The 288358-nt window shown below is 42.0% G+C and overlaps 1 protein-coding gene across 3 annotated transcripts; it reads right to left on the bottom strand.

Annotated features, from left to right (window-relative positions):
• Positions 1–51029: 51029 nt before the first annotated feature.
• Positions 51030–230651, bottom strand: LOC137563686 (hepatocyte growth factor receptor-like). Of its 3 annotated transcripts, none has more exons than XM_068276436.1 (21): positions 230433–230651; positions 177418–178623; positions 149598–149789; positions 141223–141357; positions 139002–139175; positions 130893–131053; positions 129233–129335; positions 128600–128736; positions 127627–127788; positions 121926–122025; positions 96743–96961; positions 94243–94389; positions 91923–92079; positions 91700–91837; positions 85498–85728; positions 79300–79380; positions 78441–78622; positions 74442–74551; positions 56717–56882; positions 54435–54571; positions 51030–52339 (listed from the first exon to the last, which is right to left on the bottom strand). In XM_068276436.1, exons 2-21 carry the CDS (start codon positions 178606–178608, stop codon positions 52138–52140), a joined length of 4125 nt encoding a protein of 1374 aa, XP_068132537.1. In that variant the 5' UTR covers positions 178609–178623; positions 230433–230651; the 3' UTR covers positions 51030–52137. The 3 variants fall into 3 exon arrangements, with proteins under 3 accessions (XP_068132537.1, XP_068132539.1, XP_068132538.1); XM_068276438.1 differs by lacking the exon at positions 230433–230651 and adding an exon at positions 230243–230261; XM_068276437.1 differs by lacking the exon at positions 230433–230651 and adding an exon at positions 199633–199694.
• Between the last annotated feature and the right edge of the window lie 57707 nt (positions 230652–288358).

Here is a 288358-nt window from a genome sequence, read left to right on the forward strand (position 1 = left end):
ACAGCCACATCAGCTTTTAAAGACCATGCCAGAAATTACTTGCAGGGGTTCCTTGAGAGCCAAAAAGAATTTGCAGGGTTACCCCTGGGTAAAAAGTTTGAGAAAGGTTGCTCTAGGCAGTCTAGGGCATTGTGCTCACTATCGTTACACACTGCTGTGAATCCAGTCCATTAGCGCCAGTCACTCTCTCTAGGCAGTTCATGGCATTCATTGTGCTCACTATCATTACACACTGCTGTGAATCCAGTCCATTAGTGACAGTCACTCCCTCTAGGCAGTCCACTGCATTGGGCTCACTACTATTACACACTGCTGTGAATCCAGTCCATTAGTGACAGTCAGGCTAATTTTGCCCTACGGCCCAACTGTTACTTGAATTGGCCCTGGTTCATGGAATTGGGCTCACTATCATTATACACTGCTGTGAATCCAGTCCATTAGTGCCAGTCAGTCTCCCTGGCCAGCACACTCACCTACCTACCACTGCTTTTACATACAGTGGCTTGCAAAAGTATTCAGCCCCCTTGAAGTTTTCCCCATTTTGTCAATTTACTGCCACAAACATGAATCAATTTTATTGGAATTCCATGTGAAAGACCAATACAAAGTGGTGTACACATAAGAAGTGGAACGAAAATCATACATGATTCCAAACATTTTTTACAAATCAATAACTGCAAAGTGGGGTGTGCGTAATTATTCAGCCCCCTTTGGTCTGAGTGCAGTCAGTTGCCCATAGACATTGCCTGATGAGTGCTAATGGCTAAATAGAGTGCACCTGTGTGTAATCTAATGTCAGTACAAATACAACTGCTCTGTGACGACCTCAGAGGTTGTCTAAGAGAATATTGGGAGCAACAACACCATGAAGTCCAAAGAACACACCAGACAGGTCAGAGATAAAGTTATTGAGAAATTTAAAGCAGGCTTAGGCTACAAAAAGATTTCCAAAGCCTTGAACATCCCACGGAGTACTGTTCAAACGATCATTCAGAAATGGAAGGAGGATGGCACAACTGTAAACTTACCAAGACAAGGCCGTCCACCTACACTCACAGGCCGAACAAGGAGAGCGCTGATCATAAATGCAGTCAAGGGGCCCATGGTGACTCTGGACAAACTGCAAAGATCTACAGCTAAGGTGGGGGAATCTATCCATAGGACAACTATTAGTCGTGCACTGCACAAAATTGGCCTTTATGGAACAGTGGCAAGAAGAAAGCCATTGTTAACAGAAAAGCATAAGAAGTCCCGTTTGCAGTTTGCCACAAGCCATGTGGGGGACACAGCAAACATGTGGAAGAAGGTGCTCTGGTCAGATGAGACCAAAACTGAACTTTTTGTCCAAAATGCAAAACACTATGGGCCTGATTCACAAAGCGGTGCTAACAGTTAGCACGCTAGTGAAAAGCCCTTTATCACGCCTAAACTCAGTTTAGGCATGATAAGTTTAGGTGTGATAAGTTTAGGTGTAATAAGTTTAGGCATGATAAGTTTAGGTGTGATAAGTTTTTAGGCGTGATAAGTTTAAGCACCAACTGGGTTAGCACCGCAGTGCACAGGTAATCAAAAGTTTTGCGCTAGCAAAGTCTGGTGCACTTTGCATAGACTTTAATGGCGCTGCTTTGCATGCGGGACTTTGTGCGCGATCTAAACTTATCTAAACTTATCATGCCTAAACCTATCATGCCTAAACTTATCATGCCTAAACTTATCACGCCTAAACTTATCATGCCTAAACTTAGTTTAGGCATGATAAAATGGTTATTACACCTAAAGTCTTTAACTGAGTTATCACCGCTTTGTGAATCGAGCCCTATGTGTGGCGGAAAACTAACACTGCACATCACTCTGAACACACCATCTCCACTGTCAAATATGGTGGTGGCAGTATCATGTTCTGGGGGTGCTTCTCTTCAGCACGGACAGGGAAGCTGGTCATAGTTGATAGGAAGATTGATGGAGCCAAATACAGGGCAATCTTGGAAGAAAACCTTTTGGAGTCTGCAAAAGACTTGAAACTGGGGCAGAGGTTCACCTTCCAACAGGACAACAACCTTAAACATAAAGCCAGGGTAACAATGGAATTGTTTAAAACAAAACATATCCATGTGTTAGAATGGCCCAGTTAGAATACTTTTGCAACCCACTGTAATTCATTTCAATCTGAGCTGGCCTATGGGTGCCCACTGTACCATATATCTGTTTACTTATGGAGGCATCTTATCTTGGGGTGGATGGCATGGCACACTTTTTCACGTATCCCCTTCACTGGTCCAGCCATTATGCAGTAATCTTAAGTCAGGACAGATGTTGCAGCTGTAAACTTTATTGTAGTGCTTTTGCACATAGCGGTTAAGCGAGGGACTAATCAATCTGATGGCTCACTACACAAATCCGTATATCGGTGGCAGGCACCATTGTAATTCTCTGCTGTTGATTGTAGAGAATGAGGGTCAGCTCAGCTGGGTGCCTGTACCCACAATTAGTACAGAAGAAACCAAGATCAGCAGCACCAATCTTGAAGAAAAAGCGCTGCGTCTAAGCCCATTTTTTTGGCATGTGATTTTAAATTATGTGTCTGAATAAAGAGCTATTTCTTCAAGAGTGGTGCTGCTGATCTTGGTTTCTTGAATCGGCGACCCTTGGGCATCAGGATCATATCAGTTTTAACACACTCCTATCTCCATTGAAGTGCTTGGTCTAACACTGTGTGAGTCCACAATTAGTACAGAGGCAGAACTGCAAGACATGAACACCCATAGCTCCGGTTTCCGGCTGCCATGCCCATGATCAGGCGGGAGACCAGCAAGAGCACTGGAACTATAGGCACTCGGGTCACAGTCATCATGCCATTGCACTGCTTATGGCTACAGGCACTCAGCGGAGTCCACCCTTACCCTCAACGTCTGCTTGCACCATTGGATTTCTGGTCAGATGGGGGAGCAATAATATCAGGGAGTTATGGGCACTGGGGTCTCACAGTCCTGCTGCTGCTCTTATTATGACTAGGGGTGTTGATTATGAGACACCCACTGTTCTAAGATTGTAAAACATCTGTAAACATTAAAGGGACACTATGGCGAAAAATTGAAAAATGTGAAATATGTGCAAACATATACAAATAAGAAGTACTTTTTTCCAGAGTAAAATGAGCCATAGATTACTTTTCCCCTATGTTGCTGTCACTTACAGTAGGTAGTAAAAAATCTGACAAAAGCGACATGTTTTGGACTAGTCCATCTCTTCATGAGGTATTCTCAGGGATTTATATATTTTCAAAAGCACTTAGTGAATTGCAGTTGCTCTGTCCAACTGCCAAAAAACTGAGTAGCGAGCAGGGAAGCTGGCCTTTTTAGCTAATATATTTATAAAGAATAAAAGCCTTGCTGAGAATCCCCTATGAAGCGATAGACTAGTCCAAAACCTGTCACTTCTGTCAGATTTCTACTACCTACTGTAAGTGACAGCAACATAGGAGAAAAGTAATTTATAGCTCATTTTACTCTGGAAAAAAATACATACTTTTTATTTGTCTATGTTTGCACATACAGGCCTCAATTCACGGAGTATTATCAAACACTTTATCAAACGTTTGATAATTTACCTCATTGGTAAAATCTCATTTTGAATTCACTAAGGTGTTATATATTTGTTGAACGTTTTATCGGTAAAACATTCGATAAATATATAACACCTTAGTGAATTTAAAATGAGATTTTACCCATGAGGTAAATTATCAAACGTTTGATAAAGTGGTGTTTGATAAACGTTTGATAATGCTCCATGAATTGAGGCCTTAGTATTTGAATTTTACAATTTTTTGCCAAAATGCCCCTTTAATGATATTCTACTTTTGGAGTTACCACTGCTCTAGTAGAATAACGGTAATTTTGTAGATAATCTAATTTCTGTGCACCATATTTTCCAGGCCATGTTGGGGATGAGGGAGGTAGCTGTTCACATGCTACATTCTTAGTTGAGAGGGCACAAAATGATTGGCTCATCCGAAGATTATCAAGCGTGCGTATGAGGCTTTAGCTAGCTTGTGAATGGGAGACCTATTTCATGGACTATAGTACACTATAAAAACTTTTTGCCATTTGCGTTACAGACAAAATGCTATAAATGAAGGTGTGAAAACATGTATAGACAAGTTACCAAACAATGGTCTCAAACTTGAACCCTGTCTTACTACAGTATTGTTCACAACTCTCCTTCATCACTGCTATCTGGGCACAGTATGTTAGCCACTGTTGTGACTGTTTACTATATAATATCTTCTAAATATGAAAAATGTCATTATTTTCTCATGACTCCGATGCTTCTTCCTTCCAAGCCAGTGGAAGAAGTTACTAATGGATGCTTACTATTAGTGTTCCAATTATCCACAGCAATACAGTGCACGAACAGGCAATATCCAACCTACACAATGTTTAAATGGTTTACAGGTATTTATTGAACACAGTAGAGTCCCGTTTATCCGGAACTCAACTAACCAGAAGTCTCAAACAACCAGCACAACTTGCTGGCTATACTCACTGTCATGATATAGCAACTAGTTATGATGTGGGGATATTACAGAAGCATATTTTTCGTTTTTCTGACTGTATCATATGTGATGTCGGCTACAGCCATTCTGACTTTGGGGAAAGCTGTGTTTGTTTGTATGGCAGAATGAAGGTATTTGAGCTTTTGTCTTTAGCCCCTCTGGAAGCTGGATGCTGCTAATTGAATCTCCTGTATGTACATGTAAATTAACTCTATCATTGTCTGCTGCTAATTAGGAAACACTTAAGAGCAGGGAATGCTAAATGGATTTGCTAGCCTCTGGCAAGGAGATGGGTATTAGTCAATAGACAGTCAGATCCTTACCTTTTGATCTGCTAGGAAATAATGTCACCCATGTGTTGTCACCTGTAACCGGGAGTAAGGAAGTCTTTTGTTGTGTGTGTGTGCTATAATACACTTTTTACATGTGGAAGTTAGATCTCTGGGAATTAAATTATGTCTGGATATTTAATTAAAACTAGTTCCCCCATCCAAGCGGGCTTGCAGCCTGAAGCCAAATCTCCCAGCATAAAAAGCAGGGGCAGTTACCTAAAATCAGTCCACTCCTGACGGTAGCTGAAGCTGGACTCCCGGTCCAAGCTAAGTGGCTCCTGGTCCAACCGGAACTGTGTCCGTCCACAAAACCCAAGTCCAAGGTTCTTCTATCTTGATCCCTTTTATTTTGGTAAGCAAATAGCCTTGTGTGTATCTTTGTAACTTTTATCCTTGCAACTTTTATTTTGTAACTTTTACTGTTTTTTGTAAATCTTTTGTATATATTATTTTCTGCATTGTTCCACTTTTTTCCTGGAATATTGAATCGTTATTTAATAAGTTTGACTTCTCCTGTACTAAACTAACACTCATAGCCTAGAAGAGACTGAAGTGTAACTGTGTATAAGTCCATGCCTGATTGTACGTTTGGGCAACACTACCGTATGAGATTGTAATTGCATTGTGTGTATGGGGCATTTTTGCGCTCGACAGCAGAGTGGCTAACAGTATCGTTCGGAACGACGGTTAGTGGTTTTGCTGCACGACAGTGTAACTTGCATTACAAGTCAGTGCCTGATTGTGCCGCGTTATTGTACAACTGTACTGTGTGTGTGTGTGTGTGTGTGTGTGTGTGTGGGTGCGTGGCATTCCCGTATTCGGCCTAAAGCGCAAAGCTGACCCGAATACGAAAACGTGGATTGCGCGCTAAACACTCGACAGCTGAGTGGACGTGTCTAGCAACAGCTAGTGGTGGCAGTGAGAAGTGTTTGAGGGGTCAAAGCCTTGTTTTTAGCTTGAATAAGGCTGCACCCCGCTTGATCTGGTCAAACCCGCAGTCGGGAACCGTATACGCAGGCGTGCCGCGGGCCGGTTCCTGACACTCACAATGGTGAAGGCCAACTTCTTAGGCTGTTTGTGGTCTCTCCTATGCTTAAAGACTAGCTTCCAGAGCTCCCCCAATTTTATTATATGTTCAATTACTGTATTTTAACAATTAATTCAAAGTAGATGGTATGTATATAGAGTGTGGTATACAGTAGTACTGTATTAACTTGGCCGGTTTTTAACATTAAGTCTACTCTTGAGCAACCAGGAAGCACACTTATCTAGTATCAGCCGATCCCTGTCAGTGCCGGATAACCAAGACTCTACTATATATAACAGGTATTTGGAGTACCTTGTTAACAGAGGGATATGACACATTAATCAGGTGAAAGGTATACCCGAATCAGCAGAGCTAGATCAAATCAAGTCCGTTGTGTAGTGTATTTTAATTATTTGCTGGGTAGACCCCCGGAATTTCTGAAATCACTACACAGAATACATAGAGCCTTTTGACCAAAAGGCCCTGAAAATGGCTCCCCGAAGGATGTTATCAGCAGTGTTCAGAATTTTTCTTCATAGAGCAATATTACTACGTCTTGCACTGATGAGGAACAACAATTCTGAAACAGCTGTATGTTTGTGTGATCGGTAGGGCTCTGTAACATTAATAGGCTATAGAGACACTGCACACCAACAATGCATGACTAGCTTTTAGGGGCAGAAAGTGATGATTTGCATATTCAGCAGTGATACATCATAGAACAGTAAAGGCTGACTTACAGTTGTCTGAGTGGATCTAACGAGAGTTTAGCAACCCAATGCCAGCAGCTGGCAGGACTTGAATTTTTAGAACCATAAGTGCCAGTTCTCTCATTAAAAGGAATTAAAGTAGGTTTCTACTTGGAGACAACGTTCATCACATGAAAGATAATTCATATAGTACACAGACAAAACAGCTGTAATCACTCTAGCAGGCAGGGCCGGAGCTACCATAGGAAAAAAAGGCAATTGCCCCAGGGCCCCAGAGCCTGTAAGGGCCCCCAAGTTGTCCCTCCCCATCTTAACTGTTGCTCCCCAGGGTCTCTGCAGAGTCTGTTAAGTTGGGAAGTGATTAGGGGAGGGTCAGCAGCCAGCTCAGGGGCCCAGGAGGGAAGTTTGGCTGCAACAAAGGGCCTCTAATAAACCTTAGGGGGGGGGGCCCTCAGGCTAATTTTGCCCTAGGGCCCAATTGTTACTTGAACTGGCCCTGCTAGCAGGCCAGATATGGATTACAGCCAGGTACTAACCCACCACAGACTATGCAACACTAGGAGGACACTGGGGGAAACTGCTTGGTATTTTGGAGACAATGGGAAGATCTGCCTTAAAAAAAGGTAGATACTGAGGTACTCCCTAACACTACGAGTGAAATTTGGGTACAGGCCTGACACTGATGGGGACATTTGAGAGATTGACTGACTTCACTACTTCACAGTGGCACCAATCCAGTGAGCCCCATTCTATCATGGCAAAAATATCTATTTTCTACTGTTTCACTCTAAGCATGACACTTAGTAGAGTAATCATGATTTTAATACCTCTCCTTCCCAACAGTACTAAGGAAACCTGAAATCATGCAGCCTACATTAACATACTTATGGAATGTGATACTGGTGGATGGGGCAAAGCACAGTGACAAGGTAAATCAGACACACTAGGACCCATATGCAATTCACTTTTTATCCTTAGTTCTCTCCCGGCGGTAGATCATTTTTCCTCTTCTCTTTAAAATATTTTTAGTACTTTGCAACTGGAAAAGTACCTAAAAGTAGTTGAAAAACTACTATCAAAATTATTTTGAGTAATTTATTGCTTGCTTGTGGTTTAAAGGGCATTTTATTGGTTTTGAAAATATCACTGAGAAAACTAAGGAGAAAAAGTTAATTGCATATAGGCATGAGTCCCTTATTCAGCTTATTTTTCTCCTAAGTTTTCTCCTAGGAGAAATTTTCACACCATATCAATAAAATGCTCTTTAAAGAGAACCTGAGCTGGGTTTGAAAAATGTGATCTGCATAGTGAGGCTGGATCTGCCTATACAGCCCAGCATCTGTTGGTATTCCAAACCCCCCTAAGGTCCCCCTGCACACTGCAATCCCAGATAAATCACAGCCGTGCTGTCGACACACAGCATGTCGCAGCCGCTGTGTTTTTCTCTATAGTGTCAGTCTGCTGCTCTCCCCACCTCTTGCAGAACTCCGGTCCCCGCCTGCCTCCCTTCCCTCCTTGCTGATTAGAGGGAAGGGAGGGGGGCGGGGACCGGAGCTCTGCAGGAGGCGGGGGACCGGCCGAGACTGACGCTACAGATGTAAACACAGCCGCACAGTGCGGCTGTGATCTATGTCTGATTTCAGAGTGCAGGGGGACATTAGGGGGGTTTGGAATACCAACAGAGGCTGGGCTGTATAGGCAGATCCAGCCTCTGTATTCAGATCACATTCTTCAACCACACCTCGGGTTTTCTTTAAGCCACCAGCAAGCAGGAAAATAATAATTTTTCACCTACTTGTTTGTACTTTTTTAAATGCAAAATGCTGTAAAGTTATTTTAAACATAAGATGAAAAATTATCTACCAGAAGAAAAAGTGAATTGAATAAGGGCTTACATTTGGGTCACTATGGAGTAGTTGGCGAGCTTAAATACATTAAGCAGTAATGATCCCCATATCCTATTAACTTTTCTCCTGAGTTTTTTTTCTGAGAAAATATATTTAATTCCTTACCAATAATACGCCTTCCAGCATGCAAGACAATACTCAAAATTAGTTTGATACTACTTTTTTTTTTTAATGTACTTAGTGCTTTTTCAATTCCTAAATGCAGAAAGATACAGATATATAAGACGAAAAATTATCTCCTGGGAGAAACTCAAGAGCAAAATTTAATTGGATAAGGGCCCCATTTTAAAATCATAGTGTGTCTCAGTCCTTTCTGTTTTTTTCTGTTTTTTATTTACTTTAGCAGAGATCAGTGACTATATTACTGTAAACGTTCCTCATTATTGTATGGTTGGTGCTGTACCTCCTCACGTCTCTTTCTATTTGGTATTTATGCTTGTCATGTCTACCTAAATGTGTTTAGTATTAGGTGCATGTCATCGCCATCTGCCTGTTGTGGCTGTTATTTGCATGACATTGTTAGCCATCTGTTGTTGGCATTATCTGCTATTGTTATTTTGTTATATACTTGTTCTTGGTATTCTTGAATTTATTTGGCATTATCTGCACATCTTTAGAATTTACATTACCTGTATGTTATCGACGTCTGAGTGTCAATATTATCTCCTTATAATTGGAATTTTCCTTTTGTTTATAATAAATACATGCATAATATGCAGTTATATTGTACTTCATCACAAAAAAATTGTTTAGTAAGATTATTTTCATTGTACTTTTTCTGTAATTCTTTATTTTCCCTTAGGAGGAGGTGTGACTCCATGGACTAAGAAGCAGTGCTGTTTTCTCGTGATCTGGTAATATATGTGGCATATTGTTTGAGTAGAGTAAAGGTGGCCATACATGGTACAATTTTTCAATTAGATAATTTAGTTCAATTATTCCATTAGATCGAATATAAAGATTTTTCCAGCATGCCCGATCATTTTTCCAGAAAAAACGGGATAATCGTTCGAATTTCTTGATCGAAAAAAAAAAATGTTTTCAACTTTCATTCAATTCGATCAATTAGATCGAATAAACGGGAAAATCGAACGTTTTTATTGTACCGTGTATGGCCACTATAAGTATGGCACTTTAACACAGTGGCTACAGTATGCAACCTTCACGTACTATTAAATTATGGCCATTGTTTGGCTCTGCCCAAATCTAACTGTGCCTAGGACTAGTTTTGCAGTGCAGTTTTCTCATTCGGGAGGTAACCATGGCAATGCTTTGTGGAGGGTGCTTTGTGACCTAAGGCCAGCCGCGATACTTACCACCCAGTTCCTAGGTACTCTACATTGCCAAAGAAATTTAGGTTGTGAAATATAGGTGGCCAAAATAACCAGCAACACATCTGCTCATCCCTGTTTTCCAGTGTTCTCTTTTAGTAAATAAAGCCTACTGTCTTATGGTGCCCATACACAGTACAATTAAAACTTTCGATTTTCCCGTTTATTCTACCAAAACAATTGAATAGAGTGAAAATTGAAAATAACTTTTAAACACTAACGATTATTCAATTTTTTCAATAAAAATCTGATTGGACATGTTGGAAAAATCTGGGTGATTTTTTGTAAAATTGTATAGTGTATGGTAGGTTGTATAAGAAAATACTATTAGATAGATTTGGAAGAATTGAACAGTCATGTTCATACATGGGTTCATACATACCTCAAAAATAATTTTAAAAACTATTTGACCAAACTGAATAATCGGTCAAATTTCTGCGATCGAAAAAAAAATGAAACCATTGTTTTGTGCATGGGCACCATTATATGTATTTTATATTTTAATATTTGCATTTTTTGGAACACCTGCTCTTTTGTGCCTTTCAGTAGCTGTATTTGTAGTTTGTGTTCAGTGATTAACATCATAGAATTCAGTGGAAATAAAAGGAATTGCAGAATGTTGAACATGCACTAGATGGCAATATTGCTACAATCTAACTAAATATATTGTTTTGTATTGAATCAATTCAGTTGTAAGCTTCTTTTCCAGCAGATGTATTTTGCTATACAGTTCACAAGTGTCCTCAGAAATTGGAGCAAAGTTGGCTTAAACAGCAAAAGTAATGAAATAATTTCCCATGCGGTGGTGCAAATAGGATTTTGCTCTTGACATTGTGTACTGGAACAAGACTACGAGGAATGGTACTGAAACAATGGCTCAATGGCTATTGGCAAAGAAACATCTGTAGCAATGAATTTCATTCTAATCACTTTACCTGGCTCTTGTATGTGCCACATAGGGTGAGCACGGACATGAGAGTCCACTTCCCTGGTACAGCCAGTATTTCCTCTTTATTGATGCTTTAAGATACTGACAGCTGCAGGATCTTGGGAAAAATTTAGACCAGCCAAGTTAGAAAGTCAGGAATTTGTATTGTTTTTCTCTAGATAACCTGGATAAATGATGCAGTTTGGCACACCTTTCTGTTCTTTGTGAAGATCCTTCTTCGTGCTTGTACATAGCCATGCTCCCGCCCATGTATGAGCGCGACTGCACTGCCCATGCGCAGTATAATGGAGCTATTCATGCACAGAGGAAAAAGCTTTGCATGTGCAACTCCATGCTACTGCACAGGCAGGGCCGGCCCGCCCATGAGGCGGGGTGAGGCGGGTTCCTCAGGCGGCAGGAAGTGGAGGGGCGGCACCAGATGAAGTGGCTGTGACTAAGCGGGGGGAGCCAGAGCCGCGGTGAGGGCAGCCCGACCTCTCCCTCCCTCTCCCCGGGCCACCCTCCATGCTCCCCCCTCGGACTTTAGGCAGCAGAGTTAGCGCGCAGGGAAGCGCTGCTGTACACAGCCTGTTACTCACCTCCCTGGATCCGATCGCCGCTCCCGCCCTGCTGGTCTCCTCTCTGCCTAGCCGGCTGATACACACGCGGCTGCTTCCTGTGTAAACAGGAAGCAGCGTGTGTAATGTATCAGCGACTACATTGCAGAGAGGAGACCAGCAGGGCGGGAGCGGCGATCGGATCCAGGGAGGTGAACTCTGCTGCCTAAAGTCCGAGGGGGGAGCATGGAGGGCGGCCCGGGGAGAGGGAGGGAGAGGTCGGGCTGCCCTCCCCGCGGCTCCGGCTCCCCCCTCCGCCATTATGAGGGGGCACCTACCTGGGCAAGCTACCTATCTATCCTATACTGGGGGGCACCTACCTAATCTAACCTGTTTTGGGGGCAGCTACCTATCTATCCTATACTGGGGGGCACCTACCTAATCTAACCTGTTTTGGGGGCAGCTACCTATCTATCCTATACTGGGGGGCACCTACCTAATCTAACCTGTTTTGGGGGCAGCTACCTATCTATCCTATACTGGGGGGCACCTACCTAATCTAACCTGTTTTGGGGGCAGCTACCTATCTATCCTATACTGGGGGGCACCTACCTAATCTAACCTGTACTAGGGGCAGCTACCTATCTATCCTATACTGGGGGGCACCTACCTAATCTAACCTATACTGGTGGCCAGCTACCTATCTATCCTGTACTGGGGGGCAGCTACCTATCTAACCTATACTGGGGGGCAGCTACCTATCTAACCTATACTGGGGGGCAGCTACCTATCTAACCTATACTGGGGGGCAGCTACCTATCTATCCTATACTGGGGGGCAGCTACCTATCTAACCTACACTGGGGGGCAGCTACCTATCTAACCTACACTGGGGGGCAGCTACCTATCTAACCTATACTGGGGGCAGCTACCTATCTATCCTATACTGGGGGGCACCTACCTAATCTAACCTGTACTGGGGGCAGCTACCTATCTATCCTATACTGGGGGGCACCTACCTAATCTAACCTGTACTGGGGGGCAGCTACCTATCTAACCTATACTGGGGGCAGCTACCTATCTAACCTATACTGGGGGCAGCTACCTGTCTATTCTATACTGGGGGGCACCTACCTAATCTAACCTGTACTGGGGGCAGCTACCTATCTATCCTATACTGGGGGGCACCTACCTAATCTAACCTGTACTGGGGGGCAGCTACCTATCTAACCTATACTGGGGGGCAGCTACCTATCTAACCTATACTGGGGGGCAGCTACCTGTCTCACCTATGCTGGGGGCAGCTACCTATCTAATCTATACTGGGGGCACCTACCTAATCTAACCTGTACTGGGGGCACCTACCTAATCTAACCTATACTGAAGGGCAGCGACCTAATCTAACCTATACTGGGGGCACTTATCTAACCTGTATTGGGGGCACCTACCTACCTAGCTAGCCTATACAGGTGGCAACTATACTGGCTACCTATACTGGGGGCACCTACCTAACTAACCTATACTGGGGGTACCTACCTATCTAACCCATGCTGGGGGCAACTATACTGGCTACCTATATTGGAGGCACCTACCTAGCTAACCTGTACTGGGGGCACCTACTTATCTAACTTATACCGGGGGGGGGGGTGCCTGCCTATCTAACATACTGGGGGCAACTATACTGGCTACCTATACTGGAGGCAACTACCTGGCTAACCTATACTGGGGGCAACTTTACTGGCTCACCCATGCCTGGCCACCTATACTCGGGGGGGACCTATAGCTGGTTACCTATACTGGGGGGGGGGGGGCGCAATTTTTACACCCTCGCCCTGGGTGCATTTTAGCCTAGAAACTGCACTGTTGCCGCCGGCCTCCGAGTCCGATGACTCTGAGCTCTGCGGCCTCTCCTGTCTCCTCCAAGGCTGCATGCTGGTGACGCTGCCTAGTGCCTAAGCCTGCTGATTTGATGGCGGCGGCTGCCGCCCGCTCTGCTGCCCTGGCTGCGGCTGATTGTCACGGTCAGTCACTGAGCAGCGAGCGCCGCCGACGTGTCGATGATGATGATAAGGCTGGCTGGCTGCCGCCGGCCGCCGCTCATGTTATGTAGAAATATTGGGGGGGGGGGGGGCGCCTTTACGATCTTTGCCTCAGGCAGCAGAAAGTCCAGGACCGGCCCTGTGCACAGGCAGGACCACCTTGCACCTGCGCATTGTGGCCACGCTTGTACACAGATGGGGGCGCAGCTGCCTAAACATAAATAACAAGCGGATATGTAAAGAGGGTCCCAGTGCTAGAGCAGTAAGCTTGAGGGGGATGGGGGGAGGCACTGAATTATCCAGAAGGTTCCTTCTACTGAGGTATCTAACTTTTTCTCTAATTTCTGCTTTAGGTACACTTTAAAGTTTCTGCTGAGGTATCAAACTTTTCTCTAAATTCTGCTTTAGATACACTTTAAAGGGACACTTTATTCCACTAATAGTTAAAGTGTACCTGAATGGAAAAAGTGCCCTTAGAAGGTACTTACTTCAGGAGGGGGAAGCCTCTGGATCCTAAAGAGGCTCCCCCCTTCCTCCTCACCAGAGGGGATTCAGCACTGCCTCCCCCCAAAATTCCCTTGTCGCCGCTTATCGGTGGTCCGCGCAGGCACAGTAGAGGCTTTCCGATGAGCTCGGGCGAAAGTAGCCGAGCCCAATCAGGTTCGCTCTACTGCGCAGGCAGAGATGGTTTGCACTTGTGCAGTAGAGTGGATCTGATCATGCTTGGCTATTTCTGCTAGAGCCTGATCGGGAAACCACTAGTGCGCCTGTGTGCACCGCCAAATTTAATTATTATTGACAGTGTCGCTGCGGGGGAGCTGGAACAAGCTGGCTGAGGAGGACAGGGGAAGCCTCATTAGTACTGAGAGACTTCCCCCTTCTGAGTACCCCTTCCAGGGCCGGATTTACAGCTCAGGAGCCTATAGGCACAGAAAATCTAGCGCCCTAAACTCCGCCCCTCTGCACAGACCACGCCCCAACCACTCCCCCATCCCTTATGAATAAAACCACACAAGGTAATGCAGATATTGCCAAAGACAAGAATACCAACAATATGCAGATATTATTAATGACACACAAAATGTACCAAATATAGGCCAACATTACCAACAACAAGCAGACAGTTAATGGTAGATTTAGTGCTAAGCAGGTAATAACAATTTGGAAAGCAGCAGGTGACAGATAAATAGTGGGTACACAATTAGCAATTAGTTGGTGGTTGCTGTCCCCTTTACCCTGCATGGTCAGTATACAATTTAATCCCCGGACACAGGGGTGCAGCTAAGTTTTTTGTGGCCCCAAGCGGACTGCAGGAAGTGGCCCTATGGACGTGGCTATTCTGCAGAAAGTGGGCATGGCCATGACATGTGGGTGGAGCGGGAGGAGGGGCGCACCGCGCTGAAAAATGGGCGTGGCCATGACATTGTATGGGCGAAGCATAACCGTAACCCCAAAGCAGCAAATATAGCCAACTATGACCATTAAATAATAAATGCAGCAACAGTTACCCCAGACACCAGAAAATAAACACAATGTGGGCAACATTTCAGCAGAAAAACACAATGTGGGCAAAATTTCAGCAGAAAAAAAACACAATGTGGGTAACATTTCAGCAGAAAACAAACGCAATGTGGGCAACATTTCAGCAGAAAACAAACGCAATGTGGGCAAAATTTCAGCAGAAAACAAACGTAATGTGGCCAACATTTCAGCAGAAAACAAAGGCAATGTGGGCAACATTTCAGCAGAAAACAAACGCAATGTGGGCAACATTTCAGCAGAAAACAAGCGCAATGTGGGCAACATTTCAGCTGCAAAAAAAAAGAATTTACTCACCTGTCAGAAGTCCCCTCACCAGGCCGGCCTCTGGTGTGCAGCTCCCTGGACGATCTTCCTGCAGTCTCCCGCGCTTAATGGAATAGCAGGGCTACGGGAAGATGGCGCCCGAAGCCCTGTACTGAAGACAAATAGTCTCCAGTACAGGGCTTCGGACGCCATCTTCCCGTAGCCCTGCTCTGCCTGCCGGAAGACTATGCAGGTTGGAGCTGGGCTGAGGGCCATGAACTGCGTCTATTAGACGCCGCGGCCAGCCCAGTGCGGACAACAGTGTGACGCCACAACGACGTCACAGAGCCTCAGAGGCCCCTAAAAACATGAGTCCCCAAGCGGCTGCTTGGTGCCTGGCGGCGCCCCTGCCTGGACACTACGGTGGAATGGAGGGGATGGGGGGGGTTAATGTGGGTGTCACCTCTTCCATCCCATAAAAAACAGCAGAGTGGCGGAGCACAATTACCTACTGAAAGTCCAGGTACTCTAGTCTCCTATTCACTGCAGCCATTCAGCAGGCAGTAATGTTTCTACATAGGCTCCCGATGTCACATGACTAGAGATGTGGCGAACGGTTCCCGAACCGTTCGCCGGCGAACATCTCTAAATCCATGGGCCTCTTACTACTTCCGGGGCCCGCAATGACCCGGAGTAGTACGCCTGCGCTGCCCGGCGGAGCGCGTCCTAGATCGCGCTCCCGTTGCCGGGCACTCTCTGCGCATGTGCGTAACGTCATGAGTGACGTCACGCTCATGCGCAGAGAGTGCCCGGCAACAGGAGCGCGATCTAGGACGCGCTCCGCCGGGCAGCGCAGGCGTACTACTCCGGGTCATTGCGACCCGGAAGTAGTAAGAGGCCCAGAGAGGTTCGCCAGGCGAACTGTTCGGCCCAACACTACACATGACATGCATTTCAAACCCTGATGGAGGAATGCAGCAGCATGAATGGCGGCAGTAAAAGAGACAAGTGGACCCAGAACTGAAGTTGGTATTTATTCTCCACTGGATGGGGAGAGAGGTGGGCCCTCTTAGTCCCTAGGCCCCTCTGCAGTCACTAAACTAGTGGAGGCTTTGGTTACGCTGTTGTCTGCCTGGGGCCTAGATGATACCTGCCCCTTATAAAGCTTTACTGTGGCCTAGGCAGCAACCCCCTCCCCTGCCTGTTAAAGTACAGGGTGGCGCACAAAATACTGGCCCAGATGTCTGTCATGAGCGCAAGTATACAGGCAACATCTCGTGTACCTCTTGCTTTATCCCTGCTGTGAGTGCCCTCTTTATTGAAGCCTGTTTCGTTTTTATTTGCATATGAGACCGATAGCCATACAGCAGCAAATACAAGTGACACAGGCTTTAATATAGCCAAACAGGACACACAGAAGGGATTGAGCAAGAGGTGCACAGGGACTTACCAGCGTTTGCCTGTAAAGTCATGCTCGAGCAGGTAGCTGTACCCGTCTTTTGCGCGCCAGTGCCCCCCTGTACAAACCCAAATACCCTAGGCAAGAACGCCCCATAAAGCCTACCTCCTTCGGCCCCCCCTTACTCTCTTAGGGCACAAAGTAGCCCCTGGCCTAGGCAATACCCAGGCATGATGCGGCCAGGCACACATGCACACACAAAAAAACACAGGCACGCACACAGACACACATGCACACTCGCACGCATACAGACACACAGAAAAACACAGGCAGACACACATACACACATGAACACAGAAAAACACATGCAGACACACATGCATACAGAAAAGACACACACACACACACACACACACACACACACACATACAGACACACAAAAAAACACATGCACACACAGACACAAGCACACACATGCACACACAGGCAGACACACACACACACACACACAAAGACACACAGAAAAACACATGCACGCATGCACGCACGCACACACAGAGACATGCACACCCATTCAAGCAGATAGCAAGGAGAAACATACTTTGCCACAAACTTGTGTTCCAGGTGTCCTGTCACAAACTTTCTTTCCGGCTGGGGCTGCAGCTCCAAAAGGATGGATGTAGCCTGCTGAGCCCAGCATGAAGGCAGCTGCTCCCCCACACAGATGGTTTCCGGCAGCAGAGAAGCTATTACCCAAGCGGCCAGCGCAGGCTTCCCCCCTCCCCATGCCCATGATTCCCGGCAGGCGTTAGCAGGTAATTATTTGCACGAGCGGCCGCCGGCCAGCGTGCGCTCTAGCGCCCCATGCCCACACACGCTCTGCAGGGCACTGCAGTGCCAAGTGAAGTGCACCTCTGCTACCGCGGTGGATATTCGGGCGGCTGCAGCTACTAAGGTCCCCATCGCATGCAGAGCGGGCTGGTGAGCGAGCGGGCCAGGGATGAGTCACATCGCACTCCCATGTGGCTTTAAGGAGACTCGATGACAGAGCACGCGGGAGAGCAGGCAGGCGGGCGGACGTGAGAGCGAGCGGGCGGGAGAGTGAACGGACTGGGGCAGGGATGAGTCACATTGCTCTCCCCACTTTCCCAGACATATGGGGACATTTGGGGAGCCGCCTCTGACCAATAAGGCGCCTGTAGGCACGTGCCTACAGTGCCTTATGGTAAATCCGGCCCTGACCCCTCCCCACCCCCCCCCCCCCCCCCGAGAACTTTTTCTCCCATGCAGGTTTAATTTAAAGAGACGCTGATGTGAAAAAAAAATGATATAATGAATTGGTTGTGTAATATGGATAATTACTAGAACATTAGTAGCAAAGCAAATATTCTCATATTTTTATTTTCAGTTATATAGTGTTTTTTATAACATTGCATCATTCTGTTTACACATTACTCAGCATTCTAAATGATTTTACAGAGAAGGCCAGTGAACTTTTGAACCCTTCTCTGTAGAGAAAAAGAATCAACAGTCACAGACAGTTGAGATAACAAGCTTCAGAAGACAGAACTCTCTGCAACTTTGAAAGTCATGGAGCTCAATGGCTCTTTTGCATAGATAACAACTGGAGTTTCTTAACTCTTCCTGTACTGGAAAAAAATATTAGGCTCATGTCTGCTCCTAATGTTTTATTTCTTAGCTGTACTATACATACAAATCATTATATCATACTTTGTTTTTTGCTTCAGTGTCTCTTTAAGTTAGGTTTGGATTGGAAGGGTAATAGTATGCAGCACAAATGGAGACATTTTTTAGGTTCATGAGAAAGATTGTTAGCTTTTGTCTACAGTGCCAAAAATACACAGTGTTGGCTGCCAGTGGTAATATACCCCCCCCCCCCCGGGTATATTACCCCTGCCAGTGGTAATATGCCCCCCCCCACCCACACACACCCAAAAAAAAATAATAATCTCAAGTAGGCGTATGTCCAAAATGTCTATTGTGTCAAAATCTCTATGCAAAAAGTAACAGCTCACAGCTTTGTTAGTTGATTTGAGAAAAGTGTGGTCCAAGTTTTCCCCACAGGGCATATTAAATGTATCCTCTAACAGGATCATGGCAACGCTGCCAGACCTCTTTGAGAAGCAATTGATATGGTATCCTCTCTACATGTTATTTAATTAACTAATCTGTATTTGAGAACCACTTTAGTCTTCATACAGATAATTAACTGTAAAACCAGATTCAAGAAATGATTTTGTAGAAATCAATTTGCAAGTTGATATTCCATATGCATATAATTTAAGTTTGCAATGCACAGCAAGGGCTTAGCATTAGTCCAGCTATTTGAAATAACTTCCTGAAAACAATAATATATTTGAACCACTTATGAACATACTGGAATCATATAAACATTATCTGTAAAATAATTTACAACTCTAGGACATTTATGTGTGTGTTGCCACCTGCTGGCTACTTCTGTAATCTGACAGCTGAAGCCCTAGACTGGGAGTCATAAAACTTCTCTTTAAAACTTCTTCAAATAGTTACACCATTTCTAGAACACAACAATCACATATTGTGCTAAAAAAAAATCAGTGTGATATTATTTTTTTTCTGGTTCAGAGCTATGTGAAACATTTTAGTATAAAAAAACAGTAGACCAGCTTTGGTTTTTTTGTTTGACATTCATAACTAGGCTCTTTAACTCTTCCTCAGTTTCAGCCATCAGAGTGGTATCATTTGCCAATCTCAGATTGTTAATATTCCTGCCCTCTATTTTAATTTTAGCATGTGACTCATCCAAACCAGCTTTCTGCGTTGGCTCCAATTCACAAAGCATTACAGCATATGGTAATGCAGAAAACAGCAAATGTCAATTCACTAAGGCTGTTACTGCATGGAAAGCTGAAATTGCCAACCAGTGAGGTAAATTACTGACTTGTGTGTTAAATACCTCAACATATGTCAGTAAATGTCAATTCACAAAGATTAGAGCATGCTGTAAAGCCAAGTGAGATGGTTAGTATTTACGACTAGCTCTGATCTGTTGAAACTAGCTATCACCATGTGATAACATTGACAGACTAAAGCAGAGAGCCAATAGGAAGAGCCTCCCTGTCCTGCTACTTCCTTTATTGGTACCGATATGCTTTTGGGCGGGACAAGTTTCCCTCCTCCAGGCATAAAATGTTAATAAAGACTGAAACACAGAATCAGAGGGACTAGAAGTGGACATGTAGATCTAAAGGGATGCCTCTTACTATTGAAATGCTATCACTGAACAGAAGTGGGAGAACATCACTGTAATAGAACAGAGACCTACTCTACAGCTGGTTCTACTGTTTACCAAACTGGTCTTAGTAAATTGAAGTCATGTTTTTTAGTAGATTACAGAACTTCTACCGCATCTGTGAAAATCTTTGTGAATTTGAAAAACAAGTCTAGACAGCTCTTTGTGAATTGAATAGACATTACATAAGGCCCATACACACGTCCCTTTTTTGCGAACGACAGGTCGTTTGACCCGCCGGGCGGATCGCTCAAACTCACTCTTATCACGCGAACGACAGTCTGTACACACGCCCGATTTAGCGGGCGAACGACTGAACGATGGGTCGTTCAAACGACCCATCATTCGCAACAAACAGACGTGTGTATGGGCCTTAATTCGGTGGCATACAAGTTAAACACATAAATAAGGAGACAATATGCAACCCTGTCGCACTCCATTACCAATTGTGAACCAGTCCATATATTGCTGCAGTCTGGCATGTAGAATTTTGAGCATTACTTTGCTAGAATGTGAGATAAGTGCAATTGTCTGATAGTTTGAGCAATCCTTGGCATAGCACTTTTTAGGGGATAACATGCTTAACCATTTCAGCCCTTAGTGATTTTTCACCTTATGCATCCGAGCAATGTTCACCTCCCATTCATTCACCAATAACTTTATCACTTATTATCACAATGAATTGACTTTCTTTAGGTGGTACATTTTCCTAAAAATTATTTTTTTCTAAATATATTTTAACAGGAAAATTAAGAAAAAAATGGAAACAATTCATTATTTCTCAGTTTTTTCTCATTATAGCTTTAAAATAATAAATGCTACTATAATTAAAACCCACACATTTGATATGCCCGTTTGTCCTGGTTATTACACCATTTAAAGAGACACTGAAGCGAAAAAAAAAATTATGATATTATGATTTGTATGTGTAGTACAGCTAAGAAATAAAACATTAAGATCAGATACATCAGTCTAATTGTTTCCAGTACAGGAAGAGTTGAGAAACTCTAGTTGTTATCTCTATGCAAACAAGCCATTAAGCTCTCCGACTAAGTTAGTCGTGGAGAGGGCTGTTATCTGACTTTTATTATCTCAACTGTAAGTGAACTGTTTACTTTTTCTCTGCTAGAGGAGAGGTCATTACTTCACAGACTGCTCTGAAAGTATAATTTTGAATGCTGAGTGTTGTGTAATCTGCACATATTATAGAATAATGCAATGTTAGAAAAAACACTATATACCTGAAAATAAAAGTATGCGCTATCAAGAAACAAACTAATTCGTTGGTGTAGCTGGAAGGCAATATATTTTTTATATATACAGAGAGACTGTGTAGCCAGTACCCCTCCCCAAAAGTTTTATTTTATTTGGTGTGGAAATGTCCGGGAACTACAAGAAAATGTGCCTGGCGGACCTGCAAAATCTTTGCCAAGAGAGAGGCATTGATGTCGGCTGCAAGAAACAAGGGGACCTGGTAACGGAATTGTTTCAATGGGATACCCAGCAACTGCGGGAGCCGGGAGTGTCCGCTGAAGTGGATACCAGCCCATCTGACAATCGAGGGGAACCAGAGACTGAGACTCCTGACCGTACAGAGGTTGTGCATCCTGAGGGCCCTGCATCAACAGTTACGCAGGAGAATGTCAGTGTGGACCCCAATCCCAGAGTTTCTGAAGGTACTCGCCTGGAACCGGCCAGTACTGGACTGTCCATTTGTACTGATCCGATAATGCAGCAGGCATTATGACAGCTGATGGAGACGGACCTGGACAAGTACCTGCAGTACATGCGTGAGGAGCGCCAATCTGCTGCTGCTGCAGAACGCCACTCGGAGAGGGATGCCGCTGAGCGAGAACGGGAGCGCCAACAACAGCATGAGCTAAACATGGCAAAAGTGCAACAGGCCAGCCGGAGTTCACCGCCCAGCCTCCCTGCTGAAGGAGCTGCACCACCCGTAAGTGCAAAATTTAAATTTGCTAATATTGAAAAAGACACAGACATTGACTTGTTTTTGCGGTCTTTTGAAAAAGCATGCCGTCAGTATCGTCTGTCCCAAGACCAGTGGGCCAGACATCTGACACCTTTGCTGCGCTACAAAGCGCTTGATGCCTTCGCAGAATTGCCTGCGGAGAAGGATAATGATTATGCTGCTATAAAAGACGCTATCATTACTAAGTACCAGCTGACGCCAGAAGCCTATCGGAAAAAGTTCGGGGCCTGGCAGAAAAAAGTCTTCTGATTCGTACCGAGATGTGGTCAGCAGCTTGCTCACCACACTCCGCCAGTGGACTCTAGGCCTCACCAAAGGGTCTTATGGCGTCCTGGAGGACTTGATAGTCCTCGAACAATTTCTGAACATTTGCCCTGCTGATGTACGACAGTTTGTGTTAGAACGCAGGCCGGCTTCAGCCACTGTCGCTGCAGACCTTGCTGAGACTTTTGCAACTACCCGGGTGGCTGATACCCGCAGAACTGTCCCATCCAGCTGGAGAGGAGGTCAGCCCAATACCTCGGCAGACTCTCCTGCCCCTGTGAGCCGTCAGCCACAGAGGCCACCCAGCACAGCTTCTGCACCCAGGGCTGCAGCGCCTGGAGAGGTCACCTGTCACTACTGCCGCCAGCCCGGACACATGAAATTCGACTGTCCGGAGCGGAGACAGACACCACCAGCACCTGGATCATCTGCATCACCTGTACCTCACCCACAGCAGAGGCAACCCGCCAGCGAACCACAGCCTGGATCATCAGATTTTGTCCTGTTTGCCCGCGGAAAGGAAATCCGAGACCAAACCGACCAGCAGCAATTTGTTAGAGTGAACGGCAAAGTTGTCACCGGATTTCGAGACACCGGAGCTGACATCACGTTAGTTCACTCACACCTTGTGCCAAAGGAGAGCATCAGCTCCAGCCGATCCCTTGCCCTTACTGGAGGGAGTAGAGGGCACCCTTTTTCACATAGCCCACGTGAGAGTGAAGCTGGATTGGGGAGGAGGGGTCCACGAAAGGGTTGTTGGGGTTATGAAGGATCTCCCAGTCCCTGTGTTGCTGGGGACTGATTTGGGCAAGCTTGTGTCCTATTATGAACCTGCCACGACCGCCTTGTCGCTCACGGAAGGAGACGGACTCTCCACCCACCAGCAGGTACTTTATACACTTGGGGGAGCACCCGGGGGAGGTGGGTTGATTGTGCCCAGTTCAAGGGTACCAGGTTCAATAGTGCCTGCTTCAAAGGCACCTGAGTTTGATGTACAGACTGTATGTTGTGATGATGCTGTAACTGTACCTGAGTTTACTGTACAACCTGTCTGTAATGAAAAAAATGTCTATACCTGTCAATGTCATTACTGCATGCAATGATGATTTGAGTAATGTCCGTCTGTGCCATTCTGACAGTGTACCTGTGCTAGCAGTACCGCGCAGCTGCACTGCTCAGAACCCGAGCTCAGAACAGGTGAAGGGGGTTCCGGCCTCCTCTCCCTCCTCTGACCGCAGGGATGAGACCTTTCAGCCGCTGGCCTCGTGTGACATGAGCCAGTTGGCTGAAACTGACAGCGCCGTATTCTCAGCCACACTACAAAGTGACCCAAGCCTGGAGGTGCTCAGGCAGCAAGCCTTTGATCCCCTCGCAGACGTGGCCGCTTTCAAGGTGTACTGGGAAGGTGGGAGACTGTACAGTGAGTCTGTACAGCCCCCTACAGGTAGATCCCACGCGAATACCAAATGGCTTGTGGTCCCGAGTGCATTCAGGGGACATGTGCTGAAATCCGCACATGGTAATCCTCTGACAGGGCACTCAGGGGTCCGCAAGACACTTGCCGGTATTCGGAACCAGTTTTATTGGCCCCGGATGAACAGGGATGTAGCAAACTACTGCAGAGCATGTGCCGTCTGTCAGGAGCTGGGAAGGTCCAGGAATTCCCGCGGGGTTCCCTTAGGTCCACAGCCACTTAGCAGGGGAACCCTGCGTGGGCTGGCTGTTGACCTAACCAACCCACTGCCCGTTGTCAGCAGTCCCGGCAGGCACCACGTCCGACTGCAGTGGCGCAAACGCCCTGTCCAGAACGGTCCACGTCGGGTCAACCCTGAGGGTAGCAGACCGCGACCGGTCCAGGGGAACCGAGCCACAGGCTCCAATAGGTTTTCCCGCTGCACCGGCAATCCGAGACCCATCAGCCAGGTTGGCCGACACGCAGCTGGCAGCCGACCCCAGAACGCCAACGGGGAACTAGATCAGATCTCGCAGGTTAGCGGCAACGACACACATCTTGCTGATGCATGTCTATCTGCCTTCTCCCCAGGGGGGGCTGTCACGGACGGTTGCGGGGCCGCAGGCGTGTCCTGTAACCGCCCGTGAAGAAAAGCGATCGCACTCGATTCTCTGCATCGATTGCGCTTCAAATCGATACAATCTGGGTTGAGTGTGTAGGGGCAGCTGAAGTCTTTTCTTAGCAGAGAGATAGCACCAGCCCAACTGCTGAATGGCTCTTTTGATATGCTAATGAGCCCGGGTCCAGAGAGTCCCTGGCTTCAAGCTGTGCTGATGGCCCATCCATCAGGTATAGACCATGACAGAAGCAATCTAGTTGGGAGAAAAGCCAGACCCTCCGGCTCCCTCCCAGCAGGGGAGCTGACACCTAGCTAGCTGCCCCAAAGTTCAAAGAGCCTTTGCCTGGGAATGACCTGCTATCAATCCCAAATGTAGATCATATTCCATAAACGGCTATATGTATCATATTTTCTGTGTTGCCAGGCTGGCAGACCCTCCAAACTAACAGAGCATGTAGGGCCCAGTCTGGCGTTGGTTCTGAGAACATTTCAGAACCTTCTGAGGTAAAGACTGCCCGTTAGACAGTTCAACAGTGCCCTAATGATACCACAGGGGTCCCACCCCTCATGTTTGGTATCAGGCTGCTGCCTGCTGGGTACATCGAGGCAGACCTGAAAATATTAGTAAATCTGCCCTGACCTGTACGGTTCTGTGAGATAGAGCCCATATATGGTTAAGGCATGATTTCTGGTTCCCAGGACAAGGGGAGGACTCATCTCATGTTCTAAGGGGGTGTGGGGGCCCGCCCTCACTCCCTCCTACTGAATCAGGGGCATAAGAATGGCAGAGGAGCCAAACTCAGTGTCCTCCACCCTGAAAACATCTTGAACTCATCGGTGCCAGCTTGAGGATATGCTGGCATCCACCTGGTCTGAACTCTGAACTTTGATTGAAACCCAGAACTCTGAACTTTGATTGAAACCCAGAACTCTGATTTTTCCCACAAAAAGGACATCTTTCCAGGAACTAAGTATTTTTCTCCCTTCTTTTATTTTTTATACTGGCTATTACTGTTTTAATAATTGTTGATTTTAATAATTGTCTGTATATATTAATTATTTATATTGCGTGAATAAACGACTTTCTCCAAGTCATTCACTGTCCGCTACCCTGCTTATCAGCACACACAGAACTGATCCCGGGTCTCTGAAGATACGCTACTGTTTGTTTGTTGTTGGCTAGACAGAATACCGTGTGTTTAACCGTTTTATTCGCAGGACTAGTCAGTCAGTAAATCGGGTCCACTGGCCCATACCAGTGGTGGTGGCAGATACCGTGGAATCGTGTGTACGTTGTAATTACCCGTGTCTCACAGGCTCCCCTCTGGGTTGTCTGCGGCTAATTCTTAACGGTTCCTGCGCATTGACTGCGACCAGAGTTCGCACAATCTGTGTGCTGGCACCGTTTAGAAGGCTAAGTGCGGTCAGCCACTAGGGCTCCTGTGACAAATGTGCATTAATATGCGATGTGATGCAGGCAATTAAGCACTATGTGTACATTATAATATAGACATAAAATTTGCAGTGGCATGCAATGTGCTGCAGGCAAAGTAGCGCCTGACCAATGTGATTGACAAATATCGCTACTACTTACTGTATACGGCATTGTAACAATGAAATCCAGTGCATCACACTACAACAGATAAGGTGTGAATTGTGAATAGACTTTGAATTACACCATGTTTACAGTGCACAAAACATTTTCTGTTACAATGCAAAGCAATTTCAACATGTCAGTGTGAAAGTACACTTTAAAATGCCTTATTTATCATCAGTTATTCAACAACTTTCTATACTGACAAAAATCAAAAGAGTCTACAAAAAATGCATGCTCTGAGTAGGGGATTTTAGGGCTGGTTCACATGGATGGCAGGCGGCTTCCGGCAGCCGGAAGCGTGAATCGACCCTGGACGCTGCATATAGCGTCCAAGGTCACCTGAAACGACAGGGAAAATCGGGATCAGAATGCCGCAAGTAAGTGGGAAGTGGTATGTAAATAACTGACTTGTCTGATGTCATTTACTTAAAGGGACTCCGAGCAGTGCAGAAACTATGGAAAGATGAATATCATTTTAAAGCTCTCTTTTTCCTCTTTCCAATGATTTATAAACCACCGCCCTATGCCTTTTAGTTTTCGCTATTTTCGCGATTGAAATTGCTGCGGCAGCGATTTCAATCGCGAAAATAGAGAAAACTAAAAGGTGTAGGGCGACGATTTAGGTGTCGCCAGAAAGAGGAGAAAGAGAGCTTTAAAATGATATCCATCTTTCCATAGTTACTTGTATTACACAGGACGACACTTTCCCCAGTGTCAGCAGCTCCATTTAGCAGAATGAAGCTGCTGACTTTAGGAAAAAGTCGCCCTGTGTAATACAATGTAACTATGGATGGATATCATTTTAAAGCTCTCTTTCTCCTCTTTCTGGCGACACCTAAATCGTCGCCCTACGCCTTTTAGTTTTCTCTATTTTCGCGAGTGAAATCGCAGCTGCGGCAATTTCAATCGCGAAAATAGCGAAAATTAAAAGGCGTAGGGTGGCGGTTTATATATCATTGGAAAGAGGAGAAAGAGATCTTTAAAATGATATGCATCTTTCCATAGTTTCTGCACTGCTCGGAGTCCCTTTAATACCAAACATCTACTTCAATATACAAAACTTGTATTAGTATAAATTTAATTTAAAACTAGAAAGTTAAAAACGCATGGGATGGCCACCCCACCATGCGTACAACTCAGAACAAGCACGCCAGGTGCACCACTCATACAGGCCACTGGCTAAGATCCTTAAAGAGAGTCTGAAGCGAGAATAAATCTCGCTTCAGACCTCATAAATAGCAGGGGCATGTGTGCCCCTGCTAAAATGCGCTATAGCGCGGCTTAACGGGGGTCCCTTCACCCCCAAATCCCCCTCGATACACCGGGGGAGCGCTTCCTGGTTGGGGCAGGGCTAACCGCCGCAGCCCTGCCCCACGCGCGTCTGTCAGCGCGTATCTCCGCCTCTCCCCCGCCCCTCTCAGTCTTCCTTCACTGAGAGGGGCGGGGGAGAGGCGGCGATGCGCCGCTGACAGACGCGACTGGAGGCAGGGCTGCAGCCGTTAGCCCTGCCTCCAGGAAGAGACAGCCAGCGACTTTTTCTACGACACACTTTTGCGGGGGGTGGGTTGGGGGTGAAGGGACCCCCGTTTAGCCGCGGGATAGCGGCGTTTTAGCAGGGGCACACGTGCCCCTGCTATTTATGAGCTCTGAAGCGAGATTTATTCTCGCTTCAGAGTCTCTTTAATGATGAGCTTGGGGAATAATAGGATGCATTGGCATTGTCACTATACACTTGTTGCCGCATTTGCGCAATCGACGGTAATCGACGGAAACTGCGTGATGCTAAACGCTCCCATTCAAATGTAGTCAATGAGTCCCGGATGATTAGCGGCAGGGTTGCTCGGATACCCCCAATCACGTATTCGAGTGATCATGTATTTGACTCCGCCCACTTGACTCGTAATCACAATCACGAATAGAAACAGATATCCGCCTTGAATGCGGTTTTGAGTCGAATAACTGCATGTAATCACCAGTCGTGATTCGTGATTAAAAAATTTAATGGATAATAGCAAAGCCCTCTTACATGATAGAAACACCAAATGTGCAGGTTATGCTAAGAAGACCAGTGGGAACAAGGGGCAACATTTTTTTTCAAAAAGACCTTATAGTTTTTTGAGAGAATTGATTTTAAAGTTTCAAAGGAAAAAAAGTTGTCTTTTATAGAAAATTTAGCAATAAATGGATTTATACTTTTGCAATTACGGGTCTTTGAACTTTTTTCATTGAAAAAAAGTATACATTTAAATGCGGTAAATGACAGTTAATTTAGCAAACCTAACAGTAGTGTAAATTTACATATATCAAACGAAAGAGCAATGAATTTCCTGATGAGGTTTCCAGAGGGTTTCTACGCAGTGTGTACCCCCTGGAAAACCCTCCGGAACCACAACGCTTTTGCCAAGGATCGCTATACAGCTGCAATATGGCTGTATAAATATGCGTGGTAGGGGGGACCCCATGTCATTTTTTTTTTTAAATTCCCACCCTCTGAACATAAAAAAAAAGTTTTAAAAAATCAGAAAAGATGCCAGAGATTTTTATCTCTGGCATCTTTTCTGATTTTTTAAAACTTTTTTTTTTTATGTTCAGAGGGTGGGAATTTTTAAAAAAAAAAATGACATGGGGTCCCCCCTACCCCGCATATTTAACCCCTTGACCCCCATGCAGGTCTGGATAGCCAGAATGCGGAGCTCCGGCCAACTGGGGCTTTGCACCCTGAGCTATACCAGCCCGCATGGTCCATGGTATGGGGGGGGGCAAGCCTTCCCCTTCCCCCGAAGCCCTTGTCCAATCCATGGACAAGGGTCTCTTCCCCACCTCCGGTGCCCCAGGAGGAGGTGGGGGCGATGATTACCATGGTGGCATCTGGGAGACCCCTTTAAGAAGGGGACCCCAGATACCCGCCCTCTGCCAGGAGAAATGAGTATAGGGGTACAAAGTACCCCTTAACCATTTCCACAAAAAAATGTTCCCACGCCAATGTCCTTTTGAAAAGGTCCCACGCCAATATCCTCTATCTTGCGGTCTTCTGTAACAACTTGATTGAAGATCTCCGCAGGCCTCCGCCACACACCGTGCCACACCATGTTGTTGCCCGACTTTGTGCAGTGCCATGGAATATGCAGGCACTTTATAAATTAAATAATAATAATAAATAAAAATTAAAGGGGATCTCCAGCCTGTTAGTTAAAATTCAGCAGCCTTCCTGTAAAAAAAAGTTATAGTTACCTGCAATGCCTTCTCCCTCAAAGCCATCCTGTAGACCCTGAATAACCCAACTTCCGTAGCGTGGCTCCGCCTTTCTTTACTAATGATTGATCTGTGTACATACTATTATGCCACTGGGCAGTTGGGCCCAGGGGAGCTGAAATTCCAGCAGGTAATAGGAGATCCAGCTATTGCTGGCACATGAATTACCAGTACGCGGCCACAGACTATAGCATTGCAGCTATGGCCCCGCCTATACCAGGTGCTACATGGGGCACAGTGAGGAGTTGAGGATCTGCTTTGAATTAATCTATAGCGGCTTGCTGCTGATAGCTTCAATTTCTTACCTTTCTTGAGTCAGTGGACATCTACATGATTTTTTTGTGATCAGTACATTACCGCATATTACAGAAATTGTCCTGCTTGCTCCATGCTTTGCCTTTGTCATAGATAATCAGCTATACACATAGCAATGTGGGTTTTAACCATATAACACATAGCAATGTGGGTTTTAACCATATAATCATTTTCTGCTAAGTAATTCATGCTACTCAGTATATTTGATCTACAGTAAATCGTGAATATCACAGTAGAATGAGTTATGAACTGACTTGATGTATGTGGAATGATATGATCACATGACCATTAGATTGTAAATTCTCGCAAGCAGCGCTGTTGTACAGTGAAAAGCATGTATGCCTCAGATATATCAGCGCTTTGGCCTAGTTCCAGGTGGCCGCATGCCTTTAAACTCGACATGAAAAGTTGAAGTATGTAGTGGGCATGAGAAGTTCATAGCCCTAAGATAAATGCCTAGACTAGTGATGGGGCTTATAGTAAGACCCTGACCAGGATCACTCTTCACTTCCCTAAAAAACAGCTGCAGCGCGGTCCAAAGAATTGTGACTCCAAGATCTCTGCGGGATGACTTTGATCCAGATGAAGAATACTGACAATGTAATTAACGTAACGTGAGTAATGTGCCTGCTCCTGCCAAACATTGTTAAACCGAGCTAGAGACCTTCATGCGGAACACACTGCTGAATCACTAAAGCCAATGTGATAAAAGGTCAGTGGAACAAATAAAAGACACTTTCATCAGGGGAAAACTGGTGAGGAAGTGCTGGGTTACTGGAGATGTGAAGCAAACGATTCACTCTTAGTTTATAACATTCTTTCAGCTTGCCTCCTTGCCCTAGCAGAGAACTGCAGTTGAGAATTGTAGAAGTCTCTGTTCAGGACACAAAAAGGGATTGATAAGTATATAACTAATAAATGCTTGTAAATTACTTCATTTATATTCAGCAGCTGGGCACATTTTCTTTCTTGTGGTTTACAGTGAAGCTCTAGGCAACATATTATTTTTCCTTTCAGGAAAAATTATAATCTGCTGCAGTTCTGTAAAACAGAAATTAGTGCTGAAAGTGCTTGTCAGGATTTCTTGTCAGTCTGGAGACTGCTGTTTTTTTTTTTTTTTTTTTTGCTGAGCTGTTATGAGCTTAACCACTTGCCGACCGCTCACAGCCGATGGACGGCGGGCAAAGTAGCCGCCGAAAGGATCGCAATTCGCCCATGGGCATTGCATCCTTTCGGCATGCCAGGGGAGCGATCGCGTCACTGGTGACGCGCGCTTCCCCCGGCAACTGGCTCCGCCCACCCGCGACGACAACTCGCCAGCCGTTCGGAAGCGCCGGCGGGTTGTTAACCCCACAATTGCCGCTACAAAGTGTATAATACACTTTGTAATGTATACAAAGTGTATTATACAGGCTGCCTCCTGCCGTGGTGGTCCCAGTGTCCGAGGGACCACCAGGGCAGGCTGCAGCCACCCTAGTCTGCACCCAAACACACTGATCTGCCCCCCTGCCCCCTGATCGCCCACAGCACCCCTCAGACCCCCCCTGCCCACCCCCCAGACCACTGTTTGCGCCCAATCACCCCCCTAATCACCCATCAATCACTCCCTGTCACTATCTGTCAATGCTATTTTTTTTTATTCCCTAAACAACCCCTCAGATTCTCCCCAGACCCCCCCCCCCGTGTACTGTATGCATCTATCCCCCCTGATCACCTGTCAATCACCTGTCAATCACCCATCAATCACCCCCTGTCACTGCCACCCATCAATCAGCCCCTAACCTGCCCCTTGCGGGCAATCTGATCACCCACCTACACCATCAGATCGCCTGAAGACCCGCTGTCAGATCACCTCCCAAGTGCATTGTTTACATCTGTTCTCTCCTCTAAACACCCACATCTATTCTTCCCTGTAATAACCCACTGATCACCTGTCAATCACCTATCAATCACCCATCAATCACCCCTGTCACTGCTACCCATCAATCAGCCCCTAACCTGCCCCTTGCGGGCAATCTGATCACCCACCCACACCATCAGATCGCCTGCAGACCCGCTGTCAGATCACCTCCCAAGTGCATTGTTTACATCTGTTCTCTCCTCTCAACACCCACTAATTACCCATCAATCACCCATCAATCACCCCCTATCACCACCTGTCACTGTTACCCATCAGATCAGACCCTAATCTGCCCCTTGCGGGCACCCAATCCCCTGCCCACACGCTCAGATTGCCCTCAGACCCCCCCCCTTATCAATTCGCCAGTGCATTATTTACATCTGTTCTTCCCTGTAATAACCCACTGATCACCTGTCAATCACCTATCAATCACCCATCAATCACCCCCTGTCACTGCCACCCATCAATCACCCCCCGTCACTGCCACCCATCAATCAGCCCCTAACTTTCCCCTTGCGGGAAATCTGATCACCCACCCACACCATCAGATCGCCTGCAGACCCGCCGTCAGATCACCTCCCAAGTGCATTGTTTACATCTGTTCTCTCCTCTAAACACCCACTAATTACCCATCAATCACCCATCAATCACCCCCTATCACCACCTGTCACTGTTACCCATCAGATCAGACCCTAATCTGCCCCTTGTGGGCACCCAATCCCCTGCCCACACGCTCAGATTGCCCTCAGACCCCCCCCCTTATCAATTCGCCAGTGCATTATTTACATCTGTTCTTCCCTGTAATAACCCACTGATCACCTGTCAATCACCTATCAATCACCCATCAATCACCCCCTGTCACTGCCACCCATCAATCACCCCCTGTCACTGCCACCCATCAATCAGCCCCTAACCTGCCCCTTGCGGGCAATCTGATCACCCACCCACACCATCAGATCACCTGCAGACCCGCTGTCAGATCACCTCCCAAGTGCATTGTTTACATCTGTTCTCTCCTCTAAACAGCCACTAATTACCCATCAATAACCCCCTGTCACCACCTGTCACTGTTACCCATCAGATTAGACCCTAATCTGCCCCTTGTGGGCACCCAATCCCCTGCCCACACGCTCAGAGTGCCCTCAGACCCCCCCTTATCAATTCGCCAGTGCATTATTTACATCTGTTCTTCCCTGTAATAACCCACTGATCACCTGTCAATCACCTATCAATCACCCATCAATCACCCCCTGTCACTGCCACCCATCAATCACCCCCCGTCACTGCCACCCATCAATCAGCCCCTAACCTGCCCCTTGCGGGCAATCTGATCACCCACCCACACCATCAGATCGCCTGCAGACCCGCCGTCAGATCACCTCCCAAGTGCATTGTTTACATCTGTTCTCTCCTCTAAACACCCACTAATTACCCATCAATCACCCCCTGTCACCACCTGTCACTGCTACCCATCAGATTAGACCCCTATCTGCCCCTAGGGCACCCAATCACCCGCCCACACCCTCAGAACGCCCTCAGACCCCAGCCCTGATAACCTCGCCAGTGCATTGCTTGCATCTATTCCCCCCACTAATCACACCTTGAGACACCCATCAATCACCTCCTGTCACCACCTGTCACCCCCTAACACACCTACCCATAAGATCAGGCCCTAATTTGGCCCGTTTGGGCTCCTGATCACTCGCCAAACCCTCAGATCTCCCTCAGACCCCTTTCCGATCACCTCCCCAGTGCATTGATTGCATCTATTTTCCCCTCTAACCACCCCCTGAGACACCCATCAATCACCTCCTGTCACCCCCCTAGCACTCCTATCCATCAGATCAGGCCCAATACAATCTGTCATCTAAAAGTCCACCCTGCTTATGACCGGTTCCACAAAATTCGCCCCCTCATAGACCACCTGTCATCAAAATTTGCAGATGCTTATACCCCTGAACAGTCATTTTGAGACATTTTGTTTCCAGACTACTCACGGTTTTGGGCCCGTAAAATGCCAGGGCAGTATAGGAACCACACAAGTGACCCCTTTTTAGAAAAAAGACACCCAAGGTATTCTGTTAGGTGTATGACGAGTTCATAGAAGATTTTATTTTTTGTCAAAAGTTAGCGGAAATTGATTTTTATTGTTTTTTCACAAAGTGTCATTTTTCACTAACTTGTGACAAAAAATAAAATCTTCTATGAACTCACCATACACCTAACGGAATACCTTGGGGTGTCTTCTTTCTAAAATGGGGTCACTTGTTGGGTTCCTATACTGCCCTGGCATTTTAAGGGCCCTAAACCGTGAGGAGTAGTCTAGAAAATAAATGCCTCAAAATGACCTGTGAATAGGACGTTGGGCCCCTTAGCGCACCTAGGCTGCAAAAAAGTGTCACACATGTGATATCGCCGTACTTAGGAGAAGTAGTATAATGTGTTTTGGGGTGTATTTTTACACATACCCATGCTGGGTGGGAGAAATCTCTCTGTAAATGGACAATTGTGTGTAAAAAAAATCAAAAAATTGTCATTTACAGAGATATTTCTCCCACCCAGCATGGGTATGTGTAAAAATACACCACAAAACACATTATACTACTTCTCCCGAGTACAGCGGTACCACATGTGTGGCACTTTTTTGCACCCTAAGTGCGCTTAGGGGCCCAAAGTCCAATGAGTACCTTTAGGATTTCACAGGTCATTTTGCGACATTTGGTTTCAAGACTACTCCTCACGGTTTAGGCCCCTAAAATGCCAGGGCAGTATAGGAACCCCACAAATGACCCCATTTTAGAAAGAAGACACCCAAAGGTATTCCGTTAGGTGTATGGTGAGTTCATAAAAGATTTTATTTTTTGTCACAAGTTAGCGTAAAATGACAATTATCTATAAGAGAAATGGAGCGCACAATAGTGCATTACCAGTGTTGTTTTTTTATTTCAAGCTTTAATGTTATACTCACAAGATTCAAGTTTTAAAAGCCCTTCTCAGCGGTGAAGCCAACCGCTTACTTTCCCAGGCAGGGCGGCAGCAGCGCACTGTGGCCAGCAGCGCGGGACCCGGTGATTGGGGAGAGCCGTCTCGCTGTCGGGATGGGCGTGGCTGGAGTTCAGTAGGCGTGCAGCGTCATTACGCGTTTCGGCGCTCTGCGCCTTCGTCAGATGACGCTTGCACGCAATACGGAGGGTTTTTAAGTCCCCTCCATAGGTTGTCATGGTACCGAGGAAGCCATGACGTGATGGCAATAAAATAACTTTATTTAGCGAAACTTAGAACGGACAGAAAGGTAGTGTCTAAACATAAAGTGGGGAGGAACTTTTGTCCGCAGCGATGCTGGCTCACGGTACACTGCACCCACCTATATGAACGATCTGCTGGCTGCAATTTAACAGTGTCAAATAGCTCCTACAGGGGCTAGTAATAGCGCAATTTCATGCAACAACTAGAACAATATAGAAACAATACTAGAGTTCATAACTCCTCATACTAAACATATATCAATCTTAAAACAGATCTACAGACATGAAAATTAAAATTAAAATTAAAAGTTATCATCTAAAATTAGATGTACGTGTGAGTAAATCAACAAATCTCATACCATAAGAACCCTCATTGGACAATACCTAAAAAATGTGTAAATGAATAAACAAATAAATACATTTGAGGGTTTTTTGTAAAAAATTAAAAAAGATATAAAAATTATATGTATAAGATATGTGTATCAAATATATAAGAATTGGAATGTAGGTTCATCTTATGATACTATTGAGTTAAGAGATGATATTTACATCAAACACTGGATGAAACTAACAATAAACCAACTGCAAATGGGGTCCAAAGATTGTGTAGTCAATCTATGGGGTTTCAAGGCTGGGACTACATTTTGGATGATAACTTTTAATTTTAATTTTCATGTCTGTAGATCTGTTTTAAGATTGATATATGTTTAGTATGAGGAGTTATGAACGCTAGTATTGTTTCTATATTGGTTGGGCCGAACCTCCGATTTTTGGTTCGCGAACCGGGTTCGCGAACTTTCGCGAAAGGTTCGGTTCGCGTTAAAGTTCGCGAACCGCAATAGACTTCAATGGGGATGCGAACTTTGAAAAAAAAAAATAATTATGCTGGCCACAAAAGTGATGGAAAAGATGTTTCAAGGGGTCTAACACCTGGAGGGGGGGATGGCGGAGTGGGATACATGCCAAAATTCCCCGGGAAAAATCTGGATTTGACGCAAAGCAGCGTTTTAAGGGCAGAAATCACATTGAATGCTAAATGACAGGCCTAAAGTGCTTTCAAACATCTTGCATGTGTATACATCAATCAGGTAGTGTAATTAAGGTACTGCTTCACACTGACACACCAAACTCATCGTGTAACGCACCGCAGAACAGGTATGCAGTGGCGGGTTCACTTAACTGCACAGGTATGCGCACTGATGCGGTGGGTCCACTGAACAGAACAGGTATGCAGTGGCGGGTTCACTAAACAGAACAGGTATACAGTGGCGGTTCACTAAACAGAACAGGTATGCAGTGGCGGGTCCACTGAACAGAACAGGTATGCAGTGGTGGGTTCACAGCACAGGTATGCAGTGGTGGGTTCACAGCACAGGTATGCAGTGGTGGGTTCACAGCACAGGTATGTAGTGGTGGGTTCAATGAACAGGTATACAGTGGCGGGTCCACTGAACAGAACAGGTATGCAGTGGTGGGTTCACTAAACAGAACAGGTATGCAGTGGCGGGTCCACTGAACAGAACAGGTATGCAGTGGCGGGTTCACTTAACTGCACAGGTATGCGCACTGATGCGGTGGGTCCACTGAACAGAACAGGTATGCAGTGGCGGGTTCACTAAACAGAACAGGTATACAGTGGCGGTTCACTAAACAGAACAGGTATGCAGTGGCGGGTCCACTGAACAGAACAGGTATGCAGTGGTGGGTTCACAGCACAGGTATGCAGTGGTGGGTTCACAGCACAGGTATGCAGTGGTGGGTTCACAGCACAGGTATGCAGTGGTGGGTTCACAGCACAGGTATGTAGTGGTGGGTTCAATGAACAGGTATACTGTGGCGGGTCCACTGAACAGAACAGGTATGCAGTGGTGGGTTCACAGCACAGGTATGCAGTGGTGGGTTCACAGCACAGGTATGCAGTGGTGGGTTCACAGAACAGGTATGCAGCCAGACAGGAACAAGCTAAGCCTAACTAATCTTTCCCTGAGAGACAGTCTGCAGCAGCTCGCCCTACTCTGACTAATGCAGGCACACGAGTGGCCGTAATGGCCGCCGCTGCCTGCCTTATATAAGGGGGGGTGGGGCTCCAGGGGCTAGTGTAGCCTAATTGGCTACACTGGGCCTGCTGACTGTGATGTAGAGGGTCAAAGTTGACCCTCCATGTGCATTATGGGGCGAACCGAACTTCCGCAAAGGTTCGCCTGCGGGACGCGAACGCGAACCACTGAAGTTCGCATGGAACCGTTCGCAGGCGAACCGTTCGGCCCAACTCTAGTTGTTGCATGAAATTGCGCTATTACTAGCCCCTGTAGGAGCTATTTGACACTGTTAAATTGCAGCCAGCAGATCGTTCATATAGGTGGGTGCAGTGTACCGTGAGCCAGCATCGCTGCGGACAAAAGTTCCTCCCCACTTTATGTTTAGACACTACCTTTCTGTCCGTTCTAAGTTTCGCTAAATAAAGTTATTTTATTGCCATCACGTCATGGCTTCCTCGGTACCATGACAACCTATGGAGGGGACTTAAAAACCCTCCGTATTGCGTGCAAGCGTCATCTGACGAAGGCGCAGAGCGCCGAAACGCGTAATGACGCTGCACGCCTACTGAACTCCAGCCACGCCCATCCCGACAGCGAGACGGCTCTCCCCAATCACCGGGTCCCGCGCTGCTGGCCACAGTGCGCTGCTGCCGCCCTGCCTGGGAAAGTAAGCGGTTGGCTTCACCGCTGAGAAGGGCTTTTAAAACTTGAATCTTGTGAGTATAACATCAAAGCTTGAAATAAAAAACCACTGGTAATGCACTATTGTGCGCTCCATTTCTCTTATAGATAATTCTCCTTGCCCTTAACATTTGGAGCGGCACAGTACATTATCACTCCAAGAAAAGAAGATTCACATGCATATGGGTGACTGTATCCTCCAGATAGGAGCGCAAGGATTTTTGTTGTTTTAGCGTAAAATGACACTTTGTGAAAAAAAACTATTAAAATCAATTTCCGCTTACTTGTGACAAAAAATAAAATCTTCTATGAACTCACCATACTCCTAACAGAATACCTTGGGGTTTCTTCTTTCTAAAATGGGGTCATTTGTGGGGTTCCTATACTGCCCTGGCATTTTAGGGGCCCTAAACCGTGAGGAGTAGTCTTGAAACCAAATGTCGCAAAATGACCTGTGAAATCCTAAAGGTACTCATTGGACTTTGGGCCCCTTAGCGCAGTTAGGGTGCAAAAAAGTGCCACACATGTGGTATAGTCGCACTCAGGAGAAGTAGTATAATGTGTTTTGGGGTGTATTTTTACACATACCCATGCTGAGTGGGAGAAATATCTTTGTAAATGGACAATTGTGTGTAAAAAAAAAAAAATCAACAAATTGTCATTTACAGAGATATTTCTCCCACCCAGCATGGGTATGTGTAAAAATACACCACAAAACACATTATACTACTTCTCCCGAGTACAGCGGTACCACATGTGTGGCACTTTTTTGCAGCCTAACTGCGCTAAGGGGCCCAAAGTCCAATGAGCACCTTTAGGCTTTACAGGGGTGCTTACAATTTAGCACCCCCAAAATGCCAGGAGAGTAAACACACCCCACAAATGACCCCATTTTGGAAAGTAGACACTTCAAGGTATTCAGAGAGGAGCATAGTGAGTCCGTGGCAGATTTCATTTTTTTTTGTCGGAAGTTAGAAGAAATGGAAACTTTTTTTTTGTCACAAAGTGTCATTTTCCGCTAACTTGTGACAAAAAATAAAATGTTCTATGAACTCACCATGCCTCTCAGTGAATACTTTGGGATGTCTTCTTTCCAAAATGGGGTCATTTGGGGGGTATTTATACTATCCTGGAATTTTAGCACCTCATGAACATGACAGGTGGTCAGAAAAGTGGGAGATGCTTCAAAATGGGAAAATTCACTTTTGGCACCATAGTTTGCAAACGCTATAACTTTTACCCAAACCAATAAATATACACTGAATGGATTTTTTTTAATAAAGACATGTAGCAGAATAAATTTGGACAAAAATGTATACAGAAATTTTACTTTATTTGAAAAATGTCAGCACAGAAAGTAAAAAAAATAATTTTTTTGACAAAATTCATGTCTTTTTTAATGAATATAATAAAAACTAAAACTCGCAGCAGCAATCAAATAGCATCAAAAGAAAGCTGTATTAGTGACAAGAAAAGGAGGTAAAATTCATTTAGGTGGTAGGTTGTATGACCGAGCAATAAACCGTGAAAGCTGCAGTGGTCTGAATGGAGAAAAAGGCTCTGGTCCTTAAGGGGTAGAAAGACTGTGGTCCTCAAGTGGTTAAAGCAGATCTCCAACCTAAATTTAAAAGACAGCAACCTTCCTATAAAAGAAAGTTACAGTTACCTGTGCTGCCTTGTCTCTCAAAGCCACCCCGAAGACCCCAGATTACCTGACTTCCTGCGCATGGTCCCGCCTCCCCTCTCCACCGAGAGAAAAATACCAAGATGTTTACTGCAGTAAACTTCAGTAAATATCTTGGCATTTTTGTGTGCGGAGGCGAGGCTATGCGCCTGAAGTTGGTGATTTGGGGTCTTCGGGACGGCTTTGAGGGACAAGGCAGCACAGGTAACTATAATTTGCCTTTACAGGTAGGCTCCTAGATTTTACAGTTAGGCTGGAGATCTGATTAAAATATCAAGTTTTGGGACCAGTGCACACCAAAAACCGCTAGCAGATCCTCAAAACGCTAGAGGTTTTTGAAGCACATTTTCAGAGCAATTGTAGGCATGTTTAGAGAGATTTAAACATGCCTAGCGGTTTTTGGAGCGTTTTTGTGCAGCAGATTTCATATATTGTTACAGTAAAGCTGTTAATGAACAGCTACTGTAACAAAAACGCCTGGAAAACCGCTCTGATCTAGAGTTTTTCAGAGGGGTTTGCGCTTTTCCTATACTTTACACTGAGGCAGAAACACATCTGCAAACCGCAAAAATGCTGCAGGAGCCATGTTTGCAGTTTGCTAAAAACCTCAAATAGCTGGTGTGCACCATCCCATCGAGATACATTAGCCAAGCGTTTTCACAGGCGGCAGCGGTTTTGAAAACTCTACCAAAAACGCTTGGTGTGCACCAGCCCTTAGACAGTCAGTTCCATATATGCTTCTGGAGCTAAGCAGGGAAACTCTTGAATCAATTTAAATGTAAAAAAAGAAGAAGGAAGACAGAAGTATGCAGAAGACAGAATTATATAGATGAAAAATACAGGAATAAAGAATATATATATTTTTTTATTGAGTTGTTGATGCTCTTGTCCATGATATGGACAGGGCTCTGTAAGAGGGAGGCTTTGCTGCTGGTATGGGTTAGTTTGGCAGAGAGGAGGGAAGGCAAAATTACTATGAAAAAAAAAAAGACTTTTAAGATTCTTATGCCACGGTAGGTACCCAAGATGATCTGCAGATCACTGCCGACATTCTTTCTCTATAATGTAAAAGACATTAACAAAATTAAGAACACACACATTGCCCTCTAGGTGATTGTGTTGCGGCTGTCATTGCGGCCTGCTTATTCCTTTCACTGCAGTTTATATGTAATCATCTGATTATTAAACGAATGTTGCTGGCTTAGCCAGCTATCCCATTGCCTGTCTAAACAAATGGAGGCATAGCTTCCTTGTCCTTCCCATGTCCAGCCTTTATACTGTCACAAGATATAGTCACTGTGTATAAGAATTCTCTTAAAGCAAAGCGTATCACTAAACACTGCACTGAGCTGGTTTAGCCAATAACTGTGACGTATATGAATGTTTATAGCTATGCTAGATATTATACTCATAGATGAGTCTAGTAGTTGGGTATAATTTCAACACTACAAATGGTGGATGTTTACCTTTTGCCTAAGGATAAGAAGGAGGACGCTTTATGAAATTGGATTTACATGCATTAACATAAGCAAACTAGGATTATTTCAAAAATGGATTCAAGGTAAGCGAGAAGCAACAGAATTTCCCTGTATCCTAGCAAAGTCAGAGCTCTTACATTAAGAGGGTTTCAAACACTAGAGAGCAGAGATGAGTGAAACCCTCAGATGTCTTTTTATGATTGTCAAAACAAAATGGAAAATTGATCCCCAACTTTTCTTACTATGAACCTAAAAGCCAGGGTTCTCCATGCCAGTTTCTGAGTTTTGATCTATTTAAAAGTAGCTGTCATCAATTTTAATCCACAGGTTAATGTAAGGGTAAAGTTAACATAAAGATCGCTCATTTCAGATTAATGTTTGTCTAAGGATTAGCATGATGGTAAGGTCACAGTAATTTGTTTTGTCCCTCACTCTCTTGGTTTAGTCATGTACTTGGGTCTGACTCTTTGCGACCTCATGGACTTCATTGACAGACCTATCTAACAGTCATTGCTTCTTATAAATGTTATGCAATCTTTTATGCCAGAGTAGTTCAACAAGCCAGGGTCTTGTGTGGAAAGTCAGAGGTTCATGGTGTTCAAAAGAATAGGCAAGAGCAAGTACACAATCGAGGTGTAACGATTGGTGTCAGCACACAGAGAGAATCTGATTGTTGATGATCTGCAGAATCATCAATACAGATGTATACTTGATTATGGATGATCTGCAGAATAACCAATAATACAAGTATGACTAACCTCTGGACACCTAATGAGTAAAGTGCTTGATGAACTGAAGGCTATATCCCGAGGAGCGGGAGATGTAAACGGCTTGGCCAAGAGCCACCTGAGGGGCAGGTGGCCCTGGGCAGTGCAGAAAAATCTCCTTGATAGTGAGGACCTGGTAACCAGGGATAATGATATCAGATGGTAAACTGTACTGCAGCCAGAGGAAGAGACCACTGGCTGCTAACAGGCCGGACTCTCTAAGGAGCGGGAGTCCTGGTTGCGCTGACACCTGGTGGAATGGTGTTACTGCTAGTACAGATAGACTGAGCACTCAGGGAGAGTGACAGCTTAAGTGGTCGGGCAGGCCAGGTCGGCAACACACGAGAAGATTAGGTACAGAGAGAGAGACTGATTCGGTAACCGGGTACAGGCAGGGTCTGGCAACAGGTAGGCAGATATGCAGAGGTACCGAATCAGAAAGCAAGAGAAAGGTCTGTCAAAAACCTGAGCGGTTTTTGCCTTTTTCATGATTGCTAACTCAGTAAGGGACCAGCCCTTAAAGCGTTGCTATCATATAAATCCGGCATAGTGGAGTCTGAACCCTCTATAACAGTAATTATAGATTGACGGTATACCTTGAAATGAATCAGAGCACTCAGTATATGATTTTATATAAAAAATTGTATTTGCTTATCATACAGCATATATACAAAATATGAACAGTTCCAAGTAGTGTTTCCTTATAACAGTATTCCATCTTATCAAGGCTTTAGAGCCAAGCAATTATCAATCTTCTAAGTACATTCAAAAAGTAATATAACGGTTGTGTTATGTAGAATAAGATCAAAAGTAGTCTCATCTGTATCAATAGCTATGTATCTAGTAGCTGTGTAAAACTTGTAGTAATCTTCTTAAAGAAATAGCATAAAAAATAGCTTCTAAAAAAACTTCTTGCTAACATCTTAACAAAACTTAATGCTGAAAAATTAATAAAGTAAATCACCAGAATATTAAGCATATTACTCCTTCTCTGTCATCTCTTCAGCATCTAGAACCACTTGTGGGAAGGTAGCTTCTGCCTCGTGTCTTCTCAGGAGATTGTTGGGCTTCTGCAAACTATGAGCTTTCAGCTTCTACTTTTATAGGGGTTGGAGGCAATATGGCTGCCTAATCTGGACTTTCCCTGGATCCCAGGTTCTGATTGGCTAAAGCTTTCGTGCGTCCATGCTTTATCATGTTTTGATTACCTAAGTCATAATATTATTGTTTATAAATTCTTAATTACCTTATCTTGTGGGAATTTACGTCATTTGGAGTGCTTGACATTTTGTTTAGGTCATTTCTGACGCACGTAATTAAAAAAGGACGTCAACAGCCATCTTGTCTGTTGGCTGACCCAGACATGGAGACTAAACAATGTCATTCATGACACATTTCTGATAAAGTGTTCCCTGTTAATTATGTTGGAATGTCTTGGTACTTTCCCAGGTCAGATTGACACTAACACAGACCTGCAAGAGCCTTCAGCAATTTAAGGCTTATTAAAACATACAGGGCTTCTAATATACTTATTTAAATATAAAGCTTATTATATAATTCTTCTTAAAACAATGAATCATATAAGGAATAATTGCACATTAAATCTTAATTAATCAATGTCTATATTTTTGTCTTTTTTATAAAATAAATATAATGTCCACCGGCAGAGGTCAGCATTTCATAACAAATAACACTCTATTAATAATGTTGATTTCATAAGAATATGAGACCACTAGGTGGCATCATTGTCATCTTTAACTAATTGGGAAAACACCTTCTTTGTTTAATATTTATATAACTTGTTCCCAAAACATCATGTGTTATCAGCTTTCTGAGACTAGAGCACGTCAACAATTCTTCCAGAACCATAACAATCTCACGAGAATGTCTTACTGTCTCATCTTTCACGGGTAGAATATAGCTTACATGTTTCAAAGTAATAGATTCTATTATATAGGGTTTAACAATAACTATTCCTTTCTTTAGAAGGACTGTATTGATCATTAATATTTAGATTAATAATATCTGTGTGTAATAATTATGTGCATTTATAATTACTGCAGTAATGTGAGTTTAACTTGCTTCTCTGTCTTCACACAGAAGCCTCTTTAAATGTCAAGGCTACGCGCTAGCATAAACAATAATGCTCTGGCTTTTTGTAACCAGTACGTCTATTATCTGCCAGCTTGCAAGTTAAAATAATCTCATAAACTTTACAGCCTAAAATATGCTCAGATGTCACATAGCAATATTTTAAAGAAGTAACCCAACTTTACAGTTTACAATGAAATTTTGCATAGAACATTAAAACTTAACACATATACATATGACATCTTTTCCTGCATAAATAAAACCGCTAGAATTCTGACAGGTCGACAAAGAAATGGTCATAACATATAAATATAACAAAGTCCTAGACTGGGGTGTGAGTTCCTTGGTCTCGACACCCTGAAACTAGTCTAGAGTGTAACACAGTAATGACACAGTATCTCTAAGCTTGGGTGTGAGGTCCTTGGTCACAACACCCTGGAACTGGTCTAAATAATAACACAGCAATGACACAGTATCCCTAAGCTTGGGTGTGAGGTCCTTGGTCACAACACCCTGGAACTGGTCTAAAGTATAACACAGCAATGACACAGTATCCCTAAGCTTGGGTGTGAGGTCCTTGGTCACAACACCCTGGAACTGGTCTAAAGTATAACACAGCAATGACACAGTATCCCTAAGCTTGGGTGTGAGGTCCTTGGTCACAACACCCTGGAACTGGTCTAAAGTATAACACAGCAATGACACAGTATCCCTAAGCTTGGGTGTGAGGTCCTTGGTCACAACACCCTGGAACTGGTCTAACATATAACACAAACGTAATCTGGCTAAGTGTGAATTCCCAGGTCCTCCTGGTTCTAACACTCTGTGAGATCTGACTGGTCTGAGTGCTCACACGTTAGTATTCGCAACGGCAGACAACCAGCAACTGACAGGCAAGATGTATATATAGTGCAGCGCTCCTCAGCGCAGCCCAGCACCACTCAGCCAATCACCCACTGCGCTGGGATGAGCTGATCGTCCTGATCAGCTGATCCCTCTCTTACTGGCATAAAGGTCCTGCCTCCTAGCGCGCGCGTGCGTAGCTCTCCATCTGTGTGCACTACTAGGCTCAGACGCATGCTGCTGTGCGGAAACCACCGGTCTGAACGCGGAGACAACCGCCCCGCTGCCAGACCGCGCGGCGGTGTCTCCGCAATCCATTACACAAGGTTGGTTCAGGTGGCAATTTAATACAAGTTCAATGGTCAGGCAAGGTCATAACACTTGAGCAGTCCAATAACCACACCCAGAAGAGTAGCATACTAGTAACTAAATGCTACCATTGGCGGGGATGCACTGAACGGTGCAGAGTTTATTAGGGTGATGACCAATCATGTGGGACTAGTCTCAGCAACTCATTGGCTGCACAAGTAACAGTGTGGCCAGTTGTCCATTCATCACACAAATATTTCCCCTCCAGCTGCTAGCGATGCCACCAATCTAGGACACTGACCTGTGCACACATGAACACCCACTAGGGATGCCATGCAGTCAGACAGTCACTCATCTGTGCCAGTCCCAAAAGGAAGCTGGCTGTTCCAGAGATGAGGAAGTCTCATCATGGAAACCCAGACTAGGTAAGTTATTGACATTTACACTTTTTTTTATGAAAATGGGATTGCCTAATAAGAACAAAAAGTTAACCTAGAAAAAATAAACTGCAGTATATATTTTCTTGCGTGTTCTTATACTGTATCTAATTAAAGAGCTACCTAACTTGATTTGTCTTCATAGCTATACACCCCAGCTGAGATTAATATCTAACACCTCTGCCTACTGCACTGCACCTCCCATAAGTCACAGTCTATTTTTCAGAATGACTAGTGACGGAGGGTTTATGAGCTAGCAGTACTAATTAGCTGATGCGAGCATAACTTTATCATTTGATATAGCACCATTCTTAGAATGATGAAAGTGACTGCAGGAAGATCCATCAAGAAAGTGGGAGTGGGGAAAACCTTTTGATAAACATTTTACAGCCTAAATTTGAAACACAAAGTCCTTTATTTTATATTTTTTTAGGAAAACACATTTTATTTTTTTAACCAGTATACATTACTGTATATACTATATCCAGTTCTGATTAAAAACTCATCCACATTTTTACATCCTGTACAGTGAGAATTGTTTCTGTAATTGAGGTTGTGAAGCAGGTAATTTCGACACGCACTCTTCCCCGCGCTGCACCTGACCTGGGTGCCGACATAGACCTGGATTCATAGAGCACAGTGTGGTAAATGTAAAGTGCTCAGTAAATCACCGCATTCGGTATTTTAGACTTTTGTGTGCTAATTCATAAAAATGTTCACAGGTGCGGTAGAAGTTTGGTAATGTACCGGCTTAAATAGACAAAATTCTGTGCAAAGACAGCATTACAATGGTAAAAGGCATCCTGACATTCCTTTAGATTTACATGTTTTGCTATACTGTTTGTTATACTGCCTCTGCTCGCTCTGAATCTATCTATTAGTCTTTCTTAACATTTTATTTAATTGCCACACCTTAGATGAACTTCCAGAAGACAGTACACATGCCCTGCTTAGATGATTTCCCTACTAGATACTCTGCATCTTTAAACAGGAACAGAAGAGGTTATACTGCCGAAGGGTAAACTTCTTTTGTTCCGTTTTCTCTGCTCACTGCCTGGGGGTAGAAAAGCTAAGATCCCCCGGAGGAGGCTTCGGGTCCTATCAAAATGCATCATCCTGACTTGCAGGAGACAGGGGCTGTTTCTATTGGCTTCGCACTGTGAGCACTTCTATGGAGGCAGCCTCTGTAGAAGCGCTCACAGTGCTAAATGGCCATAAGGCTTTAGTGCCTAGCACCCACCACAACTCCACATGGTGACATTCCTGACATGTGTTTTTTTTGAATATATGCACAGATTGTATCTTCATGTGATGTATCGGCACATTTTTTGAATAAAGCAGCTTACAGCAGTGCTGGCTTTCCTCTCCCCTCTGTATTGTGCCAATATAGACTGTTTACCACAGCCTGAGCATGCTGGAATTTACTGCCGAAGTACCGGATGTCCACCCTGCCCTCTGCCGTTGTCACCGCACCTGTCACTGCAGTGCCAGCAGTTTGTCCTCTTTCTTTCCTTTTTGTGATCCAAAATGTTATTATGTCTATGGCCACACAGCAGTGTAATTCGGGTGCCAGCGATCGCCGGACCCCAAATTATTTCTCCCTCCAAGTTGCTCCGACTCGAATTGAGGTTGTATGTAACAGTAATATCCTCCATAAGGATAGGACTGAAACATGTCATATATTACATAACCAGCGCTCTGTAAATTGTGGAAAAACTAGCAACTATTTTTTCTACTATTTACAAAGTGCAAATTATGTAAAACGGTCCATTTCTGTGGACCTAGGATGTAAGTTACACTATATGTTGTTGTGGTACATAAAAGGCTATTCAGTTTACTGGTTTACACTTAGAGCCTTTCTGTTATTGTATTGCTTTATATGCCTTCTGGGATGCCCCTTGACATGAGGTGTATTTACTGATGAGAAGACGTTTGCTAAAGTCAATGCTAAATACCTACCAGACATTTTCATGACTTTCATTGCTCCTCATCCAAACATCCTCTTTCTTAGTAAGAGTGCTATGCAGGTGCTAGATCCATTGGTGGGTAGCTGGCTACTGGGTGTAACTATGCAGGTGGGTGTGGCCATACTGTGTCATGGGCAGGGCCAAATGTACATAAATTTAGCAATTGTGTAATTCAAAGACAGCAGGCATTCCCAGCAAAACTTTGACTGAAGCCCCCTCTCCTTTAGAATAGTTTGTCAGTCTCAGACACAGTAACAGAATCGCCATCCCAGGTCTCCCATCCTTCTGGACTCCAGCCCAACTGACCATATACCTCTCTCTGTCTCTCACTCTCCTCCTCTGGACCGGTAGCTGTCTCTCTCTCTCTCTGTGCTCTCTGCTGGGCTAGCTCTGGTGTCATTCAAATGTCTTGCTAAAATGCACACGTTACACATAACATTGGTAAGAAAGGTATTTTTCAATTTTAATAGCACTTGGAAAATGATAAGAACACAAATATTTCACGTTTTAGCCGTTATACATTAATGTAACATTGTACACAGCCTTAAAAATAAACATTTATTATAAAAATATAAAACTTTAAATCAACATATCCAGTTACATCCTACACCAAATAAACTGTACAGCATTTAAGCGAAAAATTCCACAGGAACAAGCATTATTTTCCAGTCACAGTTTAGATGTCATAAACGTGCTGATCCAGTGTTTACTTTGACAGAATCACCAGGCTGTGTAATGCACGTCTATTGTACGGTATCTATATGTACATAGTAAAAATCTATTAACCCTTCGCACTCTCGCATGCAAATGTTCAAACAAATGCATTCACAGATTCACTCATCCAGGTACAACTGTTATCCCTACAGCTAAGTTAAAAGCCGGGGTCTTAGTTCACAGAAGAATGCATTCTTATGCTTAGTCACCTATACTGCGCAGAAGTACCCAGGTAAACATAGGTGTCCTAACTCTAGCCCTGTAACATGCATAGTGCAGACATGCAAACACATTCATTGCATCAAACCTATTAATGGATTAGGAGCACACATCCTGACGTCCTCTCCTGGGACAGATAGTGCATCTTACCAATCGCACAAGGGAGCTAACATAATGTATCCATGTGCACCATGCACATACACCAGCATAAGCTGTGTGCATGCTGACAAACACATACAGGGGAAGGAGGGAGTGCACTGAATTAGACCCTAGCCACAGTGGTCAGTAACAAGAACAAAATACATATATCCAGGCACATCGCATCTAGTTAGGACATTAAATAAGTTAAGGAAAGGGAGATGCAATGTGCCTGGATATATGTATTTTGTTCTTGTTACTGACCCCTGTGGCTAGGGTCTAATTCAGTGCACTCCCTCCTTTTCCTGTATGTGTTTGTCAGCTTGTACACAGCTTATGCTGGTGTATGTGCATGGTGCACATGGATACATTACGTTAGCTCCCTTGTGCGATTGAAAAGATGCACTATCTGTCCCAGGAGAGGACGTCAGGATGTGTGCTCCTAATCCATTCATATGTTTGATGCAATGAATGTGTTTGCATGTCTGCACTATGCATGTTACAGGGCTAGAGTTAGGACACCTATGTTTACCTGGGTACTTCTGCGCAGTATAGGTGACTAAGCATAAGAATGCATTCTTCTGTGAACTAAGACCCCGGCTTTTAACTTAGCTGTAGGGATAACAGTTGTACCTGGATGAGTGAATCTGTGAATGCATTTGTTTGAACATTTGCATGTGAGAGTGCGAAGGGTTAATAGATTTTTGCTGTTTTCTAGCCACACCCCCTTCAGCACCTCCCTTTCCTTAACTTATTTAATGTCCTAACTAGATGCGATGTGCCTGGATATATGTATTTAGTATATGTACATAGTGTGGCATCTATATGAACAGAAATGGTCCAAACTTATACAGTGCAACCAAACTTGTGGTCTACAAATGGGTTTGCCTGACAAATCAAACCTAGGAGAAATGAAACCTGTGTTTCTGCATTTGACCAATATGCTGGACCCATCCTGGATTTTATTGGATAAATTTGTATTTTTACACACTAAACTGAACTCTGTTACTTCTGTGAAGTGAGTGTTTCCAGCACAAACATTGCACAATCTGCATGGTTGATTTCCAGTGTTTAATCACTCAACATAGAGTGTTACATTTGAGAAACATAATATAAAACAACATAAAGTACACCTTACTTAACAAAAGCTAACATAATATACAACCCAACTATATTAGCTCAACCATAACTAAATTTCTCATCTTGAATAGTTGCTGCTGGATTAAATCATAAATTGCCAATTAGCCTCACAACTCTCAGACTCTCTGTTGGTGAGATATTACCCCTAATACCATCTACTTGTTCCAGCTATGATCGACTGGAGGTTGCAGCAGATGAGATGTAATACACTGTGCTAATGACTGTAAGACTATAGTGGAAATTTACAGAGCTCCATGGGGTGTCATTAGACTGAGAATTAAACAGAAATATTTTTTTTAAGTTATACTTATTATTATATGTTGTCCTTCAAATATGCCTGTGAATTAGTTGGAGACATACTGTAATTGCAGAAACAGATCCAAACATAAGGCTTTCAGGGCCAACGACACGCATATTTAGTTTCTACATTAGTGAGCGAGCGGAAGATTATAGTATTAATATCAGTAATTTGATATTACCAATATTATGCTATTAATAGGCTACCGATTGCACCAAACTCGTCCTAATCTCTTCTTTCACACTAACCCTCCTACTGCCGCTACACTTAACACTGTCCCTCCTACTACTGCTATATATAACAATTTCCCTTCCTCTACCACTGCGCCAAACATTATCCCTCCTACTGCTAGTCACTGCTGCTACATGTACGCTACCACTCATACTCCTGTTACTCACTACTGCTAAACCTACACTAATCTTACTACTGCTAATTCTAACACTAACATTCCTTTCCCTACACCAAACACTAAACTTCCTTACCCCTACAACTAAAACTACCCTTCCTTTTCCTACTTACTGATGGAAGTTGCCTCCTTGTTGATCCTATAGCCGTGATGACGTTGCTTCCCAAACATAATACCACTGTGACTCCCTCACCAATCTTATTGCCAATGCACTACCGGTTCCCAAACGTAATTCTGTTGTGCCGCCGCTCTCGATAAATCTACTGCTGAGTGCGCTCATTCTAAGCACGTCGGTGTATCATAGCTGCAAATAACATTGCATGCTATGGCAGTACTAAGGACGCCACCTGCAGCCATAGTCAAAAGTGAGCTCTACATCAAAGACTCTTATTGGCATAACAAAAGGTATAGAAACGCCTTCTGGAAAAGTAAACTGAAGCCAAGACATTAACCATCGAGGGACTGAAAAGGGAAGTTTAAGTGATACTTTAAAGATACTTCGATAGCAATATTTTGGTTATTATAAATCAATGCAGCAACTTCATTATTATTGTCCACTAGGAGAGCATATGATGAAGAGTAGTATAATTAAAAAGTATTAATGTCCAACTTTATTATATAAAAATGCAAAATACTTGGGTAAAAAATACTTCTATATCAAAAAAGTTTCTAAGACACAAGGTTAATACTTCCAAGAGGAATCATACAATCTTGACAATTATGAACAAGAAATATTTTGTACACTTTGTTTGCATAGTAGTTCAGGCAACGACACTAGTCTATTTCGGGTGAATATCGACCCTTCATCAGGCCAAAGAAGATCTATAGGAAAAGCAATGGAAATAAGAAGAGGGATAATAGGCTACAACCCTCTTTAGCTGCCTATTATCCCTGGACAGGCCACTGGATGGTGCAGATGTGCATTTGGTTTGTCCAAGTGCTTTACACTATATTGAAGGCCCAATAGTGGCATTTTGCACTTGTGTTTCAATTTGCAAATGTGTTTCCATTGCTTTTCCTGGAGATCTTATTTGTTTTGCAAAGGCCTGATGAAGGGTCGATATATACCCGAAATGGACTAGCGTCACTACCTGAACTACTATGCAAACAAAGTGTACAATATATTTCTTGTTCATAATTGTCAAGATTGTATGATTCCTCTTGGAAGGATTAACTTTGTGTCTTGGAAACTTTTTTGATATAGAAGTCTTTTTTGCCCAAGTATTTTGCATTTTTATATAATAAAGTTGGACATTAATACTTTTTAATTAATACTACTCTTCATCATATGCTCTCCTAGTGGACAATAATAATGAAGTTGCTGCATTGATTTATAATAACGAAAATATTGCTATCAATTAGTTCAGTTATTAATAAAACTTGAATGTGGAAAAAAACTGAAAAATAATGGAGACAGTTCAAACTTCAGCTGTCCACAGGCCCATGTAGGGCTGTATGACAATAGGTCCATGATACATGCACTGGTGATGTCACACTGATGCCCAGTGGTTCTCTGTTATGGTCCTGAGCAGAAACAGCAGCACATGCCAGATAATTCTGTATCCTTCTTAGCATAGTCAAATATTCTTTTACATCATGAAATGTCTTTACTAACAGTGTCAGGTACTGTGTATCTTTGGTCTTTATTTACCAGCCATGTGAATGTCTGCATCTGGTGCCTGGCAGCTGTACTGAGGCTACTAATGCTGTAATTGTAGTAATTTAACATACTGTATAATATTCATTCTTTGTACCATTTTTCTGTGTCATCTACATGTATCTTTTAACTGTTTTTATTGGTGCTACTTTTGTAGCGTGACCACTTATGATTTGTCCTCATCAGGAGCTTTTGATGAATAAATGTTTTATGACACTACTTTACTGATGTAATCCCATTAAGCTGTTAAACTGCAATCTGGTAGTTCTCTCTTCTTCATTATAACATGTTTTTTCTTAATTTATTGTCCATTCTTCCTCTCCAGTGTCCGAGCAAGGATTTGCACCGCTCACTCAGCTGGCAGCTATCTTCCTAGAATAAAGTGCTATACAGACAATAAAACATGAAATACAGCTTCAACCTTGCATTGATTTGAGAAGGGTTCAGAAAACAGCTGTCCAACACCCGCCATTAGTGACTGGGCTTATGTCTTAAAACTGTGCTCTATACTTGGCAACAATATCAGGGTTAAATATGAGAAACAAGTAACCTTTTTCAAACGTAACAATTAGAAATGTAGTTTACCATGTACCATCTTTTGTACAGTAGTCTGTAGTCACATTAATTAACATACTTCTGCTCGTAGTGCAATATAACAAAACTGAGAAGGAACGTCAACACAGTGCTGACGTAAAACATTGAAGAAGTACTTGGACAAAAAGGTCTGCTTGAAAACCAACAGTGAAATGTTCAGTCACTTGGATGGTTATAAAAAGTCACGTATCCATGCTGAACTCTGTGTTTCCTTCGGTGGGTGGATAAGGAGCAGAACATTTTATGTTGACATACGTTGTGTTGATAAGCACATAATGCTCTCCGATGAAAGTTGAGAAGAGAGATGAAATTTTTGAGACTAATTCCGAAAATGTTGGACGTAACTCAGGTTTTGGATGCCAGCATTTCAACATAACTTCAAACCTGTTTTTTTCCAGAAGAAAAAGCAAGTTGGCAAGAATTAGATAAACAGACATGCTAAACATTTTTCAAACGGTATCAGTATTAATTAAAGTAAGTAAGTAAACACAACATTGTTTCAGTGACATTAATAGTAATAATAATTTTTAATGACACTGCTACTGGTAATAAAAAAAATAGTGTTCCTTTGTTACTCCCTCTTAGAATGGTAGTGCCCGCTGTTGTTCCTATATTTTTCTTTATTGTTATAGATGCTCCCTTCATTGCCCCTGCCCCTTTATTGTGTGGTGTTATAGTAGTATTCTCTGCTGCCCCATACCGCGAAGCAGTTGTTTCAGCGCATGGCACTCAGCACCAAGTGCCAAAACTAGGCACCGCTATTGCAACAATGCTATACTGTACGAGGCAATTAACTTCTCTGGTGGTATGATTATTTCCAGATTCTTTTCACAAGCTTTCAGACTCTAAAAATCATACTGCTAGATAGATCTGCGCCAGCCCTGGACATTCCACACCTCCGATGGATCTAACTCTTACTGCTCAGAGCTGCGGATTTCTGTCCCGAGCCTGACTCGGGGTTACCGCTAGGGAGGTTAAGGGTAATTCATGGTTCCGGCAATTGCTGGACCCCAAATTACATCTCTCTCCAAGTTCCAGCAGGAGACCATCAAGAGTGCTTTTGGTATCACAGAAAAGTAGGAAAAGATGCCGTTTGTGGGCTCTTGCCACCGTGCTCGATCAGTCTCAAATTAGTTTGAGGAACATCAGAGTTCAACCGGCTTCCATGGTCAGCTCAGTCCCCAGAACTCAATCCTATTGAGCATTTGTGGGGTGAAGTTGAAAGATCACTTCAAAGCTTGGAAACACCATCATCCAATCTCACCCACCTTAGAGCTGCCATTAGGTCAGTATGGGCCAACATTCCTCAGCAATGGTATTAGCATTTTCTTCCATCCATGCCAAGAAGAATATCAGCTGTGATCAGAGCTAAAGATGGACCAGCTTGTTATTATAGGATGTCTCAAATTTTTTGGTCACTCAGTGTATTTTCTAATGTAATATTAAAATTCACTTTTAGTTTTCCGTCTTTAGCCAGCTATGATTTTCCAGACATGATAAATGATCCAAACACATGCTCTTTTGAGGACTTTGCAGTGAGCACTACACCCAAAATGTGTCGCAGAGTCTGGACAGTTCATCAGTAGTTATACCCAGTTAGCACTTACTGTTCAAGGTACTTAGTCAGAGGGGATTTGTATTCTTTTCACCAAAGTTTAGATTTCCTTTGAAATTTTACACCAGTAGCTTGCAGTGCAGAATTGGAAGAAGAAGGTGTGCTTTTTGTATCTCAGTGTAGTTGGGTACCTCCACTTGTAGGGCACTGTAACTCACTGCTTTAAAAACTGTGCTACAATACTCTCCAAAGTGACACAGATGTGTTACTGTGATATCCCTAATAATGTTTAAAGAGACACTGAAGCAAAAAAAAAAATATTATATCATGAATTGGTTGTGTAGTAGGGGTAATTACTAGAATATTGGTAGCAAAAAAAATATTCTCATATATTTATTTTCAGTTATACAGCTTTTTTTTTTAAATAACATTCTCTAATACTTGCAGTTTACACATTACTCAGTGTTCTAAAAGTTTTTGCAGAACAGGCAGTGAACTTTTGACCTGTCCTGAACTGTTTTCTGCAAAAGAAAAACACAATACAGCAGAGATAACCTAATCAGAAGTCAGAGCTCTCCATGACTTTCGAAGATGCAGAGCTCAATGGCTATTTGCATAGATAACAACTGGAGTTTCTTAACTCTTCCTGTACTGGAAACAAATATTAGACTTATGTCTCTGCTCCTAATGCTTTATTTCTTAGCTGTACTACACAACCAATTCATTATATCATTATTTTTTTTTCGCTTCAGTGTCTCTTTAACATGCCACCTATGACATGGCAGAAAAAAACCTAAGCTGCCAGTAATACTAGAAACGTGTCTTCCTGTAGTATACCTAAAGCATGTGCTGTAAGTATGCCAAATCTCATTCTTGTATATTTATTATATGTTAATCATCAGCATATTTAGCTGTAATACTTACAGTGGATCAGGACAGTATTCTGGTTGTAGAAGTCTTCGACCTTCCAGTAAGTAGACAGTTATATCAAAAGAATTAACATCTGGATATGGTGGTGCTCCTCTTGTCATTAACTCCCATAACAGAATGCCAAATGACCACTAAAATAAATTACTGGCATTAGTAATGGTTGACACAGCATAAATAGCACTCTGCTTTTTAAAGACCAAAATGCAGGAAACTCTCAAACAGCATTTTGCTGCCACTACATAGGCAAAACATATCACATAATATATCAATGAAGAACAATGAGTAAATAAATAGCAAATAATTCCTTCATTTCCCTAAAAAAGCCCGGCATACATCTAGAAGAATCACAATGTTACAGTATACCTATCTCTATTATATATCTATGTACATTTAATAGGTTTTAAACAGCTCTGGCTGCATACCTGGCTTTTCAGGTACAGAAAGGAATGATTGGAATGATTGTATAATTACAGACCTGAAGTATCGACATTACCTCTTGATCACTTGAAGCTAAATATTTGCAGATGCCATCTTTTTTGAGAAGTCAAAGTATTTTTGTTTTCTTTTGGCCACAAATCCTAGTGGTTCTGCCTGGGCTCTGGCATGACTTATCTAAATATCCTGGAGAACCTTATTGGGTATAATGTAGATGGACTGCTAAAGGAAACCTAATGTGAGACTTGGTGCCATTGCTGACTGGTTCAGAAAGAGCATGCAGATCAGGTTGTCTGACTTTGCTTTTGCTCCACTGGCTGCAACCAACTTTTAGGTCAGTGATTCAGAAACCACCGAACACAAGCCATACATGAATGCCAAGTATCCAACATTTTTTACATGAATTAATGGCAGCCTCCGACTTTCTCTAACTTCAGGTTACACTTATACCAATCCACATACTGAGAGTGAAAAAAGACAGTGTGTCTTTTTAGGAGAGGTGCTACCGTGGCACACAGCAAGTCTTGATTATTTGTTTTATATTCAAACTCAATCATTAAAACTAATCAGTTTATTGTGACCTATTTTAATTTCATTTTAATTGTGTTCTGAATAAAATTGCAAATTGCACAAGTGCAGTCCAAACCTATTTTGCACTGTTAAGTCCACATACTCCATAGCTGATCGTAACATATGTTGAGCTGACAGATAAAAATTTGTGCATGCATTTTGATGACTACTTTCAAGTTCATGAAACTAGTGGTCACATGACAGCTCAGCCCCTGCTTCAAACCCCAGTGTGTCAGGTATCACTTCATCTCTATGGTGGAAGACAGAAACCTGCAGTTTTTTAGAGAGTAAAACAGAAGAGAGATTTTTTTGTTTATTTCAGCTGTTACTCAGGTGCTTTTATTCCACAGAGTTGGACTTAAAGTTGTCTTTCTTGTCTCCGATCATATAAAACTTATTACTAGCGATTGAACAGAAATACAGTGTATAACAATTGTCCTTTGCAATTATTAGAACTCTGACATCCTGTCTCCAATGCTAAGCATAGTGCTGTTTGCGAAATACAAATGACATTTCTTTGTTTTCATGCACTCCTGTGTCTTATAGAATCCCATAGTAATATTGTATGGCAGCATATAACATTGCACAGACACATTCCCAGATCTCCAGTTTCACTTAATTTAACAAAGATGTTTTATGAAATGTGTTTCTGACAGAGGGTTTGACCTGTATCATGTCTACATATTGACATGGAGAACAGATGTGTAATGGACATTTTATTACAGTGTTACATAAGTAAGTTATAAATTTAAGTTCAATTGCTTGTTGTGGCAATGGGTAAGATGAATAAAACTGGTCAAAAAATTGTGTACAGTATATGCCCATAGCAACTAGCCAGTAGTGTGGAGATAGTTTCTTAGAATTGGTTGGTGGTTGTCCCATCCTCCTGACAGATCTCTTAAAGTGTACCTGAGCCGAAGCTCGGGTACAAAATTAGATATTTACCTCAAGAGAAATGAAAGCCTCAGGATCTTATTGAGGCTTCCCTCAGTGCTTTGATGTCCCCCTTTGCTGAGCACGCCCCAACCCCCTCCCCCGGAAGATTGGCAACAAGGCATTGTCACCATATTCGCAGTAAGCCGCAAAGCTACTGCACGGCCGAGCTTGTATCAGCAGAGGAGCGTGGCCCCATTGTGGAGGGGTAAATATCTATTCTTGAACCTGAGCTTCGGCTCAAGTCCCGTTAAGGGATTAATGCTCTGTCATAGTGATGGGCATAATCCCATACAGACAAGTAATGTGACAAATACTGGGCATGACGCCTCACTTACCACATCTGATTTAGTAGTGAACTTCTGTGTCTGCAGGCTCTCCAGTGCCATCCACTTCACTGGAAGTTTTGCTCCAGTTTTATTGTGAACGCTGTAGTATTCTTTTTCATAAACGTCTCTTGCCAGGCCAAAGTCTGCAACTTTCACAGTGAATGTCTCATCAAGCCTTCCAAAAAATAAACAACATGAGTGAGACAGGGGAAGACAGATTGGTGCATTTTCAACATTAATTAAAAGATATTTGAAGAGTCCTTTCAATACAGTTCTACATATTCTACAAGTATTCTACATATTCTACTTATGACTTGATTGACATTATAGCAATTGTGTTGAGTGAAAGGACAACCATTCAGGTGGATATTCTGTCATCCAAATGGTTTAAATTACAACAGAGCAATTTAAAAGTCTGTCAACTGGTAAAGAGACTCTTACACATTCCCAGTGTGCCAGCGGTGGTGTAACTACTAATTACCGAGGAGTTGCTCCCTCACAGCTAAAAGAGTAAAGGAAGCATTGGGAAGGAGGAGTCAGACTTTATTCTCCCCCCCCCCCCTCTCTCAGAGCTTTCCCTACTGCACTCCATGGGTGCATGGCATCAAGTGACACATGACTCGGGAACAGGACACAGGTGGTAATGGGTGACTGAAACAAAGAGGAGGATGGATTGAGCTCAGTGCTGGAAGAGGTAAGATACTTACTGGTACCACCACTGAACTACTCTCTATAAGGGGGGGGGGGGGGTGGAGAGGATCTCACGGTGGCTAAACACAGGCTAAACACAGTATGCTATGGGAGAGTAGGATGGGTGGCTATGCATGTTATGGGTTTGAAGGGAATGGTTGTAAGTCTGAAGTCACAGTGCTCCTAATCCAGTCAGGCATCAACGTGCAGCCTTAGCACAGTGGTTGTTTAGTCAGAGTCAAAATGCTGTCTCCGAGTGGTCACAGTCCTCAAGGTGCACTCGCAATTAAGAATTATATTACAATTATAAAAAATAAACAGTTTTAAAATGCAAGTTTGCTGCATGAGGTAAAGATGGCACTCTATATATGGGCACAGTGTTTATTGAACTGCTGATAAGGGGCAAAAGATTTCTGTACATTCTGTGAACAGATCCCCCCACCAGGAGTTTATATTGGTCAATTTAAAGGAAGTCCCATTGCCATGAATCAGGTGGATTTGTTGAAAATGAATATGGTATACTATTCCACAACCATACATAACATCAATCTTGCTAGCTAGGTATGCGATTGTGAGGTCTGTGTTACAGCACTAAAAGTTCTCGAACACATTGTGAATTTGCTTTTTTTTTTTTGCAAATCAGTTAACATACCGTCATTTTTTTTCTCACTATCAGAGAGTCACAGCAACAGTTAAATGGTGTAAATAAACGGAATGTTGTATTTCTTCCAGCTGGAAGAATTTGGAACAGTACCTCATAATTTGTGACGCCTGTAGTTCACATTAAAGTACATAAAAACAAACTGAAAAGTGCTTTAAAATGCTTAGGTATATTTTAAGAAAAGTTAAGATATTATTCTTGGAATTCCCCCTAAATAACTTTGTTATAAATCTGTTAAGATTGCAGCTAGTTCTCATAAGTCAAAAAGTAACAAATGTTAGGAAAAACCTGATAAAAATCTCTTAAAATATAAACCATGGAAAAAAATCAGTAATTTTTAGATACTGATGAATGTCTGGAATAAGATAGTGGAAACAGAAAGAATAATAATTTACTTTTTCTGCTTTAATACTGATACAGTTTCTGAATAACGTTACAGATAATGTTGAGTTATTACCACTAGTATCATTTCCCCAAGGATGTTTACATACTAAGTGCACTTACTACCATTATACAGGCTATAGGACTATCTTACAAAATAATCAGTTATCATACCATTCTAGTTTTGGACTAGAAAATGACTGTGCTTTACAGGAATCAATTCAAGATCCCACAGTACTGCAAGGCAAGAGTGGGAATAATTCAGCCACAAAGCAGGAGAAAATCTTTTCTTCAGGGATTAATCATTTAGACAAAATAGAAAGATTATAGTGAGATTAGGGTTAACGCTAGGGAAATTTAATCTTAGAGAAGTTTGAAGGTCAGGGTTAGGCATACAGTAAAGGTAAGGGTTAGTGTTATGCATCTTGAGGGTTACGTTTAGATTTCAGTACCCAAATTGCTATAAGATATATAATGTAATGTGCTTAAAAGACAAGTGGCCTGAGAGGGATATAGGGGCCGCCATATTAATTTCCTTTCAGGCCAAGTTCACATTGCAAGGGACATTATGGAGCGATGTTAGGGAGACATTGCAATGCTGACAGATGGACAGCACTATTAAGTCTATGCGATGTTCACAGGGCGACGTAAGCGTTGTGGTGTAACGTGTTGCGTTATGGTAACGCACCACTGCAGTGAGGTACTGTTAAACGCACATGTTAACAGGTACAGGGAAGCATATGTTTCATTATCTGTATACATAACTGTACCTCACTGTACGCAATGTAATGCGGCTGTATTGTGGGGTACAAATGTTGTGTTACTGTTACACAGGGAACACAACACCAATGCCCCACTGTGAACCTAGCCTCAAACAATACCAGTGGCCTGACATCATGCTTAGAGATGAGCGTAATGGAGTAATTACGATCTCGCGAAATTTCGCGTAATTAGTGTAATTACGTTTATGGCCGTAAGTACATAATCGTAATGAAGAAGGATTTCGCGAAATTTCGCGTAAGCGTAATTTTCGCATTGCAACGGCTATTATGAAATTAATGCGTATGGTCATGCTCCCGAAGCGGAAAAGTTGACGCATGTATCAATGTTAGGTAGCCGCCGACTTTAAGGGTTAATAGCAAAGCCCCCTTAAATGCTAAGAGGCTCAAATTTGGAGAATATATTAAGGAGATCAGGAGGAATAAGAGGAAAATTTTTTTTTCAAAAAGACCTTATAGTTTTTGAGAAAATCGATGTTAAAGTTTCAAAGGAAAAATGTAAACATTTAAAAACCCGCCGACTTTAACGGTTAATAGCAAAGCCTGCTTAAAGTTTAGGAACACCAAATTCACAGGGTATATTAAGGGGAACAGTGGGAATAAGAGAAACATTTTTTTTTTCAAAAAGACCTTATAGTTTTTGAGAAAATCGATTTTTAAGTTTCAAGGGCGAAAATGTCTTTTAAATGCAGAAAATGTCAGTTTTTTTTGCACAGGTAACAATAGTGTATTATTTTCATAGATTCCCCCAAGTGGGAAGAGTTTTACTTACTTCGTTCTGAGTGTGGGAAATATTTAAAAAAAACGACGTGGGGTCCCCCCTCCCAGACCTCTTTAACCCCTTGTCCCCCATGCAGGCTGGGATAGCCAGAATGCGGAGCACCGGCCGCGTGGGGCTCCGCACCCTGACTATACCAGCCCGCATGGTCCATGGATTGGGGGGTCTCGGAAGGGGAGGGGCAGCCAAGCTTTCCCCTCCCCCTCCGAGCCCTTGTCCAATCCAAGGACAAGGGGCTCTTCTCCACCTCCGATGGGCGGTGGAGGTGGAGGCCGCGATTTCCTGGGGGGGAGGTTCATGGTGGAATCTGGGAATCCCCTTTAAAAAGGGGTCCCCCAGATGCCCACCCCCCCCTCCCAGGAAAAATGAGTATAGAGGTACTTGTACCCCTTACCCATTTCCTTTAAGAGTTAAAAGTAAATAAACACACAAACACTTAGAAAAAGTATTTTAATTGAACAAAAAACATAACCACGAAAAAAGTCCTTTAATATTCTTAATTAACCATTAATACTTACCTGTCCCTTCAAATAAATGATCCCTCAAAATAGCCTCGGAAATGTTCTATCAGTTACAATGTAACAAAGTTATTACAATGTAACAACTTTGTTACATTGTAACTACGCCGCACCCCACGTCACTCGCCGCCGCCGCATACGCGTCTGCGCTGCACACATTCCCGACAGAGCTCTGAGCTATATAGCTCAGAGCTCTGAGAAGCATCTTTGTATTTTGGCTCCAAGGAGCCCCATTGGTCCTTAGCAGACCAATGGGGTTCCTTCAAATCAAAAGGAACCCCATTGGTCTGCTAAGGACCAATGGGGCTCCTTGAAGCCCAAATACAAAGATGCTTCTCAGAGCTCTGAGCTATATAGCTCAGAGCTCTGTCGGGTCCGTGCAGGACGCTAAGTCCCCGCAGCTCCCGCTGCCCTCCCCGCCTCTCCCACATGTCACCCACATGTCACTCACATGTGGGTGACATGTGGGAAAGCTTGGCTGCCCCTCCCCTTCCGAGACCCCCCAATCCATGGACCATGCGGGATATCCCAGCCTGCATGGGGGACAAGGGGTTAAAGAGATCTGGGAGGGGGGACCCCACGTCGTTTTTTTTTTATATTTCCCACACTCAGAACGAAGTAAGTAAAACTCTTCCCACTTGGGGGAATCTATGAAAATAATACACTATTGTTACCTGTGCAAAAAAAACTGACATTTTCTGCATTTAAAAGACATTTTCGCCCTTGAAACTTAAAAATCGATTTTCTAAAAACTATAAGGTCTTTTTGAAAAAAAAATTTTCCTCTTATTCCCACTGATCCCCTTAACCACTTGCCGACCGCCTACTTCATATTGGCGGCGGCAAAGTGGCAGCCCCAGGACCACGTAACGCAGATTGGCGTCAGGTCCTGGGGCACTCTCTGGCCGGGGATCGCGCGCTGGGATGCGCGCGCATCCACCGGCAATAGGCTCCGCCCACCCGCGACGTCAACCCGCCGGCCAATCGGAAGCGCCGGCGGGTTGTTAACCCCGCGATCGCCGCTACAAAGTGTATAATACACTTTGTAATGTATACAAAGTGTATTATACAGGCTGCCTCCTGCCCTGGTGGTCCCAGTGTCCGAGGGACCACCAGGGCAGGCTGCAGCCACCCTAGTCTGCACCCAAACACACTGATCTGCCCCCCCCTGCCCCCTGATCGCCCACAGTACCCCTCAGACCCCCCCCTGCCCACCCCCCAGACCACCATTTGCACACAATCACCCCCCTAATCACCAATCAATCACTCCCTGTCACTATCTGTCAACGCTATTTTTTTTTTTAGTCCCTAAACTGCCCCCTGCTCCCTCCTGATCACCCCCCCACCCCTCAGATTCTCCCCAGACCCCCCCAGACCCTCCCCCCCCCTGTGTACTGTATGCATCTATCCCCCCTGATCAACTGTCAATCACCTGTCAATCACCTGTCAATCACCTGTCAATCACCCGTCAATCACCCCCTGTCACTGCCACCCATCAATCAGCCCCTAACCTGCCCCTTGCGGGCAATCTGATCACCCACCCACACCAATAGATCGCCCGCAGATCCGACATCAGATCACCTCCCAAATCCATCGTTTACATCTATTCTCTCCTCTAAACACCCACTAATTACCCATCAATCACCCATCAATCACCCCCTATCACCACCTGTCACTGTTACCCATCAGATTAGACCCTTGCGGGCACCCAATCGCCCGCCCACACACTCAGATTGCCCTCAACCCCCTTCCTTATCGATTCGCCAGTGCATTATTTACATCCGTTCTTCCCTGTAATAACCCACTGATCACCTGTCAATCACCCCCTGTCACTGCCACCCATCAATCACCCCCTGTCACTGCCACCCATCAATCAGCCCCTAACCTGCCCCTTGCGGGCAATCTGATCACCCACCCACACCAATAGATCGCCCGCAGATCCGACATCAGATCACCTCCCAAATCCATCGTTTACATCTATTCTCTCCTCTAAACACCCACTAATTACCCATCAATCACCCCCTATCACCACCTGTCTCTGTTACCCATCAGATTAGACCCTTGCGGGCACCCAATCGCCCGCCCACACGCTCAGATTGCCCTCAAACCCCCCCTTATCGATTCGCCAGTGCATTATTTACATCCGTTCTTCCCTGTAATAACCCACTGATCACCTGTCAATCACCCCCTGTCACTGCCACCCATCAATCACCCCCTGTCACTGCCACCCATCAATCAGCCCCTAACCTGCCCCTTGCGGGCAATCTGATCACCCACCCACACCAATAGATCGCCCGCAGATCTGACATCAGATCACCTCCCAAGCTCAGTGTTTACATCTATTCTCTCCTCTAAACACCCACTAATTACCCATCAATCACCCCCTATCACCACCTGTCACTGTTACCCATCAGATTCGACTCTAATCTGCCCCTTGCGGGCACCCAATCACCCGCCCACACGCTCAGATTGCCCTCAGACCCCCCCCTTATCAATTCGCCAGTGCAATATTTACATCTGTTATTCCCTGTAATAACCCACTGATCACCTGTCAATCACCCATCAATCACTCCCTGTCACTGCCACCCATCAATCACCCCCTGTCACTGCCACCCATCAATCAGCCCCTAACCTGCCCCTTGCGGGCAATCTGATCACCCACCCACACCAATAGATCGCCCGCAGATCCGACATCAGATCACCTCCCAAGTGCAGTGTTTACATCTCTTCTCTCCTCTAAACACCCACTAATTACCCATCAATCACCCCCTATCACCACCTGTCACTGTTACCCATCAGATTAGACCCTAATCTGCCCCTTGCGGGCACCCAATCACCCGCCCACACCTCAGAACGCCCTCAGACCCCAGCCCTGATCACCTCGCTAGTGCATTGCTTGCATCTATTTCCCCCCTCTAATCACACCTTGAGACACCCATAAATCACCTCCTGTCACCCCCTAGCACACCTACCCATCAGATCAGGCCCTAATTTGCCCCGTGTGGGCTCCTGATCACTCGGCCAAACCCTCAGATCCCCCTCAGACCCCCTTCCGATCACCTCCCCAGTGCATTGATTGCATCTATTTTCCCCTCTAACCGCCCCCTGAGACACCCAGCAATCACCTCCTGTCACCCCCCTAGCACTCCTATCCATCAGATCAGGCCCAATACATCCTGTCATCTAAGAGGCCACCCTGCTTATGACCGTTTCCACAAAATTTGCCCTCTCATAGACCACCTGTCATCAAAATTTGCAGATGCTTATACCCCTGAACAGTCATTTTGAGAAATTTGGTTTCCAGACTACTCACAGTTTTGGGCCCGTAAAATGCCAGGGCAGTATAGGAACCCCACAAGTGACCCCATTTTAGAAAGAAGACACCCCAAGGTATTCTGTTAGGTGTATGATGAGTTCATAGAAGATTTTATTTTTTGTCAAAAGTTAGCGGAAATTGGATTTTTATTGTTTTTTTCACAAAGTGTCATTTTTCACTAACTTGTGACAAAAAATAAAATCTTCTATGAACTCACCATACCCCTAACGGAATACCTTGGGGTGTCGTCTTTCTAAAATGGGGTCACTTGTGGGGTTCCTATACTGCCCTGGCATTTTAGGGGCCCTTAACCGTGGGGAGTAGTCTAGAAAACAAATGCCTCAAAATGACCTGTGAATAGGACGTTGGGCCCCTTAGCGCACCTAGGCTGCAAAAAAGTGTCACACATGTAGTATCGCCATACTCAGGAGAAGTAGTATAATGTGTTTTGTGGTGTATTTTTACACATACCCATGCTGGGTGGGAGAAATCTCTCTGTAAATGGACAATTGTGTGTAAAAAAAATCAAAAATGTGTCATTTACAGAGATATTTCTCCCACCCAGCATGGTTATATGTAAAAATACACCACAAAACACATTATACTACTTCTTCTGAGTACGGCGATACCACATGTGTGACACTTTTTTGCAGCCTAACTGTGCTAAGGGGCCCAAAGTCCAATGAGTACCTTTAGGATTTCACAGGTCATTTTGAGACATTTGGGTTCAAGACAACTACTCACGGTTTAGGGCCCCTAAAATGCCAGGGCAGTATTGGAACCCCACAAATGACCCCATTCTAGAAAGAAGACACCCCAAGGTATTCCGTTAGGAGTATGGTGAGTTCATAGAAGATTTTATTTTTTGTCACAAGTTAGCGGAAATTGATATGTATTGTTTTTTTTTCACAAAGTGTCATTTTCCGCTAACTTGTGACAAAAAAAAAATCTTCTATGAACTCACCATACCCCTAACGGAATACCTTGGGGTGTCTTCATTCTAAAATGGGGTCACTTGTGGGGTTCCTATACTGCCCTGGCATTTTAGGGGCCCTAAACCGTGAGGAGTAGTCTAGAATCCAAATGCCTCAAAATGACCTGTGAATAGGACGTTAGGCCCCTTAGCGCACCTAGGTTGCAAAAAAGTGTCACACATGTGGTATCGCCGTACTCAGAAGAAGTAGTATAATGTGTTTTGAGGTGTATTTTTATACATACCCATGCTGGGTGGGAGAAATCTCTCTGTAAATGGACAATTGTGTGTAAAAAAAATCAAATAATTGTCATTTACAGAGATATTTCTCCCACCTAGCATCTGTATGTGTAAAAATACACCCCAAAACACATTATACTACTTCTCCTGAGTACGGCGGTACCACATGTGTGGCACTTTCTTGCACCCTAAGTGCGCTAAGGGGCCCAAAGTACAATGAGTACCTTTAGGATTTCACAGGTCATTTTGCGACATTTGGTTTCAAGACTACTCCTCACGGTTTAGGGCCCCTAAAATGCCAGGGCAGTATAGGAACCCCACAAATGACCCCATTTTAGAAAGAAGACACCCCAAGGTATTCCGTTAGGAGTATGGTGAGTTCATAGAAGATTTTATTTTTGTCACAAGTTAGCAGAAATTGACACTTTGTGAAAAAAAACAATTAAAATCAATTTCCGCTAACTTGTGACAAAAAAAAAAATCTTCTATGAACTCACCATCCTCCTAATGGAATACCTTGGGGTGTCTTCTTTCTAAAATGGGGTAATTTGTGGGATTCCTATACTGTCCTGGCATTTTAGGGGCCCTAAACCGTGAGGAGCAGTCTTGAAACGAAATTTCTCAAAATGACCTGTGAAATCCTAAAGGTACTCATTGGACTTTGGGCCCCTTAGCGCAGTTAGGGTGCAAAAAAGTGCCACACATGTGGTATCGCCGTACTCAGGAGAAGTAGTATAATGTGTTTTGGGGTGTATTTTTCCACATACCCATGCTGAGTGGGAGAAATATCTCTATAAATTGACAATTGTGTGTTAAAAAAAGAAAACAATTGTCATTTACGGAGATATTTCTCCCACCCAGCATGGGTATGTGTAAAAATACACCCCAAAACACATTATACTACTTCTCCTGAGTACGGCAATACCACATGTGTGGCACTTTTTTGCAGCCTAACTGCGCTAAGGGGCCCAAAGTCCAATGAGCATCTTTAGGCTTTACAGGGGTGCTTACAATTAGGCACCCCCCAAAATGCCAGGACAGTGAACACACCCCACAAATGACCCCATTTTGGAAAGTAGACACTTCAAGGTATTCAGAGAGTAGCATAGTGAGTCCGTGGCAGACTTCATTTTTTTTTGTCGCAAGTTAGAAGAAATGGAAACTTTTTTTTTTTTTTTTTTTGTTACAAAGTGTCATTTTCCGCTAACTTGTGACAAAAAATAAAATCTTCTATGAACTCACCATGCCTCTCACTGAATACTTTGGGATGTCTTCTTTCCAAAATGGGGTCATTTGGGGGGGATTAGTACTATCCTGGAATTTTAGCCCCTCATGAAACCTGACAGGTGCGCAGAAAAGTCAGAGATGCTTGAAAATGGGAAAATTCACTTTTGGCACCATAGTTTGTAAACGCTATAACTTTTACCCAATCCAATAAATATACACTGAATGGGTTTTTTTTTATCAAAGACATGTAGCAGAATAACTTTCGCGCTCAAATGTATAGGAAATTTTACTTTATTTGAAAAATGTCAGCACAGAAAGTTAAAAAAGTCATTTTTTTTACAAAATTCATGTCTTTTTTGATGAATATAATAAAAACTAAAACTCGCAGCAGCAATCAAATAGCACCGAAAGAAAGCTGTATTAGTGACAAGAAAAGGAGGTAGAATTCATTTAGGTGGTAGGTTGTATGACTGAGCAATAAACCGTGAAAGCTGCAGTGGTCCGAATGGAAAAAAAGGCTCTGGTCCTTAAGGGGTTTTATGACTGCAGTCCTTAAGTGGTTAATATACCCTGGGAATTTGGTGTTCCTAAACTTTAAGCAGGCTTTGCTATTAACCGTTAAAGTCGGCGGGTTTTTAAATGTTTACATTTTTCCTTTGAAACTTTAACATCGATTTTCTCAAAAACTATAAGGTCTTTTTGAAAAAAATTTTTTTCCTCTTATTCCTCCTGATCTCCTTAATATATTCTCCAAATTTGAGGCTCTTAGCATTTAAGGGGGCTTTGCTATTAACCCTTAAAGTCGGCGGCTTTTTTATATTATACGGAGCGTTACGGTTTAACGCGAAATTACGGTAGCGTTTAATGCGAAATTACGGCATGAACGAAACGCGAAATTACGCGTTGAAAATTACACTTACGGTATTTTCAATTACGATTTTAATGGCAATTACGCTACTGTAATTTCGCATCGTAATCGCAAATTTCGCATGCGTAATTTTAGTAATGCGAAATTACGAAAATTTCAGCTCAACTCTAATCATGCTGATCTTTCATGCATTCACCGGGAAAATGCTGCATGTAATTCCTACAAAGTAAGTAATCCCATAGGATTACTTGTGCTGCAGCGCTTTGCTGCTCGCCAGCTGAAAGAGCCCAAGGGAGAACGGGGCCTAAAATTTTTTAAGCACCCAATAAGCAAAAAGTACTTAAAATGTACCTGGGCTAATAAAGACGTGATACACATGCGCAGAAGAGCCGAATGGTGCGACTGAGCCAGATTACCGGGACCGATACCAGGAGAACGGAGGCACTCGGGAGGAGGGATGCATCACTGCTCATGGGGCTGTAGGAAGCACTGGGTAGGTATCAAATCTTTTTTATTAGCCCATCTCAGGTACACTTTAAACAAGGCAAGACATATTGAAGTGATTTTGTTTTGTGCTGAAAATATATTGTAAAGCTATGGTGAAATATAAGTAAAGAGGAGTAAGGGCTGATTCACACTACAAAAGCTTTTTAAGCGTTCATGATTTGAAAAGTTCTTGATTATAGAGAACCCAAAGTGGGTTTGTGAAATCATATTAGGACACAGAGGTATGTTCTGTATACAATGACCTGCCTCTGTGTCCTTGCATTGTGCCTCACTCCAGCTCTGCTGTCCCCCATTATTTACCTTAGCCTGCCAGTCACCACTGCTCCCCCACCTCCTGTATAGCGCCGCTCCCCGCCTGTGTCCCTTCCCTCCCCGTCTCCGTAAGCCTATTGGAGGAAGCTTACAGAGACAGGGAGGGAATGGAGGCACAATGCAAGGACACAGAGGCAGGCGATTGTATACAGAACATGCCTCTGTGTCCTAATATGATTTCACAAACCCACCTCGGGTTCTCTTTAAGCAATGCTATGGGGGATGTTAACAAAATCACATCGCTCCAGTGTGAACAAGCACATAGCATTACATTAATAAAAATGAAATGCAGCATACATTAACATATATTCTGTATAATATTTGTGGCTGATCATGCCTTATATTAGAAAGTAAATAATCCAAAGTGGGGCAGGAGATAGTACAAAGCTAAGCAAACATATAAGAATATATATATATATATATATATATATATATATATATATATATATATATATATATATATATAATCATAAAACCCAGAAAGGAATAACCCTAGCTGCTGCTTATATTAATAAAAAAAACACTTATTTCATAGCATATTCTTCCCAGCAACAAAAGCCTGTCACACGTAGTGCATAATGCTTCAGATTAAATATTATCTTACAATTTTCCAGCATCTTCTACTTCTGTTAGCTTTTTGCCCTATTCATTTTAACTTTAATTTACAGCTTTATGGCGTAAGAATCATTATGTCATAGTAAATTTGAAGACTTTTTAAGCACAATGACCTGTCTTTAATTAAATGTGGATTTTATTGCTACAAGTTGAAGTGAGAAATGACTCAGAAATGGCATCAATCAGGTAGGAAATGCAATGAAGGTGGGGCTGATTGAAACAGCACTGAAATATTTCTGCAGAACAAGGGCAGACAGGCACGATGAGCCAGCCAAAACCCACGCTTCTCATACGCAGGTGCCAGCTGCTTTCAGAATAGTCTTTCATTTTACTTTGCAGTGCTGCGGTCCTAGGATCCATCCTCATGGCTGATTCTATCCAGAATAGTGAATTTGTAAGTCAATAAGTTTCAGTCATATTGATCGCATAGATTTATCAAACTAAAATGTTTCTTATCTGCATTGTCTGGCTACAACCCCATGCTAAGATATCAGAGCTGGGTTCACTCTATTAATCAAAATTCAGGTTTTTATTTAAAAATTGCTATAATATCAATGCCCTGACTAAAACGCTGCATCCCCGCGGCTGCACACTAACTAAATCCCCCCAAACTCCCCGGGGCACATTGCGGGGAGCGCTTCCGTGAAGAGACAGAGCTTTGGGCTGTAGCTCTGCCTCTACACGCGTCCATCAGCATAGATCGCCTCCTCTCCCCGCCCCTCTCAGTCTCCTTTCACTGAGAGGGGTGGGGGAGAGGCGGAGATACACCCGGATTGACGCGCATGAAGGCAGAGGTGCAGCTGAAAGCTCTGCCTCCTCCAGCAGCAAAATCCACGACCAAGAAAGTCATTGATGTTTGCTGGGGAGTTTGGGGTGATTTAGTTAGTGTTCAGCCAAGGGGATGCAGCGTTTTAGTTAGGGCATTGATGTTAAAGAGATTTTTTAAATAAAAACCTGAATTTAATGAGACTTCAGAGTCTCTTTAAGTCCTGTAAGAAAAACATCTTTGCTTCTGAAATTATATGATAAGTGCTAAATGATATATCAGGTGTGACCAAAAAGTTCATATTAACATAGATTTATATATCAAATGGACAAGACTAGATACAAATCTGATCTTATTGGGGTTTTTTTCAGTCTTAAAGTGGACCCAAATTAAAAATGCAAGATTTCAGAAATAAAATCTATTTTCTAAATTATAATAATAAATAGCAGCCTTTTTTCAGCTGCATGATGACAAATATAAAATATTTTACATTTATTGGAGGAACCCCTCCCTTCCTTTCATATTGCCGGGATTTTTCCGGCAAACTGGTGGAGTAGATGGTGTCCGGCAATGGAGGAATTGCTAATGGCTGCCACCAGTATAACCCTAGTTATGAAAAGAGAAGGGTGAAAAGCATGCACTGAAATGCTCATAGGCTTGAAGGAGTGTTTATTTATCTTTGTATGTGTCAGAGTGCTGCAACTAAATATTTTTAATTAAAAAAATGTTTGGTTTGGGTCCGCTTTAAAGATTGAGTACCTGCACTAAATTATTGCATGAGCATGCGATATCCATTGCGAATCATTACTCAAACTGCAGATGTTTCCAGAAACCATGGCAGGCCCATACAGGCATACATTTGAAAACGGTGCATGCTAATTTGGGCACGGCAAATTCAGCAAAAAAACGGTAAAAAGGAACATTTTATAGCGGTATAAAATATCGTTAAATGTGCCGATATTTCACTATGACCCAACCTCTCCCTACTCTCACACAGAACCTTTCCCTGGTGGGCAACTAATAACACCCCACAGGCAACTAATAACCTTCTCCATGGCAACTAATAACACTTCCCCTGGGGAACTGATAACCCTCCCCCCAAGGGAATTAATAACCCCTTCCCCATGGGCAATTAATACCCCCCCCCCCCCGACAACAAAAAATGGTAACCCACCACATAGGCACCGGGGTCACCCACTATGGGAACTGTGACTACTAATAGTGGACGCCCATTTTTGGTCGCACAACAATTAGCTGCTCCGCCATAGAGATTACATCATTTGCATTTTGCAATGAAACACCAGTAATTCACCAAGTGTGACCCCCACCGAGGTTCAGTACCACATGCTAATCAGTGAGCACAATCCCACATCCTGTTCGCGTTAATTAATGAACCACTTTGTTATTTCCTTTCATACAAATCCTTTGCCTGGGAAGATGTGTCTGTGTTTTTATTCTCAGCATGCAATGTATCATTTATAAATCTATAAAATAAGCAAACTAAAATATCTATACCATACAAGTATATTACTATAATTTCCTACAAATAATGTCCTGCTTTGTGCTATATACCAATATATCATATGCACTAACTTCAGCAGTACAAGCCAAATAGGTTACATGCCACATACTACAGGTTACATTACAACTATACTATATTTATCTTTCATTCTGCATCAGCTTCCTACATTTTCACTCACTGCATCTAGCTTTGTCTGACTGGATATCCTTGTTTAAAACAATCACATTTCCTGGAAAAATATTACCCCTCAGGGACACACAAAAGCACAAAAAATGCTGAAAGCTGTTGTTTCACACATGCAGGAACAAACATGCTAATACATTTTTTTTATATAATATTTAAGCCCAACTCTAGGCAAATATATTTTCACAGTACTAACCCCAACCCCACAATGGAAGTCACAGGTATTAAAAACTTTCTTGCCAAAATCCTGAGGAAATTGACCATCACATGTACCAGGGTGCATGCAGAGCAATGTCCTGTGCAAGTCAGATGCAGCAGCACACATCTTGGATAGAGGTTTTAAAGACTATGGGCTTGATTCACTAAGACAAATAGCATGCCTTATCAACGTTAGCACGCCTTATCAAAGTTAACATGCCTTATCAGAGTAGCATAGAAAACTTATGCCTGCTAATTGGCAATGACTAGAGCTCCACCCGTCCTGCCCTGAGCCCCTGCAGGTTCGTAGCGCTCGCTATGCTACTCTGATAAGGCATGTTAAGGCTATTTGTCTTAGTGAATCAAGCCCTATGTGGTCTCTTCACCATCCAGACACTTTAGGGTTCTCACAGCACACAACATGCATGTGCAATGCTGGCAACTCATGAATGGATTTTAACATGAAAATAATAACAGTTTACATCTAGTTGCTGAGCTTATCTTTTGATATTACACTAAATCAGTCATTATGTTGCCTGATGGAATCGAAAGTAGGGATGATCAAAAAGATGCAAATCATTTTTCCTTGTATTGAAATATAATGTAAATGTTATGCAGCTTGAACTTGGACCAATAAAAACTGACAGGAAGTTATTCTGATTGCTCCAACTTCAAGCTGCATATAATTTACACGAAATTTGACTGCAAGGGGAAATGTTTCCAACTCAATGATCTCCCCTAATCTAAAGCTACACACAGAGAAGGGATAATTGTTATTCAGCACAATTGTTGTTGATTGTTCTGAGCAACAGGTTTAGAAATGTACAGATACATTGCTTAACTATAGCCGGGGAGCCTGTTCTGTTTTACAGACAGAGAATGGCAGACATGTGAGGGGCTCCCATGGATGAATATACAATGCGTTCATTTATCAATCTCTAAATGGCACAGTGGGACAGATGTACAGATGCTAGATTTTCATACAAGACAATCAAGAACGGTTGTCTGTAATAGAAGTCTAGTGTATTTAAGTAGCTTTAGCATGTGTGGCTAATATGCCTGAGTAAGGCCTGTTTCACGCAGGTAGATGCAGGTGATGATGAATGCACTGCCTGTCAGCTGCTCCAGGGCACCACTGGATGCTGGGAAGTGCTCAGTACAGGGTCTTGGCACTTATCATGAAGGCTCTAGTTACACGCACAGGTGATGCCTTGTGTATCTGTCACGCGTGAGGTTACAAACTCTGCTATTTGACTACATGAAATTGCAGCTGGAATTACATTGCAGCTAAATGTGTGTGCCTGCAACTGCGAGACTACTATTTCCATAAACCTTTACCAATCCTCACTATAGTCTGCTATGACCCAGGCAAGCCAAACTTTAAAGAAGCTTAAAGCAGTAAGAAAGGCCTGATATCTTAACTTGCTATTGCAGTCATTTCAGTACAGTATTGTATTTAAAAAAAAAAGTGATATTCACATGGGTGTGTATTATATTTAGGCTCCTCTATAAATGTAAAATTAAAAAGACTTTAATTTCCTGTCTGCCTGTGAAAATCTATTTTCATCGTTTTAATGAACTGTGGAAACTCTCTAGTGAGCTTCTTACAAATTGTTGATAGATTTTCTTTTTTAATTTCAGCAAGGCAAGAAGCATAACACATGACATCATGAGCCTGGGCAGTATAGTGTTTAGTATTCATATCTTCTTGTGCTGGGCTTCTGGTCTTGATTTACAGTAAGGACCCTAACTGTATAGAGGTGGGTATGGATTATGGATTTATGTGCGTTTCAACCATCATGTCTAACACATACGGTACCTATTAAAGCACTAGTTTTTGGTAATGTATTTGTAATTATTTGCTAAGTTAGCATTGCACAAAAGTGTGTTTATCCCATGGCTGTACTTTTTACAATAAATATATTGAAAGTACCTGGCTGTCTGTTACCTGTACCTCCATTTACTGGTATGAAGATAGCACATTTTTATTGGACAGACAGCTGTCAAAATTCCTTCCTTTATGCCTTCATCAACTCACATCATGATATGCGCTGTGTGGTAAACAGCCAGTCTATACATGGAACTGACCCTGCCCCCAGTATTGTGCTGAGAGATTAATTCTTTGTGCCCAGCACTGCAACTACAGATTAACAGCTCTACTTAACCCCGTTCAGTGTGTAAAGAAGTAGTCAATTCTCTCTGCACTCTACCCAGTGTCTTTAAATAAAAGCTAAATAAACGATCAGTACGGAATGGTATCTTATTTCAGGCAGGGTGATTAGAGGTGTTAAATTATTTATTACAAACTGAACAGAACGGGAAATAGATAGGAAGTTGATAAAAATTGCTTTTGTGCAGAGTTAATCACTCTTAGCCGAAGAAGGAGATGGATGGCTTAAGCCCCCTCTACACCATTCAATTCCAGGCACGATCGATCAAATTCGATTAGATCAATTAATTTCGACCAGTCCGATCGGAATTCGATCAATTGTGTGATCGATTTGCATTGAAAACGAGCCCAAATCGATCACACGATTAATCGAATCACGATCAGACATGTTGGATTTAATCGATCTAATTAAATTTGATCCAATCAAATTTGATCGATCGCACCTGGAATTGAATGGTGTAGAGGGGGCTTTAAGGTGATTTTCTCTGTGCTAGGGAATAGACTCCAAGCATCACTCTTCTGGAGGCAAGGAGCTACAGAATGTCAAATGCTTTGAATGTCATTAGTACAGATGCGTAACTTGTGCGTTGCTAATAGTGATGGTCAGGTCTAGGAGAACTCACAGAGAAGCATGTGATTTGTTTGATCAGCCGATAGATTTGCAAAGCTTTGATATGCTGTAATCATATCCTGCTTTAGCACATGATCATGACTAGCAAATCAGAGACTCACATATCTATCACCTGACCAACTGATCGCATGCTTCTCCATGAGTTCTAGATATGACCATCACTATTTGCTAATAAATGAAAATTTAATATTTGAGTTTTAAAAATTGGGAGCTTCAAGCAATGTTTGAGTGAAATGTGTGTAAGAATGCCAAGGACACTACACTGCAAGTACTCATGCTGAGAAGACATATGAAAATGGGTATGCTGATGTACCTTTTATAATATGTTCACAATGTATAGATATGCAAGATACATTATTATAAGGTTCAAGTGAAATTTTGTATTTAATTTAATACTTACATGCAGTTTCTTGCTGCCAGATCTCGATGAACAAACTTCTTGCTTGCCAGATATTCCATACCTTTAGCAACCTGCAGACCAAATCCGATAAGATCTTTCACTGTTGGATTCTGAAAAATAAAAACATAAAACAAATACCAAATGACTGTGTAATGTAACTTACCAGACAAGCAAGTTTGTTTGATTTGTTGCAGACTGGTTTCACATAGTAGTGCTTTCTCACCTCAGCTACCGAGATGGACAAGTTATAAGCGTCAAATATGTTTGGTAGGATCACTGGTGGATGCAAGTGGTAGGGGATCCAGCAATGTGGCAAATTATTCAAAGGTACAGCGGGACGGGATGTATGTAAATTGAGAGGATTGAGCTACTTTCTAATAACTAGGCTGGCGTGTGTGTGTGAGAGAGGCATTTGAGCTAGAGATGGGCCGAACGGTTCGCTGGCGAACGGTTCCAGGCGAACTTTGGGGGTTCGCGTTCGCCTGCTTCAGGCGAACTTTTGCGGAAGTTCGATTCGCCCCATAATGCTGTATTGAGCAAAATTTTTAGCCTCCATTTCACTGTCAGCAGACATGTTATTGTCAAACACACTGCTTGAGAACCCGCCCACCCTCCCTTCAAGCTAGGTCCTTTATACCATTTGACTCAGTTGTCTGCCTACACTAATTAATTATGGGACAGCTGCTACACACTCTGCTAGGGAGATTTTAATTGGCCTCCCTCCTACCTCCTACCGGAGGGAGGAGGGTCTCTTCTGCCAGGGAATTATACTATTTTAAAAACCAGTATACATCATACCATAGCCGGGAATCGAACCCAGATCTCACTGTGTGGTGGGCACGTCACCCTAAGCACTGTACCACTACAGTAGTAAGTGAAGCTAGCCTAAAATGTACCATTTATGCTCAACGCAATAGAACCATTAGGTTGCTTAAAGGAGAACTGTAGTGAGAGGTATATGGAGGCTGCCATATTGATTTCCTTTTAAGCTATACCAGTTGCCTGGCAGCCCTGCTGATCTATTTGGCTGCAGTAATAATAATAATAATCCAAACATTTGTATAGCGCTTTTCTCCTGTCAGACTCAAAGCGCTCAAGAGCTGCAGCCACTGGGACGCGCTCAAGAGGCCACCCTGCAGTGTTAGGGAGTCTTGCCTTGAACTCCTTACTGAATAGGTACTTGACCTAGCCAGGATTCAAACCCTGGTCTCCCATGTCAAAGGCAGAGCCCTTAACCAGTACACTATCCAGCCACTGTAGTGTGAATCACACCAGAAACAAGCATGCAGCTAATCTTGTCAGATCTTACAAAAATGTCAAACACCAGATCTGCTGCATGCTTGTTCAGGGTCTATGGCTAAAAGTATTGGAGGCAGAGGATCTGCAGGACAGCCAGGTAACTGGTATTGCTTAAAAGGAAATCAATATGGTAGCCTCCATATACCTTTCACTACAGTTCTCCTTTAAAGGGAACCTTAACTGAGAGTGATATGGATGTTTCCTGTAAACAATACCAGTTGCCTGGCAGTCCAGCTGATCTTTGTGACTGCAATAGTGGCTGAATCACACCCTGAAACAAGCATGCAGCTAATCCAGTCTGACTTCAGTCAGAGCACCTGATCTGCATGCTTGTTCAGGGGCTGTGGCTAAAAGTATTAGAGACACAGGATCAGCAGGCGATTCAGGCAACTGGTATTATTTTAAAAGGAAAAATCCATATCCTTCTCCGTTTAGGTTCCCTTTAGGGATTTGTAGCATAAAAGCCAACTCACATTGGCTGGGATTTGAACCTGGGTCTCACTGTATGGTGGACAAGCACACTAACCACTATACCAACTGAAGCTGGCCTGAAATTGCTGGCCTGAAATTTACTATTTATGCTCAATACAAGAGAAAAAGTAGACAAGACAAATAACACAAAAGAGAAGGCCATGTCTGGGTAAATATCTGTAAGCAGTGGCTGCATGGTGTAATGGATAAGGGCGCTGCCTCTGACAAAGGAGACCAGAGTTCAAATCTCAGCTCTGTCTGTTCAGTAAGCCAGCACCTATTCAGTAGGAGACCTTAGGCAAGTCTTCCTAACACTGCTACTGCCTATAGAGCATGTCCTAGTGGCTGCAGCTCTGGTCCTTTGAGTCCGCCAGGAGAAAAGTGTGATATAAATGTTATTTGTCTTGTCTACTTTTTCTCTTGTATTTAGCATAAATAGTAAATTTTAGGTTAGCAATTTCAGGCCAGCTTCAGTTGGTATAGTGGTTAGTGTGCTTGTCCACCATACAGTGAGACCCAGGTTCAAATCCCAGCCAATGTGAGTTGGCTTTTATGCTACAAATCCTTAAAGGGAACCTAAACGGAGAAGGATATGGATTTTTCCTTTTAAAATAATACCAGTTGCCTGAATCGCCTGCTGATCCTGTGTCTCTAATACTTTTAGCCACAGCCCCTGAACAAGCATGCAGATCAGGTGCTCTGACTGAAGTCAGACTGGATTAGCTGCATGCTTGTTTCAGGGTGTGATTCAGCCACTATTGCAGTCACAAAGATCAGCTGGACTGCCAGGCAACTGGTATTGTTTACAGGAAACATCCATATCACTCTCAGTTAAGGTTCCCTTTAAAGGAGAACTGTAGTGAAAGGTATATGGAGGCTACCATATTGATTTCCTTTTAAGCAATACCAGTTACCTGGCTATCCTGCAGATCCTCTGCCTCCAATACTTTTAGCCCTAGACCCTGAACAAGCATGCAGCAGATCTGGTGTTTGACATTTTTGTAAGATCTGACAAGATTAGCTGCATGCTTGTTTCTGGTGTGATTCACACTACAGTGGCTGGATAGTGTACTGGTTAAGGGCTCTGCCTTTGACATGGGAGACCAGGGTTTGAATCCTGGCTAGGTCAAGTACCTATTCAGTAAGGAGTTCAAGGCAAGACTCCCTAACACTGCAGGGTGGCCTCTTGAGCGCATCCCTGTGGCTGCAGCTCTTGAGCGCTTTGAGTCCGACAGGAGAAAAGCGCTATACAAATGTTTGGATTATTATTATTATTATTACTGCAGCCAAATAGATCAGCAGGGCTACCAGGCAACTGGTATAGCTTAAAAGGAAATCAATATGGCAGCCTCCATATACCTCTCACTACAGTTCTCCTTTAAGCAACCTAATGGTTCTATTGCGTTGAGCATAAATGGTACATTTTAGGCTAGCTTCACTTACTACTGTAGTGGTACAGTGCTTAGGGTGACGTGCCCACCACACAGTGAGATCTGGGTTCGATTCCTGGCTATGGTATGATGTATACTGGTTTTTAAAATAGTATAATTCCCTGGCAGAAGAGACCCTCCTCCCATCCGGTAGGAGGGTAGGAGGGAGGAGGGGGCCAATTAAAATCTCCCTAGCAGAGTGTGTAGCAGCTGTCCCATAACTAATTAGTGTAGGCAGGCAAATGGTATAAAGGACCTTGCTTGGAGGAGGGAGGGTGGGCGGGTCCTCCAGCAGTGATGTGTATTTTACTCAATTAGGTGTGGCTCCAAGTATTAGAGCTTTTGAAACATGTTTTCTATCATTTTTACAGCTGATAGAATTTTTTTAAACTTTCAAAGTTCGCCTCCCCATTGAAGTCTATTGCGGTTCGCGAACTTTTTCGCGAACCGAACCTTTCGCGGAAGTTCGCGAACCTAAAATCGGAGGTTCGGCCCAACTCTAATTTGAGCTAAATAATAAGCAATGAGAAGATCAAAAGGCATTTCTAATACACACTGAAGGTTTCTGCTTACTGATCCTTTAGATGACTACATTGTATTCTGGCTCCTACATATTGGTGGCTGTAACTAAACCTTTAGCACTGTTAAAGGTAAGATACATCTACTGATTATTTGTCGTGTCTTCAATGTAACCTCCAGCAAAACATAGAGGAGAAGGCACGTTTAGCAGCCAAACAGATTTAGAGTTCTACTTCTGCCAATAACTAATACATGTATAATGACTGTTTGGTGTACTTACATGGTCTTCATTTCTGATAAAGTTCCTGAGGTCCCCATGTTTCATGAAGGGCAGCACAACTAATGGAGAGCCTTCTGTGGGCAGGCAGATGCCCAACAAGGACAGGACATTCACATGAGTGAAATCTTTCATGATGATGCCTTCCTTGAGAAACTGGGAAACTTCTTCAATATCTGTGATTCCTTGAAATTAAATAAAAGGTTTAAAGTCAATACAATGCAAATTGTTAATGCACACAACTTTACTGTTTCTGCTTTGACTTCAAAATTCATCAGTATGTGTCAGCTGTACAGAATGTAAATTTACGAGAATTTGTTTACCTGTATCCAGGGATGCACTGATAGTCAGACAGCAATGGTGGGTAGCATGGGTCCCTAAAGCCGAGGGACTCATGTAATGCCTAATGTTTGCTAACCTTTTATTCTTTCTCCACTCTGTGACTTTACTTCTTCATGTGCTTTATGAACTGTACATTGCATATAAATATATCCACAGCTGGAGTCCAAAATATTGCTATGGGGGCCATGCATTTCTAATTACTGTACTCAGCACTTGTTCTAATGGTGCAGCTCAAGGAATAGGTGTGAGATGCATATAGTGCCAAAACATGGAGCTAAACAGCATGGCACCAAAATCTAATGTAAGTGCTAAAGGTGGTCTATGCTGCCTGAATGATGTATAAACAAACATGCTCTGACTACACTACCAGTTACACAAGACTGTTTTCAGTTAATATATAACACAATAAATAGGAAAAAAAGGATACATTTAACATGTTTTGTAAAGTATTTTGAGTTAGTTAGCTCTCTCAGTATTGGTTGATGATACGCAACAGACCACACATTACTTATATACTTACTGTTTAAAGATTTGACTGCACAGTGTATTTTCTTGCCATCAGTATCTAAAAGAGTGCCGTGATATACACATCCAAAATGCCCTGCAATGAAACTGATGGTTATTTTATTGTTGTGCATTGACTTGGGGAATGCAAACTGAATTAAGCTGAAAGATAACATGCAACAGCATCTCACAGATAAGCAATGTATTAACCATCTCTATGTGTGTCATTATGAGTTTGGAAACTCACACACTATATTGATCTGATTCAATTATTTAAACCCCACATTTCCGCACACCTGGGCAGATTTATCGAAACTAGTGCAGGGAAAATCTGAACAAAACTAGCACAAAAATGGAGTGGTTGCTCACGGCGACCAATAGTAATTCTTGATCTTTGGAGCTGCTCCAGTTGTAGGGCTATTTTACACCGCAAATTACAAACACAATGCAATTTTGATGCAATTTCATTGTGATTTTACAATGTGATTTTGCTATTATTTTGCTGTGATTTTCACTGGATCCTAGGAACACAAGGAGAAAACACTGAAAGAATGCAGCACGAAGGACTTTTGCGATCAGACAAAATTGTATTATTTTTGCATTGTGTTTTTGCATGCGAATGGAAAACTTGGCGAAATAGTGTGTGGTATGAACAACCCTCACACTGCTTTTACTGCAATTTTTTTTGCAACTCAGTCAACTCAGATTTGAAATAAGAAATTCTTTGGCTGCATTTCCCATGATAAACATTTGTGATTCCTGTGTGGGAGAGGTGCTAGCCAATAGCCATACACCAGAGCCTGGAGTGCGCACTATGATATTTCCTGATGTGCTGCTGCTGCTGAGAAGTGTTGAAGAAGGAAAAAGCTCTGCTCTGTACAGCTATATTCAGTTCAGCGAATGCTTTTCTCTTCCTAATTTTACTAGTTTTGTAAGGTAGGAAAAAGTTCTTGTATAGCTGAGTATAGCAGTTTAGAGCCTTTTCCATCCGTCTATCACTACATGAAACTGAAAGGTGTATTTTAACCACCTGCACCTTAGCCACAGTATATGTATGCCAGATTTCATCTAAGCTCCTGTGATATAGATACATGTCTGAAACTCTCAGTTACCAAAAACTAGTATATATCTGTGCTTATGCTTATGTATTTATGTATGTAAGAAAACTAATCAGGGATGCCTTCCCTAATTTTCTACCCTCCACATGCTACCCCCCACCGGCAATATTGGGGCACAAGCTAGCATACACCCATGCTCATTTACCCTGGGGACCAAGAAAAAGGAATAATTGGAGAAGCTTGTCTTGATATCCTAACCACCTTCAATACATGCCTGCAGAACCTGACAAATGGTGCAGGTGTTATTTCTACCTTTCCCTGCAGATAATTAACCACTTGAGGACCTAGGGCTTTACCCCCCTTAAGGACCGGCCACTTTTTTTCCATTCAGACCACTGCAGCTTTCACGGTTTATTGCTCGCTCATACAACCTACCACCTAAATGAATTTTGGCTCCTTTTCTTGTCACTAATAAAGCTTTCTTTTGGTGCTATTTGATTGCTCCTGCGATTTTTACTTTTTATTATATTCATCAAAAAAGACATGAATTTTGGCAAAAAAATGATTTTTTTAAATTTCTGTGCTGACATTTTTCAAATAAAGTAAAATTTCTGTATACATGCAGCGCAAAAAATGTGGACAAACATGTTTTTGATTAAAAAAAAAACATTCAGTGTATATTTATTGGTTTGGGTAAAAGTTATAGCATTTACAAACTATGGTGCAAAAAGTGAATTTTCCCATTTTCAAGCATCTCTGACTTTTCTGACCCCCTGTCATGTTTCATGAGGGGCTAGAATTCCAGGATAGTATAAATACCCCCCAAATGACCCCATTTTGGAAAGAAGACATCCCAAAGTATTCACTGAGAGGCATAGTGAGTTCATAGAAGATATTAATTTTTGTCACAAGTAAGCGGAAAATGACACTTTGTAACAAAAACAAAAAAAGTTTCCATTTCTTCTAACTTGCGACAAAAAAAAAAAAAATGAAATCTGCCACGGACTCACCATGCCCCTCTCTGAATACCTTGAAGTGTCTATTTTCCAAAATGGGGTCATTTGTGGGGTGTGTTCACTGTCCTGACATTTTGGGGGGTGCTAAATTGTAAGCACCCCTGTAAAGCCTAAAGGTGCTCATTGAACTTTGGACCCCTTAGCGCAGTTAGGCTGCAAAAAAGTGCCACACATGTGGTACCGCCGTACTCAGGAGAAGTAGTATAATGTGTTTTGGGGTGTATTTTTACACATACCCATGCTGGGTGGGAGAAATATCTCTGTAAATGACAATTGTTTGATTTTTTCTACACACAATTGTTCATTTACAGAGAGATTTCTCCCACCCAGCATGGGAATGTGTAAAAATACACCCCAAAACACATTATACTACTTCTCCTGAGTACGGCGATACCACATGTGTGACACTTTTTTGCAGCCTAGGTGCGCTAAGGGGCCCAACGTCCTAATCACAGGTCATTTTGAGGCATTTGTTTTCTAGACTACTCCTCACGGTTTAGGGCCCCTAAAATGCCAGGGCAGTATAGGAACTCCACAAGTGACCACATTTTAGAAAGAAGACACCCCAAGGTATTCCGTTAGGTGTATGGCGAGTTCATAGAAGATTTTATTTTTTGTCACAAGTTAGTGAAAAATGACACTTTGTGAAAAAAAAACAAAAATCAATTTCCGCTAACTTTTGACAAAAAATAAAATCTTCTATGAACTCGTCATACACCTAACAAAATACATAGGGGTGTCTTTTTTCTAAAATGGGGTCAGTTTGTGGGGTTCCTATACCGCCCTGGCATTTTACGGGCCCAAAACCGTGAGTAGTCTGGAAACCAAATGTCTCAAAATGACTGTTCAGGGGTATAAGCATCTGAAAATTTTGATGACAGGTGGTCTATGAGGGGGCGAATTTTGTGAAACCGGTCATAAGCAGGGTGGCCTTTTAGATGACAGGTTGTATTGGGCCTGATCTGATGGATAGGAGTGCTAGGGGGTGACAGGAGGTGATTGATGGGTGTCTCAGGGGGTGGTTAGAGGGGAAAATAGATGCAATCAATGCACTGGGGAGGTGATCGGAAGGGGGTCTGAGGGGGATCTGAGGGTTTGGCCGAGTGATCAGGAGCCCACACGGGGCAAATTAGGGCCTGATCTGATGGGTAGGTGTGCTAGGGGGTGACAGGAGGTGATTGATGGGTGTCTCAAGGTGTGATTAGAGGGGGGAATAGATGCAAGCAATGCACTGGCGAGGTGATCAGGGCTGGGGTCTGAGGGCGTTCTGAGGGTATGGGCGGGTGATTGAGTGCCCTAGGGGCAGATAGGGGTCTAATCTGATGGGTAGCAGTGACAGGGGGTGATTGATGGGTAATTAGTGGGTGTTTGGAGGAGAGAACAGATGTAAGCACTGCACTTGGGAGGTGATCTGATGTCGCATCTGCGGGCGATCTATTGGTGTGGGTGGGTGATCAGATTGCCCGCAAGGGGCAGGTTAGGGGCTGATTGATGGGTGGCAGTGACAGGGGGAGATTGATGGGTGGCAGTGACAGGGGGTGATTGATGGGTGATCAGTGGTTTATTACAGGGAAGGACAGATGTAAATAATGCCCTGGCGAATTGATAAGGGGGGGTCTGGGGGCAATCTGAGCGTGTAGGCGGGTGATTGGGTGCCCGTAAAGGGGCAGATTAGGGTCTGATCTGATGGGTAACAGTGACAGGTGGTGATAGGGGGTGATTGATGGGTAATTAGTGGGTGTTTAGAGGAGACAATAGATGTAAACACTGCGCTTGGGTGGTGATCTGATGTCGGATCTGCGGGCGATCTATTGGTGTGGGTGGGTGATCAGATTGCCCGCAAGGGGCAGGTTAGGGGCTGATTGATGGGTGGCAGTGACAGGGGGTGATTGATGGGTGGCAGTGACAGGGGGTGATTGATGGGTGATTGACAGGTGATTGACAGGTGATCAGTGGGTTATTACAGGGAAGCACAGATGTAAATATTGCACTGGCTAATTGATAAGGGGGGTCTGAGGGCAATCTGAGCATGTAGGCGGGTGATTGGGTGCCTGCAAGGGGCAGATTAGGGTCTGATCTGATGGGTAACAGTGACAGGTGGTGATAGGGAGTGATTGATGGGTAATTAGTGGGTGTTTAGAGGAGAGAATAGATGTAAACACTGCGCTTGGGTGGTGATCTGATGTCGGATCTGCGGGTGATCTATTGCTGTGGGTGGGTGATCAGATTGCCCGCAAGGGGCAGGTTAGGGGCTGATTGATGGGTGGCAGTGACAGGGGGTGATTGATGGGTGGCAGTGACAGGGGGTGATTGATGGGTGATTGACAGGTGATTGACAGGTGATCAGTGGGTTATTACAGAGAAGGACAGATGTAAATAATGCCCTGGCGAATTGATAAGGGGGGGTCTGAGGGCAATCTGAGCGTGTAGGCGGGTGATTGGGTGCCCGCAAGGGGCAGATTAGGGTCTGATCTGATGGGTAACAGTGACAGGTGGTGATAGGGGGTGATTGATGGGTGATTGATGGGTAATTAGTAGGTGTTTAGAGGAGAGAATAGATGTAAACACTGCGCTTGGGTGGTGATCTGATGTCGGATCGGCGGGCGACCTATCGGTGTGGGTGGGTGAACAGATAGCCCGCAAGGGGCAGGTTAGGGGTTGATTGATGAGTGGCAGTGACAGGGGGTGATTGATGGGTGATTGACAGGTGATTGACAGGTGATCAGGGGGGGATAGATGCATACAGTACACAGGAAGGGGGGGGGGGGTCTGGGGAGAATCTGAGGGGTGGGGGGGTGATCAGGAGGGGGCAGGGGGGGGGGGGTAAAAAAAATAGCGTTGACAGATAGTGACAGGGAGTGATTGATGGGTGATTAGGGGGGTGATTGGGTGTAAACATGGGTCTGGGGGGTGGGCAGGGGGGGTCCTGAGGGGTCTGTGGGCGATCTGGGGCGGGGGGGAAAATCAGTGTGCTTGGGTGCGACATAGGGTGGCTGCAGTCTGCCCTGGTGGTCCCTCGGACACTGGGACCACCAGGGCAGGAGGCAGCCTGTATAATACACTTTGTAAACATTACAAAGTGTATTATACACTTTGTATGCGGCGATCAACTATTTAACTTCCCGCTGTCGCTTCCGTATGGCCGGCGGGATGTTGCGGCGGGTGAGCGGCGACAGGCGGAGGATCGCGTCACGGATGACGCGATCGCTCCGCCCATGCCCCTACAAGGACGCCGCCATTTGTCTATACGGCGGTCCTTGCGGGGTCCACTTCCCGGCCGCCATTTGTCAATACGGCGGTCGGGAAGTGGTTAAAGCACTCCCAAGACATTTGTGTCAGCTTCCTCCATTTCTACATAGCGTAATATAAATGACATCATAATGTCATGTAACTGACAGGACAGGACTTGGGGGAGCTGTGGTAAAGGCTGGTTAGGAGGACTTGTGAGAAGATCACAATATAAAGACTCTAAGGGCATTATTGGCCACTGAAAATCAGGGAAATGAAGGGGGGTATTCATATCAAGGCACCATAAATGGGGGGGTTGGCACTAGAACAGGGGGCACTAGAAAGGGAGCTCTAAGAGGAAGACAAATAGAATGGGCATGTCATAGACGCACTATAATAGAAGAAACCACATCCTTTCTAGAAAATGAAATAACCAGTTAACCTCCTCAAAACTTTTCTTCCCATTTTTACAATTATTTATTTTATTAATGATATAGTGGAAGGAGAAAAGCTATATACACAAAGCAGAAAATACCTTTATTTCAAAATCATCGCCATACAAAACACTGTCACATGCCAGCAACATAATTTAAGTGTTGACATAAATGGTATGTATAGCCAAAAAACAACTTGTGGTTTCTATCTACAGTAGCACTGTTTATTGTAAAACTATGAGAAGTGAAAACTAAGCAAATGTCTATCTTTTTTCTTTAAATACATATATACTATTATTTTAATGCTGAATCAGCTGAATCAAAAGGGAGCTTGCTGAAATGTCAAAACTGGTCTGGTCCATAAAGTGTACAAATCCTATAAATGTAAAATGGTTAAAACACAGCAGGATTTTTTTTCATGTTTTTTGTATAGTATTGTACCATGTCCAGTATATGTCTAAAAGCTATGGGTACTTACCTCTTCCAATTACTTTATTGAAATGCACAAGGAGACGATCCACCCCAATAACCATGTGCTCTACTTTCTTCATTAGATCTGCACTTAGAGCATTGATGTCAATGTGGACATAGGTCTGTAACAGCGGGCTGGCAATGTCGGAATCTCCACTTGATAATATAGGGGAAAGGTCTCGCATCGGATACTGAGCTGGCCGGCATGATCCACTATGAGATGAGTTCGGAAACTGATCTACATATTTTCAGAAATAAAAGAAGTTAACAAATTTGTTTAGAGTTCATCATTAAGAAAATATCTTTATTATAAGCAGCAATTCAGTAATATGTAGTCCAGAGCCTGGCTCAATATTATAAAGTAATGCTAAGTTAGCTCTGACTGTGGCTATGCTGAGTAATGATCTGTAGTGTCCACACAAACAGCAGGCATAAGAGCAGCTTTCTGTCATGAAGCGAAATACAAGGCGACAATGTGACTTTAAAATGATGAACGATATTTATATGATTAGAAATGACGTCTGAAATGCCGCAGTGCTGCAGTGATGCTGCCTTATCTTACACGTGACAGATTACATTTCACTGCAAGACAAAAGCAACCCAACATTTAAAACAAATCAGTGAATGAAGCTGCCCATATACAAGGTGAAACAATTCTGGAGTCAGTCTAAAGGTGGCTACTAACAATACAATTTGCTGAACAATTGATTACAAATGATTCTTCGTATGAACGATTGTAAATGATCGTTTGGGACCACTAATGGTCAAAAATCTCCTAATCAATCTGATCAAATTAATGAAATCGATCCAAACTTCAGTTCGATCCCATCAATCTGATTGGATTGATTAGGAGATTTTTGTCCATTAGTGATCCCAAATGATCATCTACGGTCATTCATACGAAGAATCGTTCATAATCGATCGCTCGGCAAATTGTATCATTAGTGGCCAACTTAACATAGAACCCTGCCAAGTCTCCAGTGCGCTTCTCGCTACATCATGTAGAAGCTTAGCCGACGGTCTTCTCTCATCCTTTTATGATGAAAACGACTGTTGTGATATAGGCAAAATACCTTTTACTCCTTTCTTTATTTACATAGTAAGCATGCTTCCCCAGATACAAAAACATCCCCTTACTTTGCTGCCATTTCAATTCTTTTAAAAAAAATGTTTGCAGGAGAGAATCAGACCCAGTAAACTGTTATGGCATCCAACATTCCCCTTTGCCAGTTCACAGTGTGTGGCTTCCAGTTGTTTAGCAATAGTGTTCACTTGAGTAGGTCAGGTGCATTATTCTGCTGTAAACTGGTGATGAGCAGAACAACAACAAAAAGCTATCATGCAAATCTGCACTGACCCAGGGAGGGAATAAAATAGTCAATCAAAGCCTCCCGCTACTGTTTATTCCGCTGCCAACTAACTTGAAGCTCCTGGCTTTGGTTGATTCATTTGTTTTTTAATTAAAAGTTATGCTTATCGGTCAGACTTGATCATCTCCCTGCATGTCCCTGGCCCTGGTAAATCATTTTGCCTGCAGTAGAGAGTACCCACATACTGTAGCTCATGGTGATCCAGAAGCACTAGGTATAATATGAATCTTGAAGGAACCAAAAAGCCCCTTACTAAAAAAATAGCTATGCTTAATATAACTTTGCCTTATTAAAACAGAATATATTTGCAATAATTCAGCTTTATGCGAGCAAGCGAGTTCTCCCATGATGCATCACTGCTGAATATTTGCTCAGCTGGAAAGTCCTTGGCAGCCGATTCTGAATGTGTACTGACATCTGTACATATGGATTGCTTCATACTATTTCCTTATCAGGTAACTACAATTCAACCCTGGACCCGCCACACCTTAACTTTCATGCATAGAATGTTATGCATTCTGTCTATTGAGTCTAATTCTGATGTCTGAGAACAATTCAAACCCATGTAACAGCAAACAAACACTTTCAGCAGTGATATATTATATTAATTAACAAGCAATAACATAGTCAGAACAGCACAATCAGATTATATGACAGTTCAGGAAGGAAGGAACATTTCTGAGAAAGGAATGTTACAGAAAATATAAGAATGCTGCAATCGTGTGAAAATCTTGGGTTGAAGCTTGTCATAATTATTTAAAAAAATGAATAGAAAATAGTAAAGGTCACTATTTAAGGCATGTATTTATAGTTCTTTGTGGATGATTAATGATGGAAATACAGAAAATTAGAGAAACTAAAGAAAATCATATGAATGGATAGGCAGGAACATTATTATTTTTTTCCCAGTTTAAAAAAACCGAAAGCAATCATGTTACCGGTAACTATGGGAAGAGTACTTTTTCTCCACTTTGTAAAAAAATGCTCTAGGAGTCCATTTCCCCTATGCCACACTCAAATTCGCATACGCAATGTATTTCAATGTGCCTGTTTCCATTACAAACGAAAATCGCTTCCCCTACAGGCGAAAAAAAAAACCACGTCTGCCTTCTGTAACAATTTTCCGCATACAACTGCGAATTTTGCGTGCAGAAAATAGCATACGAATTTGCATGGTTGTTGTGGAAAGGAGCCCTTACTGTCTGAAATCTGTCATGTGAAAGAATTTAGAAGAGCTGGACATGAAAGGGTTACACTGGAAAGGGATACCAGAATCGCAGTATAAATAAACCAGTTTGTAGGTCAGATCTTTAATTATGTGTGCAGCACTTAAAGGAAAAAAAAATCAAGGCTCACAAAATATGAAACCAGGGAAATGCCAGGATGTGATTCATATCCTGCAGTTAGAAATGGGAGTTTCGTTAGAAGTCTTCCTCTTATCAGGCATGCCAATACACAGATAGAAAAGGAAAAAGACTGACTTCATGCTCAAGTTCCTTGTTATCTGATCAGAAGAAGAAATAGGACTTAACACCCTCTTCAGCTAAAGTTCTAGGGCAGACATGCCGCACTGGTTATAGGAGTGAGTAATATTCTCACGTATACTTTATTATTATACTATCCTTTACACACAAAAAGCCAAGAGGTGCCTTTCCCATTTTTCACGTTTTAATAAGGACAAGTTGTCACAAATAATTGCATCCATTTTACTTCAGATTGAATTAAACAAACTTTTTTGGTTTATTAGTATGTAGTTTTACATATAAAGTATCAGAACATATTTTGCACTAAAATTCCAATGTGGTTAAGAAAAATGTAATGTTTTCAGCTGCTTTTACATATTACAAGAATGGCATACATTATTTCAGCATGCTTATTTTTTTATGCGTATATAAAACACAGTCATTCCACAATGTTTATATAGCAAAACTAGCAGTCAATGGATTAGTGCATGTTTTAAAAAAAAGACTGCTCTAGCTAATTTTCTCCAGGTTGGTGAGAGTTTCTGTAATATCACATGGCAACAATACTCCAATCTGGAGACACAGTACTTCTGCATGAAATGGTCAGTGCAGATCATTTCTGATCACAAATATTGCAAACGTATGTAGCTTAAAAGGAGACTTAAGTCAAAAACTAAAATGAGTTGAACTTACCTGTGGCTTCTTTCAGCCCCCTGGGTCCTCCTGTGACCACGATGCCGGTCCAAGTCCCTCCGGTAAGAGGGACGTCGCTGCCAGTCAGAAGCGCCAGTCGGAAGCGCTCTGCATGTGTGCAGTAGTAAGTACCTTGCACTGCGCATGTGCAGAACGCTCCTGCCCACGTGCGTGGCCAACCAGCTTAGCGGGAGAATGGTGCTGCTGACCGGAGGGACTTGGACCGGCTTCGTGGGCACAGGAGGACTACAGGGGGCTGCAAGAAGCCCCAAGTAAGTTAAAATCATTTTTGCTAAATGACTTAAGATTTCCTTTAAGATTGGATTGCAATCAATGCAAATGATGAAAGATGATAATCAGATTGTATTCTAAATGTCCATGTAGCATCTAACTCTATGGATAGTTTACATTTGGAGCAAAATTGAGTAATTAAGTATGAGTACGAGGGTAGCAACAAGAGTTCACTTGACATGAGTGGCTGACTAAGCTAGGAGCTTATGCAAACACGACAGGTGGAGAGAGTGATGACAACTTTATATTGCCACTGAAATTAAGCAAACATGAATCATCAGTTTGAAACAGCTCAATTTTAGGGCCAAACTGGTGATTCATGGACAAGTCACAAATGTCAAAGGCAATCTCAGGTTTATTATTAATTTAACCTGTGTCATTTTTCTTTATTTTTATTGAAAACTCACAGGTTACACATTGCAGCCCATTTCAAAGCAAAGGTCCAAATATATAACCTAACAGCTCGCTAATCAAAGTGCTCAAATGTCATCTGTTTGTGTCAAACATGGCTTCTGCAGCTAAAAATTGATCTAAACATTTTGATCAAATGACCTAAAGCATCTGACTACAGGAAGTCACAGCTTCTGGCTCTGTGGCTATGGCTGCTGCTTGGATGGCTTCATTCCACTATTGAGACTGCAAGCAGGAACGCATAGACTGATTTTTCCGTAAAGATTGCAGCCTATAGCAATAAACATCTGAGTTACAGGAAGTGGCCATTGTTTGGGCTTTGGAACAGGTACTTAAAAGCCTAATTCAAGGAAAAAGGTATTTTTAATTTTAAATAGTGTGGTGTGATTAGGGCCCTGTTTTGGATCGTTTTTGCTGTCCCAGGTCTCCATCTCTGAGAATTTTAACAGCTTCCTGTCCAGACAGGAAGTAGGGAAGTCTCTGCAAGACTGACAGAGAGATCAAGAAATCAAACATTGTTTCTATGAGGCTGGGTTCATATAAGACATAGCGTGAAAGGCTGTGTTTTATGTTAATGTTGTGTGCGTTTTTTGTGTGTTTTTACTGCGTTTTTGGTGCATTTGCGATGCATTTTTCATGCGTTTTGCGTGCTTTTTAATGCGTTTGCAGTTCGCATATACAAAACGCATATGCGTTTTGTTTGCGTTTTCATATTTCAATTTATGCAAATCACTTGGAAGACAACAGGAACTGGAAGTACAGCAAAAACAAATTATTTTTTGGTAAAAATGCATATAAAAACGCATGGAAAACACATACCATTGCGTTCCGATTGACTTTCATCGTGTGTTTTTGATGCGTTCATGAATATTATGCAACAAAACCAACGTTTTTAAGAATGCAGGTTTGAAAACGCACAGAAAATGCATATGCGTTTTTATATGCGTTTTTCCTGCGGCCCATAGACTTCCATTAGCAGCAAAAACGCAGCATTTTACGCAACGCTAGCCTTTCTGCTATGTGTGCATCTAGCCTCATAGGGAATAGTTAGAATCCCTGACTAGTTTACATTGTTTACTACTTGTTTTTATATCAAACCCACAAAACTCCCAAAGAGGTCCAAGGGACAAGAAACAACAAAAATATCTTGAAGGGGGGCACAAACATCAACATATCCCCCCCCCCCCCCCAAAAAAAAAGGTTTTCAGTTTCACAGTTTGGGCTTTGAAAATGATTCATCTGGCATGAAGTAGCTGAACTGTTTCTCCACATATACTGAATACTTGCACAGAAATAAGAAAACATTTTTCCTAAACAGGTGCATTAAAGGCAATTTAAAGTGAAAATAAACATAGGAGATAACGAATTGCATGTGTATTACAGCTAAGAAATAGAACATTAGTAGCAAAGAACAGAGTCTCATATTGTTTCCAGTGCAGGAAGAGTTAAGAATCTTTACTTGTTATCTATGAAAATTAGCTTCTCTGAGCTCTCCAACCCAACATGGGTTGGCTACAGCGTTGTTTTCTGAAGCACTTCTACATCAAAGAAACAGTGAGAGACAGCTTCAGATAAGGTTTTACTGCCGAGAAGTTCGAAGGGTCATTAGCCCTGCTCTGTTTCATAGTTTAAAATACAGAGTGTGTATATATGACAGAATGATGCAATGTTTTTTTAAGAAAAAAAAGGTCACAGAAAATAAAAAAAGTGACTCTTTTCTTTGCTACTAATGTTCTATTAATTATCCGTATTACACATACAATTCATATCATACGTATTTTTTTGCTTCAGTGTCAGTTTAAAACCTATAATGCAACAGCCAGTATACATAGTGAATGCGTGTACATCGAAAATAAATAAAACAGTGTACATCGAAAATAAATAAAACAGAGTTTGGAGAAGACAAAAGGTCCTTTTTCTTAGCATCTTAATGACAGAATCCTAATGCAATCAATAATAATAATAAATAGCAGTCTCCCACCTTCTGGAAAGGTAGCCCGGTAGTCCACAGACTCACTGGACACCATTTCTGTGGTGGGGCTAACACTCCTTGCACTCACAAGTCTATCGAGGTGAGGCGTATGTACTCTGCCATCAAATAACACACGCTCACCACCATCTGTAAGACAAATCATCTGAAGGTGAGTACAAATCTTCTGTAACACACAGGAGAATACTGCACACTGCAATACACACACATTTACCTTTCATCTGCTTTCTTTTCCTTATACATAGAAAAATTCCCAGTAGGAGGAGAACAAGGATCACGCATGATAGAACTCCTGTGAATATTCCAGTGTTGTTCTGATTTTGCTGAATCATCACTTTGCCAATGACAATGGTCGACACTGCTTGCATCAGCTTAAAAACAAACAGACAGGAAAGTACCATGTTATATTTTCTGGCATGAGTAGTGCATGTATATGTATTTTTCCACATTTCAAAAATATTTGCATATCGTGTTTTGGCAGACCGTATGTTTCAATAAAGAGAATGCTGTGTAAGCAAGGCTAGGCACATGGTAATCATCTTGCTCACTGCTTAAAACCCATAGGTATAAATCTTCCTATTTTTATTATTATACAATACAAAACAATGGCCCTAAGATAATTATGAGAGTTGAACAACATCTTTGACAGAGTTTCATTTACAGAAAGCTTGTCTTTTGCTGTAGGTCTGAGGAGGCTCACATGATCCGGAGAGCAGCCACTGATATCAAATGTAAAAACTCATCTATATTATGTGGTAAGTATATTCTTTGTAACACAGACTTTTGTCTGCTTTGGTTCAGTGTGAGGTAAATGTTAAAATAACTAATAGCAATCAATATAGTTCTTAGAAATCTCTTTACTTGCAATTCACCTGATTTGTTCCTATCCAGGTCTGTTTTTTCCCATTAGTAGTTTTGTTTAAAAATTGGGGTACGGTATCCCCTCAGCTGTGGGTATTCAAGGCCCTACTATGTTAAAACCAGTGTATATGGCTTGCAGCTTTAAATAAAGTTTGAAGATACAGACCAGAATAATACCTTTCAAATCTTAAATCACTAGTTTGATGGTAGCTAACACTGGAGTTTTCCACATTACCAGTGCCTAAATATATAGGAATCAGTGCAAGCTATGCCTTGCCTGGTGAACTAGTAAAAGGAATTCTGATCACAACATTTCTTTTCCAAGATATGTCAAGTACACAATACAACTTAATAATTATAAAACAAACAAAAACATTGATAATGAAAAAATAAGTAGCTAAAAATTAAAAAAATGCTAACAAACAAGGAAACCAAAATGTATGGTTTAAATGAGATCAGATTATTACAGCAAATTAACACCAATTTGCAAGCTAAGACGTTCACACAAAATGTGAACAAAATCATGTATTTTATGTCAAAACCTTAAAATCTCCTTTGTTTCAAAAACATATTCACACAACTTAGCAAGGAACTGTTTTTTTTTTTTTTTTGTCATGAGGCATTTCTTACAGTTTGGACATTTACTGTAGTTTGGCCTGCAACAATGGATATATATATATATATATATATATATATATATATATATATATATATATATATATATATATATATATATATATATATATATATATATATATAATTTTTTTCCCCCAGGATCATCGTTCCAAGGATATTGGCTTGGGTCCATTATTCTGAGGATGTGGCATTGGGTCATTCATAAAGCTAAGTTACAAACAGTCATTATTTACATAAAATATTTTTAGCTCAATGGGACATTTTAACAGTCTGTAGGATTGCAGATATATGGAAGTCCCCCCCTTTACTATTAAAGTAGGCAATCACTGGGAGCTATCTCTAAATGCAGGGTAGTAGTTACCCCCCCCACACACACACACCTTACCCCAAACACACACGCACACACACTCCACTAAGCATACAGTGGGAAGGAGCCCTTTATCCATAATATTGGAAAAGAGTGCTCTTGCAAACAAGGAGGTTGGTGTGCATGAGTGGACGCGGGATTTAACATTAATATGCACTCTCCATTGCACTAAATACAAAGTGCAGGGTGTTTTGCTATGGGTGTCAATGACCCAGAGCTGAAAGCATAATTTATATATTCTGTACAATGTGACAGACACAATATGCCCTGAAACATGTCACTGCAGGCTACATGCAATTAGTCCTTATTTAATGTATTTGCATGCCTAGCAGGGGGTCTTCGCAGCCTGAACTGCACCTGTCTTGTTCAGCTTCTTCAGTTAATTAGAAGCGAGCCATACACTGCTGGGAAATGACAGAAATTTGTAATTCACGGCAGGTGAGTAGTTTAATTATTTATGATTTTTGTTAGAGTACATTTTTTAAAAATGGAACCAACTGTAACAAAACGGTTGCTCAGCAAACACTATTGTGCAAAACTAATTAACACAAAGCAACATGCTGACCTTCAAAGCGAAAGCATAAAGAAGTGTACCGAGGATGGGAGCTCTTAGATGACAGCTAAATTCTATGGGAGGCAGCTGGTAATACAGTGACACCTAACATCTTACCTCAATTTTTAACTCACTGTTGGACTTGATCAGGTCAGCAGAAACAGCACAGGAGACCAGATCTGATTTGGAATTAATAATCTCACAGCTCTTGTTACCAACTTTCAGTACTTCACCTCTAACTGCTTCAGAGTCAATGTGATCTCCCTGCAATAAATGAGCATTACAAATTGTATCAAGTCAAAAAGTTGCCACTGTTATACAAGTCATATGCATAGTCCAATAGCCACAATTATAGTTAGCTGTGTCTCAAATATCACATCAATTCTGGTACAAATAAGGCATTGTTCACACTATACGCATATGGTGTGCAAGAACATCTGAAGTGCATAGACAGTACTTCTGACAATTAGACTGTATGCGCAGTAGTGTGATGCACTATCGCACTGCTGCACGCATTTTTGGCAAATCGCAGCGCTGATTCCATCGACTATAATGAATGGGATCAACAGCACATGGCAATGCTGATGGCAGTGCGTTCAGGCACGTTGCGTTCCGATCACTTGGCCATCTGCGCTGCCTAATGGGGACAAAGCCTAAGGACTCATTTTACTCTTCAATGAAAACTATTTTGGGTCACATTTGGCTAGTAAGTCATGCCACCTGAAGGTTAAAGCAAAACTAAAGTTAAAGGGGCTCTAATGCGAGAGGAATACAGAAGCTGCCATCTTCATTCTCTAATAAACAATGCCAGTTACCTGACTTCTGGGATGATGCTTTGCTGCTAATATTTTAAGGCACTGGCCTAGAATGAGCATCTGCTAAAAATTAGCACCGGCTAAAAACTACTCATGTATGTTAACCTGTCTTGTGTGGCTTAGCACACAAAAGTCCACTCAATACAGAATTTTCAATGTTGATCTGAACTTTTCTTTCAAACCGCCATGCTGTGCGCGCTGCAGTGATATTTTTATATCTCTCATGTGATGAGAGCTGTTCGCTCAGTAGTGCTGACAACTTTACAATACCCCACTGCCTTTGCCTGTCACGCAATCTCCATCAGTACAGATGCTTCTGACAAGTCATTGTGCATGCTCTGAGCAATATTTCTGTTTCTTTCTTCTGCACATAGAATTAATGGCCTGTCACCAACCTGTGTATCAGGGACAGCACAGAGAATAATGGCACTGAGCATGGCTGCTCTTATGTGGCACTTGGGAAGAAAACAAAATGATGTATGCTAAAATATATGTTAAAGAGGTTTAAAGCCCAACGAAACCAAAACTGAAGGTGTTAAATTCTGAAAGGTCATACATTATTAAGTGTAAATTATACACATTAAGCATTTACAAAGTGATTTTTTTATAGCTGTTTTGCCTGTAGCTTTACAGCTGGTCCTACAGGTGCAAGACCTCTGCACAGTGGGGACATGCAATGTAACTTCCTGTTAACTACAGTCAAATCTGGGCAAAGCAGAAAGCTAGCTATAGTGCATTGGCAAGCACTCTGACTAACTAAAATGTATTTTGTTCAATACTTTTCTTCTATACAGGTTATATTTACTTATGAAGCTGATTGCTATTAATGTTTGCCTTGTTCAATTGTTGGTGTTGGCCTTTAATAATGTATTCTATTGCAGCTGAAACAGCATAAACAGCATACAGTGTATGCACTGTATATCTCTAGCACCTTTCAAGTCTGGGGAATTGTAAAGTTTAACTAAAATAGCAGATGTATTTGGAAGAAAGAACCCAGTATTGGCAGTAAAGTAAGTTTTCAGTGTAATTGTATCTGCATTTTGTACTCTTCCCTTTTTAGTACCCCTAGATATGATTGCTGGAGACCAAAAACATTCTCCTAACATGAACATTTCCACTGACACGGGAAGAAAATTAAATCTCACCAATTTAAGCTTTTAGCTTTAGTTAATTAAACTGCTAATTGGTCAGCAGATGCTTTTTTTGATTAGTTTCATTTCTTTCTCTGTTTGGGTCAGTCAAAACTGGTATATCAGAAGAATTCTCTGCTCCTCACTGGAGGGAAGGTTTGATTGACCATTCTAATAAGTCATTAGTAATGAGACAATCTGGAATGATTGTTCCAGCTGTGGAAAATGTAAAGTGTGTACAGGAGTGGAAGAGGTAAGATTAGGACAGAATCGCAGATAACAGATTTCAAGTAAAAGAGCCTTCACGTTAAGGTGACCGCACAGTATCTTGATTTTTCTGGAAAATGTGATCATTATAATCAAATCTGCCAGAGATCAATGCTGCAATATGGCTGCCCTATCGTAATTTCGACCAATTTGTGAATCTGGTGGCCATCTATAAGTGTATGGGCACCTATACTGTCTGTGGGAAGGAAGGATCAGAACTAAAAAAAACTAACTATCGATAATACTGGGCATTCTGGTAAACCATATGTACTGTATGTCACTACAGGTAAACTTAAAGCATGACCATGCTAATAAAGTGTAAGGAGAGTACATAAAAATAGTCAGAGCTAGTAAAATGATTTTCAGCAATGTAAAAAAACAAACAGTTTGCAGGCTGAAACTTACTTTAATTTCAAGAATGTTCTTATTGCCCATAGAAATCACTAATGGTGTATCCATTGGTTTAAACACAGGGTCATTTACAAACATAAAGGTAGAGGTAGCAGATGTCACGCCATCAAAAATGAAAAAGGCCAGAGTCACAATGGGAGGCCTCAGCTTTAGCTCTTCCAGGGATGGGGTTGAACCACACACTAATTCTGATGTAGACCTGTGAGTACAGTTCTGGAAACAAAAAAGGAGATTTTTTTTTACCCCAAAATATTCAGTTAAATAAAATTAGCCATAAAATAAGAAAAATTTGCACTGAAAATAGAAATTAACAGAAGAAAGAAAAGCAAAGCTGAAATCAGGCCATGTGGTTCACTGATGTACTTTTATCTCTGACATGTCTAAAATTATTCCTGCTCTTTGTCAGTAATACCTAATTGCATGTGCAAAGAAACACAGCAATGAATACATGGTGGAGGTGCGAACTCTTCCCAAATCTATACAACACTAATACAAATTTTAGCTGCAGGTTGACTTCAATAAGGCTACAAAAGGAAAAGGAAAATATTAGCCAATCAGATTTCCCATTTTACAGTCTTATAGTGCTGAATAAAGACAATTTTGATTGGTTGTAAAATTAATACATAGTATCAGCATTTATTTTTCAGCATTTATAAACTGCTGGTGTCAGGTCAGGTGACGCAAGGTGCATCTAAGAACCTCTGTTGTACCCTTTCCTGTTTGCTCAGGGATCCTTTACAATGATGAGCTACACATTATAAAGATACTCTTGATTTCTGAATTGGTCTCTAACCTGCTCCTTCTCCCCACCCACATACCTCTTAGACAAGAGATACCAAACACAATGAATAGATTGGTTTGTGGACAGCAGGAAAGGGTTGTGATAAAGTGAACCTCCAGACTAAAAATCTACTCAGCAGCACTGAACAGGCTTGGTGTTTCTTTTACAGCATCAGAACTTTGTTTTTCTTACCCAAGTCTCATTTTAGCTGCACAGAAGAAAACTGCCCAGGCATTTTTCCCCTGATGCTGTGCAAAGCATGATGGGATTTCTGATGTTGTTGTTCTCCTTCTGCTCTTTTGGAGCAAATTTGTATTTAAAATTTTTAATTTCAGATTTGAAGCCTAGAGCACACAGCTAGGAGGGGTGAACAGGACACAGGACAGTTGGAACTGTGTCTCATGCTCCCAGTCACCTTCTTTCAACCAAAAAGATGGCTGCCCCCATGCAAAAGATGGCTGCCTCTGTGAAATCACAAACATTTGCCTGTTCTTTTAAAACAGGGTGGGTAAGAGATTACATTACCTATCCATTTTAATTAACATAACTAATGTAACTTAATGACAGTATGTTTGTTTAGGCTGAAGTTCCCCTTTAGGCAGCAGTGTAAATTTACTAATGCTAACAATAATAATAGCTTCACTTTAAGTAGTAAAGACTATACCAGCATGTGGACTAAATGGCAAATACAGCACAATACTTATTTTAGCAACACATCCGTTTGAAATAACTTCTTTTTCACTGGAGTTTTACAAAAACAGCTCATCCTAAGCTTCTGATGCAAGCATTGCATGAAGAGAATAAATCTAGCCCACTATAACCCTTTTATTGCGGCATCTAGCGTCTTTGTTGACGTCTTTCTTAACCACAGACTGGCTACAAATCACATTGTTAACCTTAGTTTACACTCACCACCAAAAGAGAGGAGCTTAACAAGTTGGACTGCTTTATTGCCTTCACCATTCGTGATGAAGATTAGAGTGTCACACTGACAATGAGCTGTAGCTTCTTCCATGCCAACCCCTTGCTGGTTTTTCAATCGTGCAATTAATGCATAACTAATCACTTGACCCCACGCAGAGGAATAATTAATTACTACCCACTAAGTTCTTCATGTTTCAGTTATTCAGTTACATTATCAAAGAAATGTTTTATTTCTTGTTGTTTTTTTTCCTTTAACGGGGTGTGTGTGTGTGTGTGTGTGTGGGGGGGGGGGGGGGGTGGTGGTATTTTTTTCACTAGGTATGTATTCACTTGTTTCTTGTGTGTTTATAAAGAAATGCGTGTGTGTTTATATATATTCATGAAGTTCTGGTGTTATTCTGGTATATTTAGTTAATTTTGCAGACCTGAAACACCTTTTTTATTGGTGGTGGGGAATGGAGGGGGGAAACAAGGATTTGGCTAGAGTGTATTTTTCAGATGCGGGAAGAATGTTTGGACATTGGAATATAAAACAGAAATGGACAATGAAAGGTGGATATCAAATAGGAGGTCAGTATAAGGGAATGAGGAGGGTGGAGGTAATCTGTACTTTATCGGATAACATAGATAACTACTTGGAAAGGCGGGTTGTGGCCCCTTAAGGACCAGAGCCATTTTTTAATTTTCTTCTTCATGATCATGGATTGGCTCACAGTGATCACAGGGTCAGGAACTCTGCTGTCGTTAGCTAAGTTTTTTGCTGGTGAGGACATGTGATCATGTCCTGTGTACGGGAGCCAGTGTAGTTAAAACTATGCTGCATCAGCCTTAAGCAGCCACAAGTGCGGCATCGTTTTTACTACAGGGGTCCGAGGCAGTTAAAGTAATACATCAGAAAGCGGTAAGGAACTAGGTAGCAGCAAGCGGTTTATGTTAAGAGGGGAGGTTAGGGTTACACAGGAGATGTAACCCTGTTGTAATGTCTGATTTTCAGCAGTAATACCCCTTATTAGAATTGATCTTGCTGCAGAGTACCTGTGCTGACTACAATTATGCCTAATCCTCATGTACCCTTGCAGACCAACAGCTTCTCAATGAACACATATTGATATATGAAAATACAATAATTTCTTTCACTCACTTTTTGGGGTTTACATATCAAAAGACCCTTGGTCTGCTCTCTTGCACTTTAGACTGGACTCCCTTAACAGAGACCAACAAACATTAGCGCACTTTATCTTCGTAGAGGCCAAACAAAGTATTGCCCGAGCCTGGAGAACACAATTTGTCTCTTTCATAGAAATGAAAAGCAGAGTGACCGCATTCATGATTCAGGAGAAGAGGGCAGCCACTCTAGAGGATAAGGTGAACAAATTTAACAGAATCTGGGAACCTTGGCGCTTGTTGGTGGGTCTCTCTTAGGAGACTGATCTGCTGAAACCTGAAGTGACCCTTGATATCTCTCTAAGGCCCTGCATTTTGACACACCCTATTACCCTACTTCCCCCTCCCTCTTTCTTCTTGTTCCCCCTCTGCTCCTAGTTCTAACCACTCTTCTTTAACCTTTCTTGGCTATCTGGCCATTAACACATGCTTCTGGTTATGCCCATGATCTATTTGTGAAGCTTTCTTGATTATATTGCGTGATTTTGATTGAGATGCTACGGCAAGACTAATGGAAACATCTCTCGTGAATTTTATATGATAATTTGCTTGGTCCATGTGTCATACCTCTGTTATATATTGGTCTGTGACCAAACATGACTGTCACTCTTTTACTATGCAAAATTAAAAAAAACCAATAAACATATTGAAACAGAAAATACAATAATTTAGGTGTCTGCAGGGGCGTAACTAGAAATCACTGGGTCCCCCTGCAAAACGTTGGATGGGGCCCCTCTCCATCTCTCCTCGCTTTCTGCACAGGTAAACTGAAAACCAATGTTATTCAATTGGCTAGTGCACACTTGAATGCGTTTTCCCCATGTAGATAAAAACAGACAGCAGTGAAGCACTGCACACATTTTATCAATTATCTATCAATTACATTAGCTTCTGTGTGAAAATGTGCATGTTTTCACACATACAGATACACATGGTGTGCAGAAAACGCATACAGAAAACTGACAGACTCCCAGCCTCAGCTTATTACACTCACTCTGTCCATCTCTGATAGAGCAGAACTGGCTATGCAGACTTCTCCAGCATCACTACAGTACACAGCAATTGGTGAGGGGTAGAGAGGTTTGGGGGTAGGCATTGTACACTGAATTGGGACTGTCTATAAATCTTTGTCTACAAAACTTTGTATGGTTCGTTATCAGTGTCTGGGCAGATGCAGTCAGTAGAACAATGGTGCAGAGTGCAGAAAGTTTTTTTCTCTCCGTGCTCTTAGTTATCAGGCTCTCAGAGCAGGGAAAAGAAACGTTTCCCCCACAGAGCCCCCTGCGGCTTCTGGGCCCGCCTGCGGCTGCATCCCTTGCAGGATCTATTATTGTTACGCCCCTGGGTGTCTGATATATCAGTTGACTGATGTGCAAAATGCTGATGGTAATGTATGTTTATGTGTAAGTTTACTTGTAAAAGTTTTATATGCTTTTCAAAAAAAATACAGCAAGTATGGGGAAACCGCTCAACCCTAAAACTACATACGTGGTGCAGGACAGGTAATCCAAAATACTGCAATTAGGAAAACTATGCAATTTAAAGCACACTGCATGATGACAGTAAATTCTCATAGTTTATTGGAATTGCAGAGAACAGAAATATAAGCTAACACATCTCACAATGTAAATGTGTCCTTAATCACAGCATGATTGGCTGAAGCGCATTAACTGATCACACTGTCTTCTTAACAAGAAAGACGTAAGAAAAACAATCCTACTGCTCCACTACAAGTGCCTTGCACTGGACACAGATGTCCAAAGACTTTAACATGAGTGAAAGAATGAATGAATACTCTGCTAATGGAACCCTCAAGTGCAACCTGCAGTTAAATAATTGAATTTTTTCAACATCCTTGACAACCCTTGACACCGAAAACTCCATAAACGCATAGCTACAGTAGAATAATGTATAGAGGGAATGTGGTCCAGAACAAAATCAAGCAATGCTGGCAGAGTGAATAACTAAGTCTAGCAAAGTCCCATGAAGTTATCTTGCTGTGATTTGTGTGAGACTTTTGCAGAGTCAGGCTTGTAATACAATATAATGTAAAACTTAGCTTCACACATCATAACCTGCCAATAAAATGCCACAAGTAAATGTCTTCAGGACAACAAGCTAGCTTTTCATTGTGTACAGATTCAAAGGAGGACTTAGTCATCAGAGACTTGTGGTAATACTACACTCCTCATGTCAAACCCATAGGAACAGTGCAGCATGGGAGGTACAGTTCTCTTTGAACTTGATTACCTTTCAGCCATTGTGGGTCAGTCACCAATAAGTAGTCTGTCCTGTCAGTATGGGTATAATTAAAGAACAGCGGGTCATTTGTCTGGTCATCTTACACTGCAGTTTATCTGTCTCAGTCTCCTTGCTACCCTGAGGGAAATGTCCCAGCCTGACTGACAAGTGTCCTGAAAACTGTGTTGAGGAGTGTGTTTCCCAAATACACTGATGGATTTACCAGTGTCTCTCCTTCACAATCCTGTGAAAGGTGACATTAATATGGAAACTATGTCCTATTCAGTTTGTGCATATGGGTTGCATCTTTCCATATCAAACACTTCTTCTCTACAACTCTGAGTGCACAATGATTGCACCAATCACTACACTGTACACATTCCATTTACTCTACCAGAGCTCTGCTGGCAGATCTGAGTCATACAACTCCATAGCTGGTGCTGCTGAAGGATAAGCATCCACAAACAGCTGTAACAGACAGATGAAGATTAAAATGGTTAAGGGCTCTGCCTTTGACATGGGAGACCAGGGTTCAAACCCTGGCTAGGGCCAGTACCTATTCAGTAAGGAGTTCAAGGCAAGGCTATATAAATGTTAGGATTTAAGGATAAATGGGACCATAAGATAGTACCTTTGGCCACCCTTAATGGTCCTTTTGGTAAGCTAAGGAGAGAGAAAGGTCAGAGAAGCTGGCAGTCAGGCCTTTTGACACCCACTAGGCCCAAGGCAGCTGCCTAAGTTGCCTTGTGGATGATCCTGTCTGATCTGTAAGCTAGCTTGAATATAGAACTCTGTAAATAAAAGACTGTAAGTGTGATTCAAGCCAAACCAAGATGCCTGATTTCTTCCAACTCTCACACTGATGCATCTAGATCTTGCTTTTTGGGTACTGCTGGAAGTGATAATAACGTGCAATTGATGTCTCTTTTAAGGCAATAATATTGTTGTCCTTTTTAATACAAGTGACGACATGAAAGAAGCCCCAAATCCTCTCCAATGTGTGTATATCATTTTCCGCCTTTTACATTTGGCTTTGAAAGTTTGACACCATTTATTTTATTATTATTATTTAGTATTTATATAGCTCCGACATCTTCCGCAGCTCTGTACAGAGTATATTGTCTTTGTCGCTAACTGTCCCTCAGAGGGACTCACAATCTAATCCCAAACATAGGTCTATGTACTGTATGTATTGTGTAGTGTAAATATCGTAGTCTAGGGGGAAGCCAATTAACTTATCTGTATGTTTGTAGGAAGTGGGAGGAAACCACCCAGAGGAAACCCATGCCAACATGGAAAGAACATACAAACTCCGTGCAGATAATGCCCTGGCAGGGATTTGAACCGGGGACCCAGCGCTGCAAGACAAGAGCGCTATCCATCATGCCACCATGCTTATGTGTATTTTTGCCACTAGTTATCAATGTGATGCCTTGCAACCTTTAAACCTAGCTAAATACCCCCGGTGCTAGCATGACTCCTCCCCTCCTTCCTCACTAACCCATGCAATACAATATACCTCGATGAAAAATACTACCTTCCCACCCCAAACCCAGCATAACCCCACCTAGTGTTAAATACTATTCTACACCCTAGCATTCCCCCCCCCCCCACCTTATTAAATACTCTCTACCCTGAATATTTAGCATAATCCTTTGGAGATGCAGCAAAAAATGAGTTCTGCGCTGAAAATAATCCTATATATATGAATGATGTGAAGGTTCTAATTTATTCCCTGTCAGTATATAGCATTTTATTTACATTTAGATCATAATTCATCTGAATTGTATTGTCAGACGGTTGCTTCTCATTCATAGCTGCAAAATAACAGTCCAGAACAATGGTTTTCAGCTCCAGGGAAAGATTACATCTCTGCAGCAGAATCTCCACTGATGTGTGCTGACATTAAAGTGAATGGAGTTTTATCAGCTGCCAATATCAATTTCACATAAATCAAATATTTAAGGAGATGTCAGTTTGTTAAAAGGCTCTGATATTCTCCCTTCCCTAATTATTATTCTGTTGACAGTGCTAATGTGTTGCAGGATAAGATTCTACTCTAATATTCATTAAATGCAAAGCGATTTGGAACAAGGCAAACAAAACATCATTTCCATGAAGAAATAGCATTTATATTTGTAGCTAAGAGCCCTGTAAATAATTCAAGAGAAAAGAAAGTAAGATGGATTGTTGTTATACCTCCAGCATGTAATGTACAGGTATGGCCATTGAATAAAGCAGGGTTATAAGACAGACACACAATGAATAATCCACATTGAAATTATGCCAGCTGAAAAGCTTTTTGCCTGGCATACCTACACATTTACTGAACATTCACCATTAAAAGGAACCCGTGGTGACAGACATATGGAGGCTACCGTATTTATTTTCTTTTAAACAATACCAGTTGCCTGGCAGTCCTGCTGGTCTTTCATTAGTGTCTAAATCCCACACTTGAAATAAGCACGCATGCTAATCTTGCCAAAAATGTCAGAAGCATCTGATCTGCAAACTTGTTCACAGTCTGTGCTAAAAGTATTAAGAGACAGAGGATCAGCTGGACAGCCAGGCAGCTGGTATTGTTTAAAAGGAAATATATACTGTATGTCTGTCTCCATATGTTTCTCACCTCTGGTTCGCTTTAACATGTACATTTTCTTACAAGTGAATGATGCTGAAAAAAAATTCTTATTGTACAAAAACCACTTGACCACTACAGGTGGTGTTCCCCTTAGGGATCAGAGCTCCTCCCATTCATTTGCCAATAACTGTATCACTACTTATCTGTTATGATCATGTCTGCAGCGTTTACTGCTGGCTGCAGTGGTATTGTAACCCAAGCAGTTCTGATGTCATTACATGCATTTTCTTGCATAGTTTGGTTTGCACTTAAACTAGTTGCTGATTCCATCTGCAATCGCTCTGAAGTTAATGACAGTTTAATATGCTTTTGTGTAAACAAACATTGTCTGCTGCAATGGAGGGGCAATCCCTTTCCTGCAGGCTGCATATCATTGTCTGCCTTTTCCTATCAGCCTGTGATTAATTACCATTCACTTGTGTGGGAATCTGCAGGTCTGCTCCCATTGGATGACCTCAGTATAAAGAACTGCTTCCTGCAATGCTTGATGGGCTACCATAGTCTCAGATTCTGTCTGTTACTCTGCTCGTGCCCCACCTCGTTCCTGGTCCGTGTGGACTGCGCTGACTCCTGCGAAGGGGTCAGCGAGTCCTCCTAGTTCTGCTCTTGTTCTAGAAGTTGTTACTTGCTTGTCTTGTGTCATATATTGGTTCATCGCCAATATATACGCATACTTGCGCATTTTGTTATTTTCCTTGTATTCGTGTTATTCGTGTTACGTTGATACATCAGTGTCGCTGATATATACGTACACGAACTGTTTATTTCCTGTGTTCAGTTAGTCAGCCTTCCAGCACGTTTTGGTAGTTTGCGCGTATCGTGAGCACCCGTGCTGAGCTAGTATCCTGCTCCTGGTCCTGTTTGTGGATTGCGTTCATCTCTGCGAGGAGATAACGAATCCTTCTGAATCCTGTCATGTTACCGTTTGTGGATTGCGTTCATCTCTGCGAAGAGATAGCGAATCCTTCTGAGCCCTGTTCCCTGTATTGCTCCAGTGCTAGTCAGTGTTCCTGCTTATGTCATATATCGGTTCATTGCCGATATATACATATGTTAGTCAGATGTTACAAATAGTTTAATTGATAGCTGTAATTGTAATACGCTAGGAAAACATACTTATTGTATATTTGTCTGTGTTACGTTCATCTATCTTGATCCTGCTATTTCCTGACTATCTTGTCCTGTCTTTGTGAGGCACGCCATCGCTGCAAGCGCATTGGCTGCCTCATTCCAGTCTGTCTTGTTGTGGACGCTTGCTGTCACTAAGTAGTGGCTAGTTAAGCAGGCGTTCATTCTGTCTACCTGTCCTGATCTCCTCAGTCCTGGTTTATGCGCTCAGCGCTACTTTGCGCTGAGACGTTATTACGAAAGTGTTGTTTGTGGCTGTACGGATCTGCACCGGCTCTGTGCACCACAATCTCCTATTGGAGTCAGTCCTCTCCTCCACTAAACTGGGGATATCCTGATCCCTTGTGCTGGTGTGTGTACCTCCTTCACGTCAGCTTATGTGTTGTATGCTGACTGTGGAGATTACACCCCCAAGCCTAACATTATCACACCAAAATGATCTATATCTTGTTTTGTTTCACCACCAATTAAGCTTTCTTCGGGTGGTATTTTTACTAAGAATTATTTTATTCTAAATGCATTTTAACGGGAATAAAACACCAGTCAATAAGAAGAGTTTTAACAAGATAAGTACTTTCTCCCTTCCAAAGACTAACTACACAATCATTCTTAAAGATGCTATAGATAAAACCGTTTATTTTGCTAAGTATCTCTTGACAAACAGATGAGTTTTATTTATGTAAATATGTGAGTTGGCCATCTGAATAGAGAGGGTGTTAGAAACGTCTATAGTTTATAACTTTAAATAACACACACAAAAAAAAAATAACAACATTTTTTTTAAAAGGTATAAATGACCACAATGTTAAATGCCCAATACAATAAAATCTCATGACATTTTCCTTTAAGAATGTACAACAAACATTTCCTTTTGACAATCATGTGATTTTGTTAAAAATATTGATAAGACTAAAAAATGAAGCATCCCCACTAAACTATATCGTTATTTGGGTTGAAAAAAGACATATGTCTGTCGAATTCAAGCAGAAAAATACTAAAAATAAATAAAAAGTAACACATCTCTTGAAACAAAAGGAATAACATCCTCACACCGGTAAGGTAAAAAGCAGATATGTGTATACATAAACTTTCACAATAACACCCTGCTGAAATTAATAAAGTAATTCAAGTAAAGCAGGTGCCATAAAACACTAAACACTACTCACAGCATTACATTCCATATGTTATGAGGCTTTTCAGCAACTGTAATCATGCTATGTACTGCACTTTAAATTACCTGCTCTGACGGCATTGCATTTTGCAGCCAAAGGTGGTGTGAGATGAAGTAAACCTGGGTCCATTTCAAATATGTAATTATGAGCTGGGTACATTCCTATTTTAGAATTCCCTTGCACACAATTAGATGTATGGTTAGCAAACAAGTTGACATCACTTGTCTGTACTTAACCTTTACTGAATAACAGTGAAGGGAGAACTCTAATTTACTGTATTTTTAATAAGCAATCCTATGTTAAACCTCAAGAAAAGAACAGCCATTTGAGATACAAGACAACATACATCATTGTAAAAGGGTAGGAAATGTTTGCAGAATGAGAAAAGTAAGCTGTAGTAATTCATTTCAAAACCAAGGTTTTTTTCTTTAAAACATGCTTATACAGTAGAAATGTATGGCACCGCCACAGCACTTTAAACAGACAATAGATGATATAACTTCTGCAGATTCCATGTAGTAAACTTCAAGTCATATATAAAATGGGGTATCTGCAAAGTGATGTGCCTTTCCCTAGTTGTGGAAGAACATTGCAATTGTTGGAAATTAAATGCAACATTTCAAAACATTTCAGAAAAAAATAATTTGCTGGAACCTTGGAAGAAATATGTAAATGTGTGTAATAGCCTCAGATTCACATGCTAATGATTTAATGTGTTTCATACTCAAAGACCAGCTTCATCAAAGGATGTCTTGGAACCACTGAAAATCAGTGAACCTGCAGACAAGGATGACCTATAAAAGCTAAGCAAAGTTTGCCAATGATGCAAAAGTGCTATCATATAGACCAATACAAGAGGTCAAGAATGAGTGTGCCTGAAGATAAGGGTAAAGAGACCAACCAAGTAACTCCTTGGCTAGATAATGATATCCAACAAATACATGAGCAGCACAGACTCCCAGTAATGTACAGTGCAATATCCCTGAAGAGTTCTCTTTGTCCCTAATGCCACTGTAGTCTGAAGTGTATTTTAATGAGGAACATCTTCAGCACCGCTTGCAAAACTTGCTTTTATTTGATCCAGTTGGACTGATTCAGGTTACACAACCAAATATTTAGGATTTGTAGCTGCCAGAAGCCTTACTTTTTGCAATATAGCAGCATATAAGCACTCTTTATTTCTAAGCGATCGGATAGTAAATTTAGAAGTTTGGCTTCACATCATGCATCTCACAGTAAGAAGCACGGGCTATTACCTGCACTTTCTAGTTTAAATATCAGTAACAGGATAAATGAATTACTATTACCTACAGGTTTAATTTCTGTCATGGTAGCAACTTTTGAAGCCAGAAATCCGAGTTAAAAGATCTGTTCACATTATAAAATGTTAAATACTTAAATACTGTCCTGAAAATACTACTTTTTTTTATAAAGATGGAGATAGCCATTAATTGCAGAGAAAATGACATAAAGTGACTTTCCTTCCTTAATAATGCACACAGCTGCATAGATGGGGATGGCGGCTCACAGAAGACCCCTTTTCTCCTAGCCGGTGGACATCAGTGGCTGTGCTGACATAAAGCTCTGCAGAGGGCTGCACACTCTTTGAACTGTGACTGGCTCCCTCGTTCTGTAATCCATCCTTTTATTGTATTATTGGTGAATTCATTGCTCTTCTTATCAACTGTCGAGTAGCGATGTCCTTTAAATTAATAATGGTGGTATATGTAACTCTCTTTGAGGCTATTCTATAGAAGCGGTTCACAAGTGCAGACCACACATTTTACTAGTCAGGTCAGTGGAGAAGATGCTCTTACGGAATGATAAAATCTAATAAGGCTCTTTAGAAGTGATGCAATATGACTGATTGGTAGGGGCAGGAAAATCTCATTTGCGATGACCTTGCTGTTATGTGATTTGACATGACATTTTAAGCTCCAAATTGGTTTTAGCAATTGAAGAATATGATGGTTTTAGTTTTCAAGAAATATTGGATTGCAGAACAATGAGGAAATGCTGTAATTTAATCTACTGGCTACTCAATTAGAATATTGCCCACAAAGCAGCACCTTTGCTTGTGATTGAATTATCTATATTTTAATGGAAAAAATGGTATAGCGCCTTTACTTTTTGTTTACATTACAGGGGAAAACTGAAAACTATCTGTATGTCAATAAGACTGAGTGGAGGCAGGGTAAACGTTATATTGCTCTGTACTGGTGCAAACATACCGCTCTCAAATGCAAAGACAGAGTGCCAGTGGCTCCAGCCTATTTATTTTAGATATATAAGATATTTGACACTGAGATCTTTATCAAGAAATGTTATTTATTTATTACTATTGCAATCCCGGAAAGGATAAAGGTGGCAAACAAATGGCTGAGAAGATACACAAGGCTACACTGCAGCTTGGGTACGCATGTTTATAGGAATGTAATGCTGGGAATACACCATACGTTTTTACCCCCGATAGATAGGTTCGATAGATAATTTCCAACTTAACCGCTATTCCTTCAGATAATTTTCTGGCTTGATTTCTCATAGAGGCGAATAGAAAGAGAATGGAAGATAAGAGAATCGAGCGCAGAATCGAACAGAGAGTCAAGCGGTAAAATCGATCGGGTGGAAAATCGAGCGGAAAAACGTATCGTGTGTACCCAGCATTACATAGCATAGTTGCATATACATTGGAGTAGGGTGAATGTGACTTAGTGATAGCTTACATGAACATATGATCAGAAAATCGGGTTAAAATGTATATTTGGGCGCAGCAGAATTTGCTTGGCATGAACCAAAATTTTGCTAATCAAAGCCTAATCAGATACAGAAGCTGTTGATAATTAATCATTAGCTTGATTTATAAATGAGCTGTCCCAAATTCTGATTAGCCCCTGCAAAGTTTCAGTTTAACCCCTGAAATCTCTGGTCTGCCAATTTCCTCCTCAGTGGCAGCATGCAAGTTTCTCCCTCCTCCCCTACCTGCAGGCAGTTTGAAAAAAAAACCAACCCCTTAACTAAAGTGGGGAATGGATTAAAGCAGCCCATGTAGCAGGGTGATGGAATCAACTGCTCTGCCTGCTTTAAAGTGGACCTGAACTCAGAACTTCCTCTCTGCTCTAAAAGATAAGCAACATCATAATAACATATTGTTAAAATCCAGTGCTTTCAAATGAGCTTATCTGCTGAGGCAGTCATGTGACACAGGGGAGAGATTACAACTTGTGATTAGTCACAGATGAGGGGGTATTAGACAGGCTAAACTCTCTACATACACACAGGGTGAATTTTTCAATGTTTTCCTTTTGTTCTGTGCGTTTCAGGTCCACTTTAACCATGCCTCCTGACTGACTGACTGACTGACTGACTATCCAACTTGCACAAATCTGCTAGATTTCCTAAAATCTAATGGTTGTTCCCATGCCTATATAGTAGCATTTTCCCACAGGAATATCATAGTAGTGCAGCATGGCTGCACATGGGTCTGCAATGTAGCATGATTGTTTATGCGTATGTAAGGTAGTATGGGTGTACATATGTCAACTGAGTACCATGGCTACACTTACGGCTGTAGCAAAATGCTTGTAAATATATGATTGTAAGAGGAAGCTTGTGTGCAGAGCAAAAACAATTCATTTATTTAGTAATCCTGTCATCCATGATTGTAATCATGTCTTCTATCTCCATATTTGCATGGCTGACTGGTTTCTAGGGTGAACATAGCAATTTCCCGGCAGAAGGAACTGAGGACTGGAAATTCTGCTGCAACATGTACCGACAGGGATGATATGATGTTCTCGGTGACTGCTGCCAAATATGTAAGCCTTAGCTACATTACAACAATAAGAAGAGGTACATCCAAAAGTTCACCGCCTCACAGAAAGAAGAAGGATCATGAAATAGTGATCTATTTTTCTGCATAAACCTGAAAACTGACATAAATCTAAACCACAAGCTATAATATACTAACGTCACCCACATTAAACCATACTGGTCACCCTACATAAAACAAACTTACCAAAGAGCAAACATCCACGGAGTCATTAAACACGTCTCACAAGGTACATTGCTACAAGCTTCATTGAATAGTGTTTTTAGAAAATGATCATTGTGCCAACATTGGAATACGGGCTGTAAATAATCTTGTACCCAAGCTAATCTCCATGGTTACAGCTGAATGTATTTCATTTACAGTATTTATAACTGAGTCAATCAATTTTGTTTACCTCCTGGTTGTCTAACACGACCAACTGCTCTACATGTACTTGTCATATATGTCAAAATTGCTGCTGTTGAACACCTGTCTTCTAAGTTGTGTAGTCACTGAATCATTAATGAAACGTCTGTTACAGTTTCCAGATGTTTCAGAAACAGCTGCCAAATCAGCACTCTGGTAAACAGGTAAAATACGTTCTTCAGCAGGCCCCTTATTCTTTTTTTGTTATGTCTAAAACTATAGTCAATAAACCACAGTGTGTTTGTTACTGTGTTGATAGAAGTCTTCTCAGTGCTGATTGGAATCTTGTCATCTTATTGTAGCTGGCATCTTCCATTGCTTTGTTTGTTTTCTTGAAGCTTTTCTTTTTGTTCATTGAAGAGACACAGCCAGCAGCGTCGGTTTTCTCAGAGCTCCAGTGCTCAACTGACGTCATTTATTCTGCAAGCCCTACCTATATTTACAGATACAGTGAGATGATACAGCAGGGTGTTGTGGCCAGGTGAGAGGAAACACGTAGGTAAAAAAAGCTCATGCCAGGGTTTATTGGGATTTCCCTCTGTTACTGATAATGTAGGTAGAAAAAAACAAAGTCTTGTAAAAATAATACCTTTTAATGGCTAACTGATAAAGTTAAATGATGCAAGCTTTCTGGGATCTAGTCCCCTTCTTCTGGCATATTTCCAGAGATTGGCTGAAGTAAAACGCTGATGCAGGTAAATAGTAAACACGTAGATGGCAGTTGTGCTGGTTACTGTTTAGCAGTTAGATGTCAGGTGATCAGCAGGCTGGAGCCAGTGAGTTAGTGCAACCATACATAAAATACAGCAGGTTTCTGAAGACCATGAAGCCACGCCAAATATGTTACATAAGATGTCATGAATCCCATTCCACAATTTAAATCTTCTGTTAATGACTTGAACAGTTTCATAAATTTGTACTCAGAAATCTTTCTTGCTTATTCATTTTTGAAGTTACCCTTAAAGAGAACATGAACTGAAAATTAAAAGTCAAAATAAGCATAAACTGGTCATACTTACCTCCCGTGTAGTCTACTCATCAATCTCTTTCTCCTCTCCTGCGTCCTGTTTGTCCAATGTGATCAATGGAATTCTCCGTCCTCCATTTTGAAAATGGCCATTACCCCATAACAGTTTCCAGGTCAGCACACTTTTAAACTGTAATATCGCCAACTTGAGCCATAAGGAAACATGGGCATTACCTTGCTCATCAGTTGACCTATCAGCTATAACTGACAGTAACTGATATAAACCTGAGAGCAACTGAAATATTTCAGTTCTGACAAAATATTGTCAGAACTGGAAGGGATCATCGTTAGAAGAAAATGGTGAGCTTCTTAAGAGAAACTGATGGTGAGGTAAGTATGTTATATTCATTTGCAAGTACATCATGTGTTTATTTTAAATAATTTTACTCAGTTCAAGTTCCCTTTAAGAATAAGTACTTTGAGATCTTGCATGCTGTGTCCTGGTTCACAGAAGTGTAGGCCCACTGGTGTGTCCATTTTACCTTCATTAATTTTAACGCAGTGATGGTTCATTCTTGTTCGCATTCATTCTTCTGTTACTGACAAAACCCAGGTGCATCACCACACCTGTAAGTAAATCTTGTAAAGAGGATGAGAAAGTTAAGATGAAAACTCAAGTTACACATGCGCATCACCGAATTAGCACCATGGCCATTCGTGGCCTATCACCGTGGGACTAGCAGGAGAGAGCATGTGTGGGGTGGATGGACATGGCACCCTGGCCAATTAGATCACAGCAGGAGAATGCATTAGTGGGCCGGAAGGAGTTTCATATACACAGTGGTGAGCTTGGAAATCATTATTATAGATTGATTATCAGATGACACTGAAATTGGTTCCATACCAAGATACAGAAGCTCTGCTATCAGCATGACAGCAGAGCGAGCGAGTGCAGTGACTCAAAAGTGAGCGGACTGCGCAGCAGGCATGATTGAAACCTACACCCTGGCAGGAACCAGCAGCCATAAACAGGGCATAGATTTCAATTACCGTGGTCCGGAACTGATTAATCACATGACCAGAAGCAGCCGAGTTCATTGAGCCAGTTTCATATTATGCAGCATTAATATAGCGCTGACATCTTCTGCAGCGCTGTACAGAGTGTACTGTCTTGTCAATTAACTGTCCCTCAGAGGAGCTCACAATCTAATCCCTGCCATAATCATATGGACTAGGACTCTAAATCATGGACTTTAAAAGTGATTTTTTTTTTATGTCAGCTAATCATGGAAGTTACCTTTATACACAGTTAGGGCTGGTACACACCAACAGCACTTCTGAGCTCTTTTAAAAATACTAACACTTTAAAAAGCACCTGGATAATGTATTTGAATGGGATGGATCACACCAGAGCGATCTGATTTTCTCTCAAATGCAACCGTGGGTCCTGCAGCATTTCTGTGCTTTTCTGAGGCGATTCAGCCTCAATGTTAAAGGAATACTATTGATACCCAAGTGTTCTAAAATGACAATGTACAAATAATGTCTAAGTAGCTGTTTAAACATTTTCCTACTTTTCATGTTAAATATCAGAGGCAAAAGCTGTAATTTATTGAGGGTAGGATTTAGCTATATTGGGACAAATCAATTGCAGAAGGTGTGTCTGCTTCAATGCACAGCCAGAGTTGTATATTAGACTAAAGAAAGCAAATATCAAACATATCAAACTCTGAAATCAAAAACAATATGAAAAAGCTGTGACAATTAGTTACATTTCCTCTGCTCTCTTCAGACACTTTAGTCAGAAACAGAGCTCCCAACAGCTGCAGCTCCTGTGTCCTGTCTCTCTCTGTCACACACAGAGCTACACATAGAGTTAACTGAAGAAGTGTGAGGGGAATTCCCCCTCTCCTCATGGCTCAGTCAGCTGTCAGTTTTGGCGTCAGTAAACTTTGAATGTATTTTGCTAACAGTAAACAAAGAAGTTGCTACTAAAATGTATACACCAGTACTTAGCAGCACTTCCCAAACAATTCCTGTGTCAATTGAAAAAAATATGTGAATCGATAGTATTCCTTTAAGTATAGGAAAGTGGAAAATCTCTCTGAAAAGCACTAGAACAGAGCGATTTTCTAAGCATTTTTGTTATAGAAGCTGTTCAGTTCCAGCTTTACTGTAACAAAAAAATAAAAAAACGCTACACCAAAACGCTCCAAAAATTTGCTAGGCACAATTAGAAAATCACTAGGCACATGCTTAGAATCGTTCTGAAAAATCACTTCAAAAAGCCCTGAGAGCTTGCGATTATACTAGAGCTTTTTGGTGTGCACAAGTTCTGCAACTGAGTGCCTGCACAGATCTAGCAAAACATCTGTGCCTGAATTGGGGGTTAAATACTCCAAATCATTGATCCAAAATGAGTGTCCAAATGGGGAATTTTGAAGTCAGTTCAAGAACTACTAAAGCCAAAAAACAGTGTGACAGCTACACAAGTACCATATCTGCAAAGGAATGCCAATGACAGCCTCTGTATTCCTCTATTTTAATTAAGAATTCCTTTAGAACAAGTGACCCCCATGCTAACCTAGAAATAAAAAACACATATATAAGTAGATAAATGCTAGTTCTACTTACATAACAGATGTATTGCACTGTCCATGTTATGATTCCTGTGAATTTTATAAAGGAAAAGCAGAGAATCCTATTCTAGATAGTTTCCATCTTGGTTACCTTTGAATGAAGCTAATCCTGACATAATTTCCTCCCTCAGTCTTTTTTTTCCTCTTGCTAATTGTGTATTTGTTACCCGCCCTCCTCCCAGAGTCTTCAGACACTCCCACTGAGGTCTATACTAGGAAGTGCACTATCTTATGTCATTAGAAGGAGGGGGAAAGAAAGGGAGGAGGAGGAATATATTATAGATAAAAAGACCCCCCTGCATGCAACTGTTTTGCCAGCTGATGGCAATGGCAATTAAAGGGCCAGTGCTCCTAAGATATGTGATAACTCCAAACCATAACAGCAGAAAAAGTTTTGAATGCAGGATTAGCATTTTATCACTTAATACACTCAGACCAGTTGCTGTTGAAATTTGATTTTTATGGTGACAATCCCACTTTAAAGCATTTTTAGTTATTTCCTGAGCCATATTATTCAGAAAGGACTGCCCTGAGGATAAATGTTCTAACTGTTTCACTGTGATATAAATAACCTTTGCCTCACTGATAGGATAGGTGTGACATATAAGTGAACTGTATGCTATCTTCTTATCAAAACAAAAACAGTGGAAATAAAGGGTGTGACAGTGTGAGACTGAATGGCAGAAGGTTAGCGGAGTAGAATTAAGCTGAAAGTAACCAGGATGAGGAGCCGCAGTTTGGCAGATTCAGAGATTTTCCCATGTCATGTCTCATCTTGCCTAATGAGAATGGCTGATTTTCTTATATAGCATGTTATCTTTAGAGCAGCCATGTTTCCATCATGTTGCTAGTACACAGGAATGGGATTTCTGTCGCTGGAAAGGTACTGTTATCATGCTTTATGTGTACACTGTAATGTGCGTAATGACAGACTATATTACAGTGACAGAAAAAGCTAGCATGATAAATAGCTCATGCTCTATAAGGGTAATGATGATAAGAAACTACAAATAGTATCTGCTGAATTCGCAGGGATTACAAAATACTCACCACTTGCAGATGAATTAGTGAAAGCAAACCCTTAAAGGACACGCTACTTCGAGACCCTTCCACTGGGACGCCGTCTCAGATCCATCCCCTCCAAAACCACTAGGCGCATGAACACCTTCTTCCCCCAAGCAGTCCTCCTGTTGAACTCACTGAACTCAGGACGCTCTGGCCCCCAGAGCATCCCTCTCTCATGGCAGTAAACTCTGACTAGAAACATGGACTGTCACATCTGTAAACTCTGACCTCCCAAGACTCTAATCGTTGCTCTATACGTTTGTTTGTTTTATGTTCCTGAACTGCCACTGCTCTATACGTTTGTTGTTATATGTTCCTGAACTGCCATGCCATGTGAACCACAAGCAATTCCGGGCACACCTAGCGGTGTGCTTGGCGATAATAAAGATGATTCTGATTCTGAAGTAAGAGGAATATGGAGGCTGCCATATTTATTTCCTTTTAAACAATACCAGTTGCCTGGCAGCCCTGTTCATCTATTAGACTGCAGAAGCGTTTGAATAACAATAAAAACAAGCATGCGGCTTATCTTGTCAGATCTGACAATGTCAGAAACACCTGATATGCTGCATCTCTCGTTACAGTTGTACTTTGAAGATGATTCAAAAATATAATACCAGAGGTAAGTTTATATACTAAGCGTGCCTTACCTCGTACACTCATTTTCAAGAGTAGAGCTTTACTGTAACCCACTGTGTCCGTAAAGTTAGGGAAAACCCTAATTGTAAGAAATTCGTAGGCTGTCATCCTCATTACTTTGTAAACAATGCCAGTTTTCTGACTTCTGTGCTGATGCTCTGTCTCTAATACTTTAAAGTCAACCTGAGATTACTTAAAAGGAAGAATTAATGCAAACCTGTGGCTTCCTCCAGCCCCCTTCAACCTGATCGCTCCCTCCCTGCCATCCTCTGCCTTCTGAATCCTCTGCTATGGCTCCTGTAAGTTCGGCCAGTTGGGGCTTACTGCACATGCGCGGCCGTGCGTGCACCCCCCATCAGGCTCCTGTGGCTGGGAGCATTCTGTGTCTTTGCAGTGCTATTGTGCATTGGAGGAAACCAGAGTGCCCGGGAGAAACCCACACAAACACGTGGAGAATATATGAACTCTGTGCAGATATTGCCCTGGCTGGGATTTGAACAATGGAGCCAGCCCTGCAAGGCGAGACTGCTAACCACTACGCAACCCGCTACCCTTTTTGAATAAAAAAAATCTTGTCTCGCACATCCCCTCACCCCTTTCACTGACACAGAGGTTTGTCTATGATGTGGCAAGGAGGTGGTGACGACAGATGGGAAGTAACATTTTTTTACTCTACACTATGCAGAGACGCACCTGGGCAGAACTGGAACTTGCAGAGGATTAATCAGATTTGGAAGGCTAAACACGGGTTATCTGACAGCTTGATTAATTATAGTTAATCAGAAGTTTTCAAATCAGTTCTGCCCATGGGAGTTTCCAGTTCCCAACACCTTGAGTGTAATCTGCAGCTGGTTAGGCTGCTCTTCCATATGGGGGTGCACACTGGTGTTCATTAATGGAAAATTCCTGTAAAGGAATACAGCACAGAATATGGCAAGAGTGCTTTGTATTATTATTTAGTACTAGCCGACCCGCGGCGTAGCATACGCCACATAAGAAGGTAGAGGACAGGAAGGGGGTATTGGGCACAGCGGCGGGGAGGGGGGTTGGACCCCCCCTCAACTGGGTCCCCCATGTGCACTCCCCCTCCAGCTTAAGCTCAGCAGGAACCCCTCCCCCTCACCTGGGTCCCCCATGTGCACCCTCCCCCTTCACCTGGGTCCCCCATGTGCGCTCCGCCTCCTAGCAGCCGCCACTATTAGTAAGAGGCAGCAGGCGGGGATGACTCACCTCTTCCGCGTTCCAGCGTGTGTTCCACTGTCGTCACTTACTGCAATGCCACCCACTGCATTGGTGTAATTTTGCTTTTTAAAACAGAAGGAAATCTGCAATAATTCAGCTAAAAGTGAACATTTGTGGTTTCCCACAATGCACTGCTACTAAATATGCAAATTACCCCTTTTCCCTATTGATAAGCCAAGCAAGCATCTAGAGCCGCTGGTGTATAGCAAGCTTATAGCTTTAAATTTTACACAATCATATCAAACCCACATGTAGACAGCCTGTTTCAGACTTTTGGTCCTCATCAGCACATGGCAGTGATTGATACGGCTGCATGAGATAGGGCTTGGACCAGTACAACAGAGTAACCAAGCAGCTCAGGGTGACCCAAACCACTCTGAATGTATAGGGGGATAAAAGGGACCAAAAAGACCTCCTACTAAAAAAAGCAAAGCTTGGTGTAATTTGCCTTCCTAAAACAGAAGGAAATATGCAATAATTCAGCTATAAGTGAACATTTGTGGCTACCCACAATGCACTGCTACTAAATATGCAAATTACCCCTTTTCCCCCTTGGTAAGCCAAGAAAGCATCCAGAGCCGCTGGTGTATAGCAAGCATATAGCTTTAAATTTTACACAGCCATATCAAACCCACATGTGACAGCCTGTTTCAGACTTTTGGTCCTCATCTGTACATGGCAAGGATTGATATGGCTGTATGAGATAGGGCTTGGACCAGTACAACAGAGTAACCAAGCAGCTCAGGGTGGCCCAAACCACTCGGAATGTATAGGGGGATAAAAGGGACCAAGAAGACCTCCTACTAAAAAAAGCAAAGCTTGGTGAAATTTACCTTCCTAAAACAGAAGGAAATATGCAATAATTCAACTAAAAGTGAACATTTGTGATTGCCCATAATGCACTGCTACTAAATATGCAGATAATTCCTTTCCACCGTTGGGAAGTCAAGCAAGCCTATAGCTTTAAGTTTTACACAGTCATATCAAACCCACACATGACAGCCTATTTCAAACATTTGGTCCTCATCAATTCATAGCAGGGATTGATATGGCTGTATGGGATAGGGCCTGGACCAGTACAACAGAGTAACCAAGCAGCTCAGGGTGACCCAAACTACTAAGAATGTATAGGAGGATAAAAGAGACCAAAAAGTCCTCCTACTAAAAAAAGCAAAGCTTGGTGTAATTTTCCTTCTTAAAACAGAAGTAAATCTGCAATAATTCAGCTATAAGTGAACATTTGTGGTTACCCACAAGGCACTGCTACTGAATATGCAAATTATCCCTCTTTGCCCTTGGTTTGATATGACACTACTTCTTCTTGCTTGGACCAGCCCCTTTTTCTTGCTTGTCCGGCCCTGGGGGCAGGGCGCTACTTCTTCTTCTTGCTTGAAGGTTGAGGCACTTACTCTATTATATATATAGATTTATAGATTGCTGACATCTTCTACAATGCTGTACAGCATATATACTGTAGTCTTGTGCCTTAACTCTCCCTCAGAGGGGCTCACAATATGACTATCCGTATCATAGTCATATGTCCATCATGGTCTAGGGCCAATTGTATGGGGAAGCCAATTAACTTATCTGTATATTTTTGGGATGTGGGAAGAAACTGGGGTGCCCAGAGTAAACGCACGCAGACAGGGGGAGAACTTACAAACTCTGTGCAGATAGTGCCATGGCTGGGATTCGAACCGGGACTCAGCTCTGCAAGGCGAGAGTGCTATCTACTACACCACCGTGTATGTATGTATCACGATGACTTAAAAGGGATGTGTAGTAAAGAGTAGTGAATTTATATTCTATTCCCTATAAACATTCCGTCATATGTAGAGAACTGTCTGTGTTTTTCAGTTCCCTTATGTCTGATTGAATGTTTCCCAAATGTATCAACAAATGATGCATATTTTCAGTATTTAAACAACATTGCGGAAACACTCATGGGAAATGTTTTTCCAAATATACAGTCATATCAGTGGGAACATTGAAACCTGAAATTGCACTGCTATCGATGATACCGGGTCAGTTATATATCTTGAAGAAGGGGGTTATTAAGGCATCTCTTCTCTGCCGCAAAGACAGTACTAGCTAGAGCGTTGAAAAGTTCCTCTTGCCCATCCCTGATCTCTGGATCGAGGTAGTTGATGATATTATGCATATGGAGGAATGAACTTCTTCCCACAAAAGTACAGAGGAATCTTTCACTTCCACGTGGTGTTTGTGGCTGAATCATAGAGTTTCAGATTCCTTTAAAGAGAATCTGTATTGTTAAAATCGCACAAAAGTAAACATACCAGTGCGTTAGGGGACATCTCCTATTACCCTCTGTCACAATTTCGCCGCTCCCCGCTGCATTAAAAGTGGTTAAAAACAGTTGTAAAAAGTTTGTTTATAAACAAACAAAATGGCCACCAAAACAGGAAGTAGGTTGATGTACAGTATGTCCACACATAGAAAATACATTCATACACAAGCAGGCTGTATACACCCTTCCTTTTGAATCTCAAGAGATCATTTGTGTGTTTCTTTCTCCCTGCAGTTCTCATGCACTGAAGTTTCAGGCTGCTCTTCCTGCAAACAGCTTTGCCCTTGTCTGTAACTCTTCAGTATGTGAAAGCCCAGCCAGCTCAGAGGATGATTTATCCAACTTGTAAAAGATAAGAGAGAAGAGAGAAGCTGCCCTAATCTAAATAATACACAGGCAGTGTGCATAGAGGGGCCTGGAAGGGGGAGTTCATAGCAGAACCACAACACTGAAGAACTTGGCAGCCTTCCAGACACAGGCCGACAAGTCTGACAGGGGAAAGATACATTGATTTATTACAGAGACGGTGATAGTAGAAAGTGCTGCAGTAAGCCAGAACACATTAGAATAGCTTTTGGAACTTGTAGGATGATAAAAAACAGAAAAGAAAATTTTGTCTCTTTAAGAAGATAATGTCTTGAGGGATGTACAGAGTGTTGAGTTAGTTAACAATGTATGGGCACTAGGTATTGAAGACAGGACAGTATAAGTTTGTCCGTTAAATGTTGACAGGCTGTATCAGAGAGGGTTAATTTGTAATTTGGGATTGGGAATTTAAAGGCTATGTTTAGTTTTTGGACCTCAGCTCCAATGCTTTTACATATGTGGATTTGCTCTGATTAGAATCACAGACGTGGATGAGAAGTGATGTAACGCATTTCATAACGTATAACTGGTTTTGATGGGATCCGTTTAGTTTTAGTTTTTTATTTTTCTTCTTTTATTGTGTTGATACTGTTTTTCTTTATCTTCGTGGCTCTTTCTTTTCTCTTCTCTCTCCTCTGACTTGTCGGTTGGTATGAAGTTGGCGTACTACTTTGAGCTCACCATTTATCCTCTCTCTTCTTTTTTTCTGTCTCTGTCTTTCTCTCAACTGTATTTCTGCGGGTGCACTTGTTATATGTAACGAATCTGCTGAAATGTGCACTCATTTGCTGTATCCGACTGATGATATTGTCAGGATTTGTTTTATCTCCGGATCACTACTGTTGTACTCCTCTTTCTTTATATTGTTAAATAAAAACAGATTTAACAAGAAACACCCAGTGCTCCACCTGTACTTATGTGAGGTTACCTGCTACTCTTTTGGTGGACACATTTGGTAAGCATTGCTAAAGTACAGTATGTAAGCATGTATGGCAGGGTCCTTAGTACTGTTGTTTTTTTTGTTTTGTTTTTGTGTGTGTGTATGTGTGTGTGGTTGATTGCATCCAAAAGTGATGGTCTTATATAAGCAGTGTTCTTTCTCTTCACGGCGTATGGAAAATGCAGTATTTCAAGGCTAATGTGTAGAAATGCTCTGTCTTCATTCAGTACTGCTATCTCTTTATATAATTTCCCTGTCTCCCTGCGTCCCATGTCCATGTCAGTGCTTTTGCACTATTGCGCATGTCCTGCACTGACAACCATTGGGACAGGACGCAGGAGGGACCAGGGGGCGGGCCGGCTATGCTGGCATGTGTGTGCGCGCATTTGCGCTGTAATGCTGCGGTGGCGGCGAGGTGACAGACATAGAGCCCGTTTTTAAACGGGCTTAGGTCAGCTAGTCTCTAGTGTAAATAAGCTGTATAAATATGGTGACAGCAGGGTGCCACCTAAAGGATCAAGGATCATGCACGTCTTGGTGCATGGCTTATTTGCATGCAATCAGTCAGTTACAGCACAGTAAATAAAAAGCTCTGTGAATTACTACACATTAATCACTATCAAGGAAACATTTGAGTTTTTTAACTAAGGCTAACCAGGAAGAAGAGAGATCTGCACCTGGTCATAGAAAAACACGGAGCTAGGAAAACAGAGTAATGTGACTCACCATATTGTACTGCTTATGTGGTTCAGATAACTGGATTACCATCCGAGGTGAGGCAACTGCATTCAGGTTTGTCCCTTGAGCTGTGATTGTGCTTCCTCCACTGTAGAACAATAGCAATATCAACATTAACAACTGTCTTGACTTTAATTAATATTTAAAATGAATGTACCACAAATAGACTAAAATTACGGTATTTGCTATGGTCAACATCATGGCTAATATTACAGATGAATGCATTTGAAGGTTGATACTTACTGTAGGACAGACTGAAGGGAGATACTTTTGTGAAGTGAAATCACATATCTGTCTTAAAGTATTACTTTTAAAGAGTAACTCTACTTTAGTGCAAAATATACATAGCACACAGTATTTCAACTCCACAAAAGGCATTTTGTAATTTAAAGTGGACCTAAAGTATACAAATAAATTCCATGCTGTCAACACAGTCCATAGTAGTTATAATGGGGTAGCATTAAAAATTGTTTAAAAACTGACCTTCTGTGTCAGAAAATACAAGTTTTGTGCAGATTCCATAACATGCAAAAGAAGTGCCAAGTTATGATGATCTCACATATTTTACCAATAAACCATTCTGTGCTTAAGGCTAGGTTCACAGTGCTCAATTGCGTTGCAGAAAAATTCTGCATGTCAACTTACTGCCCATACAATTCTATGGGCCTGTTCACAGTAATGGATAACATTTTTCTAACTTACTGCATGCAGGCTTTGCATTAAAGTCTATGTCCAGTCTCAGTTGTAGTTCACATACATTTTAACACATGCGTTATGCAACTGACCACTGTGAATCCAGCCTTATCCTGCCATGTCTTTCTAATGGAGTGCCAGGTAATACTTTTTTTAACAAGCAAACCAAGGAGGAAGCTGTATTTCTTAAACATTTCTATTGTATAGTCCAATGTTGCTTCTATCTAGCTCTAGATCTACAGTTCTTAAAACTTTTTGACCAGTGTTGACATAATTACAGGAAAATCAGACAAATGGTTACTGCCATTCTTAAAAAAAGAAAGGTATTAAGTATACACTGCTAATGTATGGTGTCAAAAAATGTTTTTTTTTTGTCATACCATAAGCTTGCTTCTAAGACAGCCTCTCCAGCAGTAGGAGAGCTCATGTAGCTGTAAACTGAAGGACTGCATCTCTCCAATGCTGCTCACAAAGCCACAAAGTATGTGCAGATTTTTGTGAACAAAATGTTCCTCAGCCATGTGGTGGGCTTACCATTTCGTTTTGTTTTTACTCATTTAGATACTCTAATTTACTCTTCACGGACCAAATTAAATACCAAATCGCCCCCCCACCCCCCCCCATTAACTTTGATAAATTTACTCCAAATGTTGGGATTCATTCATCCCAACAAAATTCATCCGCTTGAACTTAACTCAGGCCCAGGGGCGTTGTTTGCCCCAAAGATCAGTGGCACGTGCCGCAGATCTATTCTGGGGTGCCCCGGATGTCCCCCAGGCAGAGTCAGATCTGTGGAGCCTCTATGGTGGCATGCTGGGAGCTGTGGTGCGTCAGTGTGGGTATGCTGGGTGCTGTGGTGCCTCTAAGGGGGCATGTTGGGTGCTGTGGTGCCATGCTGGGAGCTGTGGTGCCTTTATGGGGGCATGCAGGGAACTGTGATTATTCTATGGGGGCATGCTGGGAGTTGTGGTGCCTCAATGGGTGGCCTGTGGGAGTATGTGAATAGGGCCAACTAGAAGGTCAGGAAATGCTATGGGGGGACTGCCAGACAAACTGTGATATTTATGTGATATGCTGCATTTATTTATTTTTTTGTATTAATGGAGAAGGCTGCTTCATCCAATATTTTGCTGGGCAGGCCCACTGAGACTGCTGTTACGTTTGTGTAAATTTGACTCCAACCATGACCACACCCACATTCTGGTGCATTGCCCCACCCATTTTTCAGCTGGAATGCCCCGGATCTCTTAGGATCCTAGCAACGGCCCTGCTCAGGCCTGAAACCCACTAGGAGAGCTTTTCTGAGCACTTTGTGATTTGAAAAGCTCTTGCTAATGTAATGCTATGGGTGTGATCCCACTTGAGTGATGTGATTTTATAAATACCCCCATAGCACTGCATTAACAAGAGCTTTTTCAAATCAATAGCGCTTAGAAAAGTCTTCTAGTGGGTTTGAGCCCTCAGGCAGATTTGAGCAGCATTACTTTCTAGCAATCCTGCTAGAAACCATGGCAGCAATATAAGGCTTATGTAAATTACTTCCTAAAATTCTCATTTCCTTGGTGAAGACATTGGTTCTGGCTTTGCTAGGAAGTCAAACTTCACACACCTATATTTGTGGGTGTTTCTGTAATGGAACATTTATTTTATGGAGAGAAGGGATCCTGACAGTTTGTGTGTATAGTGGGGGTGCGTATGCATCAGCTGGGCTGATAACTCCTACCCCTATAGTAGCTGACGTCAATACAAGCTATTGTAGTGAACTCATGAAGCGCTCCACAGCAGTTACCACACAGAATAGGTATATATGTGTAAAAAAAGCTAGGTTCACAGTGGTCAGTTCTATAACTCGTTTGTTATAATGTGTTCAAATGTATGTGAACTGCAATTAAGACTAGACATAGGCCTCAATTCACTGAGCTTATCTCCTGTCTTTAATAACTCTTCTAGAGTTGTTACCATGGTGAAAAGGCATGTAGTATTCAGGAAACATTTTACCTCAGGCAAACCTAAAGTTAACTCTTCTGTCTTTAAGTTAACTCTTCAATCCTTAAAATAACTCCACAGTTAAAGACAGACTGTTTATTAACTGCGTGTGAAAATAACTACAGAGGAGGTAAATTAACTACAGAGGAGGTAAATTAACTACAGAGAAGGTAACTTAAGGAATGAAGAGATAAGATAACTCTCTTACTGTGTGGAGGTAAGTTTTCTCTTGCTTTATTATCTCCAGCATGATCTTAGTGAATTGAGGCCATTGACTCTAATGCAAAGCCTGCATGCAACGAGTTAGAATAATGTGATCAATTACAACTCAGTACTGTGAACAGCCCCATAGAATTGTATGGGCAGTGAGTTGAAATGCAGAATTATTCTGCAATGCAACAGAGCACTTGTGAGCCTAGCTGAAATGTATAGAATTTTTTTGATAAGAATATTTTTTTTCTTAGGGAAACACAGGCACATTGTACAACATAATTGTGGTAGATATCATATCAAACTTTCAAGGCACAAGTCCCCTTCATGAGTTCATTACAAGTGTATAACTGGCCTAACAAAGGAGCTTTGTACTGTGAATGCATGCTATAATCTCCACTACAGCTAGACGATAATGTATGACACTCAGTTACTTTGTGATGTTGATCCACTAAAGTAATATTCTTTGGTGAATGCAATATAAAATGTGTTGTCATTATTGTCTGGAACTTGTGCACATACAGCTATGCATTTTCTTGCTTGCCAAATGCAATAGCAATTATTTAAATATGTTGTAAGTAATTAGTCTAGGCACAAGTCCCAAATGTACAATTTGGCTTATCCTTCCAATAATTACGTTGACTATTGTGGTTTGCTGGATTTTTCTAGAGTAAATAAAAATTTTATCGCTATTCTTGTAGAGTGGACTACCCACAAGTTCAGGTTTCATCATCTGCAGACCCATTGTTATTCTACCATTCTTGTAAAAGAAAACTGAAAAGGCAACTGCAATCCAGCTGAAAATGATGTTCTCAGAAAATGATATACATAATACCTCCAGTCAGGATTCAGGAAAAGGCAATGTTGGAGTTTGAATAATGAGCTATGGAGCTAATAGCTACGGATGGCAAGACATATCCCTCTTCCTGCAGACCTTCTGCAGAACCTGAAACTGTCTTCCAAAGAATAGTACTAATAATAAATCAGTGATTATAAGAATGTTGAGATTTCAAATGGTCCATTTAATGATCACTGTCAGATCAGGAAAGGATTGCACATTTTTCAGGCACTAGCTATACCATACTAACTGCACAAAGGTCGTGCATGCCAAATCCAAATAAGCTTTATTGGCAGGACTAAAAACAATAGCAGTGCCAAAGCAAACTATTAGCATTAACATGGGGGGGGGGGGGAGGTTGGGGTAGGATAAGGGAGGGGTATAGGAAATTAGGGTATACAGTCCATAGGGGTGTGGAGGATATAGGGGACAGTATTGGGGCTGGGATATACAGTCCATGAGGGAGAAGGGTATAGGGGGGCAGTATAAGCGGTATACAGTCCATGGGGTATCATGTTGCTCTCAGTTGGTGTCAGGCAGTGACATATTGGGCAGCTATTTTCATGATTTTCACCACCAGTGTCTGGTATGTCTGACCATTCTCGAGACATTGCACTTCTAATTTCACATTACTGTTCTATCCCAGTGTTCTTTTTTCCTGCTGTCTTACAGGTTCCAAGGCAGTCACAAAGTACTGTTTTAAATGTAGTTATTGCTTCTTGATGGACTTGCTGAACAGCAATATACCATATATATAACTTATCTGTTCATATGTACGATTTTCAGTATCAGTCATCAAAATCTGCAAAGAAGAACTTCAAACCTCGCCATTAGCAAATATCTGTTCTGCTGGCTGTTTGCCCAATCTGGTGGACCCCTGCCATCTTCCATTTGTGCAATTATTTCTGTCAGTGAAGATAATTAAACAGGGCCTCTCTGATCCGTCACCACTTCAGTGATGTCTCTGTTTGTACAGCTATGCAGGACCTTGGCACTTTTGCATAGGGAAGATGCTGTGACTGAGGTCACTGCAGGACAAACTTAAACTTCCCTGTGCTTGGTTATCCGATAAGGAGACATGTGACAAAACATTATTCTAACCCCAATCACAACATCTTTCTATTTCAGCTCTGTCACTATGACTTGTGAATTTCTGACAGCATGCTCAGTGGTGCTTTCTGTATCTAAAACATAAACAGGGGGAAAAAAATCAGTAGGGTTGGTGATGACTAGGTCAGTACTATACTGCAATTCTCACTGCTCCCATTGCCATTTTGTGTAGTGTAGTGGTGTGTGTGGCCATCTCACCTAATAGGCAACTGTAATAATTCTGATTGCCTGGACCATGTTGCTGCTGTCTAGTTCTGGTTCTTCCTGCTCCGAAACATGAACAATATATTAAGTGCACATGGCATTTGTGGAAGTCAGCTCCAGCCAGGAGTAGGCAGCAGCAGTGGGGTCTTAGTTCTAAGGACAGTGACAGGCTCCTGGGTGGGGAGTAGGAATATTGCAAATATATGTTTGAAAATGTCAATTTCCAAAATGCATCCATTTGCATACATAATTTACATAATCTTGCATCAACTCTGAATTATTTGCATCTCATTGATCATCCCTACTCTGCAGACATAGACAAATGCAATGTCTGAGCTGCAATTTTACTTTTGTTGGTAGACGTCTGATTTAGTATAAGCAGGTTTAACTATCATTATTCCTTTCTGCATGTAAGTAGATTATGTACATGACGCCCAATCATATCTGAATCTTTCATTTTCAAGGGGAATTTTCTTCTAAAGTCAAATCTGAAAATATGCACATAAAGTATTTCTGAAGCCTTGCTTCCAAACTTAGAATTTTTGTACTTTTCGCTATTCATGTTGTTTACAATTCATCTGCAATGTGATGACTTTTTAGCACATGTTCATTACTTAAATAAAACAGCTAGAAACTGCTTGCATTTACCTAAGGAAGGACTTTGCTGGATGTATTTTAAAAATGGATGGATCTTCTTTATATGTGAAATTTGTGCTTGCCTTACGACGGGCACCGTCAATTTTCAATGTAACTGGATAAGATGCAATTCTTTGGCCTGGTGTGTAGCACTCAATGGCAGTACTGGAAACACTGAAAGAGAGAATAAACATGGTGCAATAAAGAACTGTTTTTATAGAATATGATGTGAGAAAATAAGTTCATTGCAGAGAGAACATGGGTAATTACATTTCTGACAGCACTGGAATTCTACATCGTTAGATCAAACTCCGTTTCAAAGTTACTTTGAAGATTTTGCTAAGTATTCTTATCTGTTAACACGAAGTACGGGTCAGTGTGAGCTCTTTAGAAGCTGAGCCACATTAGTGATTCATATGTTGAGCCTCAGTCAATTTCCTCTTTGATACCCCACCACTTCACACACAAACTTTAATATTGTATACTAATTTCATAAAACGCACTAAAAACAAACTTGAATGAATGTAAAAATGAATGCATGTTGATAAAGGAATTGTTCCATATATTTCCTGTTTAGCTGGGTGAAGGGGGCTTTAATATTTATTTATGTAATAATAGCAATATGTTCTGAGATGGCCTATCCTACAGTACATCTTCTATATTTGGAATGTGCTTGTTCACATGTTGAAATCCTTTGTTTAACTTTATTTGACATGTTCATATATTAATATTTTCTAAATTTGGTCACCTTTAGATAATAGTGACCTTGATTCGTGTTAGAATTTAAGTATGATATGCTTGCATTCACAGGCCTCAGTTACTTTAACTGAGTTTAGTTAAAAGCCTTGATGTGCAGAGAGTCTCCCTTTAGACTAGAAGCACTGTGGAACAGGGTCCGGTGTCTCACCCAAGGCCAGAGTGCTTATCTGTCCTTGATGCACAACAGCAAATTAAATTTCAGTTGCTTTGGTTTGCTTGTATTTACCTCTTAATGGTACAGACATCTTCCCCAATAAGGACTTTCCTGTCCTTTCCACTGTCCAGGTAGTGTCCTTTCAGGGTAAGCAGAGTTCTTCCTGACTGAGGTCCATAACTGGGGGTAATGCCTGCTATTACAGGGTTCTGTCATGAAAAGAAATTCATAAATAAAATAAATAGTTAATAATTAATACATACATTAATCAGGGACTGGTGGTGCATAGAATTAGTGATAAAAAAAACAATGCGGTGTCAGATCATACATAAAAGAGAGGATCTATATAAAAGTTACAATGCTGTAGAGCCTAGGTTCTCAACATGCGGTACGCGTACCCCAGGGGGTACTTCTGATGGGTCCAGGGGGTACTCGGGCTTGATATACTTAACCAAGATAGAGATTTAGAAAATTATAATTCTTATTTAAACAACATCAAATTAGTATTTTAGCTAATTAAAAGCAATAATAAATGCTTGCACATTGTTTAGAACCAATTATCATGTACTACGATTAAATATATATTTGTCAAGGGGTACTTGTGATCATGTTTACTATGCTAGGGGGTACTCGATGAGTACAGGGTTTTAAAAGGGGTACACACTTATAAAATGTTGAGAAACACTGCTGTAGAGTGATACTTACAACAAAAGAAAAGGTAGTGAAGTTCACAGCCTCCTTTCCATTGGACACACTGCTTCTTATGTTGAAATTGGCACTAGGTTCTTGGCTGAGCTTACAGACCAACCTGAAACATACAACATTATTCTACACTGACACGTGTTGTAGTATAAAAATTATGTAATATTAATGAAAATATTTCTTCCGTTCACTGGTTTTTTTTTTTTTGAGTGATCTAAAAAAAAGGCCTCTAAACTAAACACTTCTCTCACTGTCACTTACTTCCCCTAGAGTATTTTTTGTCTACCTATCCTGGATAAGTGGATAACTACCAGACGAGGATAGGTAGACAAAAAATACTCTAGGGGAAGTAAGTGACAGTGAGAGAAGTGTTTAGTTTAGAGGCCGTTTTTCAGGCCGTGTACTTTATAGAAAGATCTAAAAAGATTAGGGAGGACGAATGGTAAATATGAAAGTAAGGTAGCACGTTGCTAGGCAATAGGTAGGGTATCGCGAGAATAGGAAGCTGCTGCTCCCGGAAGTAATTTACATAGATACAGCTTATAGCGTCCCAGTCGGAAGCCGGCCACTAAGCCCCTGATGAGTCATTTGACGAAATCGGTAGGGTGTGGCCTAAGGCGGCAGACTAGGAGGCGTTAGTGGAGCGGTGATGAGGACGTCCTACGTGGAATTTTAAATGTGCATATACCTTTTATGACATGTGAGTGCAATTTTTCTGCTTTTTAAATGGAATAAATACGGAGTTACGGTATGGGAGCGGTGTGTTCGTTTTTTTTCAGGCATACTACCAGGCTACTCATTACAAGGCTACCATATCTGCATTCAAGTGTGTATTGCTGGTCCTTGATCGGTCGGCATAACTATTTGGTGAGCCTGCAGTTTTTCTATCTTGCATGTATGGTGGAAAGCTCAGTGAAGGAGTGTATAAACACTGGTCATAGCTGGTTGTGACACAGTTGTGGCACGGTGTGCATAGCAGGGTGCAGGGGTGCACACACTTTTGCATACATAGAACAATAGAGGAGTTTAAGACCTATACAGATTTATGCTATGTTATTTCACGCTTCTTTATTTTGAGGAACGAGTGAAGCAAGACCAAAGCCTGATAATAACCCACTAAAGCCTGATAGCTGATTTATGGTATAATCAGCCACGCTATCTGGTGAGCTCGCATTTTATCCACTTCCCACTGTGCACACATCTGGTGACGGGCACAGGAGATCCTATCTCAAACTTGATTACGCTATCGTTGGCATTTTTGTATTTTTTTCTCGAGTGTCTATGGATGCAGAGGGAAGACGTTAAGAAGAAAAGTGATTTGAAAAGCGCTTACTGCTGATCTGTAATACCGGTACATCAGCCACTAAACGCTGGTGAGTGTATACTACAGTCATATAGTGAAGTGTACTATTGGAGATACTGGGACTTGTTTTATCTGGACTTTATGTGAACAATATTGTGTGTTCTTCCTGCAACTGGGGTGTGAGCGCTGTATGGACATATGTATACAATTTTGAAGGGGAGAGGTACCCCCATTCTGTATAGTGATCCATCCTACGTTTTTCTGTCAATTTATATAGAGGGTGGAGGAGCGCCCACGCCACTTTCAACACAATAATAATAATAACTATACGAAGAACCAAACTAAGAGAAAGAATCTTACTTGTTTTGACTGTTGCTGTTTTTTGTATCTATTTTACATTTATTTTTTCCAATAACAACTGAGATATCCTGATAACTAAAAATATCTTTGTTTAAAAGGAAATCCCATCCACATATTGTCAGCGGAGTGCTGCCATCAAATGGAGCTGATGTTGGGAAGATCTGGAAAAACAAAACAAATTGACTCAAAACTGAAATAACTTTTTTACACATCTGTTAGTCTTACAATGCCAGTATAAACGTTAAAAGTAAATACGATTGCAGGGGCGCTGCTTGGCCCAGGCGAACTAAGCGGCTGTTTGGGGCTTCACCCACAGCAGGGGCCTCCCAAGCTGCTGGGACCACATGGCCTGTGATTTGTATGGCCATCGCTGCCTCTTCATCATGCACACACACAAACCTCTGGTTAGTGGTAACGTTAACAAAGGGGAAAGTGGCGCAGTGACCATGGAGTACACGTCACATACAGAAGTGAGGTCATTGATCAGTTCCTGCATTTGAAATGTAACCCACAGTTACTGTGCACTGCTCTCGTTTCTTCAGGTTGCTTCTGATCTGTGGGTCTGTGAGTGCTGGGAATGGGGAGGCAGCAGGGAGCTAAATACCCCCTTTGACACCAATGCCCTATACAAGGGGAGGGGGGGGGGCACCCTTGGCTACCTATACTGGGGAGCACTATCTATACTGGGAGGTCACCTTGGTGGCTACCTATACTGGTGGGACACTTTGGCTACCTATACTGGGGTGGCTTCCTATGCTGGGGGGGGGGGGGGCAATTTGGCTACCTATACTTGGGGGGGTACCTTTGGCTACTTACCTTCTCTGGAGGGCTACCTACTTTGGGAGTGGGGCACCTTTGGCTACCTATTTTTACAAGAGAAAGGGCCACTGATTGGGGGTGGGGGAGTACCATAAATTACATTTCATTTGAGGCCATAAAAACCTTAGCAGCACCTCTGATTGCAATAAAGTGCTTAGCACTCTCTCCTTGCAGTGCTGTGTCCCCAGCTCCAATCTCAGCCAGAGCGCTATCTGCAAGGAGTTTGTATATTCGCTCTGTGTGCGTGGGTTCCTCCGAGCACTCCGGTTTCCAGCCATATCCCAAAAACATACAGATAAGTTACCTGGCTTTCCCTGAAATTGGCCTTAGACTACAGTACATACACTACATACACTACATGACTATGTTAGGGATTAGATTGTGGTACACAAGAAACATTGACCTGATATGGTTTACTACAACGACTCACCCCTACACTCTGGCCACATCAGTTTTCAAACAAAACAGCTTTTTCCTGATCAAAGTCAAGTTAACAGGATGTTTTTATCAACTCTAATATCTAACTTATTAAAAATATCTAATGGTGTAGGTCTGCCGTTAGGAGCAAGTAGTTTACTCAAGGTAGATATGTACAATGGACTTATAGCTTTATCCTGAAAAGACATTGGGGAACAATAAAATACATGGAAGGAAGTTCAAAACGTATTGAGTTTAATAAAGTGTACAAAGAACAAACAAAACATCTCTGATTTCTGTGCACACAGCACATACTGGCAGGCTTCCCCTGAACTTCTGTTTACCCCTTATTCTTTTTCTAATAGGAATAGAGCAATACGCCAAGCTGTGCACTGACAATTATCAAAGGAAGGGCTTTTTTGTATATTGTAAATTGTGTTAAAATTTCAACAATGGTGGGAAATATACAAATCCCCGTAGATGATTTGAGACAAGCTGTGCCAATAAAAGTCATTAAGCCGTGTTTGTTGGACATTTTTACTACTCTTTAACAATTGACCTCCAATGTACAGTCAAATAAATAATAATGAAAAGACAGAACTCTGAAGGGAGCATTAGGCCACAATTTATTTCTACATTATGTTTTGAAGTATTTATACTTGAGGTGGATAACAATGTGCTGTGAGAGCTTTGTGTGAAGCCCCCAGTTCCTCCAGGAGGCTTCACATCATCCTGGCAGTTTCCTCACGAACACTAGAGTCACTGAACCAAGTAACTATGTGTTTGTGTATGAAGAATGTGATAAAACAAAGCATAGATGTGTTGTCCACAGCAGACAGTACACATACTTTCTTTTCATTATTTTTAATTGGGCGTACATAACACAGAGTACAGGGCCAAGAATATACAATTACAGCAGCAGTATCAGTTGTGTCCACAGAGATTTGCCACATTCTGTTTGTCATTTCCCTTGCGCAGTGACATTTGGAATGCAAGTGCTATAGGTGAGGTGACAGTAACAGTTTCCTTTACTAAGGTCTACCAAGGTCTATAAATATAAGATCATATACTCTGTGTTTGAGCCACAAACTCAAACATATGGAACAGTGAGTTATAATACAGATTTTCTGAAAATACAATGCCAAAAAGACATCCATTCCTCCCAAATGCTTCAATAAATGTTAACACTAAACTCAATAGTGCTCTGAGCAAAATTTAATCAAGATAGGAGGGAATGTAATGCTTAGTACAAATGATGCAATTTTCTGTCAGATTGACGGACGAATTGATTATTTCCAACAGGTCCAATCTAGTTCCCAATCATTTTTCTGATCGAGATAAACAGAGGAACACCAAGAGCCCCAATAGTGTAGTATGTATTGACAAAGGGGGTAATGACAAAGAGTAATAGTTGTTATACTCACAAACATGGGTCACCAATAGGCAACCACTGTAAAGGCAGGTGGGGAGATTATCCTGACCCCACTCAGGAATAAGAAGTCGCTCTCTGTAGATAGTAGAAAGGGTCGCAACCCTCCACCAAGGGTGGATACAATATTATCTAAAAGAGAACAGAGGCGCCAAAAGGATAAAAGGGGTTTTAAAGGAGCTTAAAAGCCAAAACTTGGTAATTAGAGGAGGCAGTGGTGGACTTACCCCCTCCAAGCAGACACAACACGACTGTACATTCAGTCTATTTATTAACGAACTCCAGATAAAGCAAAGCAACGCGTTTCACGGGTCAGCGCCCGCTTCCGCAGGCAATAGAAAAAGGAGTTACAGCATCTAGCAAAACAAACGACACTCAGCGTACAACATCGATTTTTCTGATCGATGTTGTACAGAAGTGATCAGAAAAACGTCTGGGAATAAGATCGGACATGTCGGAATTCGGAAATAATCAATTCGACTATCAACCTGATGGAAAATTGCATTCGGAATACTAAGCATTAAAAAGTACTCATTGAAAAAGTTTTTTTTAATGCATTTGAAATGAACATAAGGGAGCCTAAACCCTAGGGGAAAAAATGAGTTTCACTTACCTGGGGCTTTTACCAGCCCCCTGCAGCCATCCTGTGCCATCGACGTCACTCCTGGATCCTCTGATCCCCCGCTGGCAGCTAGTTTCATTTTTGCCGACTCGGAGTTGACGGGCCTCCACACATATCATTACAAGCGTTACCGCGGTAACAGGACGTTATAGCGTGTAACGAACGCTATAGCATGTTGTCACGCGCTATAGTATCGTGTTACTGTGGTAACACGTAATGATACGCGTGACGGCCTGCCGACTCAAGAGTCGGCAAAAGCGAAAGTAGCTGCTGGCGGGGGACCAGAGGATCCAGGAGTGACATTGAGGGCACAAGATGGCTGCAGGGGGCTGGTAAAAGCCCCAGGTAAGTGAAACTCATTATTCCCCTAGGGTTTAAGTTCCCTTTAAACTTTCAGTACGTAGTATCAATACTAAATCTTGTGTTTTGATTAAGGGAGTGAGACTCCTGAAAGCTAATCCAATGACAATTTTTGATTACATATAAAAAGAACATCGCATCCAGGTATGGACCTTTTTGGTATGTATTAATATATATCCATACTTTGCCTATGTGTGGCTGTTTGACAGATATGCATGAATCCTTACATTTGACAATTTTTACATTTGACAACCCATGTTTGCTAGTTGGTATGCTCATCCAGATATATACTGTGTAGAAAGAAACAATCTTTTTTGCAACAACTAGTTTTTCTTAGAATATGGAACCAGGGAAAACAGAGTGTTTCTAGGGTTAAAAGAAATAGTACGTAGTGCAAATAGCCAAAATATTTCTTTGTTAGGGTTCATTTATCATTGGCAGACACATTAGACAGTAAATTGATCACAAATCGGCCTATATTTGGACTTACATAACAATTAATGGTGAAGATAATGATACATGAAGTCACACATCACAAAATAGCATGGTGATAAATGTTTCCCAGTAAACATTCCATAGGTTTGTCAGTATCACAGCAGAGCCACACACAACATAACTAAGCACTTCTGCATCCTGGAAATCTATCACTGTCAGTGGAATTCAGTGACTGTCTAATCATTATTGATAGTTACTAACAAGCATCGCCACATTTTTCTTAAAGCATACCTGAAGTTATAGCTACAATCCCTACACTGGAAATCAGTAGGCTAAAGTACTATGAAAAATAAATAATATATACTCATTTTTGTTTGATGGTATTATATCTTAGCTTAACTTAGCTCAGAATTCTCAGTATAAGTGTATCTCACTGACCTACCAACTCTGCAAGGGTCCGTGTTACACCACTTCCTGCCTGCCCGGACCTTCTAATAGCATCCGGCTGTAATGCAGATGTGATTTGTAGGCACTTTACACAATTTGTAGAATCTTTGCGTAGTGTACTATGAAAAAGCGTGTTTACTATGCAGTTTGGCAAATCTTAGGTCTAGTTCACATCACATAGACTGTTAAACTACCTGGTTACTGCATGGTTCAGTTACACACCAGTAGTCACCCTTTACCTGCTATCTACTGGGGTGTTTGTAAGTGATTAAAAAAAAGAGTTAAATATCAGCCTTAAGTCACAGAAGACCACCAAATGTCTGGTAAAGAAAAAAAAATCACACATCCTGCCAATGTGACTGCATAATGAGACAAGCACAAACGCTAATACTATAATTTATTTGCATGGCATACCTTTCTTCCTCTGAATTATAAAGCTTGGGATTATAGCATAAAATACACAGGTAAAATGTTACAGCTGTGCTGCTATACCATGTTTGCAGTCACAACTGTTACAAAACACAATACACACTACAGTGTATATAGAAAATAATAAGACTAATCACCTGCACATTATACTGTAGGTTAATCTTCACCAAGGCTTGTCTCTGTGGCCATGCCATTTGTTTTATTTCACTAATGTTCATTTCTAAAAGCCTGGCCTACATCAGTGCACTAAAATCATATTGTTTTACAGAACTACAGTGCTGTATTGGACACCTTAGAAGTATCCCCAGTCATTCACTTTTTAACTTTTAGCTGCATGATTAATATATTATTATTGATTTATAAAGCGCCAACATATTCCCTGATATATCTCAAATACATCAATGATACCATAGGAGTGTGGTACTTTGGGCCCCATCCACACAATACCTTGTCTTAATGCTAGACTTTGTAAGAATCAGTGAATTATTTAATCAGCTGGAATTTGGCAATTGAGCTTAAGAAAGTCACATAATTCCAAAGAGTAATACTTAAGTGAATCACCATAACATTCCATTATTCTGCAAGCTGGAAGACACACAGTAAACACATGAGGGAACTTTATTCCCCAAATTTAACCCTGAACAGACATTTTCTGAATGAAATAGACTATGTGTGGGACGGGTGAGATCAGAAAAGCCCTATGGTTTATGTTTAAAGAGACTCTATAACATCAAAAACCTACCCTGGCGGTACTCACCTCGGGTGGGAGAAGCCTCCGGATCCTAACGAGGCTACCCACGCCGTCCTCTGTCCCACGGGGGTCTCGCTGCAGCCCTCCGAACAGCCGGCGACAGACCCGACTGTAGCTTCAATATTTACCTTTGCTGGCTCCAGCAGGGGCGCTGTGGCTGCTTTCGGCACGGAAATAGATGGAAATACCCGATCTCCGTCGGGTCCGCTCTACTGCGCAGGCGCCGGAAACTTGCACCTGCGCAGTAGAGCAAACCCGACGGCGATCGGGTATTTCCGCCTACTTCGGAGCCGACAGCCGTCAGAGCGCCTGCGCAGGAGCCGGGAAGGTAAATATTGACGTCAACGCTGCACAGAGGGCTGAAGCGAGACCCCTGAGGGATGGAGGACGGCGTGGGAAGCCTCATTAGGATCCGGAGGCTTCCCCCACCCGAGGTGAGTACCCCCCCAGGGGACGTTTTGTCGTTACAGTTCCTCTTTAAGTTGTTGTAATTGAGGTAGCATAATCGTACTAGCTAGCATTAGTAATAATGGCTCCCCAGAAGCGTGATCTCTGTGAAGACACCGGCCTCTGAGTAGGCTGGGCAGATGCAATCCTTTGACCCAGTGAAATCATTTTTACATTCCTGACAAAGGGAATCCAGCTTGTGAAAATTAGCTATGCAACTAAATAAACACCCTGATAATGATTTTAATATCAAGGGATGTCCCGCTCATGGCCTTCTGGGTATAGGACTGGTGGTCTTTTTAATGATTATGCTGAAATACATCCATTATTTGTGAATCAGCCCAGTTTAGGCCATGGTTCAGTATGTATGGCCCACTGCTAAACATCAGTCCTGTGTATGCCAGGAATATATTGTCTTTTAGCATTATGCATACTGATATTGGATTTGAAATAACATGTCTAAATTTATAAATCATTCCAAGAAAATAAATTGAAAACTGTATGTAATAAAATACCCGGAGGTGAATAAATATCTTGTAAAGTTGTAAATAGGATTATGGATCATCTTTGGGAGAGGGTGTGTTTTTATGTACTGACAATCCAGCACACAGAATCACAGAATTGGCTTAATAACTTCATGCATATTAGGCATGATTACATCTGGCTTTACTTAACTGCCACGTTTATATAATATTCTAATAAACTAGTACTAATTTAAAAATAATTGTTTGATGAAATATTTATTTACTAAAAAACCAGCAAAACTTAGTACTACGCACCGGCATAGTACGCTCCCAATAGCACGGGCAGATGCAGGTGCATGCTCACGCATGCACAGAAGATGCCGACCCATTGGAAGGTACTTAAAGAGGCGGCCAGTGGGACCCGGGAGAAGACCGGAGCTGCAGCAAGGGACACAGGTGACCTCTAGGGGCTGGAAGAAGCCCCACGTAAGTAAAGGTAGATTTTACAACTCGCCTCAGATATTCTTTGTAGAGCAACTCTGGAAATGTAGAATCAAATACTCCTTTTTGCTGCTTCTCCCTAATTCATGCAAAAATAATTTGTGAACGTGAAAAATCCATGGTAAATGTGGTCCTTCTACAATCTGAAGAGGGAAGCTTCTATTTATTAATCCTGACTGGTGGATGGACTATTTCCCTATGTGTACATCACCCTCATATGAGGTACACAGTAATGTCTTCACTAATAGGCAAGGTAGGTTCATGATGGGCAGTCATTGGATTACCTGTCAACCTACTAAGCATGGCTAATGAGAAATAAAGTGGTGTGGTAGACCTTACTTGAGACCATGGAAGTGCTGCATACTGTATAGTGGGCATTGTATCCATAAAGGGGTAAGTTGTTGTTTTTGTTTTTTATCAGCCTCCAAAGAATCAATTGGTGTCCAGGAAATCTGATGTAAGTATCATGGCAGCCATGATATTAATATAATGCTGACAATCATGTAAAAAAGCTGGGCATAAAAATCAATTATGAGATAAAACGAAATGCAGAGTTCAGGGGACTTCAGCTGCGTATTCACTTTAGATTTTCCCTGGCTGAAATGACCATTCCTTATCACTTTTCTTAAAAATTCTAAATTGTGTACAGGTGTCCCTCAACATCACTGGCCTCCACTGTAGTGATGAACCACAATGGGTCACTTTCCACAATGCCTTTGTTCCCTGCAGGGGGAAGTGTAATGCTCATTGTGCCTTTGCCCACTCCCCTCTCCATAGAACAGCACATATGGCTCAGCAAGCAGCTCAATCTTGGTTCTATATAGCATTTGTTCCCAAACTGTTGCATGAAACAATTTCTAAATATCAAATGGACTCCCAGCAACTGAAAGACTGTACAGTGCTGGATACCCCCCTGTTTTCCTTCTGTTACAAATTGAACGCATCAGATCAGAAGCCTTATCTATGCCCTATTTGCAATATATGTTACCTCAGACACAACTGGAGAGCAGCTTCTCTGAGTCCACTCATCAGTCATGCAATCCTTTTTTCTGGAACATCGATTCTTGCACCAGCCACAATTCATATAGGAAGGAGTTGAGATGCACTGACTGCAAGATCTGTAATGTTCACAGCCCAAGCCTGATAACGGGACCTTCATGATCTATAACAACATATGGAGAAGAATAATTATAACATGCATATAATGGATCTATACGTTTTACATGCTGAGTAAAGCCAAGCAAGTGGGCCACTAGCTTTAGTCAAATGGCAATCTACTACATACGAAAACATATTCAGCACCAGTAAGGGATGTTTCTCCTGGAACAAAATGTTTTAACAGAATCTTTACTAAAGATGGCCACTAACGATATAATTTGCCAATTGACCATATGAATGATCAGAAATTATCATTTGGGACCACTAATGGACAGAAATCTCCTAACCGATCCAATCAGATTGACGAGATTGATCCAAAAATCGGATTGATTTCATTAATCTGATTGGATTGGTTAAGAGATTTTCGTCTGTTTATACGAATCATTGTTCGCAAACGTTTGTTTGGCAAATTGTATCATTAGTGACCACCTTAACTCAACAAGTGCTATTTCTGTAAAAACAATTATATATATATATATATATATATATATATATATATATATATATATATATATATATATATATATACATACACTGTATATATATTATTGGAGTTTATGCCTATGCCTTGCTAATGCTCTGGTTCTCTTCTAGTGGTGAATTACGAGATGCAGAACCTACCTGAACATCAAGCTTATTCAGAACAGACTATTTGGTCAGTGTATATGATAATGTTTGATCACATGATCCACTGCCAGGGAGAAGCTTTAGGTATTTAAAGAACAGTACCAACTTTTCAGGTGTAAAATGATCAAAATTCACCAGAATTTGTGTAGCGGTAAAGTTTTCGTGAATGGATTTAGCTTCAATTGGCTGCAAAACTATAGGACAGGTTAGGTGAGCGCAGATCCAGTGTAAAAAATGTATTAACTCAACCGAATTAAAATCGCCCGTGGGTCTTATTTTCTATCTCTTGTGCGAGTGCATGTTACACGAGATATCAATAAAATAATCTGTCAATCACATTACATAAGGTACAGATCCCAGTCCACCACTGCACGTTATCCTTACTACATCAACTTCGCAAGGTCCAGCTGCAAGTAAAAATTGTAATGTATGCTATTAGAGATGTCAGAAGCATTTTACAATGCATTATATATGGACGTGGTTGAAGGAAATAGATCCAGGAAAGAATGGAGACAATTGTTTCAGGTCTAGACTACTACCCTAAACTGATTTATGTATACCAGGTGGACCTGAAAACCATTTTGCTTTGAATGGATAACTGTATGTCAAATAAAAACAAGCTATTTATACATTCACAGGTTAAAGTGGACCTGAACTCAGAATTTCCTCTCTGCTCTAAAACATATGCAACAGCATAATAAGCTTTAAAGAAAAACATTTCTTTGTTACAGCTGATACAAATCCGGAAATAAATCTGCAGTGTGTCTACTTCCTGTTTTCATGGAAACAGACATATTGTTAACATCCTATGCTTTAAAATGAGCTTATCTGCCAAGGCAGTCAGGTAACACGGGAGAGATCAAATTACAATGTGTGGTTAGACACAGATGAGGGGGAATTAAACAGGCTAAACTCTCTAAACACATACAGGGTGCATTTCTCTACGTTTCCCTTCTGTCCTGTGCAAGAGTTGAGGTTCACTTTAAATCAATATAATACTTAAACTGTATTGGAATATTACAAATAAAACAAACAAGTATAACTATTTTAATGTCCTCTTTATGAAAGATGTTCTTGGTCATATGTGGCTTGTGATATAAGTATGATCTATGACTATGGATTTATGTTGTGTTTAATATGCATCTCTGCTATCTCTGAATAACTCATTCTAATTTCATAATTAAGGTGAACTATGTGATCTGTGACCTCAAAATGTGTAACCCTAACTATCTGAAAAGAATATAATGCAATCAAATACATCTCTTGAATTTAACATTCAGAACTGATGTCAGGTGATCAATCTTAATACATTTTATTGTATCCATTATTTAATTTATGTTTGTGTGACGCAAATAATAATGTAAATGCTTCCATGCATAGGATGATACAATTCTTAGAAAAGATTATTTTATGGTTGGTCTTACCTTGTTTCCTGCACTAATCAGGGCATAGCCATTCTCCATGGGTGTGCCACTGATCACTTCTATAGAAGATATGGGCTGTGTATCTAGGGCTATATTCACATGAGGCTGAGTCTGGCCAGAACGAGAGATCACAACCTGTAACACAAGCACAAAGATTATTTATGCATTCCATTTTCATTACCATGGTGTGTGTTTACAGTGCTGGAAGCCCAGGCTTCAATCCCACTAGACACTATCTGCATAGGGTGTGCATGTCCTCTCCTGTGTTGGCGTAGGTTTCCTTTGGAAGTTCTAGTTTCCTTCTACATAAAACATTTCATTTTCCACTAAACACTGTTGGGGCATTAGATTTGGGGGCCCATAGGAGGACAATGAGTAATATGAATTGTTCATGTTTTGATACTAAATATTGTATATACTCGCGTATAAGCCTAATTTTTCAGCATAAAAATTGTGCTGAAAAGTTACCCCCTCAGCTTATATGCGAGTCGGTGGAGCAAAACACATGGAGGAGCATGTAACTGGCAGAGGAGCATAGGGATCTTGCAGTAGTGATCCAGCTCTCCATCCCCTGCAACATGGTGTGCAGAGTGTGCTGCTCAAGACTACTTGTGTCCCCTGGCTTGTGGAGCGGAGTGTGCAAGCAGCATGTTAGCGGGGATTCTTCCTGTGTGGCAATCGCTGTGTCTCATATCTTTGACGCGATCTAGTGGCTTCTTGAGACACAGGTGTATGATCCTGGGGCACATCTGGCTATGGGGAGGGGGGCTGACTTGTACTGGGGGAACATCTGGCTACTGTGGCAGGGACTATATTAGGGAGAGGGCTTTTTTCTTGGTTTCTGCATGAAAAGTGGGTACCTTGGCTTATACACGGGTCGGCTTATATGCGAGTATATACAGGTAATTGCTAAGAAACATAAATATGAATAAGAAATAACAGCTTTAACAAGTCATATTAACCTGAACTACAAACAACAACTACAAACAACTGCTACCAGTAACAGTCATAGTGAAGGTTATCACATAATGAACAGATTAAAGGGCATCTATCATGGGAAGATCCCACATTAATGTAATGAACAGAACAGAAATAAGAAATACAGCTGTGTTATGTATTATGCACATATAAACTAGCTCTATTTATAACAGATCTCTGTACATTAGTGGTAGTGAATATCATGGTAATGCTTGGTAGAGAAGACCACGTACTAAAGGGAGATTCCAGGAATCATCCTGGTTACTAGTATAGTGGGACTGATTATATAGTTATCTTTCCAAATCTTTAAGTTTCATCTTCAGACATGATACAGAGCTGGATAAGAAATGTGAACAAAATTCACCTTATGAGGGGTACAATCAATCCAGTGTGTCTCTGTGATTCTTTAGACTGGGATTCCTTTCAAGCTGGGTACAAATGTTGCGATTTACCGCGAGATCCGCGAGATCGATTCTATTATTTCCGACATGGTCGATCGGGTTTTGATAGATACAGCCATCGATTTTGCATGTTAAGTATGCAAAAACGATGGCTGTATCGATCGAAACCCGATCGAACATGTCGGAAATAATCGAATCAATCCCGTGGATCGAGCGGGAAATCGCAACGTGTGTACCCAGCATTAGACTAAATTGTATTACATAATTAAACTTATCCTTTCACTCTCTTGCACATAAGGAAAAGTCAGATTGGTGACAATATACATGTGTTTGATGCTAGTGCAGGAAGCTATTGCGGACATTAAAGCATACATTTTTACGTGTTAACGCTGCAATGCGTAAAAATGTATGCATTAGCTTCCTGCACCAGTGGGAATGTGTGCAAAGGTGCGAGTGGCGGCCCGCCGACTCTGAGTTGGCAAAAATGAAACTAGCTGTCAGCAGGGGACCGGAGGAGCCATGAGTGACTGCAAATGCACAGGATGGCTGCAGGGGGCTGGCAGATGCCCCAGGTAAGTGAAACTCATTTTTTTTTTTAGTTAAGGTTCCCTTTAATGGTAATTCTTGTCAGAACTGCTTTTACTTTTATTCACTGTTTAGGGAACTGTACATAATTCAACAAGCTGTTGACAAGTTCTTTTGCAAAAATAACAGCTCAAGTTTTTTAACTCACTGCACCGGAAAATAAAAAGGTACTTCAGAAAATGTCTTAGGGAGAGTACTACTGTATATGCATTTATATTTATCTCATCATGTCACGTCACATCACGCCACTTCAGGTATGCTTTAAAATGAAATAATTGCCTACAATCAATGCTATGGTACACAGTGCATAGAGCAAGAAGGGTAGAACATAGTTTATCCTTTCTTGCACAACCCCTGTTTAGGGGCAGTCTTGATCTCTTGAATATATTTTTGTAATGTAAGCTTTGCATCCAGGGCCATAATGCTGCTTTGAATTGAACATATTATTTCAGTGGCCTATATCTGTATCAGATTATACCTGGTTCTGCAGTCAAAACTAATAAACAAAACTGATAAACATAAATAAAACCAAATAGAGGAATTATAATAACATTACAATAATGGTTCTTGGATCCAGATTCCTGGTGGTCAGGAACTTGTTCCAGAGCTCGCCCATAGCTCACCATGCAAGAAAAAGATGTCATTTGGTCTGTGTTGTTGTCAATGCTTCATGCTCTGCTTCTCACACATAATGAACATGACTGCAGCTTTAAAATAATTGACTCAATCTACAGTTTAACAAGTTCACCATGAAATAATACAGGCATTCCTGAAATATCTAATTACCATAACGACATTCTGTAAAAGGGCAGTGCCATTATTAAGTGGCAGAGGTTATGATTTTACACTGAAGCTATCCTTAGTGAAATACCTGATTCACTGAGCAGCCAACAGCTGTACTCCTAGCTGTGTTTCCCAGAGCCAGACTGGAAACAAACAATGAGAGTCTATGAAACAGCTGCAAGGTTTCATGTACAATTAAAAAAAAGCCAGTGTGGACAGCTTTTCACCAAGTCTCACAATAGGAAGGAAGTAAAATTGCAGCTATTTCCCTCGTTTTACTTGGCAAGTGCCTCACAAGTAATATTACCCATGTGTTTTGTCATATTCACACTGCCTAATCATATAAAGAGGCAAGCAGGTAGCAGGCAATCCCTGACTAACACTCCATCAGTCACAGCATCTAGCTAAATACACTGCCAATGCTATGCAAGGCCTTTTGAAAAAGGAATTCCACTTTCACTGTACAATTGCAGTTTGTACAGGTCAAGGTTAAATTTTGCAATTTAATGTTATTAAAATTAAAATGTTTTCATTTCAGTTTGAGGTCAGCTAAGACAGTAAGCTCAAGTTGTACTTATTTGCAACCATGATAACAGTACTCTCTCTGTGTACTTTATTTTGAGTACTATTGCCATGAGAAACTGCCACCTTGCTGCAAGAATAATCAGCTGCACAAAGCAAAGGCATGAAGAATAGAAGAAATTGAGCGCTAGACAATAACAATGTTTTATCTGCCAGAGGTTCCTCCAATCCACAATGGATACAGATGAATACATTTGTAATCCTCAGCACTGTATGTTAAAACACATATTAGCTAATATATATGAGCCCATGCCTGCTCGCTCTCCTAATCCCCTGATGACGGCATACGGCCAAAACCTGGTCGGGAAGAAGAGACGGGCTACATATATTCTCTGACACTACTGAAAGGTTTACTGATAAGGTGCACTGGATTGACAGTCTGTGCATATACCTTATACCAGATTTCATGCAAGGAGGGTCTGGTGTGCTTGGACCCTCAAATGTAAGTTGTTCTATCTTATGTGCAATGTGCTTTAAATAAAATGTGTGTAACCCCCTGTTGCAAGGAATACTAAGCCTGTGTTGTGGTTTTTTACTCTGGGTGGTGGCCACATCTTATATATTGAGCACTGGGTGACTGCAGGCAGCAACTGGAGGGGTGTTTTAACATACAGAGCTGAGGATTACAAATGTATACAAAGCAAATGCATGTTACTCATTTTTCACACCTGAACTAACCCAGTGACTGGAATCAAAGGTTGATACTTATGGGCATGATTTAATTATAACAATTACTAGAGTTAAAGAGTGAGAGAGAGACTGAAGCCTCCGAAAATGACCCTTTTTTTAGCCAGTCCTGTTAAGCATTAATGGGTTAGCTGAAACTCCGCTATCCCGCGGCAAAACAAAGCTTTCACCCCAAAATGCCCGGGGCAAATTGCGAGGCTCCTTCCCATTGGAGGCAGAGCTTTGAGCTGCAGCTCTGCCTCCTTTCGCGTCTATCTCCCGCGGATCTCCGCCTCCTCCGAGTCTTCTTTCACTGAGAAGGGTGGGGAGGAGGCGGAGATCCGCGGGACATTGGAAGTATTGTCTCGCACTCACTTATGGATCAAACCCATAGTCTTTAAGGGGAGAGCGACAGCTGAAAAGAGTGTTGACGCCCTCTATGCAGTATTCAACAAGGGAGAAAGCTGGCACATCCAAAATCAATCTTTATTAGTTCCATGTAAAAATATGGCCATATTTTTACATGGAACTAATAAAGATTGATTTTGGATGTGCCAGCATTCTCCCTTGTTGGAGATCCGCGGGAGACTGACACGAATGGAGGCAGAGCTGCAGCTCAAAGCTCTGCCTCCCCGGGCAGCAAAATCCACGAACAGGAAAGTTGTGGATTTTTGCCCCGGTATTTGGGGGTGAATAAAGCCTCGTTTTGCCTCAGGATAGCAGCGTTTCAGCTAACCCATTAATGCTTAACAGGACAGGCTAAAAAAGGGTCATTTTCGGAGGCTTCAGAGTCTCTTTAAGGCCTAATGATATTTCAATTACATGAGGGAGATGTTGATAAATGTATAAGATTTGGGCAGAGGAGGAACACAAGTTTTTTTTGCACCAAATGTATTTCTTTTTCTAACTCTTTAAATGTATTTAACACCCCCTGCTCCACAACACACGCTTCTGTTAACCCCTTGTTCCCCATGCAGGTTAAATCGTCAGAACAACTGATCAGCAAGGGTCCTTGTCCCCTGAACAGTATCATACCACATGGTCCATGACATTCAGGGCTGTTTTTGTGAAAATCCTGCTCAACAGAGCTGTACATGAAAGAGAGGGGCTACTGTACATGGATGTTACACATAGAGGGAGAGGCACACACAGAATGGGAGGGGAGCTGTGGCACATGGACAGCAATGTGAATGCTAGCCTAGGGGTGGAAAATGTATAAATCCAGCCTTGATGCCAAAGGTTGGCCTTCAAGGTGGAGGGTGTGGAGGCCTCCCCCAGGCTACCTCCTGGGGAAGGTAGCTTATACTGGAATAGGGAATCCCTTTTAATAAGAAGTCTTCAAAATATTCCCCATATAGCCGGCTTGACCAAGTGTCATCTAGCATATGTGCCCTGATTAATATAGTATAAGCAAAGGAGAGCATCTGTTAGCAGCACTTAATTCAGATACTAGAAAAGGTCTCATTGGGAGCTTTCAGCTTGATATTGAACAGAATGTTGTCTTAACAATACAGTTACACACACACACACACACACACACACACACACACACACAGAGACACACACACACACACAGACACATACACAGACACACATAACACACACAGAGACACACACACACACACAGAGACACGCACAGAGACACACACACGCACAGAGACACACACACGCACAGAGACACACACACGCACAGAGACACACACACACACACACACACACACACACACACACACACACACACACACACACACACACACACACAAAGCAAAGATACCAAGAAATGTTTTCTTTTTGCTAGATGGAAAATGCTTAGATATGCTGCTTGTCTAAATATTTTCTCTTGAATTTGATTTGTGTGTCTTATATATTCTGAAATTGTCTTCAGATAGCAATACAGCTCTATATTCCATTTATAGCAATTTGTTAAAAAGTCAAGTCATATATGATATCAGTATAACAACTGAACTAATGCATTAGAAATTGCATAGCATGATATAATAACTACACTTTAAATGTAATGACGTTGTTCTTGCTTTATAGTAAGATCTATACCAGTGAGTTGAAATGTAGCATGATTTCTTTAGAACAGAGTAGCTGAGTGTTCTGAGTGTTCAGGTACTATAAGCACCACAATATTTCTCCATAGCATTAGAAACTGTCATTCACATAATGTACAAGTAATTATGTGATAGTGACGTAAGACTTGCTTTTAGATCTGCTACTTTTTTGTTGAATTGTAGTTTATACCATTCCAGCAGGTGAGCTTGATAAGGAAGAGAACATGCTTGTTACAGAATTTTAGTGCAAGGTAGTGAGAGATACTGTTCACTGTAAGGGCCCATTTCCAATAGGGCTGAATGTGACTGAAATCACACACACAAATATGGATCTGGAATCTCAGCCTATTGAAATCCATAGGCTGCTTCTGAATTTGTGTGCATGAAAAAATGCTGAAGCGCTTCTTCACAATACAGGACAATGCGTGCAAATCCCCATAGCACGGCTACAGGGATTCAGATGCGTAATCAGTGTGCGCAAGTGCTGGTGTCTATCTTTGAGATGATGGCCGACGCTAGTGGAAGCTTGCCCTTTGTGTACAAAACATATTTACACTCTTGTACCAGATGTATGAAGGAAATAGACTGTTAATATTTTGCAGGTTAGTTACAACTTTGAACTGCAGATAGTGAAGGGTCCAGCAAACAGTTGCAGCAGTTGATGAGCAAGGACAACGAAGTCAAAAAGATGAGTTTGGTATGAACTGGAGATATCCTAGTCTGTTAGTTGCTGGGCCACATGGGAGGACAATATATAAAAATCAAGGCAGAAAATAATTAGGCAAGCACTACCATTTCATCAGTATGTTATCCTATTTAGGATTGAAAATATCCTTGAATACTGATAACTGTGGACATATTAAAATAATGACTATATCACTTCATCATCACACAGTCCACCTGCAAGTCAATGCAGCTTTTGAATTGTTGCAACTTCTTCAACGGTTGAAAAAACATTTTATCTACACCCGAATCCAGGTGCTCCCTTATCTTCATCTTTAGACATGAACATGACTGCCTTTCTAAATGGAACAATCATGTGATATTTAGCGGTGAGTATCTACCCACAATGGTCCTAAAAAGGACAACTGGTGAACTGATGATAGGTTCATTCATGCACAAGGCTTCTTTATACACATGGGGAGCAGATCACCTAGAAGAGCTAATGCAATACAGATTGCTAACCAACTTAATGCTGAACATGAAAAAAAGAGAACACATTATAGCCTGCTGAATAGAGGGCTGCAGTGAGCATACCAACCCCTGTTTCCTGACAAAGTGCCTACAAGGGGCTCATGAGTATCAGACATGGACCTGAAAAATGGAAGAAGGTGGCCTAGTCTGGTAAATCACATCTTCTTGGTGTAGAAGCTCCCAAAATCTCAATCGTGGGATATGCTGTAGAGACAATAATTTCCATGGAGGTACCTCCTCACAGCTTACAGTTATTAAAGGATCTGCTACTATGTCTTGGTACCATACACCACAGGACCTTCAGACATTTTGTGTGATCCACGCTTCAACAAATCAGATTTTTTTCTACATAAGGAGGTGGTTTTAGTGTGTTGTGTATATGTTACATATTACATAACAAATAACAACCAACTGATGCAGCAATAATGACGCTGCACTCTTGCTTAGAAGCCAGGCTAATATTGTAGCTGTTCAGTGGGGTTTAGGGTCAGGGCTGCTATAAGAATCCCTCTTAATTTCTGAGGCCCCAGAATCATGCAAAACCATGTTTAAAGCCAGATGTCGACATGCTGTTGCATGCAGAAACATAACAACGCTATCCTGACCCCCTGTAGATTTGTGCCCCCCACATGATCCCGCTTGTGGCAGAATAAGTACAGTAGAGCTGTGTAGGCATATTTATCTGGCCAGGCTGCATCACAAGTCCTCTTCCTCCTGTCAGCCTCTTCCTCTATGCTGCCTTTCTCCAGCTCCTGATCACATCATCGTGTAATCGGGAGCTAGAGGAGGGCAGCATAGAGCATGCAACTTCCAGGAGAAAGAAGAGACCTGACACCTTGTTGCCAGGCAAATATTACAGTGCTCCCTACACTATCTCTGCAAACTTGAAAGGGTATATCTGCAGTCATGGGGGCTATTGTTACGCTCCTGGTTGCATACTGTTGATGATGCTTCAGCTAATTAGTTCTGAATATAACATTTCACTGTTTAAATTAGATAAGTAAAAGTCTTTTTCATGTTAGATTCATTTTATGTCTGTGTAATTAAGAGGATTATCAGTGATAACCCACAACCCTGTACTATCTTTATACTGATTTACAGAAACACATGTACAGTACATCCAGCGTACCTGCATAAAACGTCCTCCAGATGTTCCAAGGTTGGCTATAGTGAGGCTCCCTTGAGTGAATACCGAGATGGATGTCAGCAGCACATTGTTGAACTTGCCCATAAACAAGTCAAGGCGCTGTAGTGGGGTTGTAACTTCTACACGATGTTCGTCAACTGGAGATGAGCACTGCGATGCAATTCTTAAATGTGTCTGCAAGGGGAATGCTTACAGTCACCAATCAAAACACAACATGGCATAAATCCTAGAAATGCATTCAGGCAAAGGCAAACCAATGTCATCAGGATTAGGAAATGTCAAACACGTATTAGGACAGGTAAGCACGAAACCATAGAATTATTTTTCTTTACATTACTTACATAGGATTATGTGATAAACTGATGTGTTGTAATACTTAGCATCTAGCCTGTGGTAAAACTATGAATGTAATCTGTTGTTAAATATCACAGCAGACAGACAAATCAACAAACTTTTTTTTTTTTTTTTTTACTCAGCAGAATGTTATTTAGATGTGTAGCTTTGTATGACTTTTTATGAGGTACTAACTTCTGCACTGGCATGTTATGTATTTTATGGAATAAATGAACTACAGTGTATAGCTAAGTCAAAGCTAAATATCATAAATCCTTTTACAGGTATCATTTTTGCTGATGCTTAAATGATTGTGAAACAAACTTTGAACCATTTTTTACAAAGCTTTAACACATATAATATGTTTCCAGTTTGCTTATCACATCAGCTCTGAATATATTTGTTGTGATGATGGTTCTATGATTGACTTAAAGTGAACCTGAGGTGAAAGGGATACGGAGTCTGCCATATTTATTTACTTTTAACCAATACCAGTTGCCTGTCCTGCTGATCTTCTGGCATCAGTAGTGTCTGAGCCACAACCTTGAAATAAGCATGCATCTAATCCAGTCAGATTTGGGTCAGAGCACCTGATCTACATGCTTGTTTAGGGTCTATGGCTAAAAGTATTAGAGGCAGAGGATCAGCAGGACTGCCAGGCAATCTGCATTGTTTAATTGCTTTGGGACTAAAACTATGACATACTTGTCACTGCTTAAGCCTGATGCGGCGTAGTTTTACTTACACCAGCTCGTGTGTATAGGACATGATAGTGTGTCCCCACGGGCACAAAACTGTCTAAAGACAGCTAAGCCCCATACCATGGTCAGGAGTGAATTTTGTTGGCTCCTGACCTTGTGATCACTGTGAGCCAATCACAGTAATCAGTAATGAAGAAAAGCCTCTGGTTCCCAATCAGTTCAAAATAAATAAATATGGAAGCCTCCATATCACTCTCACCTCGGGTTTCCCTTTAAAAGAAACCTGGAAAATGGATAAAGAAGAATTTATACTTACCTGGGGCTTCCTCCAGCCTCATGAACTCCATGTCCTTGTGGGCTGCTCAGTTCCTCTGCAATCCTTTCCATTAGTAAGGCTTCAGTCGTGTCCATCGGGCTGCACTGCGCATGTTCAGTCCAGCCACACGCGGGCTCCCATTGCGGTCCTGTTGCTGGAAGGTTTCTGCTACTGCGCAGTACTACCTGCAAAGGCACAGAATGCTCCTACCGAGGGGAGCGCGATGAAGAGGACGGCGAAGAGGCCCACAGAGTTCATGGGGCTGGAAGAAGCCCCAGGTAAATATCAATTCTTCTGTTTACATTGTCTTAGGAACACTTTAAAGTGACACTGAAGTGAAAAAAAAAGTATGATAAAATGATTTGTATGTGTAGTATGGATAATTAATAGCACAGTAGTAGCAAATAAAATAGTCTCATACGTTTATTTTCAGTTATATCGTTTTTTTTTTTATAACATTGCGTCATTCTCTAATATTTGCACACTATACTCAGCATTCTAATTGATTTCACTGAGCAGGCTATTGAACATTTGAACTTTCATCTGCAGAAAAAACAAAATACAGTAATAGACACTTGAGATAATAAGCTTCAGAAGACAGAGCTCTCTGCGACTTTGAAAGTTGCAGTGCTCAGAGAAGCTCTTTTGCATAGATAACAACTGGAGTTTCTTAACTCTTACTGTACTGGAAACAATATTAGACTCATATCTCTGCTGCTAATGTTGTATATCTTAGCTATACAGCACATACAAATCATTATATCATAAGTTTATTTTCACTTTAGGTTCCCTTTAGTACTCCCTAAGTATTTACCTCTTTATTGCTAATCATACCTGAACTGACATGTGGAGTGATGAGATAAACATTGTTACCTATACGGCCTGATCCAATTTTCTTTTTCTCCTAAGTTTTCTCCTAGGAGACAATTTTCATCTTTTGTTTAAAATAACTTAAAGTACCAAAAGTAGATGAAAAATACTGTCAAAATTATTCTGAGTATTTTCTTGCATCCTAGTGGCTTAAAAAGCTTTTTATTGATAAGATGTGGAATATCCCCTGGGAGAAAACGTAGAAGAAAACGTGAATAGGCTTGGGCTCAGGGTAATAAACCGTCATACACATACACACGCCAAAGTGCATGACACGACCGCTGACACGACAAGTGGTTAAAACTACTTGTCTTTTCTGCACACCAACCAACTAAATGACCAACTCATTTACATACTGTGTACACAAGCAAAACGACAGTATGCACGACATGGCCACGTTTTGAACAACAATGTAGATCAAATGACATTGTACACACGTGGCCAACTGCACAAAATCAGCCCAAATGTCACGCGAGTGCCTGATATAATTCGCTCATCTTGTTGTCCAATACACATATGATTGTCGTCCAACACACTAAAAACAGAGAACAAACTGGTGTTTTAGTTGAGCGTGTATATGGTCTTTTGATATCTGTCTGTGTCCACTTTTTATTTTTCTGCATTTAAAGGGTTAAGGAACGTACACAAGCCAGATTACTGCAAACGACGGGTCATCTGACCCGCCCGCGGGGCGGCCGTTCGGCTGACAGTTTGCTAGTGTGTACAGTCTGTGGGCAGGCTGATAAGGCTGGTTTTGACAGATCCGCTCAGCACAGACTGTACACACAGACATACTGTCAGCAGAACGGCCACCCCGCGGGCAGGTCTAACGACTCGTTGTTTGCAGTAATCCGGCGTGTGTACGCGCCTTTAAAAGAGCAGTGTTGTATGTATGCAAATGAAGCAGTCACTCTCTGGAGGAATAAACAGAAGCAAATTAGATTTATTAGTGTGAGCAAACACTGCTGATTACAAAAGAGAGCTGGAAAGTTGAATGTTAATTATTTTTTTTCTGATGCACCAGATTGTAGGTCACACTGACATGACTGCTGTATGGACTTTACAGTTAGAATATAACCCCTTAAATTGACCTTAGGAAAGAGAGACTGCAGGGGGGGTACTTTTTTCCATTGCTGCTACACATACAGGTAATTATATCACAAGTTTCTTTTTAAATCAGGTTTGCTTTAAGCAAATTATGTATGGAATTAACAAGTCCATAAATACGTGACCCAAATAATATGTTAAAAATGTTGCACTCTGTGTTATAAATATTAAAGCAGGTATATTTCTGAAGGTTGGTAATGATGAATTCCAGTTGAATTCTAATCAAGCTATGTGAAGTTATTTCCAGTTCTAAAAATAAGTAAATGCTTGTACTATTTCTACTGCAGTACATTCAGTTCTATTTTCAGGTGTTTAATATAATTTATACACATAGTTCATATAACTCACTAACGTTCTTATTTGATTCTTCATAGGCATGTTACTGATATAGTCTAGACACCTCATTTAAATTCTAGGACAGCATATTGTACTTTAGATTGTCTTTTCATGAGATTGCTAACCGTCCAGAAAATTCAATAGCAATCTATCAATTGGTAATGTGATTAATATTGATGATTTCCCTTCATTTGAGAAAGATGATACATTCCATACTTAGACAAACTCATGAGGAATCTGATCAATAACAAAATTGTGAAACATTTGGACTTTTCTTACCTTGTCCTATTTTCTATTTATGTGATATTATGCTATGTGGGGTTTATTTTATTTAGTGTTTTTAAAGGGCTTTCAAATAAAAAGTGGAAACATACTTTAATTGTTGAGTATTAACAAGATGGGTAAATCACTCATTCCTGTTGACCATTCATGTGTTGAGCAGCTTCTGGACCATCAGGTCATTAAGAGCTGCCCTGGAAGAAAGGTGATACAGTTCTTGACGTGGCATACATGGAAAAAAGGCGCCTGGAAAAAAGGGCGCAGAATTTGCCGGTAGTAGAATATCACTACAAATAGCGATATTCTACTGCTGAATTCTGATAGTAAAATATCAGTAATGATTACTAAAATGTTTGATATAGCCAGAGCCGAGACGAGGTCCTAGAGCACCCAAGGCTGCGACACCAAAGTGCGCCCCTCCATCCCTCCCACCCCAGCCATCACACACTAATTGCTATTAGATTAAGAGGTGCTCCAGGGCTACCAATCCCTTAGTCTGTAGTTATCTGGCTTGCAGTCACTGCCATGTATCTCCATTTCCTATTTCTCTCTGCTTCAAACACAATAGGGGAATGAAAGCTGAGTGAGTTGTGCGCCCCCTCCTACACTGCGCCCTGAGGCTGGAGCCTCTCTCGCCTCTGTCTCGGCACGGCCCTGGCTATAGCTAAACCTAACCCTACTCTCACACAGAACCCTCCCTTGATGGTGTATAAACCTAAGACCTCCCCTGGTGGCGCCTAAACCTAAGACCCCCCCTGGTGGTGCCTAAACCTAAGAAACCCCCGTGCCTAAACCTAGGAACCTCCCCTGGTGCCTAAACCTAAGAACTCCCCTTATGGTGCCTAACCTTAAGCCCCCTCCCCCCCGATGCCTAACCTTACCCCTAGTCTAGGGAGGTGTGCCCAAATTTCTGTCTTTTGCTCCAAATTGTTGCTTTTACAATAGGTGCCTATGGCGGCACCATTTTTTCTATAGGGGCTCCTGCACACTTTTTTCCTGCTTCGCTTGCTGTGGGTTTTACAAACAGAAGCCATAATGCCTTTCTCTATAGCATAACCATATGCCTGACAATGTTTTTAAATATCTGTTACAGACATCTGAAAATATTTTTATTAGTATTTAAGTTTAAAATCATTTCCATGTAGTTCAAATTGTCATCTTCTTGCAGGTTTATTTTTAGGATAAAATAATAATTCAGTTCGCTATTTTTACCAGTTCATGGTTCACGAAAAGTAACAGTTTAGGAGTAGACCTGCCAAACACAGACAGTGAGCTTCATTTGTAACTGTTCACCAGTTGAGAGACTTTTCCATTTCTTAATAGAATGGATCATTGACTAATCCATCCCATTACTCAGGAAATGATCCTATACTGTACGTATAGGCACTAAGACTATTCTGCAGAACAAACAGTTAAATTATTAGATTTTATGTGGCCTTCCTGTGGTTATTTGGGATGATGATTTTGCCAAAGTTCTGGACTTGTATTCAAAATGTATAATTCTATATAAAATAATCAAAAAGACAATTAGGATTAAGCCTATCTTTTATATTGTATGCCACAGTTGTAGATACTAATTAAATTACCGCATGGAACTTAAAAATTATTGACTTTGAAAATTGAATACAGGAAAATTGAATACAGCAATTAGTTGGCCCTATAACTAGATAGCTAATTATAAAATTAATTTAAAGTGGTGTGTTGTGTGAAAAAATGTTCGCCCACTAAGTCATCTTCCCTGTTACTGCATATTTTATTTGTTTATTTATTTTGAAAACAGAACAACGATCTTTAAGATGAGGCAATGCGAGTGCTAACCAACATCTTTATACTCTCTAGGTGGTATATTAAATTACCGGCACACACTAGATACTTTTAATCACTCTCATTTACATTTTATTGGTATTCAAATTAAAATACAGCATTACTGAAAGGTAACCTGAATAAAATATAAAACTTTCTTGGTACCTTTGTGCAGCTTTGCTCATCAATGTTGAAATTAGGATAATACCAATTATTAGCCGACTTAAAAAAGTTATATAATATGTTTTTAATAAAGAAAAAACAAACAAACATCAGTTGTTCACATAATTGTCGGGGTATTTATTCCTTCTTGACAGAACTGCTTAAATGCAGGAAGATTGGTAAGAGTTGGTGTATGAACAAGAAAATTCCTTAGAGCTGTCAAGCCACTTCCCACACTCTGTGCAACCTGCAGACATCAAGTTCTCAGAATAGGGACAAGTGACCATCACCACAAATCAGATGTAATGGAGTCAGGCTTAGTTTCAAACACATTGTGGGTCCACACATATTAGACCCTTTTGCATAAAATCACATCAACAATATTGCACTAATTTCCAATTAAAGTGCTCAATGCTTAAAAATCAATAATTGTAGTTCAGAGAGTGCCTATTCTCCTTCCCTAGGTTGGTGTATGAACCCTTTGTTTCAGGTCATGCCATGGCATTTTTATTGAGTTTAAGTCAGGACCCTGACTAGGCTGTACAAATGTAGCTTTTCCTCAGCCATTTAGTTCTCAACTTGCTCTTGTGTTTTCATTTACTTCCTTGGCCACTACATTAATCCTACTGACAGAATACAAAATATTTTCTTTAACCTTTTGCCGACCACTCCACGCCAATTGGCGTGAACACGGAGGCAGCCCCAGGACCGCACCACGCCGATTGGCGTGAACGATCTTCTATGGGGCTAGAAGGAGATCATGCGCGCCGATGCACACGCATCTCCGCATGGACTCTGAGACTGTTAGACGGCAAAAGCACCATCTAATTAGGCTGTACAGCGCTGCAATCTAAGGCAGCGCTGTACTGGGGACAGCCGTGTGACACGGCTGTCCCCCTGGGGGACACAGAAGTGATCGGCGGTGATAGGCTGAAGCCTATCACAGCCAATCGCTGTGATAGGCAGGCAGAGGGAGGGAGGGAAGGAGGTACCTGGGGGAAAAAAAGAGTAAATTTATTTAAAGATAAATACGAAAAATATTTATAAAAAAAAAATAAACAGCTGGAGAGCGATCAGACCCCACCAACAGAAAGCTCTGTTGGTGGGAAGAAAAGGGGGGAGGGGGGAAATCACTTGTGTGCTGAGTTGTGCGGCCCTGCAGCGAGCCCTTAAAGCTGCAGTGGCTCAATTGAAGAAAAATGGCCTTGTCTTTAGGGGGGTTTAACACCACGGTCCTCAAGTGGTTAAAGGACTGTCATCATGAATGCAAGATTAATTTTGTAAAGACATAATAAAAAAAGGGCCTTTCAGTATATTCAAGAGCTTTTTTTATGCTGTAAAGAATAGCCTTTGCCGAAATTCCAGCTTTTCACACATGTAATCAATTGTACTGCTGCGCATGTGTGAAAAGCGGCAATTCTGAGCTAAGAGTAAATTGGGCAGCAGCAACGGTGATGTTTTTTCTCTCCACAGTTTACAAGGTCCTTGCCATCTCTGCAGCTCAAGCGGCAAGAATCTTTGCCAAAGTACCAGCCAGTTTAGAGAGCTTGAGTTGTGAAGGGACATTGGACTGCACCACTAGTACTTCCTATAAAAAGCCAGCACTGAGCCCCCCCCCCCCCCCCCCGCCATGGAGTGGATTAGACCACTGCCAGGCAGGAAGCTCCAAGCTTCGTCCCTTTCAATGGTCAATAGGCAGTGGCCACTCTTTAAAATGCAATTTTAAATACAGATAATTCATTATTTGACACACGTACATCATGTGTACAAGTGTGAGTGTAGTTTTGAAAATTGTAATTTTTAATGTGTATAAGAAGGGAATCATTTAAATTAGAATCAACATTTTTTTTATCTAAAGGCAGGATGGTAAAGTTGCATGTGTATTTTCAATAAAAATGTATGAATCAAGAACATCCATTTCTGCAGTGTATACATATCTGAGGAGTACTATGATTAAGATATATTGTATGTCAAGATGGTAAATGTAAGCCATCTGGAAGACCCGTCAGTCCCTTAGTACTACTTTATATCTTACACGGCAATCCTGCACACTTATAAGCTACCTTAGTAAAGGAGGTGCTTTCATATACTTTGCATTACATCATGTCTCAGTAACAAGTTTTAGGTAATTGATAGGCAGATTTTCTGCAGGACGTGTAATGAATGAAAGGATAATTTTGGGCAAGTTAAAATAATAGCTGCAGAATCAGTGACTAATCTAATCAAATTCTCCAGCATTTATCTTACTGAAAGCAGAATAGATCACATTCCAATTTTAATGCTCTGACAGGGCTGTCTATCTCGTTGCTTATTTAGTTATTTTAAGGCATTTGGTTTCCTTTTTGCATTAACTCCGTTTCTCCCTGGTGGCTGAACCACACTACTTTGCATTCACAGAGGATCATTTACTAAAGGAATTATTGTCACTTCAGGTTATATGAAATTGTGTGTGCTCCAAACATCCTCTTATAAGCAGAAGACTCTCCTTTTTAAAAATCCCCCCCTCCAGTTCATGATGCTGTTCAGATATTAGTGACGGGGAAATTACCCAAAAAATATCAAACCAAACACCACCAATATCCATGGGGTGATTTGGAAAACCATCTCATATTGTCTTGGTCCTCGACAGCAACCAATCAGTAGGATGAAAAGGAACAAGAACATGAAAGCTCCTTTGGTGTGAAACCTAACTCTTCTCATGGACTCCACATCATGTTTGTGGTGGCAGGTTGGACACCTGTGCTTACCTGCCATATGGTCCCGCCCAATGCCTTTAAATACCAGTCCAACACTTTCTGTGAGGTGTTCTAGCTAGTTACATCAGTGCTGTGTTAATGAGAAAGTTTTTTGTGTGTGATTATTTTTTGAGGGAGTGATGAGTAATTTGTATGGCTGTGTGAAGCTTATTGGGCACTTGCATGATATCAGAACTTAGCAAAGCCAGGGTTTCTGTTTCAGATCTGGAACTAGTGTAGCAAAGCTACGTTATAAACTACCCTTACTGCTCATTGTTTTGTCCTGTGATACTTAGTATATTTTATGACTGCAGTATAGTAGACCAAGCATTGATGGGCACTTATCAACTCTGATGCCTGTCTACACAGTATATCCTTAAAACAATCCTGAATGGAAAATAAACTGAAGCGATAAACAATTGTATCTATAGTCCTAATCCTAAATAGGATTTTCCTGGAATTCCACATATTTTTGTGTTTAAATGCTTAAAACATAAGAAAAATGTTTTTATTGTCTCGGGAGGAGAGATTTTGTAATGCTTTACAGACCCCCATAATTGAACTATTGATTTTTTTAAAATCTATTTTAAATCTATTCCCTTCACCCCATCTTCCTCTGAAATGCAAGAATTATGACTGTAATTAATTGTAAGAGTTACACAAAAGTCCTACTGAAGTACAACTAAAGAGAAACTGACATACAGAGCCCAGGAATTGTAACCCTTACAACAAGAAAAAAGGGACACATCCTAGTTCTTAGCAGGCTTGGGACTGTACATACACATGGTTGTCTCATCAGGTCAGTTCTAATACCCTTTAAACTACTTTTACTGCTCACCATCATTGCTTTGCGCTGTGTACCTTATTCTACTAAAAATGGAAGCATATCTGATCAGAAATTGGGCACCAGCGCTACATGGTCAGCATAGTATACCTCTGAAACTGCTCATTGGGGTGTAATCTGTGGATTACCATACAACCTTTATACTAAATTAGAACAGTCAGGCAGCTGGACTGAAATTTTCCCATAGTTAAGCCTCACACTGAGGCGGTTGGTTGGGGACATCTGGCATGTGCAATTTGTATGCAAATATATGCAGCTTAAAAAAAATGCACCAATTAAATTTAATTTGGGCAATACTTGTAAATCATGGGTTTCCCAGCAATATTTCGATGGGGCCTACAATTCCTACAATCCAGTAATTCCCCCCCCCCCCCCCCGCTGTGGTGACCCCACAAGGTCCATCAAAAAATGCAGCCACCTTAACCACCCTCCCATCTTAACTTCCCTTTTACACCATAAAAACTGTGGGCACCATTCCACATTGTCATAACAAATGTGGCCATCTTCACTGTCCTCCTTCATATTAAGGATAGCCACCATCCCCCACCACACACAACAAGTACAGCCACCATAACCCATTCTTTGCGCCCTAAAGCAAGAACAGCCCCAAAACCCTCATCCTCCATAACAAGTACAATCACCATAACCCCCTCCTTCCACCCCATAGCAAAGAGGCCTCCATTCCTGCCCTCCATAACAAGTGCCACTGTAATTTTCCTACCACCATAATAAGTGCGGCCAGAATATGTCCCCCAAAATAAATATTACCAGCATGTCTCTCCCTTAAGAAGTGTGGCCAGCATATCTCCTCCAATAACAAGTCTGACCAGCATGCCATTATCCTTAAAGGACCATTATCCGAAAATGATAGAACATTTAAAATATATGTAAACACATAAAAATAAGTAGTACGTTTCTTCCAAAAGTAAAATGAGCCATAAATTACTTTTCTCCTATGTTGCGGTCACTTACAGCAAGTAGTAGAAATATGACAGAACCGACAGGTTTTGGACTAGACCACCTTCTTATAGGGGATTCTCAGGATTTTCTTTATTTTTAAAAGCAATTAGTGAATGGCAGTTGCTCTGTCCAATTGCCAAAAAAGTGCACAGCGAGCAAAGATGCGTTGTATAAATCTTTTTCAGGGAGTGTCTCTATAAAGTATAAAGGCCATGCTGAGAATGCCCTATGGAGAGATGGACTAGCCAAAAACCTGTCGGTAATATCAGATTTCTACTACTTACTGTAAGTTAAAGCAACATAGGAGAAAAGTAATTTATGGCTCATTTTACTCTGGAAGAAACATTTCTTGTTTGTTTGTGGTTACATGTATTTTACATTTTAAGATTTTTGTCCTTTAACAACTGTGGCCAGCATATATCCCCCCCTTGCATTGATGGCGAATGGCAACTACTTAGGGGAGCATTGTGCATAAGCTGTAAACCGGAAGGAGATAAAGAGAAGCAGGTCTTCCTGACTCCCAGGAACCCGTGCAGCTGTGGAGACTGCTACCATGGTAGTTATTCCACTGATTAAATAACTAGGTGTCCGTCGGATGCTCTTTGCAATAATTTATTTACAATTTTGATTTAAGTATCATTATGATATATAAAGATCATTGCATACTTCCTTTTTCTATCCTCCAAAATAAAACCCTGCTTCCAGACCAAAAGATCAGATGCTTTTTAATTTGTCTTAACCTGTGTAGTTTTAGATTACTGCTACTGGATCATTTGATTGGTATAAGGGCTTTTTATTATGCAGCTGTGTTATTACTTTTAATTTAGTCAAAATAACCAGACCAAATGATGTGTGGGACTGAGCTGATAAGGTCCCCATGGAGTCATTTGTCTTAGTTTAGCTTATTTTATCTTATTGGACAAGCCTGGAGCATGATGAATCGATATTAGCTATTGTGGTTTTCTCTGATGGAACATCACAATTGTATCCTTCCATTAGACTGTAAAATGTTATGAGCTCTGTCCATAGATCATGTATTTATTGAAATATTAACAGTGTGGTTCCATCATTCCTGACTTCTGCAATTTTTCAATAATATAGAATATCTTTTTTTTTTAATTTGTTGGCTGCTAAACAATAACTATAGGCATTTCTGTAACACTCAGTGGGCCCTATGCAATTACCAAACTCGCCAGCGCTAAGTGCTGGCGAGTTCTTAAAATAGGCGTCAGCAAGGTTGCCTAATGCAATTGCATTTAACACCCCCCAGGGCGGAAAAGAACTCGCTTGGGCGATATAATCGCCCAGCAAGTTCCTTTCCCCCTATGCAATTGCATTTTGCACCCCCCGGGAAGCGATGCTTCCCGCCAAACATAGGTGCTAACTTTTCACCTGCTCTGAGCAGGCGAAAAGACCTATCGCCGGTGTCTGCAGGCTGTTTTTGGCATCTGGGAGCCTCCTTTACTAAGGAAACCCCAGATGCCAGGGATTTAAATAGGTAAAGGAGTCAGTTTTGACTCCTTACCTATTTAAAATGTAACAAAAAACATACCTCCATTGTTCCGGCTCGCCGCATGTCCCACGCCGCTCCTCTGCTCATCTCTGTCTCTGTGAGTATTGGAGCCCGGCAAAGCATCTTTGAGTCTCCCGCCGGGGCTCCCCATTTATCCACTAGGTGGCCCAATGAGAATCATCCTGATTCTCATTGGTCCAATTAGAATCAGGATGATTCTCATTGGGCCACCTAGTGGATGAATGGGGAGCCCCGGCGGGAGACTCAAAGATGCTTTGCCGGGCTCCAATACTCACAGAGACAGAGATGAGCGGAGGAGCGGCGTGGAACATGCGGCGAGCCAGAACGATGGAGGTATGTTCTTTCTGAATTTCCCAGCAGCGACGAGCGGCAGGAGGCGACGGGTAACAGCCTTGCGACGATGCGCGCATCTCCAGGGGAGCGAGGCTGCAGTGGTGTGGTGCTGAAGGACAGCTCCCCAGCACTAATGCCTCGCTCCACATCGCTGGCTACACAGGAGCATCGCTCAGCGAATACCTAGTATTCGCCTGAGTTATGCTCCTTTACGCAAGGACATCGCTCAGGTGAAACTGGCAATTGAATTTGCCGGTAAATCCTGAGCGATGTGAGGAGATAAGAAGCTCGCATGTTTTCAGCTTCTTATCTCCTCAAATTGCATATGGCCCAGTGTGTTTTACTTAGTACAACTAAGTGATCTGATAATCTAGTACATGAAAAATGTATAATATTCCAATGCTAACTTGTCTCCAAGTTCTTCTTTAACCTCTGCCCTCAATTTCACAGGCGTCTATGCTCTCCAGAGAGACTAGTGTTATTTCTGCTCTTTACTATATGCTTCTTATCACCTAATACACTGCTTCTGAGACTTTAACTCTTATCTGATGGAAATGATCACTGACCACCTCTTGGGGAGTATCGTGTAGGAATGTATGTGTGTGTGTGTGTGTGTGTGTGTGTGTGTGTGTGTGTGTGTGTGTGTGTGTGTGTGTGTGTAGCAGGGTAGCAGTATATGAGGCTTTGGAGAGAAATATTTATTGTTCCTTAAGAAAAATAAGTTTGTAAACCCGTTCTGGATGTTTATTTACTTTTAACACTTTAAGGGAATGGTAAAGGGCTACTAATATCACCTTGAGCACGCAGATATATTGGGTCCCATGGATAAGGGGGCTTTCAGATTCCACCATAAGTCACCCCCTGGGGTCTACCACCACATTTGAGGTGGCACTTTCCCCCAGCTCCTCAGACATGAGGTGAGAATGAGCCCCTTTGTCCAAAATTTTGGACAGGGGTGCTTTGTGAAGAGGCAGAAGGCTTCATTGCCCCCATTTGCAGAGTACTCTCAAACTTTTGTAATCCTTGAAATTGCTGATCTTCACTAGACTGTTCTGTGCCTTAATTCAAATATACAGCAGCCTCTTGTTTGCATGTGAATCTGAATACACTGTTAGGCCTGGTCCACACTAGGTCCGGAAACGTATCCGTGGCTGCGTCTTTCAAACCTGATGTAATACGGAGTCCCGGATACTAATGTTCAAAATAGCAGCCAGCCTCACCCAAGTAAAAAACGGATCCGTCTGCGTTTGTGGGGACCCGTTTTCAAAACCTGAACGGAAGGTCCGGATCTGCTGCATCACGCAACGGATCAGGACCATGGATACACGCAGGGGTAGTGAAAAGCAATGAGAAAACGCATCTCCAGCTCCACAGGCAAAAAACTGATGTGAAAACGGATAGCCTGAGCTTTATGATTGGCCCAAAAAAATCCTCCCACTCCTTCCTAATGATAGAGACGTTTTCTGTCAGGGAAAAACTGAACGGAAACGGATGCAAAACTGATGCAAAACTGATGCAAAACTGATGCACTTTCATTAGTTTGCAGTACGGTGGTACTTCTCCTAATCTTCCCCTGATCCGGACTGCAGTGTCCGTCCTGCAACTGTGTCTAGTGTGGACCTAGCCTCAGGATCACAGCATTATCACGTATTACGCTGGAAAGGTTCTCACTTTTACAAAGTTTTTGAGACAGCATAGGCTTTCATTTTCAGTTTTTCAAACAAAACCTGATGAATTATGTAATATTTTAACCTGTACATTTTGAGTTTGGGGGACTAATCAGTATATCCCACCCTGCTGTCTGATCCCCTCTCCTCCCTCAGTAGAGTTTGGCAGCAGGAAGGATACTAAGTATCTCTCACCTCTTCTGGTTCTTGTTATGATCACGTCTGCAGCATGTACTGCTGGCTGCAGTTTTACTGAAGACAAGCAGTTTTTGATGTCATTACATGCATTTGCTTGCATAGTTTGGGTTGCACTCAAACTAGTTGCTGATTCCATCTGCAGTGGCTCTGCAGTTCTGGCCAGCTCAGGATTGAATAACTACCATTCACCTGTGTGGGAATCTGCATGTCTGCTCCCATTGGATGACCTCAGTATAAAGATCTGCTTCCTGCAGGGTTCCTCGGGCTATCATAGTTTCAGATCAGTCTGTTACTCTGTCTCGGCCCCCCCGTTCCTAGTCCGTGTGGACTGTACTTACTCCTGCACAAGGGTCAGTGAGTCCTTCTAAGCTCTGTTCTGTTTATCAGTAATTGTTACTTTGCTAGTCTTGCATCATATATCGGTTCATCGCCAATATATATGCATACTAGCGTGTTTGTTATTTTCCTTGTATTCGTGTTACGTTAATACATCAGTGTCGCTGATATATACGTACTCGAACTGTTTATATCCTGTGTTCAGTCAGTCAGTTCCAGCATGTTTTGGTAGGTTGCTTGTATCGTGATCACCCGTGCTTAGCTAGTTCAGTCCTGTTCCTGTTACCTTGCGTGGATTGCGCTCACTTCTGCATAGAAGTAGCGAATCCTTCCTAGTCCTGCTCCAGTTCTTAGTTAGTGTTCCTTGCTTATGTCATATATTTATCGCCGATATATACATATGTCAGTCAGTCGTTTGTAGTTTCATTGATAGCTGTAATCGTAACAGTGTTACTTCCCAGTAAGACAAAGGCTACTGATACTTCCTTAACCTTGCCCTGCACAAATTTCTCATCAGAGAAACCAGAGGTCCTGCTGACTTCTGAGTCCAGTCTAGCCAGTACTCATGAGTCTTTGTTTAGTGAAACAGAAATCAAAGAATTATGGCCTGCCTCAACAAACACTTCTGTAGAATTTACCTGTGTCGATAAAGATCAATTCCTGTCTGATCCAGCAGACACCAATAGATGCACTACATCAGTTCCTGAGTCTCAGCAATCGTGTTTGGTAGCCCTAGAACCCAAGCATCTGAATTTTCCAATCTCACAGTTGAAAAGCTATGGTTCAGATTCACAAGCCCTGTGTCCTGATCCTCTTGTTTCTGTACCTTGCTCTAGTTCCACGAATGGTGCCTTGTTCAGAAAATATTCCTGTGAATCAGCCCTGTACCATGAATTGTTCAATTCTTTCCAATGAAACTCAACTCACAGAATCATTTTGCTGCATTGGCTGCCTCATTCCAGTCTGTCTTGTTATGGACGCTTGCTGTCACTTAAGCAGTGACTAGTTAAGCAAGCGTTCATTCTGTTACCTGTTCTGATCTTCTGAGTTTCTGGTTTATGCGCTCAGCGCTACCTTGCGCTGAGCCACTATAGTGGAAGGATTGTTTGTGGCTGTTCGGATCTACGCCTGCTCTGTGCGCCACATCTCCTGTTGGAGTCAGTCCTCTCCTCCACTAAACTATGGATATCCTGGTTCCTTGTGCTAGCGTGTGTACCTCCTTCACGTCAGGATATACACCACATGCTGACTGTGGAGAATATACGACCAAGCGTAACAGTTCTACAGCATGCAGCTCTCTGCTGTAGCTTGTCCTCAGCAGCATCATGTGACTAGTACCAGTCAATTGTGGGACAGTAGCCATCAATGCTCCTCACAGTTGGGCTTGACTCCACAAAAAATGTGTGAGGAGCTTCAAAGAGGATGCTTTGCGGGTTGAGGCAGAAAGTTGAGGTAGACCTCTGAACTGAAAAAAAACTATTTGACTGAAGCTTTACTTTACAGTAAGGTAAGGATATTTTTTTAATTATTCATAAATGCCAAGTTTAGAAGTTTTATTTGGTATAAATGGCAGAAAAAAAGCACTGCTTTAAACCTGTCAAATAATTCCCTACAGGTTCCCATTAAAGCATTTTTCATGTAGAGATCTCTAAGGAGTAGTGTTATAAAATGTCTGTTTCAATTCTGTGAGCTCAATTTTTCAAGCTAAAACCATGTTGTAGCGACACGTTCAAATGACAAGGAAATCCTCTCTCTTCACAAAAAAGTGTTGCAACATGCATGGATTTCAGCTTTATTTCAATACACCTCTTCTAGGATACTATGCTTTTTTTTAGTTCAGATAACATGTAAAAGGTATATTGAAGAAGAAACATGTAGTTACAGTATAGAGCAGATAAGGGAAAATGTCAATATTCTTTGTACACAATTATTGCGGAAATAATGTTAAATTTGATTTTCTAGCGAAAATGCCCCCCAAAAAATGTTGAAGTTTTTAGCATTTTTCATAAAATTTTGCAGTAAAAATATTGATTTTATGCCATTTTGCTGTAAAAATGTGTGCAGTAAAAACATTGTTTTCCCGCATTTTTGTGCTTTTTGCACATTTTCTATGGACACCAACCATGTGCTTCTTCAGATACACATATTCAAATTTATTCAGACTAAAGGAATGACTGTATGCACATCTCTGGCACATATAAGGATATTAAAGTGGTCCAAAATAATTCCCTCAGAAAATGAAGTACTAAACTCGAACAAGACATCTCTCTGAAGGACCGATCAAGCTAACTGGTCTGCAGAAATGTAACTAATTTCCTTTGACTGCGTAATTACTGGTTTTGTGATTGAGCTTTTGATTTTCAGTAATCTAGAAAAAATGCATCTCTAATACAGGCAATTTAATGCTAATCAGGATCTATAAGGGCACAAATGCAACACTTTCTGTACTGTAAATAAAAATACAAGGATTAGTAAAGGCTCTGTTGTCTGTGCTGTTTTCCATTATCTTGCACTGATACTATACAACTGGGAAAATGTAGGCACAACATTGTGCATTTACTGGTACTCTACTGCTGGTACTCAGCAGTAACATGTAGCAGAGTGCCAGTAACAGAAGCCTCGTGGGGGGTGGGGTCATACATGCATTAAATGCCAGCAATACATTTATGTAAGACCTTCAAAATGGCAGAAGGCAAAGATAACAAATAGTGATGTACATTTTGTTGTTGTTGTATATGGTGTGCAGAGGAATACGTACCCAAGTTCTCTTGAATAAAGGGTTCACTGAAATGCTCCCTGCTATATTTTAAGATGCTTTTATTTATTTCTATGAGACTTCTTATGAACTCCAAGCCTAATGTCTGTTACTCCTGTGTTGCACTCAGTGACGAAGCTTGTTTTTATCCATAATCCTTGATTAGCTGTCAAATAAATGACTTGGAAAGTACAGTACATGGTCAGGAGAGGCCTATGATCAGCTGTTATATGGAGCTGAAAACTGTATTGATGTAGGCCACAAGCTCCTCAGAGAGTTCAGAGTGAGCCTCACCCCTTGTAGTCTGAATAGCATGATGATGCAGGCCAAGTGACAGATCCCTCAGCCCTTGCAACTCAGCTGCTTGATATTATGACAGCACAGTTTTAAATGAGATTTTAGCAGTGGAAGACTGATTTTACACAAACTGGGTAATACATGAGTATTCTGCACACTGAGCTGTCTAATTGTATATTTAGACTTGTGCCAGGATGTGGGTTGCAAAATGCTTTTAATGCTGCAGACTTACTGAGGTGTGCATATCTCGTAAATGGAAAAAAGGCATCTGGTAATTTGGGTTCTGGAGGAAGCTAATGGTACAATATCGGAAATGTTATTGATATTCTCCTATTAACTTCACTAACCTAGCTCTCACATTACTCCAACACTACCTATGCCTTACACTAACTCCCCTACCTACACCTAACACTAACCACAACTGCACTAAAATGATCTCCTGATGGTCAGCTATACTACAGCCGTGTGCCCATTGTCAGTGCCAAACGCTGCCAACTGCAGCCCAAACTATGAAATAGCCAAACTCCAGCTGGACTAACCGCCACAATCACTGCTGTTAGCCAAATTTCGGCTATACAATTGCTGAACTATGGTGCCAAATTACAAATTCGGCACTGTCATAGTTGCAAACTGCATTGCGGCCCATGGCAGTGCCAATACTACCATGTGCAACTCTCACACATTGTGCGATACTTCACTAGCACAGTCGTTACTACGTTAGTTAACATATTGTAATTATATAGTGATGTAGCGCAACTGCAATACTTCACTAGCGCAGCCGCTACTTTGTTAATTATTGTAGTAGAGGCTGCGTTAGTGAAGTATCACGGTCGCACTACATCACTATCGCAAGGCATTTGGAAGGATTAGCCCTTACTAGGGAGTGCACACTATGCTGCCAGTAGTGTGCTTGCAGTAAGTCGCACTAATTTAATTAATGCGAGCAATAAGAATTAACTCGTGCTAAAAAGGTTAATGAATCAAGGCCCTAGTGATAGAGAAAGTTTGAGTAGTATATAAAATGTCACAGCAAGTACGTTTTAAAGGAGAAATTGAGTTTTAAAAGGTACAATAAAGATATAACCTCAGCCAATGACCATGTTATGCTCACTCAAATTGTGGTCTCAGACCACATGTTTTACTCTGTTAATTGGCTGTACACCAAATGTATTGTGATTATCAGCCTCCACTCTGCTGGACTGTCCACAGAAGAAATGTTCTGATACTACATAGAATGAAGATACCGTATTAACTTTCCTTCTGTATACTGTGGAAAATGAGCAAACCACATAATAGTCTCCAAAGTACATGGTAGTCCTTGAGCACACTTGTAACTGATTGAGAGATGACGATTGCTATGAGTGGTGGCTCTTTGTTTGACATGTATATACATGTCCCTGGGTCATTGAAAGGGTCCATCGGGTGAAAGAACCAGAGAGACATCTGCTCAGTGCACAGGTTAATCATTAATATGCCTAAGACAGGCTGGATTTTATACTACTAAAACACTTTTATGTGTCTATAGAAATAGTCACTATGGTTATATATGTGTGTTATGCATTATGAAACTATCAAGTCATGAATAATCAAACTGTACAAAAAAATAAATAAACTCAAGATGTCTAGACTCCAGTAAGAATGTGGAGTTTAAGCGATACCTTTTATTGCCAAACTGAAGAGGTTTAAGTTAGCTAAAGAGATTTAAAATGAAAGCTTTTGAGACCACTTATGTGTATTTGTCAGGCAGGAGTCTAGTGCCTAAGAATTACATTTTAAATTTAAGCGATAAAATATTCTAAAGCATAATACGCTCAAAGCTAGAGAGGCTGACTGTATTCTGATTTACTCATTTTAGTCAGCTTTACAACACATGGAAAGCATTTGCTTCCCTGATGTAATTTCAATACGGCATGTTATGGGACATAACCTCACTCTAACCTTGTTTATCTGTGATCATTTGAACCAGATCTTGGGCTGCATACTTTGTCCAGTAAAGACAAGTTAGAATATTAGCAATGACATTTATGATGTAATGATGGGTCTTAAGGAGATGTTATAGGCATCACATATTCCTAAATCACTATTTCTTACCATAGGATACTAGTGGTCAGATGCACTAAGCTTCTTCTGTCTTTTAGTATTTTGCCAATTTCTCTTTATCTCATGATTCACTAAAAATGAAACCCCCCCCAAAAAAGTTCTATGTTAATTAAAGGGGCACTACAGCGAAAAACTATAAAATTTAAAATATGTGCAAACATATACAAATAAGAAAATAAATTTTTTTTTTTTAGAGTAAAATGAGCCATAAATTACTTTCCTCCTATGTTGCTAGCACTTACAGTAGGTAGTAGAAATCTGACAGAAGTGACAGGTTTTGGAGTAGTCCATCTCTTTATAGGGGATTCTCAGGGATATATTTATTTTCAAAAGCACTTGAAGTGAATTGCAGTTGCTCTGTCTAACTGCCAAAAAATTGTGTAGGGAGCAGGGAAGCTGACCAGCATCATCGTTTAAATCCTTTTTCAGGAATATCTTTATAAAGAATAAAAGCCTTGCTGAAAATCCCCTATGAAGAGATGGAGTAGTCCAAAACCTGTCACTTCTGTCAGATTTCTACTGCCTACTGTAAGTGACAGCATTATAGGAGAAAGGTAATTAATGGCTCATTTTACTCTGGAAGAAACGTACTTCTTATTTGTATATGTTTGCACATATTTTAAATTTTACAGTTTTTCGCTGTAGTGCCCCTTTAAGCACTTAACTAGAATCATAAATGCACATACAATACTGTATATGTACCTTTGTGTACAACTGATGTTAAGTTGTCTCCCATGCCTGGCTTAAAGACTACCTTATATAAGGCATTCACTGATAGCAAAGCTGTGCTTATGATATACAAAATACATATATGTTTATCTTGGATTTACTTGTTTTTTTTCTCCTTAGTTTATCCCCAAGCTATAGAAGCTGGTAACATGTAACAGGTATCTCAGAGGAAAACTACAGCCAAGCAACTGGCATTAGTTATAAGGGAACGAAGAAGGCAACCACTGTATTCATTTCACTTTAGGTTCTCTTTAAAAACCCTTGTTTTTATTGACTTTAGTTTTACTACCCTCCCACCTTTTAAATCAACCCACCCTTGCTGCTGACATCTACAGGAGCTGGCAAACAGAGTTAGAGGGGACCACCACGCTTTTCTACCAGCTTTTCTAGTTGGGCATGACATTAGTACAGCTTTAGGGTCAATGCATGCTTTTTTTTTTTTTTTTGCTTTCCTCAGAGCTGAACTTGTTCAGCACCCTGGAAAGTTTCTGCCGCTGCAGAAGCTGAGCCAGAAGGCTCAGGCAGATACATCAGATATTGGCTCCTACTACCCTGTCTCACATGTAATTTAAAGCTGATGTAGTATACATGAATCGAGCTTGAATGCAGTGGAGCAGATAAAAATTGTGCAGGATGAGCGCAGTTACAAATGGCACCGCCATAGGAGGCAATAGTAAAAGCCATAATTCGCTATTTATCGGGCACCATAATTTAACTTCATTGCCACTGATCAAAGCTATAGCTTTTGACACCTATGCCGTTAGAGGTTAGTTTAGGGAGCTAATGTTAGGCAGAGGAAGGAGCAGTGGTTTAAGGTTAGGCAACGGGGGGGGGGGAGTGGTTAAGGTTAGGCAGCAGGGTGGAGTGGTCTAATGCTGGGAATACACCATACAATTTTCTGTTAGATTCTTCTGTTAGCTTTTTCTGTTAGAATGCATAATTAGATTATTTTCTTTAATGGATGGTCATTATCTCTGGTGCATTGTCTTCTGTTTATCTCCTGCTGAGTAGAACAATGCCTAATTACTCAGCAGATAGATGGTAAGATAGATACATTTCCAACATGTTTAACTTAATCTATCTGGCAGGTAAATCTAACATAAAATTGTATGGTGTATTCCCAGCATTAGGGTAAGGCAGTGGGGGTGGAGTAGTTAAGTGTTAGGCACCAGGTGGGGTCTCAGAATTAAGCATAGGTAGAGGGAGGGTTCAGTGTGAGAGTAGGCAGGGGGATAAGTATACATTACATGCTCCCAGCTTCAGTGCTCACATGGTGACTACTTCCTAAAATTGCATTGGTGTCAATAATTTAAAGTGAGTAGCTTGCTGGCCCTAGTTGTAGCTCGTAATTTCAAGCAATGGGTCACATGCAATTGACTTTTCCTCCTAAGTTTTCTTCAAGGTGATATTTTGTCACCTTATCAATAAAATGCCCTCAAAGCCTCAGCAAGCAAAAAAAATACTCAGAATAATTTTTACAGTACTTCTTCACCTTACAGTACTTCTTCACCTTTTGTTGGTTCCTTTTCATTAGCAGAATGCTGAAAAGTTATTTTAAATAAAAGATTAAAATGTATCTCCCAGGAGAAAGCGTAGCAGAAAAAGTGAACTGCATAAGGCCCAATGTGTCTGCTGTTCTCTAAATACCAGTAGGTCATTTTCTGCACATATGTACCTATTTTACATTGCGCAAAGAGGTGTGAAGGCTATTTGTTCATTATAATTGTCTTTTATAATTGTTCACTGATGTCTCACACTGAGCTCCTCTAAAGACTGTAACGTTTTCTCTGTAACATGCGCTCCACTCATCAAATTCACATATTATTTGCATTATCACAGGCATTCAAGTAAAATCGAGGCACCTGTTGTGCAAATGATTGATATAAAATGTACGCACACTTCAGGAGATGACTATTAAATCCCACAGTAAAATATACTGCTATGGAACTATGGAAAAGTATGACAAGAGGAAGAAGTATTACATTCCTGATGTTACATGGATTGTCACTGACTTCATAACCTTTCTTCTAATCCAGACCTGCTGTGCATACTTCAAGCAGACTTACAGTCATAGATGACATGTACATAAATCAATGGCAGTATCACCCAAATGATGCTATTATTTAACATATTTCTCTTTATTGCCACGAATAGACATTGCTCCCCTACTTTACTTTCTGTGTCATTCTTGCAGAAGAGGCTATAGAAGGCAGAGGGGGCATGTGAAGTGGCAGCACGGTGGCACAATGCTTAGTGCAATCTCGCCTTGTAGTGCTGGGTCCCTGGTTCGAAATCTCAGCCAGGACATTATCTGCAAAGGGTTTGTATGCTCACCCCGTTTCTGCTTGGGTTTCCTCTGGGAACTCCACCCACATCCCAAAGACATACAGATAAGTTAATTGGCTTCCCCCTAAATTGGCCCCAGACTACAACACATACATAGACATATGACTTGGTAGGGATTCGATTGTGAGCCCCTCTGAGGGACAGTTATGTGACAAGTCAATATACCCTGTACAGCGCTGCGGAAGATATTGGCACTATATAAATACTAAATAATAATAATACAAGTGAAAAAAGCTTCTGTGTAGTGTAACTATTGGGGAAATAGCCCTTGCAGCCACCAGGGGTGGGAGTGAGTTGGGGTAATGGGACCAGGGTCTTGGGGGACTCTAACATTTTACTCTTCCTCCTGTTGATACAGGGTATAAGATACAGGCATGAGACATCCTCATCACCTGGAGTCTGTGATTTGTGATGTTTTAACAAACACCAATCTATTTGTCATAAATTAGCTAGCATCCCTCCTGAAGTTGTAATTGAGGCATCTAATAACAATTATTTATGTTTGCAAAAGAATGTTTCTCCTCCAAATCTCCAGTGTATTTTAGCTGTTTTAACACCTTGTCAATATGCAGGAACAAAGTCCGAAGAAGGCATACTTTTTATTTATCTCTATGTTAGCCAATAAATGGTACCATCCTGATTGCTTTTACTGATGGCTAACACAGTACAACACTCTACTACTTTTAGAATAAGTACCAGACAATGTCAAATGTGCCTGGGCCTTGGAAGCCAAACTTACAAATGATTATATTTTACATCAACCGGAGTATGAAAGCACTTGGGAAACTATGTAGCCTCCATTTGAGGAAATGAAGTTATATTGTAGGTGCTACAGCAGAAGATGAGCCTGAAAGCACTAAGAAAATTGTGTAGACGTAATTGCCTATAGAGCATCTACACCCTCTATTTGGAGAAATGGATTATTCTAGGTGCCATAGCAGAAGATGAGCCCATAAAATAAAGCGCTGAGGTTGATTGCAGCATTAGATCAGAAGAATATTACTGACAGATAAACCTAAATTCAGACAAGAATTGAGAAGAATTGGCAGAGAAAGTATAAGACAATCCTAGGCACTTCTAACGTATGCCATGACATTTCAAAACTATATACGTAAGTGAAGCAAGAACTATGGAAACATCAAAAAAGTGGTACAGGAGCAAGCAATATTAAGCATTATAATAACTAGATAGTATGCACTGGACTAGATCTCTGTGGTGAACTGAAATACAGTATAGTTATTAATAACATGCTACCAAGCAGTTGTAGTTGACTCACTATCCATATCATCTATCATTAATGAAATGCCCCGTCAGTTGCTGAAATGCCACATATAATTTTTAGACTACAAAGAGGCAGGATTTATGTGACAGCTGCCATGCTTTGAAAGAAAGAAAACAAATGGAAAGGGTTAATCCTCGCTGTGGACGTTGTGCCTTCGGGTTCCCCTGAGACATCTTCTGTCAGCGAGTAAATGATTCTCCTTGAGGCGAGCAGCTGCTGACCAGGAACGCTGCTCTATGTGGGCTACTATTTGGCTCCCTCAAATTGAATTTGACTCCGCAAATGTCCTCTATCATATAGCTTTAAATGAATGCTTCCAAGGAGAGTGGATTCATCTGTGTAAATTACAGTGACACTACTGGCGTGGCTGCTGACCTCAGGGCCAGGGTTACATCACAGGCACTCCTAGTCAGTTCCCAGTCCTGATCACTGTGTGTGCAATGTACACTGTAAACACGCACTGGCCCAATCCACAGAACACACAGCTCTTTAACACTGAAGCTTTGCTAGACATGCTGATAAAGTATACTTGCACACAACAAACTGTAATTCTTATAATGTTTTCCTCTGAATAGCCTACCATAAAGAAGATTTTTCACTTCTACACTGTATAGACTAAAGCATTGTGTTAAATGAACCTGTTTCCACCATTGCATAGCAAAAGCAACTTACCTATACTGGAAGAAAGTTAATTAACTGATACCATTCAGTATGCCTACATGCTCACAAGGCGATTTCCAAGTCCACATCTCAGGTCACAAGCAACTAACCATGTGGGTGGCATGATGACATAGTGGCTAGCACAATGGGACTTGAAGTGCTAGAGTCCCATGTGCAGAAGATTCTGACTGATGCGACTGAGCCAGTAACCGGAGCTAATTGCAGCTGAACGGCAGACCGCGGGAGGATGGCGAGGGACTCACACGTGCTTATGAGGCTGGAGGAAGCCCCTGGTAAGTATTGAATCTTTGTATTATAACGTCTCTGGTTTCCTTTAAGCATAAGTACATTAAGTCTAGCAAGTAAATTATATAACCACAATGCTGTTCTACATTGGTTAACACCAACACAGGACACTAGTCTACTGCTGAAAAGTATGACTGTAAAAGAGATCCGACTGCAAGCTGTCATGAGTATGTCTAAGATGTAGCCCTAAATGTACTCTAGTATGGTCAGCTCTTGCAGCTACAGCTTGTCATCGCAGTTTGTCTGAATTGCTTAGACAACCCTGTTCTGTGATGATTCATTTTCATCCTCCATTTAATCAGACATAGAGTGCTTCTGTATGGTAGACAACAAGAACACACTTCAAACGACTACATCATCTATGAACCGAGGATGAAAATAAGGACACAATATTAAAACATGTGTAATTATGTCTATTCTTCTAATTAAATATTTGTAATTTAGTTGGCTTGACAATTAAAATTCCAAAATTTTAAAAAAATTAGGGGATTATATTGTAAAATGTCACCAAGTATTATATATGATGTTAGCAAGTATAAAACAGGTCTTGGCATATTCTGACATCTGGTGCGTACTTATTCCACAAACCCGTATTAGCATTGTGCATGATAATAAAACTATGTAGCAGCCAGTGATCAAAAGGCTATTGTTTATGTACTTGTATATAAACTCAAGAGAGAAATATAATTTTAATCCTTTACAAATTATTAATGCAGCCTCATATTCAACATGCAGTGTGGTTCTCTGAGCACAATTTGGATGTCCAGATAATTAAAGAGTATGGGGAACAAAGCCTAACTTATTTTAGCATATGTGGTTATCACACCTGACTTTTAGCATTAGAGTGGGTAGTGTTCGAATACTTCTGGGAGCATTCTATGGTTTCCTCACACATCCCAAAAACATACTTGCAATGTAGAAGAAAACTCTGAGAAGTTGATAAAGGTGTTGGTGGAGAGGAGTGTGGGTATGTAATTCGTATTCACAAGAGAGAGGTATCCACCAAAGTACTTTTGCACTTCATTATGCAATGCCTGCTGGTAGGGGTGTAGCTACAGACCCCACCCCTGAAAATCAAACCAAACTCCGGCCTCCTTTAATCGTGTGACTAGCGATATCCTGAGTTCAGCTTTTGCGTGCCCCAGTACAGCTACTTTCTCTCTTCTCTCTCAAAGCTACTCAGGGGACTTGGCTATGTACTTTGCTGCAATATCTTCTCCTATCCTTTCTTAATCTGGTAGTGCTACTAACAGCACACAGCTGGCAGCCACCGCTTGATTCGTACCCTCAACTCACCTTGAGTATCCCCCATGAGGAGATGTACTAGTCTAAAAAATTGTTGGTCATGTTAAAAATACCTAATGTAAGTGATGGATACATTGGAAAAAATAATTTACAGTGCAGTTACTCTCAGGCCTGACCCTAGACTTTTTGCCGCCTGAGGCAAGCTTTCAAGAAATTGCCGCCCCTCCCCCCCAGGCCGTGGGTGTGAGGGGCGGCCCGAGCTGGAGGGGATAGCGGGCAGGAAGGGGGTATTGGGCCTAGCGGCAGGGAGGGGGTCGGCCCCCCTCCCTCGCCTCGGTCCCCCGTCCTCCGCTCCCCTCCAGCTTTAAACAGTTACGTCGCTGGCTGCAGCTGTAAGAGGCAACTGGCGGGGATCACTCACCTCTTCCTCATTCCAGCCTGCGCTCCACAGACGTCACTTCCTGCTACGCCGCAGGAAGTGACGTCAGTGGAGCGCAGGCTGGAACGAGGAAGAGGTGAGTGATCCCCGCCTGCCCGTTGCCTCTTATAGCTGCAGCCAGCGACGTAACTGTTTAAAGCTGGAGGGGAGCGGAGGACGGGGGACCCAGGCGAGGGAGGGGGGGTCCGACCCCCCTCCCCGCCGCTAGGCCCAATACCCCCTTCCTGCTCGCTATCCCCTCCAGCTCGGGCGGCCCCCCACACCCACGGGCAGGTGCAGCCCCCCGGAAGTGCCACCTGAGGCAAAAGTCTCACCCCGCCTCATGGGCGGGCCGGCCGTGGTTACTCTGGGTCAAATGTATATCGCATATGTATAGTGGTCCTTTAAAGAGACACTAAAGTGAAAAAAATTATGATATAATAAATTGGTTGTATAGCATGGATAATTACTAGAACATTAGAAGCAAAGAAAATATTCTCATATTTTTATTTTCAGTTATATAGTGTTTTTTATAACTCTGCATCATTCTCTAATATTTGCAGTTTACACAATACTCAGCATTCTAAATGATTTTACAGAGCAGACCAGTGAACTATTGAACTGTCCTCTGGAGATAAAAATAAATTACAATGACTGACAGTTGAGATAACAAGCTTCAGAAGACAGAACTCTCTGCGACTTTGAAAGTCGTGGAGCTCAATGGCTCTTTTGCATAGATAACAACTGGAGTTTCTTAACTCTTCCTGTACTGGAAACAATATTAGACTTATGTCACTGCTCCTAATGTTTTATTTCTTAGCTGTACAACACATATTAATCATTATATCATCATTTTTGTTCGCTTCAGTGTCTCTTTAAAGCTCAACACACACCATACAATCTTGGTTGTACAGATTTACCAAATCTATGTAGTATAAGGGCCAACAGATTAAAAATACCTAGTATGATTGATTAGATAAGCTCTTATACTACATGAAAGTGGTAAGATTGAACAACCAAGATTGTATGGTGTGTGTTGAGCCTAACAAAGATCCTGTTTCATGTCATGTTTTTTATTGTGAAAACAGATGCACTGTTATGATTGTGTACAATTCCATTGTTCACCATAGACTGAACATGAAGAACTTACCTTGTGATTGCAAGTTTGGTGGCTTTCTCTTCCAACAAAATGTTCCAGGCAATTTGTGTGCTTATCTACAACAGAGCTGAAGTAGTCGTTGATAATTTTCACAGACACAGCACACACGGCAGATCTGTTTGTCACTTCAGCAGAGTCTGGCTTACTCTGAGCAAAGACAGCATACAGGATGTCATCATCTTGACTAAAGCTCATCTCATCTGCCAAGGTTTTACCTGCCTTACCGACAGTGGCGGCCTGTAAAATATTGAAATTCTCTCCCATAGCTTGCCTCTTCCTGCGCCTCTCTGTATAAATACACTCCAGGGGCATCTCAATATAGGAACGCAGTTCAGAATCTGAAGCACAGAACCTTATAATTCTAGTGTGATAAGCCTGGGAGTCTAGCGACTCTCTCTGCACTGTTAAAAAGTAAATAAAGTTGCCACTTTGAAAGGTATGAACATATTGGATGGGATATAAATCTCTGTATTGGGGAAGTACATCCATGAAGGAATTATCTGTGAGAAATTCAAATCCGTCTTGTGTCTCTTTCAGTCTCCGAATTGATAGTGAATGAAAAGTGGATGATGACTTGCCAAGAGTGTTGCCCACAAACAAGGTGACAAACCTGTCCTTTTCTGTTAACAGGATCTTGCTGCCTAAGTCACTCACAACACAGTCAGGACAATGATCTGTGCCATTTGTAAGAAGGGGTGAGTACAAGCAATGAACCTCACTTTCTATGTCCCAGGGTTTATCAGGGTTGAGCACATGTCGCTGACAGGTTCCTTGATGGACACTTCCACAGCTTATAAGTTGCTCTTCATAGAAGTCTTCAAAAAGTAGTGCCATATTGACATTATCTTTCCAAGTACCATTTGATTGATGTTCCTCATCCAGACAACCCTCGCATGCTCCTCCACAACTAGATTGTTCTAGGACAGGTCCTGTTTTATACTCAAAAACTTTAGTAAGGTTTTCATTCAGTACATAGAGCTTATTAACTGCTCCTACGTAAACATAGCCATTGCGTTGTAGGAAATTTTGTATGTGTGATTCGGCACTGAAAGACTGCAAGTTATACTTGATATCGAGGTTCATCTTTGATATCTTAGCTGCTTCCTCGCACTGTTCCATGGTACTCCAGGCAAATCCAAGGAAAACTAAGAGGACCAATGAAACTTGCGCATCTCCTGGCATCTTGGCCTGAAGTAGCTGTGGAAGAGAAAAATAACATTAAAATATAAATAACGATAGTTTAGAAACAATATATTGCACATGTCTAGACAGCAATAACACATTCTTTGAGGCGGTATAATAGTATTACAAAAATAGATGTAGTGAGCAGATTTCATATAATAGTCGTGAGCTAATTTTTATACAATGCTGGTCTGTGTCTTTTGTGGTGACAAGTCCATTTTTGTCTCAAGCAGTGATTGGGTTTACAAAGCTCACACTTTTCTTTTATCCTGAATTACACTGGTGTGGTTTGATGTGGTAAAGACTGATGACCAGCATGACATTTCGTGCTCTATGAACAGCTAAACCAATCACTGTGGCTTCACATAAGCGTGAGCGCCACAAACACACTGAGTCACACATCTTGTTGTTCCAGTGGTACAGAATTACAGTCACTGAGTTAAAATAAATCACAAAATTCAAGGGGAAAAGTCAGATGTTGTTAGAAGAGGTCAGGCAAATAGATGACTTTTCCTGCAAAATACTAACCTCCTGCACATCAGCTGGAAGAATTGGCTAAGCAGCAAACAATGAGCAAGGTTGGTCACCCGGTCCCATGACCACATAAAGCAACATGCCAACTTTTACAAGGAAACCTTTATGAATTATAAAAAAGACAAGCATGTCTTTATTTTCCTTCTGGTTGTAGATGCTTAAAGCAAACCTGAGCTGAAAATAAACTCCAGAGATAAGTAACTGTATGTGTAGCAGCAATGCTATGTAGAATTTTCATTTTCTTATTTTCATTGTACGGTGTTAAATCTCATCTCTGTGTGCAACAGCCATATCTGTGTGATATAAAATCTAGTTCATTCAGCTCCACACAAAAATAAATAATTGTATGCTCTTAGTATCTTGTTATTAATTGTTTTCTCACCCCGATTAAAGTTTTTGCTTCTAATTACTTTTCAAGAGAACTGCATTTTCATACTTGAAGCACTTAAGTTTTTTAACACTTGCAGTGGAAAAACCTTAAAAGTGAATATAGACATGTTATAAGTAAGCTTGGTACTATACCATAATTGTTTATTTCATTATGTCATATGTCAGTTCAGGTACGCTTTAACTGGCACCCCTGCTGCAATAAAATTTACTGAACATCTGTTTCATGCTGTGTGTTTGTCATGTTTGCATCAAGATCCCTAAAAAAACTGGTTATGACTTTTAAAGACACTGATGTATTATTCTTGTCTGTGCTTCACTACTTACTTTTGTACAATGAGACAGCTGGGATGTTCAGAATATTTAAACAATCAGAGTAAGGGCTCAAACCCACTAGCAGCCTTTTCTAAGCACTAGTGATTTGAAAAGCACTTGCTAATGCAATGCTATGGGGAATTTTTACAAAATCACATCACTCAAGTGGGAGCACATCCATAGCATTACATTAGCAAGAGCTTTTCAAATCACAAAGTGCTCAGAAAAGCGTTCCTAGTGGGTTCCAGGCCTAATTGCATTAATTGGATGATTTAGTGACTGGCATAGCTGACTACTTTGGTGACTTACTTAAAGCAGTAGTATTAACAATGCTGTGCCAGGGGAAAAAAACACATATATAAGTAGATAAATACGTGATCTACTTACATAACACATGTATTGTGCTGTCCACGTTTTGATTTCAGTGAATGTTTTATAGTAAATGAAGAGAATTCTGTTCCTGGTGGGAACCATGTCTTTTGCCCACAGTTTAGGCTAAATCCTGATGTCATTTTTTTGCTGACATTTGATCTAATACCTACTAGTGCAAGGTGGAAGACCAGTTAAAGCGGACCCAAACCAAACATTTTTTTAATTCCAAATATTTAGTTGCACCACTCTGACACATACAAAGATAAATAAACACTCCTTCAAGCCTATGAGCATTTCAGTGCATGCTTTTCACCCTCCTCTTTGCATAGCTAGGGTTATACTGGTGGCAGCCATTAGCAATTCCTCCTTTGCTGGACACCATCTACTCCACCAGTTTGCCGGATTATTTGCCGGCAAAATGAAAGGAAGGGAGGGGTTTCTCCAATAAATGTAAAATATTTTATATTTGTCATCATGCAGCTGAAAAAAGGCTGCTATTTATTATTATAATTTAGAAAATAGATTTTATTTCTGAAATCTTGTATTTTTAGTTTGGGTCCACTTTAACTGATCAATATCTAGAAGTTATTAATCAATTACTTGATTTACCACAAACTGTATAGCGTACGACTAGTAGTAGTCACCAGGAGCAGGTGGTGTCCCAGTATGTCCCTAACCTGCAATTTCTATTTGTGTCCCATGGTGTGTCTCTACATGCACTGACATTAAAGTATGTTATAGTTGTATGGAAATTCATGTTTCTTCACTGAGCATACCTCTCACTACATATTTATAGCAAAACTGCTATGCACTTTATCTCTAACTGATAAATAAATGGTCAAGCCTTGGCTAGAAATGCAGATTAAATTCCAAATATGCACCGGAGCATAGTAGCTGATCTAATTAGTACTTGTGTGGCCTGACATGTACTAGACTGAGACTATTATAACATAGGTTATTACACTCATGGAATTTGGTGATATGGCTCCAGCGTGCTGAGCTATATAGTAAACATTTTCCATGTGAAATGCTCAAACTTCTTTTACAGCCTTTCCCAACACAGTAGCACTCAGGTTCCTGTTTTACTCTGTGAATACATGCATTAGGAGTGACTGCATTTTCTCCCTGCAAATGATTAATCGAAGGACGCCTTATCAGAAGTTAGGGACTGTAAACAGAAGGCAAGCATTAATATTTGGAGGTACACACACAGTTCAGGCTCAGGTGGTTATCAAATAAAAGCTCTCACCACCACAACCTTATCTTCTGATTAACAGCATTACAGCACATCCTCACAGCTAATATGTCATGATTGTCTCTGCATTTTCTAATTCACAATGCATTTTAAAGAGGACCTCCAGTCAAAACATTTAGAACGAATGCCAAGTAAAAGAACATTTTTGAGTTTCTTAACTCTGTCCAAGCTACAATAAAGTTTTGAAATTAGTTTGATTTTAATGTTGTTCACCCATTTTATTTATTTAAAGACTCTCTTGATCAGCTACACAGACCCGGATTTACATCACAAGAGCCTATAGGCACAGACGTCCTAGCACCCTAAACTTTGCCCTCCATGAGCCTACAAACACCCACCAAACCGCACCCCAAGTGTGCTGGCTGGCCCAGCTGTCACTTCTCCAATCTCCATTACTTCCCTTGCCCATCACAGGTAGCTTACAGGTGCCGCTTAATACTGAAGATAGTACTGGCTACATAATACTAAGTAACTAGAGGTGCCCCCAACTGAAGGGAGACCTGGTCAGTGGAATGCTAAGACCTAGGTGAGTAACCTCTCATTTACACTTCACTTGGGACTCTGCATAGTTAAGGCAGAAGGGAGGAGCTTGGGGAGGGGAGTAAGCCACCTTTCCATCATCAGGCGCCTGTAGGCACGTGCCTACAGTGCCTTATGGTAAATCCGGCCCTGATTCTACAGCAGGGAATGGGGAAGAGGGACTATGTTTGTTGCCATGCAAGTGTAAGTGTGCATTCACACTATGCACATTACATTGTACTGCATTGCTACATGTGAACATACTGCCTATACAATTATATGGGTACATTCACATCTCTGTATTGTAACAGATTATATTATCCAAACACACTTCATATGTGAATTTCTAGAGCGAGCATTTGCAGTAATGAGCATGTTACATAACAATTGTATATCCCATGAAAATAATGTGCATGTTAAAATGTGCAGAAGGTGCAGCCATTGGGTTTTGTAGTGTAGCTTTGGAGTTACACAGTGCACATAGGCCTTTATTCAATTCACTTTTTCTCCTACATTTTCTCCTAGGAAATAATTTTTAATTTTCTATTGAAAATAACCTTTCAGCACTCTGCAACTGAAAAATAATCAAAAAGCATTTTCTTGCTTACTAGTGGCTTTTCATTGATATTCTATGAAAATATTCCCCTAGAGAAGATGTAGGCGAAAAAGTTAATGTTTCTCCTGTTTTCTCCCAGGGCCAGTTCTAGACTTTTTGCTGCCTGAGCCAAACTTGTGAGGATGCGCACCCTCCCGACAATGAGGGTCAATGATCGCACAGCACCCGACAATTTACTGTGCTTCATTAATGTTCTCACAAAACATGCTGCACCTCAACACAAAAACACAATGGCTGGCTGCGTGTCTGTGGCAAACACACTGCTCACCCTCAGCCACTCTTTTCCTCCTCAGGAAGGTACACACAGTACAAAAATGCAGCCCCTGAAATCTCTGCGCCTGATGCAAATGTTTCACCTTGACTCATTAAAGAACCAGCCCTGTTTTGTCCTAGGTGATATGTTCACACCTTATCAACTGTCTTATAAGCCACTAGCAAGCACAGAAGAAGGATTAAACATAGTAGAAAAAGTGAATTGAATAAGGAACATTTTTTTTTTCCTAAAAGATCATTTTTCAGGGCTGGCCTGGTGCACACCGAGCGGCTTTTTCGCGTTTCTGCAGCCGCTTGCGGCTGCGGATCCGCTTGGTAAATGTATCTCAATAGGGTGGTGCACACCAGAGCGGGAGGCGTTTTGCAGAAACGAAAAATGCCGGGGTGAGGCATGTTTTGGATTTCGGATGCGTTTCTGCCTCAATGTTAAGTATAGGAAAAACGCAAACCGTTCTGAAAAACGCCTGTTCAGAGTGGTTTTGCCTTGCGTTTTTGTTACAGAAGCTGTTCAGTAACAGCTTTACTGTAACAATATATGAAATGTACTATACTGAAATCCGCTGCAGCAATCCGCAAAACGCTAGCAAAACGCCATAGAAAAATAAGAAAAAGCGTTTCATAATCTGCTAGCATTTTGCGGATCTGCTAGCGGTTTTTGCTGTGCACCAGGCCTCAATTCTGTTTAGAATAATTTTTCAGCACTCTACAACTAAAAAAGTGCCAAAAAGTAAGTGAAAAAGTACTGTCAGTATTATCATGAGTATTTTTGTATGTGATGGTGGCTTAAAAGACATTTTATTAATGAGATGTGAAAATATCACCTAGGAGAAAACAGAGGAGAAAAAAAGTGAATTGCATATAAAGCGATCCTAGTTGTAGGTTTCCCAGTTTTGTATTGCATGGGCAGCATATTAGCATAAATGTAGCAACTGCAGCAGCCAAGGGATATTAGATCAGATCTCTCCTGAGATTTGCATTAAGGTTCAGTGAGGCGCTGTAGGGACAGTATTTGTTTGGAAAAAATTACAGTAAAAGGACATTTATAAAAACAAATAAATAGGCAGATCTTTAGTATAGTTGTAGAATATAAACTGCATTGTGAAAAACAGTATGTGATTTAATGCAAAATACACGTTACCATTTCCTGTATTTAATGACACATCTGCAGAGACCATTATTAGAAATAAGTACATAACTGCATGTGTTGGTATACCTACAAACAACAACACAAGTGAGATCGACAAGAAACGGAGCTTCAGCGAGGGGCACACAAGCTGCCAGGGGTAGATCTGCTTATTTTAAAAAACCCTTTAAAGAGACACTGAAGCGAAAAAAAAATCATGATATAATGATTTGTATGTGTAGTACAGCTAAGAAAAAAACATTAGCAGCAGAGACACTTTTTTTCCAGTAAAGGAAGAGCTAAGAAACTTCAGTTGTTATCTATGCAAATTAGCCTTTGAGCTCCTTGACTTTAAGGGCCCGTTTCCACTATTGCGTTGCGGAATCGCCGGCGAATCAACGCAGGCGAATCGCATACGGGTGCGATTCCGCATGCGTTTTTTGCCGCGATTTTGCATGCGATTTTGCATAGGTTAGGGTAATGCGATTTTAACCATGTCGCTGCCTGTGTGAATTAACATGGGTACCTATGCGAAATTGCATGCGAATTCGCGGCAAAAAACGCATGGGGAAAACGCATGCGATTTCCCTATTAAATACATTGCGTGCGATTCGCCTGCATTCCACACGCAGGCGAATTCTGAGGGCTCTGCCATGCAGAAAAATCCTGCACAGAAAAACGCACAGCAAAACTGACAAGTGGAAACAGTCCCATTCACTTGTATTGGCTGTGCGAATCTGCATGCGGGCAACGCATGCGGATTCGCGATAGTGGAAACGGGCCCTAAAAGTTGCAGAAAACTCTGCCAGACACTTAAGATAATATGCTTTAAAAGACACTATCTTGTATTCCCTCTGCAGGGAAGATTGTACAGAGCAGGCTAGTGAACTTTTGAACCCATTTAGAAAGCTGAGTAGTGTCTAAACTGTAAATATTAGAGAATGATACAATGTTATAAAAAATCACTATATAACTGAAAATAAAAATATTAGAATATTTTCTTTGCTACTAAAACTCTAGTAATTATCCATACTACACAACCAATTCATTATATCATATTTTTTTTCCGCTTCAGTGTCTCTTTAAGAAGTAGCACTCATGCATGAGCATCACTGCCAGTACAATTCATGGGGCCCCGCAGGGAAACATTGATGGGGCCCCCCAATGGTCAAACCCCTTCAGTTGCCTCCCCTTTATGCCCTTCAGGGCTTTGGAGCCCATCTAAAGTATCATAAAACAAGTGTGGCCATCATCATCTTCATACCCGTAACAAGTGTAGCCACAAAAACACCTGATCTGAAGTGCAGTCCCCTGTATCAGAGGAAGAGAAGGTTAGTAGTTGGGGCCCCCCACAGCTCTGGGCGATCACAGGGGCTGCTCCCCTCTAGTTATGCCCCTGATCACTGCATTCTGCATTCTTATACCAGTCAGAATGTTTGCTATTGGTATTCAGGAGCAATGTTTTATTAAGCCTATCCATTGCACATGTCCTTTTCAGAAAAGTAAAAACATTGAGATTTTCTGTAATTAGCCATACTCCCTGCTCATCCCTGTCAGCCAGTAATAAGCAAATCATCTAACCTAGGTTATTCCACTGGCCAAGTTCTGCTTCTTACAGACCTAAAAGCCTCCAGCTTACTCACTGTGTTACCACTTGTTTCTCTGCTTTTCTTTTAGGCTGTAAAGTCTCAACAGCAAGGTTCTCTGCCCTGTTCTTTCTTGTAACGCTCTGCTTTGCTACATTTTAGTTATTGGCACCATTATGTTATTTACCTGCACTTTTAATCCTTGTTTCTTTCTAACCTTGTACATCACTACAAAAGATAATGGCATAATAGACCATAATAATAATAATAATAATAATAATGTTTAAATGGGAATGCATAGAATTTTTTGAATATTATATTTATTGTGTTTAGCATGAAAAAATATGATTTTTGTAAGGATCCCTCCTGTAGCGTATTCTGTCCGTTGCAGTGGAGCTGCAAACGGACAGTTCTGACTTATCTGCTTGCATTCCCATTGTCATTTGCAATCGCTCTGCAGTTCTGGGCAGCTCAGGATGCTGTCATCATTCCACCAATTGCTCATTGCAGCTGACCTGCGGCCAGATAGCCCTGGATTTCCTGCATGCATGTTGTTACATAATACTGCATGCATTTCTTATGGGGATCCTTTGCATTCACAGCCAGCTAGCAAATGGTAATCAAGCAGCTCAGGATTGAGTGATTACCATTCAGCTGTGTGGAGATTTGCATACCTGCGTCCATTGGCTGATGCCAGCATAAAAGTCTGCCTCCCATTTTATACCCCACCCGTCATAGTGGTCAGTACGCTGATCTGCTGGGCACCTTGTTACTCTGTATAGTTCTGTTATTGTAGTTCTATGCGACCTTATTACTTTTGCTTTAGCTAGTTCTTGAGAAATATATTTGCAGACTTGCTAATATATATTTATCGATTAGTTGAGCTGTTTGTTATTTTTCTTATCATTGTGTATTGCCTAGTTCCATGCTTGATGGACATTCACTGCATCCGCGGTGGATCAGTGAAGTCCGTTATCCAGATAGCTTGGAATCCACGTGGTGACTGGTAGTATTCCTGCTACTCTAGTTTCTGGTCACGTAACTATAGGCTGCAGTTGCTATTAGTTACATTCTATCCTGTAGTCTTGCCTGGGTGGATGCTTACTGGTGACTGTTGTTAGCCTGCTTGCTCTGCTTCTGTGGACGTGACTGTGAGCTGTGGTTGCTACTAGTTACGCTCCAATCTATAGTCCTGTCTTGTACCTGTCTGAATACTTGCTATTGCTAAGGCAGCACAGTGCGAACTAAGGCACTGTGCTGCCATTGTGTTTTATTTGTAGCGATATCGGAAGCCCAGAGCTGCAGTTGCACTGCACAGCCTGTGCAACCTCTTCCATTATCCAACTCTTAGCCTTGGTGGTCAGAAAGTATGACCCCCCAGCATTACAATTTTTTCTTACATTAGAACATATGAAATATTACAAATAAAATATTTAGTTTTTAACCGCTTCAGGGCCACAGTGCTAAACCCCCCTAAAGACCAGGCTATTTCTTTCAAAATAGGCTACTGCAGCTTTAAGGCCAAGCTGCAGGGCCGCACAACACAGCACACTTGTGACCCCCTCCTTTTTCTCCCCCAGAGCTCTCTGTTGGTGGGGTCCGCTGCTGCAGATCGCAGCGCTGTAGTTAGTAAAAAGATGACGGCTCTGCTGTCTAACAGTCTCCCGATCGGCGATCGCCACTCGGAGACTGAAGGCGGGGCAGAGCTCCGCCCCCCCCAAGCAGGAGATTCGTGCGCAGCCTGCATGTGATCTCCTGCAGTAGGTGGCCCCAGGACGTGATGCCAATTGGCGTTAGGCGGTCCTGGGGCTGCCCATTGGCGTGACGTCGACATGGTCTTGAGGTACTTAAAGCTGCACCTGCAGCTGTACCTGACACCTTTTTGTGGGCAGAGTGTTGCTTTATAATAGAAGCGACAAGCTTTGGACTAGTCCATCTCCTCATAGGGGATTTTCAGGGTTTTCTTTGCTTTTCAAAGGCATTTGCTGAACGGCATTTGCTAAGTCTAACTACCAAGATAGTCTGCAAGCGAATAGGGAGGCTGGCTGATATCATACTATTTTGGCAGTTATACTTAGCAACTTCAGTTCAGGAAATGCTTTTAGAAACAAAGAAAACCCCGAAAATCCCCCATAAGTAGATGGACTGGACCAAAACCTGTTGGTTCTGTCAGATTTTAACTGCTTACTTTTTTCACTGTAGTGGTCCTCTAAATGAAATACAGAATATGTGAAATGCTTGCCAAATGATTTGTAATTTAATCTATTAAGTCAGTCCTGTGATTTAGACAGCTCAGTTAACAAGCACAACTCTTTGTCCTGCCTTTTATTTCCTCTGTAGCTAGGAAACATTCCCCATCCCTCCACCTGCTGATTGGGCAGTGCAAGTTAGCAGCTGATTGCAAAGTCATCATTCTGCACTTCCCTTCTGTAGCCAAGCTGAAACGATCCTAAATTCAAAATGACCATTTTCAATATTCTAACTCTTCCGCAAAACATTTTTGTTGCTTTTTTTTTTTTTTTTTTTGAACAATAATTTAACAAAAAATATATTTTCCATTAAATTTCATGATCAGATTAGGCTGAATTTCAACTTTGTACTGAAACCCCCAGTGGTTCCATGCATGTCTTTTTGTGCACAATTTTCTGAACATGGTGCATATTCATACACAATAATCATACACAATGTAATGGGCATGTTCTCCACAGTCACACAACCTTTGTCAATAGATAAATGTGCGCACTGTTCGAAAAAAAAAAATAAGCGCAGTAAAAAACGCATTTAGATGGAAGCGGACAACTGATTTTAAGTGTCTGTCTGTCCTAATTTTTTCGTATGCAGAAAAGTTTTTCATATGTAGAAAATGCACACGAGCGGGGCTAGTGAAAATGCAACCTCCATCATAAAGTTGTATCAAATAAATGGATTGCATCCCGAATGACCAGCTTTTCAGCTATGATTTTATTAAAAAATATTTGCCTACAGTTCATCATTACTAGTGTCGTCTAATTATAAAGATAGTAATATTTGTTTTACAATTGTGCACCCAACAAGGTTCAGTAATAAAAACTCTGTTTGTTTTGTAAAATCTGATGAAGAAGTTTGCCATAACTGTTTTAGTTACTGTGGACTTTTTTTTATAAGAGCAGTAGTTTATCATTTTCTGCAGAGATACAATCCAGTAGTTGATGACAGCGACTGGCTGGAAAATGTGTGTGATCCTCTTTCAGTCTCTGTAGGTAAACTGTACCTGAGGCTATGTACTTAGAGAAATAGGTCACACACAGTGACAAGGGCTAAAAGCTAAGGGCTAAAAGCTGAATATTTGGCTTCTAGGGACCTGCAGTGTACAATGCCTAAAACCTGAGAAAAAAAACTATTGTGCCTTTGATGAGTGCTGCAAATTTGTATTGTTTCTGTCCTTGCAAAGTTTCCCAGGACCAACTAAAAAATAGGATTCTAGAGATCCGTTTTCCTGTGTAACTGATCCATTATGAACAGGTGTTTAACTTTCAGTAAATCAAGATATCTTCCTCTTGTCACCTTTCATGTCTGTGTATAGCTTGTAGAAAGGAAACAAGATGAAGTATGAAGAGGTCAGAGATCACCTATATGTCAGGAGAATGGAATGGCTGTGTCTCGCTTAACATGAAAAATCCAGGCACACCGCTGCTATCCATAACCTGCTGGAATACATATTGCATTACAACTGAATGGATTTCTCTGGAGTTGCTCCATTGAACTTTGCACCTGCATCATTGACTATAGCTCTGTTTTATAGTAATGGCACCTTACCTCCAATATGTAAAATATTCACCGGTACTCTGTACTTATGCTGATAGTAATCTAGCTTCAGTGTGTGTAATGATCCTGTTCGAAAAATTTGCCTCTGAAAATCTGCCAGATTTTGCTACAGTTTTGTTTCCCTTTGATTATTTGTCAGTATCATCCTTGTGCACACCTCAGCACACTTTGAGTACTAACTAAGAATGAGTTTCTTTAGTATAAACATTGTAAGTCACATGGCAGTGTTTAAAAAGGTCTAAAATATCTAAAAGTTTAAGTACACTAATGCTTTAAGCAGTAGCTACTTGTATTGTATTATTTATAACTGAGGTTTAATAGTACGCTTAATAAATATCTGAATGCAAGAAGATACATCCACATACTACCGGTACTTACTATTTTATGCAATTCACTTAGATGCTACACTACCTGGGTGATACATTTTTTCAAGTGATCACTGAAATATCTTGACAACTAGACAGAATACCCAAGCAGCTCGGGGACCTAAAACCACTAGGAAAGTATATGGGACTAAAAGAGACTAAACATTCTTCCTACTAAAAAGCAACTCTCAGTGTATTATGCCTTCTTAAAACAGAAGGTATTAGTGATAATTCAGCTTCAAGTAAGCAACTGTGGTTTCCCACAATGCATCAATACTGAATATGCAAATGATCTATTTATGCCCCTGAAGCCAGGCTTACATATAGAACCACTGGTGTATAGCAAGCCTATAGCTTATATGTTTTATAGAGCCACATCAGCCCAACATGCAGACAGCCTGTTTTAGCCTATTGGTCCTCATCAGTGAATTGCAGGGATTGATATGGCTCTATGGGATAGGGCTTAGACCAGTGCAACAGAATACCCCTGAGCTGCTTTTACAATTTTGTAAATCTGACAAAATGTAAAGGATAATTAAAATATAGTAAAATATAGTGTCTGAACTATCAACCTTCTATTAATAGTCAGGTATTTATAGAAATATCGAACGTATTGTTTGTGGTTACTGTGATAAGACCGTGATAACAGTGTTTACAGATGCCACCAGGTGCTTTACAGTCCAAATATGAAATATCTGCTTGTAACAGACAGAAGTTTGTTTGAACGGCAGGAAAGTGGTACAGTGATGAATGACTGAAGGCAACAGTGAAGTATGGTTGAACAGGGAATCTTGTAAATGTGAAGCACACAGTGCAGACATTCCCACAATAGCACAATTTATAGTATACCGTAGACTAGATTTCATAAAAGTTTTATACATACCTGGGGCTTCTCCAGCTCTGGGTCCCGTAAGTTTTGCCAGTCGCAGTCGAGATACTGTATGTAGAGAACGCACTTCTCTTGTGCAGACTGGCCGTGACTGGCAGAACTTACGGGACCCAGTACCGGAGCTGCAGAAGACTGAGGATGGCGGCATGGGAGCAATCTGTACACATGGGGCTGGAGGATGCCCCAGGTATGTATAAAACTTTTATTAAATCTCGTCACTGGTTTCCTTTAAAGGGGAAGATAATGTCAAAAATGGCTATCACTGCACTGTTTGCACTGTGACAATTTAGCTGGTGAGATTTGGGAAGAAAAGTGCCATGTGCTATGCCACAAGGCTAGTAAAATACATAAGTAAATAAATAAAAAACAAAACTAAACTCTAATAGAGAGACACAGAAATGCCATGACTCCAGTTTACCCTGCAGTGACAAGATATTTTAATCAACCCCTTTCACAGTGGAAAAGTCCTGATCCTTACTGCAAAAAGCTACTTTCCAAAAGCTTAGTCTTCCTCTTGTCACCTTCATTAAAAGATGAATTTAAAAGTGATAAAGGGAAAAACATACGAAAAAAACTTACATGTGAATGTTAATTGTTACACAATGCACCCATAAATAATATGGAGTAAGCATTTTGTTAATTTAACAAAACAGGAGATATGAAAAAGTCTATTTATAATGTGTGAAGCACTGCGGACGATATCAGGGCTAAATATCTACTAAATCATTGTATTAATCTCACTGTAGGATTGCGCAATGTGTTCATTGGAAATTGTGTACACAGTAATCTTTCCAAGCAGGAGCAAAACAGAAGTCAAATATTTATCGCAATAGGGATATAGCAATGTATCTACTTTACTTTTACACATTCCGAAGTCCTTCTTTAACTGTTACTGAAACTCCATATGTCTTTAGACATACTGTATAGCACACACAGTATGGATAATAAAATAATCATGCATTGATTGAATTCCATCAGTTTCAATGGGAAAGGCACTAAAAACATCTCATTGAAACTATGGGAGAGTGATAAAAAATATAATTGCACAAGCATGCAGGGCCGTCTCCACAAAGTTCTCAGACAAAACCTGCCTGTAAACATGATATACCCCAGAGAGAAGCTCATCAAACATCTCAGCAAAGTACGGTAAATGGTGAAAGAGAACCAAAATTATAATAATAAAACTGACTGAAGAGGCATACAGCTTCCCTTTACATTCTCTCCGTATGTGAGTACAATGTGTTCTGAAGAGATACTATATTATGACAATAATCTGGCAGAGGCATAGCACTGTGTACCAGCTTCAAAGGCAGGTTGATGTGTGTGCTGGGTGCCAGCCTTCAGGGCTTCAGATGTTTTTCATTGGTCGTTTTTCCTATTTGCTTTCTAATGCCTACAAACAGACAGCTTCATTAACGTGACACGTGTTATTTACTTTGCAGACTACTGTTTAAATAGTAGTGAGCATATAGGGAAGTAAAAGATTAAAGGGAATTTGTGAGCAAAGATTTCAGGAAAAAACAATCCTCCATTGCATTGTCTTTTAGTGATCTATATTTTTCACCAAGTGGTGACTTAAGTGCAGGGCGTTCTCATGCCACAGTGATGAAAAATAAAAATGCACCCTTCACTTTCACTGTATGTTTTGTGAACAAAAGGCAGGGGACCAATGCCTTACAAAATACAAATTAACTGAAGTGTTTTGAAGTCGTCCTTAATCAATAATAGACATCAATAATACAGTTAATTCAAGATTTTAATACTAAAATCTTCTCAGCATCGCTCACGCTTTTCATATAAGGTGTACAGCTTGTCTGTGTCTTTTGGAATTATGGGAGACCAGACACAATGCCTTTAGGGCTCTTTTTATGGCTTCAGTGTGCTAATATTTACTATCAGCCACCCTTTATATTCTATACATAACTTTAAGAACTCCTGATGATTGAATTACCCAATGTCATATACGAGTCATCAGTATATCATTGAGTACAGTATTCTAGTCATAACCTCAACAAGTAAATTACATGCTGGCAATTACACAGAGTCACTCCATCACACCTGGGAGTCTAATATTAAAAACTGAAATAGGCTGCTTTCAATAATTTGCTGTTATGGCAGTTTTCCCCAGGCATAGCTGATCTTATGTATTATGTCAGGTGTAGTAGAGACAATGTTCCAAAATAAATTAATGAAGCCAACCACATCGTTAACTTTAACAGTGGCAGGCACAGACTGGACTGCAGCCTATAATAATGACAGTTTGTAGTACTGAAGGAAACAAGTATCTGAGTTCTTTAAAAGTGATTAATTTGATATTGGCTTATAAACGAGCTTATACAGTGATAAAAGCAAATTCTGCAATGGATTCTTTGCACAGATATGGAAAAATATGTGGCCTAAAACAGTACTGTAAATGAAATTAAATGGTAAAAAATATATTTGGCAGAAATGGGTCTTAAATCAACATACACTTGCTAGAGAGTTCTGGGCCAAACAGATCCAGAGTGCTGGATTACCTTTGCGGAGTGCAGGCCGAGACCATTGTTTCCCTCCTTACCTCCCCCACTCTGTCAAGCGCTGCACTGTCTTCCCTTTGCCCCCCGGCATAGTAACAGAATGCACTGATAGCCTACTGTATATGCCAGTGACACATGGGTACAGAACTCGGTCCCAAACTGTCATCCAACTGTTACCCATCAGTAATTGTATGTGTGTGTATGCACCTATGCTCCTCATAAAATCTAGAGCAGTGATAGACTAAAGACTAAATTACTTCTTCTTGCTTCTCTATAACATATTTTAAGAATTCTAAGTTGCAGTAGACTTTTTACAGCGCAGTATGGATCAATATCATAGTATGGCAAAATATTCACTCCTCAATACCAAATACTTTGACCACAATACATGAAGTCATTACTGGAACATACTGTACACGTCCTACAGCGGTTTAAGTGCTGATCAGAGAAACAAATATTTGCATACGTGTTATGATGGTAGTTAGTCACCACAGCTCTTATAAATCTTTATAAAGCCACCCTCTGAGCAGTTGTTGATTTGACTTTTACAAATTATCCAAAGTACAAGATACTTTGGGGTGTAAGCAATAAACGGCATTAAGCAGAATAACCTGCATAAAATCTTATGCTCAATGAGTGGAGTGTAATGTAATACGTTATATGCAATGCAAAAAGCTCTTTACACACATTATCCTGCTTGAAGAGAATCTGTAACATGCTTACCTCGGGAGGGGGAAGCCTTAGGGTCCCAATGAGGCTTCCCCCTTCCATGTAGCTTCAGGGAATCCAGCGCTGGCTCCCCTGAACCCTCCCATAATCCTCCCCTGACAAGCTTGACAAGGCTTGATATATTTACCTCGCCAGGATCCAGCGTAGGTGCAGTATCAGCTCTTCGTTCAGGCTGCCGAAATAGTCGGGCCCAATCATATCCGCTCTACTGCGCAGATGCAAAAAGACTCGCATCTGTGCAGTAGAGCGGATCGATCGGGTTCAGCTATTTCCACCTTTACCTGAATGAAGAGCGGCCAGTGCTCCTGCGCAGGATCACGGTAGGTAAATATTTACCTCGCCGCGATTAGGAGGGTCCTGGCAAAGCAACAGAGGGACAGAGGAGGACGGGGGAAGCCTCTTTAGGATCCAGAGGCTTCTCCAACCTTCTTATACTGCTCCATTCCAGTGCTGGGACCCATGTTCCTACCACCCATCTCCCTCCATAAAACAGAAGATACTAGCTCTATTGCTGAATACACACATTGCGATTTCCCGCGCGATTTGCGGGATCGATTCGATTACTTCCAACATGTTCGATCGTGTTTCGATGGATACAGCCATCGATTTTGCATATTAAGTATGCAAAATCGATGACTGTATCCATCAAAGCACGATCGCACATGTTGGAAATAACCAAATTGATCGAATCGATCCCGCGAATCTCGTGAGAAATCGCAACGTGCGTATTCAGCATAAGACCACAGCCTAAGAAAACCACATTATGCAGATGTCCGTAACTTTGAGATTATCCTTATCAAACTGGCCTTTGCACATTTGAGTTAAAATAAGACAGTACATACACAGATATCTATAAAATCTATGGGTGAGGAAATATACCGCATGCCTTTAACCATTATAATAATCCAGCCGCAGCTAATAAATGAATCTGTGAGGAATGTTATCCGCTTTCAACCCTCCCATCTCAACATGCTTAAATATTATTTTAGTCAATCTGAACCTACACAAGAGAGAGCTCTTTTCTGGAGTTCTGTAGCTACATTTGAAACTGAAGAAGATACAGCTTTATTTTTCTTCTTGAGATCTAGTTACACCTAAACATGCACAAGAGAAAACTCTTTTCTTGAGGTCTACAGCTACATTTTAAACTACACAAGAGAGAGCTCTTTTCTTGAGGTCTACAGCTACATCTGAACCTACACAAGAGATATCTCCAGAGTCTTCAGATACATGTCCTCCTTAATGCCAATGGCTTGATACGCTAAGCTATAAATATTTCAGCTGCTTTAGCCCATTGTACTGAATTTTTTTTGCAAAATAGTTAAAATGCCCAACTTATTGCTATTGCTGTTGCTCATTTTCAAAACCCAATACTATAATCAGTTTTCACGTTAAAACCACAAAATTCCACTGTAGTTCCGGAAGGCAGGAAATTAGGTTATATCTCTCCAGTAGAGAAACAGGTGCAGATAAAAACCTCTAAAAGTTTTCACTTCCTTTACACCCTATTTAAAACTAAAAGTCAAAGAAAAACTAAATCTTAAAATTGGACTTTAAAGATGGTCTTGCTGTGTGTAGTGGATGTATTTATCTTCATTAATTTAGTTTGCCGGAATGTTGCTCCATAGTTCTCAGTAGGAGTCACTGAATGTTGTTTATACTCTTGCCCAGATTTTAAAAATAAATTGAAATGGATCATTCAAACTTGTTCAATGACCAGAATAATAACATGGCACATAATTAACATCTTCAATAATCTGAAAGGAGACAGAGTGATCAATCATCTTAATGCACTCATTCAAATCCCTTCACTCTCCATTGTGTTCGGCACTGCTGTCTGTCTCAATTGATTTACAATAAAGGTAAGAATGAACTGTTTCATTTGATAACAAAACACCAAAAGAGCAAAGAAGCCCGTTCATATTCAAATGAGTATAAGGAACATCAGAGATATTTGTGGCTTTTAACAGTTCAGAATTACTTATTTAACCATTTATACAGCCAAAAAATATATACAGCAGTATAATAAAAATAATGGAGATTTGCCAGTGTACTTATTACTGTGTTATTTCAGTTCTATGAATAAAAGAAATGCCCATGTGTTGTATCTGAATTAAATAAGAAATGATTAAAGCCCAACTACAAATAAATATAATATTGTTGTTGTGGATAGCATGAAAGAGGGCTTGGGTTGTTACTGCTGTCTGAAATCCCACTGGAGAGACTCTACCTTACTTCTCATTCTAGGCACCTCCATGGCTTTTATATAAACCCTGGTGGTCCTTGAGACCAGAAATGAGGGACAGCAACAGAAACTTGACATAGGTTCTAACCTCTCTCTGCCCAGCAAGAACTTAAGATTGTTGCTGTCTTTTTAGAAACTACTTACAAACTTCCAGTTAGGACAAAAAAATGGGTAAGTTCTACTGGATGTCATTAAACTATAAAACTCCAAAAAGTTGCAAACCCCATCCCATACTATTCAAATACACAGTTGACACATTTCCTATCCAAGTATAGATTTTTTTGGCTACATGCTTTCTGATGACTTTTCTGATTGACCACCAATCTTGTGCTTAGTACAGAAGTATTACTTGTACTTGATGACAGCTCTGGGCAGGATCTGTCATCAAGTATAAGTCATTGGTCAGTTAAAGGTGAAAGGTAAACTGATTAGAACCCAATTAAACCCATGTGAAGAACAAAAGATTTAACCAAAAATCATAGCAAAAATTTAGCTATAACTTACTGGCAAAATGGTACTGCACTCTGGATCGGCTAGGAGTGTTGAAAGTTGGAAATGTGAACAACCCAAGGCTTTACAAAGATTTTGGAATTGTAATAACATGCAGCAGTTCTGGTCTCTAAACAATTCTGCACTGAACATATTAACAGCAATTGTAAATTTTACTATCTTTCATCTGTCTTTAATACATATGGGATTAAAAAAAGGAACATCCAGACATAGACTAATTAAAATAGCTTTATACGCCATCAAAATGGAAAGGAACAAACCTAGAATCCCATCACTGGCAGATTGGATTAGGGAGGTACTTTCTGTCTTAAGAGGAAAGAGTTAGGTTCTAGTGACACAGGGAAATCAAAAGTAACTGACAAAGCTAAATGCGTTTGGTGTAACTTATTTGAATAGGCTCTGTTAAAGGGCAGGAGGGTGGCAGAGAGGGGCCATTGAGGGATGCTATGTGTCATAGTACGAAGTAAGAGAATATGTGCTGGAGTGTGAGAAAGGTGATTTCTTAAGACAGTGAGGTATGTGTAAGTATGGGATGTATGATGAAATTTAGAGACCTCAACTATTAAGCGTTTTCCATCTATAGCTGATTGTCAAATCGGAATCTTAGAACAGTACTACTTAGCTACTAGATGGGTAGTCAAAATATTATTTTTTAGATTTAAGCAAATAAAACTGTTCAGTTATAGCTCTTTTAGTTTAGTTTTTTTTTGTCAATGATCTAACTGGTAACCCAACAGGAGTGAATTTGAAAAAAGAAGAAGAAGAATAGAATAGAAAGGTACAGAAAACATGGTTAATACACTCCTAAAGTTACAAGCACTTTTTTGCATTTTAGGGGCTTCAGTTCCTTCAACTTTTTGAGTAGTAAATGATAGTATAAATTCTATAAGTTAGGAAGGCAATTTGAATAGTTAGGTTAATATTAGGGATAATGAATATTTAGGTGAGTTTAAAGGTTATGGTTAGGCATACAGTAGGTAGGGTTTATGTAATTTGTATAGTAGAGGTTAAGTTTAATATTGGGCATAGAGTAGGTTTAAAGGTTTGGATTAAGCATTTGTAGGAGGTAAAAGTTATGGTTAGGATTAGAGTTGGGGTAAAAGTTAATGTAAGGCAAACAGAAGGAGTAAAGGTTACTATCAGAATATAGCATGGGGAAAGGTTAGGATTGGGCATTTAGTAGATGTAAAGGTTGGAGTTAGGTATAGAGTAGGAGTAAAGTTTAGTGTTATGCATATAAAAGTGAAGGTTAGTGCTGAACAGTTCAAGGGTAAGAGAAGTTAGATATATATTTTGGTTTTCAGTATGTGGAACTTTCAGATGCTCCAACATAGCAGTGCCAAATTTAGAGCCTAAATGGAACAGCACCAAAATCTAACATCCTCCAATCAAACAGACTTTCAGTAAAAGTAGAACTAGATTTGTCTGTTCGTGTGAAAAGGCATCAGGGGATACATTGTGTCTACCACAGCTCAGACATGAAGAGACTTAATTCAATGTGACTTGTCAAGCTGGTAGCGACAATGTCTCACAAGGGACAGCAGCAAAACACATCTGCATAAGAAAATCCCCTGCTGTTTCCTTCCTAGGATCAGAAGTGACTGTGCTGCATACAATGAATTTTAATAAATGCCGTCCATTGTGAGATGCAGGCAGATTTCAGAATGTATCTGTACAGGTCAAAAACCTGAGGCAGGCTTGATGGGAAGGACAGAGCTGCAGACTTTCCAAGCATCAAAGCAAGACAAAGTTGACATTAATGTGCCACAGAGCAAGTCTACCACATGAGAAAAGTGCTGAAGAGACATTTATGCTGATATTATGAGCTGTTGAAAAAAAATGATTATAGATACTGTAAAGGATCAGCCTTTATGCCCCTGCTTAATTCAGAAAGCTAGTAGTGTGCAGGAGCTTGTAAACTATAGAGTGCCAAATATATACTAGTGAAGACAGCAGATCATCACCAGACAGCGAGAAACGCAAGCCACGTCCTTTAGCTAAGTTTACAACACATTTAATTTACAGATCCTAAACCTTTAGGTTGCATCACCAGCAAATGGTTTTAGTGATTCCCAGTTGTATTAGAAACACATTTTTTTGTGATCTTTTAGCAGGTAAATAATCGACAATCATGCTCATAAGAACTATATCAACTGTCTATATATTCAATGTTAAACAGCAGGAGCAAAACTAGTAGTTTAGATAATCAAAGAGCAATCTGCTCTCTTGTTAAATAAGAAAAAAAGTAGTTTCTTGCACCAGATTTGGAAAGTTTAATGCACAAATGAACAATGTGCCCTGCTCTATGGAGAGGGGAGAGGGGAGGCGAGCTGCTGGCATCTGCAGTGGTAAATAACAATAGGGGCTGAGAATGATTCTCTAGCATACCCAATTGGTAGCTTGTCCATAATGGAGGGTAAGAGGCACATATTCACTTGGAAAAGGTGCCCAAAACAATCTGAGATAATTGTTTTGGCTGATCTAAGTTGCAAGCGGTGTACAACAAAGGCACAGACACCTGAACACTTCAAATCACTAAGAGGAAGATGTTCCAAGTTTCAGAGAAAAAAAAAAACTAACAGCATTTGCCTGCCTCCATCAAGGAGGAATTACAAACCTAAGCAGTTTTCTTTGTGTCTGCAGGTCTCATTCAGGGTTTTCTTTATAGTTCAGGGGTGTCACAAGCCAACCTCAATGTCTACTGGCCCCCTTGCTCTCTTATAAAGTTCCCAGGTGGCCTCCCTTCCTCAGCTATACAGTTCCCTGGTGTCTAGTGCTTCCCCCTTCCTTCCCGATATGGCTTTCCTTGTGATCTAGGGCTTCACTCCCAATATAGCTTCACTTGTAGTCTAGAGTGGGCCAAACATAATGCAAAGTGGCGAAACCACTTTAGGGCCAAATTTAATGGCTGTGAGGGACAGATTTGGCCCGCGGGCTGGAGTTTGTCATGTATGTTATAGGTGGAATTAGCAAATATAATTTTTACCTTTGCCTTATTGTACTTTCTTATACACCATCTGCTTTACCTCTCCATAGCACTGACCCCTTTCCATTTGCTAATGATTCCTTTCAGTTCTGTCAAAATTTTGTCAGAACTGAAATATTTCAGATGCTGTAAGTTATATATCAGTTGCTGTCAGTTATAACTGAGTGCACAACTGATGTGCAAGGTAATGTCGATATTTCCCTATGGCTCATGTGGGCGATATTACAATTTAAAAGTGTGCTGACCTGGAAGCTGTTACAGGGTTATTGCCATTTTTAAAATGGATGACGGATAATTCCATTGATCACAGTAAACAAACAGGATGCGGTAGAAGAGAAAGAAAATGATAAGTAAACTACACAGTAGGTAAGTATGATGTGTGTGTGTTTAATTTGACTTTTAATTTTCAGTTCAGATTTGCTTTAAAGAGACTCCGAAGTCTCATAAAATTCACCTTTTAATTTAAAAAATCTCTTTTACATCATTCTCCTAACTAAATCGCTGCATCCCCGTGGCTGAACACATACTCCCCCCTAACTCACCCCCGCAAAATCCACAACTTTCTTGGTCGTGGATTTTGCTGCTGTAGGAGGCAGAGCTTTCAGCTGCAGCTCTGCCTCGATGCGTGTCAATCAGAGCGTATCTCCACCTCTCCCCCGCCCCTCTCAGTGAAGGAAGACTGAGAGGGGCGGGCAGAGGCAGAGATACGCGCTGATATACGCGTGGAGAGGCAGAGCTGCAGCTGAAAGCTCTGCCTCTCACAGAAGTGCTCCTCGCAGTGTGTCCCAGGGAGTTTGGGGGGATTTAGTTAGATTTCAGCCGCGGGGATGCAGTATTTTTGTTAGGGCAATAATGTTAAAGAGGTTTTTAAAATAAAAAGGTCAATTTTATGAGACTTCAGAGTCTCTAACTGTTTGAATGCTGTTCTGCTACAATTTTTTGGTGGTAGTAGGTTTAAGACTGTTAATGATTTTTTAGAGAAAGGAAAAATGCTGAGTTTTATTCCACTTTAATGATAATACAGGAAAAAGTGTTAGCATTGATTCTTCTATGGGCAGCAGAATATGTCTGTTTCCAGTAAACTGAACTGTCTTCATGCACAGGTTAGTTAAAGAGTAACAGCAGGTGTGTCACCATGGAGCGCTTCACTGATATTCTGGGCTGTTTCTAGTTCTACAAACTTTGAGCTTCCTGGAACAGCTGAAAAACACAACTTTAATATTTCCTAATCCCCTTGCCAAGCAAATAGTCCTACAACAACACGTTATAAAAAATGTTGTAGAGTTTCCATTGAAAGTATACATTGGAGTAAGCATTACAAATGCATTCTTGGGTACATATAACAGTTATTTATCCCACAATTCCAGGAAAGGTGTGTTGTTAGGTAATGCTGTAAAGGAACCCCACCAGTGATCACATCCATTGCTTGTGAAAAATCTATAAAACAGGCATTGCTAGGAACACACACACACACTCAAACCATAAAAACAATGGACTAGTGGATTTTACAAAGCTTTGTTAAAACCTCCCGTATTGTTAATAAGTATTGTGTGTCAAGGATAGAATAGTGATGTAAATTCCAAGTTCACTTTTATTAAGCAACGCACTGAACAGTGTTGAAAATAAACAATTCAACAAAACATCCAGAGAGTTTATCTTCTGTTGTTTTATTCTAGAGAAAAGGCTGCTACATTACTCTGGAATTTGCTAGTTCATGATAAGGCAGTCAGGGCAGAGCCATGTGGGCAGGGAGGACAATGGTCAGTTACTCCACACAAGTATGCATCTTCTGATATGATTCAGTCATATAAATGAAAGTTCACATATCTAGGATAATAAATCTACTGACTCATAGACTGCAATCTCTCTTGGGTAGGGTACCATTCTCCTTCAGTTTCTCTCTATGACTGTTTGTCTTATATTAATAGTCTAGCCAAAATTGTAATTATGGGGACCAGTGAGAAATACAGCCTTGACCCTGCAATGTCATCCGAGTGATCAGGTTCTGATCCCCACTGGGCCACATACCTTGTGTGTACAGGGCTTTAGCATGCACTGAAGTGATAATAAGAATGGCACAGAGATGATAAGCCATGCAAAAAAAAGTAAAAGAAAGGAAGATGTCAGAAGAAGTGGCAATCATTATGTCTCCCCCTAAAGTGTTTCTAACATTATTCAAGTAAGGATTAGAATACTGTTTAACTAGCTTACTAACAATATAACCACAGTAGTTTACACTGTACATCCTGCAGATGGCAAGACAATAATGTGAAACAAGTATACTGCATTATTGATAAGGGCCCCAATTTAGGCCAGTTTTAGCTAATTTAAATATATGTAAGTTAATATTATATATGATATTAACAAAATAACCCCAATAGGGACCTAGATCCAGAGGTGACTCAAACCCTTTTCCACATTATCCGAAACAAACATATTTTCTCCTGCTCTTGGGAAAAGATAGACACAAGTTACCTGTCACACGGGGGATCAAGTCCTGATGCCTAAGATGATGTTGCTAGCATTTGTATAGCCCTTTTCACCTGTTGGGCCCAAAGCTCTTGAGAGCTGCAGCCACGCTCATCAGGCCACCCTGCAGTGTTAGAGAGTCTTGCCCAGGAACTGTCTAGGGACTGGTTTTACACTATCCAGCTGGGGGCAGCAGTAAATGTGTATGCACCTTAAAGAGAAACTCCAACCTAGAATTGAACTTTATCCCAATCAGTAGCTGATACCCCCTTTTACATGAGAAATATAATGATTTTCACAAACAGACCATCAGGGGGCGCTGTATGACTGATTTTGTGCTGAAACCTCGGTGTAACACAGAGAGGGTCTGATTACCGGTGAACTGCAGTATCACCGAGAATACAGAATATACCCGATTATTGGTGATCTGCAGTATCACCGATAATCATATATATCTACTACCCTCTGGACACCTGATAGAACAAGTGAGTGTAATAACTGAGTGTTAGATGCAACAGTATACTTTGAGTACTTCTCCAGAAGTATGTTCTTTCCTCTGGCCTAGACTCTCCAGGAGGGAGGAGCTAGGCTGAGGGGAGGAAGGACAGAGCGTGAGTGACACCCGAGAGGTAGGGTGTCACTAGCAGGTCTGGGAACTGCCTCTAACAGTAAGGTCAGTTCTCGAGGTCGGCAAGCCAGGTCGTTAACACACAGACAGATAAGGTACAGATTCAGGAGGCAGATACGGAATCCAATAATCAGACAGGGTTTGGCAACAGAGTATCAGAATAGCACAGTACAGAATCAGGAGGCCAATACAGAGTCCAGGAACGAGCAGAGATTGGCAACAGGGTAACAGAAATAGCGAGGTACAGAATCAGAGTTCAGAGGAATGGTCAGACAGGCAGAAGGTCATAACAAATAATACAGTTCAATATTCCTAATGCTAAGGTGTGAGTTCCTTGATCGTCAACACCTTTGGAAACTATGCTAGAACACAGATACAGACAAGGTCTGAGTGCTACCACGTAGTGATCGCAACGGCAGACAACCAGAGAATGACCAGCACCCAGTATATATAGCAAAGCGCTCTCCAGCGCCTCCCCTATGTGCTGGACCAATGGCAGGTGGTAAAAATGTCAGCTGACCCTTTTCTGGCTGTCATATAAGCTCTGCCTCTCAACGCGCGCGCGCGTCCTTCTGAACCTGTGTGGACTAGCAGTCCCAGCCACACCAGACATGTCTTGCAATGTGACCACTGATTCAGGCGCGGGGACCGCCGCCCCGCTCTGTAAGCGAGCGGCGGTTTCCCCGCGTCCAGCCGCAATGCCAGCTGCTTTGCCATGCGTACAATCCGCCGCATCCAACGCGGACTCCACCGCTCTGCCCATGCGGCATGCGGCAGTTTCTTCGCGTTGTGCCGCCATGATAGACGCGGAAACAACCGCCTCACTCTGAGCCCTTGCGGCGGCTTTTCCGCGTTTCCTCACAAAACCTCTCCCACAAGAGGCTCTGATTACCGCGGTACTCTGGGCAAACTGCCACAATGTAACAATGTTCACAGACAGGAATTAGCTGTTTACAGCTGTCTCTAACAGCCAAAACAGCTAGGAGCAGCTACATAACCTGCCCACAGTAAAAATGTCACCATGTAATACATGTCAGAATGTGAATCTGGGAGAGGCAAGATTTTACAATGATCAAACACTGACTAAATCATTTATACATAATTATGGTAAAAAATGAAGCACTTTTTTTACTACATTATTTTCACTGGAGTTCCTCTTTAAGTATTAGTTAATTTACAAAATGTCATCTAAGTGAATGGCAGCTACTAGGCCTGGCTGGCTGACATTGAAGGCACTGTAAATTTGCATATTGAAAGAATTTACAGCTCATCTCTAGTTAGGGTTTTTTGTGTCCTGGGGTAGCGGTAGGCACTGCTGGGAACAAGGACCCTCATTTCTGCTGAACATTTAGACACAACCGTTATGATGCAGCCTATGGAGAACTTCCCCAACGTGCACTAGACTGAGGACATACGCGCTGGGTGAAAAATGGAGGCTCATCAGTCTTTCATGAATGATCAGAAGAGCTTTTGTTAGGAATCTTTAATTTCAGCTGGCTTTGTAGGCCAGGCAGCACTAACTGAAGTAGCTGCTTGAATCCTTATTAGAGATAGCTTTGAAGAGTCACACTATGAGATTTCTTTTGTCCCATAGATACATTAGAGGAAAATAGCTGGAAGGCTGTGTCATATAGGCAGAAGGGTGACAACCAACAGCACTTCACAGTCTACTGGGCAGGAAGCATTTACAAAAGTACTACAGGAAAATGCTATGCAGATTTATCAGCATTTATAAAATATCTGCAACCTTAGAATTTTGTTTCAGACATACATAAAGTATTCATTGTGGAGAGCCTTTAAAAAACGTGTTTATGTATATTGTGCTTGCACCGTAGTAGCCTTATCTCTCTTTCCAATGACTTCTCATTAATTTAAAAATCTACAAGATATACTAGTTTTGAAGTGAAACTGAACTTTTGAAGTAACCAGACATCAGAAGATTCTCACCTTAGGCCCGGTTCACATCAGCGTTCCCTGTCCGGATCCGCCTGATCGGATCCGGACCGTATACTGTACAAACGGAACGTACGTTCCGCATAGCAATGCAAAGGCTATGCAGACGTTCACACGCGTCCGTTTCGTACAGTACGGAGCCGGACCGGATCCGGACACTTTTCCAACATGCGCTATTTTTTGGTCCGGCTCATCCGGCCCACGCGCCCGGACCGGAGCCTGACTGCACCATCCGGAAACAGAAAACCAATGAGAAACGGAAGCACAGAACACACTGGCTACAAACACCTGACGTTCTACCCCACTTCCTATGCATATTGTAGCGGCGATTTTGGATGGGGACACATGGGCAAGCATTTTGGAGTGGAGCAGCAGTGATTTTAAACGTGCTGGAGATGTTGGCAGTATGTCGGAGGTGGAGGTGAGTGCTAAACAGCGGAGGGCCTGATTCCACAGGTCCACCTTCTGCTGACCTCCCAGACCCCAACATTTTTATTCTATTTCTACTATCTTTTTCCAAACGGATCCGGATCGCATCCTGATGAACACCTGATGCAACCTGACCGGATCCGGATCGGATCCGGATCAGAACCGTACGGTTCCGATCCGGATCCGGTCCGGATCCGGTCAGGTCATCCGGTCCGTTTGGCAGAGAACCGCAAGTGTGAACCGGGCCTAACCAATCTTGGGATTCACTGCAATACTAAGGAGCTAGTTAGGTACCCCTACAGCTTATTAGCATAGACTAATGCACTTAAATATGCACAAAAACATGCTATACTTATGGGACACAAAATGTAAAATGTAGTTAATAACAATCAGTACTATGTTACTGCACAACAATGTGACAAAAAATTAGCCTGTTTGAATAAATTTCATTATACAATGAGACACATTAAAAAAAATCATGTTAAAGAGAATCTGAAGCCAGATTAAAAATGGCTTTTTACCTTATATCCATGTGAGGCATGTTTGCCCTTGCTAAAACGCAGCTATCCCATGGCATAACGAGGGGTGCCTATACAGCGAAGGACCTGATTCCACAAGTGCACCTTCTGCTGACCTCCCAGACCCCAAAATTTTTATTTATTTCTACTCTCTTTTGCCAAACGGATCCGGATCGCATCCTGATGTACACCTGATGCAACCTGACCGGATCCGGATCAGAACCGATTCGGATCCAATCAGGTCATCCGGTCCGTTTGGCAGAGAAACGCAAGAGTGAACGGGGCCTAATTCAATCACTTATAGTCAAATCAAGAGCCTACACTCCTGTGCCACTTACTGACTAAGTTTGACTTTCCTGGCCAGTTGCAAGTTTTCCTGTGAAATAAGCTGACCCAAGGGATGTCCTCTTCCTCTTACCCCTTCCTGCTGTTCATGCCAAGCTTTTGGCAGTTGGACAATGTGTGGGGTTCCTCCCTACATGTGAATCCATTCGCTTATTGCCCATAGTTATCTTTTGGCCCACAATTACTAGAGAGTTGCATTTTACAGGTACAGATGGGATTTGTTCTCAATGGAAGAGCAGAAGGCACAAGGGAGGATGTGAGAAATGTACAAACTTTGTGCTGGTTTATTTCTATTTTCTTAACTAATGGAATTTTCCTTTTCAGTTCACACAAGTCAAGTCAGTAACATTTACTATTAGTAGAGTATATTTCAATGACTTAATAATGCAGGAAACAACAGCTACCCTCATCAAGCTTACTTGCAGCCCTAATTTAGCCTTCAGCTATTAATGCATATGATAGTACATTTGCATTCATTAGCAACAGAACTAAGATTTTACATTGAACATTTGTACTTGTTGCAATCAATATACTGAAAGCATTTGTCTAGGCTATTGCAGGCTGCATCCAGTAGCTTCTTTCTGCCAGGAAAGTGGGTGTGTTTTCACCCACACAGAGCAAATCATCTGAGGAAGCTCGCCTCCCACACTGCTGAGAGAGGTAATTGTATGTGGCCAGTTCTGCAACATTATAATGCCATGTGAACCTAATTGCTCTGCTTTCAACAAGAAAGAATTGATCTTTTTTGTAACTTTTTATTGTTTACACAAACGCACTGGAAAGTAAAGGCAACTGTTTTAATACACAGTGAGCAGAGAGGAGCTAGCCATGAACTATTAATTAAATGCTATAAAGCTGTAGAGCTTCTGTCCCAAAGAGTTCATCTTTCTCAGCAGTACAGAGTAAGTGGGCATTCACAGTCACAGATAAGCTGGTACCCATGCCCAGTTCCTCCCTGACTACCTCACAAAACCTTGTTAATTGAAAAGTATAATATATTCCACAAACGCTTTGTGTTGCTGGATACGTCCTTAATAAAGTCACAAAGAATAAGTGGACAAGTTGCGGACCATATTTGTCTTTCTCATATTCCACACAGGCAGAGGTATTATCAAAACCAGTACAAAGAAAAATAGAGCAAAAATGGTGCTTATAAAAGGGTGCAAATGTGAAACAGTTGCTCAGAGCGACCAATGAGAATCCCTGCTCAGAGCATCTGCTCTACTTCTGCACCTGTTTTACTCCAATTCTCTTTGCATTAGTTTTGATAAATCTTCAATACTTACTTAAAAATACTTTCTACAAATGCTTACAAAAATACATGCCTAAACTAGAGCTATAATGTTATGATGAGCTAAGTGCAGTAACCCACTAAGAGAGTAATTTTGCAAAAAACACAAAAACTTACTGTAGTTTTGATCGGACTACAGTTAAAGGATACAAATACTTTTGCTACAGAATATACGAAAATAACTCTAGCTGCCATCTTGTTAACTGTGTATTTAAAAAGTGACCCCCATCCCCAGTGGCATATAACAAGTTTACTTACATCTGTAACCTGCAAATTAAGCCTACTTATGTAGTTCTATTTGTAATCAATTCCCTTATTGTCTGTTCTCTGGAGACAGATCAATTGTCAGACCTGATGTGTAGATAACACACCCTGTCACACTGACATGTATGTGGAAAGAGGTTGTAGGAAGAGAAGGGGAAGCACTCGGACATGCAGCTGACTCATTGCAGCTCTGCTGTACAGTGGTGTATACAAGCTTCTGTTAGCGAGGACGCATTCCTAAATATTAAGCAGCCAGGGAGGCCTCAGATTGCTTGGGGGGGGGGGGGGGGGGAGGAATCGATAATGGTTCTAAAAAGTTACCAATGAAGAGGCGGTTTGGGGTTGGAATTTGGCATATTTATGCTATTAACACACATGTCCTATAAGGTGTTTCTCGAGTAAAAAGGGACAATATAAACTGAGCATATGATGATAGAAAAATAATCAGAGGTTACCTTCAGAGGAAACGGCATGTCCCAACAATTTTTTTTATTTTCCTATAGCTACAACCAGAAGATGTACTACTGCTGCTAAGAGGAGGGTCCCTCCTCTTTGACCTTTCAGTCTTCGTTACTGGTCCTTCAGAAAGATGGATGGCTTCACTGTCCAACACAGAATCCAAGCTTTGTTAACCCCACTTCTAATTCCACCTGCTCTAATTTCTGGCAATACTGATAACATATCCATGCAGCTTTTACCCTAGGTAGCTTTATATATATCCATGCAGCTTTTACCTTATGTAGCTTTACATATCCATGCAGCTTTTACCCTAGGTAGCTTTACATATACATGCAGCTTTTGCCTTAAAGAGAACCCGAGGTGTGTTTAAAGAATGTCATCTGCATACAGAGGCTGGATCTGCCTATACAGCCCAGCCTCTGTTGCTATCCCAAACCCCACTAAAGTCCCCCTGCACTCTGCAATCCCTCATAAATCACAGCTATGCTGTGAGGCTGTGTTTACATCTGTAGTGTCAGTCTCAGCTGCTCCCCCACCTCCTGCATAGCTTCGGTCCCTGCCCCCGTCCCTTCCCTCCAATCAGCAGGGAGGGAAGGGATGCAGGCGGGGACTGAAGTTCTGCAGGAGGCGGGGAGAGCAGCAGACTGACACTATAGAGATAAACACAGCCAGCTCTGACAAGCTGTTTGTCAGCAGCGTGGCTGTGATTTATGAGGGATTGCAGAGTGCAGGGGGACCTTAGGGGGGTTTGGGATAGCAACAGAGGCTGGGCTGTATAGGCAGATCCAGCCTCTGTATGCAGATAATATTCTTCAAACCCACCTCGGGTTCTCTTTAAAGGGAAGGTCCAAGCAAAATAAAAAAATGAGTTTCACTTACCTGGGGCTTCTACCAGCCCCATGCAGCCATCCTGTGCCCTCGTAGTCACTCACTGCTGCTCCAGTCCCCCGCTGGCAGCTTTCCGACCTCAGAGGTCGGTGGACCGCATTGCGTACGTTTTTACGCATTCCCGCTTGTGCAAGAACATTAACACATACATTTTTAAAAGTTACTGGTTCAATGCATACATTTTTACGCATTGAACCAGTAATGCGTATAAATGTATGCGTTAATGTTCCTGCACTAGTGGGAATGCGTAAAAACGTACGCAATGCGGCCCACCGACCTCCGAGGTCGGCAAGCTGCCAGCGGGGGACTGGAGCAGCAGTGAGTGACTACGAGGGCACAGGGTGGCTGCATGGGGCTGGTAGAAGCCCCAGGTAAGTGAAACTCATTTTTTTATTTTTGCTTGGACCTTCCCTTTAAGTAGCTTTACATATCCATGCAGTTTTTCCCTTAGGTAGCTTTACATATCCATGCAGCTTTTGCCTTAAGTAGCTTTACATATCCATGCAGTTTTTACCTTGGGTAGCTTTACATATCCATGCAGCTTTTACCCTAGGTAGCGTTACATACCCATGCAGCTTTTACCCTAGGTAGCATTACATATCCATGCAGCTTTTACCCTAGGTAGCATTACATATCCATGCAGCTTTTACCTTAGGTAGCTTTACATATACATGCAGCTTTTACCCTAGGTAGCTTTACATATACATGCAGCTTTTACCCTAGGTAGCTTTACATATCCATGCAGCTTTTACCCTAGGTAGCTTTACATATCCATGCAGCTTTTACCCTAGGTAGCATTACATATCCATGCAGCTTTTACCTTAGGTAGCTTTACATATACATGCAGCTTTTACCCTAGGTAGCTTTACATATACATGCAGCTTTTACCCTAGGTAGCTTTACATATCCATGCAGCTTTTACCCTAGGTAGCTTTACATATACATGCAGCTTTTACCCTAGGTAGCTTTACATATCCATGCAGCTTTTACCCTAGGTAGCTTTACATATCCATGCAGCTTTTACCTTAGGTAGCTTTACATATCCATGCAGTTTTTACCCTAGGTAGCGTTACATACCCATGCAGCTTTTACCCTAGGTAGCGTTACATACCCATGCAGCTTTTACCCTAGGTAGCTTTACATATCCATGCAGCTTTTACCCTAGGTAGCATTACATATCCATGCAGTTTTTACCTTAGGTAGCTTTACATATCCATGCAGCTTTTACCCTAGGTAGCTTTACATATCCATGCATCTTTTACCCTAGGTAGCGTTACATATCCATGCAGCTTTTACCCTAGGTAGCTTTACATATCCATGCAGCTTTTACCCTAGGTAGCATTACATATCCATGCAGCTTTTACCTTAGGTAGCTTTACATATACATGCAGCTTTTACCTTAGGTAGCTTTACATATCCATGCAGCTTTTACCCTAGGTAGCTTTACATATCCATGCAGCTTTTACCCTAGGTAGCATTACATATCCATGCAGCTTTTACCTTAGGTAGCTTTACATATACATGCAGCTTTTACCTTAGGTAGCTTTACATATCCATGCAGCTTTTACCCTAGGTAGCTTTACATATCCATGCAGCTTTTACCCTAGGTAGCTTTACATATACATGCAGCTTTTACCTTAGATAGCTTTTATAATTTACGTTTTCTTCATATGATCTGTTTAAATTGAGCAGATTTACTTCAGTTTATATATGATTGGTTAATATGGATTACTCTTCTCTGAGTACTATATTTTGCTCTTTGCACTACCATTAAAAAAAGCTAAACTTAGCCATCAATGAAAAATGATGTGCTTTTAATTCCAAATTGAACACAATAACATACTCTCGCACTGAATTCCACAATTGTAGATAAATAGTAATAATACAGTATTAAGGGATATCACTACACAAATCAATTTCCAATTCTAAAATCATCCATATTCTAAGAACACAAATGACAGGTAAAGTAGAATAAATATATTTCCAGTTATTAGAGTACTAGAATTGCAGATATTGCATTGCTCTTTGCCTTAAAGTGGGATAAAACTCTGACATAACATTCAATAAAAATGTGTTTTCTTACTTTTTTATTACCCATACAGTTACCATACAGTGGGATGCGAAAGTTTGGGCAACCTTGTTAATTGTCATGATTTTCCTGTATAAATCATTGGTTGTTACGATACAAAATATCAGTTAAAGTGGACCCAAATAAAAAATACAAGATTTCAGAAATAAAATCTATTTTCTAAATTATAATAATAAATAGCAGCCTTTTTTCAGCTGCATGATGACAAATATAAAATATTTTACATTTATTGGAGGAACCCCTCCCTTCCTTTCAAATTGCCGGGATTTTTCCGGCAAACTGGTGGAGTAGATGGTGTCCGGCAATGGAGGAATTGCTAATGGCTGCCCCCAGTATAACCCTAGCTATGAAAAGAGAAGGGTGAAAAGCATGCACTGAAATGATCATAGGTTTGAAGGAGTGTTTATTTATCTTTGTTTGTGTCAGCGTGGTGCAACTAAATATTTTTAATTAAAAAAATGTTTGGTTTGGGTCCGCTTTAAATATATCATATAGGAGACACACACAGTGATATTGGAGAAGTGAAATTAAGTTTACTGGATTTACAGAAACTGTGCAATAATTGTTTAAACAAAATTAGGCAGGTGCATACATTTGGGCACTACAAAAAAGAAATGAAATCAGTAATTAGTAGATCCTCCTCTTGCAGAAATTACAGCCTCTAAATCAGGAATGGGCAAACTTGGCCCTCCAGCTGTTAAGGAACTACACGTCCCATAATGCATTGCAGGAGTCTGACAGCCACAGTCATGACTCATAAAGACAAATGCATTGTAGGACTTGTAGTTCTGTAACAGCTGGAAGGCCGAGTTTGCCCATGCCTGCTCTAAACACTTTATGTAGGTTCCAATGAGAGTCTGGATTCTGGTTGAAGGTATTTTGGACCATTCCTTTTTACAAAATATATGTAGTTCAATCAGGTTTGATGGCTTCCGAGCATGGACAGCTCTCTTTAACTCACACCACAGATTTTCAATTATATTTAGGTCTGGGGACTGAGATGGCCATTCCAGAACGTTGTACTTGTTCCTCTGCATGAATGCCTTAGTGGATTTTGAGCAGTGTTTAGGGTCGTTGTCTTGTTTAAAGATCCAGCCCCGGTACAGCTTCAACTTTGTCACTGATTCCTGGACATTGGTCTCCAGAATCTGCTGATACTGAGTGGAATCCATGCGTCCCTCAACTTTGACAAGATTCTCAGTCCCTGCACTGGCCACACAGCCCCACAGCATGATGGAACCACCACCATATTTTACTGTAGGTAGCAGGTGTTTTTCTTGGAATGCTGTGTTATTTTTCCTCCATGCATAACCCCCTTGTTATGCCCAAATAACTCAATTTTAGTTTCATCAGTCCACAGCACCTTATTCCAAAATGAAGCTGGCTTGTCCAAATGTGCATTAGCATACCTCAAGTGGCTCTGTTTGTGCTGTTGGCGGAGAAAAGGCTTCCTCTGCATCACTTTCACATACAGCATCTCCTTGTGTAAAGTGCGCCGAATGGTTGAATGATGCACAGTGACTCTATCTGCAGCAAGATGATGTAGTAGATGATTGGTGCTGGTCTGTGGGTTGACTCTGACTGTTTTCACCATTTGTCACTTCTGTCTATCCGAGATTTTTCTTGGTCTGCCAATTTGAGCCTTAAAGGGAACCTTAACTGAACGGGGGGTAAAGAGTTTTACTTACCTGGGGCTATTACCAGCCCCCTGCAGCAGTCCTGTGCCCTCGGCGCCGCTCTGGAATCCTCTGGTCCCCCGCTGTCACTTAGTTTCGTTTTTGACGACTCACGAGTCGTCGGCCGCCATGCGTATTGTTGGACGCATTCACCAATGCAAATAGCGGTATCGCGGACCGCAGCGCATACAAAAACACGCGTTGCCGCATATCTACGCGTGCGGAATGCAGCAACGCGTATTTTTGTACGCGTTGCGGTCCACAATAGAGCTATTTGCATTGGTGAATGCGTCCAATAATACGCATGGCGGCCGACGACTGGTGAGTCGTCAAAAACGAAACTAAGTGACAGCGGGGGACCAGAGGATTCCAGAGCGGCGCCGAGGGCACAGGACTGCTGCAGGGGGCTGGTAATAGCCCCAGGTAACTAAAACTCTTTACCCCCCGTTCAGTTAAGGTTCCCTTTAACTTGAACTGAGCCTGTGGCCTGCCATTTCCTCAATACGTTCCTAACTGTGGAAACAGACAGCTGAAATCTCTGAGACAGCTTTCCGTATCCTTACACTAAACCATAATGGTGAACAGTCTTTGTCTTCAGGTCATTTGGGAGTTGTTTTGAGACCCCCATGTTGCTACTTTTCTGAGAAAATTAAAAGAGGAGGGAAACAATTGACCCACTTAAATACTCTTTCTCATAATTGGATTCACTTATGTATGTAGGTCAGGGGTCACTGAGCTTACTAAGCCAATTTGAGTTCCATTAATTAGTTCTAAAGTTTTGGAATCAATAAAATGACAACAGTGCCCAAATTTATGCACCTGCCTAATTTTATTCAAACAATTATTGTGCACTTTCTGTAAATAAACTTCATTTCCCTTCTCAAATATCACTGTGCGTGTGTCTTATATAATATATTTAACTGACATTTTATATTGTATCAACCAACGATTTATACAGGAAAATCATGACAATTGACAAGGTTGCCCAAACTTTCGCATCTCACTGTATTTGCTTTTGTCCACAAGTTATATTGTGTGTTAACAAATTACAAGGTCCCAAAGTACAGTTTTCCTGTTCTGAAAGCTGCCATTGCATTTTATTGCATAGCTGTTGTATTTATATATTAACATCTATCTAGTGATCACTACTTAGCTGCACACATACTAGAAGCAAAGACAGCTCAGTTTCAGCAGTTTGCTGATGTTCAGTAAATGTATCTGACAAAGGTATGCAAGCAAAAGATAATGTTATCACCTCTTTGGATGTGGCCAGAAACTGCCCACTGAAGCAAGAAGCTTTCCACTGAAGACTGAACTGCTGTGTTTAACTGTTTAAATGCTGTTCTGCTACAATTTTTTGTGGTAGTAGAATTTATGCTGTAAACAATCTTATAGAGAAAACAGGAAATGCTGAGTTTCATACCACTTCAAAGTGAACCTATTGAATGCCTAATGCAGCGTCTATAATTTCCATGCCATATACAGCACTTGACGCTTTCAACATCCCATGTCTGTTTTTCTGTTTCCACATTTATCGTATTGAAAATAAAATCTCTTGTCAAGCCCATTACCTGTATGAAACTGCCATTGTCTGACTCACAATCCACTTGCTTGTTCCTCCCCACCCCCAGTGATGTTGAGCAGGTGCTTTGCCCTGTAACTTGCTTGCAGCTTGTGAGCCAGACAGTGCCAGTGCCTATCGGAGTAATAGTCTAATGACATATTCCCTTCAACATTAGTAGCAGCTGTTTCACTTGGCTGGTGACCATCTATAATCTATGTCGTATGTCATATATGTTTATGTCCATATCTGAAAAGTGTGCCTGCACAATAAGACATAATCATTCTTAATGGGGGTTAGCAATCTTAACAAACACAATCATATAGCTTCTTTCTTCACAACACGTTCATACGTCTTCTTTAATGAATTGCTGCACCATAAGCAAGTGTTACACTTTTTGAGTCAAACACGGTTCTGTTCATCCAATGGTCTTAAATATCCACACAAGGAAAACTAATAATATATTATATCTTATATCTTATTCTTCAGCATTAGATTTGTTCTACCAGCCCAAGATTTTTGTCATGTTTAAATCCAACAGCAACTCCCTAAGCATTTGTAATTCTTAGGACTCCTGTCCTTACACTGAAAACCTCTGCTATACTGGCAAAACACATTAAAGCATGATATAAATGATGCTAGATTGCCTTATAAATTTCTAATAGCACCAATGTACTTGCCTTGTATTTGCTGTGACCATCGTGACCTAACCTAATTTATTTTGCTAAGCTCTGTTTACTGAAGACTCCTAGACAGATGAGACCAAAAGAGCAAATATGCAGAATATAATAAAAAAAAAGCAAGGGACATACTGCATTTGAAAGCAGCACAACACAATGACAAACAGAACTGGAATAAATAAATATTAATCCAAATAAGATTCAAAACAGATGTCTGATAAGCTAGAGCGACATTTATCTCTTTTGACAACAATAAGCAACAATAAAGACTGTATATGATTGCTATATGAACTACCTAGTATGCAACATACATTGACATTGAAGGAGGCTTTGTACAATGGAATACGGAACAAGAAAAATATGTATTTTTATTATTAGATGCACAACTGGATATCAATAAGCCCCCCTTGAAAAGCTTTAAATGAACCCCAACATCCACCAAGGAAAAAAAATAGACTCTAAAGTGCCACATGAGATGCTGTAAACAAACATATCTGGGAAGCATGTGCTCTCACAAGCATATGTTTTACCAGTATGTCCCCAAATACTGACAAGCCTGGTAGCATGTCCCCCAAAACACCAATCAGTATGTCCACCAAATACCAAGTATAGTCTATATGACCTACAAATAACAACTTAGGGCAGTGTGCTCCCTAGGAAAAGAATAATAAAAACTGCATGCATGTTTCCTTACTAACAAATTTGTGCAGTATGTTCCACAGAACAACTTTGAAGCAACAGGCAGATTGCTGTCTTACCCCCCACCCCCCACTCTGCTCTCCAGAATATACCCATCACTTGTACACTCATCTTATCTACCATGCTGATGACTTCTGCTGATCTACATCACACTATCTGAGTTGGGGGCCACGGAATGGTAGACATCAAATGTCATACAGGAAGCCTTTTATATCACTAATTTGTAATATGAATTTCTACCATAAATTCCTCAAAATTTAGGTCACAGGTGTCACACTCTAGTATTTATAGTATAGCTCTTAGGGATGCTCATTTGGATTCCGCGGAATTGAAATTTTTATACATCCGATCAGAAATCGGCATTTCCGTTCGAAACTCGGAAATCGGATTTCTGTGGAAATACCGCATTACCGCAACTCAGTCATTTTAGCCCAATCACAGAACTCTGAAGCATTGGGCCAATTAAAGAATAGAGAGAGAATGCAAAAAATGACCAAAAAAAGACTCCTCAGAAATTGGAATCCTAAAATCCGCAGAATCAATAAACAGCATTAGAGTAAATCGGAATTTCTGCAGAATGGGAAATCTGCATTTCCGACCATCTCTATAGCGCTAAATAACAAATGGTAATGTTACAGGAAAAGTGTAGTTCACTATGCAAATTGTCTCTTCCCATCCCAAAGTACTGGCATATACAAGGCCCTGAAGGCCTGGTGTTGGGCAACCCCGATTTAAGTGCTTATGGCAAATAGTAATGGTCATGTCTAGGAAAACTCATGGAGAAGCATGTGATTTGATTTATAAGCTGATAGATTTGCAAAGCTCTGATTTACTGTGGTCACATCCTGCTTTGAGCACATACCTGTAATCCTGACTAGCAAATCAGAGACTTATATATCTATCACCTGACCAAACTGATCACATGCTTCTCCATGAGTTCTCCTAGATATGACCAAACCCTAATGGCAAACCTGTGCTAGGAAGAATGAGGAAGACTAAATTGCTTTCCTCCATGTAATTTGCCTTACCATCATAATCATATTCATCTTTGAGGGTAGGTTCACATTGTGACGTTAAAGTCGCGTGTTATAGCCCTTTCTAAAGTGTACAAATGCACTGCAATGCAAAGTCAATGCTACATTCACAGTGCACGCGTTGCGTTATAGTGTAACGCAGCACGTTCTGTGAAAGTAGTGCTTGCAGTGCATTTGGCACGTTATGGGCTGCGTTACTGTGTTTGCACATGCTCAGTGGATTTTGTTTTTAATAAAAAAAACTAACGCATGCGCCGTTTTGGGCGCATCAGGATGCCACGATAACAGCGCATTTGATGCGACATTAAAGTCGCATTGAAATGACAGCTAAACGCAACGCAATATAGCATAACGTGTACTAACACATTATGCTTTTGCGTTGCGTTACTACCTGCGGACGGTGCGACCTTAACGTCACACCAACAACGCAACGTCAACTGTGAACTTAGCCTGAAACACAGCTGGACTAGGCAAGCCCCCAATACAACACCATGTTATACATGCAGGGCCGTATCTCTTAAGAGTCACCCGTGGGCCGGTGCCATGGGCGGGTCCTCAGGGGGGGCGGCAAAATATTGGGTGTTATTTAATGTTTACATTTTTTTTTTTTCCTCTGGAGACAGTGGACCTCGTTTTTTTTTCTTGTTGGTGAAGGAGGGGGGGAGGGGGGGGGGGTTGAGTCTGGTACGGGTTATGGTAGCTGCAACTGGCACCCGCCCACCCCAGCCATACCTAGCGGTGGTTTAGTCCCGACAACAGGCTGGGCTGAGCCTGCGAGTGAGCATGAGCACACCACCGGCCAATTAGCTGCGAGGGGCAGGCCACCTTTGGGGACACAGACAGGCAGTTTAAATGTGCATTTGTGTGCACTTTTGTATGTAAGTTATGCTTCCTTTGCATGGCCCTTTATGCCATGGGAGCGCCGTGTTTATCATCTTTCGGCTGCTCTCCTCGCCACTCGCCAGTGCCAAGCAGCAACACGGGGAGAATAAGACAGACAGCCCGACTGCAGAGAGAAGCCCCGCCCCCCACATCGTAGGAGGGCAGCCAGGAAGGGAGAAGACAACGAACACAAGCCCAGGGGGAAGGATGTAGCACACTAGGTGCACCAGAGAGCTGCCTGCTCTATGGCTGATTGTGTGCCCACCCCCTCTCAATCCCGGGGAATTTGAAAGAGCCAGGCATCAGTGAAGTTACAGGGCTGCCTTGGCTGGGGACAGATCTGCGTGCATGGGGAGCAGGAGGTGGGGAGAGATCAGCCTGCTGGTGACAGTAATGGCAGCTGTATAATGACAGGAGCAGAGAAGCATCATAAAAGGTACACGCACTATACTAGTGATAGCTGGCTGATACATTCCTGTGTCTGAATTACCTGTGATTGTCCTGCTAAATTTTGGCTCCATATGTTCCATCTCTTCCCGCTCTCCTCCCTTCTCTGCCATCTCCTACTGTCCCTCTATCTATCCGCCTTCTCTCCCAGTCTGCTCTGTCTTTCACTTCTCATTCTTACTTTCCTGTATCTCATTAAATAATGTATTTATTGTCCTGTTTTTGTACCTGAGCTGAAGCTCGGGTACAGAAAGATGCTTAGCTAAAGAGCGGGAAGCCTCAGGATCCTATTGAGGCTTCCCTCTGCGTTCTGCGGGTCCCCCTTGCCAAGCGCAGCTGCGCTCTTCTGGCATCAGCACAGCCGTCACGCATGTGCAGTAAGCTGGAGCTGCACACGCATAGCCGTGCTCGTCACAAGATTAGCGCAGCCCCGATGTGGAGGGAGTCTGCACTGGGTAGTGGGAGAGCAGATGACACTGAGGGAAGCCTCAAAAACTCAATAGGATCCTGAGGCTTTGCTCTCTTTGGCTAAGTATCTATTTCTGAACCTGAGCTTCAAGGGAACCTTAACTGTGAAACAAAAAAAAGTTTCACTTACCTGGGGCTTTCCCAAGCCCCCTGCAGCCGTCCTGTTCCCGCGCCGGTCCTCAAATGTCCTCCCGTCCCCCGCCACGGCTTACTTTCATTTTCGGCCGACTGCTAGTCGGCCCCCGGCAACGCGTCCTATTCTTCGCCTTCCCCGCCGTTAAGCGCGTCATGTGCAGGCTAAGTACGCTTGCACCTGTGCATGATGCGCTTCACGGCGGGGAAGGTGAAAAAAAAGGACACGATGCCGGGGGCCGACTGGCAGTCGGCCGAAAATGAAACTAAGCCGCGGCGGGGGACGGGAGGACACTCAAACACTGGCGCGGCCACAGGACGGCTGCAGGGGGCTTGGGAAAGCCCCAGGTAAGTGAAACTTTTTTTTGTTTCACAGTTAAGGTTCCCTTGAAGCTCAGGCTCTCGAGGATTATAAAGCATTTATTTCATAGTACTGTTATTATGTCTCTGTCGTCAGAGAGGCTCACAATCTAATCCTACCATAGTCATAGTCCAATTTCCTACCATATTATTATTATGTATTTATATAGCACTGACATCTTCTGCAGCACTCTACAGAGTACATAGTCATGTCACTGACTGTCCTCAGAGGAGCTCACACTCTAATCCTACCATAGTCATAGTCTAATGTCCTACCATATTATTATATATTTATATAGCACTGACATCTCCTGCAGCACACTACTAAGTACATAGTCATGTCACTGACTGTCCTCAGAGGAGCTCACACTCTAATCCTGCCATAGTCCTAGGCTAATGTCCTACCATATTTTTATTATGTATCTATATAGCACTGACACCTTCTGCAGCACATTACAGAGTACATAGTTACGTCGCTGACTGTCCTCAGAGGAGCTCACACTCTAATCCTACCACATTCATAGTCTAATGTTCTACCATATTATTATTATGTATTTATATAGCACTGGCATCTCCTGCAGAACATTACAGAGTACATAGTCATGTCACTGACTGTCCTCAGAGGAGCTCACACTCTAATCCTACCATAGTCATAGTCTAATGTCCTACCATATTTTTATTATGTATCTATATAGCACTGACACCTTCTGCAGCACATTACAGAGTACATAGTTACGTCGCTGACTGTCCTCAGAGGAGCTCACACTCTAATCCTACCACATTCATAGTCTAATGTTCTACCATATTATTATTATGTATTTATATAGCACTGGCATCTTCTGCAGCACATTACAGAGCACATAGTAATGTCAGTGACTGTCCTCACGGGAGCTCACACTCTAATCCTACCACAGTCATAGGCTAATGTTCTACCATATTATTATTATGTATTTATATAGCACTGACATCTTCTGCAGCACATTACAGAGTACATAGTCATGGCACTGACTGCCCTCAGAAGAGCTCACTATCTAATCCTACCATAGTCATAGTCTAATCTCCTACCATATTATTATGTATTTATATAGCACTGACATCATCTGCAGCACTTTGCAGAGAACATAGTCATGTTACTGACTTTTCTCAGAGGAGCTCACAATCTAATACCCACCACTATTTTGTGGGAGAGAACACTGGCTAATGTGTTTTTATGGTGGAAACATTTACTACTTGCTTGCTTAGGGTCACTTTACTCATATTCGGGGAGGAAGCAAGGGCCTACTGACTTTGGTTTGCACTCTTAGTAGGACATTTTTTTTTTCTACTTACACTCTTACTAGCAAATTGTCATTGGACACGCCCACTGCATTTTGTGGACACGCCCATTTTGGGTCGCAGCGCGCTTCGCGGACCGCCGTTGTTCTTTCATTGGGGGGGGGGGGGGGGGGGCGTCATAGGTCTGAGGTGCCTAGGGGAGCCCGAACCCTAAATACAGCCCTGTATACATGCCTGACATTCTTCTCTAATTACGCATCTCACGATTTATAAATAAAATCTTCAGCCTATTTGAAACACATTAAAGTTTCTTTTAAAGAAAAACAAATGTTTTGTGCAGTTAAGATTCTCCTACTGTTTTTGGTACCTGCTAGACCAATTCCTTCACTCGGTGCTTGTAAACATCATGTGATCTTGCTGGCCTATGAGAAGTTGGGAAATATCCCGTCTACTCATTGCAAAGAAAGGATGCAATCAGTGGTGAGAAGAGCCACTTGAGTGGGAGGGTAAGGGACAAGCTCATCTGTGGCCTGTAAGACTACTCCATTGAGAGGATATGTCCCCAGAGATGTGCCTCACTGTATATATAACCCAGTATTTCTTCTTTGCTCTAAAAGATTATTTACAGCATATAATATATTAACACAATGTTTTTTTTTTTTAGTAAAACAGCATTTAAAGGGTTACATCACAGGACTGACTTTTTCTACTGCAGGGGCTGCCGCATCTGAACTGGTGATTAGCTTATCTTCTGTATACATTCTTTACTTGACACAATTAAATAAACATTCTCTGGCTGTGCAAAAACTTATGCTAATGAGTCCTCTAGTGAAACACAGGTCAGAAATTACTGATGGTTGCATTTAAAACAGAATTACAACAGTTATAAATAAAATGCACCAGCAGCTTTCAAAGTAAATAAACTGAACTTTGGGAAGTTATAATTTATAAATGAATTATAATACTTGTGCACAAAAGCAAATAGGATTATTGTATGGGTTATAAAAAGTAGGAAAACACATTTTTGTTGAATATTTTGTCAGAGTTTTAAACCGCTTTAAATTGTGCAGTGCAATACCTGCATGAGAAATGTGAAGTCACTTTTCCTTAATGTAATTTTTAAAATAGTCCCCTAAATGTCATCATGAGCCAAACAAGAAGGAGGTGAAAAAAAGCCAAAAGTTCAGCCAGAAAACACTTGCATCAGAAGTCCTCTGGAGAGGGCAGAAGCTGGCGGGTTACTGAACTTATTTTTCAAAGACCGGACGCTAAAATATAAGTTCTGGCCGGATGCTGCCTTTTTAAGCTCGTACATTAATTCTAACTATTTTTGTCTCTTCACCATTAACATATACTATTAACAAAGCCTTGAAACTCAATCAAGAACATTTGTCATAATATGGCAAAGTATTAATGGTGAAGTCATAACATGACTAATGTAGAAAACAGCTATTCAAATCCCCTGCAGATTCCTGTGGCTGTACAGGAGTGAAGAATTATCTGTTATTGATAACACTCAGTAATTCCACTCAAATAGCTTTAAGACAGAAACACAAAAATAAGACATTTCCTCCTGAAGGATAATTATTTTTATATAAGTTATTTGTTTATTGATCTAAGTACAACAATCCAAACTACCAGAGGCCAGCGGGTATTGCTAAAGGGTTAGTAAATTAGTAACTGTATGATTACAGGCATATGCAGGCACCTGCAGCAAGAACTTTTTTAAAGGGCAATGACCAGATTTTCTGCTACTGCTATTAACCACCTTGGCATTCTGATTCTTTCCGGATTTTAGGGTCTAAAAGCGGTGCAATTTTTTTGCACCCTTTCAGACACTAAAACCTGGAAAAAGTCATGCTGCCAGGGAGATCTGCAGCAGCCCAGCAATCACTCATCTCTCTGGCTCCAGCGGAGAAGAAGAAGAAGAATGCCAGCCGACGTCGGGATCCCCGGGAGGTATGGAGAAACGCTCCCACTGCATGCATTGCTCTGCATTCAGCCTCCGGCGGCTACCCCGAGCAAAGGTTGGGATCACCGCTCTTAGCTGCAGTTTTCCGCCCCGACCCTAGCTCGGGATAACCGCCAAGGAGGTTAATGTCATGGCAGCAGAATAAAAAAAATCCTCAATATATTTGATCTGACTTTTTCAGAAATTAAACTTTTCAGCTTCTGGCACATATTTATTGTTATTTTTATTTATAGAGTGCCAACATAGTCCGTAATGCTGTACAACGTGCAAAACATACTACAATGGGTAGCATAGATACATGAGCAGCTTAGCATACTGTACAATCAGGACAACCAGTGACACAAGTAGATACATACAACTGATGTGCAGTTTGAATAACATCACCAATACAGATAGATGTTTATTTGATAAAATGCACAGAAACAAGAAACACAAGGGGGAGATTCCTGCCCTTGCGAGCTTACAATCTAAAGGGTAGTGGGGTTGAGACACTGGGGGAGTAGACAAAAGGGTTACCAGATGAGGCAGTGAGCTTTAAATTATAGCTATAGCAAATTATTAGTTGTCTGAAAAGGTGTGTACCTTTGAAAGTTACAAAAATACTCTAAGGGAGATCAAAGCGTCATGATTATACCATTTATCTATTTATTAATCAACAATGAAAGTACAAAACTCATGAAGCAACACATAACATTCATATATATATCCTGGGTTTTGTGCTGTCTCATGGGTTTTGTACTGTCATTGTTGATTAATAAATGGTATAATTATGACGCTTTGATCTCCCTTAGAGTATTTTTGTGGTTTCCAATGCATTTTAAGGTGAGACAAGCAAACGGTACATATCCCGTTACCCCTCAGTTTTGTACCTTTGAAAATTACCAGGCTTGGAGCTTTCCCATCAGTCAGCATGGCTGCTGAAAGAGACAGGGATTCCCACCTGCACTTGGTCTCTTCCCTGTCTAAGGGCTTGCTTACACCACTAGTGGTCCTGGGCAGTCCTCACTGCTCTGCAGCACCTCCTAATTGCTGCTGCATTAGCTTCCCTTCACATTTATGGTTTCATTCACATTGACAATGGTGTGACATCATAAAGAAGTCAGACAAGCTGCAATTAGGCGTAGTCGAAATGAGGCCCCATTCATGTTCATTAAAAGCTGTTTTCCAGCACTACCCACCAGTGCAGTGTGTCCTGCTTATTGTTTATTAGCCTGATTTTTCACTGCAATCCTCCACTTTTCTATGGGTGATCGTCAATCCATCCAGAAAAGGACTGAAGATTTCCCTGTGTAATGTGATCAATAGTGAAGGAGCCACTAAAAGAGCTCGCCACGTCTGAGGTCTCTGCATCACATGGTGTAGAGCACAGGTGTCAAACACAAGGCGAATGCACAGCCTCCTTGCCATTTTATGTGGCCCTCGAGAGCTTCAAATGTGCATCATTGTAAGCAGTAAAAGAACAACAGTACACAGCAGTTCCAGCCAGAGTAGCAGTGTTTCTGGTTGAAAGATTGTCCAATTGAGCCAGGGTGCAGTAAAAAACCCCACAGGAACCCCTCTGTGAAATTAACATAATCCAACCCCGCCCCTGTGTGGCTGGTAAAAAACACAAAGCTACACACCTTTCCCCCTGGCACCATCTCCCCACATAGTAGTGCAGAGGAGCAGTGTAATATTTAGCTGCTCCAGCGCTGCATCTTGTTTTTTCCATTCTTTCCTGCAGCTGCACGCTCCAAACTTCCTCACCTCCAGCTCCTGATTACATGACATGCATTCAGAGCCAGAGGTGTGCAGGATAGAGCATGTGGCTGTCAGGAAGATTAAAGTATATGTTATACGCTATAGCAGCATAGAGGGTGATATAGAGGCTGGGAACACGTAGAATCACTCGCGTTCCCAGCCTGTCGGCAGCTGTCGCCGAACCCGGAAGTAGCCGCCGGCGGGGACAGGAGGATCGGAGCCAGGCTGCAAGGGCACCATACAGCTCCAGGGGGCTGAGGGATGCCCCAGGTGAGTAAAAATCATTTTTTTATTTTGACTTAAGTAGTCCTTTAAAGGAGACCTAAAGCAGCACTGGAGCAGGCAAATACAACAATGCTCCACTGGCCTACTCTGCAGAAGGGGGAGGAGCGGGATCCAGGCCCCCACGGTCACTACAGTTATGTCACATTATTTGAGACTGTTCTATAAATGTCAAATCTTAATAAACAATATGACCTGCGATGGCCCCTTACACGATTGAATTTGACACCCCTGATGTAGAGTAACCCAAGATACAGAATGTAGGCCCGGGTGGGGCCCATGGGTGATATCAGCTTATAGAAAAGCATGCAGAGAGCCTGTGATCAGCTGCTCAGTACGAGTTTCGTTCTACTAGGCATGCCGGGACCATACTATGCCGTGGCCAGTATGGACAAGCTTGTGCACGGTGAGAGTATGCATGAAAAGCATATTTAACAAACACTTACCAAACATATTTAGCAAGACCTAGCACTGAAACGGTGGGGTGTAGGAGGATGAGGAAGCCACTGGACTATACAGCGGCTGTCCTCTACTGAAGTATCTATTTTTAATTTGCTTCAAGTATGCTTTTAAATACAGCAGATGGATAATCTACTTCACACTGAACATTCCCTGATAGGAAATGATTTATCCTTAGTAACTATAGCATATAGAATGGAGGGTTCAGCTCCAAATGCATTATTAACATTCACTAACTTATCCATGCTTACCATATGGAAATCAACATTACTAGTGTACACATGAAAGCATATTTGGCATAACCACCAACTAACCTAATATTTTCTGGACTAATACTTTCACTACAAACAAGAATGTGACATGATGTAATGTTCTTGCTGTAGTGGGAAAACAAATAAAGGGCATGTCCAGCAGATCCTGTGGGAAGGCTTTGGGCTGTATTTGCAATGGAACACCACAGTAACTACTGTTATTGTTTTCAGTGTAACCAATAGCTTCAGTAATACTACTGATTGCACAAACCCACTGATTGTGATATTGTTGAACCTGACAGTGGGAATACCTTATAATCAGGCAGGATAATATTTGCTAATAAACTTATACCCAGCATTATCACTCCACAGTTCAGGAAGGGAGAAAGCATTGCTTCTGAATCTCTACAGTCAAACTTAAAGCCTTGGTTCAGATTTGTGTTTTTAATGCATATCGTGTGAAATCATGCATCATAATTTATAAAGCACACATTTTATGCACTGCACATAAACAGTGTCTGCACTTACTTTTACATTTTTTATCACAAAGTTTGCAAAACTATCTTCCTGGCCCAATGTCAGATGCTGCTGGGTAAGACCAAACAGCAGTCTGTGAGGTGTCTAACCCCCCCCCCCCCCCCCTCCGATAGCCCATAGTCACCCTCTAAAAAGTAGTCAAAGAAGATCTAGAGAGACAAACAGCCAGACTTTCACTGAGAACAGAGCAGATCCCCAGATCCTACTCACCTTTCTCCCTATGCTTCTGAAATTAACTCTTAGCGACCAGCAGTGCAACACAATAGCTCTGCAGAGTCTCATAATCAATTCCTTTCTATCTCTGCCCAGTCTGTAATAAAGCATGTACCCTTCCCACACCTTATCAAGAGGGTTTCTAAAAAGTTAAAGGAAAGTGACTTATTGCAGGCAGGGCGATGACACACATGACCTACATGACACATGACATACAGAAGGTGCTAAATGCTTTATTACGCACTGAGCAGGGAGGAACTGCTGGACAGTAGTTTTAGTGCTAGCCAGAAAAGTTTCATTCTCTCAACAGTGGAAAGAGGTGGACTTGGTTGGGAAGATTTTCTATGTGGTGGGGAAAGAATATATAGAGCAAAATGTACAGAGGTGCAATGGACAAAACTTTATGTACTGCTAATTCATGTAAATTTACTATCATATACATTAAAAATAGCTGAACTAGGGATCTAAAGATGAGACGCTTAGGCAGAATGAAAAATCAAAGAAAGCATGTCCTTGTGAGTTATATTATATTAGTAAATGGGGGAATGGGTATGTACTAATTCTCAAATCTAAAAATGTCTACACGCGCTTAAAGTTCAAATCTAATTTTTCTTTTTATTGGATAAAACTCCTCAATAAAAACCTCAATTACTTATACCAAATATTGCACTTTATATAGTCACTCATTCAACCTGCACCACTCTTTCATTCACATACTAGAAGGGCCCTTCTAAAAAAAGTTCATTGGACTTTTTTTAGAAGGGCCCTTCTAGTATGTGAATGAAAGAGTGGTGCAGGTTGAATGAGTGACTATGTAAAGTGCAATATTTGGTATAAGTAATTGAGGTTTTTATTGAGGAGTTTTATCCAATAAAAAGAAAAATTAGATTTGAACTTTAAGCGCGTGTAGACATTTTTTGTATTTTCTGGCTGTTTATGAGGTTTTAAGGGACCCCTCAGTACTACACACTGCTCGTTGTAATAGCTGATCCCCTCCAAGCGCCTGGTAAAACTTTATTCTAATTCTCAAATCTATTTGTTGGATGTTGTTCAATACAAAGTGCCATGTGTCATTGATGGAACTGCCATTATGAAAGTTTTCAGTGTAGAGGAAAAGGTCACTGCTAGCTTTACTGTACTGATGAAGGTTTATGTCTGGAATACTGCTTAGTATGATAATGTCCCACATAATATAGTGTGAAGGTTAGGCAAAAAATTGAGAAGTAAAGTTAATGCTTTTTGGTTTTATTGCTGACAGTTTTTTGGCACACTGTTGATTATGCCGGGATAATTAGTGCCGAATGGTAGATTACACAATAGAGAAGCCCCAGTAGAGTTGAACAATTCAGTAGCTGTTATCAGCAGGCTGTTGCTTTGACAAGTAGGCCCATTTATTTAGGGTCCTCTCCTAGAAGCACTTGTTCAGCACTGAAGGGACACAGGCTGGTATATCACTTGCTACATTTCTGACAATCACACATTACAGCCAAGTGCATTGCCTACTGCCTACCTCCTGTTCTCTTCCATTAGCACATCAATGGGGCCCCTAAGTTACTGGCCACTGTGGCCAGGAGACACAAACCAGTGATGCAGGCTGGCAGTAGGCTGAGGTTCACACTTTAATTCTAATATACAAATGACAAACTAAAGACCATATAAAGCGGCAACCATCAGAACCCACTGGCTGTAAATTGTTTCAATCCAGGTCAAAGTCTAAACTAAGGACTGATTTAATCATTTAATTGATGGTGGTTATGATGAAAATAGCTGATATCTGAATGGGATATGAAAAATGATATGAGCTCATAGTTCCATGCCTCTGGCCATGAATCTTCATCCCTAGCCTGCACCTCTCTGACAAGATTCACAGCTGTACTACATACAATGCAATAATATATCATATCAAGACCTGCGACTTCCTGCTACTCACAAACAGGTTTGGTTGATGATTTTTAAAGGAAATCTAAAGTGTGAGCTTTCTTTCCTTTTAGAGAATGTAAATGCTAGCTGTTTGTACTTTTTTGGCTTTCATATTCTGGGCCATTAACTCAGAAAGATGGAAAGTAGAGTTTAAGTCAGTGACACAGAACGTATTTAATGCAAAGTAACAGTCCAAAATCAGACAAGCATCTTTTTTAACAAGAAAATCAGTGATGGAAGCTTTTATATTCTGTTTTGTTTTTCTAAATATAAGGATGGAAAACCATGGGAACACCCCTTTTGCAAAATGAGGTACTTCTGTTATTTGATGTAAACACACAAGATGCTATTGCCCCTTTACCAGCTTTTAGCATAGGAGGGAGGTTAATTAAAATTCAGTGTATCAGATATCAGAGTGACGACAATACAGAAATACACTCATGTATGCTCGCTATAAGGAATTCATTAGAATTGTATTATGTAAAGCTGTATTTTCTCAAAGCAGTTCAAAATTCTCCACCCTCTTAATTCCTGAAGGATTACAGGAACCTTAATGGAAGTAACATAGGCTGCATTCAGGAGAAACTGAGTAATATTGTACAGTCAGTGTGTCCTAAGGTGTATAAAGGAAAATACATTGTAGACTCTACTACTATAGTCTGCCAAAATGTACAGGAAATTATGGAGTTAAATGATGGCAGTAGATTACAATAGTAGCTCTAGAGACAGTTCATATATATTCGCTGGTTATAGTATAATACAGGCATTACAATTTATCATGCATTATAGAACACTCAGCGACTGTATGCAAACTCTCAATATATATAAGAGAGCTTGTCCCTCCTATGTCAAAGTCCACTGACAGTCACAGGCCTGCAGAAGGCTGAGCTGCAAATAAAATCTCTATTGCCCCTTGTGATTCCTGACGTAGCTAGGTGCGCTCCGTGCCTATATAATTAGCACAGACTTAAATGTTAAACTTATAAAACTTTACAAATTGAGTTGGTGAAAGGTTATAATTATCTCCTAAGCAGTTAACCACCGTTACCCAATTTCCTTTGGAACACACCTGCACAGTTGCAACACAAATGTAAACGTTTGCTCAACTTTGATTGACAGGCTTATCACAGTGATAAACATGGAGTCAGAAAGGAAAAAACAAGCAGATTTCAAGGTTGTTTGCCATGAATATACAGTAGTACATTGCAGTACCATGCCACATACGTTCCTCAGATATCCTCATAAAACAGACACTTGAGATGAATCTGATAAATTTATTTTTCCATTTTCAATCAGTAGATAACACCTGAGACTCTCAGCAGTGTCAGGGCAGATATGTACAGGGACACAATGCCTTTCTAGATGCAGGCACAGTGACACCAACATGCCAGTCCCACTCACACTTACTCCTGGCACCGGTCCCCAGCAGCACTGTCACAGTCCACAGCCAGGAAATCGCAGCAATTAGTGAAATATTCCAAATATTTCTTTCTATACTCATCTTTTACATTAACCCTGGAACTCACACACAGGATAAAGCCCTTGAATCCCCTGATCAGTGTGGATACAGGTGACACATGGCTGGGCTATGTAACACAAATGAGCAGCTTATGCATAGCTCTTATCAAACATAAACGTGGCATTGTCTGTCACACACAGTCATCACTTTCAGCTAAATCACTAATCCATCTATGACTCTGCGTACAAATCCAGTGGAGCAAGCAATGCTATATTAGTACTAAATTGACTTGTAAAAAGCATAAACACCTCAAATAAGTAAGAATAAAATACTTTGCAGATCTATATGTCGTGCTAACATACATGTGACAATGCAGGAGTGCTCTTGATGGCTACTGAGCTGTAATCAGCTTCGTTAGTTATGCTCCCTACACACGCTCCATCACCATTGCTATAAAAAAGTGATGCCTGATGCATTGCAATAAACAACAATAAACAAATGATGCTGCAACACGTTTGAATTCAACAATATATTGCCTATTGGATCTCTAGCAGAAGCGCTAGAATGAGGACCCAGTAGGCCTAATTAGCCACACATGAGTACTATGAATGGAATGATTGGTTGTTATCGTTTGATACGATCAACTAAAGCCTTATACACACGCTTGATCAAAGTAGGCTGAGGTGGCCGTAAATTACTATATCAGCTGATAATCAGGTGTGTGTACAGAGGCGCCCGATCCCCGACTCGCGGCACGCAAATGATCCGCCTGGCGGTGGCGAATCAATTCACCCACAGTGGCGGCTAATGTCATTGTTCATGCCGCTCCTCCACTGCGTGACGTTTACGCACCCTTCATAACAACACATCGCATCATCAGCTATACAGCTGACTCGCATCTGTGCAACCTAGCCCAGCGATGTCGCTCAAGGGGATCGGGTCCTTATATCCGATGGGCGACATCCATTAAAGGTGTGTATGCCCCTCAACACCGATTATCGAACCGATCCACCAGGACTAATAGGTCTACAAGGACAAGTCTACAAGGACAATAATCACTGTCTTTTACTGTCATCGGGACTCATTTTTAAAAAAAATGTTTTTTCTCCCCCTTGTTCCTCCTTCATTTCAGACGACAGCAGTCGACTGTGTGCACAGAGTGCACGTGTAAGGTGCAGCACATTGCCCTCAAGCAAAGTGTTCCTGATGCAAGTGTGACACACAATCCACCTGTAAACTGTCAGTCCTCCTCTTCTCACTCATCCCATCCTACACTGATGGACACATCCGCAGCTAATACTCAGCCAAGCAATAAACACCCTCACTAGTAACTGCTGCGAAAGAGCTAGACACAAGAAGTTGGTAAAGCGCAGCACATGTTCAGTGGAGAGTGTCAGACAGTATTGCCCATGCCGCTCACCTTCTGCCAGTCTGTAGAGAAACTTGCTGAAAGCAGCACCGATCAGAGCGAGGATCCCCGAGTAGCCATCCACTCTGGTGCAAGGTGTCTTGCTGTGATAATAAGTCCTCCCGGTTAGTCAGAGCAAAGGTGAGAGAGCCGCTGTGCTGGGCTGCTATTCTCCTTCCCACATGAGCTCCCGTTCCCTGAGTCAGTCAGTCAGTGTGCTCAGGAATCTGTAGTGTGGGATCCAGGCACTGAATCAGACACAGGAGGGAGGAGGGAGGGAGAGAGCTGCACATGTCCAATCTCCAAACTACTATCAACTCCTCCTCGCTGCTGAGGGGCTGATAGCACAGGGAATAGCCAGGGATATGTACAGCCACACCACTCACTGAAAGTTGTTTTGGGACAACACATGATGTACATTATTTTATATATTTGTTTTTATTACTTCAGAAATGTTGTCAACCGCTTGTTTGGCATAAAATATTATGTATCTCCATATTTTACATTATTGTTCTGTACTACTACTATCACCACAGCTTCTGATCCAAGTTTCTATCACCACAGCTTCTGATCAAGTTTGTCTCCTTATTTTTGTTTCAGATTTTTTTTTTCCTTTGATAACTCTTTTGGCCACAGACCTCTGTATTATCTTATTTATGGTTCACAATTATTTTTCCTCTTTGCTTAATCACTAGATTTGCTCCTTTGGATCTTTACCAAAATAGAGAGGGAAAAAAAGCAACTATCTGGGGCAAACCCAGGATTTTCAAGGTGGGTATTCCTGAAAGGTCTCCCTCAGCGCGCACAACACAGTATAATAATATGATAGGACATCATGCTGGGTACACATAATGCAATTTCTCATCTGATTGACAGGATCTGACAATTATTTCCTAAATGTTCGATCTGCTCCCGATCGACGATATCAAGTGGATCGATCAGGAGCAGTTTGGATACAGATAATAATGAGGACAGCTGACATTGCTAATGAAGGGGAAAGTGAAGCATTCACACAGCAGGGCACAGGGCTGTGCTCATACCTGACTCTAAGTTCCCCAGAGCTGCTCCAAGCTCTATACACATGCTTCTGCTTCATTGAAAGTCAAGTGTAGCAGGGAAAGAAAGGGGCAGTGTTGTGAGCTGCAGGATGCCTGCAGATACCTGCAGATATTCTGTTGCCTGTCCCCAGACACTGCACTAGCCCTGGTCTGAGGGGGGATTCTGGGCAGCTGTAATCCCCCCTTGCGTTTGCCTATGACTATCTATAACAGGGGTCAGGGCTGTTTCTTGGGCAGGGCGACCGCCCTGGGCGCAGTCTGGCAAAAAGAAGAAGGGGGGCGCAGACAAAAGGACATAACCCCTAGGGAGCTGGTGATGTGCAATGCTGCCAAAAGGAAGAAGATGATTACCAGGGCGATCACCTTCTTTGACTCCTCCTGGGCTTCCTGCATCAGACATCAAGTCATCATTACATTACCACCGTGTGATGACACCTGATGTCCTGTATCGGTACTACAGGCTGTCAGTGCCCAGCGCCCATGGAGGAGGCGGCTTTCCGGACTCACTTCGCCTGTGTTTTCCTGGTCTCTGCTTCCTCCTGGATGAGCGGCCGGTCACTAGTAAGTAGGCAGATCCACTTGTGACTTGTGGCTGTGTGACTGTCCCTAAAGAGTAAGGGTTCGCTAGTCCACGGGGGTGGGGGCGCAATTTTTACAGACTCGCTCTGGGTGCAATTTAGCATAGAAACTGCCCTGACAGGGGTGACCATTGAGTAGATCACAATCTACCGGTAGATCGCAAAGTACTTTATGGTAGATCTCAGCCACACTACATTTTCCATTTTGTATATACAATTGTGCTCCTAAACTTGTACATAGGTAGATCATTTTGACTTGCTAATTTTTAAAGTAGCTCACAAGCCAAATAGGTGTGGGCATCTCTGATCTATAAAAGAGAAAATAAAAAAGTCTGCGCTTAGGAAAAAAAACAGAGTTATAATGATTTACGTGGAGCGCACTGATAAATAGCAGTCTGTAACTAGCCTGAAAATCAATTATGCAAAAAGTTCAGAAGCGCTCACGGCTCAAAGACCTCACAAAGTTCAGTTTATCAGAGAGTCACCATCCAGAGGTTTAGAACATCCGATTGGACCTCCCAGGGCTGTAACCGATTCCTTGATAGCTTGGCCAACACGTCATATAGATGTAAAGAGAAAAGGGCACATAGCGTAATCCAACACTTACAACTTGCCCATCACCAATCAAAGTGACCTCAAGGTCCACCTCGTGCAGGATCACACTCCCCCCAATGCTCCCGCACTCACCCAGTCAGCCTCCTATTAATCCGGAGGTCTGGATATAAGGCATAAGCAGGGGATGTGGCAAGGCTCACTTCCAATCACGTAGCAATCTAAGACTGCTTTAACTGGTGAAGCCTATACGTCCTGTGCAAGATGCTGCTTGATTATTGCATGCAAATCCATAACACATGTATTGTGCTATCCACGTAATGATTCCTGTGAATTTTATAAAGGAAAAGCAGAAAATCCTATTCTAGGCAGTGGCCATCTTGCCAAGCTAATGCTGACATCATATCCTCCCTGACTCTTGATGGGCAAGTTGTAAGTGTTGGATTACGCTATGTGCCCTTTTCTCTTTACATCTATATGACGTGTTGGCCAAGCTATCAAGGAATCGGTTACAGCCCTGGGAGATCTCTGATCTATACCACACAGATACAGATACATAAATATATGTATTGTTATTATTTAATAGCAAATACAGTAAACCCCAAAAGCATTTCTAAATCATTTACAACATAGTTGCTAGATAGGAAGTATGCAGACCATTAACGGTACAATATTTTCCACAGATTATTATTATTATTATTATTTTTTATTTATTTAGCGCCAACATATTCCACAGCGCTTTACAAAGCACAATAAGACGACAAGCGGAACATAGATACAACTAACAAATGTACAGCAGAGTTCCAAGCAGCACAAATATTGTTACAAGAACAGTAAACATTAGGAGGATGACCCTGCCCTTACGAGCTTACAATCTAATGATGCGTTCATTCATTAACATTTTGTAAGAAATTGGAAGGTAGGTATCGATTATTGCCATAAGCAGGTCGGTTGGAGCACTTTCTCTTTTCAGATATGTAGGATTCAAAATTCTGATCGACAAAATTCTGTATGCAAATTGACCATAGAATCGGTTCATGGTTATTTTCTCCACATACTGCATGTTTATCTGTACAATTCAGTCATATAAATCTGATCAGATAATTGCATCAGTGAAAAATAATGATTAACATACTGAAAGTCCAGTATGTAAAAGTAAGCAAGAGACTGATTACACTACAGCTTTGTCCTAGCATGGTTTTGCTAAATATCCAAGAGAAGCCTGAAGAAGCAGAGATCACATATCTCTAGAGGGAGAGCTTCACATATGAGCTCAAAGTACATTTTGTACTTCTTTATATGTTACTTTTGTTGTGGTTTGCTGAAAAAAAGTTCCGGAAAAAGCTACACAGTAGCATAAACTCATATGCCACACGTTTTACTTAATATGTGCGTAAAATGATAGAATGGACTTTGTAGTAGCAATTATTATTATTATTGATCAGTAAATCACCAACATATTCCATGGGGCTGAGCAATGGACACTAACCACCAAAAAACATGAAAAAAGATATTTGGTTGCAGAATTATACTTTAAAACTTAAGGTGGCCACACACGATACAATAAAATGATCCGATTTTACGGCAATTCGATAAAAACGATCGGATCTCCCGAAAAGATCGAAAGGTTTTTTTTCATTCAACTGAAAAATCCAATCGGATTTCCCATTTTTTTCGATTTAAATCGATCCGGAATGCCAGATATTTCTCTTCAATCTCTACTAAAGATTGTATGGTGTGTGTTGGATTGTTAATTTATTAATATACACACCCTAGCAATTTTCTCTGATTTTCCAATCATTTTTATCATAATTGGGGACAAAATTGAACATACATGTGTGGTACATTGGTCATATTTTTGAAATGCTACAATCAGTCAGAAAAATTAATTGCAATTCTTAAATTGAACAGATATTTAAAAGATTGTATGGTGTGTGGCCACCTTAACATAGATTTAATTTGAATTGCTCAAATGTATCCCTAGATATATTGGAAGATACTGTCAATATGAAATTGAATGGCAACATTGTATACATTTACATTATTTGTGTATTTTTTAATATATCTTACATAGTTACATAGTTATTTTGGTTGAAAAAAGACATACGTCCATCGAGTTCAACCAGTATAAAGTACAACACCAGCCTGCTCCCTCACATATCCCTGTTGATCCAGAGGAAGGCGAAAAAACCCTTACAAGGCATGGTCCAATTAGCCCCTAAAGGGAAAAATTCCTTCCCGACTCCAGATGGCAATCAGATAAAATCCCTGGATCAACATCATTAGGCATTACCTAGTAATTGTAGCCATGGATGTCTTTCAACGCAAGGAAAGCATCTAAGCCCCCTTTAAATGCAGGTATAGAGTTTGTCATAACGACTTCCTGTGGCAATGCATTCCACATCTTAATCACTCTTACTGTAAAGAACCCTTTCCTAAATAAATGGCTAAAACATTTTTCCTCCATGCGCAGATCATGTCCTCTAGTCCTTTGAGAAGGCCTAGGGACAAAAAGCTCATCCGCCAAGGTATTATATTGCCCTCTGATGTATTTATACATGTTAATTAGATCCCCTCTAAGGCGTCTTTTCTCTAGACTAAATAAACCCAGTTTATCTAACCTTTCTCGATAAGTGAGACCTTCCATCCCACGCATCAATTTTGTTGCTCGTCTCTGCACCTGCTCTAAAACTGCAATATCTTTTTTGTAATGTGGTGCCCAGAACTGAATTCCATATTCCAGATGTGGCCTTACTAGAGAGTTAAACAGGGGCAATATTATGCTAGCATCTCGAGTTTTTATTTCCCTTTTAATGCATCCCAAAATTTTGTTAGCTTTAGCTGCAGCTGATTGGCATTGAGTACGATTATTTAACTTGTTGTCAATGAGTACTCCTAAGTCCTTCTCCAAGTTTGATGTCCCCAACTGTATCCCATTTATTTTGTATGGTGCTAGACCATTAGTACGTCCAAAATGCATGACCTTACATTTGTCAACATTGAATTTCATCTGCCATGTATGTGCCCATATAGCCATCCTATCCAGATCCTGTTACAATATGACACTATCTTCCTGAGAGTTAATGATTCTGCACAATTTTGTATCATCTGCAAAAATAGCAACATTGCTCACTACTGCATCTACTAGGTCATTAATAAATAAATTGAAGAGCACTGGACCCAGAACAGACCCCTGTGGGACCCCACTGCTAACAGTCTCCCATTTTGAGTATGATCCATTGACCACAACTCTTTGTTTTCTGTCCATTAGCCAGTTCCCTATCCATGAACACAGACTCTTCCCCAGTCCTTGCATCCTCAACTTTTGCACCAGACTTTTGTGGGGAACAGTGTCGAAGGCCTTTGCAAAGTCCAAGTATATCACATCTACAGCATTCCCAATATCCATATTAGCATTCACTACCTCATAAAAGCTGAGCATGTTAGTCAAACAGGACCTGTCTTTAGTAAACCCATGTTGATGCTGAGCTGTAAGCTCAGGTTGTACACTCAGAAGGGCATACTTCTCTCCCCTAGTGTAATATTGCTGTGTAATATGTTTATAAATATTGTGCTTCTATATACAGTTTTCAAGCACCGGTGTTTATTTGTGTATTTTCAGTATCCACTCATTGTATGTACTATAACACCATAGAAGAAGTTAGCGCTACTGTATATAAAAGATACTAAAAATAATTTTTATTACAGCAGCAAGAATATAAAAATATATATATATATATTTGTGTTATAAATCATATATTTAGTAACAACAATGTAGTGTTGTTCATTGGACAGCACTTTCACCTTGTAGCACTATGCATATTCACAAGTTTGCCTCAGGCAGCAAAAAGTCTAAAACCTGCCCTGTATTCCCCTCCTATGTATGACCTGTGTGGCATTCCATACATTATACTTTCATGTGCCACACTACCAAACCTCTATCTACAGTGTGTTGTTCTTTTATGTAACATTTTATATGGATTAGCACAGTTTTCTGCTTTTATATTAGACTTTTGCAATAGACCATTTTTATTTCATCAGTAAAGGTAGTCATACATCTAGGGATGTCTGGGCAGATTAGACAAAGAGACAAATCTCTCTCTAATTGAATCTGATTGGAGAGAGATCTGTCAGCTGCCCATACACCACAGGCGGATTCCCGATCAATTTCAGCATGAAATCATCCTTGTGCGCCGCATCCATCCGCCTCGCATTTGGACGCTGTGCCCCCCAATTAAAATGTCCCCGTGCCCAGTACAAGGTATACATTGCCTTTCCGCCGCCTCCGCTAGTCTACGCAGGCTCCGGGTTGGTTACCTAGTAACATGGCCACGTGTATGACTCCAACTGATGGAAGTGTGGGGACCCGGTTCCCAAAGCTGCGGGCAGCGGAGGACGGCCGCAAGGGAGTAATCCGTGCGGATGGGGCTGGAGGAAGCCCCAGGTATGTATAAAACTGTTTACTTATTTCAGCTCTGAGCCACTTTAAAGAAGCACCATAGTGAGATTTAGTGGAATGCAGTAAATGATTCAGGATACCCACTTTTATCATATTTGTCCAGGTTTCAGTATCAGAAACACTTCCTATATCTATATTTTTCTGCAAATTGGTATGTAACTCCGCCCTCCCAGTCAGACCCGCCATCAGGGGGGTACAACTGTGACTTCCGTCACGGGCCCGGGCCGGGCCCAGGGCCCGTAGCCTCGCCCCCCCCCCCCAGGCATTAACCTGCTGTCTCTTCCGGCCCCCCCTCCCCCAGCGGCCGCCGCTGTTAATACCTTAGCAGCGGCCGCTCTCCCCTATTCGGCGCCTGTACTTTCCAGCAGCATCTCCCGGCTGCTGTGTGTGATGATGCGGCAGGAAGCATGGCTCAGTTCCCATAGTAACGGCGATACACATCGCCGTTACAGGAAGCCGCTGCCCTGCTTCCTGCCGCATCATCACACACAGCAGCCGGGAGATGCTGCTGGAAAGTACAGGCGCCGCAGAGGGGAGAGCGGCCGCTGTTAAGGTAACAACAGCGGCGGGGGGCACCACCTACCTATACTGGGGCACTATACTAGCTATACTGGGGTGCTATACTGGCTATACTGGGGCACTGTACTGGCTATACTGGGGCACTGTACTGGCTATACTGGGGCACTATACTAGCTATACTGGGGCACAATAGTGGGGGCAACTATACTAGCTATACTGGGGCACTATACTGGCTATACTGGGGCACTGTACTGGCTATACTGGGGCACTGTACTGGCTATACTGGGGCACTATACTAGCTATACTGGGGCACAATAGTGGGGGCAACTATACTGGGGCACTATACTAACTATACTGGGGCACTATACTGGCTATACTGGGGCACTATACTGGCTATACTGGGGCACTATACTGGCTATACTGGGGCACTATACTAGCTATACTGGGGCACTATACTAGCTATACTGGGGCACTATACTAACTATACTGGGGCACTATACTAACTATACTGGGGCACTATACTGGCTATACTGGGGCACTATACTGGCTATACTGGGGCACTATACTGAGGCACTATACTGGCTATACTGGGGCACTATACTAGCTATACTGGGGCACTATACTAGCTATACTGGGCACTATACTAGCTATACTGGGACACTATACTGGGGCACTATACTGGGGCACTATACTGGCTATACTGGGGCACTGTACTGGCTATACTGGGGCGCTATACTGGGGCACTATACTGGCTATACTGGGGCACTATACTGGCTATACTGGGGCACTGTACTGGCTATACTGGGGCACTGTACTGGCTATACTGGGGCACTGTACTGGGCATGCACAGCAGTGTGTAGGGGGGCCCAGGCTTGATGTTGTGTGAGGGGCCCCAAAATTTCTGATGGCGGCCCTGCTCCCAGTGATGCTTTTCCTAGACTATTTAGCTTCATGATCGTTACCTTGCCGTGGTGAAGGGGCTTGCGTATCAGAATGAAGCAATGACCGACAGCCATATGAGTGTCTCGAGGGGGGGCACACCCAAGATAATAAGGTCAGATAATAAGGTCGTTGCTTCATTGTGGACAGACCAAATTTGATCAGCTGGACAGTCACTGTTGTTCTATCATTGAGCTACCACAGCCCGGCGACCATATGATCTTGAAAACCGCCACGGCCTGCACTCTCGCCATGGTGCGCACCAGTCCAGCATGGCCGTCACTACACAAACAGCTGTTTGCGGTGCGTTACACAGTGAGTTTGGTGTATCAGTGTGAAGCAGTACTCTAATTACACTCCCTGATTGATGTATACACATGCAAGATGTTTTAAAGCACTTTAGGCCTCCAATTTAGCATTCAATGTGATTTCTGCCCCTAAAACGCTGCTTTGCGTCAAATCCAGATTTTTCCCCGGGACTTTGGGCATCTATCCCACTCATCCATGCCCCCCTCCAGGTGTTAGACCCCTTGAAACATCTTTTCCATCACTTTTGTGGCCCACATAAATGTTTCTAGTTTTCACAGTTCGCATCCTCATTGAAGTCTATTGCGGTTCGAACTTTTGCGGAAGTTCGCGTTCGAGGTTCGCGAACCGAAAATTGGAGGTTCGAGCCATCACTAGTGACAACCTGCCATCCAGTTGGACAGCAGTGTCACCTGATGCAGAATTGGAAGCCAGCAAATGACTGCTCGCTGTAGTATGTGGATGGGTGGTGCCAGCACTGCTAATTTATATGTGGGCTGAGGATATTTAAAGGTGCAGTGGGCCACATCTATAAGTTATACATTTTGTGTTTGGGGGCCAGTGAAAAAATCTCAGGGTGCCACATTCTGCCCACAGGCCGTAGTTTGAGGACCACTGATCTAAACCAATGAAATGTCATGTCTGGATATATTCAAGTACTATACTGGATGTATAAATGTGCAATAATAGTTATAAGAAAGCTTTTCCCTCTCCTATCATGTCAAATTAAAGCTATCACTGTCCTAAATGTGAACTTCCCAGTTATTTTTTTATTTAGCATTCTGAGACTGAGACATTGGCTGGGAGAATGTGACATCATCATTTGCTCTCTCATTCTTGCCACGCTAGCAGGATATTGTACATTCTGAGGCATATAGCTCTGCACTGCTGTTCCCAAGAGATTCAGGGTGGCTATTTGTGATTATATTTCTCATCTCAAGGCAAAACTAAAATATAAATGTAACTGAAACTAGCTCTTATTAAACAGTTTCAAGCAGGTTCCAAGGTGACATACAAGGCAGTTTTGTCACAAAGGACAGATTACACCATGTTCCTGTGTGTTCCATGCACCATACACAATGAAAGGTTAAGGTCACTTGGTCATTAACAGAAGGCATTAGCCTCTTCACATACAGAGGGCAAGAGGTAGCTTATCTTGTAATTATACTTGGAAGAGATCAGGGTAATTGATGGACTCCCTGAGAACATATTTATTTTAAACTGACAACTATAAGTGTTTTGTTCACATTAGTTGATTTTGGTCTGAGCAGAGAAAGGCAGGTTTCTTTATTAGGGGTCATAAATCTGCCAGTTCCTTCTTGGTATATATTTTACAACAACAAGGCCCACTGGGAGCAGTGCTGTCATCTCTCCCTCCATGTGCAGATATCCTAAAGGGCAAGGAAGTGTGTGGACAAGATGCAGCTGGGCTTTTAATGAGGCAACAGCTTCAAATAAGCTCCTGAAGGAATTCCATGCATGGCACATGGGGACTTCATTGTTTTATTCTTAACATTTACCACTTTTTTGGTAAAAATTTAAAAAAATAATGAATGTATTATTATAATTAGCAAGCCAGCTAGACAGTAAATCACAAACAGAATCAATAGACCTTAAAGCTGAACGATTGTAAAGACCTTCTGTTTTAGTCGATAAAGAAGTAGATTTGTATCTGGACAATATGTCACAGATTACAGATGTTCAATATGAGGCAGATCGCACATTAAATAGCCCAACACAGGTACCACCAAAACAGGCTGGCTAACTTTTGCTTTATGGTTTATAACTTGTGTATATGGTTTATAACTTGTTGTTACAATGTGATTTGATTACATATGTCTGATCTCTTCAGGGAATATTTTTTGTGTGCTGTTATCTGAAAACTAATACATTTGCTTTCTTATCATACATATATCCTGAATAAACCAGGTTTCCATAGTGTAACATGTTCCACTTCAATGATCACCATTGTGTGAACACAGTTAAGGACAATATGGATGGGGCTGTTGTCACCAGGATTATATGCAGGGATCCCCACTATGTCCCCACTCACCAGCTGCTTCTATTTTGTCTGGGCATGTAAAATTTCAGCTGCTGCTACAATATGCAGTAAGGCAAATAGTGGCTTCTCATAGTGTAATGCTAAGAATGCTCCCTGAGGAGATGGACTAGTCCAATTTCTGCCAGATATTTACTAGTTACAGCAACATGGGAGAACAGTAATATGTGTTTTTGCATTTATTTTAACTTTTACAGTTTTTTTGCGATAGTGGTACTTTAATGAACATTTTCTCTATAAGAATGTCAGAGAAAATGTATTAAACTCATCTCTACACACTGTCAAGGACAGTTTTGATCTATGCGCCCGAGCTCCGCACGGCTATTGTTAAGGTTATCTGTTTTATTGACCTGAGGAAGCGGGCTAAGCCCCGTGAAACGTGTTGTCTGCAGTATAACCGTTATTTAGACTCCTTTTTCTACCCACGTGAGTCTTCTTTGGAGGTAAGAGACCTCCTCATCATACCATATTTGTATTTATTTATTTTTATATTTATTTGTATTTATCTAATTTTATAAGCAAAATTATCTAGCTGTTGCTGCAACATATTTTTGGGGGCCTCCACCAAAGGACATAGCAACTTCCCCTGCAATTGAGCAGGCAATCTTTGTACCACTACAAGTAGTCTTTTGTAACCTTTAAGGTGGCCATACATTGAGCAATGATGGGCAGATTCGACCAAGAGACAGGTCTTTCTCTCATCGACTCTCACAACACGTCCACATTATGCCAGCAACCACATGTGGTGCATGTATGTGAAGAAGAGGCAGACCCCGACAGGTTAAGTATTCATGCATGGGGGGACATTTTACACTCGGGGGACATCTCTTGGGGTTCCGTCGTGTTTGTTGCTCATTTTATATCAGACGCCTTTACCACCGCACACCCGAATGAGAAGGTCAGCAATTTTTTCCCTGGAAATGGTCACGCATCGTCAGTTGGGCATGCTCTCTTATAATCATTGAATCGGCAGCATTCATTGTTTTCCCAACAACTAGGTGTTCATGAAGCAATCAAATGCATTCTAATAGGAGACAGTCTAAAGTTATCTTGCAATCATCCTGGATTTTAAAACATAGGAATCCTCAGAGATAGAGGTGGTACAGTGGGATGCAAAAGTTTGGGCAACCTTGTTAATCGTCATGATTTTCCTGTATAAATCATTGGTTGTTACGATAAAAAATGTCAGTTAAATATATCGTATAGGAGACACACACAGTGATATTTGAGAAGTGAAATGAAGTACATTAGATTTACAGAAAGTGTGCAATAATTGTTTAAACAAAATTAAGCAGGTGCATAAATTTGGGCACCACAAACAAGAAATGAAATTAATATTTAGTAGATCCTCCTTTTGCAGAAATGACAGCCTCTAAGCGCTTCCTGTAGGTTCCAATGAGAGTCTGGATTCTGGTTGAAGGTATTTTAGACCATTCCTTTTTACAAACATCTCTAGTTCATTCAGGTTTGATGGCTTCCGAGCATGGACAGCTCTCTTTAACTCACACCACAGATTTTCAATGATACTCAGGTCTGGGGACTGAGATGGCCATTTCAGAATGTTGTACTTGTTCCTCTACATGAATGCCATAGCGGGTTTTGAGCAGTGTTTATGGTTATTGTCTTGTTGAAAGATCCAGCTCCGGTGCAGCTTCAGCTTTGTCACTGATTTCTGGACATTAGTCTCCAGAATCTGCTGATACTGAGTGGAATCCATGTGTCCCACAACTATGACAAGATTTCCAGTCCCTGCACCGGTCACACAGCCCCAGAGCGTGATGGAACCACCACCATATTTTACTGTAGGTAGCAGGTGTTTCTCTTGGAATTCTGTGCTCTTTTTCCTCCATGCATAACGCCCCTTGTTATGCCCAAATAACTAAATTTTAGTTTCATCAGTCCGCAGCACCTTATTCCAAAATGAAGCTGGCTTGTCCAAATGTGCTTTAGCATACTTCAAGCAGCTCTGTTTGTGCTGTGGGCGCAGAAAAGGCTTCCTCTGCATGAATCTCGCATACAGCATCTCCTTGTGTAAAGTGCGCCAAATGGTTGAACGATGCACACTGACTCCATCTGCAGCAAGATGATGTTGTAGGTCTTTGGTGCTGGTCTGTGGGTTTACTATGACTGTTCTCACCATTTGTCGCTTCTGTTTATCCGAGATTTTTCTTGGTCTGCCACTTCGAGCCTTAACTTAAACTGAGCCTATGGTCTTCCATTTCCTCAATATGTTCCTAACGGTGGAAACAGACAGCTGACATCTCTAAAACTGCTTTTTGTATCCTTCCCCTAAAACATGATGGTGAACAATCTTTGTCTTCAGGTCATTTGAGAGTTGTTTTGAGACCCCCATGTTGATACTCTTCAGAGAAAATTAAAGAGGAGGGAAACTTGCAATTGACTCCCTTAAATACTCTTTCTCATAATTGGATTCACTTATGTATGTAGGTCAGGGGTCACTGAACTTACCAAGCCAATTTGAGTTCCAATAATTAGTTCTAAAGGTTTTGGAAGCAATAAAATGACAACAGTGCCCACATTTATGCACCTGCCTAATTTTATTTAAACAATTATTGCGCACTTCCTGTAACTTCAATAAACTTCATTTCACTTCTCAAATATCACTGTGTGTGTCTCCTATATGATATATCTAACTGACATTTTTAACGTAACAACCAACAATTTATACAGGAAAATCATAATAACAAGGTTGCCCAAACTTTCGCATCCCAATGTATTTGATTACACCATGTCACTGGGGATTCTTAGAATGTAAGCTTTGTTGGCTGTAGGTAGAAGTACACTCTCTGTTTTGCAAAACACTGTGGTCTTCTGCAGGGTCTGTTAAAAACCTTCAGCAGCATATAAAACATGTTTTTTTTTATTTATATGCTAACAAATGTGTGCTACTGGACATACTATAGATTGGGTAGATATGCATAATCGATGGAGGTTTTAAGGGTTTAATGGCTGATCCTCCCACCTTCTCTATCTATTCTTCCACCATGAGCTATAAATCTTCTTTCCATGCCTCCACATTCTCCAATTCCTAATGTCTGTGGCTCTTGCACTGCACCTCCAACCTACTATGTTCAACCAAGTGGTGTAACAGCAGCACCCCATGACCGTGAGACTGCAGGGGTCCCTGGAAGCTATGGGGTTCTGCTCTTCCAGGAGTAGGTAAATATTATATAGCTCTGATTCGATTACAATACAAGGTGGGCAAAGGGGTGTACGCAATGACCGTGTGTAATGACCGTATGTGAGTGGGATCCAGGTGGAGGTAGTTTGAATGGGTAGACACTCTCTGCCAGCAGGTTCTCATAAAGGAAGGGGTTTCGGGGGTCGGAGGAAAGGGTGAGCATATCTGCTGTGTGGGAGTGTGTGTGTGTGTGTTGGTATGGGGGTTTGTGTATGTGTTATGGCCAAAACCAGAAATCAGCCAATTCTAGAATTGGCCGGCCGTTTCTAGAACTGGCCGATTTGACGTCGGCCAAAGTCCAAAATGCTGGGAATTTCTGTCCTTGGCCGGCCAGTTCTAGAAACGGCCAAAGTCAGTCGGCCAAAGTCCAAAACGCACAAATCCCAGAGCATCCCGGGTCCTGTCCAGCACCGTGAATGGCACTCGGAACTTCCTCTCTGCTCTGAAAGATGCAGCATAATAATATTTTTAAAGAAAAGCATTTCTTAGTTACAGCTGATACAAATCCTGCAATACATCGGCAGTGTGTCTACATCCTGCTTTCTTGGGAGCAGACATTTTGATAACATCCTGTGCTTTTAAATTAGCTGCTCTGCTGTGGCAGTCAGGTGACACAGGGGAGAGATCAAATTACAGTGGTGATTAGTCATAGATGAAGGGGGCTTTTCTGGGTGCTTTGCTGGGCACTTTGCATGGCTGTGGGTGCTTTGCTGGGGGGCTGTGCATGGCTGGGGGTGCTTTGCTCGGGGGCTGTGCATGGCTGTGGGTGCTTTGCTGGGGGGCTGTGCATGGCTGCTTTGCTGTGGGGCTGTGCATGGCTTCAGGGAGGTGTCTTTGCTGGGTGCTTTGCATAAATGCAGGTGCTTTTCTGGGGGGCTGTACGTGGCTGTGGGTGCTTTGCTGGGGGGCTGTGCATGGCTGTGGGTGCTTTTCTGGGGGGCTGTGCGTGGCTGTGGGTGCTTTGCTGGGGGGCTGTGCATGGCTGTGGGTGCTTTGTTGGGGGGCTATGCATGGCTGTGGGTGCTTTGCTGGGGGGCTATGCATGGCTGTGGGTGCTTTGCTGGGGGGCTGTGCGTGGCTGTGGGTGCTTTGCTGGGGGGCTGTGCATGGCTGTGGGTGCTTTTCTGGGGGGCTGTGCGTGGCTGTGGGTGCTTTGCTGGGGGGCTGTGCATGGCTGTGGGTGCTTTGTTGGGGGGCTATGCATGGCTGTGGGTGCTTTGCTGGGGGGCTATGCATGGCTGTGGGTGCTTTGCTGGGGGGCTATGCATGGCTGTGGGTGCTTTGCTGGGGGGCTATGCATGGCTGGGGGGTATTTGATGGTTGGAAATGCATGGTCGGGGGGGGGGGGGGCTATGGGCTTTGCTGGGTGCCTTGCATAGCTTGGGGTGATTTGCTGGGCTGGGGGAGCTTTGCTGCAGACCTCCAATCAGGGCAACCAGAGAGGTGGAGAAAGGCAGAGCAGCGCAGCGCACTCGCTACCCGCCCGGACCCATACACTTCATATGCGGAAGTGTTCAATGACACTTCTGAATTGAAGTGTTCGGGTCCTGCGGGTCTCGCGTGAGCTGGTAGCTGCTATGCCTCTCTCTGCCTTGCTGGTGTGGTCGCCCTGATCGGAGGTCTGAGTAGCGGGGGAGGAGAGGGGAGCTGAGATTTCTGGCGGTGGGGAGAGGAGAGCAGCTGGCCGGCAGTAAGGGGGACTTCGGGACTTGGCCGGCCGCGTGAAATCACAACGCGTTCTGGCCGGCCAAAGTCCGATAATCACACGCATTTCTTACTTTGGCCGCATGAGCCGGCCACTTCGCATTCTGACCGGCCAGAACCCGAAGTGGCCAGACTTCGGGTTCTGGCCGTAACATATGCATCTACAGTATCTTTGAGTCTGTGTGAAGTGTGAGTGCATAATCTACAGTGTGCTAGAGTGTGCATGTTTGTGGTGTCTGTGAGTGTGTCTATGAACATTGTGTGATAATTTCTGCAATGTGAGCTTGTATCTACAGTGTGTGTATGTGTAGCCACAATGCATGTTGTGTGTGTGTGCAAACTGAGAGGTGGGAGTGTCTATTGTATGTTTGTGTGTTTACATATAGAATGTGTATGATTAGCGTATGTGCACTATTGTGTGTTAGAGAAGTTGACAAACTGGCGCCTGTGCCTTGGGCTCTGGATGATCTTGTCCATGCCTTAGTGTCCTTACAATATAACATTGTAACTGTGTTACTGTAAACACCACTACATTAATAACACACTGTAAGTGCAGGCAGTTAATGAAGGTCTTTATTGGTTTCCCTCTAACATCTGTCGTCTCCACTTATGGTTATGCCTTAGGTGTCAACGTTCCTGAATGGCAATTGTTAATATAACATTTTCTGCACCATACTATATCATCAGAATAGAATAAAGAATATAAAGGATAGGGCCATTTTGAAAGCATGTCAATATTAACCTGTTTGCACTCAAAAAAAAAAACATTTATACAGAAACATTTTACAGGCAAAGGAAAAATAAACACTAGATGTAAAAATAAGAAATATAGGGAATTAGTTTACTCCCCAAAATGCAGTGTTTATGCATTAAGCCAGTCCACCACAACAAGGTTCCCTCCTTAGAGCTGGTACCAACCAGGGACATAACCAGAAATCACTGGGCCCTCCTATCCTTCCCCCAGTATAGGCATCCAGCTATAAGTGCCCCCAGTATAGGTATCCAGCTACAGGTGCCCCCAATGTATGTATCCAGCTTTAGGTGCCCCCAGTATAGGTAGCCAGCTATAGGTGCCCCCAGTATAGGTAGCCAGACATAGGTTCCCCCTGTATAGGTAGCCAGCTATAGGTGCCCCCAGTATAGGTCAGCTAGGTATAGTTTCCCCCAGTATAGGTAGCCAAGCATAGGTGCCCTGAGTATAGGTAGCCAGCTATAAGTGCCACCAGTATAGGTATCCAGCTATAGGTGCCCCCAATGTATGTATCCAGCTTTAGGTGCCCCCAGTATAGGTATCCAGCTATAGGTGCCCCTAGTATAGGTTGCCAGACATAGGTTCCCCCTGTATAGGTAGCCAGCTATAGGTTCCCCCAGTATAGGTCAGCTAGGTATAGTTTCCCCCAGTATAGGTAGCCAGGCATAGGTGCCCTGAGTATAGGTAGCCAGCTATAAGTGCCACCAGTATAGGTAGTCATCTATAGGTGCCCCCAATATAGGTAGCCAGTTATAGGTGACCCCAGTATAGCTAGCTAGGCCCCCTAGCCAGGTACATAGCAAGGAAATGAGCAGCGCTACTTAAAAACAGACTAGTGCCTACCTGCAAAAGAGTGCAAGCCCCACTTGTGGGGTCGAATACACACTGAGCATACACATGACCTGTCTACCACTAGAGGAGGATGTTGGTTTCCATTAACAGCTTGCATGCAACCTATTAAGTACTCGTCCCTCCCACTGCGAAGAAGTCAATCCTCCATGGGAGGGGCCTAACACTAACTAAATCCTAACCTATGTATATGCATAGCCTGGGTGCGGCTAATCAAATAAAATCGAAAATTGAAAATTGCGCAAAAAGGTGGATCAGCGCAACACCTGGCCTGGTGTTGCGCTGGTCCACTTTTTGCCCCTAGCCAGGTAGCCAGGCTTCTCCCCCCAGGGCCCCACTACAGTTGCATCCACTGCAGGGGTAATTGATTAGCCCCTGCTCCCAACTCTACCCCACACATGTCTTAAAGGACACCTGAGGTGAAATTATACTAATGAGATAAACAATTGTATCCATCTTCCTTCTCCTAAAAATGAGTTTTTAAGATACTCCACAGTTTTATTTTATATTTAAATATACGGTACTTTTCAAATTTTTACTGTTTTATTGTTTAACTCTTTCAGGCAGATAAAGAAAAAAAGGAAAACAGCACAATTACTTTTTGTGCTAGGCACTGTACACATACACATGTCTATCTCATCATGTCACATGTCACCTTGGGTATCCTTTAAAGCTGTTGTGGTCTGACTTTAAGCTGTAGTTCATTTGTCCCTATGCTATTACAGCCCATACTTTATAAAAGGTGTGAGGGGAAAAAATAATTGTTTCATGGAGATTGGTGTTGCATGTGTGTGTTTCCTTTATTTGCAGGTTAAGAACACAAAATTGGAACCAATTCAGGTCTAAATGTATGAAGTATGCGCTTGTGTGAAGATTGATGTAGGTTAGGAATGGATGTGTTTATTAGTGCTTGTGTTGATGGTTGCTGTGTGAATGTATTTCTGGGTGCAAAGAGCTAATATTGGTATGTACTGTTTTTTAATTAATTAATGCAAATTTACTACCACGTGTATAAAAAATGGGAGCATAAACTAGGACTTTAAAGTAAGCATAATTGCAGAAATGTGCAAAGCAAGCATAACCACACACGTTAAATATGAGCAAGTCTTCATTTAATTTCTTTTCAAATGTTCCTGAATATTTATGAATCTTATGTAATGTCTTCAGATAGCAGATTCCATATTTACAAATGATCCTTTTACCCGTGAACTTTTCACTTGCCTTGTCTCAAATTTGTTGTGAAGGGAACTGTGAGTTTTTTCTTACTATCAGCGATGAACACGTTTATCGTAAATCAAGGCATAAGCTAGTAAGCTCATTTCTTCACATAATGCACAGCAATTCCATAAGCTCCTGTTAATTGCAAGACTCAAAAAAAAAAAAAAAAAAAAAGAAGTAGAGAATAATGATTTTCTATTTCCAGACTCCTATCTAAGTCCTATTCACTCCAGTATCCTGTATGTACACTTTCAGGCTCTCAGATTTTGGATATCCACATAAGCCTACTCTGTCCTGAGCCAGACTTGTCAAACCTGACCCATGTATGAACTCTTTTTTTCTGTCCTTTTCTTTCGTGTGCCTGTACAGGCCCCACCCACCTAGCCAGTTTTTACCTGTGGGTTCTAACCTGCATTAGGGCTGGTTCACACGGACGCTTGGTGGGCGTTTACCGCTGGCGTCCGGGACTTGTCATTAAACACTCCCATTCAAGAGAGTGGGAGCGTTTGTATCGGGCTTTTACCAGTGTTTACACGAACGCTGCATTCTAATCCCGATTTTTCTCGTCATTTCAGCGACCCTGGATGCTACATGCAGCATCCAGGGTCGATTAACGATGCCTCGTCTTTGTGTTCCCCTGCGGGGATGAAAAACGACAATCGGGATGGGAAACTGCCAAAAGCTCGAACTAGACACCATTAGAAGCCGGGCAGAAGCCAGTGTGAACCAGCTCAGCAGCACAAACAAGAGCTTTCACTGCCAAATGGTATTCCTGTGCCTTGACTATCTTGGACTATAACCTACACCACAAGGTGTTCCTCTGCAATCATGCAATCAATCATGCAAAACATCTGTGGGCTTTCTATTTAAGAACTCCACCTCTCCTAGGACTTTGGCAGTTTTTCAAGTGCATTGCTTTGCTGAGTGTCTGACTTCTTGCTTTCTGACCCTATTGTTCTTATTCCGTTCTGCATTTGCTTTCTGTATCTGTGAATCTGGTTACTGTATGTATTTTGTTGCCACATTTCTGTGCAGACATAGTTGAGATATCAAATTACACTTGTGATTACTTACAGATGAAGAGGTAATTAGACAGCCCTCTCTCTCTAAAAACACACAGGGTGCATTTCTCTCTGTTTTCCTTGTGTCCTGTACAAGAGTTCAGGTCCACTTTAAAGTGCAGAGTAGCTCATTGTATCAGCAAAGACAAAGTTTCAGTAGACTAGCTGGATAATAGCCAAAGAAAAGCCTAAACAGAGATATTGGAGGAATAAATTACTTCTTATCAATACTGAACAATGTTATACATTATGCTAAAACTGAACTTACAGGCATAATTCCATAAATCTCTGCCATCTGATGCCATGGATGATATCATCCTAATTATTGGTATGTGGCAATCTTCTAAAAGTAATAACATACACATAAGTCCATGGTAAGCACAGGAGTCCCAAAATAGATTAGGACATGTTTTTGGATATTAGATAACACTAAGAAAAATGCTATTCCCAAGTAATGATGTGCAGCACTGATTATTTTCAGAGCAGGTACAACCGAGAAAGCTAGTTTAGTCATTGCCCTGATTAGTGATATGGATTAGCTGACAATGCCCTGGGGTCTTCAGTCAATGATCAGAAGCTGCAAATTCAATAATGTAATACAGAACATGTTCACAATGCATGGGATCTTACATTATTTGAGGTGCTTCACTTGCTCACTGATCATGCATTTGCGATGCCTCAGTTAAGGATGAAAGACTGTTCAGCTTAAAAAAGGAAAACATTTTGGATTTGGTAGGTCTTGAATCCTAAGTAACACAATTGAAGTAAATGGGCAGACATTTTGGTGGTTTGTTTTGATCTCAGGAGAGCATTGCACTAGCCAAAGGCAACACAATGACGTGGGAATCCCAACATATTGCTATTTAAAAAAATGTAAAAATCTGTATAGTGCCAGGGAGGTGCATTTCATGCAGCTTCATGAGCAACAAGGGAAAGAAACATTATTGTAAACACACAGCATTTTTGTAGCATATTGTCAGCATTTTTCTTGGCTATTTTGGAGCAATTTCTGGTAATTATTTAAGCGTTTTGAATGTACTGTGTGGGATTTGTAGAGTGACTGCGATTTGTGATCAGCGATTTGAAATGTGATCTGTGGATTAAAATGCTTTTTTTCCATAATAATATGTGCAGATCATGTAGAGCTGTGCCTAACACTAACCGATACCCCCTAGTAATGCCTAAGGGCCTCTTTCCACTACACGCAGATTGGATGCAGAATGGATGCAGAAAAACTGACTCCAATGAAAGCCTATGGGCCTGTTTCTACTAAACGCGATTTAGCTGATGCAGATTTTCCCATAGGCATTCATTGGAGTTAGTTTTTCTGCATCCATTCTGCATCCAATCTGCGTGTAGTGGAAACAGGCCCTAACACTAAGGATGCCCCCAAGTGGTGCATGGGCACAAACAGGATGTTGACACACATGTGCATAGCATTCTGGGAAAAGCTGATGATTATGGTTAGCACGAGCACTCAAAAATCGTTTTGCAGCACAATTCAAGGGTGATTTTACTGCAATAATATACTTTCTAAATGCTGCAAACCAGGAGGTAGTGAGAGTTATAGGCACTAGAGATGGAGAAGACCAGCAGCAAGTGATTGGCCCTTGGACCTGGGAGGGAGGAGAGTTATTTTATGAGCCTTCACTGCATCTACTCTGCAGTGGAGGAGGAAGCACAGAGGGGGGCCCCGAGGAGAGGGAGGAAGAAGTCAGGCATCTCTCCCCGTGGTTGAGTCCCAAAGTGGCTGCGGCTCCCCCATCCATCACTACGCCGTCCCCCCCCCCCCTCCTTGGATCTTGGAGGGGTTATATACTAATCTTGGAGGGGTTATATACTAATATAGCAATATAAATGTATGGAAAGTCTGAAAGCAGGATAATTAATGTAAAGCTGAGTTTCCTAAAAAAATGTATTATATTCTACTCTATGCTGGTGCCTCTTTAAAAGCAGTAATCGTATCTTGCAAGTGATATAATAAGCAAAGCACAATATCGACAGTCTTACACTCTTTCAATTTCATTCTGAAGATGATACCTTCGCAATGACTCATTAGAGTACTGCTGCTCTGCACAGTCCAATATTCCAACCTGTCTGTGCTCACTGTAAAAATAAGAATATGATTGCTGCTGGCTGTCTAAAACAAACTCAGCAGCAGGATTGGCTGAATTTACCGTAATGATGAATGAAGTAAGCTATCTCATGCATAATGTATTTTCCCTGAACCTGGCAGCCGCCTCCTATAAGCTCCCCAGCTATGTGGCTACCATAATGTGTCTGCATGTGATTGGAAGGTGCAGGTGCCGTTACATCTAAAAACCTGGAGACAGATCTGCAGGCTAAGCTACAACTCCCTGAATATTTCCAGTTGATATATCACCAAACAATGCAGGAGTTTAGGAATGTTGGCAATGTGATTTCTTGGTGAGAAAAATCGTGTAACCGCTTATCTTTGCTGTAATTTAGCCTTACAGGGTTAATTTATGCATGACTGCATTTCTTCTCTTCTTGTATAAACGTTTCCTGTCCCCCTAATACTCTGACTCAGGATAGAGCATGGCCGCATACCGATATATTATGTGAAGATATATTTCCTTTTAGACATGTTGTAATTCCCAGGACTGCTTCTGGAGAGATAAAAGTGAAAAGTAAATATTCTGCACGTATTTGTGGAATGCAGCAGAGGCCTCACACATAGGTAATCATTAACATTACAACTGAATTCTGAATACATTATACATATGACTATCCATCCATTCATCTGACAAGATGCAATAAACTTTATTTCATTCTGACTGATTTGATTTGGCATAGCTGGCCATGCTCCCAGGAGATTTATATATATGAATGTGAAGCAGTCTGATGTCTGTGTTGCGGGGGGCTTCTTTTTACTACTGAGTTGATCTGCAGAGCTTTGCTGTAACATTGTATGCTCTGATTGACAGTAGGAAGTGATTAGGGTGAGTACATTTCTAATGTGCATTTTATGGCCAGTACATATCAGTTTATTATATTCTTAGTTCACCATTCTCTAAGGGTATACACACATGTTATTTTAATTGGCCAATCACTGGCCAATTTTACTACTTCAATGTAGTATGGGAGCTTTCCTACATGATCTGTTCATAGTATTCAAAGTCTGTTGGCTTTCATACCACATGCAACTGGTAAAAATGGCCAATCATTGGCCAGTCATAATTGGACGTGGGTATCTTAAGCTGGCATACACTTTCAATGATGATTAGCCAATCACTGACCAATTTTACTACCTCCATGAACAGAGGCACCTCTAGGGACCAGCTGATAAGCTAATTGCCTGGAGTGCAGCTTTATCTATGGGCGGGCTTCCAGGAGAGAAAAAAAAAGTTTATTTTTCCTGTCCTAATGCTGGATACACACCATGCGTTTCCACGTTCGATGCGTCTGTCGATACGCATCGATTCGATTATTTCCGACATGTCCGATTCAAGCTTCGATGGATCGTTAGGTCAATTTGCCATACTTTACATGGCATTCGACCTAAAAATCATCGAAATGCGTTCGGAAATGCTCGGAAATAATCAAATCGACGCGTATCGACTGACGCATTCGACGCGGAAACGCATGGTGTGTATCCAGCATTAGAGACTAAGGGTGCAGAGAGAAAAAGTTCTAATGAAAGCATCTGCTAAGCCTCTCATAAGGAATCTACAAGCCTTTTTTCTACAAAAACTCTTTGTATGACATTCTCTAATGAGTTATCTGGAGATCTAGAATGTGTCTGTCTGTGCACTCCTGTCCCACCCCTACTTATGACCATGAGAAGAAAACACATCAGAAGAGGAGGATGGTGTCTTTCTATGGAAGCAGGTACAAGCCATTCCAGAATGGACTGGCCAGAGGAAAATGGACTAGATTTCCCCCCAGGCTGCTGGTACAATGTATAAGGTAATGTGAAGCACTAAGCTGGCTGAGGGAAATAAAAGTACTGTAACGAAAATTCCACGACGCCGGACGGATTGCGGAAATATGGTCGCATCCGTTCCGGCATGCGGACTTTCCAATGCGGAAATTTGTCTGCATCCGCTCCGGGCGCACCGCGTCAAACTCACCGGCGTGCTGCACATCAGGGCTCTGCCATCTTGCCTCTAGGGGGTGCGCGCGCGCACCAGGCACGCCTTTATACCCCTAGAAAGCGTGTCAGCTGACCTAGAGGTTTTGCCTGCCCTGATTGGTTGCTGCTTGGGGTGGAGACTTCTCTCCCAGGCAGTATATAAGGAAGTGCTTTGCAGTCACACTTCGTCTGTGTTTGCGATACCCTGTGTCAGCACTCAGACCTAGTTAGTTCCCATGTGACAATCCGGCAGGACCCCGGCTCTTGTTACACTTAGCAAGTCTTGTATTTGATATTGCGTTATATACTGGTTTATTGCCAGTATATACGCATATTGAACTGTATTGATTTCCTGTGTATGACTCTGTGCCTGTCTTGACCATCCTTCTGTTTTCTGATTCTGTACTTTGCCAGCCCTTACTGTTATCGACTATTGGCTTGGTTTCTGACTATTCTCTCGTCTCACGTTTCTGTACTGTTGCCGCCTGATCTGTTGCCGAACCTCTATTTGTCTGACCTTTCTCCCTTCAGTGGAACGTCTCCCACTGTAGGGTACTACCTGAGGCTTGCCTCTCTGAGACGCCCGCCCTAGCAGACCGTTACTGCCAGAGGCCGAGATTCCTTCACTGCTTCCTTGGAGGATCTCACACACGGGGTTCCCATTCAGAGGTAACCACACCTCTGAGGAATTACCGGGTGGTGGACATTTCCACAATCTAGTGTGTTATTCTGCATTTGTATTTTGCTGTACTGTTCCTGTGTACACTCCCTTTTTGATCTGCCCGCATTATTGGCAATTCCGCAGATTGCTATATAATCGGGTCAATCCTTGTATTATTGGTGATTCTGTGGATCACCAATAATCAAGGCTCTGGGTGTGACACTGATCTTCTCCGATCGTTACAAGTACAAGTACAGGGGACGGCAAGCTGGTAAATGTACACAGCATGATGCAGAAGAAAGGCTTGCCTTATGCAGAGCCCGTGGAAAAAAACTCTGTCTGCTCTCTCACCATTGTAAACGCTGCATGTGGACAGCTAGATGAGGTATTACACAGGGTGAAAAGTTTGACAGTGCCTAGACTCCAGGAGGGCTACTGCAGTCTTGTGTGAGAGATTGGCAGGGACTGGAGTCATATTACCGACAAGTCACCTCTGTGTGATGTGACTGCAATGCAGATAAGCTCTCTGCTCCATCTCAGGCTATTCTCAGTATCTCTCCACTCTTCTTTACTCCCTCATTAACCTTCATTTCCCCCCCTCCCCCTAGTGCTGGCTGTCTTCTTGTCATACAGGAAAGCTAAATAAAAGTGCTTTTCTCCCCTCTCTCTGGATAGTGTAATGGTTAAAGGGAATGTCCAAGCAAAATAAAAACAATTATTTTCACTTACCCGGGGCTTCTACCAGCCCCATGCAGCCATCCTGTACCCTCGTAGTCACTCATTGCTGCTCCAGTCCCCCACTGGCAGCATGACGACCTCGGAGGTCGGCGGGACGCATTGCGTACATTTTTACGCATTCCCGCTAGTCCAGGAACATTAACACATACATTTTTACGCGTTACTGGTTCAATGCGTACATTTTTACGCATTGAACCAGTATTGCGTAAAAATGTATGTGTTAATGTTCCTGCACTAGCAGGAATGTGTAAAAATGTACGCAATGCCAGTGGGGGACTGGAGCAGCAGTGAGTGACTACGAGGGCACAGGATAGCTGCATGGGGCTGGTAGAAGCCCCAGGTAAGTGAAACTCATTTTTTTATTTTGCTTGGACATTCCCTTTAAGGGCTCTGCCTCTGGCACACGCGATCTGGGTGCAAATCTCAGCTCTTCCTACTCAGTAAGCCAGCACCTATTCAGTAGGAGACCTTGGGCAATACTCCCTAACACTGATACTGCCTACTGAGTGATTCTTAGTGACTGCAGCTCAAGCAATTTGAGTTCGCCAGAAGAAAATCGCATAGATAATACTTTCGATCAATCCAGTGCAAAAATAGGTTGCTCAGCTCCAGGAGAATATGCAAATTCAGATTTTCCATCAGGGCTTATTTGAATTTGCTGCCTGTGTATGTTCCACGTGGCATCCTACAAAAAGAAAAAAAAAGAGAGAATTTGCTGCATAGGTTTCTTATTTGATTGGGTGTTAGAATATAGGAGAAGCCTCAGTGGGGCACAGAGCCGGGACAAGGTCCTCCAGCACCCAAAGCTGATATACCAAAGTGCGCCCCTCCATACCTCCCACCCCAGTCATCACAAACTGACTGCTATTAGACTAAGAGGCGCCCCAGGGCCCCCAACACCTTAATTTCTAGTTATCTAGCTTTCAGTCACTGCCATGTATCTGCTTTTTTAATTTCTCCCTGCTTCAAACACAGTAGGGGAATGATAGCTGAGTGAGTTGTGCGCCCCCTTCTACACTGCGCCCTGAGGCTGGAGCCTCTCTCCCCTCTGCCTCGGCCCGATCCTGGTGGGGCATTCAAAAAAGCCAAAGACTGGGTCCCCTGACCGCTTGCTGCTTTTGTTTATTCTTTGCCCATTTTCAGCTACCCATCCAAGGTCAGGATTCTTGATTAGTAATTTTAAAGGCCCATACCCACCTCGCGATTTTTCACATAATTTTCCCGATGACCAACAATTTATTGAGCGACGAGCGGATGTTTCCGCAATTTCGCGATGTGGGTACAGACACATAATCACACAAACATCGCTTAGCATCACACAGCGATAAAGACTGTCACGGCAGATCAGATATTTAAGATCTCCAACGACTCCCGCTCTAAGTACCGTGATCGCTTAAAGTCTCGTTAGCGCCCATCAAGTAATGCCACGTGATGTTGCACATGTCCGCCAGCCTGAAGATGGAGGAAGATGGATCAGGTAGCGCTTGTCATCAAGGAGACGTTGCCGAATCCATCTTCCTGCATCACAAGGTGAGTATGTTGTTGATTTCCAGGTGGAAGTTATTTTAACCACTTCTCTACCACAGGGTTTTTCCCCTAAAAACCACACTAATTTTAACATTTCAGGGAGGCAAGGGTTAATGGGCTTAATGGGGGTATCATTTATTTAAAAAAAAACCTCACTGATGCTGATCACTCACTAATGCTGTATTAGTTATCTGAGATCCTCTTACGAGTGATCTCAGTAACTGTAACAGCATAGTGACTGATTCAATGTTTACACACATTCTGAATGAATGAGCACTGCCATTAGCTTTGGCAGTGCTTATTCAAACTTGTAAGCACTTTGATTGGCTGACCAGCGGGTGCCGAACGCGACCGCGCATCCGCGTGCACGTGATTGCGCACGCGAACGCTCACAGCGGGAAAACAAACAGGAGATGCCTATTTACGCCCCTGTGCCCCAGGTGAATTTTAAAGGGGCGTAGATAAGCGTGGCAAGGATTGCTAAGTGGTTAATTTACTGTAGCTCACCACTTTTGGATGTAGGTGATGTACTGTATCCAGCAGGTGCTGAAGAGAATGTTCAGGCTTACTGACTCTCCAGTAGTTTCAGGATATTATACTCCTCGACATGAAAAATTCCTCAGACCCCAAGCTACTAGAATGTTTTTTTCTTTTCTGAAAAAAAAAATGGATAAAACAGCTGTGAGTGATAACTAGTTGTGCTTTTGTGTGAACCAGTAGTCCTGAGTGATAAATGAGTTTACTCGAGCTGGTGTAACAGACTACTTGCCCACCTTCAATGCTTGTTAATGAGCATTATTTGTCTAATATCTATCCTCATGACCTTTTTGCACTTTTCAATCAACCAAAGGTTATCTCTTCTTGTAGAAATAGTACATTTCATTTCACTATTGTGGCTCCAAAACACATTGAAAGCAAGCCATGCCAAAAGGCTAACTTGCTGTCATTTTAATGTAGCAGCCTTTACTGAGAGCTTTTTTGGAATTTTGTGTGGGAGAAATTCCCACAGACATCTCTGGATAATTGCTGGCAAGTTTAGTAACAAAACATCTGTACAGTGGTGAAAAATAATTTTACAGCTCATATCACTCAAGAATGTTGTGCATGATTTTGCTGAATCACCTAAGGCTGGGAATACACGGTTCGTTTTTGAGCCATTTAGAGGGCTCGATAGATAATTTCCGACATGTCCAATTTCCATTCGATTGTTTCGCTACTTGATTTCTCATAGAGGTGAATAGAAAAAGATAAGAAAAATGAGTGGAAGATACGAGTATCGACTGCAGAGTTGAGCGGCAAAAACGATTGAGCGCAGAATCGAGCGGCAGAAACAAACTGTGTATTCCTAGCATTACAGTGTCTTATGTCTGTCATTGTCTATGGTTGTGAGATCTCTGCTTAGCCAGAACTTCATCCTACTCCAGGTCCTATGGACATTAGATCCTTCCCTTCTAAAGAGTCTGTGGCACTTGCGTACCCAATTGGTGGATCCAGAAGGCCTCACTGCATACCAGAGGGTCTTAATGCATGTTGGGATCTGAGTTTGATGTATGAAATGTAACTTCAATCTCACTCTTTTTCCCCATATTCTGTGCTTCTTCCCACCCCTCCCCACCCCTTTTTTTTTTTTTTTTTTGTCATCTCACGCTGCTATGGTTACTCACTTTCATTTTCCTTCTATATTTAATTTCAGTGAGTTGTAAAAGATTTACAATGCTTTTATTATATTTTATTTGCATTTATCTGACATACTAAATAACTTTTGAGCGTACTCCTTTAAGAAACAATGTAGTCTGTTCGGTTGGGCAGGACCAGGGCCGGCGCTACCATTAAGGCAAAGGAGGCAGCTGCCCCAGGGCCCTAGAGCTTGTAGGGGCCCCCAGTGGCTACAAGAGGGAAAAATTTTTTTCAAATCGGCCTTATAGTTTTTGAGAAAATCGATTTTAAAGTTTCAAAGGAAAAAAAAACACATTTAAAAACCTGCCGACTTTAATGGTTAATAGGAAATCCATCTTAAATGCTAGAAACCCTAAATTTGCAGGATATGTTAAGGAGATCATTAGGAATAAGAAAAAAAAACAATTTTTCAAAAAGACTGTATAGTTTTTGAGAAAATCGATTTTAAAGTTTAGAAGGAAAAAAGTATAGTTTTAAATGCGGTAAATGTAACTTTTAGTAGCAAACCTAACGGTAGTGTAATTTTACATGCATCAAACGAAAGCGCAATAAATTTCCTGGCGGGGTTTCCAGGGGGTCTATACGCAGCCGCAGCGCTTTGGCCAGGGATCGCTATACAGCCGCAATATGGCTGTATGAAGATCCCTGGCATTTTTTCCTATTTTCCCAAATTTTTTTACGTTTGGAGTGTGGGAATTTTAAAAAAAAAAATTATGTGGGGTCCCTTCTCCTGAAACCTTTTAACCCCTGGAGCTCTGATCGATTGGGACTTCACACCCTGACTATACCAGCTGCAAAAAAGGTCCCCTAATGCCTATTTTTGTTCCGGGGTATATGTTGGGGGGGGGCCCCCAGGTTTATTTTGCCCTGGGGCCCCATTGTTGCTTAAACCGGCCCTGGGCAGGACTTACCCTCCTCTCCCTTATTTAGACTCCAAGTGTGCTCAATTTCTTTACAACTATGACTAAGGGCAGACTGTGAGACCGATACAGATTGTCCAGGAAGCTCAGGGTGTGTAAAATGTAAGCAGTGAAATAGGTCAGCCTGTGTATAGAGCATGGAGCAGCTCTGGGGAACTTGACACAGCACATTGCCAGGTATGAGCACAGCCCGGTGCCCCTGCTGTGTGCTAGTAAAGGAGGAAGAATGCTTCACTACCCCCTTCATTACAGATGCCATTGCCGGATGTCCTCATTATTATCTGTATTCACTGGCTCCTTTAACACCAAACTGAATGTGCTAACTTCTGTAGTGATAGGAGAAGCACTGAGGGAGGTCTGGACAGATAATCCAGCTGAATACTTCCTGGTCTCTGGCTGCTCATGTGATTGCCCTCTTATGCTGGATACACACGGTGCGTTCGCGCACTCGATTTTCCCGTCGATTTGTTTATTTCCAACATGTCCGCATTGGAATTTCGATGGATCGTTAGGTCGATTCGCATGCAAAGTATGCCGAATCGACCTAACGATCCATCGAAATCCAAATCGGACATGTTGGAAATAAACTAATCGACGGGAATCAACGGGAAAATCGAGTGCGCGAACGCACCGTGTGTATCCAGCATTATATCTAATTACCTCTTTTTCTCACTGAAGTGTGTGTCTCGCTCTCCCCATGTCATTCTCATCCTCTTTCCCCTTTTACCCCATCTCTTTTCCACAGTGCAAAAGGTCTGTGTATCATCTCAGTATTGCCCTGCAAAATAGAATATTGCTATCCTGGTCAGGTATCTCTCACCTGCTTCCTGCGTTCCAGGTAATGGCGCACAGTCATCGGCATGTGACACTGGTCTCCGCCTTCTCCACCGCTTACTGTGCTTCCTGATTAGCGGAAGCACAGTGAGCAGCAGAGAAGTCGGTGACCAGTGTCACGTGAGGATGATGCTGTGCGCCATCGCCTGGAACGCAGGAAGCAGGTGAGTAAGTCCTCTCCGCCCGCTCCTGCCTGCTTCTCTAAGCTGCTGCTAATTAGGAGGGGGGAAGCACCAGAAGGAGGGGACCCAGGTGAGGGAGGTGGGGGGTCTGGCCCCCCTCCCCGCCGCTTTCCCCGCTACCCCTCCTTTCTGTGTTGCTTCCCCCTCCTGCACAGACCTCTGTGGGAGGCCTTGGTGACATCCCCTGGGACGCCCGACACCCGGAGTGCCCCGCCCCTTGCCGCCCTATGGTAGGAACACCACTGGTAGTCAGTGATGTGTCCAATAAGATGATAAATGCATGAGAGCATTCATTTATATGCATAAAATCATTATAGTAGTTTTACCCTTCCTTACCGCATAGAAAACTGACTTGCATTGTACCTTAACCTTAAATTAAAACTTTATGTGGTTCCAGGGCCACATTTTCTCTGTGCTCGGGAAGTGTGGCTTCCCCAGCCTTGCAGGCTATGTGGGCTATGAAGAGGGGGCGGCAGGGAGCTGTCGTAGTTCACTGGTCAGAAGGCTGGATCGTCTTCTATTCTCCTCCACCGTGGCGGTGATGATCGTGATTCAGGGGATGGTGTCAGCATCACTCAGTGGTGGAAGAGGGGTGATGGAAGAGTCCCTTTCATCATCCCTCTTCCACCACCATGTGGCGTGTAATGCTGACACCATCTCCTGGATCCCGATCACATATCATATCATGTGTTCAGATGTGATTGGGACCCTGAAGACATGTCGAGAAGTTCAGTGCCGCTGCCATGGGTGGAGGAGAAGCCGATCCAGTCTTCCGGATAGGTAACTGTAACAACTCCATGCCACCCGTTCTGCATGGCTGTGCTAGGCAGCCGAGCTAAGACAGCCCCCACAGGGCTGTTAGAAGGATAAATATAATGCTTGACTCACTGCAATGTTACTAAGCAAGAAGCAAATACACTTCCAGCTGGCACCTCATATGTAGAGGTACAACTACAGAGGATTATTATATTGTTCAGTAGCGGCCGGCATGTGCGTTTCCTGAGGTTGAAAACTAAGCTACAGGATGAGAAGTGATTTGCCTAAATAAATATTAGAATGAAAGGGTGGCTTGTGGTCAGGGAGAAAGGAAAATATACAACTGTGTAAACCGAAATTTACGCTCCATTCAGCCTTTCCACTTTTTTGTATTATATTGTGATCACTGTTTAAGTAGTTTAGTAGGAAACAGAAAGGAAGCATAGCAATACCTTCAGATCCTAACCAGTGCAAGAAAAACAGAGTGAGTTACTGCCGCTTACTCACTCACTTAATGAACATTAGCCACACATACAAGCACAAAACTGCTGAAAACAGCGTGAGCAATTGTAAGGCTCTGTGTGTTTTTATGAGAAGTCACACTCATCAGGATGCAGGTGCTTTAACTCTCAGCATAAACACACACTCGTATTTCTTAACTGCTCGAAACTTTACTACTCAGAAAAAGTCTTGCCATATTTTGATGCTGAAAACATTTAAACGCTGCAATGAAATAAACCAACCCTGACTGATATAATTACTACTATTACTTGTGATAAGGGCTAACTATAGCTAGTAGACAAAATGTTTGTGAATGCATTCGCCAGGGCTAATTCAATTCCTATTGGCCATTTTAACCCAGCTGACATTAGTTTAAACATCATGCTAAACATTATGGGAAATAACTGTTTCAAAGTCTGTGCCTGCAGCCAGGCAATTAGCATTGATAAAAAGGATATAGATATCTAGATAGAAAGGGAGCGCTCCATAGTGCATTACTGCATAAAAATCTTTATTCACAAGTTAAAAATATACTCACAAGATGCAAGTGAATATACACTTGTCAGCGGGCAACCACCGCTAAACCTCCCCTTGGCGGTTCGTCCTTCCGCTTCTGTGGCCAGCAGTGCGTACTCCGATCAGACATATGCTCGTCTTGCTAGGGGATGGGCGGGGTTAGGTCCTGGCATGCCTATAGCGTCATTACGCGTTTCGGCGCTCTGCGCCTTCGTCAGATGACGCTACAGGCATAGGCACGCCCTTTATGTACACAACCATCGCCTAGGTAACGACGGTGGCTGTGTGGGGGGATGGATGCATTTACGCGTAAAAACTTGCCGTAAAGGCAAGGGGTGGAACAGGGGGGGGGGGGGTGTGGATAGGAAGGCGTTGCAGCATCGAGGTAAATAAGCCGGCCACGATGCTTCAGACTCCCCGCGCACAGTTAAAAAATATTATATGACAAATGGCAACATAAAAATCCAAGAACGGGGAGAAATCCACATTGACTTAAACAATCAGTGTAAAATTAAAACATAACAATAAAACTAATTTCTGATAAAGTCAGGTAAAGAATGACACTTATGGAAACTTTTAAGAACCGCATATTAAAACTAACCCCAGAATTACTATAGATATCCACACTACATGCTTACTTTAAAGAGGAACTGTAACGACATATAGTAGAATGCAGTAAAATTATTCAGCATACCCACTTTTACACTAAATTTCCTGGTTTCAGCATGAGACACCCTACTATAGCTACATATTGCTGTATATTGGTATGTAGCCCCATCCTCCATCTGAGGCTTAGCGTAGACTGTTTATTATTCTGTATTTTCTCCCCCTAGTGTTCTGGGAGATGAGAGATATTTTTTTTTACTGGTGTAGTACTAATAGATGTTGCTACCTGTGATGACTTTCAGAAAGTAAATCAGGGAGAGGAATTTTTTCAATGGACAAAACACTGACTAAATAATTTATAATGAATATTGTAAAAAATAAGAACTTTTATTCATTGTATTATTTGCAGCTCCTATTTAAAGCTACAGCTCCTATTTAAAGGGAACCAGAGAGGAATGATTTGTTAAAGGGGAACTGAAGAGAGAGGTATATGGAGGCTGTCATGTTTATTTCCTTTTAATCAATACCAGTTGCCTGGCAGCCCTGCTGGTCTATTTCTCTGCAGTAGTATCTGATTAAAACCAGAAACAAGCATGCAGCTAGTCTTGTCAGATCAGACTTATAAGTCTGAACCACTGAAACACCTGATCTGCTGCATGCTTGTTCAGGGGCTATGGCTAATAGTATTAGAGGCAGAGGATCAGCAGGGCTGCCAGGCAACTGGTATTGTCTAAAAGGAAATAAACATGACAGCCTCCATATACCTCTCTCTTCAGTTCCCCTTTAAGGCTAATTTCACACCAGGACGTTGCGTTAGAGGGGGCGTTAAGGTCGCATAACGTCCCCCTAACTCAACGCCTGGTGGTGCTGGATCTGGATGTCAGAGTGAGCCGCGTTGTGCAGCTCACTCTGGCGTCAGTGATGCCGTGATGCGCACTCTTGTGCGCATGCGGCATCACGTGGTCCCGCCGGCCAATCGCCGCACAGAGTGGCTGCTCCAGGAAGTAAACACTGCACGTCATAACGTGCAGTGCATATTAATTAGCCATGTGCCTGGCCGCTCTCCGCTCCTCCCCAACATTAGTGAGCATGTGCAAGCAGTCTAACGCGGCTCAGCCGCGTCTAAAGTACTGCATGCAGTACGTTGCCTTGTGACGCAGCGTTACAATGTAACGCAACGTCCGCACTGTGAACAGCCCCATTGATTTTTCATTACTGTGCGGTGGGCTGCGTTACAGGCTGCTCTAACGTGCGCCTGTAACGTCCCACTGTGAAACCAGCCTAAAAGAGAAAAAGATTTTATACATACCTGGGGCTTCTTCCAGCCCCATAAGCCTGGATCGCTTCCACGCCGCCATCCTCCGCTTCCTCTATCGCCGCTACCGGGTCCCGTCACTTCCGGCGGACGCGGCCAATTGTCCGCATCACAGGGGCTCCCGCCATACACGTACGCATGCGGCTGCGCAGTAGGCAGCCACACGCGTAACTGTATGGAGGGAGCCCCCTGAGATGCGGAGAATTGGCCACGTCCGCCAGCCGACTGGCCGTCTGGCAGTAATGACGGGACCCGGTACTGGCGGATCCAGGCAGCTGAGGACGGCGGCGTGGGAGTGATCCGTGGGTATAGGGCTGGAGGAAGCCCCAGGTATGTATAAAATCTTTTATTGATCCTCTTAAAGGGAACTTCCCTTTAAGTGTTTTTGATAGTCATTCTTTAACCACTTCAGCCTACAGTATCATTTCACCTTATCACTACTTATCACAATTAATTGATCTATATCTTGTTTTTACCGCCACCAATCATGCTTTCTTTGGGTGGTACATTTTGCTAAGAATTACTTTTTTCTAAATGCATTTTAGCGGGAATATTAAGAAAAAAATGGAAAAAAAATCATTATTTCTCAGTTTTCAGCCATTATAGCGTTAAAATAATACATGCTACCATAATTAAAACCCACACACTTTATTTGCCAATTTGTCCCGGTTATTACACCATTTAAATTATGTCCCTATAACAATGTATGGCGTCAATATTTTATTTGGAAAAAAGGTGCAATTTTTCAATCTGCACCCATCACTATTTACAAGCTTATAATTGAAAAAATTATAGTAATATACTCGCTTGACATGCATATTAAAAAAGTTCAGACCCTTAGGTAACTATTTATGGGGTTTTTTTTATTGTAATTTTTTTTTTTATTAAAACATTTATTTGGTTTTTTTTTTGGAGTGGGGAGGTAAACAGGTGATTTTAAATGAAATTGATTGTGTATATTTCAGAAAAAAAATTATGTAGATGTAGTTTTACAAGATGGCCACTGTGACCTTTAGATTTTTCGTCCTGTGAGAGCTCTCGCTTACAGGAACTGAAGGGGTGCCGTGGGACACAGAATAATTGCGGCTTTTCAGAGAAAGCCGTCGGTTTTTCTTAGGGGGCATAGATCAATGAATAGTATCTGTATTCCCAGTCATTGATCTCAGGGGCAGCGGAAGGTGCCGGGAGCGCGTGCAGGCGCGGCGCCGCAGCAGCAGTGCAGGCTATCTGGACGGATATATCCGTCCAGATAGACCCAAGTGGATAAGATAAGCTCTCTTCTTTGACAAGCTCTCTTTTTTAACAAATCTAAGTTCAATACAACAGGGCTCTTAGTCAATTCACTTTTTTCTCCTAAGTTTTCTACTAGGAGATAAGTTTCATATTCTGTTTAAAATAACTTTTCAGCACTCTGCAATTGAAAAAATACTAAACAGTAGGTGACGAAGTACTGTCAACATTATTCTTAGTATTTTCTTGCTTGCTGGTGGCTTAAAGGGCATTAGCTTAGGAGAAAAAGTGAATTGAATAACGGCCCAGGTGTAAAATAAAGAGAGGGTCACTTTAAAACATGCTTTGTAGATTGGTACAGTTATGAGCTTGTAGCTCTGTGTAGATCTTTCATGCTCAATAATGACATACCTATGTAAGGCTAAAATTAGTAGTTTCACAGGCTGGTTCTACCTTTGCATTGTCATAATGAAAGTATTCTGTTTGCAATTCATACATACCCTATACATTCTACATGAAATATATCCTTCATAATGCAAGCAGCTGCATAAATAGTTCAGAAAAATAAATAGATAACAATATCTTGTGCAGGTGTAATGGAACGCGGAAAAGCCACCGCGTGTATTGACAGCAAGTAGGCTGATTCCGCGTCCATCGCGGCGGTTTGCACGCAGCAGCGTGCGTCTGGTGTGGCTGAGTCTGTTAGTTCACACAGATTGAGAAATACGCGCGCGCGCGCTGAGAGGCAGGACCTTTATGAAGCCGAGGAGGGATCAGCTGACCAGGTTGGTCAGCTGACCTCAGAGCAAGTGACTATTGGTCAATCACTGATGGGTGGTGCCGGAGAGCGCTGCTCTATATATAGTCACTGTTGGTCAGTCTCAGGTTGTCTGCCGTTGCTAACACTTACGTGGAAGCACTCAGACCTTAGTCAGATCCTACAGTGTGTTACAACCAGGAGGACCTGGGAATTCACACTGAGCCAGATTACTTCTGTTTATTATTGTGTTATACTTCAGATGAGTTCAAGGGTGTCGAGACCACGGAACTCACACCCAAGATTAGGGACTTTGCGTTATCATTGTGTTATACTTCAGACTAGTTCCAGGGTGCCGAGACCACGGACCTCACACCCAAGACTAGGGATACTGTGTGTACCATCATATTATACTGCAGACTAGTTCCAGGGTGTAGAGACCACGTACCTCACACCCAAGACTAGGCATTGTTTGATATCTGTTATGACCTACTGCTTTTCTGACTATCCCTCAGCTTTCTGATTCGGTACCTACGCATATCTGATTATCTGTTGCCAACCCTGCCTGCCTTTGGATACCGAATCAGCCTTCTGTCTCTGTACCTTGTCTGTCCATGTGTTGCCGACCTGGCTTGCCCGACCTTGAGAGCTATCTCTCTCCTTAAGAGATAGTCTACAGACCTGCTAGTGACACCCACCTTCAGGTGTCACTCACTCACAGGTCTTTCCTACTTTCAGCCTGGGACTCCACCCCTTTGGAGGTCTCAGGCTGCTGGAAGGTTTTGCACTTCTCAGAAGGCAGTATCGCCCATACTGCCAAAGACCACCTGCTCCTCGGGTGGTCTTACTCAAAGTCATTACTGTTGCACCAAACACTCACACTATATAGGTGTCCAGAGGTTAGTTATACTTGGATTATCTGTGATTCTGCAGATCATCAATAATCGGGTATATATCTGTATTCTTGGTGATACTGCAGATCACCAATAATCAGATTCTCTCTGTGTGCTGACACCGATCGTTACAGCAGGCAAAACAATACAGTGACAGAAATAGCAATACCACTGCTTCTGCAGATGTTTAACATTTTGATATGCATACTATCTGTTGTGCTTAAAATTACATAAAATGGGGATCTGATCATTTATACTACGCTACTTATGTCTTATGTCTATGCATTATACACACATCCGCAGCATGTCCCAGAAGAGAAATCAGGATTTGATCCCTTTGACAACAGTTCATGTTCTGTTGTTGTGCGGAAGCGCGACTGAGCACTGCACATTCAAGTGAGCGGGGCAAGATAGAGGAAAATGCCCCCGACAGTGCTCAGCCAAGTTGATCCGCCAAGGCAATTCGATGGCCAAGGCATTAAGGCTGGTTTGGAGCCACTGCACACATGCTCGATTATTGGCAGAGGCTGCCCCTACTGGCCACCTTGGCTATGAACCATTTAGCATGTGTAGGAAGCGTTACTAAATTTGCTTCTTCTTCATCATAAAATGTAATCTACTACTTCTGTTGACTTTTCAGAATTACTTCTCTAGGCACAGTCTTTACAGATTCTCAATGTTCAGTAATCAGCAATTGAGAAGAGATATATTAATGAGTGTACAAGTCATTTTCACCATGTGGCCTATAGTAGAGTAGAGTGTAAAGGTATGTACACACCTTTGTACACACCTTTGACCTATGCCGCCCATCGGTGATGGAGACCCAAACCTCTTGTGCAACATTGCTGTACTGGCCTGTACAGGCCGTGTCAGCTGTGTAACGGACAATGCATTCTGTGGCTATGCGGGGGGGGGGGGGGGGGGGCTGAGGGAAGAAGGAGCAGCAGCACTTCCATAGCGTCACGTGGCGGGCAGGGGGAGCACAATGGAGTTGGTCGTCACTCAGCCAAGTTGATCACACCTGACTATCCGCAGAGGCCACCTAAGCCGACATTAGTCAGGCATGTGTACGAGGCTTAAAGGATACACCCGAGCTAAAAAAAACAAAATCTACTTACCTGGGGCTTCCTCCAGCCCCTGGTAGCCTAACTGTCCCTCCCCACAGCTTTGGGCTCCCTCCATTGCAGATGCCAACCTCGCTAGGTCGGCTTCTTCTGTGCCTGCTCAAGTGTGGCAGCACCGCTCGTGATCGTGCTCATGTGGCCTGGAGCATTCTGCACAGGCGCAGTACTACTGCACCTGTTCGGAATGATCCCTGCCACCGGAGCGCGACAGCGAGCATTGCAGCCGTGTGATCGCAGAGGATGCCAACCTGGCGAGGTCGGCATCTGCAACGGAGGGACTCCGGAGCAACAGCGAAGGACAGATAGGCTGGCAGGGGCTGGAGGAAGTCCCCGGTAAGTAGATCTTGTTTTTTTTTTGAAGCTCAGATGCAATGGCGTAACTAGAAATCACTAAACCCCCCTGCGAAACTTTGGATGGGTCCCCCCTCCCTCCCCCCTTTCTGCACAGGTAAACTGAGAACCAATGTTATTCAATCAGCTAGTGCACACTTGAATGTGTTTTCCCCATGTAGATAAAGACAGTGAAACACTGCACACATTTTCTCTATATTACATGAGCTTCTGTCATAAAACATACATGTTTTCACACATACAGACACACATGGGCCCGTAATTTTTTCACCTGCTTTTTCTCCTATGTGATATTTTCAAAATTGTCAATTTTCTGACTATCCCTCAGCTTTCTGATTCGGTACCTACGCATATCTGATTATCTGTTGCCAACCCTGCCTGCCTTTGGATACCGAATCAGCCTTCTGTCTCTGTACCTTGTCTGTCCATGTGTTGCCGACCTGGCTTGCCCGACCTTGAGAGCTATCTCTCTCCTTAAGAGATAGTCTACAGACCTGCTAGTGACACCCACCTTCAGGTGTCACTCACTCACAGGTCTTTCCTACTTTCAGCCTGGGACTCCACCCCTTTGGAGGTCTCAGGCTGCTGGAAGGTTTTTGCACTTCTCAGAAGGCAGTATCGCCCATACTGCCAAAGACCACCTGCTCCTCGGGTGGTCTTACTCAAAGTCATTACTGTTGCACCAAACACTCACACTATATAGGTGTCCAGAGGTTAGTTATACTTGGATTACCTGTGATTCTGCAGATCATCAATAATCGGGTATATATCTGTATTCTTGGTGATACTGCAGATCACCAATAATCAGATTCTCTCTGTGTGCTGACACCGATCGTTACAGCAGGCAAAACAATACAGTGACAGAAATAGCAATCCCACTGCTTCTGCAGATGTTTAACATTTTGATATACATACTATCTGTTGTGCTTAAAATTACATAAAATGGGGATCTGATCATTTATACTACGCTACTTATGTCTTATGTCTATGCATTATACACACATCCGCAGAATGTCCCAGAAGAGAAATCAGGATTTGATCCCTTTGACAACAGTTCATGTTCTGTTGTTGTGCGGAAGCGCGACTGAGCACTGCACATTCAAGTGAGCGGGGCAAGATAGAGGAAAATGCCCCCGACAGTGCTCAGCCAAGTTGATCCGCCAAGGCCATTCGCTGGCCAAGGCATCAAGGCTGGTTTGGAGCCACTGCACACATGCTCGATTATTGGCAGAGGCTGCCCCTACTGGCCACCTTGGCTATGAACCATTTAGCATGTGTAGGAAGCGTTACTAAATTTGCTTCTTCTTCATCATAAAATGTAATCTACTACTTCTGTTGACTTTGCAGAATTACTTCTCTAGACACAGTCTTTACAGATTCTCAATGTTCAGTAATCAGCAATTGAAAAGAGATATATTAATGAGTGTACAAGTCATTTTCACCATGTGGCCTATAGTAGAGTAGAGTGTAAAGGTATGTACACACCTTTGTACACACCTTTGACCTATGCCGCCCATCGGTGATGGAGACCCAAACCTCTTGTGCAACATTGCTGTACTGGCCTGTACAGGCCGTGTCAGCTGTGTAACGGACAATGCATTCTGTGGCTATGCGGGGGGGGGGGGGGGGGGGGCTGAGGGAAGAAGGAGCAGCACTTCCATAGCGTCACGTGGCGGGCAGGGGGAGCACAATGGAGTTGGTCGTCACTCAGCCAAGTTGATCACACCTGACTATCTGCAGAGGCCACCTAAGCCGACATTAGTCAGGCATGTGTACGAGGCTTAAAGGATACACCCGAGCTAAAAAAACCAAGATCTACTTACCTGGGGCTTCCTCCAGCCCCTGGTAGCCTAACTGTCCCTCCCCACAGCTTTGGGCTCCCTCCATTGCAGATGCCAACCTCGCTAGGTCGGCTTCTTCTGTGCCTGCTCAAGTGTGGCAGCACCGCTCGTGATCGTGCTCATGTGGCCTGGAGCGTTCTGCACAGGCGCAGTACTACTGCACCTGTTCGGAATGATCCCGGCCACCGGAGCGCGACAGCGAGCATTGCAGCCGTGTGATCGCAGAGGATGCCAACCTGGCGAGGTCGGCATCTGCAACGGAGGGACTCCGGAGCAACAGCGAAGGACAGATAGGCTGGCAGGGGTTGGAGGAAGCCCCCGGTAAGTAGATCTTGTTTTTTTTTTGAAGCTCAGATGCAATGGCGTAACTAGAAATCACTAAACCCCCCTGCGAAACTTTGGATGGGTCCCCCCTCCCTCCCCCCTTTCTGCACAGGTAAACTGAGAACCAATGTTATTCAATCAGCTAGTGCACACTTGAATGTGTTTTCCCCATGTAGATAAAGACAGTGAAACACTGCACACATTTTCTCTATATTACATGAGCTTCTGTCATAAAACATACATGTTTTCACACATACAGACACACATGGGCCCGTAATTTTTTCACCTGCTTTTTCTCCTATGTGATATTTTCAAAATTGTCAATTTTCTGACTATCCCTCAGCTTTCTGATTCGGTACCTACGCATATCTGATTATCTGTTGCCAACCCTGCCTGCCTTTGGATACCGAATCAGCCTTCTGTCTCTGTACCTTGTCTGTCCATGTGTTGCCGACCTGGCTTGCCCGACCTTGAGAGCTATCTCTCTCCTTAAGAGATAGTCTACAGACCTGCTAGTGACACCCACCTTCAGGTGTCACTCACTCACAGGTCTTTCCTACTTTCAGCCTGGGACTCCACCCCTTTGGAGGTCTCAGGCTGCTGGAAGGTTTTTGCACTTCTCAGAAGGCAGTATCGCCCATACTGCCAAAGACCACCTGCTCCTCGGGTGGTCTTACTCAAAGTCATTACTGTTGCACCAAACACTCACACTATATAGGTGTCCAGAGGTTAGTTATACTTGGATTACCTGTGATTCTGCAGATCATCAATAATCGGGTATATATCTGTATTCTTGGTGATACTGCAGATCACCAATAATCAGATTCTCTCTGTGTGCTGACACCGATCATTACAGCAGGCAAAACAATACAGTGACAGAAATAGCAATACCACTGCTTCTGCAGATGTTTAACATTTTGATATGCATACTATCTGTTGTGCTTAAAATTACATAAAATGGGGATCTGATCATTTATACTACGCTACTTATGTCTTATGTCTATGCATTATACACTCATCCGCAGAATGTCCCAGAAGAGAAATCAGGATTTGATCCCTTTGACAACAGTTCATGTTCTGTTGTTGTGCGGAAGCGCGACTGAGCACTGCACATTCAAGTGAGCGGGGCAAGATAGAGGAAAATGCCCCCGACAGTGCTCAGCCAAGTTGATCCGCCAAGGCCATTCGCTGGCCAAGGCATCAAGGCTGGTTTGGAGCCACTGCACACATGCTCGATTATTGGCAGAGGCTGCCCCTACTGGCCACCTTGGCTATGAACCATTTAGCATGTGTAGGAAGCGTTACTAAATTTGCTTCTTCTTCATCATAAAATGTAATCTACTACTTCTGTTGACTTTGCAGAATTACTTCTCTAGACACAGTCTTTACAGATTCTTAATGTTCAGTAATCAGCAATTGAAAAGATATATATCAATGAGTGTACAAGTCATTTTCACCATGTGGCCTATAGTAGAGTAGAGTGTAAAGGTATGTACACACCTTTGTACACACCTTTGACTCATGCTGCCCATCGGTGATGGAGACTGTACTGGCCTGTACAGGCCGTGTCAGCTGTGTAATGGAGTTGGTCGTCACTCAGCCAAGTTGATCACACCTGACTATCTGCAGAGGCCACCTAAGCCGACATTAGTCAGGCATGTGTACGAGGCTTAAAGGATACACCCGAGCTAAAAAAACCAAGATCTACTTACCTGGGGCTTCCTCCAGCCCCTGGTAGCCTAACTGTCCCTCCCCACAGCTTTGGGCTCCCTCCATTGCAGATGCCAACCTCGCTAGGTCGGCTTCTTCTGTGCCTGCTCAAGTGTGGCAGCACCGCTCGTGATCGTGCTCATGTGGCCTGGAGCGTTCTGCACAGGCGCAGTACTACTGCACCTGTTCGGAATGATCCCTGCCACCGGAGCGCGACAGCGAGCATTGCAGCCGTGTGATCGCAGAGGATGCCAACCTGGCGAGGTCGGCATCTGCAACGGAGGGACTCCGGAGCAACGGCGAAGGACAGATAGGCTGCCAGGGGCTGGAGGAAGCCCCCGGTAAGTAGATCTTGTTTTTTTTTTGAAGCTCAGATGCAATGGCGTAACTAGAAATCACTAAACCCCCCTGCGAAACTTTGGATGGGTCCCCCCTCCCTCCCCCCTTTCTGCACAGGTAAACTGAGAACCAATGTTATTCAATCAGCTAGTGCACACTTGAATGTGTTTTCCCCATGTAGATAAAGACAGTGAAACACTGCACACATTTTCTCTATATTACATGAGCTTCTGTCATAAAACATACATGTTTTCACAGATAGAGACACACATGGGCCTGTAATTTTTTCACCTGCTTTTTCTCCTATGTGATATTTTCAAAATTGTCAATAAAATACCTTTTAAACCACCAGCAAGCAAAACAATATGCAAAATAAGTTTGATAGTACATTTTCACCAACCTTTTGGTACTTTTTCAGTTGCAAAGTGCTAAAAAGTTATTTTAAATAGAAAAATGACCTCCTAGGTGAAAAAGTGAATTGCATATGGGCCCATGGTGTGCAGAAAACACATATAGAAAACTGTCAGATGACTGTGCTCCCAGCCTCAGCTTATTACACCCATTCTGTCCATCTCTGATGCAGCAAAACTGGCTCTGTAGACTTCTCCAGCTTCACTAAAGTACAGAGCACTTGAGAAGGGGTAGAGAGGTTGTTGGCTGGGCACAGGGGCGTAGCTTGGGGGGGGGGGGGGCAGGGTAGTACATGGGCCTCCGGGCGCTGGATCCCTAAGGGTGCCCAGCCGTGCGGTGTCCTTTTTTAAAAAAAAAATTCCCCTAAGTAGCTTGCTTGCCGGGCTGGGGTCTCCCTGTGAGCTCAGTGACGTCCCCGTAGCTGCTCAGAGTGGCAGAGCCAGCCTGATCCATTTGCTCTGAGGAGGAACCGAGGAGTCAGGAACAGCTGCGACTGTGGATTGTGGAGCGGGAGTAGAGCGAGCGGTCGTAGCAGAGCCAGCAGCCAAAACCAACTTGTCTCTGCAAATGCAGAGACAAGCAAAAATGTCCTCCTCCGAGTCCGCCCGGTGCTCCCTCCCCCCCCCCCCCCCCCAGGAAAAGAAAGAATGATCCGGACCGGAAGAATACAAAGGCTACAGTGCCTTATGGTAAATCACTCTGCTATCAATACTGCAACACTGTTATAAATTTTGTGGTTAATGCTGTATGGCAGCTTTTGCTTGTCACCACCTGCTGAAGTGGCCTAGATAACCCAGTATGAGTGCACGTCTGTGTGTATATGGGGTCGACCTCAACTGCATCAGTCTATTTTAATTGTTTTTAGATTGCACATTTTCCCTGATGGACAGGTGCAACCTGTCTGACACGTGAAACTATCTATCTATTGAAATATTCTGTTTTTTCAGCTTTTGTGAGGCTCATAATTGAAACATCCTTTTGTTTTTTTCTCCGCATTTTCTTGGTTTATTACTCTGTTTCTGAGCCAACTTCCATGTTATATAGGTGGATGAGAAGTGTTGTCATCACCACTCTACACATAATAGAATTTCTATTGAGGAACCCTTGAACAAAAGATTTTTTTTTTGTTGCCAGCAGGGAGTACATCACATGGCAAGTGGCGCAATGCTATGGCCAGGTGTAAAATGTAAACGAAAGCGTACCTGTACTCAGAAGAGTCAGAACTTCCTCTCCGCTCCAGAGGAGTAGCTATGGGTGGGCAAGAGGGGACAGATGTCCCCAGGCACAGCACTGTAAGTGGGCTCAGCACAGCCGCTGCACCTCCACATGCATGAGAGGCGGCTTGCTGGCTGCCCGAAGTGCCCCTGCTTCTCTTCCTGCCTCAGTAGAAGAGTGCAGAAGCATTACAGCAGCAGAAAAAGCGGGGCACGTCTGGCTATTTAAAGGGTGGCACATCTGGCTATCTGAACAGGGGAAGGGGGCACACCTGGCTATCTAAACAGCATTTGTAGATTTGACTTCACCCATGACCACGTCCACATTCTGATGTGTGGCTATGCAAATTTTGTCCATAGGGGGCGCAAAGACTGTCTTTGTCCCCGGGCGCTGAAAACCCTAGCTACATCTCTGGCTGGGCACTGTACACAAGAGCCTGCTGCACACTGAATAGGGACTGTCTACAAATCTTTATCTGCAAAACATTGTATAATTCCTTATCAGTAGCGGTGCAGTCCAGATGTAGTTATTAGAACAATTGTGAAGAGAGCAGAACATTTTTTTTCTCTCCATGCCCTTAGTTGTCAGTTTCTCAGGACAGGGAAAATAAACGTATCCCCTGAGGGGTCCCCTGTGACTTCTCAGCCCTCCTGCAGCTGCATCCCTTGCAGGGTCTATTGTTACACCCCTGCTCAGATATATCCTTTAAAGAGAAACTCAAACCAAGAATTGAACTTTATCCCAATCAGTAGCTGATACCGCCTTTTGCATGAGAAATCTATTCCTTTTCACAAACAGACCATCAGGGGGCACTGTATGACTGATATTGTGGTGAAACCCCTCCCACAAGAAACTCTGAAGACCGTGGTACTCCTGGCAGTTTCCTGTCTGTGAACCTTGTTGCATTGTGGGAAATAGCTGTTTACAGCTGTTTCCAACTGCCAAAAAATGCATGCAGCAGCTACATCACCTGCCAACAGTAAAAATATCATCATGTAATAAATGTCAGAATGTATATCAGGGATATAAAAGAGTTTACAATGGGCAAACACTGACTAAATCATGTATACATAATTATTGTAAAAATGAAGCACTTTTTTTATTACATTATTTTCACTGGAGTTCCTTTTTAAGAGCTCATATTGTACAAATTCTACATTGCATTATTAATTAGGGTTTCAGTTTAAGCTAATCAAAGACACTTTATTATAAGAACATTACCACTTTAAAAAATCTCATTAATTCAGAGTATTCCAATCTCTAGCCTTTAGTTTCCGGCATTTGCAAAGACAATCTGACCTGACGTGCTTGGGCCATATAGGTTTCCACACAGACACCAACTATAAAACAAGTTACAGGTGTGTATATAGCTAAACCATGATGATTCAGAGCTGCCAGACTTTTCTGTTACAAAGAAGGAAACCAGGTGCACTTTACTGTATTCTGTTGGAGAGAGCTGAACAATTATACAAAATGTTACATTTCACAAGTCCACTCTCTACAAAAAATAACTATTATATCATTATGTATTATAGTTTTACATTCATTGATGGGAATAATTCTGTGTTATATGACCCTTATATAATCCCATCAAAAGCAGTGTTCAGTGTTCAAATGTAGTTCGGCACCATCAGTAATACAGCTCTTTAGTAAAACATAGTTTTTATCTATGAAAATACAATGTTTGGTTGTATTCAGCAGCAGCCCACTGTTTCAGATTACCACCAGTCTTTCTTCAAGCTGACCAGCCATCAATATGAAACACTCACCGCTCTAAATCATTTTAAACTAAAAGTGTGAGTGAGCAAGGCAGAGTGAGCAATCAGAAGCAGCTCTGCCCCTCTTGAACCTGAAAGGGAACTGTCACAGTGAACAAGGTCCTACCTTTAGGATCATATAACTCACCTCTATACATTACCATTAAAAACTGTTCAGGACCAGAAACACCCCTTACTAGGCTCATGGGTGTCAGGGTGTTTCCTCTGGCCTATCAAAAGCCTCTCTGTACTGCCAGCAATATCCTTGATTTTGCGTTCTTATGTTGCTTGGATATCAAATATGCCTGATGAAGGCTCTAACTCTCTGAAATCTCATTGAATATCTAGTGGTATAAGGTGGTAAACCAGTTCAAGGCTTAAAGTGGACCCAAACCAAACATTTTTTTTTAATTCAAAATATTTAGTTACACCATTCTGACACATACAAAGATAAATAAACACTCCTTCAAGCCTATGAGCATTTCAGTGCATACTTTTCACCCTTCTCTTTTCATAACTAGGGTTATACAGGTGGCAGCCATTAACAATTCCTCCTTTGCCGGACACCATCTACTCCACCAGTCTGCCGGATTCTGTCCCGGCAATATGAAAGGAAGGGAGGGGTTCCTCCAATAAATGTAAAATATTTTATATTTGTCATCGTGCAGCTGAAAAAAGGCTGCTATTTATTATTATAATTTAGAAAATAGATTTTATTTCTGAAATCTTGTATTTTTTATTTGGGTCCACTTTAATATCAGGGGATACTGCTGGTTATTTACTTGATCTGCTTGAAATCCAACAGTGTACCGCTATATTGATAGTCATGTCTATTTTATTTTATTTTATTTTTATTTATTTATTTATTTTTTAGGGGGTGGGGGTAAATGTTATTTGGATAAAAGTTGCCTAGAATTGTTTTTGGAGATATGCTAGCCAAAACTATTAGGGGGCTAGTGTGGCTTGGGAAACAATCTAATTATGTTATTTGGTGTCACAGTGTCTAATTACGCTAGTTGGGGAACATGCTTCCCAAGTATGCTATTTAGGGACAGGCTGGCTAATAATAGTATTTGGGTATCGCACACTGACTAATTTTGCTATCAGTTGTCTGATACAGATGATTCATGGTTTGCTCCTTAACTTTTCTTTGGAGGCGGGAGGAAGCCATAGTTTTGCTGGGGGTGAGGGGCACAGTGATTTCTAGTTATGTTCCTGCTTTTGTCACAACTTTGTTTACACTAGACTCTTGCTGTCAACTTCACAGAGATTGGGCTAAATCGGAAGATTATTCTGTTGAAAATCTGTTTGCAAATTCAATCATGGGACCAAGAGATCCCCCAAGAAGCAGAGTGGGTTTTTCATACAGTCTGAAAACAGTTTTCAAATCTTGATTGTACTTATTATTATTACTTAGTATTGATATAGCACTGACATCTTGACGTGTTTAAATCCAGACTGAAAACCTACCTGTTCAGCAGAAATATAACTTTTGTTGTGTGAATACTTCATCCTACTACCAATTACTGAATCTGAGAGAGCCTAAGCGCTTTGAGTCCTATGGGAGAAAAGCGCTATAGAAATGTTATTGTATTGTATTGTATTGTATTACATCTTCTGCAGCGCCATACAAAGTATATCTTATTGTCACTAGCTGTCCCCCAGAGAAGCTCACAATCTAATCTCTACCATACTCATATGTCCATTATAATCTAGAGCCAATTTTAGGAGGAAACCATTTCACTTATCTGTATGCTTTTGGGATGTGGGAGGAAACCAGAGTGCCCAGAGGAAACTCACGCAGACAGTTGAAGAACATACAAACTCCATGCAGATAGTTCCCCCCTGACTTGCTGCAAGGCAAAAGTTCTATCCAGGATGCCACTATGCTACCCGACTTTTTCACTTTATGATTAGATAACATATTTGCATAGTGTTTTCCCATTTCTGAGCTGTAATTGTAGGTGACATGTGCCTTCTTAAAACAGAAGGACATTTGCAATAATTCAGCTATAAGTGAACATTGGTGGTTACCCACACTGCTCCACTACTGAATATGCAAATTATCCCTTTCCCCCTTGTAAGCAAGGCAAGCATCCAGAACCGCTGGTGTATAGCAAGCCTATAGCTTTAAATATTACACAGCCACATCAACCCCACATGTAGACAGCCTGTTTCAGGCTTTTGGTCCTCATCAGTACATGGCAAGGATTGATATGGCTGTATGGGATAGGGCTTGGACCAGTACAACAGAGTAACCAATCAACTCAGGGTGACCCAAACCAATGGAAAGGTGTACTTTGAAATGGACATCTGTAGCAAAAGTCGTACTGACAGCCAGCCACATCCATGCCTTTTATGTAGGTCGCAGTAATTCTAGTATGGATCATGCAGATTTCTATGTAAGGTGCACGACTCCCTTTTTTGACAACTGCGTATTGCCAGGTTTAAAAATAAATAAAACATAGACTGTCTGTTGCCAGGCTAGTTCTGGCAGATAGCCATTATTCTGCAGGGTCAGAGATAGGGTAAAACTGCTGGCTTCAAATTTCACAGTCTCTACTTGGCCCTGATTTTTCATACCTTATCAATGAAATCAATTTTCAGCCCTAACCAAGCAAAAAAAGTGCTCAAAATCAGTTGTCCGACAATTAATTTAAGTTTGATTTTACTTGTTATACTTATTTTTCAGTGCTTTTTAATTTGCTTGGTGCTAAAATGTAGGTTGTAGATAGATACAATGAAAAATAGAAAGAATCTCTTGGAAGAAGCTCAGAAGAAAACTTTATCTATTGTGGTGGCTGGTCCATATCCATATCTAGAAAGTGACACTCCTCGAAACATAGCAGCATCAGACATCGGTGGCTCTTGCATCCATTGGCCAGTTACATGTCGGTGATATAGGTACTGTATGGGAATTTTGTTCACTTCAAGCTTGATTGACAGCTACTCATGGCATGGCCATCCTGTATCCCCTCCTGTTACGCTCTATGCACACAACAAGGCCTTTTTGTGGTCACTTCTGGATGATTGGTGGTTTATATGAGTTCTCATGTTATGCTATTCCATTTTGTTTTTGTAGATCCATGCCTTTAGCAGGCTTTGCCTTGAAAAGGGGACCCTGTGTGGTCCCAAATTGTTGGCTTTATTTACTGTTTAAAGATTGTTATAGGAAGTGCCATCTTTCTCTTTTGACAAGCATGCAGCCAGTCATGTCAGTTATGACAATGATGTCAGAATGAAACACCTGATCTGCTGCATGCTTGTTCAGGGTCTATAGCTAAAAGTATAAATGGCAGAGGATCAGCAGGCTAGCCGGGCAACTGGTATTGTTTAAAATGAAATAAATATGGCAGCCTCCTTATCCCTCTTACTTTAGTTGTCCTTTAGCTCGGCTAAATATGATAATGATAATCTCACTAATATTATAAATGCGAAAGTTTGGATGTTTGTTCAGTCACGCAACAATGGCTGAACAGATTTGAATGACATTTGGCACACACATAGTACATTACCTGGAATAACATATAGGATACTTTCTATCCCCATAACCAATAAGAGGGAGGAGACAAATACAAATTTCACTGGGAAAATGTAAACTGCAACCATTCTTACACTGTTAGGGTTCTCAAACTTTGCACAGTTGGTCACTTGGTGACAGTGATTAATATTCAGAAAAGTGGGTGGAACCTACAAAAGCCAATCAAAATTCACCTATTGATTTTCAAGGGGAAAGCTTAATTGCTGTCAATCTTGCACTGTTAATCGCACAAACCTCAAACCTGGTACAGTTGATCATTAGGTGACTGGGGTTTAAATTCAGAAAAGGGGTGGAGCCACAGGCAATCAGATTTGTTTCATGTCAACGTAAATTATTGATGCCAAAGACCGCACAGCTCACAAACTAGGTCATTGAGTAATTGAGTGTTATGGTTAGAAAAAGTGGGCGGAGCCAACACCAGCCAAATACAAACCCGGGCAATGCCGGGCCATCAGCTAGTAAGGTTATAAGGAAAGAGCTGCTAGCTGGGTGCAGCTAAGCTGTAGGTACTGTAGAAGAGACAATAGCCTTGGATGAGTGGGAAGCATGGGCTCACTCGGAAGACACCTCAGTAGAAGGTGATTGAGGTGCACAGTGATGCTCTTGCATTGGATGCATGAATGAATGTGGGGATTTCTCAAGTGAAAGTAATAAGTCAGAGTTCAGCATTAGAATTCCCTGTAGCATAAAGTGGACATAGCAGTATTCAGACAAGTGGGATCACATGTTCTTTTTTGTTTTGTATTTTTATTCATTGTTTACGGTTTCTATATTTTTTACATTGCTTGTTCTTTGAAGAACTCAGTGGTTCTTTGGGGGTCTTCCATAACATGAACCAGTTGCCTTGTCTTCTCATTAAATTATGGCTGCATTACATTATTTTTAATAACTTTTTAACAATAATTGTGACATCTTCCTGTGTCATGGTGCAGCAATCAGCTGTTTTCACACAACATGGTGCCAACATTGATACTTTTCTATAACAATGGGTAAAGGGGATGGAGCATGTAAACAAGTGTATAAGTAAATACTGCTATAAAGAGCTAGACAAAACATTGGAGAGAGTCACTGTGGCATGTTTGCTTCCGGTGATAAGGACTATGTGTTTGCAATCTTCAAGGGAAATGACAGTGATCAGCAAGAACTGTCACTACCTCTTCTCCCTCCACATACACACAATGCTAGAATCTTGCTTGATGTTGATGATGCTGATGACTGTCATATAGAGCAGCTGTCTTTTCTATAGGTACTTTTATTGCCCAAATCTGGCAACTTTCCTTTTTGACTATGGGCACCTCAAGAAATGTAATTCCTTCTGCTCTTGAACCAGTTATTTGTGATTACACACATTTCTCCCCCAGGATTCTATATCTCCTGAAAACAAGGTCATCTTGCAGTCAGCTAGGAGCAGGTTAGATAAGAAAGAATTTACCTTTCTAGCTAGTACAATTAAAGTAGCGCTCTTTCATTTTATCTGTGTAATCCCTTTCAATCTTTCTTGGATACCATTCACTAAAGTCATTTCAATTTTAGGACACTTGATAGCTATTCTTTTGTTTTGCTGTCTAAGAAAAGTCCTCAGGGTGTCAGTCTACAATTTTCAGGAGATGGATCTGTAAAAGCACTATTACAGTTTGTATGTGACTGAAGGTGTTGATTAGTGAAATTTGGCTGACAAATGGTTGATCTTGATGACAGATAATGTTTTAGATCTTACGGCTTATGAGTTACCCTATAGCATGCGACGCACGTGTCAGTTTTTCATTTAAGCTCTAGATGTATTGGGGTTTTTTATGCAATATCTTTCTATAAATTGCTTTTACAGCACAGCTGAGTTTGCTTTTCATCTTTCCGTGGATACAATAAAAGGACTGTATTATTTAATTCAATCTTCAGTATTCGTAGTCAAAGGCATTATGTTAATATGCTTCTTGAGGAATATCTTTTGGCTTGTGCAAAGGTTTAAGGCTGCGAATATCCTGCTTCTGCATCATAAAGAAGAGTAAAGTAAAATGCTAAAATATATAATTAAACACCCATTTTCTTAAGTCAGTGAAAGTGTGAGTAGCTCATCAGTGTGACATCTCTGATCATGGATAGTATAGCTGTAAAATGTTATCCTGCTGTTTCTGTATTCATGCAGAGATTAATTTATGATAATAAAACATTAGACTATTCTTCTGCAGATGGCCCACTTTATGAGACTATTCATCATAGTTATGTTTGTGGATTTCTGGCTAGATGAATGATCTTAAAATATGTTTTTTCTTTAACCCTAGAATGAGCTATTAATTGCATGTCCAGGTCCAGAATTATGGAGGGTAATAACATTTTGACACTTGCCTTCTTTAAAGGCAAACTACACATTAGGCTCCTTCTCTGCTTCATGTGCTGCACTGTAGTGCGTGGTATAGAGTGTAGAACGGATCCATTGTTTTTAAATGGGTCCCTTCTCGCTTCCTCTGCTGCAGCGCACAATGCCCTGCTGTATATATTTGTAGCAGAAACTTAATGTGTTGCCATTTCTATTAATGAATGGCATATGTTCAGCAATGGTAATAATGTCTGTTGCATTAAAATCCAAACCAAGGCACAATTATTGCCTAGAGAAAGGCTACAACGTAAATCATACTCACAAAGTATTTCAAAATTGATTACTTTCCAATTGAATTCCAACCAGATAGGGTTCTATGGGCTTGGCGTATAGGACCATAATTGAGCCCTGTATGACTGACTAGCGTAGTACATGGGCATAGCAATAGTGGTTGCAGCAGTTGCGACCGCATCAGGGCACTTGGGCCAAAGGGGCCCTGAAGGGCCCTCCCTCAACTGCAGTATTAGCTCTCTATTGGTCATGTGCTCATAATAATGATTTCTATAGATACTTTGAATAGTGGTAATTATTAACACACTGTTCCCCATTCCCTTCTTGCATCTCTGACACTGTAGTTGCCATTGGCAGGTTTTGGTGCACTGTATAAATTGTTATGTATACAGTGCTTGGGGGGTCCCATTGTAAAACTTGCATCGGGGCCCGCAGCTCCTTAGCTACGCCACTGGCGTAGTATGTCACCTCTCCCCCATTCTAGGGACAGTTGTGGCTGTCATGTGTCCTGCGTGTGAGCTGCCTTCCTCCAGCTATATCTGTTAAGTCTTAGCCTGACACCATCATCAAACTGGAACCCAGAACAGAAGACCCTGGCTGGAGTGGAGGCACTGGAGCACTGCAATTGTTGATGGAAACTAAAGTGATGAGATGGTGATGTTAACATGAATAGAGATGGGACCATGAGGCCATCAGGTAACATTGTACAGAACCAAAATGGAGAGAAGGCATTTAATAGATGTCACAATACAGATGCTTAAAGAGGAACTCCAGTGAAAATAATGTAGTAAAAAAAAATGCTTCATTTTTTACCATAATTATGTATAAATTATTTAGTCAGTGTTTGCTCATTGTAAAATCTTTCCTCTCCCCGATTTACAGTCTGACATTTATTACATGGTGACATTTTTACTGTGGGCAGGTTATGTAGCTGCTCCTAGCTGTTTTGGCTGTTAGAGACAGCTGTAAACAGCTATTTTCTGTCTGTGAACATTGTTACATTGTGGCAGTTTCCCCAGAGTACCGCGGTCCAAGAGCTTCTTGTGGGAGGGGTTTCAGCACAAAATCAGTCATACAGCGCCCCCTGATGGTCTGTTTGTGAAAAGCATTATATTTCTCATGTAAAAGGGGGTATCAGCTACTGATTGGGATAAAGTTCAATTCTAGGTTGGAGTTTCTCTTTAATGTGGTGTCCTCTATAACAGGAACTACATAGGAGCCACCATAAGGGGGTCCAAAATAGGGGAGACTGCATGGGGCTCTACAAATGGGCTGGGAGATGCAGTGCATATTAGTCAATATTTAGAATGTGCGCTCATGGTGTGTTATACTGTATTACTGCTGTGTCTTGTTGGTACTCATTTTCCTGGCAGCAACAAATGCCTGATGGGATGGGTGTGAGCAGGAAGCTATTGGGGAGTGGTTCAAGCGGGATGGGTGTGAACAGGAAGCTATCTGGGAGTAGTTCAGACTGGATGAGAGTAAGTGGGAAGCTATTAGGGAGTGGTTCAGGTAGGATGGGTGTGAGCAGGAAGCTATCTGTGGTTTAGGTTGGATGGTATGCAGGGCCGGTTCTAGTTACAATGCCCGCAGTCTCCGAGCTCACTCCCAGGACCCATCCCACCACACTCCCAGCCACACAAAATCATTAGGTGTCGATCATATGTTGTCCCCAAAAGCATTGTTGGGGACCCCATTATTCCTCTCCTCCTTTCCCTTACAAATCCAGAGTGTGCAGACATTGGGGTTTTAAAGGAAACCAGAGCTGTTCTAACTAAAACGTTTTATACATACCTGGGGCTTCCTCCAGCCCCTATACGCACGGATCGCTCCCACGCCGCCGTCCTCAGTCTTCAGCAGCCCTCTCTGAACAGCGCACTTCACTTACATTAGGCTGGCTCAGACTGATAGAAGTGCGGGGGACCCGGTATCGGAGCTGCGGGAAGACTGAGGATGGCGGCGTGGGAGCGATTGGAGCGGATGGGGCTGGAGGAAGCCCCAGGTATGTATAAAACTTTTTAGTTAGAACAGCTCTGGTACACTTTAACTAATCCAGGCAGGATACAGGAGCCAGCACCATGCTCGTCTACACTCCTGACTTCTCACGACGCCTCACTTCCTCAATCCCTGCAGGCATGTATGGGGTCTCCATAGCTTGAGGTGAGGGGACACACACCTTGGAGGCCCCTAAAGGCTCTGGGGCCCTGGGGCAGTTTCCCCCTTTGCCTCTATGGAAGCGCTGGCCCTGATGGTATGAATGGGCAGCTATTGGGTATTGTTTCAGGCTGGACAATTGTGTGCGTGGGAAAACAGGCCCGGATTAACATCACAGGAGCCTATAGGCACAGATGTCCTGGCACCCTGGACTTCGCCCTCCATAAACCTACAAACACCCGCCAAACAGCACCACAAGTGTGCTGGCTGGCCCAGCTGTCACTTCTCCCTTACTTCCCTTGTCCATCATAGGTGGCTACAGGTGTCCCTTAGCATTAGGTAGCCTGACGTATCCTCAGTATTAAAGTGAACCCGAGGTGAGAGTGATATGGAGGCTGCCATATTTATTTCCTTTTAAACAATACTAGTTGCCTGGCAGTCCTGCTGATCTATTTGGCTGCAGTATTGAACTGAATTACACCAGAAGCAAGCATGCAGCTAATCTTGTCAGTTCTGACAATATTGTTGTTATAAACTGTTCTTATATCACCTTGCTTCGACACCAGTAACTTCTTACAGTTACGTCTCACAGACTGGGAGATCACTTGACTCTCCACACAGCAAGCAGGAGATAGACTTTCTCAGGCTTCTTCAATGTTTACGTTATTTATTCAGGAAACAGGAATACAGATAGATACATTCATCATATCCTAGCCATGCCAATCTTCATGTTGCGTTACAAGCTCGTGATTAGACTCCCTGCTGAAGTCAATCAGGTACCTTCTTCCTAACTACGTTACACTAAACTACCTATGTACAGCATACATTATATCAGATTACAGAAAGGAAGAACATGCTTAGAGGTCCCAGTCGGCCTTGCGAGCTAGTGCGGAAGGAAGAAGCAGAATGCTCTCTCCATCGCTCACTCCGGGTTTAATACCGACTAGGAAAGAGTTAAATATGACATCATCTTCGCCACCCCCTAGATCAGATTATTGGTGGACCCACTCGTGGTGTCATCATACCCACCTACTTGATTAATAATCAATGAGGCATTTGACCTAAATGCAGGAATGTGGATGTTTAGTAAATATGGCCAATGTTTACTGTTCCTGTGGTGTACGTGGAGGTCAGAGTAGGCCGATGGCCTTCTTTTAGGAACATGTTCTCAGTATCTGCGTGTATCCTCTGCTACACGCAGACCCTGAGATGCCTCTGCCTGCATCACAAAACCTCTATTGATTTTAAAGGCATACACTGCGGACAAGCCTTTTACATAAAACTCAGGCCAAGTAACTGAGGCCTACTTAAATTATAACAATCCCCCCTAAAACGGCTTGACCCGCAGATTCCAGCGTCTGAACCTCCCAGTACCTGGTTTCTTTCTTTTATGTTTCACTTTTCGATGTTCGTGCTCACACAACTTCTCTGCTCTCGGTGGTTACCCCTCGAAGAGAGAGAGCACGACCTCTTGGTCTTCCTGTAACCAGGCTCTCTGGGGAGGCCCTACTTCTAAATCCCTCTATACCACATGCTCAGCATTTGCGTCACTTGCGTATCACTCACAAACTTGCATGACCACAGAAAAGTGAAACTCGTTTGGTTGTTACTCAAGGGAGCAGTGCCAGGTGCCTTCTAAAAGAACGCCTTTATACAATCAGCTCCATCACAGGTACTACTAAACCTATACCCGTAACCCTGTATATCTCTTAATTTGAAAATATTGGTTCAGGAGATTGTTTATGAGGCACCAATCTCTGGACCAGGTTAATTTGTTTTACGTAATTTTTACACGCAACCTCACCTGGATAATGATGCCTAACGTTGTCATCCCCATCCAGACGACCAGTGGGTGTAGAAAAAACTTTGGAACTGCAGAGGCCCAGTCCGAGTGTCCCTGGAACATCACCGGAACCTTTGTCCACCAGGTCAGACTGGCACTCACCTGCTCATTTTTGTGTTCTACCTCGTTAAGATCACCTGTATCATGGTGAAATCTTACCTCTAACTTAGTGTACTGTTTGTTTAACTTTTGTAACAAAATGTGGTCGTCTTGGATCAAACCCTGTTCCCCTTTGTCCCATGTCGTGTTCTCTTTCAGGACGGGAACTACCCGTGAAACTTTGCACTTTAGAGTTCTCTTAACAATTTGAGAAACAACGTCATCCAACCTGGATGACTGGATCCATATGGGATCTCCGCTCCCACAATATGTTCCCCTTGGAAAATCTCCCTTATCGGAACAATTATGAGAATATACCTTAAATGTATCATTAGACCTTATGTTAAAAAACCAAACCTTTCCTTCAGCCACCGGAACTATCGGTTGGGCTTCAGGGTGGATCTTTTGAATGGTATCCTCGCATTCTGCGTTCTTGAGCCTGCAGGCTTCTTCACTAAATTTGACTTGCCCCGGCCAACGCAGGTACTTCTGCAAGAATTGCCTGCATGAGGACAACTCTACTTGCTTCACCTCCCCGTCTAGCACCAAAAAAGGTTGACCTCTCAGGTCCTGGTGTGAGACACGGGTTGAGGTGGGAACTAAGGAAGTGGCGGTGCCTAAAGGAATCTTGCACCGTTTCCATTTGTTCACCCAAACATCTCGAAGCTGCCATGCAAAAGATCCTTCTCCAGAAAAATCGATATACCTCCCCTTGTCCAATCTCAGTTGCACAGGATCTTTTAGCATCTCCCTGACAACATATGTCCCCAACTGTCCTGATTGGACCTCTTCCCCCCTTATGTCCCGAGGCACAATATGTACCTGAGGTCGGGAAGACTGTACTCTCTGCAATTTTTCAATTAAGAGTACCTCTTCACTTACCCAACTATCATGAGGATAAGCTGCTGCATATGGACTGTGTAATATCGTCCCCTGTTGTGACCCGTGTGGTGTGAATGGGGTTCCCTGTGTTGGCGTTCCCTCCCCCGGGACCGCTCTCCCCACCCTCTTTGTCACCTGGAAATGTGGCTTGATCTCGATTTTTACTTCTTGTTTCGAGAACCACCCACCCACGGCTTTCCAGCCTTTACGTGTGTATAGTTGTTTCAGAGGCACTCTCTGTTGGTAGCTCCAGAGTGTGATGTTGTCCCCCGTGTCTCTCCGGCAGGAGAATTGACGCCTCCTGCTCGTTCCTCTCCAATCTGGAACCATCTCACTCTGCATAACCAAGACAAGGTACCCCTGAATCACACACTCCACCTTTTGCATGTACCCATTGTACTGCAATGTACCTTTTAACAAACCTTTGGATCGGTGCATCGATTCTGGGAGTGTGACCTTCAATAGCAGATTTACACTGCCTTTCCAGTCACCCTGCCAGCACACCTGACCTTTTAGACCTTTCACCCACATTGTGCCATGAAATTTGTTTTCTCCTGGCACAAGTGCTCTTTTCCTCCATCCCTGCTTGGTCCATCTGTGCCAATCAGAGGGAGGTGTGAAAGGATTAGTACCTTTGTCACCCAACATTAACATCCTTGGGCCTTGCATTCTCATTAACCCCTTATTATACATGAGAATGTCCTCTCTTCGTTCTCCTAGGACGGAATGGCAACCTAGGATCACCATCAGCACGGTACTCTTTATTATAAAAGCACCACCTTGGGAAAGAAAAACATTGGCAATTTGCAATATGCTTTGCTCAGTCAGTTTTTTTAGACGTTTTCCGATATAAGGAACCTCGGTTTTTAGTCTCTTTCCAATTTCAGGAATCTCGTGTTTTAGTCTCTTTCCAATTTCAGGAATCTCGTGTTTCTCCAAACTTAGATTGGCATCTGGAACCTTTCGCTTATCCGACTGACATCTCCAGCTTTGCTGCCAGCACTGCAGCTGTCTCGATTCCATATTGCCCAACTCCTGAAATCGAAATACAAACAAATCAATTCTTATTAATGATTTGGGATTTGCCCTGCGGCTTGTACTCTGTACACTTGAAATTGATCAATATATATCGTAATTGATCTCGTTGCTCTATGGTTCTCATGAACTCTGTTTACTCTTATTGGTAGATTGGAGTTAAACTTCACCCCCCTACCTCAGTACTATCCTCAGTACTTACCTGTTTAAAATATGCTCCCGCGGGCTTCACCTTTGGAAGCT

Source organism: Hyperolius riggenbachi, chromosome 3, assembly GCF_040937935.1.
Source record: "Hyperolius riggenbachi isolate aHypRig1 chromosome 3, aHypRig1.pri, whole genome shotgun sequence".
In the NCBI taxonomy this organism is placed as follows: Eukaryota; Metazoa; Chordata; class Amphibia; order Anura; family Hyperoliidae; genus Hyperolius; species Hyperolius riggenbachi.

What these genes read in the sequence shown, in the direction of transcription:
- LOC137563686 (XM_068276436.1), bottom strand. Translation starts at nt 178,608, where the DNA reads ATGCCAGGAGATGCGCAAGTTTCATTGGTCCTCTTAGTTTTCCTTGGA. An exon ending in GCTCTCCAGTTGTGTCTGAG is followed by an intron (nt 131,054 to 139,001) that starts GTAACATATATT and finishes TTGTTTTTCCAG; the next exon opens with ATCTTCCCAACATCAGCTCC. An exon ending in CACATAAGCAGTACAATATG is followed by an intron (nt 96,962 to 121,925) that starts GTGAGTCACATT and finishes TTTTGTTTCCAG; the next exon opens with AACTGTACTCACAGGTCTAC.